At 42.3% G+C, this 243,793-nt stretch overlaps 19 protein-coding genes across 28 annotated transcripts; 4 read left to right on the top strand and 15 right to left on the bottom strand.

Moving 5' to 3' along the window:
- Positions 1-1,310: 1,310 nt before the first annotated feature.
- On the bottom strand, positions 1,311-4,826 carry hyal1 (hyaluronidase 1). Its single transcript, XM_030050583.1, has 4 exons — positions 4,692-4,826; positions 3,469-4,388; positions 2,281-2,370; positions 1,311-2,177 (listed from the first exon to the last, which is right to left on the bottom strand). Exons 2-4 carry the CDS (start codon positions 4,375-4,377, stop codon positions 1,851-1,853), a joined length of 1,326 nt encoding a protein of 441 aa, XP_029906443.1. The 5' UTR covers positions 4,378-4,388; positions 4,692-4,826; the 3' UTR covers positions 1,311-1,850.
- A 648-nt stretch (positions 4,827-5,474) lies between these two features.
- On the bottom strand, positions 5,475-10,898 carry hyal2a (hyaluronidase 2a). The gene is made up of 4 exons (XM_030052663.1): positions 10,606-10,898; positions 9,190-10,165; positions 7,766-7,855; positions 5,475-6,709 (listed from the first exon to the last, which is right to left on the bottom strand). The coding sequence occupies exons 2-4, from the start codon at positions 10,117-10,119 to the stop codon at positions 6,317-6,319; spliced, it is 1,413 nt and encodes a 470-aa protein (XP_029908523.1). The 5' UTR covers positions 10,120-10,165; positions 10,606-10,898; the 3' UTR covers positions 5,475-6,316.
- Positions 10,899-15,686: 4,788 nt separating this feature from the next.
- tusc2a (tumor suppressor 2, mitochondrial calcium regulator a) lies at positions 15,687-18,050 on the bottom strand. 2 transcript variants are annotated; one of them, XM_030052618.1, is made up of 4 exons: positions 17,885-18,050; positions 16,892-17,119; positions 16,672-16,792; positions 15,687-16,532 (listed from the first exon to the last, which is right to left on the bottom strand). In XM_030052618.1, exons 2-4 carry the CDS (start codon positions 17,038-17,040, stop codon positions 16,467-16,469), a joined length of 336 nt encoding a protein of 111 aa, XP_029908478.1. In that variant the 5' UTR covers positions 17,041-17,119; positions 17,885-18,050; the 3' UTR covers positions 15,687-16,466. The 2 variants fall into 2 exon arrangements, with proteins under 2 accessions (XP_029908478.1, XP_029908477.1); XM_030052617.1 differs by having other exon boundaries at positions 17,861-18,049.
- A 253-nt stretch (positions 18,051-18,303) lies between these two features.
- LOC115359877 (ras association domain-containing protein 1) lies at positions 18,304-27,672 on the bottom strand. Of its 2 annotated transcripts, XM_030052556.1 has the most exons (7): positions 27,207-27,672; positions 26,725-27,075; positions 25,654-25,778; positions 20,282-20,386; positions 19,912-20,194; positions 19,608-19,723; positions 18,304-19,518 (listed from the first exon to the last, which is right to left on the bottom strand). In XM_030052556.1, exons 2-7 carry the CDS (start codon positions 27,041-27,043, stop codon positions 19,372-19,374), a joined length of 1,095 nt encoding a protein of 364 aa, XP_029908416.1. In that variant the 5' UTR covers positions 27,044-27,075; positions 27,207-27,672; the 3' UTR covers positions 18,304-19,371. The 2 variants fall into 2 exon arrangements, with proteins under 2 accessions (XP_029908416.1, XP_029908417.1); XM_030052557.1 differs by lacking the exons at positions 25,654-25,778; positions 26,725-27,075; positions 27,207-27,672 and adding an exon at positions 22,741-23,206.
- Positions 27,673-28,377: 705 nt separating this feature from the next.
- zmynd10 (zinc finger, MYND-type containing 10) lies at positions 28,378-32,507 on the bottom strand. Its single transcript, XM_030052104.1, is given in 13 exon segments — positions 28,378-28,813; positions 28,948-29,073; positions 29,162-29,283; positions 29,374-29,499; positions 29,950-29,985; positions 29,987-30,123; positions 30,240-30,334; positions 30,585-30,673; positions 30,770-30,922; positions 31,127-31,180; positions 31,278-31,394; positions 31,511-31,619; positions 32,377-32,507. Coding segments are annotated over 13 exon segments (1,353 nt in total). The 5' UTR covers positions 32,466-32,507; the 3' UTR covers positions 28,378-28,713.
- A 1,064-nt stretch (positions 32,508-33,571) lies between these two features.
- Positions 33,572-37,157, bottom strand: nprl2 (NPR2 like, GATOR1 complex subunit). The gene is made up of 11 exons (XM_030051340.1): positions 36,500-37,157; positions 36,326-36,417; positions 35,760-35,928; positions 35,533-35,641; positions 35,306-35,442; positions 35,002-35,099; positions 34,874-34,910; positions 34,645-34,738; positions 34,420-34,537; positions 34,162-34,304; positions 33,572-34,009 (listed from the first exon to the last, which is right to left on the bottom strand). Exons 1-11 carry the CDS (start codon positions 36,575-36,577, stop codon positions 33,942-33,944), a joined length of 1,143 nt encoding a protein of 380 aa, XP_029907200.1. The 5' UTR covers positions 36,578-37,157; the 3' UTR covers positions 33,572-33,941.
- A 125-nt stretch (positions 37,158-37,282) lies between these two features.
- Positions 37,283-43,389, top strand: hemk1 (HemK methyltransferase family member 1). Its single transcript, XM_030051341.1, has 12 exons — positions 37,283-37,360; positions 37,597-37,674; positions 37,822-38,004; positions 38,958-39,049; positions 39,144-39,237; positions 39,334-39,471; positions 40,989-41,053; positions 41,202-41,251; positions 41,338-41,443; positions 41,780-41,875; positions 42,144-42,254; positions 42,587-43,389. The coding sequence occupies exons 2-12, from the start codon at positions 37,609-37,611 to the stop codon at positions 42,618-42,620; spliced, it is 1,035 nt and encodes a 344-aa protein (XP_029907201.1). The 5' UTR covers positions 37,283-37,360; positions 37,597-37,608; the 3' UTR covers positions 42,621-43,389.
- On the bottom strand, positions 43,288-45,935 carry cisha (cytokine inducible SH2-containing protein a). The gene is made up of 3 exons (XM_030051343.1): positions 45,253-45,935; positions 44,473-44,636; positions 43,288-44,287 (listed from the first exon to the last, which is right to left on the bottom strand). Exons 1-3 carry the CDS (start codon positions 45,270-45,272, stop codon positions 43,794-43,796), a joined length of 678 nt encoding a protein of 225 aa, XP_029907203.1. The 5' UTR covers positions 45,273-45,935; the 3' UTR covers positions 43,288-43,793.
- Positions 45,936-48,354: 2,419 nt separating this feature from the next.
- Positions 48,355-54,118, bottom strand: twf2 (twinfilin actin binding protein 2). The gene is made up of 9 exons (XM_030052685.1): positions 54,022-54,118; positions 51,354-51,532; positions 50,661-50,756; positions 50,387-50,491; positions 50,186-50,200; positions 49,797-49,922; positions 49,552-49,702; positions 49,248-49,369; positions 48,355-49,093 (listed from the first exon to the last, which is right to left on the bottom strand). Exons 1-9 carry the CDS (start codon positions 54,116-54,118, stop codon positions 48,935-48,937), a joined length of 1,050 nt encoding a protein of 349 aa, XP_029908545.1. The 3' UTR covers positions 48,355-48,934.
- Positions 54,119-55,275: 1,157 nt separating this feature from the next.
- Positions 55,276-60,199, bottom strand: wdr82 (WD repeat domain 82). The gene is made up of 9 exons (XM_030052686.1): positions 59,821-60,199; positions 59,214-59,311; positions 57,936-58,002; positions 57,690-57,789; positions 57,441-57,557; positions 57,150-57,305; positions 56,921-56,990; positions 56,137-56,279; positions 55,276-55,516 (listed from the first exon to the last, which is right to left on the bottom strand). The coding sequence occupies exons 1-9, from the start codon at positions 59,979-59,981 to the stop codon at positions 55,487-55,489; spliced, it is 942 nt and encodes a 313-aa protein (XP_029908546.1). The 5' UTR covers positions 59,982-60,199; the 3' UTR covers positions 55,276-55,486.
- A 2,818-nt stretch (positions 60,200-63,017) lies between these two features.
- Positions 63,018-69,490, top strand: glyctk (glycerate kinase). 5 transcript variants are annotated; one of them, XM_030052680.1, is made up of 5 exons: positions 63,018-63,211; positions 67,337-67,723; positions 67,813-67,964; positions 68,062-68,237; positions 68,336-69,490. In XM_030052680.1, the coding sequence occupies exons 2-5, from the start codon at positions 67,368-67,370 to the stop codon at positions 69,215-69,217; spliced, it is 1,566 nt and encodes a 521-aa protein (XP_029908540.1). In that variant the 5' UTR covers positions 63,018-63,211; positions 67,337-67,367; the 3' UTR covers positions 69,218-69,490. The 5 variants fall into 5 exon arrangements, with proteins under 5 accessions (XP_029908540.1, XP_029908543.1, XP_029908541.1 ...); XM_030052683.1 differs by lacking the exon at positions 63,018-63,211 and adding an exon at positions 63,384-63,599; XM_030052681.1 differs by lacking the exon at positions 63,018-63,211 and adding an exon at positions 66,038-66,212.
- Positions 69,491-69,506: 16 nt separating this feature from the next.
- On the bottom strand, positions 69,507-72,718 carry tcta (T cell leukemia translocation altered). Its single transcript, XM_030052687.1, has 3 exons — positions 72,118-72,718; positions 71,909-71,960; positions 69,507-70,801 (listed from the first exon to the last, which is right to left on the bottom strand). Exons 1-3 carry the CDS (start codon positions 72,326-72,328, stop codon positions 70,759-70,761), a joined length of 306 nt encoding a protein of 101 aa, XP_029908547.1. The 5' UTR covers positions 72,329-72,718; the 3' UTR covers positions 69,507-70,758.
- A 199-nt stretch (positions 72,719-72,917) lies between these two features.
- On the top strand, positions 72,918-78,383 carry mon1bb (MON1 secretory trafficking family member Bb). Its single transcript, XM_030052679.1, has 6 exons — positions 72,918-73,074; positions 73,788-73,885; positions 73,980-74,585; positions 74,715-75,507; positions 76,271-76,418; positions 77,026-78,383. Exons 2-6 carry the CDS (start codon positions 73,804-73,806, stop codon positions 77,251-77,253), a joined length of 1,857 nt encoding a protein of 618 aa, XP_029908539.1. The 5' UTR covers positions 72,918-73,074; positions 73,788-73,803; the 3' UTR covers positions 77,254-78,383.
- Positions 78,384-79,224: 841 nt separating this feature from the next.
- brpf3a (bromodomain and PHD finger containing, 3a) lies at positions 79,225-92,357 on the bottom strand. Of its 2 annotated transcripts, none has more exons than XM_030051691.1 (13): positions 91,997-92,357; positions 88,939-90,456; positions 88,505-88,661; positions 87,560-87,691; positions 87,210-87,338; positions 86,795-87,107; positions 86,327-86,671; positions 85,632-86,186; positions 82,542-82,596; positions 82,365-82,453; positions 82,022-82,119; positions 81,129-81,283; positions 79,225-81,020 (listed from the first exon to the last, which is right to left on the bottom strand). In XM_030051691.1, the coding sequence occupies exons 2-13, from the start codon at positions 90,435-90,437 to the stop codon at positions 80,837-80,839; spliced, it is 3,711 nt and encodes a 1,236-aa protein (XP_029907551.1). In that variant the 5' UTR covers positions 90,438-90,456; positions 91,997-92,357; the 3' UTR covers positions 79,225-80,836. The 2 variants fall into 2 exon arrangements, with proteins under 2 accessions (XP_029907551.1, XP_029907552.1); XM_030051692.1 differs by having other exon boundaries at positions 87,560-87,688.
- A 3,157-nt stretch (positions 92,358-95,514) lies between these two features.
- grik6 (glutamate receptor, ionotropic, kainate 6) lies at positions 95,515-99,271 on the top strand. Its single transcript, XM_030051693.1, has 9 exons — positions 95,515-95,599; positions 96,724-96,755; positions 96,863-97,042; positions 97,268-97,491; positions 97,653-97,750; positions 97,941-98,158; positions 98,276-98,495; positions 98,611-98,855; positions 99,167-99,271. The coding sequence occupies exons 1-9, from the start codon at positions 95,515-95,517 to the stop codon at positions 99,269-99,271; spliced, it is 1,407 nt and encodes a 468-aa protein (XP_029907553.1).
- A 249-nt stretch (positions 99,272-99,520) lies between these two features.
- Positions 99,521-109,014, bottom strand: plch2b (phospholipase C, eta 2b). The gene is made up of 22 exons (XM_030051645.1): positions 108,353-109,014; positions 107,047-107,193; positions 106,395-106,638; positions 106,057-106,186; positions 105,089-105,259; positions 104,827-104,920; positions 104,463-104,666; positions 104,225-104,345; positions 103,922-104,093; positions 103,641-103,751; positions 103,470-103,550; positions 103,217-103,314; positions 103,033-103,121; positions 102,705-102,890; positions 102,511-102,618; positions 102,301-102,425; positions 102,103-102,187; positions 101,747-101,893; positions 101,553-101,632; positions 100,372-101,461; positions 100,129-100,230; positions 99,521-100,086 (listed from the first exon to the last, which is right to left on the bottom strand). Exons 1-21 carry the CDS (start codon positions 108,681-108,683, stop codon positions 100,214-100,216), a joined length of 3,831 nt encoding a protein of 1,276 aa, XP_029907505.1. The 5' UTR covers positions 108,684-109,014; the 3' UTR covers positions 99,521-100,086; positions 100,129-100,213.
- A 602-nt stretch (positions 109,015-109,616) lies between these two features.
- On the bottom strand, positions 109,617-140,821 carry skib (v-ski avian sarcoma viral oncogene homolog b). Its single transcript, XM_030051210.1, has 7 exons — positions 139,535-140,821; positions 114,466-114,579; positions 114,108-114,211; positions 113,734-113,996; positions 112,323-112,597; positions 111,942-112,172; positions 109,617-111,826 (listed from the first exon to the last, which is right to left on the bottom strand). Exons 1-7 carry the CDS (start codon positions 140,429-140,431, stop codon positions 111,605-111,607), a joined length of 2,106 nt encoding a protein of 701 aa, XP_029907070.1. The 5' UTR covers positions 140,432-140,821; the 3' UTR covers positions 109,617-111,604.
- A 1,232-nt stretch (positions 140,822-142,053) lies between these two features.
- tmem51b (transmembrane protein 51b) lies at positions 142,054-151,362 on the bottom strand. The gene is made up of 3 exons (XM_030052577.1): positions 150,895-151,362; positions 144,893-145,322; positions 142,054-143,752 (listed from the first exon to the last, which is right to left on the bottom strand). Exons 2-3 carry the CDS (start codon positions 145,318-145,320, stop codon positions 143,281-143,283), a joined length of 900 nt encoding a protein of 299 aa, XP_029908437.1. The 5' UTR covers positions 145,321-145,322; positions 150,895-151,362; the 3' UTR covers positions 142,054-143,280.
- Positions 151,363-157,835: 6,473 nt separating this feature from the next.
- kaznb (kazrin, periplakin interacting protein b) lies at positions 157,836-211,532 on the bottom strand. 3 transcript variants are annotated; one of them, XM_030052502.1, is made up of 8 exons: positions 211,259-211,532; positions 181,502-181,609; positions 164,681-164,872; positions 163,308-163,444; positions 162,840-163,010; positions 160,300-160,480; positions 159,996-160,129; positions 157,836-159,741 (listed from the first exon to the last, which is right to left on the bottom strand). In XM_030052502.1, exons 1-8 carry the CDS (start codon positions 211,449-211,451, stop codon positions 159,571-159,573), a joined length of 1,287 nt encoding a protein of 428 aa, XP_029908362.1. In that variant the 5' UTR covers positions 211,452-211,532; the 3' UTR covers positions 157,836-159,570. The 3 variants fall into 3 exon arrangements, with proteins under 3 accessions (XP_029908362.1, XP_029908364.1, XP_029908363.1); XM_030052503.1 differs by having other exon boundaries at positions 159,625-159,741; positions 159,968-160,129; XM_030052504.1 differs by lacking the exons at positions 181,502-181,609; positions 211,259-211,532 and adding an exon at positions 176,056-176,264.
- Between the last annotated feature and the right edge of the window lie 32,261 nt (positions 211,533-243,793).

Here is a 243,793-nt window from a genome sequence, read left to right as displayed (position 1 = left end):
GGTCAGCGCAACAGAGCGAGCGCCTGTAAAGCAAGACCTGATGACATTAAATGATCTTTAACGTTTGTACTGATTGTGTCATGGGAACTTATTGTATGTTTACCTCTAGGAAAGTTATTATATCGATCTGCGGTAGCGTTGTTTTAAGAGGTACACTGATATCTCACAATCAGTGGCATTCAATAGACCAGCGAACAGAACTGCCTTAGCTCCTTCCTATTTCATCCTTTCCTATTTCAAATCACTGCGGCCTTGTTTTTGAGCTTTTTTTTATCATCTATCTTCACAATCCCACCCTATTTCATGTATTTTAAAAACAACTTAGCATAAATATATCCCTTCACTTCATTTAGACATAGCGAATTGATGATTTTACACTGCTGGGGTGATGAAAATAACAATCCAGTTAACGCAGTGACAGGCGATGCCTGAATGTCAAGTGTGAAAGGCAGGCATTAATCTGAAATACAGTTTCAAATGATTAGACACCAGACTAGCTTAACCTTGTTTTTTTACAAAGTTGTTGTTTTTGCATCTTCCTGCAATTACCAAGTAATTACACGTTTCAGAGGCAAAAATAGTGTCCTCAACATTGGCTCTGAATTTTGTTGCCGGTCTTTGGAATCACTTGGCCGGTCTGGTTGAGAAAATTGCATAGTCTACATGGAACAAAATTGCGTGCAAAACAACAGACTTTGGATATCTCTTCACAGGGTTTAAAAAAAAAAGCCCCTATCTCTTCCTCATTTCCTCACAATCCAGCAAGTAATGATAAAGAAGGCAGTGGGAAACAGCAGGCCTTCTGGGAGTCTGGTCTTCCAGTCCGCCCATCCTCAGGGGAGAGGAGAAGGAAATGACTATCAAGTACACCCGTTTGGAGCAGCAGTGGCTATCAGATAAGACAGCATCGTACACACCGCTCGTAAATCAATCAAGGTCACCTTATGTTCTCGTTCTCTCTTTGCTTCTGTCTGTGCTGCTTTCGCTCATCGTGACTGTCGCAAATCAGCTGCTACCATGCCGGGATATGAAATTATCAGCATTTGACTTATTCAGCCCAAAATAACATTTTTGCTCTATTTTTATTTATTTGACTCAACATCCTCTGCCTGCTAACACCCTCTGCCAAAGCTGGAGGTGCTGTAACCTTGGTGGCTCTCCTCTCCTCTGGTTAGCTGTCCCACATTACCACCTGGTGGTCATAAAGCCACAGCAAACTAATGTTTAAAGAAATAAAAGGCACAAGTCTTGGCCACAGAGGAGGACTATTTTTATATTTCTAAACAAAATGTTCATCATCCAGTCTTTATTTGAAAATTAAAATCTCTAAATTATGTTATAATAAGCATATTATCAAATATAATATTATTATTAAACTTCTGTTCTTACAGGCCATTTCTCTCTGGAAATGGCAAAAAAAAAAAAAAAAAAAAAAAAAAAAGTTAGTTATTTGAAGTCATTGTTGCACCATTTCATGAGACAATACATTCTTAAATCATTGCAATGCAATCATAATGAGTAGAAATTATTATCTGCAAATACTGTAGATTGGGGATTTAAATGAATATCTCCCTGAAACAATCAAAAATTAATTCATTAATTCCTATTGAAATAAACGGAAAACATGAGCTAAAAATCAAGAGACAAGAGTTTTGTAAATCTCCAGAAACAGGAAATCACCACATAACAGGATAAACCTTTGACACTCATGGAGATAAACAGCTCTGTCCTAAAATAGCATACAAATCTAGTTCTGGAGAGCTATATTTTCAAACTGAAAACACTATTTTTAGCTCGTTCAAAAACTCTGCGCTCTTTTTGTCAGTTTTTGTCGAGCTTTCTCTTGACCTTCAGCCCTGCGCTGGTTCAGAGCAGCTCTCGCCGCCCCACCCGGGGTAACACTTGCACTGAAACTGAGACTTCATGTGGATCACCTGGTGCCGATTCATCTGTCCCAACACTTTGTAGCCCTGCCCGCCTTCTGGCTTCTTCTCCAACATCACTTTCCACACAGCAGGGTCGAGGTGGAGGTAGGCCCCAGAGTTACGATCTCTCCTCTGGCATCTTCCTTTGGAGGAGCACGCCATCTGGCTGCAGAGAGTGGCCGCTGACGTCACATTCACCAGGTAGTGACCCAGAGTCTCGTCAATGTAGGCTTTCACCGCATCACACGTAGCCTGAGCAGGAGCAGAAAGTAAAAAGCAGATGATCACCCATTCAGACTGAGCAGAGTTTTATGAAAATTGTTCCATATGGCAGAGAAAGGGTCATTTATTGTACCTGAGATTTGGCAAAGGCGTGGTCCCCCCACAGCACCACCCCCGCACTTCCTAAAGCAGCGCTCTCTCCAATGGTGTAGACCAGATGCTCCTACAGGGAGGCAGAGGTGGAGAGGAACTACTTTTACTCAAGCTCTACACTTCAGCACAGGTTTGACATACTGGCACTTTGAGATTTTGTTTTTTTTTTTTTTTTTTTTGTGAGATTTTGTATTTTTAAGCAACCACATTTCAGAGAGAAAAGTTTAGTTAGACAAAACTGTCTGTTACTTTGTACAATAAACTTTTACATGCAAAACAAACAAACCCGATTCACTGTCAGACCTGAAACTAGTCAACAAGACATGGAGCAGTTAGTGCTACAATGTCAAAATACATAATGTATTAACATTAATATTAATATAACACTGCTGTCCAGCTAAAACCTTGTATTTCCATAATGTCAAGGAAAACAGTTTTGTCTTTAGGTTGGCAATTCATACATTTTTCAGTTTATATAATTAATTTTGTAAAGGTTTCATAACCCCAAGGGTGGAGCATGTAAACTCAAACAAAGCACTATAATTAGAGATACAGGGTTTTCAGACAGCAATGTAAAGTACCTTAAGTACTTCTAGGCTTTTACTTGACCCCTTTAACTCTGGTTTTCCATTAACTTTCTCTTAAACTAGCTTCACAGATTGAAAAAGACAACTTTTTTCCATATTGTGTGACAATGACAGAAGTATCTTCTGTATCTGCTGGTTGCAATGCTTCACTGAAGCTACATCACACACTAAGGGAAATAGTCAATCCCAAAATGTCTTCATTTTATCAAACAAAAAATATCTAGACGCCTTGTGCATCATTTATACACATTTCCCTGTAATTCAGCAGGACATATTTGGCATCCATTGAAACAGTGGGATCTCCACTAGCATTTAAAATAAAGGTCGAAAATAAATCTCGCCCTCACAGCATGTGTTTGTAATGATGGACCTGTCTGATGGGACCAACAGAGTTGAAGAGACTGAGTCAAATGCAGGCCTTTACTTTTAATGGAGTATTTTGCCATTATTGCTGCTCTTACTTAAGTAAAGGAATTGAGTATTTTTCTAAGAGGTAAAACAAGATGACGAGAGATGATTCAGCCACACTCACACTCCCACACCCATGAAGCACAGCACAGCACAGCACGGCTGCCACTTGCCTGGGAGAGGAAATCAAGTGTGTAGGTGTAGACGATGCGAGCGTATGGGAACACAAGGGGGCTTGAGGGAGTCACCCCCTCTGCTGCTCTCATGGCCTCCAGGATGCGGTGGTGGGTGTACAGGAAGACTTCTTTGCCAAGCCCGCGGAAGGCTAGGTTGAGGTAGATATCGGGGTACAGAGCAGTGGAGATGTTCCACAGCCACGACAGCTCATCGTTCCACTTCCTTTCCCCAGCCGGACACTCCCCTGTGTAGTTTACACTTTTATGGTTGTAGCTATTGTAGCAGTCAGGGAAGCCGTAATAACCCCACAACCCGTCTGGCCTCTCCTTCTGCCCCAGTCTCAATGTCTGCTCCATGAACTCCCTCCCAGCTTTCTCAAACTCTGCACGGGCAGCCGCATCTATTTTGTCAGGGCTCCAGTCTCGATGCTTGGACCTCACCAGCGCCCGGGACGCCTCGCAATACACCTGCTTACTGTCCCAGTTTCTCTCCCAAACTGGTCTCCAGCTTTCCCAGTCCAGAACACCGAGCCCCTGGTAATTCCCGTTTGGGATGCAGGCACGGATATCTTCAGCAGCGGTTCTGAGGTGCTCATTTAGACTGGCATTCTGCGGCACCCCGCCATTGATCGGTTGTCCTTGGTTGGAGTACCTGGGATACAGCCCGAGTTTATCTGCGTAAAAAATTGTTATGTTGTCACCCATGAAAGTTTGGTCGTGGTTCAGGACAATGTTGAACACCCCCAGGTCCAGATTCACGCCATAGAGAGAAAGGCAGCTTTCAGTGGGAGCGTTCCACACGGTGAGGAAAGGCACCTGGGAGAAATGTGATGATGCAGACTGGAGCCCACAAACAAGATCGATCACAGTGAAGCACAGCAGCAGCACAGGGTGAAGGGCACTCATGGCTGCAGTGTCTGAAAGTGGAAAAAGTGAGTGAAAAAGACACCACTGCCACTGCAAATAAACTGGGGAGTGCAATTTTGAGAGAACACAATGCTACATTAATCTTCACTTCCTCTTAGGTTATGAGAAAACGCATCTAGAAAATCCCAATTCAAAACTAAAGCTTTTCATAGTGTGTGAACTGAGCGTTTTTCTATTTGTTTGGATTGTTTTTGTAGGAATATAGCCCATTATTTCATTATTTCATCAAAAAAAAAAAAAAAACGTGATGATGTTTGTCACAGAGAGACAAGAGAACTGTATGACTAACTTACCAAGTTGACTAGTGCAATCGGGAGGCTACAGTGATTTGCTGAGTTTTGTGAATGTTGTGGGGAGAGCCAGCACCAGTCTCATGATCTGAGAGCCTCGGAAAGGGAAGGAAGCAATGGAAAACAGAAGTGCGCACAGATGTCTAACGACCAATCACAACGGGCAAGGCGTAGGCTATACTGCCAGCAGCAGTCGGATTTAAAGACACAGGCAGTTTGTAACAATGTTTAAAACCTCATCCCGCCGGCCCATCCGTCTGTTTAACACTGCCAGGCCTTTCAGTTCAGTTTGAGGTGTAGCGAAGTAAAACATATATATCATAGAGCGCAAGCGGCTCGTTGCCACTATTGTCCTACGAAATTATGTTCCGACCTAAATATAGGCCCTAGCCTCGCTGTAAGCGGCAGGCAAGCCATAATGAATCTTCTTCCTCGAAAATTAAACGTATGCCTAGCTCAAGTCTTAAAAGTAGTAAAAAATAACTCATGGCTTAACAGCACCCTATAATTACATGGGGAGGGGGTGCAGTGTGCAAAATGTGTTTTTCCCAGACGACTAACTGGCTTTGCCTCCCCTCAGTGACAATATGGTGACAACATGTGTTTCTCCAACTGAGGCTGAAGGAGAACTTTACCCTAGCTGCAAACAAAGACACTTTTCCTATCAGTGAAAAATACTTCTCACTCTTTTTTTTTTTTTTTTTTACCTACCATCACCAGGCCATTGTCCTACTCTATCCATTTTGTTATGTTAAGTAAACATATCGACAAAATTTACATGACAAATTGAACAAATGAAATAGTGTTTATTAACTTTGGCAAAATACACCTTACAGGGAGAGATCATAAAAGTGAAAGTTAATCATGGGACACGTTTGTTCTCTACAGTTGTGAATATACCAACAATGTTTATGTTTGTGCATCTACAGTCAAAGTGCTGCTGAAATAGAGGACTTTTTTGTATAAATGGAAAGGGTATTAAAACTTTTTGACAGCAGTAGTCATGTTTTGGACATTAAAATAAGAAAATATCATAGAAAACACATACAAGTACATTCAAATAAATAGTAACTGTAATAAATTGCCCCCATTAAAAAAACATCAGATGTCAGAGAGAGATCATGGTGAAGAGGTCAGGCACTACAACTCTATTGTGCTATTAGCAGATTTAAGTGCATTGATTCCATTTTCAACAGGCACAAGCATACATCGACTCATTCATCATGTGTGTAATCGTGTGTCCACTGGTATAGTCTGTGTCCACATCATCAGCACGATGCCATGAAGCATCGTGAAACACAGGAATATGACACCTTGAGGAACAGTGACTGATGCTAGGAGGGAGAGGAAACAGGCCGCAACATGTAAACAAAGATATTTCCAGCAGACCCTCCATTGTATGAATTTAAAAAAAAAAAAAAGAAAGAAAGAAATGCATAAACAGCGTTAACTTTGCAATTTCCACAGTGTTTCTCCTAAAAATTCACTTAGTCATCAAACTTTACAGCAATCAAAAATCACAAAAATCCACACCGTTTCCAATTAAAAAAAAAAAAAAAATCCATCTGTAATTTTCTATGCTCCCATATTTGGACATACAAAATACTGCCATGTCCTTGTAAAATACTTTAGAAGATGAAGAGAGAGATAATCACTAAGATGGCACACTGGAGGGCTGATGCCATGGGTTGAACTGCTATCCCCTTTTGCTGTTCGGGGTCTTTCTGATTACAGCCCTCTCCCTGGAACCCGCTGTAGCATTGGCACTGAAACTCCATTTGAAAACTCATCTTCTCTGCTTCACCAATCTCACCAGTGACTGTCAACTTGCCACTCTCACTGATGATACTGTGGGTGAGGGGGTTCAGATGTAAGTAAACATCGTTGCCAGGATTCTTGCGCAGACAGCGGCCGTGAGAACTGCACAGGGTCTGGCTACAAAGGTCTGCTGCCGTGGAGACGTTGAGCAGGTATTTACCCAGCGGACCCCGAAGATACTGATCGAGGTTGGAGCAGCTGTTCTGCAGGGAGAGGGGGGAAAAAACAAATACAGTCATTACTCACCCAAGTTGTAGTTTAGAATTGAGTGAAAGCCTGCACAGCAGATTTGAAACCAAAACCGCTCATGTTTTTGTTCAGACTTGTCTTTGGTGTTCAGAAAAACCTAGCATAACGGCAGCCGTGGGGGTTTTCCCCTCAAGATACAGATCAGTCCCTAGATGCTGCTGATTCGGACTTGTGACTCATGAAGTGCAGCACTGTTTTGAAGGAAAACACAATAGTTTTCTGTGTAATCACAGGACCTATTCCAAAACAAGTTGTGTTGAATTTAAGAAATGAATTTTGCTGATTCATAGAAAGTGAAACCTCAGTTAATTCCTTTTACATTCGTTCTTATGATTTCCAAATGCCTGAGTCTATTTAACAACATGTATATAAATATGGCCAGATGGAGCCATATAGATCTTCATCTTGTACCGTATGTCCCTACAGACAAAATTTTGAGGCTCAATTTGTCTTGACTGTCAAGGGACAGTGCAGGAAACACATCTAGCCAGATTACTGGCACTGATAATGCATATTTTCACAGTTTTTATGCTCACACAGAATGTCAAGTGTGAATTCTGTTAATGAATAGTGTGAATACAGTTTGGATATATAAATGTGCATTAACCATTTCCTTTTTTTTTTTTTTTTTTTTTTTTAAGAGATGCACTGAAAATACTATTCTGCAAAAACTTGGCACATCAGAGGATTGACGCAGCACAAGACTGATCTTAAGATTCTGCATGCACTGACCAAAGTTAAAAGTAAAACACCCACACAGCCCAGTTGTGAATAGAAATAGCTTCCTGTATACATCTCCTTGCTTACATGAAGAACTTTTAGATGTGGCTCATGTTGGCTGAACTGGGACCCTGAGGGAATTATCTATGAATGACCAAGAGACTGCACGCAAACATGTGACTGACACTAGAAGAGGGTCAAAAACTCATGAGATAAACTGCCAAGCATCTCAGAGGTTTTCTTGACAGATTAGTATATTAGTTTCACCGTTACACAAAGTGGATGCTTACTCTGCTGCTCGCATAAGCCGCTTCTCCCCATAGGATAATTCCAGCTGCACCCAAAGCTACGCTCTCCCCAATGGTGGAGACAAGATCCGTCTGTGAAGAGATGATACAGCAGTTTCACAGTACAGGTCAAACAAGGCGCGCATACACCTGAAAGTCACTTATAGAAGGTCAAAAAGTTAGTGGTTCATAAGCTATGTCAAGTTAACCGTTCTTATCTGTCCATTCTCTCATAAGGAAACGCTCTATAGGGTGTTAGCAGCCATATTTGCAAACTGACCAACACCCATCCTGCCCATTCCACACAAATGAGTGGTACTGGGGTGTCTGTCTGCTAACAGGACAGGAAAAGGGCTGTGGTGGCAGATAAGGAAAAGCAGAGGCTATGCAGCATGCACCAAACAGAGAGAAAGAGAGACAGAGAGACAGAGAGACAGAGGGGTGAGTGGGAGTGTTGAATGTTTGGGCCACACTTTGATTGAGAGAAAAAGAAAAAAAAATCCCATATCCTGTGCTTTCCCAGAGGAATTTTCTGCATTATAAAGGATGGACACTATCCAGCAAGTTTTTTTCCAAATTGCTTGGAGTACACTCCTCACTTTTCTGTTCTGTTTACCTGAATAGTAACAAAAAAAAACAACAACAAAAAAAAAAAAAAGCAAAAAGAGGGATGGGGCAATAGTATCTCACGATACAATTCAGTATATCTTAAGTGGTGCAAGGCTGGTCTCATCCAACATGGTCCAACAAGTTTGATGAAACTGTGTGAGGCATAATGTTCATTTCTGAGGAGGGCTGAATCGTGGCTTAAGAAAATCATATTGCAATTCTCCTGAACGATATTGCAATTATGATATGATTCACAATTTTAGTGGGAATTCTCATTTTTGCATCACAATTTTCCTTTTCAGTAAAAAAAATCTTAAAGTGATGATTTTTGCTACAGTCTGGACCAAAACATGTTTCCTTACATCTCGGCCAGGGCATATCTGTACCACAATGGTACCTAATTTCTGATGCTATTCTCTGACACGTTTTACTTTCACAAAAAAAAAAAAAAAAAAAAAAAAAAAAAAAGGAGCTCCTGTTGTATGGCTATTGCAATAGGCCATATTGCGATTTCAATCATATTTTGATTAACTGCTCAGCCCTATTTCTGAGCTAAACATTTTTCTGGCAGTAGATGTTTACAATGTAGTTATGCCAAAGGGCAAATGTAATTTAAAATATAATTTCAGTGGAGGGTTTGTGAAATTATGATAAGCTGGCCATCTTGTTTGTGGTTACTACAGCAGAATAAAATGTAGCTAATGTCCCAAATCATTCCTCGGGTTCAGGATATGTATTGTCACATTGTGGCATTGCAATATATTGGATTTCGATATTTATCGTCCCATCCCAAATTGTAAAGTTTGTGCAGTCATCACCTCCGTCAGCAGTTCCAGGGAGTTGGCGTAGGTGGGCCGGGTGTACACAAAGACGGGACGTGCCAACCCATCTCCGGATGATGCCAAACGCATCCCCTCCTTCACACGGTTGCGGACAAACTGGCGTCCAGACGCTGAGGAGCGCAGCACGGTGCCCATATAGATTGAGGGGAACAGGGCCGTACTTTCCGTCCACAACCACTTCAGCTGGTCATTTCGGGTGACCTCCACATCGGGACAGCGGCCTGTGTAGTTCTCCAGAGTGCGCCTGTAGTCGTGATTGTAGCAGTCTGGGAACAGGTAAAACCCCCACAGCTGATTGGGCCTCAGGTTTTTGGCATTCCTCAGCGTCTCCAGCATGAACTTCCTGGCAGACATCTCAAACTCTTGCTGGGCTACTCTGCCAACCCGCTCTGGGGTCCAGGTTGGGTTCTTTTGGCTCACCAACAGGCGAGACCGACTGCGGTACACATCCTTGGTGTCCCAGTTGCGTATCCAGAGGGGGCGCCACTCCTCCCAGTCGATAACAGCCAGACCTTTGGCCTCTGGTTCACGTATGTACTTCTGTACACCTTCTGGCATCTTCTCCAGGTGCTGCGCCAGACTGGCCGCCTGTGGCAAACCACCGTTCATCGCCATCCCATCTTCCTCAAAGTAGGGGTACAGGCCCAAGCGGTCCTTATAGAAGATGGTGAGGTTTTGTTTAACAAAGCCCTCATTGGGTGAGGCCACAATCTGGAACTGCTCCAGCTGAAAATGAATACCATGACGTGGGCCACAGTCCTCAGTTGGGGCATTCCAGGCGAGGAGCAGAGGCTTCTGGGAGTAAAGTGGCCATCTCGTGGGTTTCAGTTCCAGAGCGGGGAGGCAGTCCCACAGCAGTATAATCAGCAGCAGCACTTTCCAGTCCAAAAGAGTCCAGTACGACATGTCTTCAGATGTGGATTCACAGGAAGGACTGACACGCTCCACTCACCTGCCACAATTCAAAAGTGAGACTGGAGTTAGGTCTGGCCCCACAAGGATATTAAATAATAATCACTTAAAAAAAAAAAAAAAAAAAAAAAAGAATCAGCATTGTAGCATTGTATAAATAACTACAAGCTGTGCTCTATATTCAGTAATGAACAGCAAAGTTAGAAACACTTTTAGGACCTAATAAGGACAACTAAGGAGGAGGATGCTGAGGGCAGATTACCACTAGCAGCAATACTCAACAAAATCAATGCTCTAATTGGTGAGTACCCTATTACTGTGTACAGACTTCAATAGGTCACGCCAGTGGGAATTTCACACTTAACTCTGTCAGTGTGATAATATGTAAAGAGTTAAATTGAGGATAAAATTCTTATTTTAGCACTGAAAGAACAAACAAGTTAACCTCGCATCATTGTCTCCGTGGTTGGAGAAACTTACCTTTATTGGCAGGCGGAGGAAGCATTCCCAAAAACAGAAGCCCTGATAGTCCAAGCCACGTTTGGAGTTTCCTCAAAACATATTAGCAAATATTCAAAATGAACATAGTTTTTTTAGAGTGAGGAAAGACCGACGGAGAAATGCTAGAGCAACATGCGTGATTTGGTTTCTATGTTGCAACTTTGCCACTCGGCCGCCCTCTGGCCTGTGAAGTAAAGTTACCCCCTGCGATGTTGTCAGTCGCAGCTCGCCGTCCCCGGGTGCCAAACTTCAGCCTGTTCCATTCACTATGGAAGGGGGGGAGTGGCGAAATAAAACCCGACAACTTCCCAAGGCGTAGGCGTGTCGAATCTGTTTCAGCGACTTGTATCTTCACCTCAAAATCCCCTACAGCGTCAGGTATCAATTCAGTGGATAATCTTTAATTTCCTCCCTGGTTTTGGTTTAAGATGCCACGCATGTCCCGTTACAGCACTGAATGAATCAGTCCAAGAAGTTTGGCATTGCCAGGAAACAGATAGCCTGCACTGTAGCAATGTTAAGATTCATAGGCAGTCACATGCCAGTGTGCCACATCCCTAAAAATAAGATCATGCCCACGAATGACCAATTTCATGGAGACCCTCCAGATAGATTACAGAGTGATATTTAACATAAGTGACACACATCACTCCTCCTCCTCCTCCTCCTCCTCCTCCTCCTCCTCCTCCTCCTCCAGCCACGGGGTCCCAAGCCTCCTTGTGGACGATTTCAAATTCAAGAGCAAGCCTGTTTCTACTGATTCCACAAAAGCTACATTATGTGAGCTCACTGGATCAGAAGCAGTAGCAGCAGACTCGCAGAAACACTTCGGACACTGGGCGCAGGCATCTGGCATGCAGATGTCACTGCTTGGGGCATGTGATGACAGCCACTGGCAATGGCTCAGTGAAGTAACCCACTACCCCAAGCTGTCATGCAGCCAAGTACAGCAGATAGAGTAGAGCACAGTGGGCTTAAGGCCCAAGGAATAATAAGAGATGGGAATGCCACGAGGAGACAGAGCAGAGTTCGAACACTGGCATTTGTGTGTTTTCATACTTTGGAAATACTGTGTAGAGCAAGGGAGGAGGACATCCATCTGTGACAACTGTTGAAATACAAGTGCATCTCTGTCATCACCTATTAAAACAAAGCTGTGGCTTCCTCTTAGTCTATGGAGGAGATTTGTAAGGGGAAATTGTGGTGAAATTGGTGTTACTTAAAAACTAGGTGGAGTTTTCATTTACAGATACACAGGAAATGAAGGATGTCTGAGCACGTGATGGGGGGGTCTGGAAGTGAAATGTTTTCCTGTGTCAGAGTCTGTTCCGCTGTTTGTTCTCCAAGCTTTGCTGACTCACCTGCCTGTATCAGTTTCTCTGTCTCTCTCTCTGTGTCTTTGCTTTAGGAAAATGTACAGCGTGAAATGCCACTGTGAATGAGGACGAGGGAGGAAGGGAACAAAGGAATGGCTGCTCTCCCTCCCCTCTGCTTCCCTTTGGCCTTTGACTCCTGAGCATGACATCAGTAGTGGTCAGGCCCCATCAGGAAGCGAAAACAATGGGAGGGAAACTGCAAATACACCCTGCCACCTTCAACTTTGCGTTCAACCGCTTCCAGAATTGTGATGCAATTTGGGTTATCTTGTAAAATAGGACACTGGGAATTTGATTGGTACAACCAGGTTTCACTTGGTCACAAACTGGGAAATAAGCACTTCAACAACCAGCAGCTTGCCGTCTTGAGTGCATGTGGTCAACTCCATAAACTCTGACAATACCCAGTTTAACAACTTGGGAAGTGTGACTGACCTCTCACCCTTTTATTGGTGGGAAGATCACAAAAACCAAAACATCATGAAACAATATACTGAGCTACTGTGAGTCTTAAAATATGTTACGCAATACAGCTCAGCTTGCTGCCTCGGGTCTGATTTATCCTAACCAAAACAAGTACTAAAATGCTCTTAATGTGAATAAACAAGTTAAGTATTAAATTAACAAGGGTGTAAGGAGCATGCAAATGTGCCATAACACCCCAGAAATGTAGAGCAAAACACAGTCACAGATACTGTGTCTTAAAATGACTGATATCTTTCACTTCAGCTTTATGCACCTAAATATATCTAAATGTGTTATCAGGTTCTTCCTCAGTATTTGACACCTTCCGTGATTCTGGACAAATATAGAGCATTACTATCAATTTTCACCCAATTTAGTTCCAAAGTATGTTTCTGTGGTATGACTGTGATTGTTTTCTTCTCTCAGGGAGTCCATTTTTTCAGTTCCTTGGCCAACCATGTGTATGATTACACTATACCACAGTAAAAAGTAACATAATCTAAAGACAACATTAGATCCATCCAGATAAAATACGCTATAATAACGTCTCCTTATATAAAACATACAGTTATTGTTTAGCTAACAGCAGTTATATTAGATGAATCCTGAGAAAACAATATATCTCTTTTTTATCTTTTTTATCATCAAAGCATGTTATTATTTCTTTAGCAGGGCTGGCAGTCATTCAAAAGCTACAAGCTTTTTTTCCATCTCTCAACTGTGGGTAGTGGACAACTTTCACTTTATAAACACATTGTGTAACTGTCCTGCACAACGTCATATTTATGAAGTTCTTAAATTGGTGTGGCTTTTGCAGAAGCTTTTAACGCAGACAGAATTCTTAACAAAACATCAAAGACCAGTGGAGAGGAAATACATCAAAGTGACTGACCTCTGGCCCCCAAACACGCCCAACCACATTCCACACGATTACAGAGACCAGGGAATGTCTGCACACTGAAGCACTGCCCATTTTTATGCGGCTTTTCCCAATTACACATTGAAACAAATTTATGCTGCCCTGAAAAATAAGATACTATTACAACTGGAAACAGCAGCATATATTTAAGCTGTAGTTTTCTCCACAAGTGCAGCATGTCTTTACATTGTGTTCTCAAGAGTCTAACTGCATAGTTTCATCATTACAAGTGATTGAGTTAACATGGTTACCATACAGCAAAACCTACAGAATCAAACTTAACATACTGAAGAGAGCATCCACAGCTCACGCATGACCTTGACATAAGTGCAGACTACTGCTGCCACCTAGAGTAGAAGTATTACACCTTAAACAACTTGATTTCACTCAAAATGTCTGCAGATTCCCTCCCTGCTCTTTGCAGAAAGCTCAGTAGGGGACAGAAAAAAATAACTTTTGCCATGCACCCTTCTCTTGAGGCTCAACAAGACATACTGAAATTCAAGAGGGCAATAAAGAGCAGCTGACAATAAAACAATCTGGTGATGTCAGGCTTGTATTTATAGCTGCCATGGAACTATAGAAACAGCTGACAACACATAAACAAATGACCACTTGACTGAATACAACATCAATGTGTCCAGTTACTCACAGCAACCTGAGGTGATGGCATCAAGTACATAAAATTTATGGTTCTGAAACTGTTCCCTGGATGGGATAATGTTCACATTAAAACTGAAATGAATGAATGAATGAATCAATCAATCAATCAATCAATCAATGAATCAATCAATTTAGTTTTATGTCTGGCTCTGTAAGCACGACCCATCCCTCATATGATTACTCAGACACACTAAGTATTACTTAAATCACTATTACACATTCATATTCTGGCTGACAAAGTACTTGGTGATGAGAAAAAAAAATAGTATATACTAGTAGACACAAAAAAAAAAAGGTACCAATAAAATATCTGTTCAAAGATTGTAGTGCAACCTCTTGAGAAACTTTACGAATCAGTCCACCATAGGGACATACAGATGCTGGCCAACAACACTGTCTCTAACGCCAACCATGCTCTGAGCAGTGACTATGTCTAGGGCTCCATGTTTCACCGGGGTCACACTAACGCACTCTTTTGTGTATCAGTCAATCCCAAAGTTAAATGAGGAACACAATCCCAGATCGAATGTAAGCTGAAGAGCCTTGATATTTGCACTAAGTATTGTCCAGTGATTGTCATGTTATGCAAATGTATGCATTTTTGGTTTCTTGTCCTAATTTCTTCTTTTGTTGTTGTTATGTACTATTGTGTTTTGTTATGTACTGTATTGTTATGTATAAATGGTGCTGCTGCCGGTGCGCCTTTTGTCTGTGGGGAAAGCTGCTCCAATTCATGTTCCTCTAAAATACCATTTGTTTTGGATGTCTATTCTCCTTTAGTCATGGACAGGTCCCAATGTAACAAAAAAAAAAAAAAAAAAAAAAAAAATGCAATTCTGTTAGTTGGTAAGTTGTGCATTCTGTTAGATAGGCTTAACATGTTTGCCTTCCATCTTGTTTCACACTATCTCACCCCATTTCCCCATATGTTGCAAGGATAGGTGCTTATTTGTTATCCCCCAGGAAGTATCTGGTGGCTGTTAAGAACATTTATAGTTTTACTGTGACTTTTGAAACCTCAGACCTGTGATAAATAGTCTAAAACAGGACCCATGTGGTATAATGTGGTGTATGTGGAGTAGCCCATTTCCTTTGATGCTTGTTTTTCCTACAATCCCACACAGAGCTCTGTTTGACTCAGCTAAAATTGGGGTGCCATGTACGAAGGAAATATAGTATATTTATAGTTGTGTTCTCATTGGAATCTGCACTAAAACGAAACTAAAAACTGCTTATTTCTCTAACTGGTTTCCTGCAGAGCTTGTCTTCTGTTAATATTCTCTTTTTTTTTTTTTTTTTTACACCATTTATCAGTATGTCAGCATGTTGTGCAGGTCATCCTGACTTTTAGACAATAAAATGGTGTTGTTGGTGTAAAGAAAGGAAATCAAAACTACAGTATATCACATCACTCCTTTACCCGCTTGTTCTAGCTCTTTGGCCTGATCATTAATAAAGACAATACAGAGGGCTGGCGACAGAGCATCTCTCTGCTGGGGTTTGAACCAAAATGTCACTGTCCAAATATTGTAGATGTGTGCACATAGTACTAGTACCATGATACAAACCTAACGGAAAGCCTGTTGTAAGTCAATGAACTGTTTAAATGGTTAACAAGACATTTTTGACTCAAGATATGTAGCTCAGTAATGCATTTATTCAAGTATTTCCAACTAAGAAATCTGAATTATTTACAGTACATCATGTTCACTAGTGCAGGTCTGAGCTCCAATGACAGAGACAGACTTAGACATGACAATATATTACAGGAACATGACCATATATACAATAAATTTCACAAATCTTCAATAGAGCTACTACATCTTCCATTTCTCGCACACACATTCTCTCAAACAAGCCTAAGTGCATACATCAACACATACACAGACACACACAAATGCTAACACTCGTTACGTTTCACAGAAGGCAGAACTGTTAAAGCCTTTTCACATCAAGGATGTTTTTTTCCCGCGAAAAAAGACTTGCACAAGAGATACAACTCAACTTGGTGTATTCTCTAAGATTGCTTAGACACTGGCTGCAAACCTGTTGGGTAGCTGGAAAATTTACCTGAACCATTTCCATCTTTGTGATACTTAAAATATAGACTTTAGTCTATGGGGCGTGTGCCAACCATTGCACTCAAATGCATTCATCTTTACGCAATTCATATTCACACTGCATTAGTGCGAAACATTTGCTCTTCACATTTTACCCAAAATATAAATTTCACATGTCCATATTTTCCTCATTATCTCTTCAGAGCCCAAGTTCCAGTCTTGACCAGAATACTTCAGGTTGGAATGAGACATCACTCTGTCTCTACTTTCTCTGACGAGTACAAGCGCTCAGAGAGCAACCAGATGACGGGCAGACCTGTGGCTGTATTTCATGGTAGACAAGTCCAATGTAATGCTTCACACCTCACAGAGGATGATGGGGAAATCTACATGAATACAGGGGTGGTCGAGCTTCACAATTCCCTGGGGAAAAAAAAAAAATCAGTAAAAATAATAATAATAAAATAATAATAATAATAATAATAATAACTGCCACATTGAATTGAGTTGACATTTAACTGAAAAAGTAACAGGAAATTTCAACATAGGTCCATAAGCTCACCTGTGGGATCAGATTCTTCTGGATCCTCTTCAGCTTGGATTTCTTCCTGCCATTTTTTGTCACCACTGTCTCTTCGTAAAACTCATGGGCAAGGTCTCCATCCTCGTCGTAGTACAAAGAGCTATGACCACAAAACTAGAGGTTAGCCCAGAAAAGACATTACAGATGGGATTATGAACCTGATAACTAAATACATAGTGCTATGCATGAACATAGTTACCTCCTCCTGGTGAAAACAAACGGAGTAGCGTTTCTGGATCCTTTGAGCCGAGCCAAGGACTGTTCATTCACCTCACTGGTTGAATCGCCTCCGGCTCCAGTGCCTGAAAAAGGCCACACACCTTTGGCTTTGGATCCACTTCCTCCCATCCTCAAAGATGGGGCATATTCTCCAGTTTATGCCTTGAATCTGGTCAGAGGACTCTCGGTTCTTTACCAGCGACGGGATCTGAGAAGTAAAGGTGTACAACAAAAGCAGGACACATTATCAACCAGCCTCACACTGCCAAAAACTTTAGTGCAACTTTACAGCCTAGAAAAACGTGTAGTAAATCTGCGAGAAGACACTATTTATCCTTTCAAAGAGTTTAAAAAAAAAAAAAAAAAAAAAAAAAAAGAGCTGCATCTCAACCGTCTCCTCCAACAAACCTAACTGTACAGGAAATAGACCCAACACAAGCACACGCTCACATGATTAAAAATCGCTGTAAATTACCGCTGGCTCACTTATATTCAGTGAATGTCTATTATTCAATTCGCTAACCCTATGTTCACTTTGCGATGGCACTTTTTACGTTTGTTACGCAGGAGGCTAGCTGGCTAACCCGCCGGGCCAGCTGACGAGCAGCTCCTCCTCGGTTAACAATGTAAACAAACCGCCGCTAACCTAACGTTAACGTGTTCGGCATAACGGTAACGGTCAAGTTAGCCACCTAGCCAGCGAAAACTGCTCAAAAACCGACTAGGCGTTTGATAACTCGTGTTACTACATCTATGTTTTCGACAAGAGCTTGTAGGTATCCTGTCAAATCTCCAAACAGCGGCTAATTATTCAGTAGCTGACGGTACGACTAGGTTAGCCTATATGTTAGCCTCTGGTGCTGAGGCAGGTTAGCGACATTAACGGAAGCTACATGGCTACCCGCTGCTAGCTACATAAACACAGCAGGCACGTCGATAAAATACATACATGAGCATTTTGTCCTCCACCTACAAGAAGAGTACACCCAAAATAGGCTTGTGGTCAAGATGTCCCGTTAACACCTCATGCCTTACATATCCAGTGTCGACGGACATATTTTTCCTCAGCAGACAGCTAGCTGATGCCTGTGTTAGCTGACCACGGCGCTTTGATCCGAGCGATAATTAGTCAGCTGACTTTCCTGGGAAGAGATTTGACAGCTCCTTGTACACAGCAGGCAGGTGCTTTATACTATCAAGAAACAAACACCAGGGTTTATCAGAGTCATGGCTATCAATGAATGCCGATCTATCATTCGCATTGGCTCGAAACCAAGCCATTGTTGCTGGATCTGCCAGGTATTTACACGTTTATAGTCCTCTGGCAAGAAACTTACACACATACTCATTTATGACTTTAATCCTCTGGAATGAAACCAAAAACACTGGCGATTAAAGTTGAGAAAAGTCTTTAATGAATGCAGTGCATATTTGTTACAATGTACAAAGTGTTGTTGAATGAAGTTATCTTGTGCATACAGATAAAATCACAGAGGGTGAAAGGAATAAAATGTAAGGATAGTAAAAGGAAAACAGAAAAAAAAAAAAAACAAGTACAGGAAAAGTGACAGCTTCCAGTTGATCAAGTTACATTGACGATACACAGTCAACCAAAGAGATCTTGGCATTGCTCTCTCTGACATTCATAACTCCATACAAATGTCCACACATCAGTCATACCCAAAGGGACAAAAAAAAAAATACTAAAAATAAAAAACTGCACCCATCAGGATGCAAGTGTGTAGGTAGGATCTAGCAGACTCAGCCTGGGTCAAATGAAATCCAAATACCTTTCAGCGAAACACTGGTACTTAACTTTCTAACAGGACAAACGCTCATGAAATTTTACTTTGTAAGGTAAGAGGCACAGTTTTCATGACTGGTTGTCCTTAGCACTGCTCAACTTTCTATGAACAGTTTACAGAATCAATCATGCCATGGCTGCCTCATGTAATTGGCCTTATTTGGTTGCATATTATCAAAAAATAGGAATGTAACTTCCAGATTTACTACTTAACTATGCTAAAGTGCTTGATTATAGCACTGTTAACAGTTGTACGATTGACACAGGAATATTTAAAGTGGCATAAACCACTGACATTCTCTTTAAAGTTAAAGTGACACAGCTGAGGTACATTGGATAGTCAAATGGTCCCAATAATCAAAGACATCACTGGATCAGATGAATGTCTCGTCAGCCACAGTCTTGTATGCTATCCACTCTCATTCTCGCAGGCACATCAGACTCTCCAGGTGTAAGGCACTTCTCATCTCTCTCACCATTTCACACGCACATTCGCGCTAGCTCTTTCTCTCCATGTCTTGCGCCCTCTCATTCGCTCGTTCACCACAGAGGTGTTGAGTTGTGTTCTCTGGGATCTTTGGATGCAGTGATGACTGGTCATCTCAGGAAGGTTTTCCAGTCATGAGGTGCACGTTAACCCCCCGGGCAGAGTCATCTCAGCCGGGGGTCGAGCCGGCCAAAGCCTCCTGCATCTTAGTGCGGGCCAGAGCGTAGCGCTGCACTATCTGCTTGATGTGCTCCTCCTCTTCACGCTGCAGGATACGCAGGAAGTTCTTCAACTCCGGCATGGAGAACGCATGCCACTGCAGAGAGAAGAAATATTGTGTATTTGTATATGCAGAGAAAATGAGGTGGTCTGGATTTTAAACTCTGACATTCATGTTGTACTCACATTGACGTCTCCAGTTTCGTTTTCCTTCAGCACAAAACTGAGGAGTTTTTCATTGGGCCCAGCACACAGACGCAGGTGGAGCGGACGCTCATCATCAGATAGCTTGCGAAGATAAACTGAGGGAGAAGGAGACAAATAAACTCAGTTTAAAGCACAATGAGCAAATTATCAATCAAAAATGTAGAGAAAACACTAACAGCAGGGCTTAATGTTTTAATGTTGTACCTTGTAACTGGTTTTCAAAGGTGCTATAGAAATAAAGTTTATTATTATCATTATTAGGATTAAACAAGAGGAGCCATACCTTGGTCATGACGCTCGCTGCGCTCAAACAGAGCAAACTTGCCAGGATTGTCGACCACAGTAAACTTCTTCAGCAAAGCCTCAATGACCTCACGAGCAGATGTTCGGGACCGTATGTGCAGATGTTTGGATGCATCCTTGGGCAGGTAGAAGGAGGTGCGGCGTGTCACTCCAGCAGCCTTCCTCCCTCCAGCTTCATGTCCTTTCTTTGGTGGTGGGACGGAGACGGGCCGCGCCAGCTTAAACTGTACCTTTATGAAGCCAGTGTAGGAGCCATCTTTGTTCTGTTGAGGGGAATAAGAGCATGACACTGAATGAAATGAATTCTTACATTAAAATGCATAAGGTGGATGCACATTATCAATACTCACCATGTTCATGAACAGACTGCTGTTGATTTGAGCGTTGTACTCCTTCACTTTCTGCTGAATCTCTGCAGTTGTCAGCTCCTGCTTCCCCCATTCAATTTGTTCATCCTGGAGCCAAGTAAAAAAATAAACGGTGTCTGAATTTATCTGTAACTCTTACAGTATTTAACCACCAGGTGTCAGGGTTGAGCCATCACTATATTGTGTACAGGGAGTTTAATGAGCATACTATGATTTATTAGCTCCTGGAAAACTGCTGATTCTATGTAGATCATGGAGTAAAAGAGTAAACAAGACCTTAGGGAAAGCTTAACTAGTTACCAAAAAATGCATTAGTGTGGCTGAGATGCTGCTCAAATGGATTCAGAGGGATGACCCTCATGTCACAGGAGTGAGAGAGATTTAATGATTGGAGGTGGGGTTCTACATTGGAAATAAGTCTATTCATAGCGTGATGCTACTGCTGCTGGGTGAAAACAGCTTATTGTCCAAAATAAGCTCTTCAGGAACAGATATACCTGAACAGGGCAGAGTGGGTTAAAGCTTGACTGAAATATAACCAAATATGTTCTTACTCTACAGGAGTGCTTACTGTTTAGGGCATATTTATAAAATGTACAAGTGGTATTTTGGAATCGTAGGAGTTCCAACGGTAACTCTGTGTTCACCCTTCCCTTCACAGAGGTCGCACCAGTTGCATCAGACTCCAAACTTCCTGTCAACGTAGCAGAGCCGAATAAAGTGATGTCAGCTCTGCCCAATCCTGTTCTTCTACTCCTCCTATCCCATAGTGGGGGAGGGAAAAGGGAAGTAGCCATGTGGAACTTGCAGCTGTTGCAACGGCTTTGCGCTGCATTCCTTAACTTGGTATTCATGTAAAAATAGCCTCCCTTTTGCAGGCTTCCCTCATTTTTACCAAGTGGGAGAGACAATGGTTTCCTGTGTTTCACAGGACAATCCTGTGAAGTCAGCTGCCTCATCGCACATACTCTCCCAGTCATCTTTCAGTCATGCACAGTTGGCCTCTAGCATCTGCAAGACTGTTACGCCTATACTCACTGACACAGCAGCCTTAATAAGGCTCTTCCTGTGTCTAATGGTCACTCACTACTTCCTGTATGAAATGAAAATTTCACAGAATACAAGAGAACTCCATGGAAGCGTGAGGTTATTTTCCTCACTGTGTACCAGCAAGCTCTCAGTTGCTCAGTTCAATAAAGAGGATAGCAGCAGGGGTGTGTTTCCCTGAGGAGTGACATGTAATGATCCCCCTGGGCGTTGCTGTCATCAGCAATGACACTGATACTGATGTCCCCCTTATATCAAACAAACAATTTAACATTTTGATGAAAAAGGAAGCATATGAAAATCCTTACAGTATATTCCTTTCAAACACTGTCCTGTCCACAACTCATTTCTGAATGTTGCTGTGTAACAGTGTGTCTGGTGAAAAACAAACCAGTTCCATATGTTTAGGTTGCAAGTAATGGAGCTGGGTAACACACAAATCAATGTCAAGCTTAAAAGATCAATACTACTGATCCTCGGGCCGACTGAAAAGTGCTGAGTTAATGTGCAGCCGTTTTCTTGTCAATAACTCATTATATGAGAGCCAAGTTGTGCATAACATTAAAACAAGCACAAACATGCTCCCTGTATGTCTGCAAAAGAAGTGTCTTATAATTAAAATTATGCTGGGGTGTGCCTCTATAAAACAACGACAATGGTTTCAGCACAGAGACACAACACTCAGTATTACAGCACTCTTTACAGGAAATAACATGTTGCTCAATAGAAACTCATCATTGCGTGGGCGGGTGACAACAGGAACATAATCCCCCACTGCAAACAAAAAAAATAATCCAAAACATCCCATGAGTCATTTTTACCCAATCCTATATGTCTCAGCGTGAGAAGTAAGGGGATGTGAAAGCAGATGGTGGGTGATGGGAAACTTGAGCCGCTACAGTGTCACTAATCATGAATATGTGGGCTGTTCTCGCCATGGGTTGGAGCGCGTTGCAGTGCAATAATAATAATAAAAAAAAATACATTTGCTTTACAATGCTGATGAATGCGAATTGCTGCAGTTGGGGTTGTAAACATGATGCTCCTTTTTTTTTTTTTTTTTTTTTTTTTGTCTATCCAAAACTACCAGTAAATAAGAGACGGTCATTCAACAGGAGTAGAGGGGTTCAAGCGTCTGCTCTGCTGAAGGGTCCTTGAGCAAATCACAGACTAGTGCTAACTGACACTGAGCTCCCTGTAGAGGATGGGGGCGCATCAATCACTTCTCACATTAAAACAAAAAGACAAACACTGTCAGGAAGAGGAAGTAACACGACAGCGACTTTCATGAAGCGCAAACACAGCTGCATCAACTCTCACCGTATGCTACGCCTTATCGCCCAATGCGTACTTGCAAGTCCACCGTATACATTATAAATTCTGGTCCTTCTCACCTTCTTTTCTTTGCGGGGTGTGCGAATGAAGGACGTCCGGGCGGTAAAGTACTGCTCAAACTCGGAGTCGGAGTCCGAGTCGCTGCAGTAGCCGCTGCTGGTGGAGCTGCCCCAGGTCATCTCAAACGACGGGCTCTTGTCCGAGCTGCTAGCCGCGTCTGTCATCCTGACTGACTGACTGACTTCAGATGTTCAACACTGACCTGACCACTGACGCTACAGACACGGAACTGAGTGGCGGAGTGCGGAATAAAACACTTATAATAAAGACTGCCGAGAGACAATCACAAACAGGGACTCAGCTTGAACGCTAGCGAAAAAACACAACGTATCTCTAATGGTGGTGAGCTATTATCCGAATACTTTGACACGACAGACTTGTCTAGACTTAAAAAAAAAAATCTCTGCTAGTCGACCACGTTAGTACAAACTGAGAAGAGAAGCGGCTGTATGAACAGGATGTGCTGCAGCCCCCGCCCTGTCGCCCGCTTCCTCCCCCCCGCTGTGGCCCCACCCAGGCCAGTTGAGTTGAGTTTGGAAAATACACAAAACCAGCGCAACCGGCTGCGATTGGCCGCCGGGAGGAAATACCAAGACCCATGACATCAGCGCCCTCCTCCCTCCTTCCTGCGTGTCGGTACGATCCACGATGGCAGTGTGTGTGAGAGAAGCATGGAGGAATCATGTGAGGGACAGTGGTCACACAGCCGCGGTCATGTGATGAGCACAGTGAACTGGGCAAAACTGACCCTGCGTTCCAAATCGCATACTTATACTTTTTACTTTTAGTATGTACTGCAGCTGCCCTTACAAAGTATGTAGTTTAGTATATATTGGGACATACTAATTATTTTTTTCCCTACTAAATAGTATGGTAGTATGAGTATTGGAACACAGGGTGAGTTAGGCACCCAGCACAAACTGGACATCCTGCAATCCCAGCTGAAGTTAACACTTCAATTAAAGAAAAAAAAACAAAAAAAAAAACAACTGTTTGTGATCCTTTACTGGTTACCTCATTAGTGAGCTAGTCCAGGGGGATAAACCAAGTTCAACAGACCTTGTATTGTGTTGTCTTGCAGTTCCTTTCAGTTTTACTTTGACATATTTGAGGTAAAGAAAAAAAAATGTTTAAGAGTACTGCTGCTTTTGCACTGATGGCACTGATGTATGAAACACTTATGGTGGAAAAAGTAAAAAAAAAAAAAAAAAAAAAAAAAAAAAAAAAAAGAAGCAAATAATTAAAGATATATCTAAACCAAAATAATCTACTTATTAATCTACACGTATTAAAAAACAAACAAACAACCAAAAAAACCCAAAACAATGGCTATTGAGACATTTCAGCTCATGTTTTTACCCTAGTTAAGACATAAAGGTTGGCTTGAAAAGTTCAAGAAATAAATCTCTTCACTGTTTAAAAAATAGTCAAAGATCATTTTAAGCACTCCCAGAACTATTTCAGAAGCACATGTAATCAGGATATGCAATTTGTTTGGGTAATGCAATACAGCACAGGTTCCGTTTTCTTAGGTTTCCTCATTTTTATACTTAAAATATGGAAGACTGCTTCGTTCCTGCCCAGCCCTGAGGGAGTCAGACTGTGTAAACGAATGAGCACCCAGAGATTTTCTCAGACATTTATAGATTAACCCTGACTGGACAAAAGGAAACACCATTTTAATATGCAACATGTCAAGAATCTGCTTTTTTTCTGATAAAAGGCATAATGATCGCATCCCTTCTGCATGTAGTGTGCTTAATGTTTCTGCAACGTACATAAATTCCCACAGTGCCCTGAGAAACATCTCTGGCCATGCCCTCATATTCTACGCTGAACATTTTCCTGGAATTTTTTACATCTATTTTTCCAGCCTGCCTCAGAAGAGCATCTGGTGCCTGGTATGTGGACCAGCACTGTAAAAATATCCATCAACCTCTGCACAGCACTGACTTTAATGGTTGAAAAACAGAAAGAAAGAAAAGAAAAAAAATGTACCAGTCTATGGGATTAACAGGAGTATTAAATCATTTGTGCCACTTGCCACGCCCGATCAAACAAAGTTGATACTAAAACATCAAAGTCCCTCCTCGCTACACAGACCTGCAGGACGGCTCACTCAGTTGTGCACACACCTGTCTTTAACTGTATTCACATGAGGGTGTTTTTACTTCATACACCATGCAGAAATGTCATCTGATTTTTATGATTCTTATTCTTTGGTAACTTGAATTTTGTGGGGGGAACAAATAAACTGGACTTGTCACAACGTTAAGGGTGCTATGTGTAGCAATTTGTGGTTTTCTAATTTGAGACACTTCCCATAAATCTTTTCGCTTCCTATCACAAAGAAGTTGTTGCTATGGTTCCCCCTCCCTGGCATTGCTCTGCATACATTTGCTTTGAGGAACAAGAAGATAAGGGTGCTTTTATAGCACCCGATAACAGCAAAAAGGCATTCTAGGTAAGACAATGCGAAGTTGAAGCTACACATTTACAACAGTGGAACTGGAATGAAGTTGTTTTTTTTTTTGTTTTTGTTTTTTTTTTCAGTGTAAAACTGTTCCCATTTTGTGCCATTAAGCAATATCCATTTGTGCCATGTGCCAAACAATAAAGCAATTTCCACATTAAATCCACCCTGATAACACATGACATGCAGCATAGAGGCTGCCAGTGTTTTTGGTGATGCTCTCATTTGTCATTACAAATTTAATTACACTAATGGCTCTATGGTAATAATGTGGTGAATATAATGCATTGATGTATGAAATTCCACATGCATACAATGTAACAGTGAGTATAGCCATTTTGTTTGTATGCAAGGTTGCATACGAGCCTTGAAAACAACAACAACAACAACAAAAAACATAGGTAGAGTATATGTTTTCCTCATCTGGTATGGTTCTTACCACATTTGTGTCTGTTTCTATGGTGTGCTCCACGACACATGCATGATCAAGCGTGGAGCCTCGGTCCCACCTGCAGTCTAACTGGATGAGGGCACGGCAACGGTAGTGGCATGTGAATCTACAATCTGGAAGATTGGCAGTAAATATGGAACACAGATTGAAAAGAAAGATCAGAATACATGCAACCTTCCACTGAAGTTAACTTAAATTGACTTAATTAAAAAAGACACCCTAAAACATATAAATACAAATGAGATAATAGTGGCAATGTTTAGTTTTTATGATAAATTTGACTTAAAACAGTTTGGAATCCTAAATGGCTGATGTCCTCCACTGGCCGTTTAGAGTCATTACAGTTGCTTTCCCAGTTATCATGGCCTCTGCTTCTCCAAGATATGTCCTCACTCACATACAAAACATTTCATCTGCTGAGTGCAGCTGTTAAATAAAATTGAGAACTGAGATATGCTTAGGTCATGACAAACAATGATGATCCATGCATGTGAAATTCAAACTGACATTCTGCATTCATACATTTATGAGGTGTTGATGGTGTTCATAAGGACAGTGGTTGCTGTGGTCATTAGTGCAAGGTCTGCAAAGACAAAGGCCGTTGTTTTGCATATGCTTTACACAAACCACAACTAGATTTTGTTGGGTTTCAGTTGATGGAAAGGAAGTTCAAGTTCTAATGCAACCCTAAAATATTTCTTTAGCAAGAACTGCATGCTTAAATTGCTGCTTGCATGTCAACCACTGGTGGGAAGTGGTAATGTTTGCCTTTATAGAAATGCCAAATCAAAATACGTCATTGCTCAGCAGTGGCTACTACAGCCCTTGAAGTAACCTGTTTCCCACCTCTGACAGACAATAGCTAAAACTATATGAGGCTTAGCAAATGATGCAGTTAGAACAGGCATCTAAGATACACAGATACAGAGCTGTTTGAACCTATGGCTACACTGGTGAAGTTTCATAAAAGGGTATACTGTATTGCTTGTGCTGCTTTTCATCCTGACCATGCATGTACACAAACACACACACACAAGCATCCTGTGCATGTGTACTCACTGGCACACCGCAGGCTCTGCTTGTACAGGCCCCAGATGAAGTCTCCACACAGGTCACACCATGTAGGCTGAGCATGGCTGCAGGGCTGGAAGTTGTGCCCCTCTCCCTTCTCCGCTTTGAGCTGTGAATCCTCGGCATCATTCAGCAATCTGATGATGCCCACCCGGCTCAGCAGCTCTGGGACCTTCCCTGGGCTGATCCTCAGGGCGTTGGTCCTCTCCAGGCGAGGAGGTGAGCGGGGCACCTGTGTGCTGGTCAGCTCTATCTGGTCTGTGCCCAGCCTCAGGTCACGGAGCTCGATGAACTCCCCCCAAGACATTGTCTCTCACAGCCTGCCCGCCTCCATTATCACTGCCACGGAGAAATGACAGGCTAAAACAGGCTGACCAAGCAAAACAGCTAGGAACTGTTATCAACTATGAATTATGTTTTTAAGATGAAAAATGATTCACCACATGGTTACAACAATTATTGCGTAATACCTCTGTGGCCGTTGTCGCCATCCTCTAGCGGGACGTCCTGAGCTTGTTCTTCTGTATCACGGGACTGAAGTAAGTTTAAAATCCACATTAGACTTCAAATCGTTAAGGCGGTAAACTTGAATGACTACCTTTGTAATCCACTCTCCCTTGAATAAAACAATGAGAGGTGCATTTGGGAGGGGGGATCCGGGTGATGAAAATTCAGAGTAGTCCCAAACAGCCTGCTTGGTTGATGAAATGATGTATTTCTGACAATGCAATACAGGTTGTCTTCCGTCTAACTCACCAAAAACAGGGAGGGAAGCACCCTCGCCGCACCGCTTTTGTCTCAAAACGTCTTCCAGGCAGCGAGAAAAACTTTCCGCACACTCTGTTGGTTTCCAAGTAACGGAGGTGTGCAGCCGCGGCTACATCTCTGGAAATAATCTATCACCGGCTGGTCAGCCAAGGAGCGCCCATTTGTTGTGTAAGAAGCCTGCTACACTGAAACAGCGGCACTCTGTGAGCCAATCGCCTTGCTTTTTTAAGTAAGAAAGCTTATCACCAAAGAAGAGAAAGTGAGATGAGACTAACTGAGCCGATGACATCCGGAATTTTTTCACATAGGGGGTGCTTCTGAGTACAGAGCAGCTGAGTGGGCGTACTGTATCCTCCACCCCTCCAGTGGCCCATATTGTGATGAACCTGGGCTTCACTCACCACAGCAGGGAAAACCTACCAAAAATGTCATGTAAACATTGACACCTATGATTATAATACTACCTACTAAATCCATGCGCTCATTTGATGCCGTTTTGTGTATTTACGCCTTGTCTTTAAGTGACAAGTCAGATTCATGAATTAAGTCAGAGATCAAAGTCTTAACATTGTCTTGTCTTGCACAAATATTAACTAAGAAAGGGGATGAGAAATTTCAGGCCATTCCATCTGAGTAAGTATTAAATAGAGCTGATGACTACCATACAGATTTTGCTATAAAATTGATAAAAGTTTGTATTTCTAACTCTATGATGGAGAAGTTTTTTTTTTTTGTTTGTTTGTTTTTTAATACTTCAGACAACATATGGTGGTGGGTAATAGCCATGTGCAAAAAGACAAAGCACAGCAACTTGTTGAAACAATTTAATCTGCAGCTGGTGTAGTGAGGTACACTCATTTCCACACTGTCAAACCCAAGATCAAAGGAATGTAAGATCTCTTTTGACAGAGAAGGCATGCACACCAACCAGGAGAAAGCCTCTGTAATCCTGAGGCTATTAAATCTTTGAAAATTGAAAGCTTGGTCAAACAGTACAATAAAAAAATAAATGAATGCATATTAAGAAATAGGTCTGCAACTTTGGTTTCTCAAAAATGAAATTCCCAACATGAAGCATCACTCATTTTACAAGTGTTACTAACTTATTAGAAAAGTACAAAATACAAACATAATGTTCTGTTCTCATCCCTTCAACAACTCAAGATCTTCACCTCCCATCAGTCCAAGCATTTGCTTCAGAGGTCTCTGTTAGGCGCTAATATTTAAATCCCTCTGAATCTTCTCTGTAGCATCTGCCATCAGCTGGCAGGCTCTCTTGTGTTTGGGCCAGTGCTTCACCTGGCATTCTCTGGAAAGAACAAAAAGGCAAACAAGAAGTTAGGCCTTTTTCAGAAAAATGTATTATCTTTTTCAGAAATATGTATTATCTTGTCTGATCATCTTGGATCCATGCAGACATATAGAGTTAACTCTATGTCTTACCTGTGACAGTACCACTCTCCCTGGCAGCGAGAGCATCTCTTGCTAGCCTCCTTCCCACAGGATCCACACTTGGGTTTCTCAGGGATCAAGCTTTCCATAACATCCAAGTTGTAGGTCTGGGCCAACCTTGACAGAAAGAAATATAATTAATTTGAAGAGTGACGAGGGCTTATTTGAGTACCGTTACTGTGTCCCTTCGGTCCTCCAGTATTACCTCTGTGCTTGTTGTCTCAGGTCATTTTCAGAGAGGTTGAATGTTTCTTTGACTTGATACTTGGCGATGGCCTTCCACTTGCCAGAATTCTCACGCATGATGTGGTTCCACATCTCTGGGATCTACAGAAAGACAAAAACTTAGTATTGGCTTAATATGAAGTGGTAAATGCAGAGGCACAGTTAGATATACAGATGTGTGTTTGTTTGTACCTGCTCCAGAATGAGCTCTTTTTTCGGAGGGGCAGGGTCCATAACAGCAAGATGAGCAAGGAACTGCTTCAGTGCTGCCAGGTTTGGTAACTGGTCAATCAGCTCTTCTGTTAAGAAACCACTGAGCTGCGGCACATGGACAATAAGCTTAACAAGATTAGAAAAGAACCTTTTCCCACTATAATTTAAACCTAACTTATGTTGTACATCTTACACAGACTGCCTGAGAAGGAGAAAAATAGATTGTGATGTTAGAATGATGCATGAATCTCTAATGTTACATAATTCATGTAGCAGGAAGAGGGAGAGAAAACTAATAATAGGAGGAAGCTCCTCAGTCAAAACAACCTCTGGAAAATGAGCCTGTATTTTGATGAGGGAGCGGATCAGATAAGATGTTGGGGGACAATGATCTGGCACTCACACACTTCCTAAGCTTCAGTTTGGAGCGAGTATCCAGCAGACAGTGGATGGAGGAGGAGCCATTGATTGTTATGATTTATAATGATCACATGATGAGAGTGTGTGTGTCTTTTTTGTAGTGCCTGGGAGAAATCAGTTTCACTCACAACACACCTTGAGGAGCTGATTCTTGTTGAAAATTGTTGAAGTCATATTTCCTTTGACAGTCCTCCTTTAGCAGCAGATTGTAAAGAGTAATCCAGACCTGGCCATCTAGTTTTGTCATCTTTGAATGGTCCTCAGATGGAATCTTCTGCCATCTGCCATTTATGTACTTTTCTACCTCACCTTGTGGGAAGCAACAGAATAGAGGATCACTAATACGGCAAAATGCCATTTCTAACAGATGTGAAAATATAAGGATGCATTTGATTAAAACAGTGATGAATGTGAGTGATATTTACCTGAACTTTTGCAACTCCAAGGGCAGCAGTCAATCAGCTGTACCATTACACAAGGCATGTTGTGGGTGCACAACATCCGATTGATAACACTGATCCTGTACCAAAAAAACAAACAAACAAACAAAAAAAAAAAAACAATGTGTGTATATGTGTGTGTGTAGATATATGTGTGTGTATGTATATATCATCAGCATTGCATTGTGCTTCTGTAAAATACAAGTAAATACTTCAATTTGAAGTGAAATTCCATAAAACACTGAATGAATTTCAATTTTGACAGATTATCTGTATGCTTGTACTCCTGAATCCTCATTGTCGGCCAGATAGCTTTATATTTCCTCCTACCTGTCAGCGTGGTCAGTGATGTAGCGCAGGACAGACAGAGCCTTGAGGGAGATCTCAAACTCTAATGCAGCACTCTGAATCTGCAACTCCTTCACCGGGACAAAAGAGAGACTCTTCTTAAGTTAAAAAGAGACTACCCTGCTGTGGTCTGAAGTATACCTATTAAGTAAAAACAACTTCTTTACCTCTACTGAGGAGACATCTTGTCTTTCTGCCAGGCTGTGTCGGTCCTGAGCTGAAGCACCTTCCCTGCAGGTTTTACTAGCCAGCAGAGTGAGTTTGCGGTGGCAGTAATCCACCAAGTCAACAACCGAGTCATCAGCTGCCTCATATGAATCCTACGCCACACACAAAGCACTTTCTATGAAACACATAAAGCTTTATTTACAGTTAGATAACAACCTTTCTGTATAGTGAGGCCAGAGTCTGCATGACCTGACTGCGTGATCACTTCCTTGCTTGAATATATGTAATATATGGCGCATAAATATAGTCCATTGATATGTGATTGCTTCTAAATATGCATTTGTGTGCAAACTCACCTTATGATACATGATAGTTTCAAGCAAATTTATGATTGTGGCCTCATGGTGAATCTAAGAAACATAAAGAAGCACATAAGAGAAAATGGCATTAGTTACAGTATGATAACCACTTCAAACTGATCCTTATATCACATTTAGTCACACTCACCACCATGTAAAGATTAAATGTGATTTTAGGGTTGAAGTCCTGCAACTGACAAAGAATAGGAAACACTTTCTGCTTCCACAGCTCCACTAGAATCATCTCATGGACCAGGGTGGGGATCTAGACACAGGAAGGAAACAAAAAGATGCCTCACTCATTGCCTGTTTTTGAACATGTCTACTGTGCTCTAATCATTGGCAAGCAATAGGGACAAGACGACCAGTGGTAGTGATCACCTTTCCATGTAACACAAGCATCTCCTTGATGAACTCATCGTGTGCAGCAGAAGCATTCAGTATTGCCTGCATGTTCAGTTTCTCTATATACTCATGTTGTCTGAACCACCTGTGGACAAAGAGAACATCATAAATGAAGCAATTCAATGTCATGATTGACTGATCTGTGTGTAGCCTGCCAACTTTACTGTCACCCATTCATTTTACCAGTCAGATTCACCCAATACCTCTCACTGGCCTGCTTGAATAAACAAACCTAAAGCAAGAAAATCCTGCTTTTGATCATGTTAATTTCCTTTTTTGCTTGTAGTGTTTGAATGGATGCCGCTTTATTGTATATCACTGTATCGACAATTCTCATCAGGCAGACACACTTGCTGAATGTGTGATGCACATTTTTGTAGCCCTGCTAAATGTTGATTTTAATCTCAAGTGTGTTTCAATCCCATGCTGTTGCTGGTTATGTTTCCATTTTGTTTAAATGTCCTTGGTGTTACGGATTCGCCGTCCAAAATAAACCCTCATGCTGTAAAGTTTTATCTTATCTTACACTTTCCTTGTGGAATTGTCAATCAAATCATAAACTACTGTATTAGAAAGCTGCAAAAGTGCCAGCTTTCTGAGAGGAGACGTCGATGTTACTCTAACTTTTCTTATACGCAATTCTTAACTGGGAAACTGTATGTTCATGTATGAAGAAGTCAGTGTGTTGCAATATCTTGATAAAAGTAATTTCCTGAGGTTTTATCATGTAACTTAAGGCGTGACAGTTGCTTCACAGCGCAACCCACCTAGCTTGGAGGCTTTAATTTTATTTATATATTTGTTTATTTCTGACGTAGCGTACGTTAGCTTATCCGTCTTACCTTGGAGAGCCGATGTCTCTGAGGGAGAAAGTTTCCAGGTTTTGGATAAATCCCTCTGCCTCAGCGTGCAGAAGTACCGACGTTTCCATTTAGTACACGAACTTAATCAAGTTAGCAAGTCTAAAAATAATATCGTGTGTCATTCAAGACAGGTTATTGCTGAAGAGTGGCGTTAGGTGGGAACTTCGCTTTATGTCCTGTGGTTGTCATAGAAACTGCAAACCAAAACGCAGTACACTTCCTATCTTCAGCCACGAGGGGGCAGTAGAAGTATTAATACACGTGGACGAGCCACACAGCGTGTTTGCCTGTGTGTCTTCAAATACTAAAACGTGAAAAAGACAGCCATTCATAAGGTCTTGGTTGGCCGGTCAAACCAGATTGCCAAGAAGGTATGAATTCAATTAACTCTGGCAAAATCATCCACTATACAACATTTAAATAGAGCAGGCTGTGTAAAAAAAGAAATGGCTAAGTCACCAACTTCCTGAAAATCAAACAGATCATCCTTTCTCTGCTTTGGCTGTGACCCAGACTTAATGGTTGTCCAATAAAAAACCCATTCAGTGAGCAAACAAGCCAGCCAACTCAAAATAATATTAAAATCTAGAGTATATTGGTTAACTGTTCGCTCCATAGACCTGATATGACGTGGGCTCGATAGGAAACTTCAGTATCATAGTGATGATTCACACCATATGTGCATGACAAAGCACTGATTCAGTCAGATGTATATCATTTCAGTCTATGAATCAGATTTACTGAATGGGTGACATTAAGTAGTATTAGCAGTATGAAATGCACCTGGTATTTGTTTTATGGGCTTGATATAATAGTAAAATCTGATTCAACTAATCTAGGTTGTAGCCAGAATAATGAAGGATTGGTGTGTCTGATTTCCTGCAATTCAGACTGGCGCATTAGCCATTAAGCAGATGTCGTTGCTCTAATCTGGGTTTTTGTTTTGGTCAGTGAATAGGGATTCCCTGCAGACCGGCTGGACAATCTGGATTTGAGAAGTTATAGTTGATAGGAATTAGTCCTCCGCTGAATTGGGTTATTCCTGAAATTTCAGCAATATGAACTGTGAGATTATCCACCCCATGGAATAAAAATGTGCATCTTTTGCACAGTGTTTTTTTTTTTTTTTTTTTTAACCATGTAAATAATATGCAACCAGAGATAATGTGGATGAACTGTGATATGAGGCAACTGACATTTTATTAGTGACACATCTTAATCTGAACAATATTAGTAAATAAATATCACCTTCCTCGTGTGAATCTGACAGTGTACTGTCACTGCAGCATTTCAAGATGATGAGACACAGATAAAATGAACTAAAAACCAACAGAATAAAAATTGAAAAAAGCCTCCTCCAGTGTTTGACTATTAAACTCTCATTGAAGGCTTTGCTTTGGGGCACTGAGGACACAGCAATAGGCATCTTTGGTTGAAGCAGTTCTGTAATTTTTCAAATAGAGGCCAGCATTAGTTGTTTGTACCATATGGCTCGTGCTCTGTTTTTCCTGTCTCAGGTGAAACTGCCATCAGTTTGTCTCATATTACTTCCAGCATACAATGATGTTTGGGTCATTCTCCAGTCGCTCATCCAGCTCCTTGTAGCTCATTCCTGTGAAAACAAGACATTGCAGTTATTATAAGGAGACTTATTAATTTCATCATTGCTCATCATGGGACAGTTACATGCTTGGATTGTTATCATAAAAAAAAGACAGCTGAAGTTGTGTTAATGCTACGCAATCAGAGAGTTTCAAAACTTGCCTGTTTTGCAGCAGATTTCATCGTAACTATGGCAGCCGGTGTAGAGACGAGGCGGCCTGCTCCTCTCATCACGAATCACCTTCACAGGATACTTCTGCAGCCGGCGGATTAAAGACTTCATCAGACCAAACTGGATCAGCCTCCTGAATGGCAACACATGACATGAAAAGATAAGACACATTTGTAACAGAGTCAGGCTGACCTGATTTTTCCAGTCATAAATCTTTACAGGAACTGATAGGGGGAAGTGATGCTGACCTCTCATCAACCCTCTGAAGCTGCTGTGAGTAGCGCGAGCACAGGTCCCGCACTGTGGTGCCTGGAGTCAGGCCGCAGTATAGCTGGAACACGTCTCTTAGACTGGCCCGCTTCTGACCTGGCAACCAATCAGATTACAGTGAAATGGACACGACTACAAAGAAAAAGGCTTAAAATAAATTGTATAAATTAAAAACAGGTGACACACTCATGACTCCACTTTACCCTGCTTTGTGACATATGTGAGGCACTCTTCCTGAATGGACTTGTCATCTATGAGGCTCTGGACTTTAGGTGTCGTGCAGTACACATTAGAGTACTGGAGGGAGGGTAAAAACACACAACCAACAATCAAAACTAAATAGAATGAATTCTCACACAGTGACAACACATTATATATGTACAAATGCAGTGGAATAAGGCCAATGTGTTGGACTAGAGATCATTTTTGTACCTGAAATATGGACACCAAAGTTACAACACCATAGTACCTGTGGGAGACAAAGGAAGCTTTGAGAATATGTGAACTGGTTTTAGAGGCATATGAATTTTAGAAACGTTTATTCACTGAAGTTTACTCACAGGAGATTCTGTACTGCAATACGGACGAGATTCAGCTCTACATCTGCCTCAGCAGAGATCTTCTGAATGTGTCTGAATCCATCGATATAGGACAGGATCTGAAATACAATATCTAACATTACTGAGGTACAGTAATGCGCTACAATCTCAGCAGTCAGTCAAATTAATGAGCTGCATTACTATATGTGAATGAATTATGAATCCTGTACTGTTCATTGCATTTGGACCTCCTCGTGTACAAACTGGGACTTTACACCAACTCTTCTCTTGTTGATTTCTATTTTTGATAAATGGGTGAACATACCTGCTGAGTGGTGAGATCCCACTGGGATTTGATAAAGTGGTCTTTGCTTTGAGTGAAAACAGGCACATCATATTCCTGCACAATCTGTGGATCCTTGCGCTGCTCGATGAGTTTGAGGTGGATGGTGTTTGATTCATCTGCAGAAAAAACGAAAGTGAGACTGGTGGGAGGTTTATAAACATGATCTGATATCGTGCAGACGCATTAATGTTATACCAAACCCGTACCTATAGGTAAAGTGCAGGCTCCGGTGGCATTGAGTTCCTCTAACAAAGTCGACATTATGGGTAACAGTTTCTGCTTACTCTCCTCGTTGGATATGAAGCCACTCTCCAGCTGTAATATAGTGAAGCAGGCAGACTGAACACTGTCTGGTGACAGTTTGCATTATTAAATGATTATTAAATGATCACATGTGGCAATTACATGTCTGCAAGAGGAACAGTCCCTCTACCTCTAGAGTTGTGAGGTATCCTGAAAGCTTCTTGACAATTGGCTCGAGGGCACATGTTTTGGTTTGTGCATCACACACAAGGCCAAGGTTAAAGAGCAGGGCATTGCGGCTGTACTTCTTATGCTCAATGCACACAGGACAACCAATCAGCTTCTTACCCATGGCAGTTCTGAAACACAGAGGGTGTAGTGTGACAGTAAAAAGAAAGCAACATTCAAGCAGGCCAGGTGACACATTTATGGAAAAACCAACATAAAGCATCTTAGTCACAAGATGGGCCAGCTTCGGTGTGCCTTGGCATAGATTCTCCAAGTCTCTGGACTCTACTGGAGAGATGCAAAACCATTCTCCCAAAAGATATTTCTTAATGTGGTGTCTATTGTGATGGTGATGGAGCGTGCTGTCTAACACATTGGTGTTCAAGTGGGTTGAGAGGTGGTGATTGCAAAGGCCATAGTGTATGATTTACATGACTGCTCAGGACAGAGATGTTTCATCATAGGTAATCACTGAGAATAACTCTAAAGTGACAGGTGGAGAGAGAGAGAGATTCTCTTTGTACATACACAGTGATGAGTTTGTTTTGCAGCTCTGGCTTGGTGATAATGTAAACTTGCACTGTATCAAAGAGCTCACGGGAAATGTACTCCTCTGGAACCTGTGCAGAGGACAAATGGGACACTTCAGGACAAAATACATGATGATACCCGGACATAAAGTCTTGCAGATTGTGCACTTACCTGGTAGGTGATTTTTGGACCCAGGGTAGGGTGAAACTCACTGAAGAATATGCACTCGATTCGACTGGTCATGCCCATCACTGAAGCTAACAACAGCGTGTCTCCTAGTCAGACATGCTACTGTGAGGAAACTGCCATCGCCACTGAAACCTAAAGAGCCGACCACTAAACAAACTCCAGTCGGTCTTTACATGTTCCTCTTGCCCGTCGCCTCCCCTGTTTTGACACAACTGGAAGCTAACGGCTGCTAGCTTTAGCTTTCAGGTTAACTCACGAATTCACTTCCTCCTATTGCATGATAAACAGTTCTAATGTCTGACCAACGTCGTACTAATTTGTAAAAATTGTACTTTGCAAAATATCCACTCTATTTACAAAAAAACACATCTCCCATACCTCGAAAACCAGTGGCATAGAGGATTGGGGAATAACAACATCGCTGCTTCACGTGCTCCTCCAAACGTAGTAATTTAAATATTAACGGTCGTGAACGGTCGTTTCAGGTGTTTTCTTGACATTTAAATGATTTCTTGGCCAGCGGTTATTGTATACGTCACTTAAACAATACGCTGTCAGTTTCCATGCCCTTTATCATCTTAAAGTCTAACCTCGGCAATCTGGGTACAACAAAAATCCCCCACTTTTCCAGTCCTACTAAGTACTTTGTTGGGTTGTCTGTTCGTGTTTCGCTCGTAATGCCACTATTTCGACGGTCAGTGAAGGCATCGATATTCACCACAGTCAGTGCTGCGCGGCCAGTTGCGCATATGGAGGCGTTTCAGATCATCATCAGCAGTGGCTCTACTCAAGCTAGATACAGGAGTCGGCACGCCATGTGTGGAAAACATTAAACGTGTGAAGGTATCACCTCACTAAACTGTCACTACTGCCTTCCACTTAGAAAAAATGGAGAGCTAGAGAGTACAGATTGTTCACCAGACTGTGGAGGTGCGGCTAAACGACGCGATTCTAAAGTTTCGCAGCAGCAGTTTGGGTGACGTTAAAGTGCAGCGCATTCTTACCCAATGTCAGGACTTAATTAGGTATCTAAAGAAATATTAACTTAGGCAGTGCGTTTCTTGTCACGTAAACCATAGGTAGGTGTTAACATGAGAGGACCGCTGGGTTCATACTGCAGACGCTTTGGCCGCTTAACAAGGAGTGGTGGACTAAAGGTAACTGAGTAAATAGAGATTTGCCTTCTGTAAATACTCATGGCAGCTTATGGGAAGCATGCCGATCACCTGTGAGTTGTTTATCATATGTAATGAAAGGCATGTAATCTGTAATGTCTAATCAGAGCACTTCTCTTACTGCGCCAGTGGCCTGAGCGACCTTGTGGTGGCCCTGCAGTGCACACATGCCGAGCCCCGGCCCTGCCTCCGGCCAGCATCACAGTCCTGGAGGCCGTGGCTTTGTGGAGGAAGCACTTCGAGGAAAGAGGTGTGACCGAGCCGGAGCACTCCAGTCACAGCATCATGGCTCATCTGCTCGGGGCTAAAACTGTGAGTTGAGAATGTGCCAGAAACATCAGAAACTATCACAGCTCCCAGAGAGATGCTGCACCCGGTCTGCCTCCATGTAATGTAATTAAAGGGAAGGTGTCACAAGTGGGCACCATGTTTCAGACTGTGGAAAGGTTTTGTTGTGTACATCTGTCATCTGTAGCCTGCAGCCTACTAGTAAAACAAATCCATCTGCCAAATGCTTCAGTCAGCTGGGCACATTGAGCTCCTGCCATCCTGTTCCATCCACAAACAAATGTGATTTTCACTATGATGACTGGACGACAAGTTGTAGTCATCAAACATGACATCTGTGTGGCATAGTAATTTTTGTACAATCATTTGTTTCACCCTGCATGTTTACAAGTCCTCATTTTGATAGGGGGAGCTTATATTAGAAGCTATGCAGCAGGCCAACAGGGCTGTAGGCCACACAGTGTGTAAACAATAATACACCAAACACTAAACTGGTCATCTACAACACAGAAATATAATACATTCAGAGAGAGGTACTGGAAAACATAATTACAAAACAGCACTATACAACTATTTAATCGTTAGGTAGGTTATGCACTATGTAGAACTGTAATACACAAAAACAGAATATAATCAGAACAACAAAACTGTTATTCCCAACACAAACTAAAACACTACATGTAAGGCATTATGGGACATTGCCAAAACACAACATGGCAGTGCCGCTCCTATAATATCTTGGCGGACCACACCAACAATCGTTGTATGATTCAGGGGAAAAAACCACAGTGCAAGTCTGTGCCTAACTATGACGATATCTGCAGCTTTATTCAAGCAAACACACACACTTCCCACACAAGTCCACACAAAAGTCCCACTGACACTTTGCACAGCATCCTTGTAAATAGTGAAATGTCTCAACAACAAGCACTTTTGAAAGCACCTTGCCCCTCTTTCACTGCCATTTCTTCTTACAGATAGAAAGTCTTGAGCGTGAGAAGTTAACCCAGTTCTTGAGCCGTGAAACAGCAGAGCAGCTGTGGGAGCTCTGTACCAAACGCCTCTCCAGGTATGGAGACCTGACGTGAAAGCTGTAGTAGAGAAATATTTTCAGTCAGGCTATTCAGCGTTGTAATGTGAGTGTTTCATGTTTTTTGTCTCAGAATGCCTGTGCAGTATGTGATTGAGGAGTGGGACTTCAGAGACCTGACACTCAAGATGAGACCTCCTGTGTTCATACCCAGACCTGAAACAGAGGTGTGAGAGGGGAATTTCAGACCAGACGTACAACATGCAGCCAAGTCCCAGTGATCACACATTAACTGTGGTTATGTCTGACTGTGCTCTGTGTAGGAGTTGGTTGAACTCGTGCTTACAGATCTGCAGATGAAACCTGGGAGTGGCATGGGCGCAGAGGCTCAGTGTACATGCTTGGAAGTGGGATGTGGCTCTGGTGCCATTTCTCTTAGTCTGCTCAAGAGCCTTCCATGGGTGAGGTGTCTGTTTTTTTGTATTCAGTTGATAATATGTTTCAGCAAATAAGCATAGGGGTGCAATACAACTTTGTCTCCACATTCATATTCTGTTCCAACCCATATACATGTTAACTCACAGGTTAACCGAAACACAACCTACTTTTTGTTGGCTTTATCACACTTCTCTCCCTGCACTGTCAACAAACAATAAAGGACCGCACTCGTCCAATTTTGACTTCTTGTCCACAGATGTGATTGTATGTGGCCCAAATCTCAGTAGCTTAAGTGTGTACCAAATATTAGGGATGCACAACAATATCGATGCATCATCAGTATCGGTTGATATTGGCTTTGAAATGAAATATTGGCATCAACCTGAAATTAAGTTTTCTGCTGCTATAACATGCCGATTTGTGCAATATTTCAGATTTGTCCTGGTTGTGTCTGTTGTCAGGGTTGTTTCAGACAGAGCGTCATCCAAGCCTGTTTTAGTAGGATGAAATAAGTTAAAAGAAAATACCATGTTTTCCATAACCTAAGTCAAAGTAGTTTTCTTATTTTGCCCTGTGAATGTGTATATATTGAAAAGCATTATATTTTATGTCTGAATCCACCAGTGGGCCTTCACAATAAGAGGGGGCATAAGAAAATGTTAATTCCACTACAGGCGACACTTGATGTTCTTTGCAATTAGGTGCAAAACATATGTGCATATATGGGTATCGGCATTGGCAGTCCAAAAGAGTTGAAAAATATCACATATCGGTAAATAATCCAGTATCATGCATCCCTCCCAAATATGCTTTGGCAGCATAGTAAACATTGATATACCAATCACTATATTGGTCATCTACAATATAGAATTATAATGCATCAAAAGAGAAGTACTGGAGTACACAATCATAACAGCAGTATACAACCAATGACTTAATCAGTATGTAGATCATGCACTATATACAACTATAAAACACTAACACAGAAAATACTGGAAGATGTGCACAAATTACATGACACAAACTAAAACACTAGATGTAAGGCATTATGGGACATTGCCACAACACATGGCAGTGCCCCTACTATAATATCTTAGTAAAATACATTTGGCAGACAACACCTACAATCACTGAGCAGAATTTGAAAAAATAGTTCCTTGTAACTGTGCAAATTTGAATAGTTTTACATTAATTACATTATATTTTTCATTACATCAATGGGGTTATCTCTTTGTAGTAACTTTCAAGTATCACAGTGCAGTTTTTTATGTTTTCTGAACATGAACTGGGGGAAGTTAACCTTGATTTCTAAGCTACCAGTGCATTTTCTTTACACACTTATGCAACCAGTGTTTGTGACAGATAGACACGATCACAACTGTTGATGAGAAGTCAAAATAGCACAAATATAGTCCTTTAAAATGGTAAGAATTCATAAATTTGTTACGCTAAATGGAATAAAGACTAACTAATAGCAGTGGCACCAAGGTAGCTGTGATCTGCCCAAACAGCTGATCATAGCTGTGCTTGTCTCTCTCAGCTCAGAACAGTTGCCTTGGATCAAAGCCAGGACGCTGTCGATCTAACAAGAGAAAATGCATTTAGGTAATCATACCATATTATGTGAAAAATGCTTCTCATTGATGATGCTCTTATTTAGTTTTTCTGTGATGACCTACAAAATGAACAATAGTCATCTGATGCATATTGACGCATGTATGCATACATTTTTTTGACTGATTTTATTTTGCAGTTTAGGGCTTCAGGACAGACTACATATTCACCATATAGATGTTCTAAAAGGTAAGACAAAGGACTGCAATACAAATACGATTAAATAAGACACTTCAACACACATCACTGACTACAATCTGTCATTTATATTTCAGATGCTGACTCTGTTGTGAGCCTGTGCAGCCCCGTCTCAGTTTTGGTCAGTAACCCTCCGTACCTGTTCTCAGAGGACATGACATCGCTGGATCCTGAGATTCTTTGGTGAAAAACAAAACCAAAAAATAACAAAAAAAAAAAAAAATCATCTGCTGATTAATGTTGAGTCATCTCGCCACTGTGTTACAAAACTTTGTGCTAACCACTTTTCAATATTTGTTTGTTATGCAATTGACAGTTGATTTCTCCGTACTCATGGGACATATTTCATGATCTGGGACCAAATCGAACCTTTGAAAAGGCATAAAATTTGTAAAAATGAATTTGCATCAGCTAGGAAACCCATTACTTACCTGTAACACGTTGGAAAATTTTTGCTTTTTGGAGATGTGTACCTGTAGGCGGATGTGTTTGACACTGGGAACTCCCTGCTGCTCTCAGGTTTGAAGACCACGTTGCATTAGATGGAGGCGAGGATGGCCTGAGAGTGATCAAACAGATTTTGACTCTGGCTCCGCAGATTCTAGCAAACCATGGGTAAAAGGACTGCCCCCACCACCACACACACACACACACACACACGATCCACCTGGGTTTAATTCCTAAAAGCCGTGGCTTGTCACTAGAAAGGCATGTGCCGAGAAACACATGTATCATGTTGCCTTTTTAATGAGTTAAGCTCTTAAAAGGACTTCCAGTTAATTCAGTTCCAGGCATGTGCCACTGCTTCCATGTCACTGTGCTTTTGTTAATCCATTAATTAATTAAATGTTAATTCACACTGTCCTCTTTCGATGGCCAACAGTCGTGTTTACTTGGAAGTGGACCCCAGACACCCGCCGCTCATCCAGCAGTGGGTGGAGGCGCGTGTGGAAGAGCTACGTTATATACAGACGCAGCACGACATCACAGGCAGGTCTGTCTGGAGAGAAAACCTCAGCATTAATATCTGCTGCCTAGTCATTGTTTAGTCATCATTTTGCCGGGTGTGGTTTCACAAACAAGTTGAATTCAGACCTGTTCTTATAGATCCATCATTGTCAATTTGTATTCTTTTGGGTAATAGGCATGACTGATAAATATGTCAACCTGTGAAGCGATGACATCACTCAGCCAGTTTGTACTTGCTGTTTTTTTTTTTCATGTCACGTGTAGATGCTCCTTCCCCACCATGCTCCTCATGCTACCCTAGTGGTTAATTAAGAGTGATATACGAGTACACCTCACTGATTTGTCTTTGTTCCCTAGGCCACGATTCTGCATCCTTCAGAAAGAGAAGTAAAATAGCGAACACGAGAAGGATCTGGATTGAGAAACTGTGAGATCCTATTACACTGGCTTTAGGCCAGGTGGTCACAGCCTCTGCGCACCCACCCCCATCAAGCCGCCAAGGACATGTACACGCTCATTTGACAATCCAGAATTCATTGTTCACAGAAGCTTACATCATATTCATGCTGCTGGTGGATTTGGGTCCCGCAGCGTTTGTGATTATGTGTTGTTTCATTGTAAAAAATGTGTGAGAGATATCAAAAAAGCGGGCTCAAGGCTGAAGGTAATTACTGAGGCTTTTCTTAGAACCCGCCCTCTCAGAATCTCACCCTCCCAGAAAGCATTCAGCAGTTCTACGAATCCGCTGATGAATGGTCCTCCCCTTCGCTTGTCCACTCACTGACTCAGATGCAGGCTGTACACATTGTTTAGCAAAAACACACACAATTTGGCCCTCACTTTCTTGCAGTCCACCTCTCACATACTTAGAGCTCAAAGGCCACATATTCTTTGAGTTTTAAAGGCGAGTGCAGGCACATGTATTCCGTAGCAAGTGTCACAAGAACAGTAATCATGATGTCTTTAATTACAATAATAATAATAATGCTGATAGTAATTCTCATAACCTTGTGACTAAATGTGGCATTTTAACCACTACAAGACAAAGACAGGCATTATACTGCAGTAAGTTCTTTTAATAGAAAAATGTACAGATTTAAAAGGTAGAAAAAAGTCAGGTGCTTACTGTGACAAAAATAAAATGGTGAAAATACATCCAACTGAACACTGTTCACTGCTTATGAACAGTATAAAGTATGCACATCCAAAACTGATGAGGGTAAGTTACAGACAATTTCCACATCTGTCATAAAATAAGTAGAGATTACAGTACCAAGGTTTGCTCGCAATTATTCTTTTTTTTTTTTTTCTTTTTTTTTCCTTCAAGGGTGTATGACACCCCAGGCCGTGACAAATATCTGGTTTACAACCAGATACATGAGTATTTACTGATTTGTACATGCTGTACCTCATACACCAAAAACACAACCCTGTGTCTGGTGTCTTCGTGACTGGCCTTGCACCGCTGGAGCAGCATTGTCATTTATGAGCACCTTGGGCCTGCTGGACAGTTTTTTCCTTTCACCCGACATTCAGCCCTCACTCAACAGACGGTGAGGACGCCTCATACTTTGAAAGGGTAGTCCTGTAAGTAGCGTAACAGAGGCCTTGGGAGTGGTAGCTGGTCAGGGCAGTCAGTGTGTCTGTTAATGACGAGGCGAGTGAGGTGCTGCAAAGAGGGGAAGCCTTGGGGCTTGTACACAGCCCTCTTTAGTTTTAGTAGCACAGAGGTCTCCTGGATTGCCTGCTGAGAGGCTTTGGAGGGGGGCTCCTCCACCCTCCTTCCCTCTACATCTCTCCCTGGTCCCATGTAGTGCTGCACCAGGCTGGGCACGCTGGAGAAGGACAAAAGGCTGGGACGGGCCGGGGAGCTAGAGTCTAGCAAAAACTGGGCACCGCTGTATTGGATTCGTATGCTGGTGGGACCTCGCGCTGTCCTGACTGAGAGGGTCAGCATGTACAGAGGGTGGCTGCTGTCACGTACCAAGAAAGCCCCTTCAGATGCCTCCTGGAGAGCAGCATGGGCCTGAGCCGCCGATATAGCTCCCCAGTACCACCCTGCACACACAAATCACATATTATTGACTCTGATGGTTCAGTTTTGTTGTTTTCACAGTACTGTGACATGTCATGTAAACAGTTGCACAAAATAAAATAAGCCAAGATTTTCAATAAATGTGTTTGTGAGGCTCACTGTGACTGCAGCTGAGCAGGTGGAAAAGCACTGCATTTGAAGAGTGTACCTGAATTTTCTAGATAGCAGAAGTTGCTGGCGATGGCCCGCAGGTCCTTGGTGGGATCCCATATTGACGGGGAGCTCTGCAGGCAGTGGGCTGAGGGGACTGCTCCTGCCCGCATGCCCAGAGGGGCTTCAGAGGCTGGTCCCGTGGGCAGAAGAGCTGCAGGACTGCAAGTACCGGGATAATTGACACTTAATTGGGTTAAGTTACCAAATAAATTAATAAGGGTTACGTCTTAACTGGCTTTATTATTCCTCTTGGTGTTCAGGAATGCACACCAGATGAATGTTATTTTATTATTATTTTATTTATCTAATTAATTTATTTTGTCTGGTGCGAATGACTTAATATTTACCGAAGTATAATAATCATTTGGATTATTTTAAATGCTTACAACAGTTGCCTCGCTTTGACCCCTTTGATACAGAGAGTAAAATACGGCAATTACGAAAGATATGAAAACGTTTCCAAGTTCATTCGGGTCAATTCAACTTCGATCCGGAGTCAAGACCTTCTCAACAACGTTCACTATAGATTTATTTGGGGAAAAACTTGTTATATTGTGTTTTATTTCAGTTTTTTAACAATAAGCTTTTAGCTGAAATAACAAAGGGAATGCCGACTACTGATCCCAGCCTTAGCCTACCTATTAGACCTTAACAGCCCACTCCTCACCGAACTACTTTAAAAATAACTTGAAATGGTCGCATTAATTGTAATATAGACTTGACCCCTGTTTTGATCGACTGAGAAAACACGGAAACAAAAGAAATGTCAACTCACCCTTGAACACAAAGAATCATGCTGTTGGTTAAATCCCGTAGGTTTAATCCGCTTGTTAGTTCTTCCACACTCACAAAAAAAAAAAAAAAATGAAGTGTTCACGCCACCAAAAAGGAAAATAAAAAACAGTCTTTACATCGGGTTAATTTAAATATTGTAAGCGCTGTAAAGACACTGAGAGAACTGTGTGTTCCCAAAGAAGGACTAGTCTACTCGATGGTAATAATACTGAATTACCTTCACAAGTAGCACTAAGTGAAGGCAGAAATAAACCCTGTGGAAATAAAAGTGTGTGTGTGTGTGTGTGTATGTGTAGCAGCGGTGTGGAGTGTGTTGTCTCCGGGCTGGACGGTACGGTGTGAAGGACACAGTGTAAGGCTCGGCTTTTAAAATTCACCGTTTCCTAGAATTCTATTCTGAGAACTCTTCAGAACACCAGCGGCTCTGACGTCACGCACGCCGCACCGACTCCGGCTCAACCGCCGCCGCTCGCGCCGGTTCATATCAACGCGGGGAAAGAAAACAAAGCGTTGCGGAGGGAAAACGGTTTGTTTGAGGCACCGGGTCGTTGGCGGTAAACAGGCGAGTTTAATTTTCAGAGGGAGCTTCGCACAGGTTGCGGCTCATCTCTAGCCCACATCTCCTGCTCCTGCCTTCGCTGAACCGACGCTCCCAGGAATCGCGCTGCAGCTTCCCCCTATCCGCTTTCCAAGAATAATTGCAGGGTTTGTCTCCGCCCACCCGGGCGGCTCTGACCGAGCCTACATTCTGGGAATTTACCGCCTCACCATTAAAGATAATAGGAATGCACACAGGCTATTTCCAGTAATATAGATTTCCCCCAGGGTGGAAAAACAAAACAACATTTTTCTCGGAGAATTGTTGGACTAATTGCGCTTAAGAAACCGGACTGCTGTAGCAAAATAAAGTAAACAAAATGGAGAAGCTCTATATTATGTTATACCAATCCCAATGTCGTTTTGCTCACTTTAGTTTGTCTTATCTAACTCGATCTTTTACATTGTATTTACACAGACCTTTATTACTTTGGCCTTGTATTTAGTATAGGCTAGTGCTCGTCTTTGACACTTCAGCAAAATATATCTCTCCTAAAAGATATTTCACTGAATGTTTTGGTATAAAGTGAGAAATCCATAAAGCGCTTATTTCTTGGATATTGTAAAACTCGTTTATTAAATTCCACTTATCATGATGTTTATCTTTGTTGCCTCTCTAGGGAATCTGCCTCTCGTTTTTTGCCAGCCAGCATGCAGATATTTGTGTTATTTCATATTGATCCCAGGGTAGCCTACGTAAGTGTTGCCGAGACGTGTCGATGCAGGATTTTAACCTGGCCGCTAAAATCCTATTGGGTTGCTCAGTCAGTGATCAAGCTTGCAAAATGTTTATTTTAACAGTACGCCTAGTTGTGCTTGGCCATCTCAAATAAAAAGCGCATGAAAATATAATAAAACTTTATTTTTTTCTGACAAACATCTCCAGGTCTGTTGATCTTCAAAACTAAATCGGAAAATATTTTTTCCAAGAAACCTGCAAAACATCTTGTATTGTTTAGTTGCGCCTAATGGAAGTTAAGAAAATGATTTTCTAAGTAACCAAAAGGGAAAAAATCACATCACATCTACATCACCTGGTTGAGAATCTCTTAATATTGATCAAGCATCAGCTTTTTAACTTATTCTTGTATTTCTTTGCTAAATTTGCCTCGTTGAGTCATGCTAAGCTTATGCCACCAGAGATACACTGAGGCAGCTATAAATGTTTTGTTAATTGTTATTATGGGTCGCTATAACGTGACAGACTGTGAATGTGCCCATTGCCAGTTTTTTCCACAAGTTTATGATTCTCATTAAATGGTCTAAGTCTCCAGCAAATTGCTGCAATGGTGCATTTTCCATCTTTTTTTCTTTTCTTGATAATCAGTTTGTCAGAGTTGCCATTTGGTTTGTCCTGCGGCCACACCAGGCCCCAGCTGAGACACAGCAAATTAACTGAGTGCTGCTCCTCACTTTACAGCGTTTCATTTATGTGAAGTAACCCATGATCTGCTGCTGTGGCCCAACACATCCATCAGTGAGGTGAAGCCCCATGTCCTTGGTGCTCCAGCACAGCAGCACTTACACATATCTCCTTTCACTGCACAGGTACTGTTTCCCAAAGTTGATGACGTGCCTGGCAGTAGCAGCTGAAACCAATTCTTTGCATGTTAGGAGCGAGAGCCACATGGATCAGCCTGGTTTTGTTCAGGTCAGGGACTGGCAAATTGGAGCAAATGTCAGCCAATGAATTACAAATCCCGCAGAGACAGTGCAAGCCTAAAACCTGACCTGGTTTTGTGATCCAACACCTCGTGGCTTGTTTACTACATGGAGCCTTGTGGAAACCACAGTGTTTGGGGCTTATAAAGGGAGGCGGTTTACAGTACAAACAGCGATCTAGTAGCCAAGGTAACTTCAGACACAGCTGAAAATAGCTGCCAGTGGCTCAGTCTGAAAGGTGCAGACACCACAAAGTGCAGAAATCTAGATCATAACTGAGAGCTTGATTTGTCATATGAGCATAGCTGTGACTGCAGGATTTCATAGTCCCACACTGCCCATGGCTTCTGGTAATGTTGTACAGTTAGCTCAATACAATGCAGCTCTTTTAAGTGATAAGACCTCATTATGCCTTTGTCCCATTACAAAAAGCTGTTGTAGATGGGAGAAGTGCAGAATGTGCAGCCTATTGGAGATGCTGCCGGTCTAATTCAACAAAACCTCTGTGATCAGAAAACACATTAATTTGGGTAACAGCGGTCCCATTAAAGTTATTTTATGTTTACGTGAATATAGCAGGCCACTAATAACTCTGAGTACACCTTGTGTGCAGTAGGTATGCAGGATAATTATAGACATTTAGGACAAAGTACATGAATTTGACCCCCAGCTCACTGGCTTATCATGAAGTTTCCACTCCACCATCAAACTCTCATCTGCAAGTGCATAACATTATTAATCTGTGCTGCATAGGAATGAAAACATAATTATATGCAATTCTGCACTGAGAAGGAAGTCAAGTAACACTGTATAAACAATATTTTATTTGGAATATCTGTTCATTTTGTTTCTTCTTATAAACATGGTTGATATAAAACTGGTATTGGAGGCTGGATATGAACATCATGAGGACTGAAATATTTGCAAATGCATCATTGTTACAGTGGAGCTCTACAATGTAAACAGCAGGTCTATATTGTTCCAGCATCTGATGAAAATAGAAGAGCCAGAGAGATTAGCTTCACATTAACAGGGCAATTTGGGTTTTACTCATTTACTCATTTCAAAGTCTTGTGAAAGTCAGTGTAAAGTTTTTAATTTTATTGATTTCCTAAACGTGTCTATATTTTCTATATTTATTTGCCTCATTTTCTGTCAGGTGGGAGTCTGTTACAAACTAACCAACATAAACAGACTCAAGATGATAATGTATCCTTTATGTTGTCATGAAAAACATACTTCATATGTATGATAAGTGTTGGGGTGGTCAGGTTACAAATTTAAATGCTCATATTCCTGCCTCAGGGTCCTGACAAGGTGTCAGTGTTTGTAGGAAAGCAGGGAGGACTGTGGGGCAGGGCTGGACTCAAACCAAGGACACGAGGGGAAATCTGTGTCCCCCTCTAGCTGGTCTCCCCCGTCCCTTTAATGAGGCGCTTGTGTCCCCTTTTTCCTGCCGGGCCACGGGGCTTAGCAAAGGCCTGTTTGTGGGCGTGCTGCTTGGGATGGACCTCGTCATATAGGAATTCCTCCGTCAGTTCATCTCCGTTGTCAATCTCCAACTGCAAGCGTAAGAAAATGAGAGTAAGCATGTTGACCTTCTGTCATGACATGTTCATGCATGACACTAAAATTTGGTGGGTTTTCAAGAAAAGGCTGAGTAACAGTCTAAGATTTTATCTACCTCTGCAAAATATCTGTCTCTCTGTCTATTACCTTTTTAGCAACCTCCAAATGATAATCTTTCTCCACTTCTTCAAGTAGTCTGCTCTTGCAGCTGGAGTACAGCATCCGCTCCTTGATGCTGCAGCTGTATCCTGGCATGGAGTATATGAACACTACAGGTAGAGAGTGAAAAACAGGAAGAGATAATGGAAAATTCATACCAAAGAATAAGAAATACATATTACAATAATGCTGAGCTGCTTAAATGTTAATCATCTCTTGGTGTCTGCGGTTCACTTTGAGGTTTGTCCCCTGGGCTAAAAAGTACATTCCCCCAAATTTGTGGTTATCATACCAACAGATTCCAGGTAGTCCCCTTCGTGGGAGTGTTTGTAGAGGAAGAAGTGGTATCTGGGCGTGTCTGTGGGAACTCTGCGGGGCAAGTCTCGAGTTTCTGTTGGGTTGGAGTGAACGAGCTCAATAGTCTCTTTCTCTGTGTCCAACCTCTGAAACACAAAAACACAAATATGTGTTAATGTACAGCTTTCAGAGGATACCTCTAAACATGTGGATATGAGAGTGTTCACTTATCAGGCTCACCAGCTGTATGTAGTTGATGCGTTTTTGGGCGAGTTGCTGTAAGGCTCTTTTGGCCGTCTCCTGAAGTGGGAAAGCAAGGCCCTGAAGTGTCTGGTGCTTACTTTCCACGCTGATCTCTGTCTTCACCTGTAGGGGGCAGCAAGCACATGCAGACATTTACACTGACACTTCAAGCCCTCAAGGACAATTTCCAAAGGGTTTTATGGGAGAGTGACCATGTGCAGCTTATATGCAGTAATACTAATGTATTTACACATCACATATAAGACCCATCAAAGCATAGAGGTTCTCTCTTCCTGTTTCTGCTCTGAATTCTCCAAGCTCATTAATAAATAACAATACATGTATTAATATTCAATCAAGCGCAGTCATGCATGTATCAAACTCACCTGTTTAACCCTGCCCTGGAAATGCAGCCACAACAAAAATAGTTATTTGCATTAAAAAAAAAAAACAGAAAAAAACAGAGTTAAAACAAAGTTAATTGCAAGAGACAGCAGACATTGACACATTAGATAAAAAACTAGCCCACATACAAAGCGATCATGAGCAATGATAAAAACAATATAGAAAGCAAGTTGACCTCTCACCTCTGTGATTTTGATCCTCTGGAGCTCCTGCTCGGCTACCGTGAGCGGGGCAGGAGCTGAACAGGATGACACATGATGCTGGTAGCCCAGCAGGCAGATGTCCTCCTAGTGTTGCAAGCAAAACAAAAATCACTTTAGAGGAGGCAGAGATCAGAATGCCTCTGAATAAATCATTACCACAAAGATATTAACAAAAACCTGCCATGGCATCACAATGCTATGTGCCCAAAGCCGTTTTGATGTGTAATGCAAAGATAATTTAATTAATTCTGACCTCAACTGTGCCAAACATCTCATCCTTCACATGGCCACCACCAAACTCTTTCTTCACTGTGGCGCGGGTAGCAGCATACAGCATCTTTTGTCTCACCTGAAGCCAACAGAGGGAGTTGTGAAGATATGTGTATGTGGATAGATAGATAGATAGATAGATAGATAGATAGATAGATAGATAGATAGATAGATAGATAGATAGATAGATAGATAGATAGGTAGGTAGATAGATAGATAGATAGATAGATAGATAGATAGATAGACTTTATTGATCCCAACCAGAGAAATTCTCATGTTACAGCAGCATCAGTAGAAACATATAATAAAGTTAAATAAAATAGAATAAAGACAAAATATATAGAATAAAGACTATAAAGACTAAAAACTAAAAATATACAATAAGGGCTAACCTAAGAATATGAGATATGAGATGTGAAATATACAGATGGTAATGAATATGAAATATACAGATGGAATTGAAGTATACAGATGATTGTAATAGATAAAGAGAGTTAGCATGAAACCACGAAACCAAGAACCAAGTGGCAGAACCCGACGCCCGGTACTGGGATTCAGGAACTATCAGACTTGATTCGGCCTCTTCAGCCGAATGCGGCCAGTCTGAAAAACAGTGTGAACGTACAATGTGTACATGTGTATGTGCATGCTATGAATGAGATATGAAATCTTATACCGGTGACAAGTCAGGAGACCATGAAATGAAGATCCACTCATAGCCCTGTGCATTCTGGGAGTCGAGGCGGTATAGGATGTAGCAGGGCTCCTGGTCATCCAGGAGAGGAAGCACAAAGCGGTCATAATCCTGGTCCCAGCTCTTCTCTGGCTCTCTGTAGGCCCCAAGCACCAGCTGCTCTGAAAATCAGACCGCCACTCATCACATACCTTACCCCCTATACGTCACATTCTTTTATTAGATTAAATTGTGTCATTTGACACTGTAAACACAGCTGCGGTTGGGAAATAATAGACTACGTATTACGATTAAAATAACCTGCTTACAAACAGCACCTATAAAATGTTGCAAAACCATACCTTTGAAAAAATGGGTGGTGATTCTTGTACTGCTCACAAGTATGTTAAAAGGAATAGGGCTTTTAAATTGTTCACTGTAAGATATCTCTTTATCAAAAAGACACAAACCACAACCTGATCCAAATTGTCCAAAAACATCAATAATGGTAGTCAACTGTTAATGTAAATTTGTGTTCATTTCTGCATTGAACGTAACAATACAAATACAAATACAAATATAAATATAAATATAAATATGAATCTTCATTGTCCATCAATTTGTCTTGGAACATGGCATTTTTAAATTGTAAAATTGTTTCACAAAAATTAAGTAAAATATTTGCAGCTTTGTTGTTTAAGATGCAGCATAAATCCTTTGAAATCACATTATGTGTATTCCCATGGAAGAAATGCATGTACTCTGGTCATTATAAGAGAGGATATTCTTTCAGGTGTGTCTGGTCAGTAATATCATTCTCACCTCTGTTCTCCTTACTTACTTCATCACCTGAGTCTCATTATTTCACTTGGCGTTGAGTGGCAGCACTTAGCTCAGATCAGCCTCAACACTTCCATTAAGAATTCATGAAGTCTCAATCTTTGCTCTATCAGCCATGGCGAAAGACAGCAAAGACCAGCCAGCGGGTTAAAAATATAACTAGGTGAAGTTATGACTGACAATGATCAAAGCGCCGTCCTTGACAGTGAAAGGAGAGACTCATTCAGTGCTGCTGACCTTGTGGAGGATGACAACAAAATCAAATGACTAGTGGCTGCGCAATGTGAAATACACAAAACGTACACAGAAACCTAAAGTCTCATGTCCTTGTGGGGTGCAGGGGGATTTCCTGACTGTCTCTTGCAGCAGTTGCTATTCTGAGCTGCAACACATTCCATCTCTTTGCACAGACGCATACTTTCCATCAGCCATTCTCGCATAGTCTCTGTCTTTGTGGCTTAATGTTTAGTAATATATTGTGGGTGCAAATCAAACACACAGTTGTTGGCTATTGTCTTTTCCTTCGGAGGTTTAAAACATTTTGCTCCGCAACATCAGCCTCCAGTGAACCAGGTATTAGTAAGCACACTCTCTGAGGCTAGTGAGGCGAGAAAAACAAGTGGCATACCAAGCCAGCGTATCATAGGCAGTGATGAAATAGGATAGAACGATCTTGTTTCTTTTTTGACATTGACATGAACATGTGTGTCACTGGGCAGCAGCACACCACCACGTGAAGCCATATGCCGTTCCAAATAACCCAGTGACATCCCTCAAAAAGCTCAAAGGACTTAAAGTAGGGAAGTAAAACAGCCCCGACACCCTTTGCTTTGAGACAGTCTGTCACTGTGCCCTCATGCTTCTCTGTCTGTTGACATAAATAACCGGGATACAAGGCCAAACATTAAAGTTGATGGGCAGTCCTCAAAATCACAAAGATGGCCATCAAGAGTCATGTGTCTCATGTCTGAGCATGGCAGACTAGCCGGGCATGGCATCACTCAGACACCAAAACATGATGTAAACATCTCAGGAATATATTAGTCTGCCACCACTGATAGCCCTGGTGCCTGGAAACCTGTTGCCTTATGGACCCTTTCACTCAGCTGCCACAGCTGGCACACAGCCAACTAAATTCCTGTTTTCACACAGCTGAACAACAGCTGCCCCATACCGAGTCATGACTTTTCTTTTCCTAGATGTATGCCATGTAGCCCATAGTGTTAGACATGCGAGTATTCAGCTGACATGTATGATTAAGTGATGGCGCTTTATTTTGGCTGTGTGACTCCTTTGTTAAATGTGTAAAGCCACGTGCAGTAAAACCGCCCAGCTTTTGATTGGGTAGGTCATGTAGGTTAGTTTGTGAGAGGATACAACCTAGTGTGAAGAAATCTGTTTGACATGAATTTGTCATATGATAAGCTCAAGACAGTTGCCCAACAGATTGTGTAAGGTGTTTTTGCTCAGATGTATTTTGTAATCCATAGTCACTTTACCATGTGAATGAGCCAGAGATCGAACACTATCAAGTGCAGTTATGACTGTGGCACACCAATCAAACAAATACAAACAGACACAGACAAACAACAGTGTTTGTTTGGTGTGCCGTGGCTGTTTGGATTTGTTTGAGTAGTGTGCCATTGGTGGTTAATGTTCAAAAACGTTCTTCCCACACAACTTAGAATACTCCCTGTTGGAGAATGTTTGGTGTGCAATGAACCTTTATACACACAGAACCAATATCACTTATAATTAGCTTTTAAATCTCCCATTTAAGGCTTTACAGGCCCCGATCATCACAACAACAGTACCATCCTGGGTCACTCACCGTCTTGGATGCGCACCTTGATGAGGCGCACTGCTCCACCTCTTGCCCTGGCCAGGAACTCCCTCAGTTCTGGCGTCACTACTAGTACCAGAAACATGGCGGGTCAGCAAAGTCTGTTCCTCCCGCCAGGTGCTCTACCAGGGGGTCGAGAACTGGAGAAGCAAGACGGTCCTAGGTATTCACTCCAATCGAGAAAGATGCTACAGTCCAACCAGAAAATTCTCTAACAACAAAGTTCAATCAGAAATGTCCTTCAGAAGAGCTGATGTGACCAAGCGCTGGTCTGAGTGCTGGAGGATTGCTGAGTGAGTCTGGGCTCTTTGAGAGAGTGTGACAGTGTGAGAAGGGACATCGCTCAAGTAACTGGGGCAGTATCATGTGCACACAGGGAGGGAACCTGATCACCTCTCTCCCAAATTTAGCTGCCACTGACTGTCGAGCCTCGGGTATTGGTCTTCCAAACTCCACCCCACCCCACTAGGACCTACTGGGGAGATTGTGACCTGTAAACCTAACGACCGACTTCTACCAAGTCAACTCCACATCCAGTAACAACTGAGTCAGATATGTGTCAGCTATAGTTGAGACTGCTGTAAGATGGTACTTTTTGATCCTGATGAGATTTAAACTGGTGAACAGCAATAAATTCAAAATTTGTTCCAATTCAAAACCTAACTTAATGCAAATTACATACTGTGGCAGATGAACTCGAAGTGCCAGGCTGAAGTAAACCAGGCACTTCAGGTCCCTTAACTGAAGAATGATTTGTCATTAAGTGTTAAGTTCATCAGTAAACTTGCCTTTTAATTCTGTAATTGCCATTAACAATATTTTGTTAAATATGCATGTCTTATACTGCCCTTTCACCAATTTTTATTGCTTGACTTGAACTGATCGCGAAAAGCACAATAAAAATAAATTACTACTTAAATAAATGAATGCTTACTATAATACTTCATATTATATTGGATAATATACCCCCCCACCACCACACACACACACACACACACACACACACACACACACACACACACACACACACACACACACAACTGCCTACTCTGAGATTTAGTGTTGTTTCATCAATAAGTAATCTCTCGTTCAGTCTGACGATTTATGCATTATTTAATGCCATATTGACAGGCTTGTTAAAAAATAAAAATGGAATTGATGTTCAATGATGTAAGGAATACTTGAAGAGTGAATGTACAAGGTCCAATACATACGACACAATAATAAATTCCAAAATACTAGTATCTTTACAAAGAAATCATTTAATATTACGTATAAAAAAGACAATAAAGAAGCAATCTATTTCTGCAAAGTACTTATTTACAATTGAATTGATTTGCCACACATGTGTAAATCACTCAGAGCTGGGTGTGCTGACCCCTGCTGGTCCATATTGGATACTTGATTTGCCTTTAGCCCAAAAGGCAGCTTCCTCCTGCTTGCTTTGCTCTTATCAGTCGTCAATGGTGGGCAGCCAGAACGCCTAAACAACAAAGCATTCAAAATTAGTCACAATAGAGACACTGAGGTTCCTTGTGTCCAACAATACTACAATCAATCACTTGAAACATGGTTTCCTTTAAGTCCTGTTATGGTTTCCCATTTCCCCCCCTTTTCAGTATTTGTGTGAAAACAGAACTAACTTCTTTACAATTCACTATCAAATTGTCTTTACCATTTTCCTCTGTCTGCTGTGTTTTTGAATGGCTGCATGGTTGTGACATATTATGAACTTAGGGAGTAGTTATGTGTAATTTGGATCTGGGGCATTTGTTTTGCATCTTAATTGCGTAGCAGCAGAGAATATCAAACATTTAAAAGAAGATATCACAGAAGCACCAACAAGAAACATCTCCAGCACCACACAGAATTGAGGCCACACTCTGCTCACCTCAAACTCACAAGCTTACAGCCACTTGCACAGTGTACAGTTCTGTGTGCCAGTGTAACTGTCAAGTTCAGTTTATTGACAACTTAATTGAAAAGTTACTTTTTCCTGCTGTTTGAGACTATCAACATGTAAGACTGACTGAGATAGCTGTGCGAAGCAAATGTTAAGGAATAAACACTGATAAAACTGTATAAATTCCCGACCCCTCTCACCATGTTGGAGCAGGCACTTGCAAATGTCATGAACTTGGGATTGAACTGCAGGCAGGTAACAGGACCTGTGTGTTTCCCGTCTAGTAGAGCCACCTTCATTCCACTTTCTGCATTCCATACATGGATCTTTCCATCCTCAGAGCCTGTAATATAAGGACAGACACATGGAAATCACCATGTCGAGACTAGCACGCTTGCTTCAGCAGAGAACCCTTATACACTCTTAAATATTTATGTGCCTCTCTCTGGTGATATGATGCAAATACGACCATCAGCAGTGTACGTTCACTGTGTATTTCTCTGAAATATGGGTGGCACATGGAGAAAATAGATGAGATATTAAACTATCACTGTAGATTCACAAGCCATATGTGCAGTTCAACACCACTCTGCATCCATTATTAATCAGAACCATTGACATGGGCATTGGAAGGAGGCAGGCTGTACGACTCAGCCAGCCAGCTCTGTGTCCTGTGTGAACATGGTTTGGCCTCATGAATATCCCACTAGCTTAGAAACCTTAATGCAGACAAATAAATGGCATAGTAGCTCAGTGGTGATTTTAAAATCTATTTTTGCAGTTGAGCCCATTCTTGTGTGACTGTTTCTCTATGTATGCCATGAGCATTCAGAGTCAATCAGATATTTGGTCATTCTTTACTGTTTCTAAGAAAGTCAAAATTGTGGTGCCATGATCATGCTAATTTCAAGAACGTGAAAAGTTATGACATGTTTCAAACTTTGAGGAACAATGAGAAGATGAAAGGCCCAAGCTTTCACTTACCAATCATAACAAACTGAGAATCAGGGGTGAATGAAGCCTCCAGTGTTACACCTTTGCTGTTGTTGTAACCCTGTTAGCAAACAGAGGAAGCATATTATCGATAATTACCTATAATTATCCATATTACACTGTCAGATTGTCCCAACAGTTTCATCTATATGTATCTAAAACATGTTTCTGGTGTGTGCCCGGGTTTTGAATGCTGCTGTGACAGTGGGTGATCTCTTACCCCAAAGGAATGTAGCACAGCACCCTTGAAAGCATCCAAGAGGCGAAGGGCTCCACCATTGGTAGAGACAAGAATGAGCTTCCCATCATTGCTGAACTTAAGTCCTGTCCACTCACATGTGCGATCATACTGAAGCTTGAAGGTTGCAAAGGGGCCCTTTGGAAAATATAGGTCATGACAGTTTTGAATTAAAGCAAGTTACTTCTGCTTGTAGCCAGCTGGCAACCACTTATTTGCATCATACCACTTCCTTTTGCCTCTCTCACACACAAACAAATATGCACCTCTTACCTTGTCAAAGGATCGCAGGTCATAAAGTTTAACCATTTCTGAATTTATTCCAGCAGCAAAAATTAGACCCTCGGGATCAAAGGAGCACACCGGTTTCCCTTGCAGGTGCATCAGACCCTAAGAGTGACAAATAAATTGAGTGTTTACAAAAGGTCTGTGCTATATACAGGCCTTTCAAAAATTCACATCATAACTGACATATCTATCGGATGTAACTCAGATGACAAGAGAGGCACAAAGCTGACTTGCCTGGCAGTTAGGAGACCGCAGATCCCACAGTCGGATAGTTTTATCTAATGAGCCAGAGATAAACGTGTCATCCACGGGAGACATGGAGAGAGATGTCACTCTATTCACAAAACAGAACAAGCAAAAGTAAGAACAGAGCAAATTCCTGTCAAAAACAAAAAAGCACAGTAAGGTACTGGAACCAGACAACAAACAATACACTATCACGTTGGCAGGCGAGTTACTCAGAGGAAGTCCCCTCCTCACCTTTTGTTGTGCCCAGGGAAGTAGCGGATGTACTTGTTATCATGGAGGGACAGGTACCGGATAGTATCTTCAGGAATCACAATCAGAGAATTGAGGTGAGGAGAAACTCTCAAAGATACAGATCAATAAACAGATACAGATATAGTCTGTATTGTCCTGCAGGAAATTTGTTTTCACCACCCATACAAACACAGACCAAACAGATAACCACACCACGACATACAGATAAACATGCAGATGCACAAACACAGGACTTCCATTCCCCACCTGCATCCCAATACACACGTATCACACACAGTCAAGTCTGACTCTATACTGTGTCGGCGAGGCAGTTTGTTTAGTGCTGCTATGGCAGGAGGGACAAATCTTCTGCCAAAGCAAGCTCCTCTCCATTTCAGAGTCCTGCATCTGCGGCCTGACAGCAGTCATGTGAAATGTGGACTGAGGGGCTGATCAGTGTCATTCGCTATTGTGAGTGCGAGGTGTGTGGTGGCTCTGTTGCTCATGTCTGAGAGGTGCTGCAGAGTGGATGATTGTGGAAGCAGCATGAGTGATGCTGGTAAGATTGCTTTTGTTGGAGATGGTCGGTATGGTACAGGACTAGGGGAACAGTACAGCAGAAAAGGTTGGAGTATGCTTTCGCAAAGTAGCAGGAGGTGGAGAATAACAGAAAGTACTCTGAGTTGTGATCTATAGCGTGTCCTCAGTTTGAGGTAGTTGTCAGCGCACCATTGTGTGAAATGAGAAATGGAGTATTGATGATGATACTGTGTCTGTTCTTACAGCCTGTGGCCTGTTGCTATGGAAGTTGTGGTCCCAGTGGATGAGAAGCAGAGGGATACCAAAAAAGACAGAACACCAACATGGGCACTGACATGACATGACAGACTGTGTCATCACAGAGGAGCATGTGTGGAAAGTGACATCAACCATGTTCAGCAGCTGCCAAAATAAAGCAGGCATCCAATTCAAACCTGAAGAGGACTACGTCAGGTGAGTGGACTCAACCCTGGGCAAGGCAGTCACTTGTACAGTTAGCTCCTGTATGGGGCAGAATCACAGACCCTCAAACTGTACAAACAACTACCTCAGACCAAAGTGAGCAGCGTTCCCCGCAGCAGAGGTCCACAGAAGACAATCCTGTACACAGTGACCACTGGACAATGTGTAGTCTTATCAGCAAAGGTTATACACCAAAAAAATGCAAATTGGGCACCAACACAAACTCATTCAGGTTATGTAGTAAAACAACAATTACATGTAAGTGTATGTACATACCATCAATTTTGTTGGAACTGTAGACCACAGTGTTGGCAGCATGTGTATACCTGATGAGATCCACCCCATACTTTTTACTGTAGAGTGTCCGCTTGGGTCTGCCAAAAATCAGATTTCACAAGACAAAGGACGTGAGTTGGCCTTTTGTTTAATTTATTCCATCACAACAAAAAGAGACTTACTGTCCTTGGTTGGTTTAATAATTCAATCAGCAACAGATAGTAAGTTTGTAGCTACAATTACAAAATTAGAAGGATCTAATGTAACTGGAGCATCAACTCTCCTGTCTAGCTTGCACAGCCCGACGTTAGCTTTCTTCTAACTGATGTCTGTGTAGACAGAAGTAGAGTCAACACTGATGTTCAAATTTTGACGAAACCTTCAGCGAATTAACGCTCTTCAAGGCGAATGCAGTCTAAATAAGATAAACGCCACAGCCGAGTATGAACCCCGGGGTTAGTGCAGCAGGCCCCGCTGCCGCTGTAGCTAATCAACACCGACACAGCAGGGATGACATGTTAGCTAGCTAGCTAGCTAGCTAGCATAGCAAGTAGCGTCGCTGTTTCAACAAAAACAGTATGACGATATTCACAGAAAATGTGCTTACTTTCCCTCTTGGCAATCGTATAAGACCAGGGAATCATCATCACTGCTGGAAATAATCGTTTCTCCGTTTGAGCTGAAGTCAAAACAGTTGATTTTGTCCGAATTTTCTCGGAAAACCTTAGCCACCCTGAAGCTCCGTAGCACATTGTCCGTTAGCTTCATGATGGCCTGTGACTGAGGGGGGTGGAAACCCTCGTTTTACACTGGAAACAGCTTTACAACAGTCCGCTGTAATGATTCACACAAGGATACCAGCAGCAACCGCGCTAAAAGTGGCCCATTTACAGGGATATTTCCCAAACTGTAATGAAATCCCGCCTGTGATATTTGTGATCCACGGGATGAAAAGCACCGCCTCCGCCACGTCGGTGACGCGCATAGCCACCAGACACGCGCATTCGACAGAAACGTCACGCGATAAGTTGGCGAGTTCTCCCGAGAGGTGCAGCTCCTCGTCAGCCCCTCGCGGCCTGGGACTGCAGCGCGTGGGCTACCCCAGACCTGCAGCAGCACCCAGGACATGGTAGCTGACCTGGTGATGCTGCTCCCTCTGCTGTCCAGCATGTGCTCCCCCTCCTCATTGCACGCTATGTACGTGACAGGACAGGGCAGCCATGTGCTGTGTGTGCAAACATATTGTTAGTTTCATATTTTTAAACTAACATTTATTTATTTATAGCAGAAACACCATTTCCCAAATACTCCAGAGCAGTGGTCCCCAACCCAGTCCTCAAGATCCCCCTGTCCTGCAGGTTTTTGTTCCAGCTCTACTCTTTCACACCTGATCCATTTAAGGCCTTTCTGCTGATTGGTTGAAACAGATCTACCCTGAACAGGTTGTGCATGAAGATGCATAGGCCTTAATTGGGTCATGTGTGCAAGAGTAGAGCTGAAGCCAAAACCTGCAGGACAGGGGGATCTTGAGGACTGGGTTGGGGACCACTGCTCTAAAGAATACAGAATTGGCATCAGCTATAAAAAAATATTCGCCTTGCAATACATGTTCAAAAAGTCATTCTCCATACAATAATTTACCCATGTATCTCTCAAGCTGACTATTGGCATTTTGGTCATTTGGACCTGTTATAACTACATATATATAATTACAACCTGTTGAGTTGCAGTAAGTATTTTTGTGGCTTTCAGTCAGGTGTTTGTTGCATATCGTTTTGTGGCTATTTGTGTAGGCCTATATTGTAGATTTTTGTGGTTGTATTTATAAATGTATTATAGAATTGGTGGTATACCTAATATTGGATGTACAAGATGTTGTTGGTATGAATGTAACTAGTGTGTAAATGTTCTGTCAAATGTTATCCTGAACAAATGCCACTTTGTTATGACCAATAAGTCTGCAGGAGATGGTGTGTCCCTCTGCCCTGTGAAAATACAAAATACATCTGAACCTGTGCAATTCATTGTCTTATAACTGACTCTAAGCTTCTCAGTATAACTGTATGCAACTGTGAACATGCATGGCATTGCAGTATTTGGTGAAGTTGATTGTCCTTTGTTTTTAACTTCAGCTGAACTGGCTACAAATGGCTCAAAATGAAAAGGAATATAACAATGTGGGTATAACTTCAAATTTCAAAAAGATCTCTGTCACTCAGTGGTGTTTCAGTAATCTAAAGAGAAAATGGCAATTGCATACCTTGCATTGATCAGGGATCTGATTTTTTTCCATTTTATTTTAAATTGTAGCAAGTGCTACAATTCGACTAATGCTCTCATTTAAGCATAGACCCTTTGCACGAAAGTCTACTTTCAACTTGACACAGTTGTCTTTAGTTTGCATGTTACATGTAACTTTAGCCCATAAACACAAGTATCAGTTTCTGCATTGGGAGTTTTGGACTTTGTAGCCCAGTTGTGAAACCTTAGTCACAGCAACCAGGCAAAACTGTACCATTTTGAAACTAACAGCAGAAAGAAGTACCCAGGTGTCTGTGTCTCTGTGTTTGTGTGTGTGTGTGTGTGTGTGTGTGTGTGTGTGTGTGTGTGAGAGAGAGAGAGAGAGAGAGAGAGAACCTTTAAGACCAGCCACATCCATGTATTTATGTGACTGACAGTATAAAGAGCGTTTGCAGAGCAGTGATGGGTGCTTATTGCCACCTAGTGGTTGAAACACATTCATTGGAGACAGATTAGTATCATTTACATTCACTTCACCTGCTTCTACAGCAGTAGTCTCACTCTGACTGACTATTTAACTGGCCTAATTACCACTGCCTCCACCCCAGTAAAATATTTCACACTTGATCAAGCTGAGTTAGTGCATGTCTCTGTGAAGTTGGAGGAAATCCACACAAACATGGGGAGAACGGGAGCCACCACCCAGAGAGGGCCGGTGCTCAGAGCTGAAACCTCCCTCTTGTTGTTGTAGTGAGGCCACAGTGTAAATCACTAAGCCACCATGCTGCCCATGTTGCCTTCATCTTGGAGAAAAAATCCTTTCTCATTATATAAAAAAATATATATTTTCTTGATGCTGAAATGTTTTCATTACAACCAAAGATTAAGCAGCTAATTTCTATGCATGTAAATGTCTGCAAATCAGTGAAATCAGGCGGCACAGTCTTTAACTGGGCTAAATATTCTGTGGCAGCCATCTTGAGGTATATAAGTCAAAACACCATTCAAGAAAGCTTATTTCTGGCAAAACCATTGCGCTGGCCCAACTTCAACCTTGCAATCCCTTTTCAACAAAGAGACAAGATTAACAGTATTGTTAGTTCATTTATGTGTTATCACATATTCTCTTTATTATTTAATATCTACTATATTATTTGTTTATTTATGATTATTATTATCAGCAGTAATATTAATAATAGTATGAGGGAAAATGGTAAGACGGTGAATGGAATGGGGAAAGAGAAAGACATGGTTAGATGGTCAGTTTGTGTGTGTGTGTGTGTGTGTGTGTGTGTGTGTGTGTGTGTGTGTGTGTGTGTGTGTGTTCTGAGTTTAATCAAAGGTCACCGTTGATGCAGGTAGTGAGAGGCTTGGTTAAATATCAGGCCACTGGTGAAATGAAGCTGACAAGGGGGTTCTTTGAGGAGATGGTCCGTTCTCTCTGTCGCCCCCTTTATTATCAGAGATCAGTGTGGTCCTGTCATCTGGACGTTTTTTTTTTTTTTCTTCATAATTTCAGACAGTTGCACTAACAGGCGACAGGGGGCGCTAATGCAAACATTTGGTTCTTGCGTGCCAAGTTAACACCCAAAAAAGAAGTAAGCCCGGAAACGGAGGGCATGAGCACCGTGAGCCTCGAGTGGCGGCAGTTTCCATGCATCAGTTTCCATGGTTACAGCTTCATCAGACTGTACACAAGTGAAGCAATATGGATACAAATCTAAGAAGACGGAGAGAAAAGGGGTGGGGGTGAAAAGGTAAGAGAGAAATTACACCCTGGAGAGTGATGCATAGAAATGTTTACACGAGAGAAGCACAAACTGGGCTTACTCTCACACTAAGGCACATCAAGGCATCATGACACACTGCTGGGGCTCTTGCGTTTCCACACGATTGTCGAGGGCCGGTCAGGTCAGAGTCCAGGGCTGTTTTTTAGTCCCGGTCCCTGTCGGAGACCGGTGTGTCACTGCTGCTCTCTGTGGCCTTCTTGGATTTACCACGGAGCTTTCACCATCCTCCTAGAAAACAGCAGGCTTCTCTTTGTTTTTCCATCTCCAGCTGAAGTGGTCAAGACCTTCACCACAACACTCTGAAGAGCAGCTCTGCAGAGCCCAACTCTTGACACAGTTCATTAAACACAGCTCTGTGAGTCTTTCCACCACTGGGACTCGATATTGGTGCCACAGTGAGATTATTGATTGATTACTGTGTTGTCAAAGACTTCAGACCGCAGTTTCACAACACTGATTCTTGGGAACTTGGATAAAACAGGTTTTAATTTTGAAGGAAAAAAAAGTGAGTTAAATTACAAAATCTGAAGGTATATCATTATATGCAACGGTCTTGGCTGTTCAGCAATGTACCGGTGCAACCTCATTTTGCATTTTTTTTTTTTTTTTTCATAAAATAGGCGTTTTCCCAGTTATTAGGCTACTTTGTTTTGTCAACACCGTCACCTTAATGTTTTTTTTTTTTTTTTTTTTTTTTTTTTTTAAACATATTTATACCACTCAAGTCAATGGCTTCTTGCTTAACAACTTTATTTAACTATTTGGCACAAAAAATAACAATCCTGAGCACTGTTATAAGCATTTTTAAGACTTCAGTCATCACCGTCAGACAGAAAACCTGACGGTGGTGACGTCTGACGGTGGTGACAAAAACCTGCTCTTTCACATGATAAGCAAGAGTTGTTCTCAGCTTGTTTCCCTCCTGTTGCTACCTGCATCAGACCTCTTCTTAAAAAGTATACATTTATGCCATAATCTAATATTTTTTATACAAAAGTGACGGTGTTGACATGTTATGGTTGTGACAGTAGCAGTGTCCAAAAATATGAAGAGATTTAAGAGAAAATAGCACACTTCCAGGAGCCTGAGTGGTCTTGAAGCATGCAGTAGAGCTGAAGGTTTGAAAAGGGGTCCTCAGGAATGTAGCTGACCTTGTAGTTGTAGAGTTTTTTTTTTTTTTTAATAAATATCTGACTGTGGTGACAAATATGTGGGACACATTTTGAACAACCACAAAATAATAGTAAATATTGTTCAAAACTCACCGTTTGTAGTTTTAATACATATTATGATGTACTCTTTCATGTGGTAAATATATTATTCAATGAAATTATTACTTTTTGTTGTTTTAATCAAGTTGAAATGATTATCTCCTATCTGAGGACAACTGGTTTTGTAGGCCATGGGCCAACATATAATCATTAAATTAATAAAACTTAAAAATAAACCCAAGAAAGAACCTTACAAATGTGAAAAGCACCCCCTGATTATGCCCTTGATTTTTATTCATTAAAATATTGTAAATTTCCAACAGAAATAGCATTTTTCTTAGTGGGACATGATTTATCCAAATTCCCAAGAATCAGTGACAAGTAACAACACATTGGATTGAACACCATCCATTCGTTTTATCATGTGAGGTCATGTTGCAGAACTGCCCCTTCATTTCTTTCATGGATTTATGGACAAATTATTTTATTTTTAATGGCTTCATGAGAAGTGGATGACCCCCAGAGATTGCACTGTCTCCTGGGTTCACTCATCTGATACACTTTACACATGTACAGGCTGTGGTGATAGTTTCACTGGACTCGTCTCAAATGGCCACAGTTTTTGAACAATGTTTCTCTGTTTCTTTCAGCCGGTCACTTCTGGATCTCCTTACTGAAACCATTATGATATGGGGCAGACATGCAGCTGGCATTAATATACTGTAACTTTTTTTTCGTTTTAACTTAATCTCTAACCAGTTTCATAAGATGAGAACCCCACGTGGATAATTGGTTGACAAACTGTGGGCAGAAATCATTTTTCAGGAACAGGGTCATCATACTGTATATCTCTTCTGTTGCAATTTGAACAGTCTCTCTGTTGGGGAATTATGTCCCTAGATCAAAGTCTTTGCTAATTAAAGTTGCTCTATGGAAAACTCAAAGTAAAGTTTTGTTCTAGTTTTATAAGAAAAAAGATTATACCACTGACATATGAAATAATGTAATTAAAATAGCTAATATCCAGCGAGAGATCTATTTTAAAATATAAATGTATATTAGGCCTGTATCTCCTTTAATAATGATCCTCAACAGAAAGCATAAGTTGATTGCACATCAGTCATGAACAACCAGTCAAGTAAAGGGGTTGTATGTTTTATTGCATTTATTGGCAAATCCATAAGCTGCAGTTTAAATACTACAAATGTATTTATTATGCATGGTTGTTTAATCCAAATAGCTTAAAGCTTGTAAGTGTGTAGTTATGAGAATAAGCACTGATGAATATAGGTTTATATTTATTTAAATAATCTGAATTCATTCTTGTTGGACTTTTCTCATGTCTGTGTCTCCTGTAGACTAGACATAGCTTACCAGTGTTACCTGTGAATGAGCCAGTTATAATAAAGTCCTGTTAGCCCACCGAACCTTAACCACATGGCTGGGTCTGTGGTGCCATGAGTCCATATATGGATGCTCTGTCCGGGTTATTGATTGGACTCTTCCACCAGAAGCTACCACTTAAATTCATTATTTTCATGTTTGAAAGGTAGCAGTATATCCCCAATGTCAATGTGTTGTTGTTTTTTGGATGGATGGATTTGTTCTTGGATGTGCTACTGCTGCCGGCCTTTACGCACGAACCGCACGCACTTAACTGCGCAGTTACGGCGACCTTTACGCGTAAAGTGACCCTTGGCCTTGAAGCAACATGGCTGACGAAAACATCAACCAGACTATATATATCGGTACTAACGGTGAGACACGACTCAGTGTATCATGAATGTGACCTACATACCAAAATGTGACGACGAAGGCTCTGTCATGTCGATGCCAAATCAAAAACTGATAAAACACATTATGCATCAGAATAAGTTTATTTACGACCCAGCTGCAGGCGCACGCTAAACTATGAGCAGTCATAGTTACATTTGAACTCACCACTAGTGCCGCTGCTCCATGTGATCTGCTGCACAAACTCTACCCTCGACTTTTTGTTGACTCAGTCACTGGAAACTAAAATTCCCGAAGACACAAACACACAGACAGTTGGCCAATGCTCAAGTCAATCATTACACACAAGGTACACAGCTCTTGTCAGTGCCTGGTCCTGCACTGCCTTACACAGATGATCTGAGCGCACACTCTGCATTTCTTTGAGGAAATCCACAGGCTTCCTGACCTTTTTTGCACAGGTAGGCAAAGGCTTCAGAAAGTAGTCTTTTACAAGGAAACATGTTTCCATATTAGGTCAGTAACAGTGACTATCCAAATAGAGTTTTGCCCTGCACCAAAATGCATAAAAGTTATAGAAAAATCTGTATGAATTATTTCCAGCTTTTAACATTGCACATGGACATCAAGTGTTAGGTTGCTACAGTGACGGGCACACACCCATCACACCAAGTCATGTACTACTGACAGGCTATTCCAGGACTACTTTTCTGCAGTAACTGTGTTGCTAAATATTACCTCTCAGCTGTGAGGCAAAGCATTACAATATTTCATTTGTGTGTCCTACATTGCCTTAAAGACATGGCAAACATGACAAACTACTGCATATTGCACTGTATGGCATACATTCAAACATGTTTTATAAAGAAGACCTAGGATTTCTGTAAACTATTGCTAACTTTATGCTTCCTTAAGCTTTAACTCAACACAAAAGTAAACACTGATATTATATTGTGATAATTACTCACATTTCTGGTCATATCACCCACCCCTATGCCACTCATTACTTTGAATGTAGTCTTACATACTCTTCATATTAATTTGTATTTTTTTAAAAAACAAATTTGTTGTGTTGCCTGTATTTTTTCTTTATATGGAGCTTTGTTTCATTTCCACTGTGACTAAGCCTTGCTCTTTTGTCCCTCAGGTGATTTCAGCTAAGATTCTCTGAACTGCCCATGGCACGTTTTCTCTCGCTGCTCCGGCCTCAGCCCTTTCTGGCCTTCACAGGGGGGAGGAAAACTTCATTTTGCAGAATGTCATTGGACGTACGGGCACGTGAGGTGTTTGCAGCAGCTGTGGAGGCTGTGCAGCCGGACACTGTGGTCCGGCACAGTATACAGCGTAAGGACGATTCCCTGCTTATAGATGGTCACACGTTCACGCTCAGACACAACCTGCACTTAGTGGGCTTTGGAAAGGCAGTTCTTGGGATGGCTGCAGAGGCAGAGAGGATTATGGGGGATCACCTGCAGAGAGGAGTGATAAGTGTGCCACATGGAATTCAGAAGACATTACTTCAGCATGGGAAAGAGTAAGTAAGCCTTAAATTATAAATGACCCACTGGTTTTGTTTTAGACAGTGATTAAGATCACACATACATTTTCTCATTCCTGTCTCAGCCAGATGTTGTTAAAAGATAAAAGTTGCATCAGAGTAATGGAGGGAGCTAAACACAACTTGCCAGATGCTGATGCCCAGAAGGCAGCTGAGAGCATCAAACAGCTAGCCAGTGAACTGACTGAGAAAGACCTGCTGCTTGTACTCATTTCAGGTAAGATGAAACTAATGAAGAAACTTATTTTTTGCACAGATATCGCTGAAAATGTAGACTTAAATTTCTAACAGAAAGCGGTGAAACTTTTGTGTAGGTGGAGGGTCTGCACTCTTACCTGCACCTGTCCCACCAATCTCCCTACAAGAGAAACAGGATGTCACACGCAGACTGGCAGCTGCTGGTGCCACTATTCAGGAACTCAATACTGTTCGTCGTGCCCTTTCTTTGTTGAAGGGTGGTGGGCTTGCACATTATGCTTATCCTGCCAAGGTAAGGCTCTATGTGCTTTCATTCTCTAAGATGGTACTACACTCAATATTCAAGGGCAGAACTCATTAAAACATTGCAAACCCATCGCTTCTTCACAGGTGGTTGCACTGATACTGTCTGATGTGATTGGAGATCCCCTGGACTTGATAGCCAGCGGCCCCACAGTGCAGAGTGAAGTGCGGCATGAGGAGGTTTTGTCTGTCCTTGAACGTTACAACCTGTCCACCTCTCTCCCAGCCTCAGTGAAAGACGTCCTTGGAAGAGCAGGCCCTCGGTGGGAACAGAGTAAGGAGCAGTCGGACAGGGCAGCACATGCTCTCAATGTTGTGATTGGCTCCAATAGCGTTGCACTCAGGTGTGCGGGTCGCCGTGCACGGGAGTTAGGTCTGCGCCCTGTTGTGCTGTCACCAGGAGTGTGCGGCGATGTCCGGTCAGTGTCTCGCCTGTATGGCCTCCTGACGCGTTATGCCTGTTCTCGAGACGAGCCCCCTCCTGAAGTTGCTGCCGAGGTGCTGAAGCTGGGGCCTGAGGTGGGCGTCCAGAGCTGGGACCTGTGTCGTACCATGAAAGTCCTGAGTGAAGGGCGTACAGAAGGTTGGGGCGCCACGTGTCTGTTAGCTGGGGGCGAGCCCACCGTAGAGCTGACAGGGAAGGGTCGTGGTGGGCGGAACCAGGAGCTGGCCCTGCGAGTTGGGTTGGAGCTGAGAGGCATGGAGCTCCCACCTAACGGTCCTTTGTTCCTGAGTGGTGGGACAGACGGCCAGGATGGACCCACTGAGGCAGCCGGGGCCGTCACTGATGGCGGGTTGTGGGAAGAAGCGAAAGCACAGGGGCTGGACGTTGATGGCTGCCTTACTAACAACGATTCATTCACTTTCTTTTCACATCTTTCTAGTGGGGAGCGCCTGCTTTTACCAGGCCTAACTGGCACCAATGTAATGGATGTGCATATGCTAATTATTCCATCTCATGAACATTAAAAATACATAGATTAAAAGCAAAACAGAAAGTAATTGTGGTAAACATTCATTTAGAATAAGGTATATTTAAGGATCATAACGCAGTTGTTTTCACTCTTATCTGCACAGCTTATTATGAATATTAAATGTCAAGATCAGTATTGTTATATTAAACGGATAACACCACACACTGCACTTAATATTGTTAGATTTGAAAAAAAAAAAAAAACAAAAAAAAAAACAAATCATATAATTTTGTTATAACTTTTGTAATCAGGGTCTTGGCAGGTTTCAGAAAACTTGAAAAATATTGGGTTTAGAATAATGATTTAATGTGCTTTCATTCAACATCAAATGGTACTGAAAAAGACAGATAATATTAAAGAAATCAAATTTTCCAATCATACTGCACTTTGGAGTTGAAAAACATTGGTGACATCAAAGCACAACAAGCAGATTTATCAGTCGGGCTACTGGAAAAAAATACTTAAGCTGGCACAGTTCTTCAGTCTGCTGCCTGCAATGCTTGACTCTTTCAGGAACTTTGATTTATTTAATGTGCTGAGATTGTGTCATCATTTTACTTAATAAGGAACAATGCACATCAACAAACATTTCTGTAAATATCCTGTAGCCCACTGTCTAGCGCTACAGACTGATTCTGGTCTTCAGTGTAAATCAGTAACTGACTGTGAGACAGACCATTTTTTTAACTGTTAAGTTGCTGAACATTAATGAATAAAAAATAAGTACATGAGACATGAACCACTATTCATAATTACTGTCTTTCAACAAGCCATGACCATTCTTCATGAAATACCCACAATTTAAACAGCCCTGGCTACTGCCAACCACTGTGGATCAAAACCAAGCATACCATGCAAAGCTTGTCACCTCTGAATCTGAAATCATTCACTTACTCTGGTTTGATCCTGATGTAATTTAAATCACTTAAAAAAAAGCTGTCTGAAGTACTCCCTTCCTGTTAAACTCTGTGTGTCCTGTCGTAGCATCTTATATGGCCAACCAAATTAAAATGTGAAGCACACCATACATTGTATTCCCCTTGCATATATCACTTGAATAAAGTCCAACAGATTTTCCTTGTTTAGTGGCTTCTGAATAGAAGTAGACTTCTGTTTGCTCCCAATAGTTGATGCATGTATCTGAAGAGTCCTCAAATGACACATTCACACACAACACCCTCTGCTCACCATACTCCAGAAGCCTTTTCAGCCATGGAAAACTGTCTTATCCACTGAACAAATCTAGATGGGCATTTAAGTAGAATAAAGTGGTACTCATTGGCCAATACTGATAGGCTAGAATAATTTCTGAGAGGCAGTCGACACTGGAGCACCCAGTCCAGTATGCTTGACGACAGCCACATTTTCAAAGCCAGTGGGGGCATCCCTCATACTGCAGTGAAGACAATGCATTGTTATCAAACAACGTGAAGGCACAGTTACGTCTGTCACATCTGAGTCGCCTGGTTAGTTGTTCTGATAAAACCACATACTGTATGAACAGTTTTCTCAGGGTCCATAGCATTGTCCTGACTGTCACTCTCGATGGGTCTTCAGTGTACCTCCTGCGGTGCTTTCCCTGGAAGGACAACAGAGCATCATCACACATGAAGCGGTTAATACTAAAACAGTCATGATAATTCAAATGAAGTCTGAGCCAACATTAATAGTCATATAAATAATAACACCATGAGGAATATCCTGGAAACAGTTTTTGTAGCTTTGATGTAGTAGTGGTGGGAAAAAAAAAAAAAAAAAAAAAAATATATATATATATATAGATATATATATAGATATATATATATATATATATATATATATATATATATATATATATCTATAGATATATATAGATATATATATATCTATAGATATATATAGATATAGATATATATATATATAGATATATATAGATATATATATATATAGATATATATAGATATATATATATATAGATATATATAGATATATATCCCCCCCCCTTTAAATACTGAATCAATTTAGTTTCAATGCAGTTTAATGCAGTTTGGGGCACAATCCATGCAGGTTTTTGCCTGCAGTACAAATGTATAATTTTCACCTATTCTAAAATATCACATTTCTGCATACTAGGAACTAAACAGTCCTGGAATTGCATAAACCAGGTTTGACTGGAAAGCTGAGACTTGTGGATTCAGTGCGCCACATTTCATTGATTTGTGATGATGTTAGCCCTAATAGGATCCATTTCATTATAGAGAGATCTTTTTTTTTTTTTTTTTTTTTTTTTTAACTTGACATCATTGTATAACATGTCCCATTCCGACCTTTGTGATAATCAGAGCCTCAAACTTTACATTGACAAACGAGGGGATAATTCAAACAACAAAAAACTGGAATAAATTGTAATATCGAATCGCAAAAGCTCGTGATCCATATCGAATCAGCACTGAAGTCTAAGATAAGCATATAGTTCCCGAATAAAGACTTTCACAGTATCTACTATATTTTGCAAATGTAATCCATCTTAGCAAGACAATCGTATATTCAACCAATTAATTACATGAATAAGATAGGTATGAGAAATGAGAGCATCATCTGTTCTAATGGCAGCCTATCCAATCTGAGGCTCAATAGCGAGTTCCCAGGCAGTGTGTGAGGAGGGTGGGCTGCCTGTGTGAACAGACATGGGTGCTCAGACACCTACCATCCACTCAGGTGAGGTGCAGTGTCAGGTGTGCCTCCATTCTGTCCTGTACCTGAACATGAGCAGACAGACAGACACAGAGAGCGGCGAATAAACATCGAAAAGGCCAGTTGTTTGTCAGCTAAAGCTAACGTCAGATAGGCTAGCGCTAGCTTAGCACACAACAGCTAACAATCCGACGCTCGGCAAACCAAGTCAACAACACCCACCTTGTCTGTAGTACATGTCGTTCACTGTGTTTCCGTAGACTTTCCACGCAAAGTGAATCGCGACGAGGCTAAAAATCAACCAGCTGAGTAGGATTTTGAATATGGACACTCTCATGTCGTTGGCGAGCCAGTCGTCAACGAACTCGGAGAGGAAAGACACGCAGCTGTCAGCGATGCGAGACAAAAACTCAAAATCCCACGGCTCCTCCATTGTGTCCACTTGTCCAGCTAGCGTATCACACAAAGCGCCACCTGATATGTCTGTGTCCGTAACATATCTTCTTTACAACACCGCTGTAGCCCGTTAGGATAAGCCACTCGCCATTTCCAGCGGCGGCTTGTTTGTAACCATGGTTGTGATGAATGTGCCGGAAAGTACGCAGCGCGCAGCCCCGTCACCTCACCTCGCCATGCTACAGCTAACGAATAATGTCGCTATTGCAATCACTTTGCAACAAACACATTTCATTACTAGTATGCGCAGTTTGTTTTGACGTCTGCTATTTGTACCTATTCCGATAAAGTTGAGCACTAGGAGCACGTACTGCTGCAAAATGCCCTAGCCACATAGCAACTGGTCATGTCCGTGCTTATCGCTCTAGGAAGCGTGGACAATCTAATGAGTGATGGCGTTAATTAAAATAATTAAAGTGCATCAAAAAAAAAGAAAAAAAAAGTATTGGTTATGTGTTTAAAATGTGTTTATTTGTCACACAGTCATGTTTTTTCCGTGCCGTCTGGAATGTACCCGGAGGGGCGGGTTTTACGTGTGGCTATCGAGCCATCTGATTGGCCACCCGGGCTTGTCATCAGGGATTCCGGATGTCTGCTGTGGCAAGGATGAAAATTGTTTTCTGCCTCTCTCATCTTGACAGCTTGTTTGAAACCTGGCTGCGGATTAAAGTTTATGTAGCAAATTAAACATTTCCTCCCAGCGTTTCGACGGTGCAATAAATAGTAAGTTGGACTCTTCGTCTTACCTGTCAATTTGAGTTGTTCGCGGTTGTTCGCATGCTCACTGTTAAGCCAAGGCCATGAAATTGATCTGTGTCGCTGCTAGCTGGCAACGTTAGCCTGTTAGCTGCAGCCAACAACTACTGAGAAGAAACGGTACTAAGAATCAAGAATGAAAACAGAGGACTAGTTGCTGACATGCCAGTTAGCAGGCAAGCTAACATGAGCTTTGCAAGTAGTGTGGTTATTTACACGCTAGCTGCCTAGCTGCGGCGGACAACTACTTTGGTTTGCCTGTTTGTTTGGTGTAATGTCGCGTTAATAGTCGATATTTACCAGGCATAAGTTTCTGCAGACCAAAACATTAACCCGACTAGCAGTTAACTTAACCTGACTGTGGAGTTGAAATGACTTCTGAATTCCAGAGCTCGCCCAGTATCCTAGAGTTGGGTTTTTGCTCTGAAACCAGTTTACCCCTGAAATCATGTGACTGGACCACAGATCCAGCATCCAGCATCTTATTAATGGACACTTTGATGCGTGATCTTTGAGCAATGAGGAGGCCAAGGACCGCAGTTAATGATGGTGGCTCATTAATGCGACAGTACGGACAATGAAACGGGATTGATTGGGAATTTTGTTTTGCTCATGATTATTCAAGTTTGTTTGTTTGTTTGTTTGTTTGTTTGTTTATTTATTGCTTTTCTCTTCTCCAGCAACTGGGATGACAACATGGAGAGTGAAAATCAACCCAGAGGAGAGGCGGAGGGAGTGAAGATTCATGATCCACCCTCGGAGAGCTCCATCCCAGCTGGTAAATCATGATGTTGCTGACTGATAGCCCTTTTGTCATTCAAACTATAAACTTTGCTCAACTCACCTGTCTTCTTTTCTGTCTTTTATTACAGCTGACACCTTGGCAACCTCTCTCTCCCTGTTGGGGAATCACATGTTTCCTGAACATGCAAATCCTGTGGAGATAAATGACAATACCATTGTTAACAAAGAGGCCCCTGCAGAGTCAGTGTTGTCAGATGCTCCAGCAGGGGAGCAGAGTCTGGATGCAGAGCCCCAAGTAAACCAGGTTAAAGAGCTTGAGACTGAAGAGTCAGGGATCTTTGAATGTCAGAACAGTATGTATACGCAGCCTGCTGGCGGAGTAACAGAGGAGGCTGATATGAGCAATGGCCAGGACGACTCTGGGGAATTTGTTGTTACAATGCTGGCCAGGGGCAAACTGGAAGAGCAAGGTGTAGGTGTCAAGGGGAGGTCATCTCCCTTGTTGGAAACTGGCACCCTGGAGGCTCCTGCGTTTCTGTCTCACCGTGATGAGGACGTGACCGCTGAGAGCTGGCGGCAGCACAGGAAGCATGTTTTTGTGCTGAGTGAAGCAGGCAAGCCCATCTACTCCCGCTATGGCAGTGAAGAGGCCCTCTCCTCTACCATGGGAGTCATGATGGCACTGGTGTCTTTTGTCCAGAGTGGAGACAACATCATCCGCTCCGTGTATTCAGGTGAGAGATGTGGCCACACAGGGACATACGTCTGACAAATGTTCGGTATACCACTTGTTTCATGACATTTTTTTTTTTTCAGATTGGTAACAGTATCTTTTGCCTGTCTTCTCTGTTTCCTTCCATCAGAGGAGCACACAGTGGTGTTCCTGCAGAAGGGGCCCCTGGTGCTGGTGTGTGTATCCAGCAGTCGTCAGTCTGAGCAGCAACTACGTGGCGAGCTCCTGTACGTCTACTATCAGATCATCAGCATGCTCACCCAGGCCAGCATAGCCCGAATTTTCGAACACAAGAAAAACTACGATCTGAGGAGATTACTTGCAGGTTCTGAGAAGATCCTGGACGGCCTTCTCAACCTGGTGGACTCTGACCCCAGCTTCCTGCTGGCAGCAGTGCACTGCTTACCCCTGGCTTCTTCTCTCAGGGACTCCCTCAGCCAGATCCTGCAAAAGGCCATCACCCCTAACCTGGTTTTCTCCATCCTCATTGCCAAGAACCAGCTGCTCACCATCGTCCAAGAAAAGACTGTCATTGAGGACGCCAGGCTGGAGCCTGCAGACGTCCACCTTCTGCTCAACCTCATCGGAGCCTCCTCTGCCTTCCAGGCTGGGGAGATCTGGACTCCCATCTGCCTCCCGCTCTTTAATCCTGACTGTTACTTTTATGCGTATATTTCCTACCTGGATCCTCCAGAATGCACTGTTTGTTTGCTGCTGCTCTCAACAGACAAGGAGGCCTTCTATGCCGTGGCTGAGTGCAAGAGGAGGATAGAGGAGGCCATGGTGGCTCAAAACTCTCTGAGTCTCATAGCGAAAGCCCAGTCGTACAGCGTGAGCCAGGTGGGCGTCTCCGACCTCAGACACTTCATGTACAAGCCCTTTGATGTGCCAGACAACTACCGCCAGCTCACCCAGTTCACCAGGTGTGTGTGTGTTGTGTTTGCAGCTCACTGCAACAGGGTTACACAAGCCTATTTTAGGGCTTCATTATTTTGGCAATAAATGAAATTTGACTTCTGTAAAATGTGATATGAACTGCGATACATTTGGGTACAGCATTTTTTTCTTTAACATAATTTCTCTTTTAGCCTTTTGGGGAAGACACGGAATGGTCGGGGATAAAGTGCAATTGCGTAGCATTTTCACAGCCTGGATACGAAGTTATCTGAAGTCCCGTTCTCTTTCTGACAAAATCTAGCCTGTTTTTGTGTTATATTCAGTCACTGTTATTATTTACTTCTCCGGTTTATTGTTATGGAGTGAAGTCCAATTGAAAAATGTTCTCTTTTGCATTTAAGAATACAAGGGATCCTGAAACAAGCCACTTACAGGGGCACAGAGCAATACAAAATGTATGACATTTGTTGTGAATCTAACCAGATTGTCATCCACTGGAAGCCAATTTACTTCACTTATCTCTCACTGAGCTCAATAGAAAGCATTAGGTGTCCTATTACATTATCTAGCAGCCAAGCCAAGCCTTGATTTAAATCAAATTATATCGGGAGCACTGCCTTGTTGGTTGGACCCCTCTCTGTGCTATTTTGTCTCCTCAGCATTCCCAGCTGCTTTGTCCAAACATTTCAGTGCTACAGCCTGTTATGTCTCTGTATTGTTGTTTCTATATGAAAACACTGTGGGTTTTCTGAATATAACCCTTCTGCTGTGATTGTTTGCTGCGTCTAGCCCAGAGATGGAGGCTCCATACAGCAGCGAGGAGGAGAAAATGAGACTGCTGGACCTGTACCGTTATATGCACAGCCGCATCCACAGCACCTCCCGGCCACTCAAGCTCATTTACCACGTGGCTGAGAGGGAAACTCTGCTAGCCTGGGTATGTAGCTGCCTTCACGGAGGCACTCACAGGTGTTACTGTGTTTATCACCTGGCTACTGTCTGTGTGTATGAATAGATTTAAAAACACAGTTTGCTCAAAATGTAAAACAATATCCCCACATACCAGCAGTAATCCACCCAGACAGTTGCTGTGTGATTTGGTGAGGTTTCAGGTCTGCCACAGCCTTCTGGGACTCTGCTACAGTGGAAGTGGATGAATGTTTTTTTTTTTTTTTTTTTAATGGAGCTCAAACCATCAAAAATACATGTGGAAAAACTGAACAGCAACAGCTTTAGTCAGGTGTCCCTGGCAGTGCTTTGGACAGAGCTGTTGCCATTTATCTGTTTTTCATATGTAGATTTGTAATGGTTGAAGTTTCACAAAAGAATATCCATCCAGCACCATTGTACTGTGATGTCAGTAGACGGGGAAGATCACGGCAGACTGGAAACCTCACCAAATCACACAAGAGACTATCTGGATGGATAGTTCACACTAGGGGGAAGAGGGGAAAGATAGATTATTTTGATTATTTTTAGGAATTTGAAACCGCTCAATGAAAAACTGTCTTAACCTAAAATGTTGGTTTTCCTGACGGCTGTAGGTCACAAGTAAGTTTGAGCTGTACACCTGCTTCAGCCCCCTCGTGACCAAGGCCTGCGCCATCACTGCTATCACTAAGCTTCTAAGGTGGATCAAAAAGGAGGAGGACCGTCTCTTCATCAGATACCCCCCGAAATATTCCACCACCCCAAACCCCAGCAAGAGCTCCCGTGGAGGAAAATCTGACCAGCAGGACTCCACAGATAATGGCTTTTTATCTCTGCTATAGGACTCACTAGGTGCTACTTAATGTGGCTCTGCCCTCCTCTATCAACAATAGTTTGCACACTGGCTACAAGGTATTTGGAACCCTCTTGATGCTTGTTGGACTTAACGGACTTTGACTACTGGACTCAAACACTAAGTTTTACACTATTTAAGAAGGAATGGTCTCTTTTGAAATTAGTATTATTTCTTTACCTTAACAAGAAAGCATGTCATTTCATCACTGCTTTCAGTCAGACACAGTCAGGGAAAAACAGCGTTATAAATGAGTACATTTTAAAATTGAACTGTGGTAGAATTGTCGAATATCATTGCAATGATATTTAAATGTTTTTATATTGTTTTATTAATGCAACAAAAGTGAGGGATTTTCCTCAGACAGTGAATGTACCGCATCAAAGACAGTTCACATTCACAGGCTACATATGGTAATAACTATTGCAAGGTTTGTTTGTTTGTTTGTTTGTTGTCACTTTCTTGTGTAAGACAAGATGTGAAAAATGAACTTAAACTACCTTTCTCAGACTGGATCTCAAACATTTGATTTTTTAAACTTTTTTTTTCCATTACACAAAAACATCCCAAACCTTCAAAATGCGATATACAAGAAATGCAAGCACGTTGTTTTTTTTTGTTTGTTTGTTTGTTTTGGGCTTCATGACAGCTAGAAGAGAGAGAATTTGAATACGCTGTATTGTTTCAGTCCACTGATGTTTCCACTCCATGTCAAGATGATCAGCCCTTATCCATGTAACATTTTGTGCAGAATACAACGTAAATAGTGATCCTCACCCTTAAAAGTCGAGTCTGATCAAGTGACATGATCATCACTGTCTTTGTTATTGTCTTCATTACTAGGAGCCAGATTCTCGGAATATCATGAGATGATTTGGCTAAAGACTCACCATTAATTTCATGAAAAACTGTTTCCACTTGGTACGTACAGCCAGATTATCATGACACCCACAGTAGTGAGAGCTTTGAGGCCTCTTCTTTTCGGGTAATAGTTTTGTAGCTATGTGTACATAAATAATAGCCTCATCCTTGTGTAATGAGGAATTTCCTATCAATTGAAGTCTTAAGAGAAAATGTGTCCACAGTATTATGAAATAAACCCCAGGTTACACAAATCTACACAGTTGTCATATTTGAAGTCCAGAAAAGGTGGAGTTGGTAGTAGAGGGCATGCAAATTTAAGTTTGTTTGGCAAAAAAAAAAAAAAAAGTCTTACATGGCAGTCATTCCATGACTTTTATCATTAATGAGCCACTCCAGTGTGTTTCTCAGAGCTTCAGCAGGACACACACACATTACTGAAACTGAGCCTGATGATCCTCCAGATGCAGGACTGTCTCTCATGCTGGCTTCACACAAGTCAATTTTGAACTGCAACTCAATCAGAACCTTCAGAATTATGACAAATCAAATCAAATTCATAATTTCCATTTGTGGTCCTCCTTATAGAACCCCAATACAACTAAGTTGCATAGACCAGACGTTCATTAAAGTTGCAGCATGTGAAGCCTTGAGGCTACTTCCCTAATGCAAAGGAAAAGGTGATGGAGTGATAAATTGTGAGGCTTGAAACTGGTACTGCTCAGTATGTATTCAAGCCTTTCAACTTCCTCCTTAAGTAACTTCAGTTATTTTTTTCACATATTGTTTTAGTGTCACATACATATTCTGCATCCGCTGGTTGCATCACTCCAGTGAAGCTTTATCACACTTGCAAAGAGTGAAATATTCAATCTATTACTTACAGCCGGTCCATCACATCGAATAGAAAATATTTAGATTTCTTCTGCATCATTTTATACACATTTCCCTGTAATTTGCAGGATGTTTGTGGTATCTTTAGAAACTTGAATTTCAACTAAAATAATTTGGGCCTGAACAAAGCTCGACTTCACAGCAACGACAAACCCAGCCATGGATGCAGCACAGCTGAGCAGAGTAATAGACAGCGTCACACAAATAGTCCTTTCAAACAGTATTTATTCTTGTGTGAGAAAATATTGTCTCAGGCAGATTATAGATCTTGCTCTACAATTCAAATAACAAGATCAAAAATCTCCCGTGCCACCCAAGGAAAAAAACAAAACGAGTCTAGTAGGCTAGTGCACTCATGCCTACAGAACTAGGGTTTTGTGCCAATTGACTGCTAGGGAATATGATCTGACATTTCCGTAGGTACCGTCACTATTACAAAGAGCTACTGAGCATCATACATAAATCTTTTCAATATTTACTTTTTAAATAACACTCTTTCAACTGTCACACAATATAAATTAAAATCTAAATTAGATTTTTGCATTCCTTAAATTACTTCATGTAAGCCGATATAAACATACATTTACATATTTACAAAACTATACACATGCACATTTACTAAACTGAGTTTGTATATATACACACACACACATATATAAGGTTTTTTTGCCACACATATGGCTCCAGGAGTCATCACTTCCACAAGTTTTTCAAAACAGACCGATTGTGCTTTTCAAGTCATTACAGCCAGATTTGCACGCATTTGCAAGTTTTTCAACAAGTGATTGCAGTAAACCCTTTCATGACCTGACATAATCAGCATCACCTTCTATGTAGTGACTTTACATCTCTTTCACCAAGTAGCTGCACAAAGTACTCCAATATTCTCATAATAATACAAAAAACAGTTTCACAATATGGAAAAATAAGTAAAGTGTTCTGAAGTCTCACCCACGCCAAGTCATAGCAAGACTGAAATTTCAAGAATGTTTGAACTGGCATCTATGGGGTAAAATTTTCACTTTTTTCCTCATTCACTTCAAAAGCATCCTTTAAAAAACACTCCAGGACGTCTGATTTTTCCAAAGGAAAACAATCATATTGGCCCAGCCTACACTAACAGGCTAGATCGTAGGTGATTTGATGTAGGAAGGATATGAACGAGAGGCGTGTCAATTTTTAAGTTTTGTGCCTCATATTCATTCAGAAAGCTTTTATGTATTGTGTGTTATTGTTTTAAACATAATTTGGGGAATTTTTAAGAACTTCTGAGGGTGAACTAATAATTTTTGTCCATAGCTGCCAAAACAGAACTTTCTTAAAAGTAGGGTCCAGACATGATGTGAACAGTTAAGTGGGACTTTACCACTCTGAAAGCAGTGATATTTCAATGGCAAATACAATCGGAATATGCTCTGAATCAAGACAGTCCCTTTGAGGAAAAAACTATTTACACATTTCACACTTTAAAGTCTTGATTCACTTTGGCCTAAAATAAACTTCATGTTAACACATAGTAACAGTGGTTTTGTAAAATAAAAAAGGGAAAAAAGAAGAAAGAAAAAATCACATAAATGATTGAAAATTCTTCTAAAAATCTCTTCAAGCTGTTACTTTTTCCCCCATTAAAAAAACTCACTGAAGCGTCACATTTTTTTTTTGCCACAAAGAGACAAATTACAATCAAGGCTGAACTGTTGAAATGGAGATCCTAGTTTTACTTTCCCCACCTATTCAGGAGCTTCACCCTGATTAAACTTCTATCCCTCAAACCAGGAACCTGCTGAGGATGGTCAAATTTAAGAGACTAAAATTATTCATATAAAATTGGAGGGGGTGAAGTTTAGGTTTCCTCTCACATGGTTTAAGTGTACCATGGCCCGGTCGTATGCTGTGTGTACAGACTTGCGCACGCTGGGTTTCTTGCCCTCCATCAGGCGCAGTTTGTCCACAGTGTCATCCATCCCCAGCGGCAGGAGTTTGTCTCGAGGGAGCCATTGCCTGAAAGGCAAGGACACGTGAAAGTGAAAGGAGTCAGGCAATGTACAATATGAAACCTCACTGTTACAAAATTCAGCCTTAGGTTCATCCTGCCAGCCCGAGTCTTACCACGTCCTTTTGGTGTCGAAGAAGAGCACTAAGAAGAGCTTCTCGCCTGCTTCCACTTGTCTCCACTCGCCCAGTTTGAGCACCTCCACAGGGGGAACTGGGATGGGGATGCCATTGTGAAGAAGCCCCTCCTGTGGCATGTCTGGGTCAACAATCTGTAGGAATACATTTTTACATTACAGTTTTCTAAAAAATGATTGCTTTAAATGGGATTTAAGCAGGCCTTTGTTCACTTGTAGGACAGCACTGCTGTGGGACATTCTTGAGCACTGCAGCCGGGAGCGGGCAGTCATGCAAGCCACTGCAGGCAGAGGTTGGACGAAAAACACAAAATAGCCTAATAATTGAAAAGAAAAAATGCTGTCTCTCTCTCTCTTGATATTATTAGTGCTGTCATTTCAGCCTTCACTATAAATAGAGTTATGTCAACAAATTTAGGGTAGTACTTTCTTTGTCTCTTTTAAAGTATTTATTTGGAGGATGTTTTTTGGTGAAGCTGTAATAAAGGTTACTTTAAAACTAAATAAGGTATTCTTATTATTATTAACATTGGAAGTTTAATTTAATTTAAATCCCAGAAAAATCCCCCTAAAACTTGTAGAGCTTAAATCTGACAATGTAGTTGGGGGCTAGATTCATTGCATCTCTGTGCACTGCCAGGCAAAATACCTTTTCAAGTGATATAAATACGTAGAATGAGTTTCTGTGGGATTCTGTGGGGTGAAAGCAGGACAATCTGGACCAGTTAGGGTGCAGGAGCAGGCAGGTACATGATCAAAAAGTCAGTCCAACGCTGACCTCTGAAAATACGTTCTATTCTTACACTTAGTTCCATGAGACAAAAAATAAAAATCTATGCACACCACAAGCTACAAGATCAAATTCATTCTCACCATTGCTGGGTATGACGGATATCCTCGGCATTTGGCCCAAACCAGATCAAGGGGCGTCAGCTCCGTCTCACTATCTAAAGACAGAAGCATCGTCCTTCCTGTGCAGAGGAAGAACAATTACAAGGCATCCGGTCAGACTGTATTGGTGAAAGGTCTTGATCAACTCTGACATTTAATTGAACTTTATCTGTCACATACAATTATGGGTCACTTTTCTCATCAGTTGCATTTATAGAATCTCACCCTACTCATCATCAAAAGAAATGATGGTGTAAAAAAAAAAAAAAAAAAATCCTGAGACATTCCAATGTTATTTGGACTGCCTTCTTATGATAATACACACCAGAGCCAGAGATGTCTCCGTTCTCACTGTTGGGGACTTTGGCTAGAGCGGGTTTCCCCCGGCTGCGTTTGGGTGGAGAGACACTGCAGCTGTCAACACAGAGAGGATGATTAAGGTTTAACTATGTTTTAATGCCAAAGAATTTCAAAGATAATACACCTACTTCTGGATACTCACTTTAGTTTTTGGTCATCATGGTGGTCCTCAGCAATGTGCTTTCCATTTGTTAGGCCTAGTGGAAACACAAACACCCTCAATAGAGCGCTGACCAGAAACTGACTCCGCTCAACCATTTCCACTAATCTTAGAGAATGACAACAATTCCACCAACATACATACAGTGCTTTGCGAAAACATTCAGACCCTGGACTTTGGGCGCACTGTCACGCTATCAAGTTATTTCAAAATGCATTTAATTGGGAATTTCATGGGGTACTCTGCATAAAGTGCTCCATCTTAGTGAAGTGAAAACAAATCTGAAGAATTTTATGTGAAAGTACAATACCGAAATAACAAACTGAGCTTGAAAAAGTATTTAACACCATTGCTTTGCTTGGGCTAAACTGCTATGCTAGTCCAAAAATTTGCTCAACATTTCTGCTGCTCATATATTTCATTGTATTTAGTGCCGAACAATGTTTCCTTTTAAAACTGTTTAATAAAAAAATGGTTCTTGCCATAGACAGATCCCTTACCGAATTCTCAGCGGGACTTAATGGGATTTAAAGATGTCGACTGGATTCTCCATCAGCATACTTAAGCACAGTATGGAATATATGGTTAATTTATGGATGACATTCAAAACCAGTTCTTTAACTTTCAGAGGAAATATAAATCATCACCCTCCCATCACAGTTTGAGAAAATACAGAATTTGAAATATTTACGAGTTTTCCTGTCCAATTTCTCTGATGGCTTCCAAGTGAGAACTGACTGTGAAAGCCCCACTGCAACTGTACCTTCTGCATTTTCAATTATAAAGATTGCAAAAAGGTGATTTATGTTGTCTTTTTAGCTTGAAGAACTGGTCTTGAAAGTCATCCATAAGTGAACAATATATTACATACAGCGCTCAAGAATGCTGATGGAGATAAATTCGAGGCAACACCCTAAAATCCCTACGAGTTTCCAGTGAAGGGAACTGGTTTCGGCTTTGCTACCAAGAATGACAAATTAAAAAAAGTTAAAAATGAAACATTGCCCAATATCACTAAATACAAATCTGATACATGATTAACAGGTAAGAAATGTTGAGCTAATTTTTGCTAGTGTGACGGTGTGGCCCAAACAAAGCAATAGTGTGTAATGTTTATGCAAAATGTTTACTTTTTAAAAAAGGTACAATATGTAATAATTTACCTGCTCAAATGCTCACAGTACCTGCAAATGACCATAACAGAGCTGCTGGCATTAAAAAGTGTCTATCAATACCAGTCAGTCCACTGTTACTCTGATGGTTGTTGAGATTAAGAGCTTTCAAACAGCCAAGCCAGTTTGGCCTGTTGGCCTCATTTCTCTCCTTCGTTCTTGTCATACTGGTTTCTGCTAACAGCAGGGCATTTCAACTTGCTGAATCATAAAATACACATTATGTCTGCCTTGTTTCCTATGACTTTTGCTTGACGTGACACCACTTGTAGCTCCTTTAAATGTTTTTTACCCTCAAATGTCAGCCTAGTTTGTGTTGTGGTGTAGAATTTTTACCTCCAACTAATGCTAAATGAAATCCTAGTTAGCTTATAAATTCCGACCGCAGATGGCAATAACCACTAGATGGTGCTACACTAAAGCTGTAAACTGTACCTGTAATGGTGCTTTCACATTAAATTCTACAATTTGGTTTTACTTTGATAAAACGGTGCTTTATATTGAACTCAAACAAGTTTTAAAAATCCCAAATATTTTCTCAAACTAGAAAATGCCCCCAGTAGAGTGCAGCCCTCTGCCAGATCAGGTATTGTGTCATGTTCATAGAAAACATGATTAAAACTGGTAAAGATCTGCTATGCATTCGCCTGCACAAGAAACCGCAGCTACCTTTTTTAAAGATTACCAAAACCCAAAGAGAAAAGAAATAAAATAAAATATGATGATGTAGCTTGTCCTCACACAAATAGACAACGTACAAAATAACACCTTGAACCCATGGATGCAAATTTTGTCAAGATTGCCAATCATCTTTGCAACCTAATAAAATTAAGCAGTGGAATCCACAGAATGTTGCCTAACGTGGTAATAAACACTTTCACTGTTGAGCTGTGACCGCATTACACCTCCAGCTGAAGGGAAAAAAAACAGAAGGAAAAACTCAGCCCATATAAAAATAAGATCTTGCCTGACAGTCATGGCGTCTTCTTCTCTTCTTGTTACTGTCATCGCATTGATATACTTTTCATGTCACTTCTCTTCTTGGCTCTAAGCCAGTTCACGGTCAGGCAGCTAGCTGTCCGTGTGACTTGACTGCTTACAGCTGAGTGGCTACAAAACCTCCCCATCCACATAATCTTGTGTGAAAGCTAGCAGGCTTGATGACGGAGAGAAGTCAGATTGTCCGTCCAGATTCATTGCGTACATGCTTTGCCCTGACTGGCTGCCCTGCCTCACAGCCAAAACAGAAGCCCAGGGGTGACGTCAAAGAAAGCCCCTCCATTCCAAAGTATTCAAAGTGACCAACAGACACTCTGATGCTACTTTGAGGTGTTGCCACATTTTGTGGATTATAACACAGTATTTGCTTGATTCTTTGAGTGTTCCTGCGAAGATGGATACCAAGAGCACTCGGATCGGAGCGGTCTTTGCTTTTTGCCCTGATTCCAAGGAAAGAATACAAGAATACGGTATACTTAGAAAGGTACTTGGTGGATTGGATCAGCCGGAGATCCCCCCAGCTGATGAAGTCCGGTTGGGGTTAAGGTTAATGTTAAAGTTAGGGTTAGGGTTAGGTCTCAGCTACTCTAGAGACAGATTGATATTTGAAATGAACAAATTCAGTGAATATTTCCTCACAATCCACTAGCTGTCCAGCCACTTACTGAACAGTGTGCATATTCAATCAAGTCAAGACTTCAATCAAGGATCAATCTCTATACAAAGTTTCATGTAAATCCGTTCACAACTTTGAGATATCTTGGTAACAGACAGACAGACCGATTCCATGACCTCCTTGGCAGACATAATAAGTTAGTGGCTAAACAAAATGTAAGTCCAGGGTCTGAATAGACTGGCAAGGCACTACATACACCTAACAAGTGCAACATGTTCCTCTTACCTCCTTCTCTGGATGGTGTTGGGGGTTTGTCTGCTTCGCTGTCTGAGCTGTGGCCTCTGGACCTCAAGTGGTGGGAGGAGGGTGGCGGGGGAACAGGGGTGGGAGTCGGGGTTGGGGGCGAGGAGGAGATAGTGGTCACACCGGGCGAATGTGGACTGGCTGGGGTGCTGTCCAAGCCATTGATTTTACCTTCAGACTTCTTTCCATTCTGTTGTGGTACAGTCTTATCTTTTGCCATCCTTGCCCCATTTTTAGCTTTCTTGAACAGAACAGATGTACGGCGACCGACCCCAACTAGCGGCGGATTTGGAGGGGTACCCAGCGGGGTGACTTCGTGGACAGCCTCTGGTTGTGATGATGGGGTTTCACCAACTTCAGCTTCATCTTCACCCTGGCTTTTGCTTCCGCTGCGGGCCGATCTCGGACGCTTGTAGGAGCGCCCAGGTGATCTTCGCCCTCCAGTTACTATGCCCAGCACTGGCGGTTCGAGTGGAGCGTCTCCTGGCAGTGGTGATGACACTGGGCATGTCAGCTCTAGTACAGGTGGAGAGTCATCTGGATCAAGGACAGATTTAATCAAGCAATATTAATAATGCATAACTGGTGCCATTACTGTAGCAATAAAATAATGCCAAATGAGTTTAAAGTTATTTCATCTAATCTTTCATTAACGCACTGTGTAAAAATCCTCTTACCTGTCCCAGTGTCAGAGACTGATGTAAAAGGTCCATTATCCTGAATGTCTTTCTTCCCCTTTTTTCTGTCCTTCTGTTCTTCCTTCTCTTCCTGTTCTTCTTCTTCTTCTTCTTCTTCTTTTCCCTCTTCCTCCTTGTCATTACCATTTACAGAATGAGAGTTGTGCTGCTGCTGGTTCATCTTCTGTCTGAGAGTGTTGATCTCTCTGCGCAGCAACCTGATGCGTTTGGTTCGCCCACCACTGGATCGCATAGATGTAACCATGTCCAGTTTGTCCAGTAATGCCTTCAGTTGCTCGTCTGTGGTCAGGTGCAGTCTGTTCTCTGGATCCAGGATACAGTCAACTGTGGAGAGTGTAAGACGAGGAGCAGGAAAACAAGGGAATGAGAAGGGATGAGAGTAATGGGTTACGCTTAAGAGGAAATGTTTAAGTCTCTCCCTCATGAGAACAAACCCTCCCAACTCACCATCATCCCAGCTGCAGTGGTAGAAGCCATGTTTGTTTGGAGCCTCTGGGAGGTGCATACCGGTGCTGGGGTCCAGGCCGATACTCTGAGCCTGCCTGTGGGCATGGCGGAGAACTGCTCCCCCAACCTCCCGCAGGTGCAGGGCTGCCCTGTGGAACATTGTGTCCTTGGAGTTGTATTTGAGGCAATTGGAGACCATGAGTTCAAAGTCACTCTCAAGGTCTGCTATGGAGCAGTAGGCATGGGCCTCCAGTTTGGTACGCATGGTGGAGAAGTCCATGGGTTGAGAAATAAACTCCAGGTAATCTGGGACCTTGAGGAATCATTGGGATAAGAATACATTAACTGAGTCACAATACAGGCAAAGCAAAAACGATGGTGGATGAAAGGGCTAACCCTTCTGAACTGAACCAACCTCTGCTAGATTTACAGGCTGCGAGAAGATCTTGGCAGTGTCCTTCTCTTGCAGTTGGTCCAAGGTGGAGCGGAGAAGCACTAGAGCCGGGGTCAACTTCAGTTCCAGAGCAGCCTGCTGAATTTTCATCTGAGGAGGCGGAGAGATGATATAAATAATTAGGGTAGAGCAGAGTGAGGGAAATACAAGGTCACTCTGAAAGACTATAATGAATGACAGATAGTGAAAAGAAGGCTGCATAGGTGACAACGCAGATCATGAACATCTGTATGAGAGAAAGTAACTCAAACCACTACTGCTTGTCTTATTTCTCTTGTTTAACATAATTTTAGGAGACATCCGTAAATCACCTGCTCTCTCTTTAGCCTCTCTCTCTTGCGGATCAGTTCCACCAAGAGCCTGGCTCTTTCCAAGTCTTGCCTCAGTTTCTGCCAGTAGCGTAGCTCCTCTCTTGCAGCACACAACTTCTCATCAGGTTCCTTCTGAACACAAAGGAATACCCACACAATGAGCTTACATTTCAGATTCAGCATTAATACCCATTAAAATGAATTACTGTGTAATTTTTGCAGACATGGGCAGCATGGGGAAATTTCAGCTCTGAAGCCCAAGTTTGCTCTTGGGTCCATTGCAGTATCAGTTCCAGTATATGTTGCAACTAAGTAGTTGCTCTTACTGGGAAACTGGGAAATGCAATTAGTCCTCCTAGCTTTCCAATGTGACAAAAATGTAACCCATAGATCGTCTGTTTAAAATATGCCGATACAGGGAGTTGCCGCAAGGTTCTGTGGCCTTTACAAAACAAGGTAAAATACAAATGAAAAAATTACACAGTTAGAAAATAGGAATTCTCATCCAAAGAATGGGCAGCAGCCATTTTCTTCTTTTATTCATAAAGCTCACTTTATAATTAAAACCCCAAACAAGTTGGCAGATTTCCATAGTCGTCTTTTTCAAACATTTCATGATTTTGTTTTCAATAATGAAGCAAATAAGCTGTTGCATTCCAGTTTTGGAGCTGCTGTCTGTCCAGATAGTAAACACAAATCCACTATCTAGAAGTGGTGACAGATATTTGAGATGATTTATGCATGATTCATTGACTTTTGTGGGTTTTATTTCAGTGATAAAAGATAATTTCTGACATTTCTGCTTAATTTGATAATGACAATAGAGGGAGGCAGGAAAGGCAGGGGGAGAGAGGGGGAATCACTTGCAGCAAGTGATGGGGAGGGTTGTGATGCATTTTCAGTTAATTTACATTCGACCTTATATGCACTCTCATCCTTCCTCACCTGTTCTGCAGTCTTGTGGGCCTGCAGGTGAGAATGAAGTCGGCGTATGAGAGGCATGCCATTGCGTGACTGCCGTTTCAGCAACCAGTAATTATGAAGCCTTTGCATGAACTGATTTTTCCTCTGGACTGCAACTCCTGTGCAGATCTTGTTCAGCCTGCGGAGACACCATATAAGACTAAAATCATACACTGACTCTGTGGCAATACTACTACTAGAAATAATTAAACACTGGAAATCTGTGGCATATTGGTACTGCATTCAGTTAAAAGGGAATAAAAATACATGTCTATGAATCTATGAATTGGTAATGTGCATCCTATGGATCCTACAAAGAATATCAATCACCTGTGGTGAGGAAATGGTAACTCTACAATTAATTTAAAAAATATGTATGCTGAGGAAAATATTATCAGAAAGAGTGACTGTCAGACCTGTGAGAGGGGATCTGAGGCACCAGCAGCACAGGCACAGTAGAGCGACGTGTTGACCCACCAGACCCTTTCTTAGTCTTCTTTTTCTGACCCTTGGCATCCCTCTTGTTTGGTGGTGTTGGGGGGCTTTGTGTATAGGACCTCTGACCCCGGTTGCCCCGGCCTCCCACCAGTCTCCCCTCGACTGACTCGTCTCCAGACCCTTCCCGCCGAGACCCAACTGGAGAGTGATGCTCACAGAAAGCTGTCTTCTTCACAGAGAAGGTTGTACCATTGACACTGGTCTCTCTGACAGGGTCTATCTTCATGAAAAGGCCAGCTTTCTGGGCACACGTGACATGAAAGGCCCTGTAGCAGTTGGCTTTGTGGCACTGAATGGACGCTCCTCTGCCCTTCTGCTTACACAGGTAGCAGGTGAGCTTCCAGCGGGCAGGAGGAATGTTCTTGACCCCTTCGACAGGCTCCAAGAAGACAGTGTTGGCGAAGCACACTTCAGGGATCCATATAGCACAGACAACGTGAGCCCAGCATCCATCACTTGTCTGTTTGAAGGCACCTCCCCGGTTAGGACAGAGCACACAGTCTACAGGACGGGAGGGGGACTGCAGGCAGCAGCGGCACAGCCACTGGCCCTCAGGTACATAGGGCACACCGTAACACTCCTGGTGAACAGCCAGGTTGCAGATGTCACAGAACAGGATGACATTACTGTTCAGACACTCATCATCCAGGCAAACACAGCAGAAGGCATCCTCGTCTATGGCACTCTGGGACAAAGCCTGGCTGCGGGACTCCAGGATGGACTCCCTCTCCAAGCGGTCGATCAGTAGCTCAAAAGTGTCCGGAGATACGGATGCATGGCCGTCAGACACCCTCTTCTGGTTGACCATCTCTAGCCAGGCCAGGTCCTCCTCATCCATGTCATACTCTGCCTGGCAGTCCTGCTCCTCCCCTGATTTTTCTATGTAACGGTAATAGGCTGCTGGGAGAGGTGGTGCATCTGAAGGGCATACAGAACTCAGCACGCGGAAGGTGGGCTCAGGTAGAGGACTTTGGTGAGATGGGGAATTAGTAGGACTTGTGTGCTGCTGGGAGCCAGACCGCTGGCTCTGGTGAGACGCATTTTTGCCGTTCCGCCTACCTTTGGCATTTGGGGGTTTCCTCCACGATCTGGCTTTACTCTGCGTCTGCTCACTGTTCTCCTTGTTGCTGTTGCATTCAGCAATGTCCTGGGCCATCATCTCATCCTCAGTGATGACTGGCAGGGGATCGGTGATGTTAATCCTATGGAGCCTTCCATCTAGGTCCACCTCCACGATTTTCTGTGCCTGAGCATAGGTCAAAGTCTCCCTGGTCGGAGACAACTGTAGTCTGTAGGGCGAGGGGGGCCGCAAATGGCCAGATGAACCCCTGCCCCTTCCCCTCCCTCGGCCTCGGCCCCTACCCATGTTGAGTCCTCTAGCAACTGTCTCACATTCCCACCTCCTCACCTTCTGCATGGGGGTTTACACCAGCTCCCTAACAGATGAGAACAGAAGAAAAAATAAAACTGAAGAAATGATGCCAATTACTGATACCATCCTCTACTTTACATATGCTCACTGGGCTACAATGTTCTAATTGCACTGCATTGTTTTTTTTATTTCATTAGTATACAATCATTTTGATAGCTGGCTATTATCAAACCAAAGGTACTGCCTAAGGTGAAGTATTAATAACTAAATGGCAGCCATAGTCCATGTTTATAACAATGAGCTAAACTGTAAGAAACTCATGAATGATGAGTATGATGTTACTAAGTATTGCAATATCTGCCCAATAAGTGCTGGTGGTGCAGCTGTTAGAGAGGCATGCATGTGATCTGGTGGGAAGCAGTTCAAATCCTCACACTGGATGGCAAATTCAGTTAGGGGGGCAACCGAGGTAACTGCTGACGTGCCCTCAAGTGAGGCACTTCACACCCAACTGCTCCAGATGAGCTAGTCTGTGGCCTAAAGCATACAATTGTTGCGTTAGTCGGCAGCTTCAAATGTGGGTCTGTATGATTTGGTCTTTATTCATGTACATGTTTGTATGTGCAACCACCCCACCTCATTGCAAACAAAGGCTTCCTTAAAGTCACTTGCTGCTATAAAATATAAATTTATTGTAATTAAATTTTCCTAATTATAATAGGGAAGATGGAGTTGAGAGGAAAGAGCCAAAAAGCCAGTGAGTGAAATGTTATCAGTGACATTTCATTGCATGTTTAATTATTCATAATTAAGAAATGACACTTTCATTGTCTATTATTTTATATTCTGTGTAAGTACACATGAATGTACTTATACTTTACATTTCCCACTGATGAATCTTATTGCTTTTGCTGCTGCAAGAGCCTTAGGACCAATAAAGCCTCATCCTATTTTGCATCTCTGGTGAGGTACATCGTATTTCTATTTTTCCTCTGCACAATAGTTATGATATACTGTGTAGTACTGATGTTACTGTATAAGATGGTAATGTGGGTTTAGCTCAAGTGCTGTAGCTGCACAAATACAGTAACTTGCCTGCCCTGCTTGCATGCACCACGGCCGTGTTTCGATTGGCCCAATCAGGAGTCTGTAACACTGCCACGTTACTGTCAAACCAATGAAATGCTAGCATCCTCTATTTTTTCCTTGTTGCTGTGCGTAGTTAGGTTGAAGAGCGCTAAATACCAACCCGTGTATCTAACATCTGTCAGCCATTTTACCCGCACAACAACAGAGACAACATTTGTATTGCAAGTTGATTAGCAGCCCAATTATACATGCCAACTGCAACCAGAGTGTCAGTGCATCGTATACACGGTGCCAAACTGCATACATTAATTGCTCGCATACATTAGATGACAGCACTGCAGTGTGCGATGCTGTGGACTGTGCTTTGTATTCCAGACCCCTGCAAAAAGGTTTTTCTATTGCTGATGCGATAACGATTACTCCGTCGGGCAGGACACATAGCTCGCACAAAAATCACAAAATTTTCCAACGTTACCTAGTGCGACTGAATATCTGAAAATATCGAAGTGGTTTACCTTGAGAAATCGTCCTCCGCAGTGCCTGTGCCAGAGAAAACAACTAATCCTGGCCAAATGTCAGCTAGTGACAGACTACAACCAAGGCGGACATGCTAGCCGTTAGCTTAGCTAACGTTAGCCGGTAATTTCAGGGGCGATAGCGTCATCTTCAGCAGTCCAGTCCTCCGCTGTGACTCCGGACAAACACATAAACTCGACCTGGTTTCATAGCTATGCTTCAAACCTTTCCAACGTTGTTGATTTTCCACTTAAAAATACTAAAATCCTGTAGATATCAAGTTAATGTACCTTGGATGAGGCTAAATTTTCAGTCAAGATGGCTTGAAAAATACGCCCCTTTGGAAAAAACGATCTCGGCCAATTGTAGGTCGTCGTTTGGCCTCGCACGCAACGCGCATCTTATTGTGATTGGTTACCATGGAAAACCGAAGTAATCGGACTCCAACAGGAGCTCGTGAGAGAATAACGCGATGAGAAAAACAACGAGACCTGTAATTGCGCGCCTTCTCTTCATTTAAGACATACAACAGATTGTGACACCTGTTACCTTCTACTTCTAATGCAGTGTGATTTTATGAAGCGTGTGTGCAGGTCAGCTAATCCAGTGGCCGTCAGACATGAAGCAAAACCACAGGATAATGCTGACTCTATACGCTTAAGGCTGAATTATGCTTGAGTTTTAGGCTTGAGTTTTTCTTTTTCCTCCTACTTGGGATTGAGGCTGCACTGCAGTCAAATTTTACCAGGCTAGCTGAAATGCCCAATAGGTTACAATATAGCATGCTGCAGGCTGCTGAATTTCAGTAGGCTGTGTTAAAAATAAATATGCAGTTGGACAAAATCTTAAGTTTGTCTACTTTCATCACTATATGTTAGGTGGTATGTGATTTGACAATATTTGTTTTTTGCATCATAGCTAACATTGATTTTTGCTGATTGAATTTCTCCCCTGGCCAGAGAAGGCATTCTGTCAATACACTGTTATAGAGTAAGAAAAATATTATGATGTCAGTCGGCTTTTTTGAAGCCATAACTTGCCTCCTTGGGTTTTGGCCTTACAGCCCAAAACCCACACCCCAATTTCCAAGCACTGCTTATTGCTCACTCATTTTTTGCAACTGGTGTCACCATAGAAGCTGTAATATACATATTGAACAATCAAATTCAGACTTTTATTTAATTTATAACTCACACAGTTGTTTGCCCAGACAACATTCCTGCAGGCTGAACACTCAGTGATGTCCTAATCAAGCTCATTTTGGTATTTCCTTTGCACTTATAAATCAGTAAGCTCTAATACTAGAAAATCCATTTTGCTCTAATCCACTCCACATATTTTGCCAGTAATCATATATTAGGTAAAGTTCCAAAAATCAGTAGATACAAGCCTGTTTGTAAACCTGGATATGGTTGTATATTGGCTCATGAGGGTAATGGGGGAATACAGGTGAAAACAAAAATGAGTGAATCATGGCCTGATGTTGAATGCCAGCCCATTTATTTCCCCTTGTTTTGCTTGCTACTCCGAGTAGTTTTCATCAGAAAATGAAATCAAACCAAGGCTATAAAAAATTTACATCTTGTAAAAAAAAAATATGCTGGAGATTTTCACTAATTGCAAGAACAAATTATTATTTCAGATGACAGTGCATGACTTGCAGAACGGCAAAACAGATTTTGTGTGTGTGTGTGTGTGTGTGTGTGTGTGTGTGTGTGTGTGTGTGTGTGTGCGTGCGTGCGTGTGTGCGCACGCGCGTGTGTGTGTATGCTCTTTTGTCTGAGCAGTAGCCATGTAGTGAACCAACCAACCAAGGGGACCAAAAGACTCTTGAGCTGTGGAGAAGACAACCCTGTAAAGCATTACCTTAACCTTTGCAGGCTCCCTGTGAGCTGAAAACACTGGTAGTTTTTATCTTTTTTTTTTCTTTTCTTTCTTTTTTTTTTTTTTTTTAATCTATCTACCTAGCCATGTCATAATAAAGGCTTTTTTTTTTTTTTTTTTTTTTTTTTTTTTTTATCTTACTCACCACTTCAAAAAGCCACAGATTTTACAAGGTCACCTTTTCTACTGCTCCAAGATCACTAAGCTACCAGTGATAAACAGACTTCTTTTTTTGTTTGGCTCTCTGCATTAAGCTCTTGCTTGAATACTTTTTCATGCTGGGCTGCTGTGGTGTGAAACTGTCATACATTTGGACCTCGCTGAATTTTAGAAATACAAGACAGACAATTTTATGGTTAGATTTTATCTTTTAAATTGTCTATAAAAGCATCAGCATTGATGCTCAGTGTTACAGTTTCCCTATAACATAATTTTCTCATATTGAGGTTTTCATGGCAGCACAGAGAAACAGATAATAGTCTATTGAAATGCAGCTACTCCATGGACTTTCAGTATAGGCCTACCTGTCATGCTAACCTGTCATTTTGAGTTGGTATCTTTCATTTGTTGCAGTTACATATTCATATTCATTTTATAAGTTGTTATATAATACAATTCCTCAACTCTTCTATGTACAGCTTTTTTGTGCAGCCTTTGTCTTCATATATGAGAGATCTTGTGCCTTGTGTCATACATTTCCAATACTAGAAATGTATTGAATCACTGAAATGATTATTTCATTTCATTATTTGATTTTTTTTTTCATTTTTAAAATTTTGATGCACATCATGTTTTCTTTAAAAAATGTAACCTGAGCAAGAAATTATTCCAATCCTTCATATTAGCCATAGTTACTATTGTAATCAACTATCAGTGCTCATCACAAATTTGAAGGTCAGCATTAAAATCTAAATTTTTTTTTTCTGAGTGAAAAATTATATGAAGTGGACAAATTGTGCCAACACTTACATTATAAGAGGCAGCATGTGTAAGCTGTGTGTGTCAATTAAATATGTCCCAAAAGCACGCGATTTAGAATAATAAAATGCAGTCAAGAGCATTAATTTGCATCATCCAGTCAAAGCAAACACAGTATCAGGCTTTTGTCTTATTGCACTGTCATGACATGATGTAAATCGGATGATTTCACTCATATTTATTATTAACATCTCCTGTACAGTCACTTTTGATATAAGTCACTCTATATGTACAAATCAAACTATATGTATTAAAAAGAGCCTGTTACATTTCTCCCCACCCCTCCAAAACCCTTTCACACTCTCCACCCACAAAAGCTTCACTGGCTGTCTTCACTGGCTCGAATCTGGAAACTTCACATCATCCTGTGTCACAGTCCAGCTCAGTAGGGTCTGCTTGTCGCTTCAAGTGCCAATCCAGCAGTCACATCTTGGAGTCTTGTCAGGTACAGCACCAAATATTTCTATAATATCTCATTGATTATTAGCTTTAAAATTAGCCATTTGTTGCCTAGGTCTAGCTCTTTAAATTTCTAAGTTAATTTAATTTATGTTTTAATCTGTAATAATTTAATATATGTATTATTTATTTATTTTATTTAATGCTTATCCATGTTATGTATACCAACCACTTATGTCGTCTCATGATGTGTAGGATGCGAATTGATAGAATAAGGATGCTGTTTGCCTCATTTGTGGTCTCTGTGGGGTTTCTTCTGGACTTAAGAATGTGCACTGCAGGTAAGCAAATATTTATTTATCACACTTTTAAATGTGCTGCAGAAATAATATTTACCCACTAGATCAACATACAAGATCTTACCTGGTATGGCAAGATAACACTGACCTAATTTTAGATGGTCTTGACTGACAACATCAGAAAAATCCACAAGCATGTTTTGTCGCTGGATACTAACATTTTGAAGTTTGACCCGGTCACTGCATTTGTAATTCTGTGTGATGGAAGCATACTTTTTTGCTGTGCCAGATTCCTCGTGTTTTCACTGCTGGTTTTGGTAGGAATTTCTCAGGCTTGAAGAGACATAAATGGATAAACTGTCAGCTGGGCTCAATATCAAAGTGAAGCGCCAAATCCTGTCTGGCACACACCATGCCCAGCTCTTGTCGAAAAGGAAGCAAGCCAGTTGACATTCCCACAAAAACAGTAATAAATCAACTCTACAGAACAAACAAAGGCCCTGTGTTTCAGAGTGGCCAAAAAATGACAGGGGTCTAGAGAGCTTGTATACGTGTCATCTTTAGAAAAGGAGGAGCTGATGGTTGTCAGGATCACCCCATGGCGATGGAGCCCCAAGGCCTTAGCCTGAATCAAGGCTTTTGATACTCTTTGACTGCCCTCCCATCGCACAGTGCCGTGGCTTTGTGGTGCTTTGAATAACGAAATGCTCTAAATAGATTGTGGCGCTCAAACCGTTTTCAAGAAGGACAGGAGAGTGGCCAGATCTCTAGGATACCGGAAGCCAGTTGTGACTGAGAGGGTATCAATACACCCCCACATTCACCTCGCACATTTGCAGTGGGGGTTCATTGCATGCTAGGGTGAGGGCTAAAGATGGTCCTGCACAAAGGGGTTTTTGATGCTGCTAAACTTGGACTTCTGCTGTGAGTCACAAATTCTTAGAAAGTGGGACCTAAATGACACAATAGAAATGGTTTAAGAACTTGTAAACATTAGTAATGCCCTTTTGCCCTTCCACTCCAAAGTCTGTCAGCATTTATTATTGTCCTCATATTTTGTCACTTTTCACTTCCATTTTCATAAACATAAATGGCTGCTAAATGGCTCTCACATATCTAAAAATTGACTTATTAACGTGCACCTTATTTCTGTCCCTCGACATCAGCGCAATCAGAGCTGAGAGTCACCACAATAAAGGTAATCTGTCTGTTTCTTTCAGCCTTGTGCTTAATACCTGTTTCTGCTGTGTTAAAAATGGGATGAAATATGTTGTAATGATTATGTTTTATCATGTTTTCTTGCAGCAAGATCCATATACAATGTCTAAAGGCTCACAATTGGAGGGCTTTTGCATGGACCTGCTGTCTGAGCTAGCCAAGAAACTGGGCTTCAAGTACAGAGTGCACCTGGTCAAAGACGGCTCATATGGCAGACAGGACGAGAACGGGAACTGGAATGGAATGATTGGAGAGGTCGAGAGAGGAGTGAGTACACGAGAACTGACATTTAGAGGGATGAGAGGACAGTAAACTCTACAGAGGCTTGCATTTCTCACTTGACTTCTTCGACTTGTTGTTGATGCATTCAAAATGAGTACATCATAAATGGTATAAAAGATATCAGCATGTGATGCAGGGCATACTTTAAGCTGTGAAGGATCCATATATTATGTATTGTAAATGTCAGTTATATTTCTGTTGTCCTTGCAGGAGGCAGACCTTGCGATTGCTCCCCTGACTCTCACTGCGGCTCGGGAGAAAGCCGTGGGGATGACCAAACCTTTCATGCAGACAGGAATTAGCATCCTGCTGAGGAAGGACATCTCAGAGGCACCAGGCCTCTTTGATTTCCTGACGCCCTTCTCAGCTGAGACTTGGGTGGGCATCCTCATTGCCTACTTGGGGACTGCTGCTTGCATCTTTGTAGTGGCCAGGTTGGTGATGCAAGCCATCTCATTTAAAATTAATGAGATAATTAGTTGTTTGCTGAACATGGCATCATTTTTACATTTCTTGCTTTTGGATACTCCACATGTTTGCTTGCTCTGAAATCTCTTTGAGCGCTACCACATTATTAATATTTATGTGAACACAGACTCAGCCCGTGTGAGTGGAGTCAACCCCAGAGTGAGGAGAACAGATTCAGCCTCTTTCACAGCCTGTGGTACACAGCTGGAGCTCTCACCCTGCAAGGTGAACCACTGCGTCTTACCCAGAGCGTCCCAACAATTGTGTTACTCATCACAATGCAGCAAATGGAGAGGATGTTTTTGTAATCAACCAAAGCCTACTAGTGTCCTTTTCTACAAACTCTCTCTCTGATTGGCTCTCTCTTTAATATTCTTTTGTTTTGTTTGGTTTGGTTTTGTTGTGTGTATGTCAGGTGCTGGTCCTCATCCCAAAGCTCTGTCAGGACGGGTCATTTGCTGCAGCTGGTGGTTATTTACTCTTGTACTCCTGGCCTGCTATTTCTCCAGCCTCAGTTCCTCCCGGGGGTCAGAGTCCACTCACCTGATGGTGAAAGGGTTTGAGGACTTGGCCAATCAAGACGTGATTGAGTATGGCTGCCTGGCTGGCTCCTCCACTCTTGCCTTCTTCAAGGTCAGTCTGATAATCTCTATCTCCTAGTTCTTTACACTCAAAAAAGATGAGTTTGATTACCTTGTTCTCACTACCTATTGCCATTGTGTCTTCTGATATTTTCCCCCCACGAATCAGAATTCCAACAACCCAGCGTATCGCAGAATCTATGAACACATGGAGAGAGCCAAGAGTTTTGTCTCGTCCATGGACGAGGGCGTTCGGCGTGCAAAAGAGGGCAACTTTGCCTTTATTGGAGAATCTGTGTCACTGGACTTAGCGGTAGCACGCCACTGTGAATTAGTCAGAGCTCATGAAGTTATTGGGATGAGAGGATACAGCATTGCCACCACCCTTGGTGAGGCTGCTAACTATGAAATTTCATTTAACAGTGGAACAAAATAATCATTGGTTTTAAATGCTATAACAAAATAGGAAATTAAAATTGCCAAAATTGTCTCTGTTTCCCCAAGCCTCTCCAATCATAAAGAACCTAAGTGTGGCAATCCTGCAGCTGAGTGAGGCAGGAGAGCTGACGTACCTGCGCAGCAAGTGGTGGGCCAGCAGCTGCATGGCAGACAAAACCAAGGCTTCAGCAGCACAGCCCCACAGCCTCAAGGGAATGTTCTTGCTTCTGGCCCTGGGCCTGGGACTAGGAACTGTGCTGGCCATCCTGGAACTGACCTCCAAGAGCCGCAGCAGTGCTGGGGAGCAGAAGGTATGTGCACAGATATTGCTGCTTTCAGGTGTAAACCTTTCATCTCCAAAATGTCAGCTTTTCAGAAACAAAAATAAAAGCGGTGTTTTTAGCTTAAATGTACTATCCAATATAACTTTGGGTTTCGAAAGTCCAAGAGTTGAATTTTCTAATGCCCCAGATAATTCCTCAAATGAAGTTAAATGATCTCTCAAATCTCTCAAACTGGAATTAGGAGGATTTCGAGATACCACATGCATGCCCATGTGCAAATGTATTTGCACATGGGCATTTGATTTGCCAGTGCTCATCGTAACATGTTCATCCCTCAGAAACCATGCTGCACTGTACTGACTGAGGAACTGAGCCTGCGCCTAAGGACCAACACTGCAAACAGACCCCAGGAAGCCATGGAAAAGGATAAGGAGAAAGCATGAATGGATGGGATAACACTGAAGCCCAGGAGCCTTTCAGAAACCTGTCATTATATTTAGTATTAACAAGGGTGAACATTTTGTTGGCTTTTTACATTGTGCTTTTACAATGAGCATCAGATGATTTTGTTTTAGAATTTAACATTTGACAGATATTAATAGATTTTCATTCCCTACACTTTGGAAGATATATATAAAACCAGCTGAAAACAAACAAAACAAAAAAATTCCATCAGACAAAACAATTTGGTAAAAAAAACAGTTTATTAACTTAGAAGTATGACCTATATAATTGCAATGAAAAAGCATGAATTATAGATGAGTGTTATAAAATCATTGTTAATATGATACATGTTTACATGTGAAAAGGGATTATCTGAGTAACAAGTAGTATTATACATACTTTGTACTTTCTAAAGTTGCAGTTTTTTATGACTTTGCAGTATACTTTTATACCGTCCAGTTTTGTACTGTTGGCAATGGCGTCACACAGTTTCAGCAATATGAAAAACAGAATCCACTGTTCTGTTTTTTTTAACAGTACAAAAATATGTTTTTGTTACTGTCACATTTATAAAAATATCATTTCACATGTCAAATACTGTTGTCTGTAAACATTACAGTAGTTTTAAAAATAATAAAGACAGTCTAATTGTGTACTTTTGCTTTATCTTTTTCTAGCAAGGAAAATGTTGAACATTTGTTGAACATCTATGTAATGTTTTACCAATTTATGTGTATGAATAGAAATATATTTTCCCTTCATTAGTGTTGTCTTTCAATTCTTTTTGATCTTCCACTTCCTCCTGTCACTTGTTAGGGCCCGAGCACTGTCCCAGTGCGAAGCCCTATTGTTTTTTTGTGTTGTTGTTGATGTTGTTGTTGTTTTTCCTTCTTCTTTGTCTTCTTCTTTTCTAAGACCTTGGTATCCTTGCAGTCACTTATTCAAATTGTAGCATGATCTAATAAATTACGGTAAAAATAAAAAAACAATAAGTGATGACAGTCACAATGAGAGACAAAGATGAAAAGTTAGCACTATTGCTAAGTTGTTTTATTTTACCCATGAATATCCTATGAATTACAAAACAACCATAACTTACCGTTCATAAAAAGTGGCGATTTACAGCGGATCTCTTTGATCTTCTGGTCAAAAAGAGCATTCATCTCCCTCTGCAAAGTGCCCTCACGCTGCTCTCCACCAGTTGGCACACAGGGTGGCACAAAGTCCAGACTGCTGATGCTGCCGTTGCTGCTGGATGCACTGTCAGACAGGCAGAGACCATTGGGTATAGGCTTCACCTGGTTGCTGTAGCTGCCATAGTTTTGCGCAGGCTGTGGCTGCCAGTTGGAAGCAGGCTTACGGTTCATCATTGGTGTCTGGGGAGAGGTAGTCTGTTTTCGTGGGCAACTGCACGACCGGGCCTTTCTGCATATGGGGCTGGATGGGCGTGGGTTGGCTGGAGTCTCCAAGGTCCGTCTAACCCTTGCAGGGGACGATGGAGGGATAAGCGGAAAGAATTTGGCTTCAAGCTTGGGCAGAGGCTGCATCATAGTTTCGGGCTGAGGGACTGAATCAGTCTGAGCTCCTGATTCTAACTGAGGTTCAGGAACAATTTCATTATCTTGCTTTGGTTCAGTTGCTAATTCCTCAGCTGGCTCAGGCCACTTGGGTTCAAATGTCTGAACAGGGTTCTGATGGTCTACCCATTTTGGCTGTTGGGCTTTAGGTTGACTCTCCAACTCTGCTTCAAATGGAGTTTGGCTTTCAAAAACAGGACTATCAGGACAAGAGGCCTGGGAAGAGGTCTCGAGGTCAGAGCTTTCCCCTTTCACACATGGAACCACCACCCCTGAGTTGGAGACAGTAGAGGACATCCGGCGGAGGATCCCCTTCCTTGTCTCTGGTGATTCGTTGATTTTAACTCTGTGAGCACGTCTCACTGGCTCACTCATGATTCCTTTGTGGAAAGCAGCCTTGGCTGCCGGCCCTAATACTAGGGGAGACATTTCCCCATTCCTGCTGTCCTGAGAGAAGGAATCCATGTCCCTGCGGAAGTGCAGCTGGCGTCCATCTTCTGAGGACTGGATAGACAAGTCCACAGAAGGCTGCCGTTGATGAGCCTTGATATGTTTCTGGGCTGCTTTTTGGATGTGTTTCTTGGCTGCAGTTACTGCATTTGTAGACTTAACCTATTTCACAAAGGACACCAAAGATTTTCAAGATAGAATTTACAATTGAAGGAAATGTGTTTCGTCAGTACATTTGGATTATTTTACTTACCTTTCCTGTTATATCATTTACAGCAACGTGAATAAAGATGGATGCCTCCGCCATGCCCTCCAGGTACACATGTCGGTAACCTACATTTTTTTTTTTTATTGCACAAAATGAATTGTATCAGTGTGAATATTATACACTTTATTGACTCTCATCTATAAAGTCAACTTTTTATGTAATGATAACAAATTAACTACCTGGCATCATACTGGTAAAAGCTATAGTCCTCTGTCCAATGAAATCTCGTCCAATGGGATCATGATCCCACACCTGGAAACGCACCAGGGCGATCTGTGGCATGTGAACATTGAAGACAAGGGTTTCCTCCCACATGGGATTGAATCCTGGATCACAGAGGAATTCTTCGTATCATAATTGAACCATAACCCAATTTCCCTTCAGGGATCAATAAAGTATTTGATTCTGATTCTAATACTAATAGAGGAATGCACTACTAATAATTACTTATGTAAAAGGAAATTTTACTGTTTGAAATGATATGAAAGCAAACTGAGACAGCATTTGTACTCCCAGATTTGGTTTACACACTCACCATTATCATCCACCACCCTGGTCTGCTCCTTGGCACAGTCCACAGGTAGACCGATAATCTCAACTTCGACAAAAGGATCAATAATCTGCAGTATCAAAAAATGACAACTTTTTAACAGCACATAAACGACGGAAAAAAATTCTATGATTTAAGAGCTTTGATAGGGCCAAGATGATGTGTGCAGTATGTTGACTTCACCTCTCCTCTGTCTCCAAACATTGAGTCTTTGGGTTTGGGAAGCTGTTGTCCACTGATGATCTTCAGAACTAACTGAGTCTTTCTGTGTCCTGGTAGAGGATCCTCTAATATAGGATTAAAGGCACCTGGGGAATACCAAGGCAATTTATTACCTTCAGTACAAACACCTGGAACCAATTACCATTTTATGCACAATCTGCATATTCCTACCTTTACACATGCACTTGGGCTTCAGAATATATCCACAGTTGCCGTTGCTTGAAAATTTGGCTCGGTTCAGTTCAAGCATCCGGCCCTCTGTTTGATAATTCATTGCAACTGAAATGACAAACCAAAATATGTGCAAGATGAGAAACCGCTGAAATCAAGGAGGCACATTATCACAGTCTTTGTGACAGTCTTACCCATATGGCATCCCGCATTCCAGTATGGCTGTGGGTTGAAGTTGCTTGAATCAACTCTGTAGTTGGAAGGGTAGACTCTTAGAAGTTGGCGCTGGTTGAAACGGACTAGCTGAGCTGGCTTCAGCTGTAAAATCTGGTTCATAACACTCTCATTTAGGGAAGATACCTGCCAACTGCTTGCATAAGCTGCCAGACAGGGAAAAAATAAACATTCAGCATTAAGCATGCATTCCATAAACTTGTAACGAACTGTAAAATGTCTCTATATGCTAAAAAGGATTTAAATTATTTCAAGCTGAATGTTTAGTTTAAAGTCTCTAGCATTTACCTTGTGTTTCTATGTCATGCACACGGACTGATTTTGTATACTTGACCAGGTCAGACAGAGCTCGGGACAACCTCATTGTTTTCCTCTTCCTGAAGGGAGATTTACAGACATAGAAATGCAAAACTAAGCCACAAGAATGAAAGAACTAGATGCCTGAAACAGATGCCTCAGTGGTGAGCCTTACTTGGTGTGGTAAACAATTTGTGTCCGTTCCTTGCTGCTGCCGTACTCTGATTCTCCATCAGACATCACCTTCCTTCTCACACGGATTCTCTTTTTCCTCTGAAAAAGACCAATCACACACAGAGAGGATGAATTACTGGTATGCAGCTGCAGCTATTCACAGTAGTAAACATGTAATTTAGGCATTAAATTGCCTGTTTAGGTAATTTTGATGACCTTTAGACATTAAATGTCAACCAAAAAAAATGTCTGACCTTACGTTTGAAGCTCCTCAGGATGGATCTGCCAAATCGTGCTTTCTTTTTGGGTTGAGTGGTAATGGTACTATTCTCACCCTAAAACAGTCAAACATACAATTATGAGAAATTGGCTGAAAAGACTATCTATCTATCTATCTATCTATCTGTCTGCCAAGGTGTGCTTGCCTCTAAATCACCATCCTCATCCTCATCCTCTTCTTCCTCCTCTCCAGTGTCTTCATCAGACACATCCCCCTCCTCTGCATCAGCATCAAGGTTTGCTGGGAGCTTCTTCCCCTAAAAAAATAAATGCCATTTATTGAATCAAATAAATGCATCATAAATGCATCATATTGTGTTTTTCTGTTGTATGTTATCACTGTTTTATGCGAATATCATTGTAGCTCAGCATCACAACAGCCTCTGGTGCTGCACGCTCCTTACTGACAAGGTTAAAACAACTTCACCTTGACTAAGATTTTTCCTTTCAGGATCTCAGGGGAGGGCAGCTTCTTGCATTCATTAATGTTGACGTGAGACAGGTCTAATTTTTCCTGTAGCACCTCTGTTAGATACTGAGCCATCTTCTTCTGCTGAGGCACAGTGCAGTGGTTCTCTATAGACAAGATCACTGGATACCTGGGAATGGCAAAACAGCATACCACAGCAGACCTGGGATTAATCTTGCCATCATGAACCACCATGACATTATTCGGCTGTTGGACAAAATGTAATATTAGAGCAGAGTAAATCATCCCAGAGGCACTTACTGTGATTTCGTGAAGGCATATTTGTTAATTGTTTCAATGACATCTTTGAAGAGGATCTTTGACGTCAAGGTGTAACCGTGATGCACAATGGGCTCCCCATCTGGTCCATCCCAGCAGTCCACTGACAGTGAGAGAGAGCAGACAGGCAAGTAGAAAGAAAGAAAGGTAAGGATAACTCAGTGTATGTCTCAGTAATTAAAGTAAATAGAACTGAAGTTGTAGCTTTGAGGATCCTCACCCTCCACACAGCGACAGCCAGCCTGTAAAACATAGGCGTACATGTCCACTCGGGACTGGGAGAGCAGCTGGTCTCCTGTCAGGTAGGTGTTGTGGGATGAGGCGATGAAATAGTTACACAGAGGCTGGGACATGTCCTGGTTCACTTGGTTGTGCAGCGGGTTGAAGATATCACCCGAAGGACTCCGCATGTAATTTGTAAAACCTGAGGGAAGGTTTAAAACAAATTTTATATTTGTTGTTGACAGTTATGTATACCTACTACAAGTGAAAGGAGTCATCATTGATGCTTATTGGTGTTTCAGAAGGACTACAGGTCAGATTAAATCTTTGCCTAGGCTGTTCTATAAGGAAGTTCTTCATACCATCTATGCCCAGCACCATACGCTGCAGGTTCTCAGGACACGGCTCAAACTGGGCCACAATCTCGACAAGATGTTCCCTGGTTATACCTGCCATCTGCAAGAAGCATCACAGGATTGAAGTTGACAGTTTCTGCCGTGATTGTTCCAGTATTTTCCACATACATTTAAAATAAATGCACAAAAAGATGCTCTATCTCTGAACAACATCAGTGACTAAACGATGGTAGAGAGGATTGTTGATTGTGTTGTCATTCTGTTTTACCTTCTGTTCATGTTCCAGAAAACGGGCAAAATCATTTAGATCCATGAATTCTTTTTGATTGCTATAGGAGAGCATTATCAGGTAGAGGTCTCTGCGTGTGGAGATCATCTTGTAGAAAGAGCAGAATTCCTCAAATGCCAGTGAGCCCTGGTTCTCATCTGTGTCTGCTTTCTGTGGATAGAGACAAAAAGCATCCTATGAGCAAGAAATAAATGACTCAATTTGTGTGATTTGAGCTACACACCCCATCAAATGACTAAATAATTAACTGGATATATTTATGGAAGATATAGCATGTATCCTAAACTTCTATATGACCAACTGAAGTAAAGGCACTCATTTTAACAGAGTACACTGTGGATCAACATGGATCAGGAGGGGGAAACACTGCGCTACTGAACTAATGCAATATTGCACTGCAATCAAAGCCATCTGTTCAGTGGTGGCCATATGGCCTTGTGGCGGCATTCTCCTGCACTGTCCTGGCAGCCTGTACCATCTATTTGTAGCTGTGTTTGTCCCTGTGTATATGTGACTCTCTTTTTCTCTGACTGCTTCTCTGACTCAAAAGATAAACACAAACAAGTGATAGCAAGTCCTCTTAAGTGAAGATCAGCTCCTAATCATCTTTAATCTGCTATTCCCTTGTTTCTTGTGTTTAAAGTCTTGATAATTTCTTCCGCTTTTAGGGTTAGAAACATTTTACGCTAAACGCCACAGACATCTGCTTTTCAGTTTGTGTAATAAACCATATCGAGCAATAAAGTCCCTAATCTTCTAGCAAAATCTTTGCTGATTTAGCTTCATTTCTCAAGCAGACACATCAAAACATCAGCCAGCTTCAACACAATGTGAATTTACTTTTTGTAGCCATGTAATATCATGTGGAAATGCATTGATGCAGCATTTAATTATTAGATTCATGAAAACGAATGCAGCGCCTATGTTTTAAACAAGCGAGATCTTACTTGAAACATCTCTCTGACTTTCTGCTTTGGTAAGTTCACGTTGAGTTTGTGGAGGAGCTGATGAACCTCTCCCATGCTTAGAGCGCCATCCCCATTTTTGTCAGCCTCGGAGAAGGTCTGTTGTAACCACGTCAGGCCAGAGTCAAGGCTGAACCGCACAGATGAATCAGTTCATTTCTTTTGCTGTCACAGGATGGCATTTTTATGCTTAGTGTCCTCTTGACACTCTACAGAAATGGGCAAATAAATCAATCTGGGATATAGCATACACATCATCACATAATGGGAAAATAATCAGTGCATGTTGTGTGGTGATTGAACGGTAGAGTAAAGGATATTGATCACGGGTGCGTTGCCTCCTGGCCAAACTGTCTTCATCACTGATACCAGCCATGAGGTATTTGAGTCCAGTGATCCAGGTGCGGGCCTCCTCTCCGTTGGTGGAGACGAGGTCAAGAGACTTCACACGCTCCCCGTAGTAAATACTGAAGCAGCAGTTGGGGTCGAAGCGGTTCTCTGCGTACCGCTGGAAGATCTCTGACTTCTTCCCCTCGCACACTTCATGGATGGAATCGATAGTTACTGGAAGAAATCATGAAAAACATGTTCTAGCAGTGATTCAGAGTCAATACAATGCGATATTGTTTAGATCAGTGTTGCCAAATGACTGCATTCAGGTTAAGTGTGTTATTTTTTTCCCTTTTTTTCAGTTTTGCAGTCTTTTGAGGCTTTTGCACCTCACCTGTGAGTTTTTCCACAAGCTCTATGGAGCCTCTATTTGTGTTGTGCACCGCAGGTTTTAATTTTCCAATCTCAATATAGCCTAATGAAGTACAAAAAGGGGTTTCAATCTGTTTTTGCCCCTTCTGATTGTTATTGGCCCTAATTTTTCAATCAAAAATGCAATTCGGTTTAATGCTTGGAGTACCAAATCTGAATCAGTTCATCACTAGATCAAAAACCAAAAGCCATTCTATCCCCTGGGCTCACTTTTAGCCTTGTCATGTTTCCTGGAGGGCCGCCACCGAATGCAGGACTTGTGTTCATCCAAGTAAAAGAATCGGACCAGTCCTTTCTTCTTCCCCTTCAGTTTGGTCATCTGGGTGCCGGTCTGCATGGTGCACATGCACCTCTCCACTGCAGGGAGAACATGACAAATACTGAGCACACAGATTTGGCACACATTATAGCTGTGCACCTGGTCCTCTTATGTTTTTCAAGCCTGGCAGAAATGCACTGTGTTCATCATGTTATTTTACATATACTATCAACCTCAAGTGCCACTATAATCTATGATATACCATATACTGAAAGGTCCTTGTGGCCTCCTTCTCTGAGGCTCTTCAAACATATTTTTTATTTTTCAAAACATAGTGCGTCATTGCCCACTTTTTTTCATTAAAGTGCATGATTATCATTTTGCACTGTGTCTTGCAAATGGAAAGGTTTGAAGTACAAGTTGCAGTCTTCTCCAAGGAGCCAATGAAAATCCTCAAGGGATCCTTTGGAGTGTTCCTGATGAGCAGCCTTGACAAGCAGAGGTATGCTGTACCACCAAGCAGTTGTTTATGAGATTAGTGGGCTGCGTCACACAGGGGTTTAAGTAGCTGTATATGTTAACAATAAGTGGTACTCTTTAAGGAGAAGATTGAAGTCTGAAAATAATCATGACTGAAAGGAAAGTCTGCGTCTGCAAGACTGTCGATAACATCATTTCCCCTGGCATTGCATCATTTGTTGAAGCTCACACAGAGACAGTGGTTTCATCTTTTGCATTGTTTTGTGTATGGCTTTTTTTTGACTGGAATGCTAAGCAAAACTTAACAGCTTTTCACTGGGACTCAGACCGTTCTTCTTCATGGGGAACTGGTGTTGTTTATTTTGTTGTACATCGGTATTCCAGAGTCAGAGCAGGTAACCTTTGTTTGTAATCTGCAGCTCAGATACATGTGACGCAACCTGGCACATCATTCAGGCTAATCCTAAAGGATTGTCCGGTGTCCATATGCTCATTATCTACTCACAGACCTCCCCACATTTTCTTCTTCATATAGCATTGTTAAATCCACCATTTTGGAAGCCATTGGAAGCATTATGCATGAAGTTCCAGATTCATGTGTCTTAGTCTTACAGTATCATATTAATTTCAGGTTCAGCAGCTTTAGATGCTAACAAAGGCTCAGGCATTCCCTGTGCAGTTAGCAGTGAATGTGTGTAGGCACTTCTGGTAAACAATCAGCTTGCACCCTCCTAGGAGATTTTGAAGAAGAGGAAAAAAACATGTGATGAATCTTACCTATCTGGCCCAATCTCCATTTAGGCTGTGCAACCACACTGCCACCAATCCAGAAAAACTCCTCTGCAAGCCTTGAGATAGATGATTTCTGCCACAGCTTTGGGGATGTCATAATGGAGTGGGTGGAGGACAGCAAGGGGCTCGAGGAGGAGTACTTCCCTTGGCCAGAGGAGCCCTTGGAAAGTGAGGGGTAAAACATTCCATGTGACAGAGACCCCAGAGACTGAAAGGTGGTCTTCACAGGCGACAGGGAGGCCAGTGGCGGGGTGCTGCTCAGCCCTGGAGACAGAGGTGCCATAGCTGGGGTGATGTTCATTCCTGCACCGTACATGTGGGTCCACCCCTCCTGTCCCCTCACACGACATTAACCCACTTTCACCCCTTCCCTCACTCTTTTGGCCCCGTCAGCAAAGTTAGTTTTGACTCAAGCCTTCTCTCATGCAGCTTTAAAAGTGTCAACATATCCACCTCTTCCAGTCAAATTCTTCCCTCATGTCTCAGGGAACGTGCTCTACTTTCTGACGGTCCGTTTCTTGTCATCCTCGGTCCAGTATTCCAGTGTGGAGGTCTTTGCGGAGGTGGGCTTTTGTTTCTTTATTTCTTGCACTGAGAAAAGGCTCGCGGGGAGGAAGTGTACAACATGTGTCAGCCACTAAATCTTCCTCAAGCCGTAATCCTGGAGTGAGGCTTCAGCCTTGCTTTCATGGAGGGATTTTCACGCAACCAATAAGCCTCTGAAGAAAGAGGGATTGGAGGGGTACAAAATATTTATATAACTATTGTTGTGCTTCCTAAGATTTAATATAGAAATGATTGTATGTCTTGTAAACCATCATCACCATAGGTTTGTGTATAATGCAAGAGTGTAGTCAGTCTGGCACTTTGGCTAAGATTGTTCACATTGGAAGTGTCCACTGTGTGTGATGATTTCCCCCTAGAGGCAATTATACTGAGCATAAGTACACTTACATTATGTTCTTATTACACCCTTTGTTATACAATCAGAATATGAACTTTTTGATGAATCCCGTATACTGATTGTGTATATATTCTTATGTACACACTCAATTTTTTTTTATTTTATTTTCTAATCAAATGAAACATGAGATTAATTTTTTTCACCTTTATTATAAAAGGATAAAATGAAAAAATCCAAAGCATGCACTGCAGGTCTAAGTATTAATATCTGTTGCTTATAACACACACACACACCCACACACACACATTTGTGCTCTGTCAGTAATAAAGACACTTGCCAAGATACTGTGGGATTGATTTGATTTTAATGGGTATCATACAGGTTTTCCGAAGGAAAAGAAAACATTGAAACAAGCGGCAAAGTGAAACCCCACTTCCAAACAAAAACTACAACAGCATTAGCTAACAAAATGGATATTGCTATTACATTGTACCCAACAAATATTCAGCGAGGGTATAATAATGATAAGACATAAAAGTGATTTTTTTGTCTAAAATATATGAGAGCACCTAAGGTTTAAACCATGGAAGGTGTCATTTTTCTATTCTATATCACTAGGGACTTTAGCTGGGAAGCCTAATGAAGGAGCGGGTGCAGAGATTTCAATTCCATTTTTAAGTTTTTGGTCGGTGGTTTAATATATACCTTATAATTCATCAAACAATAAAGATCTTCTCAAATAAAGAAAATAAAGGGGAAAGTTATAATATTCTGTTAGTGTGTCAGTTGCATAAAAACCACTGACAGATCACGTTAATGGCCAGCGATGGTGCCATCCTCCTCATTTAGACTCACAAGTCCATCATCCACTCTGGTAAATGCCCTGTGATTGCAACTGTACTCAAGGGTACATCAATGAAATTACAATTTTGTAAATCCAAATATAGAGCCTCTTTTTTGGTTTCAAGTAAGAGCAAAAAATAATATTCATAATCAATTTAAGTCTGGAGCAAGCAAACATACCAACAAATATCTTATTTACAATATCATTGTATTTACATCAGAGGACACTGACGGAAAGAGTGTTAAATTCCAAGTTCATGTTCACTTGTGATTTGAAAAATGTAACAGGGAGTAAAATGCAGAATGCAAGTTTCTTTCTTTCTTTTTTTTTTTTAAAAAGTGCAATTCCTTTTCTTAAAGTAAAAAAATATATATCCATATTTTGTATATATGTAGAAATGTTGTTCATATAAACAGCATTTGTTGATTTAAGAGCCCTACAACCAGTGACTAAAAATGAATGCGTTCTGTTGATAGGCAGCAAATTATTATAGAGTATAAATTATTTTACAATGTTCAATAGAAAATCAGAAGTACCGCAATTTATCAGACAGCTATTTAAGTTTTGCTTTTTCTTTTTTTATGAGGGCAATGTTAGACTTACCTGCACATCTCACTAATGTGGGGAAGAACGTTTGTTATCTGTCACATGGTTTGGTTGCAAAACCAGACTGGGAAAACATCAACAAATTAAGTTGTGTGAGAATATTAAAAAGTAACACTTCCATAAAATATCTAAGAATAAAACAGTGGTGGGCCTGAAGGCAGCCCACGTAATCTCCAATACTTCAGGCTTTAGAAAATACAAAAGTAGACAAGCTGGTATACATGCGTACATGTTTGTATATGGATGTTTTTTTTTTGTTTTTTGTTTTTTTTTTTATAAGTCTTGCCTGTGGAATAACAGTGCTGCGCAAGCAAAATTTCTTAGAAAGTACATCCTCTAAACAGTTATAAAAAGCAAGCTGAATAAAAGTAAATAGTGGTAAACTGGTGTCCTTTGTTTCCAGTGGTTTGCAGTGACACCTTGGAGTGTACCGATATTTTGTGGCACCAGAAGGAGTTTCAATGTCTTCTGTCATTTAATGTTTCACCAAGCACAACTTGTTTCTTCCCTTCATATTCAAGTAATGTTATGTGGCTATATTTGCACATCTGAATAGCTTATACCAAAATAAAATTCTTGAACAGCGTCAAGTATCTAACCGAGGGCTCTGAAGTCACTTGAGAGACGTGTTCATCACTGAAGAAGCCGGTCTTATTTCACGCTCTACAACATGCTCAGACATCATGCTACTTTCCAGTTCATTTCATAAAATTCATATATTGTTACAATAATGTTGATTTCTATCATATCAACAACAGATTTGTTTTCCTCAACGAAACTGACTTTGCCAATAGCATTTTTGCTGAATTGCTTTTCCCTAACAAGAGGTGGATCAACCATGCTTGTTTTTTGAGTCCCTTACTCCGGTACTGAATGTGCAACTTTAGGATCCATTGGTGTGTAGTGTGCTCTGTCTGTGTGGGTCTGTGTTTGTGTCCTGGGAGTCTCCAGGAGCGCTGCTGTCTGCCTGCTGGGCCAGCTGGGTCTGCAGGTCTTTAACAATGCTCTCCAGGCTCTGCCGAGCCTCTCTCTCCTGCTGGAGCTCCAGCCTCAGCTGCTCACGGTCGGCTTCTGCTTGCTGTAGCTGCACATGCAGCTCCTCAATCTGCACAACACAGCCCAACACATAGTGGTCAGATATAAAAGCCATAGAAACAACAGTCAGGAATAAATGCACCACTATCATCTTAGGAATGACGGGCATCTTGGCATCCTCTTACCTGAGTGGAGTACTTGGCTCGCAGACGCTCAGCCTCGCAGCCTTTGTCACAAACTCGCAGCTGTCTCTCCCTCTCCAACTCTCTCTTCAGTCGCCCACAAGACTCCTCCGCCTCTCTCATCTTCCTCTCCCAATCCATGCGAAGGCGCTCAATCTCCTTTCGCAGGTTGCGCTTGGCTTCGATAGCCTCACGAAGACGGCCTTTTTTAGCCACCCTCACAAACTCCAGTTCCTATAAAGACATCAGAATTATTTCATTTTTATTATACTAACATTACACTAATATGTGAGACTCACTGAATCACTGAAAGATTATTGTTGCTGCACATCTTTTCCATACTCATTTCTTTCCACACTATCTTGGATGGATGGAAGCTGATACCTGCTGAAGGCTGCGCTTAGCCTGCAAAGCAGCTGCCAGCTTTTCTTCCTGCTTCACCCTCATCCTGACAATCTCCTGCAGGAGCTTTTCCTTGGCTTCTTTAGTGTCCAGGCCTCCATACAGCATCTGTCTTAGGGAGTCCACCTCTGGGAAGGGGGCCCCTGAGAGCCAGGCAGGTCCCTCCTGAGACCGGGCGATGCTCTGTGGTGTCAGAGTCTGAGACACACTGGGGCAGGCTGAGGGAGGCGAGGCCAGGGAGGAGGCTGGCTCTGGGCCTGAGAGACACAGGGGTAACATTACTAGGAGAGTGGCTGAAGTGCTAGGATGCTGCAGCATCATTTCCCCACTATTCAATTTGCACCAAGGCCATTACAGTGACTTAGTGACCAGTTCAAGCCAAGTCAAATGTATTTGTACAGCCCTTTTATAATCTCAAGGAGCTTCATAGTGCCCACATAATTAAAACAATAAATGGCTACTAGAGAAAAGGTAAAATAGGAGAACTAAAAGATTATTGACATTCATTCACATTTACCCTTAAATTTGTGCAGGGTCAATCTTCATGAATGTGTTTTTCATGATAAATCATCCATACAGAAACAGTTTTATAGGTGCAGCCTTTAATCTGCTGTACTGGAGCCTGCTAGCCAGCTACACATGGAATATAGGGCTGAAACAATTAATTGATTTGTGAGCTGCCAGACAATTAATCGATTATAATTTTGCCTAAAGATCAATCATTTGATCATTAATCAAGTAAAAATACCAAATATTAACTGGTTGCAGCTTCACAAATGCTTAGGTTTGCTTGGTTTTCTTTGTTTTATGTTCTTATCAAAGTAACACTTTTTTGTTTTGTTTTGTTTTTTGCTGCTCATCAGACAATGTAAGCAATTGTAAGACTAAGTAAGCAATCTTGGGTCTCTGCCAACTTGTGATCGGCATTTTTCATTATTTTTAACATTTTATAGGTGAAGTATTTAATTGGTTAATCGAAAAAATTATTGCTAGATTAATCAGCAATAAAAAATAATTGCTGGTTACAGCCCTAGAAACGGAACCAAAACTACTTCCAACCACAATTGCTGCAAAACATTACAAGGGAAATACCCCACTACTGATAATAATCTTACTATATAGTTTTTTTTAATAATGTTGAAATGTACTGTGGTTTGTGTGGCTAAAAAAACAGTAAAACCACCAGAGAAGAACAGACTGAGACGCTGACATTTTTACTGTACTTCTCAAATGAGACACCAGATGGCGAAGTTGCACTAAACCAATTCTACTATGGCTTATTTCTGTCATGGCTTACTCTGTGACAAAAAAATCCAACTTCAAAGTCTGTGATTTTTATACTATAATGTTTTTGAAGTAGCAGACAAAAGTGTAAATGATGAGCAGTACTCACAATCATCACAGTCGTCAACATCAATCTCTCCGTCTGTGTCCATCTCTTCCACACCATTGGTGGCACCGGGGAGTGCAGGTTTTGCTGCAGGTTGGGAGTCTCCATTATGTAACCCCTGCGGTGGCCTGGAAATGGCAGTGGGCCCCCTGCCTGGGGCCTGGCTGTCCCTGGGGTGGACCGGAGAGGGCTCCTCTCTGTGGTAGGCCAGGGGAGTGAGTGTCAGATTGGGACCCAGCAGCGTTTCCTGACTCTTTGAGCTGGACCTGTACAGGCAACACAGGCACATTGAATGCAGTTTATTGATTACAAGCTCCATACAAAAGATAATGTCTACTTTAGTCTGAAACAATGGTAACTTTCCTCAGATGACTCACCTCTCTGCCTCATTCTGATTGGTCGGTTTCTCTTTCTCTGCTGTTTTGGGAGACCAGGGGCGGAATGCAGAGGGCCTCTGTTTCAGCTGGACCTCTTTAAGATCCTGGAGCAACAAACAAAACAACAAGAGTGGAAAATCTCACAATGAGCTACAACCAGAACATTAAATCAGCTATGACGAAGGAACCTAAAAAGCCCCTCTTCATTTACAGTAACCATCTGAGTGACCAGAGGTCATACAGAGATGATAATGTGATGATTCAGAAGGACAAGGACTTTCTCTACAGAAGTTCTCTGACCCTTGAGCTTTACAACAAATCATGTTTCACACTAGCAACAGGGACATGGCATACAAACCTTGTTTGCAGACTTTGACAGGGACTGTAACCAATCAGGTTGCCTCTCTTTGTCAGCTGATGGAGACTGTAATTTGTCCAATTTGGATTTCTTGGCTGGGACTGGGCTGGGAGACTGTGGAGGGAAGAAAAATGAAGCATTAATAATCACCATTCAAGAGTGTCCACATGAATATCAAGTGCAAATATTACATCATGAAACAAACCTAACAGCCCGTCCCACAACTTCTAAAAATGTTGGTGACTAAAACTGACATCATTTTCTAATCATCACCTTTGAGGGATTTGTCAAAAAATGACTTTGTCAAAAAAATGGAAATGCCACAGTCTTACAACACTTAGACACTGAATGTCAAGAAGAAGCAGAGAATTAGAGAAGCTAGTAGAAGCAGAGAAGCCACAGAGAGACAGGGAGGGTAGAAGATACATCTGTGTAAGAGCTCTGTCTCAGAGCTAGGCGTGTATGCGTATTCGTTTGTATGGATGTTTATGTGTGTGTGTGTGTGTGTGTGTGTGTGTGTGTGTGTGTGCTGCTTTGAGCTGAGCAGACACTCAAGCTGGTCTGGCTGGCAGCCAGCAGGACTACATTGCGCCCTGCCAGGCAGAGGAGGCGCCGTCAGGTGGAGCAGATTGACTCCCCTGAACCACAGACATATTGGAACAGAGAGAGAGAGAGAGGGGGAAGAGAGAGAGAGAGAGAGAGAGAGAGAGAGAGAGAGAGAGACATCTGATGGACAATTGGGCTGAAGTGTTCTGTGAGGGATGCACGTCGGCATGGAGCTGCAGAGTTGTGTAACATTTGGGGCAGCAGAGTGTTGGAGTGAGTAGGAAAACTGTCCTTCAGCTGGAAGACCTGATGTCAGCCCCACATTTCGGAAAGCACCCGCCCTGCTGAAGTGTCATCGAGGAAGGCAATGAATCCCCACCAACTCCAAGGGGCTCTTCATTGTGACTGTGTGTGTGGGTGGGTGTGTGGCAAGCTCTGAGACCATGCGGTGAGATACAGAAACCTCGCCTGTGCAGCCCTCAGGTCTGCACTTGTCAGGCAGAGGATATGTTTACCTAGGCAGGGGGAGAGGCCAGCACAGACCTGCCTGCTGCCGTCTTACTCACTACTATGACATTCTGCCTCCAGGAATGACAAATACTCCCATCTCCTCCTCTGTGTGTGATTCAAGAGAAATGATTGCTCTGTGTACCTTCAAAATACTGAATGGAGAACACTCCTGCAGGGTAGTGTGTAGTTTTCAAAGCTTAATCACCGCTCACTGCAATCATCTCGAGATGCAAATTAATGATACATTGCATTTTGTATTGAGTGACAAGCCTGCACAGCGTCGAATCCTGTCTCACAGTTTTTTTAATCACAGCCAGATGCTCCCTTGTTTGTGTGTGTGTGTGTGTGTGTGTGTGTGTGTGTGGCATGGTGACTCATGGGTTAGGTGTCAGTTTCTGTCTGGCACTGCGTTCATAAATCCTGGGTACTGTAGCTTATTGTCTAAAAAATGCCACACAACTTTGCCATATGGAAATCTAATACATGAATATAAATGTTGCCAATCACCTATAGTCATATGGCTGTAGATACATACTCATTTGGTAATATACTCTATATTAAACCCATTATATTGAACATATAACTTTTATAAGTGAATATATGGAAACAATAGGGAGGACATAGGTATTTGTAATACATGTTAGACATATGCATCCATATATGAAAATGTGACAAATTCAAATATATTTCAAATAAGGGTATTTAATAAAGAAATACAGACCATATATGGAAAAATATACAGCATATATACATATATTACAGTTGTGTGTGGGGTTTCATTTCTAGGGCTGATTTAAAGTTAATAATCACACGACAGCTGAGTTACTGCAAAGTCTGTGTGGTGAATATAACATATTTGTGGTTGTCTGGACACACCTCCTATGTCTCCTTGACTCACAGATGTCTGCTCTACCTGACTTACCAATAAACACGTCACACACGTCCAACAGACTGTCTAGTTTAGCTAGGTTAATTCTTGTTTAACCCAGACCTCCAGCTGACACATCTGACTGACTGGACCTCCTGCCGTGGCGCTCAGCGTGGTGACTCGACCCCTCACCTGCCTGACTCAAGGCCAGCGGGTTTCTAAGAAACTGCTGTCCTGGTGTAATCAGAGTCTGTAATTACTGACATGACTGTTGTTTTCCCGTCAAAGGATGTCTGTCTGTATGGTACTATTTCTACCCTGAGGTTTGCAGCTCCAGGAAGACTAAGAGCGCTAGACATAATAGAGTCAGAAAACAGACACTCCCAGACACCACAAGGGACCTGCTGGCTAAATCTGACACTGACCTCACAGGACAGGAGCCGCATGGGCTTTACTCACCACCACATCATAGACATAGCATGGCCACAGAGTCATAACAGCCTCCTTGCACATCCTCCTGCCTAGCGGGACCCACTGCCAGATGAGAGGACATCCCTCTCTCTCACTAATGCAAGGGGGGGACAGAGAGAGAGAGAGAGAGAGAGAGAGAGAGAGAGAGAGAGGGAAGGAGACTTCCTCTAAGGAGTTTGCTTTGGCTGAGTCCCCTGTGGGAACTGAGTCCTGAGTGGGAGGGGGTGGGCTAGGGGAGCGGGACCACAGAGGAAGCACTGAGCTGAAGGAATGTATACTTGAAGGCCAAGTACAGCCTCCTCTTTAAGGCTCCATTCAAGCATTGCCCTTTTCAACTGGCTATTGTATGATATTTCTTTGAGGAGCTATAATGAGGGACCATTTCAAAGCAAACCTGTAGGCTAAACAGGCTCTAATAGTGCCTGGGCAAAAGTAGACATGCTTTATCTTTTAATTAGTCCCATATAATGGCATGGTAATACCGGGATAAGCCCAAGCTATTTTCATGCCGGCATTGCAGATAATCACAGAGGCATACAACACGTTGCAAACATATCAATATCTATTCCAAGAGCCGACCATTTGACCTGCTTGAAGAATAATTTGTCAATATTGTGCTAATTGGGGTGTGATGGGGATGGAAATGTTATTTCAGATGAACATGGACCTAATGAACACCCGGGTGTTTATTGACCACTGATGTAACAAATCGGTGAATAATCCAGGAACACTGTAGAGAATTATTGGTGAAAAAAAAAAAAGCCTAGGTTAAAATCAGGTGCTATAGCTGCACAATGGCAAAGCAACGCGCTTTATGTAATCTGTCCTTGTGGAAAAGTCTTTGAATTTGTCATGTCTATCAAATGGGAAAGCCAGTAAAAGTAAGTCAAAACCTCTAGCATCTGTCGTGGCACTAAAATCTCTAATGAAATTATCTAAAAACAAAACACGGGACAGCACTCAGCTGGTGAGACAAAAATAGTTCCTCCAGCTGATCTTCCTCGGGCGACAGTCACACAATACCAATGCATGCTGCATGATAGCATGGCATTAAGAAAAGTGCACAGCAACAAGACACAACAGTTTCGGATTTCGGCCTCCTTTCCCCTCCTAAACCCCTGACTGTAATCCCCAGATCGACATGCGCTTAGTGAGGCGCTGTCTCGCTCAAGGGCACACCAACTGGCACAGCTCGCTTGGGTAACAGCCTTAGTTGGAAGTGAGAGACTCCTAGTTTGAGTAATCTGATCTCTATAGTTTAGCGTGGATGGTCATGGGGATGCCTTGAGGTCTCTATTCACCTCTCACTATGTAAACCGTAGGACGGCCCCTTGATTTCCAAAAAAACTCATAACAGCTGGGTTAAAATTATTGGTGTCTGCCTAGAAATATCCCAGTAACCACAACCCTATTCTGCACAGATACAAGCTCTCATTTCCCCTCGCTAAATCTTGGCTTATCTTTTCAATTTACTTTGTCTCCAATGTGTCCAGGTCATTGTGCTGCTGCTGCCGCTGCTGGTGTGAGCCTGCATTATTTGTGTGACTGAGCTGAGCAGTGACAGCATGGACATACTGTGCAAGGAGAGCTGCAGGGTCCGGCGTAAGAACGGCATTACAGTAAAGCTGATTGGATTGTCCTAATTGCCTCTGGGATTGAGACTTGACGAGGTCTGAGGGGGAGACTGGACAGAGCTGTCTGCTCAAAGGGTTTAAAATATCTCTGCAGGGCTACACAGCCTGACAGGCACAAGGGAGAACAGCAGAGCTTGAAAACAGCATCCTGCAGTAGTCAACAATTCACAAGTGAGTTACGGAGGGATCATTCACACTAAAGAGGATTTAATGACTCCAAACATGGGAACTTTCCTACAGGAAAACACATTCTGACATCTGTATCAGGATCAAGGTCAATTCACTTTGAATACGCCCAATTCAAAACGTAAATTAAAACTATTTCTGTGCGCTTTCCTTTATATAATGTCTCCATATACTGAATGTTAGAGTTTCATTTCCAGTTCTTGAATTAAAAGCAAAATCCTCTTCCTGTGCACCGACTTGCTTGTGCATGCATAAAAACATCCTCTCTCTAGCAAGAACAAACAAAGGAGAGAGTGCTATTGCAAGGCGAGAAGCGAATTCCAGTCCAGGTCCAAACATAGCAACCAAAACAACATGATATGCGTGTTTCTCTTTTACAGTATGTTGACAGCGGTGTCCAAGTGATTCTGTCCCTCAAAGGGTGACCTCACTGTCGGAAAGGCTCATAAGTTATTCCACACAGGGTAACCCCAACTAAAAGACATGAAACAGACATCACTGCAGATTACACATTATTAGCATGAGCATGTTTGGTATGGTTGTGAGTCACAGTTATCTTTGGAAATGAAACGTGCTCTGAGTGGTGTATTTATAGATGCAGATAGTGCCAAATTCACTGGATACTTGTCTGAGCCCCCGCGCTGTACTGTTGGAACAGGAGAATTAAACACTACACCACAAGACCTCAGAGAAGACTGTATGTAAAACAGACAGTGCTGCAGTTGGGGACCAACTCTCACACTCACTCACTTGTGCTTCTATACAGACACACACACACACACACACACACACATGCTCATGCACATACTCACACACAATGCCTTTATGCTTCTATTCACATTTAGCACACTTACAATGTAGGAGCAGCTGCAGTGCTAACCAGGAAGCCGGAGGGGATGAAGGTTAACGAGAGGCAGTGAGACAGAGAGAGAGAGAGAGAGACACAGAGGCAGACAGTGAGAGAGACAGAGGGAGAGAGAGAGAGAGAGAGAGAGAGAGAGAGAGAGAGAGAGAGAGAGAGAGAGATGACCTACGCTTTTGGCACTTTATGCAGTGCTCATAAAGGGTAAAATGAATTCTTACTTGACATGCAGTCACGCAACTTCTAAGAACATCATGAATTGAAGAAGAAATGTCGGAGAATTTGTGAGGAAATCGTATTTACAAGCCAATCGGGTATAGAAACCACTCACTGAAGCTGGATATAGTGATTTCTTGCAGGCCTTGAGCTAAACAACTAAAACATTTAGTATTAAAGGAAAATACCGCCATTATTCCAATTTTTTCCATTCCTTTCATCTCGACTGCATCCATAGACAAAGATCGGTTAACATTAGCCGTAACGCTACAGGAATGCATATCAGTAAAGCAGATTCATTGGCTATGTGCTCCTGCATTGAGTCACTGGAAAGTTGTAAGGAACCTTGGCAACTGTTAAAAAAAAATGAATGTGTTCCAAAAAGGCACTTGCTTGAAAATGCTGGTACATTTAAAAAATGCCTGAAATGCTCGACTCCAAACCAGACCATTTAAAATCAGACTCGCCTGACATAACAGAGACTCAGAGGAATCACTGGACTCTGACATGACTATGCTAATGGCGGCTATCACAAGCTGCGAGCAGAGTGTTGGCCAAAAGGGACTCAACCATGGCTTCATTGTCAAATGAGCTTCACAGGAAGATGGGCAGCCATTCAAGTGAACTGCATGCTGAAATAACTGCCGTTCCCTCAGAATTAGCTGAAGCTATCAAACGGATCAAATGTATTAAGAGTTTTGGCGTGTTTAATTACTTTCATATCATATTGTGAACTCACAAGGTAAAGTAACTCAAACCTCCCATGTTTCAACATGCACTTGGATTTGTGCTCCATCCATGAAAGAGCATGTGGCCTTCATGGAAGCTAGAAAACGACAATCAAAATTTGGTATCTTCTATTAAGCTGCACTACAGTAAAAAAAAAAAAAAAGAAGCCTCCTTTGAGGATCCATATAAGGCTCAAGGCTGCATTTAAACTCCATCACACCTCAGGAGCTTGGTGTGACATGAGCGGTAAAATACTAAATGCCCACAGGTTAATGTTAATAGCATAAGATAACAAACAGGATCCAAGAAAGGAGTGGTTATTATATGCAAGGATGCTATTTCTGATTAGTTAACTGTAAGTGCCTGAGTAGTTTGCTTGCACACCTTAAAGATCACCTTGATCCACATTTATACAGCACAGTTAGCATATGAAAAGAATGTGCATCGCAGCATTGGACACCATACTTTCTTCTTTCACACCTCTCCCACTCGCTGATACGTCCATTAACAAGTATACATTAAATCAGGTTTCTGTGACAACAAAGAGCGCTGCTCAGGGTGGAAACATATATACAACGGCATCCACCTGTAACACACTGCTAATGTTAATGTTATCCAGAATTATTATTATTCCTTGCAACATTTGATAGTTTCATCAAGTACCGTGCAGCTGTGCATCAGAGGAAACGTAATTTTTCTGCTGACTTTAACATGTGTGCATGCTTCCACGGACCTCAGATAGTACCAATGCTTAGCTATGTAAGCTTAATCCTATGGCATTACTCCGTCCCTCATCTGACTTTCTGCTGTCTGCTGCATCTCTTGATATTTAAATGATCTAGGCCATTTCTCATCATATCGCATCGCTGTTATAATTTGGAGCAAAGTCAATTTAATTCACGTAGAGGACCTTGTCACATGAGGTTGTAAAACCACATAAGTGAGTGGTTTCCACTTGAACTGTGTAAAATAAAACACTATATCAATGAACTGCAATGCAGGCTAGACAGCACTGATTCAAAAAGTGGATAATCAGTGCCAGCTGGCAAAGTTATTGCCTGAAAGGAATGAGGAAGCAATATCTAAAAAAAAAAAACACTGCTCCATTTGCTTTGATGAAGTAAGACGGGATGAGATGAGACGAAGTGACATATGTGACAAACATTTTAATTTCATTTAGATAATAATTCTAGACAAGAGGATTTGAAATGAATGGACATATATCATGACATAATGTAAATGTTAATTTTGCATTTAGTCCTAAAATCTTTATCTGCCACAGGTCTGAATCTGTTTGACCTGCAACTATAGCTGAACCTCAACAAGTGGCACTACTGGATTATTGAGAGTGGTGGAACAACCTGCATAATGTCACATTGTTGCAATTAAAATAATCTTTGCCTGTTGAAAGATTTCTTTAAAAGAAACATTTTAAAGTAATCTCAGCAATGCCACTATTTTTTTATGCACTTTTTTCACTGGTGAAGACCAGCCCCACCCATTCTGAGACAGCTGGATGTGTTGAAAACTCATCCACTCATCAGAGGTCTAATGTCTACAGACTGAAAACCTTGGTTTATCACTGATAAGCACATCCCTGCCTGCGCCCAGGAAAATGTGCGACGCTGTTCTCATCATTTGCATACTCCCCTCCGCTCCACAATGAGACAGTAAGTCCAGAGTCTGACTGCCTGAGTTTTAATCCTGCAGATTAATGCTAATGCCACGGCAAAGAAGGCAGAAAGACGATTAAAATGTCACTGGATAACCTCTCTACAACCCAAACAGTAACAGCTCCAAATACACAGACCATTATATCACCCACAGTACCTGGTACTAGGAGACTCCAATCCACCTCCCTCACAGGGCAGACACACTAAGTGCACTGGATCAGGACAGAGGGAGGACTGGGAGGCTGATGAAGGGCAGGGAGAACAACTGGTGGACTGATAGTAATACAGTGGAGCAGGCTGGGATCGGCCGGGGTCTAGACCTTTGGTGTCTGAAAGATTGACAGGCCAGATGGACAGCCAGATCCCCTGGAGCAGACCAGAATGACAGCCATGTTACCAACTTATTGCAGGGGATAAAAGTGCCTGGTTCTGCACTTGATATGAGGGTCAGGAAAGTATTAAACCTGAGAACTCAGGAGGTGTTTTATTTTAATGCAAAATATTTCATGAAATGCCTCAGGATGATAGCTCTGTTCCTTGAAAGCATCAATTGTGTCTCACTTGACACTTTCATTTTAGTGCCTATTCAAATAAATTACTGAGTCAAAATCCCTGCTAGGTGATGACACACCGCCTCATCTCACAAATATGTTAACTATGGAGGACTATTTTCACCATCGACCTAACAGGGGTTTTATCTGGCCATCAATCGTTTTAAGCTCTCAGTGGATCTCACCAGACCTCTTCTGTAGCTGTACTAGGCCTTGTGCCTTGTGCTCATGAACTTATTCTGCAGAATATCGCAAAACCAAAACAGTGTCACTATACCAAGTTCATGTTCAGTCATTTGCTTATGAGAACGTTTAACCATCAGCGCACTGAGAGCAAATCACATTAATACACTTGCAAAATTAATCATTACTCAACATCAGTCAACAATAGCTGCGGCCCATCAAGTAGTACTAGAGTTTTTGAAAAAGGCAAAGCAGCTCACCAGTCAGCTGAGCTGTGACTTGCCTGTCCCACTTGGTAAGCTGAGCCACATGACCACATGCCCCCCAACCAGCCAGCAGCAAGGCGGGCAGGTGGCAGGTTTATTTGGAAAGATGAAAATGAGATGAACACCAGAGGTTAAGAGGTGCAAGGGGATGGGACAGGACAGAGGGGGATGGAGGGCTGTGGGCCATAAAAACTGTGAGAGGGCGAGGTGAAGTTAGGGTCACTGCTCACTCAGGGTCCCATGTGATGTCATTTCAGCGACACAGTATCTGTCCTGGGAACTGCTTAGGAAGTAATTGGCTGAACCAAGGTAATAAATCCTTCTGCAATTTATAGACACCATTCTGGCCATTCTCTTGTGCTTTCCTGGTCACCAGGTTAGAAAACCTCATCTGTGGGCACTGTTGTTTCAGTGACCATTCAAACCATTAAATGCTATAAGACTACCAGTTTCAGAGTGAGTTAATGCTATGACCAGCACTTGATATGGCTGTTTAAAGGGTGGACATATATTCTTGTTGCTTGTGTGACTTTGAACTTTGAATTCACGTCATAAGCTTGTAAATAGGCTTATTTTCAAAGTGTACTACACCACTTCATGTGAGTATTCCTCTTGAGCTGGATGGCACAACCAGACAGCTGCAGTATTCGAGAAGTGCTAATGGGTCCGTTCAGAACGACAGGAAACATTAAGAATAAAACACCCTACACAAGCAGCAATAAGGAGCCTGGACACGCAGCTGAATGGAATTACAGTGCCAGGAAAAAAAAAGAAAAAAAAAAAAAAAAACACAAAAAGCCACTGAGTTTCAGAGGTTGTTCTACCAATTAACTGGCAACACATTTTCCAAAATACATTAGGGGTTTATTGTCTTTGCGCATGTCCTACCCTGTTCTGCTCTCTCTGGAAGAACTGCAGTCTGACTCAAATGTACGAGGGCCTCACAGCGCGCATATGTGTAGACAGTAATATTTGACAGAGATCAAATAGCATTTCACTTGTTTCCACTTGTTCATGGAATTGTCTCTAAGGGAAATAGGGGATAAAACACCCACAACATCCGTTCCTCAGATCACACATTCCATCCTTAAACACTGGTTTTGCTTCCCTGCTCCATTCACAGGAAAACATATCTGCTTACAGGAATAATTGGGTGAGAGGGCTCGAGTCTTGCAGCTTCCATAAAATGAATACGAGCGTTCTAAAATGGAGGATTGAGGGGTGGGTGGACCACGGCACCTCTTGAATTCTGCAATTTGCCGTCTGTTTCTTGACCCTGAAAATTCTTGGAAATGTATTTTTCCTGGATGATTTTATTGTACTCCTCTGAATCTAGAGCCCATGTTTTTCTCCATAGCAACCACATAACAGTAGAGTCCAGCTAAGCTCTGACTCAACAAACAGAACTCCACAAAATACCCATTTCAGCGCCAGGGTTTTCCCCCTCGCCCAACTCTCCTCCAAAACCCCTGCCCAAGACAGCTTTAAAACACAGGCTGAATGATTGCACTGACCATGAATGAAGACACATGCTGGGATAAATCAGGGCACATATGTGCCTTGGTACGCAAGATATGGGCGGGAAAAGGCCTCGCGGTCTCCTGCGGAGCCTCAGGTGCTGGGTTTAGGCCGATTGCGAGCCAGAGAACTGACACGTTCAGTACAGTAGGGCAGGCAGCAGCTGGGTACTATCGCTAACCCTGGGGACCTGGTCAGTGAGATGAGCTAGCTTAAAGCAACAGCAGGTTCAGAGCCCATATACTGGATAGAGCATTGCATAAAAGTCTGTTTCGCTCTTTCACTCTCCCTTGGTGGGCTGAGGAAGCATGCGCTTTGTGGCCCTCATGTAGCCGCTGAGGGGCAGGCAGGCCAGCCAGGGATTAGAGTGCTGCAGGCAGCCACAGGCCTGAGAAAAGGGCATGGTGTATGTAACTATGTAATCTCCATGGCCTTTCCCGGACGGCAAATCCCTACAACCAGCAGGTTGAACACTAACCACAGATAACTAACAAAAGACACATAAGATCGTAATAAAGTCAAATTCGCCTGTGTTTTAGTATTAGAGTTGTCAATGCGCTGTTGTATGAGTCATATTTCAAGTCATATTTACGAACTCACGGCTATCATATGTTGCAAAGAGAAAGTAACTTGAAAGAGGTGAGAGTATTTGTCCCTCTTCCACCATCTGTCCTTGAATCATACTCATTACTTAGAGGATTTAGTTTGCTTCTTTCTCATTGGTGAACTGTCAACCTTCTTGTCTTGACTAGTTAAGGCCATTCCTAAGAAAACAGGACATGTCTGCTAAACTGTAACTTAAGACAACAGTATGCTAGGCTGGAGATTCAGCTGCTGTCGAGCAGCTGTAAGGCTGTTGGAGAGTGTGGTCGCTCTCAGTCTTACAAGCCTTTCAGAGACTCTACCCTTGCAAAAACATAGAATCAAACAAAATTATCCTTCATTTGTTGCATGTAAGGTCATTGCAAAAGGGTATGGTCGGCTGCCAACTTTTCTCTTTCTCTCTCTCGCTCTCCCTGTCTGCCTCATAGTGAGCAAAGAGGAGTATGCCACAGGGAGGGGAGGCCCTACACAGGAACTCAATAATAACTTTCAGCAGTCTAGCCAGGAGGCTGGAAGCCCAGACTGCGGCTGTTCCCTCCTGTCCTCATTCCTCCCTCTGCACAGCCCCACGCTCCTCCCTTCACCCTCCTCCTCCTGGCCTGTGTCTGCTCCACAGGACTGATGCATTCTGCAGACAGGCCAGCACTCTTAAAGAGACACAGGCCACATTTTTATCCCCTGAATCACTGCAGTGGACGGAACCACTAACTGAGAGCAGAGTCCCTTATTTCCAGCCTCTCAAATCAAGGGCCAGTGCTTTTCTTTTCTTTTCTTTTTTTTTGCACCGCTTTTCTTATAGCTCAAGACTTTGACATGACACAAAACGTGAGGGAATAAACAGACTGAACTATGTTAAGAGGCTCTCAGTGAATCTCAGGCTGAATTCTTTCATTGTGGCAGCCTGTGAAGGAGCCTTTGATGCTTTCTTTAAAACACAGGAGAGGGGCTTGTCAAGTGCAATCAGCGGTCTTGGCCTTGAAAGTATATTTGATACCATTATCATGATAATTATTAGGGACACTCCAATAAACCTAATAAGAAAGTCTTTGGAACAAAAGGGCCACCACTGTGAGTGCTATGCAGATTTGCCTGTTCATAACAAGATTACACTCTGGTGTCTGCGTTAGCATAGACATACAGCGCCACTTTTAGTTCAGCGAGTACACTATGTACAAATGTTGAGTTATTTTGCCACAGTAAACTAAGAAATCAAATGGTTGCCTACTCGTCTAAAATTCTGCAGAAAAATCTTGCCACCATTGTGTGAGGAAAAAGCGCAGCACAAATTATAACTTTCTTTTTGTATTAAGGCTTTTGGCCTGACTTGATGAGAGAAAATCATAACCCTCAAGTTTTACCCTCCTCTCATATGAATTAAGCGCACAAGTTGCCTAAACAGAGTGTGAGTGAGTGGAGCCATGTTGAGCTGTATACCACAGCAAGGAAACGATTAAAAATTTAATAGGGTTGAGTGACACAGAAACCTACAAGGGCGTGCCTGCCAAACACGCTCTCATTCTTTTACTGTCAGCACTTTTCTTCTCTGGATAATACAAACTGTGAGAAGGCAAGTGCCTAGAAATCCAACCCAAGGCAGACTGGAGAGAGAGGTCAATATGACTAATTCATATACCATACTTGTTAACTTTCCCTTTTTGTTTTTCAGCGTGGGGCACATCAGAACGGTGTACACAACACACAGGGGACTTGATCAATGCAGAAAGACTTCGCAAGGTGAAGCACTACTTGAAATGAGCTGAAAGCCTCATACTACTGTATTATCTAAGTATCTTAAAGGGGCTAAAGGGTTAACACATCTCAGCTGCAGCATTACAAAAGATGAAGTCTCTATGGGAGGTATCAGTGCCAGAGTCAGCAAAGCAGCACAGTCCTCTGCAATGATAACTCCATTCTGGAAAACCAATAAGCTAAGCATCCAGCTTCAGATGGGACAGAAAGCTCCAGTTCAGCCTCTTAAAAGCTGAGACAGAGCCATCCAGCAGCATATAACTGTGGCTCTCAGGAGTGTCCTCATCACTGAAATCTCCATCAGAATCTTACTGGCCTGCGAGTCCAGTATTTTCATGGCTTAACAACGATGTTATTCCCACTTAGGTCAGATGCACAAACAAAGTAAAGCCATCTGACTGTGCGGCTGTGTCTGGATAACGGGTAAGACTCGATCTGTAGTCCTACAAAACAGCTATCTGTTCGTTACTCGGTGGTGTGCGGAGTGCTTTGAGAGGGTGACGCATACCCAAACAACACCAAGCCATTGAATCACCAGTGTTTACGCAGCCACATAATTCTGCACCATCTGTGGGACTCAGGTCTCATTTTCTGTATGGCATAACAAGCTAATGGCAATGTCATAACAGGAGAACACCACACACTCACAGCTACATCGAGCGGCATTCCTCTTAAAAATGTTGCATGCTTATTAAATCCAAAAGGAAAAAAAAAGGCTCAGCCAGGATAAGTGTTTTGGATAAAATATTCACAGCAGCAGTAACAGTTTCACTGTGACATTCTCCTTTGCCCTCGAACTTTGAACCATTCGCCACCTCCCGTCACCTTATAAGGCAGATTGTAGGATGAAAAAGAGGCAATGAACTTCTGACCTGTCATTCAGACTGTGGAGGAAGCTGTGCAGCTCGGGGGCAACTAGAGTCCACCATCCACTCTGTCTCTCTTCCCCTGCATGTCTCACCCTAGCATCCCATAAACCCCCACTAAAAACCTCCTGCTCCCCTTTTTATGGCTGCCAGATGGCGGGGAGGCCTCCTTGCCTCTGGACTTGCCTCTCCAGTCTAGTAAAACCAGTTGACCTCGGCAACATAAAAACTGCTATTTATGAAAAGGCTTGGAACAAAACACACAAACATCCTGCCACTGAAACAATCAACGCCATCTCATCTCCCAGAGAGCCTTTTTACAAGATGAGAAAGAGAGGGAGAGGGAGAGAGAGAGAGAGAGACAGCAGGACAGACAGACACGCAGTGGATATGTACCCGTGCTCTGGGGCGGCGCAGTCCAGATGCAGCGACTACACCCAGGTACATTTTTTTCATGTGAGGGGGTTTTATTTGCGTGCCTTGGGTGTGAGCGCAGGACTTTGGCAGCCTCTAAATTTCTCCCTGAGAAACGGAGAAGCAAAACAAACAGAGCCGTCTGCATTCAGGTTGAAGCTGAACCACAGAACCACAGTCTGGCCTGCGGTTCACAACATTCTGTTCCAGCACTGACTTCACCTAAAACAAACACTCTCAAGAACCAGTCCACCTCAGCCAGGGGGACAGGAATCTGAGAAAAAGTTTAGATTCGAACTCCATTAACAAATCCCTCTCTCTCTCTCGTATAGCCGTTTCATTGTCAAGGCTCCGGGCGATGTTTTTGCCAAGCGCTCGGCAGAGTCTTTTTGTGTGAGTCGAGTTTGTTGCGGTCCAAGAGGGTTAAAAGGGCACACAGATCCCCTCCTTATAAAAGGACAGTCCAATCAATGGCTTCCTTTTACTGCAAATCAATTTAGGTGATTATCTGCTCTTCCAATAACAACTTTCTACCCCCTCTGCTCACCTCTGATGCCCCTCCTTTCCCCTCCTTTATTTGTTCTGCCAGTTGGAATCTAGCATTTATGTCCTGCAATTCAACCTGACCTCCAGGCAACCCCTGGCATGGCTGCCTAAGCCATTAGGGTAACTGTGACTCTGGGTTATTAGTGTGATAAAACTTTACTGTCCCTCCAGCCACTCTGCAAGGCTGCTGTTTAACGCCTCTGAGGAACAAGTCTATGGGACCTTTCACGCTGGTGCACGTAGCAGACCGGCCAGAGGGCATTTGGTCAATAGGCCAATACACAAATACAGCTTGGAATTCAGAGTGAAATGTTTAATTCAAACATCGGCAAAAAGCCACAGAGGGAGCGAGGGGGGGGGGGCATAAATGACAACAAACGGTATAAGCAGCACTGAGCAAACTGCACAACATAAGACCAAGTCAGTGATGAATTAAACTAGAGCATCCCTGTGAGTTGGCTTTGTGGAAATATGTAGACTAGAGGGCTACGGGTGGTTGTCTGTGCTATGTTTTCTCCTGTGCGGCAGGAGTTGTGGGCAGCCAAGCTAACTGCAGCCTCAGCACTTCTCTCCATATTCTCCAGTTTCAAGCCAAGAGAGAGAACAAAGGCAGAGAGCTAAGCTGCTGCAGAGGTAATGAGGACAGAGGCATGCAGTACACAGGAGTGTGCCCTCAATAATGAGTGCTGCTGCAGTCTATGATGGAGTCCTCTTGGACAGCAGAAATGAAAATCCATGCAGCCATTCCCAGCAGCGACTCTGCCTAGTCTACCCACAACCAGCAGTGAGAACTGACTGACTGACTGCAGCCCACCCCATTTTACACTGCAGCTCTGTCTACCACAAAATGGAAACCACAGTGTGGCTGGAATTTGCTTGCAAACATGTTGAGATATTGTACACGAAATTGAGAGACTAAAGAAACATTAAAACCATTGAGATACTTTAGCTAGAATACGTTTTCTTAAATATTACTTTTACAAGTGACTAATTGCAAACACCGGCTCCATTAGTAACAGCAAAAAGCTCCGCACATTGCTCGCTACTGTTGCTGTTACAAGTGTTATTGGTAGTTTCTCATGTATAAAGAAATACAATTCTGTGTAATATAAATACAAGCAAAGTAACTGTATTCAAAGCAGTCACTGATGTATGTTATCCTAAAAGTAGCCTATATGACAGAGCAATTAATTCATAAGAAGCTTATGCTGACAATGGACTGACTAGTTGAAATCAAGCTAAAATGGGTCGGGTTGCAGAGCTGCTGTCATTGTCTATCAAAGTCGGTGCTGAAGTTGCACAAATCACCCAAACGTGGATTTCTGTGTATTACAAACAAATTGAGAGACAGTTGAGGTGCAAATGAAGGGCACAGCGGGGAACAGAATTAAGGGAAATCCACATTATTGCACAGGAGAATCCCAAATAAGCTCAAGGACACGCCCTCACTGTTTGTGCCAAGGTTTGCCCCACTCTGCAGCTCGCTAGTTGGAATCAATAATGTCATTAACAAGGGAAGAGGACGTTGAGGGAAGGATTTTTAAGACACAACTAAAACTCAGAAGAGTGGAAGAAAAACTCCAAAAGCAGAGATGTGTTTTCTGGAGTTGGCATTCATTACACGCATAATATCCTCAAAGCCTAAACAATGCTCGGCTGTTGTTTTTGCATTTTCAAAGTACCAAGAAACAAATGTCTCCCCGGTCCTGCGACTCTTGCAGGCTGCAGCTCACATCAGCCTGTAAGAGTCGCAGGACTGCAGCTGATATCTCCTGCTGTAACTAAAACTGGGTAGATATATGGCTTTCGCTCTTTCCGTTTCGAATAATATAGTGTATAAAGATAACATCTTAAATCTGAAAAAGTAACTCTTAGCTGCAGAACTAACAGGTAAGTATTCTAAGTATTCTAACACATTATTTATCCCAAATGTCTTTAATTTGGAAGCTGGAGGCATTCCATGGAAAGGCTGTTTTGGCAGCTCTTGGCTGTAAAGCTGTGTCAGTGCTGGTCCATGCCAGCCCCACCCCATTAAGGCCGAACTCTGCACATCATGTGTTTCCACTTTACCGATAGGGTGGAAATGACCTCAACGCAGTAAAAGATGACAGGGGTGCTAGCACTGTTCACCAGATGTGAGCGGAGAGAGAGGAGGAGGAGGAAGGGGAGAGAAAACCATTCGCCTGAAGAATTTACTGCAAACCCCCGAGGAGCCCTGTGATTGAGGGTTCAAGTCGAGCTCCAGAGGTTCCTGGTGTATCTCAGCAGCACTCAGCTTTGGGGAGGACATACCCTGCTGGCCTGGTCAGAAACACATGCACGCACATACACACTAACACACACGCAAACAACCACACGTCCAAAACCCGCTGTCATTCCACTGCACCTGCCAGCAACACAAAAGCCACTTCCTCCCACTGTGTCCGGCCAAGCCCCTTTATCCCATTTAGTGCAGCCTGCACCACAACAAAGGCAGAGAAATTAGGGATCTGTGCTGATGATAGGGCGACTAATCCCTTTGGAGGGACTCATTCTATCTGCAGCCTGTACAGTTTGGCCGCTGAAAGGGTTGAATTAAATATGGACATGCAGAGATGGGCGTCTTTGTGAAGATGAGTCCACCAACAATGCCCTGTTATTACCTCTGGAATAATTCATACATTCCATATGGGAGAGAGGCCTCGAGCAGGCTATCGTCTCTGCATTTGATTTAATATAATCAGCTAAAACAAGGTCGTGAGTGAATTGATTATCTTTAAAATATCTGTTCACTTTAAGTTATGGTAATGATTTGCAATAAAAAAATCTGCAATCTAATCCTAATTCTTATTCATATCCTTACTGAGCAGCGCCTCTTCTTTCTAGTCAAGGGCTTCATCAGATCATCAAAGGTCACGCCACCTTGCTCCGAAACACACATACACCTCACTGTGCAGCAGATTAAGCTGTTGGTGCCAAAAGGAGAAGTGATTACTCAGTTTTTGATGATAATCTGAAAAGCAGCTTGACGTTTTTTAAGATGATGTGTGTGCTAAACTCTTCTCATGACACTGGCCATTCCCTGCTTAAGACACAAGGCTTATTATAGTCTCCTCATTATAGGATAAAGGGCAGGCCTGCACTGCAGCTCTATTTCAGGCCAGAGCGGTCTGTGTCTGTGCTCGTTGACTGGCTGGAAATAAAGCCAGACGCTTGTCAACGCCACAAGCACAGGGAGGCAGGCAGGCCTACTGGGCAGCCGCCACAGTGCAGTGTGGGGCAACCCTGCAACTGTTAGACACCTGCACAGGGGGGCAGGGTGGGGATGAGGGAGGGGGTGCCCTCAGCGTGCGAGCCAGCATGCCCCCTCTGTACGCCTGTCTCTCTGGATGTAGACCTGCTCTACTGATACAGGCAGAGAGAAGGAGCAGAGAGTGAGGAAGGGGTGGGGCAGAGGCTCAAACAGAGAGCAAGGAATAAAAGAGCGACGCATTTGCAGTGATACATATTGCTTTTGAATAAGGGGACTTCCTTTGATAAACAAGGAGAACAAAGTCAAAGAGAGAAAGGTCCAGCTGACCAGATACTGTTGTGGCAAAGAGTGACCCATAACGGATCTTGGAGGGATTGTGATGCTGAATAAATAACTTTGCCCCTCATTGCAGTAGAGACTGCTAGGACAGCTGTGCTGAATTCATTTGATACGGGTGCCTGCTGACAATGCTGCATTGCCCCGTCTCTGCAAGAAAGCATGTCGAGCTGGTCTGAAGAGCACACAGGGGCTTGCTGCTTTTCACCAACACACAATGGTGCTTCTGCTACAACCCAAAGCTCTGACCCCTGCAAAACTGGCCAGGGGAGATGTCCATGTCGGCAGACGGTTGATTCAGTGCTCTGCTGGCAGATTGTGAGATGGAAGAGACAGTGCTACTGGATTAGATTTCAGATACAATGTCCTGGAGGCAGAGCAGATACATAAAATGATAGGTATCCCTAATAGCACACAACAAAACAAGAGACTGCAGAAAATGAGGATCCCACTCAGACGTTCATTCGGCAGGCTCTAGAAACCAGCCTGGAGATGGAGATGGAGGCGGGTTATTGGGTCATCCTGACAAACTAGCACTAGCTGCATCTATTTATCTATCTATCTATCTATCTATCTATCTATCTATCTATCTATCCGTCTGTCTATCTGAAACCAAAGGAACACAGACTCAAGATGGATGGTGGAATTTCATCTCTCCAAAATGAGGCTTGCAGCCCTCACACCACTGAAACACTCCAGTACTACATGTGCGGTGTATTTAGGCCAGTCTGAATACCGACTCATACAGCATGTGCTCACTACAGTGGAGGTGGAGATCTAAGTATAATGCAGGGTGAGGGGGAGTGGAGTAGGAGATCTCAGCAGAGGAGGGAGAGAGGTCTGTGTGTGTATCCCACAGGGTTGAGGAGGTGTTAAATGCAGGAGTTGAATGATGGTAGTGGGCCAGAGGAGGTGTCAGACAAGGAGGTCTCAATGATGAAGAGTTAGCTTTATACACAGCTGACCTGTGGGAGAAGTGTGTGATGCAGAGTGGAGGAGGAGGTCTGAGTTGTAGAAAGGATCAGGAGGAGGAGGAGGGACTCCGAGTCACAGTATGGAGGTCACAATGAAAGAGGATGGGCAGTGAATGGAGGAGGATGAGGTCTCTGTACTGTAAAAGGTCTTCGCTCTGTGAGGTGTGCGTGTGAGTGCGCGTGTGCGTGCATGTGCATGTGCACATGCGTGCTCTGGTACGCTTCTCTGAGCCCACCAGCCAGAGAGCACGAAGTTCTTATTTAGCACAGGAAGAGCAGCTCTGCTTAGCAACCACAGCCACCCTCCAATCACAAGCGTACAGAGGAGACTCCAACTGAGGACGAGTCCTTTCTGTCTGTGAGTGGAGTCTGAAAGAGGCCTCTGAATGCTGAGGTGCTCATACGTGCTCGTGCACACAAAATATGTCTGCCGTGCAAACTATTAGTCCAAATTGTGCTTTGAGCTATTAAGGCAGCAGCCAATGAGGACGTCATTCACGCACACGTTCACGCCCCTCTGTTCCTACAGTATACAGCTTCTCCTCTATTTCTCTCTCTTCTGAACTAAGCAGAGAGTTCAAAGTTAATCTAAACCATCCTAATCCTAAAATAAATTATGTATATCCCAGAGAGCAAGGAAGTAGTGTAAATCCCTAAAACATTCATTCTCCTTTTCCACAGCCACATGCAGCAATTTGGCTCTGCACCCAGTTGCAACTGAACTGATAGCAGCCTGATTGTGAACTGCTAGCCATCAAAACTGGAGGCACGTACAAGATTTGGAACAAATGCTGTCTGAACACTGAGCAGTCTGTTTGGTTTAGCTGCGTGAGCTAATCCTCCTGATAGCTTTGGAGGTGGTTGGTGGGCGGAATGTAGGCGAGAGCAGCATGCCGATTTGTCATATGGCACCAGCAGGGCCTACTTCTGCTCCGGCTGGAGCTCCATTAGCACATTTCCAATGTGGTCTGACAGTTATGCAGCTTATAACTGCAGGTCATTAAAAAAAAAATAATAAAGGATCAAATATTGCAATATTAATGCTGCTCATGTCTCTGGCCTCAAAACTCTCATCACAAAAACACTTGAATTGGAATCTGCGATTGTGCCGTTGGTTTCTCTATATAACATATTCTCATTATATCTAATTTCTGCTCTAATTACAAAATTCCAGTGGGACTAGTAATAAATTGTGAGGATGCTTTGAGTGGGCCAGGGAACGAGGGGCGTGCCCACTGTCCGCGGCTGGTGATGTAAACCAACAGACATTCAGTCTGTCTCAGCTTCTTTCTGTTCTCGAAGAAATTGTCCAGAGAAGATGATGGTTTGGATGTGGACTGTGGTCCCTGCATTCCAGGAGTTATGTAGGATTATCAGAGTTTAAACCCCCCTGACTGCAGCAGCTTAGTGGCTCAGCCAGCAGCAGATGCAGACTCCAGGATTTCCTGTCTCTACACCAGATGGGCCTGACTCTTAATCACAGAGCTGGAAATCAGGAGGTGATCGAGGAGGAATTGATGATGATTGTGGCATAACACTAACCCAATACAGGCATCTGTTCTGCCACTGACGAATTGACTGACTGGCTTGCTGGCTGCAGTCACAGCCAGAACTCATCTCCTCCCTCATCTCATCATCACTGATCAACACTAATCATGCTCTTCCCTCACTCCACCAGTTACACAAGAAGTCTCTCTCACATTAACACTGCATCATCCATGTTTCAAGAGAGATGGAGTGAAGAAGCACTCCACTTAAAATGGTAAAAACATAAAATGGGGCAAAATTCTCCCTGGTACCCATGAGGGAGAGAGTCACTCCTTGAGGCTCCAGTCTGGCTTTGAGGTCCTAACCAGGAAAAAGGTGACATGGCAAAACTCACGAGCGTGGATTTCCCACCCTGGGAGAGCCTGAGGGTGAGAGACCTATCCACACACCACCTAAAGAAACAAGGCCCTAACAAAGAGAAATGGCTGCACTTCACAGCCTCTGAAAGGCCCGGCCTCTAGACAAAGGAGGCGGCAGGTCTTTAGCACACATCACCCATGACAGAACCCCAGCTGACACCCTTTTAACATGGGGTCACCCCTGGGAGAATGAAGGCCACAACCCCTGGGAGCTCCTGACAACCCTTTCCCTTGACACGCTGCCCCTGCTCTGGCCAAACGCTCCCTCCAACAGTCACTCCAGAGATGAGGTGATGCTCTTCCAGGGGGCTGGTCAGTGGGGAGTTGGGCGTTGGGGGAAGGGATTAGGTTTGGGGAGACTGTTTTCAAAAGAACAGCAATCCTCAGAGAAGGGTAAAGTGGAGAGGGCAAAACAAAGACAAGAGGCAAACTACAATGTGAGGATTCACTGTAATGGTTACAGTGCCTGTGCTGAAGGGCGGTTAATACAGAGGTAAATCTGAATCACTTGTGGTTGACCCCATGTTTATCTGGGTGGCGTGGGTGGGATGGGTCTCGGCTGGCTGGGTCAGTGCTGGGCAGACAGGGCCATCAAAGGCCAGAACGATGCACCATGTCAGCTTTTAGGGCTTCCCAGAGGTCAGCAGACAGATGGAAATGGAAATGAGCCGGCAGTGAGCTCATTTTAATCTGGCCTGCACAGCTGATCCAGTCATTATATATGCCTGCTCACATGCAAACAAACTCATGTACTCACTATACATGAAGAACACATCCAGGCATGTGTGTGCACAATCCTGCACAAATGCAGATGTGGATGGTCATCTGACAGAGAAAGAAGGGAGCAATATGTTCATTCTTTCTCTCGCCCCAACAGAAAAGTCAACCCTTTATACCTTGTCTTTGACACTCAGATGATTGGTTCGGTCCCAGGTTTGAGGCTAATTTGATAGAGTGAACAGAACAATGGGATGAGAAATGGCATAAATTGGCCTCACTTGAATGGCTTTAATATCCGTTCCATTAAGGAGAGTCTACATGAGTCTCTGGAGTCCCCTTTTTCTCTCTACTCAGTCATATGATTGATTGCATTGCTCGCACTTCTTAGGATTTTTTTTTTCAGCAGTTAATGCTCAGAAACATTTGACACTGGATGGCAAAAAACACGCTTTTGCAATTCTAATCTTCCATGTTGAAGATTTTCATGTTAATCAGAAAAGTTAACATTTGCATTATTATGTGCTAGGTTCAGTATAATTTGGCAAATCATTTGAATTGCTTTTAAAATTCAAGGTTCTATAAAAAATTAATCATTTTTTTGGCACAGTGTGTGGGTGTAATAATCATCCAGTATCTCTACTAGCTTAACTAAACAGTGCTGTGACAGTTTTAATGTGGTGGAGCTTTATTTGCATCATGCTACGGCTGAGAGCAATGTTTGTTATCCATCCACTGTATATCTCTGTGCCCTTTATCAGACAGCCATCTGGCTAGTGGACTGGACACAAGGACATTTGATTGGATGGTGTGAAAAGAATGGGGGGTTGGCTGGGTCAGTGTCTTTGGGAAGAGGTCAGGGGTCATGGCCCTTTGACAACACATGTCAAGGCCTGGCTCACACACCCTGCATCTCCTGAATGAAGGTCTGCAGCCTCCTCTCAGCAATCTGCCCTCATCTGCACACTAGGCAAAGGCTAAATGACCAAATGCAGGATTTGATGCAAAACAGACACAATGGTCCTCTGGTCTCCCCCTCTGATCCGGCTTCTGCTTTTGTAAGCACGCCACAATACTTTTTTTGTTTAACTTTCTACATCGCTAAATCAAATAACAATAATAAAAAATAATGCAGAAACTGAAGTAATTCTAATATCTCACAGCAAACTGCACTCTACCAAGAGTTACCATTTGCCCTACAAAAATAATCTTCCCAGCAGTTTCCTCTGGCAGTGCAGTAGCTGCACAGACCACCATGTACAGTACATTAGGTGGGAGTCTAGACAGATGATACAAGCCCAGGAGGTAAAGCTTCGAGGTTCTCTCTTATTAATAAAACACCCTGACATCAGGGAGAGGCTGAGGCAGACTGATAACATTAAGTTTTTGTTTCATGGGTAAGCTGAGCCAAGGATGGCCTGCTAGCAGCCCTGTCCGGCCTTTCAGCAGCTTGCCCTGTCAGGCTGATGTATGGGAGAGCACTGGTGTGCGGCTCCCTGAGGACCAGGCCTGTCTGCTAACTGGGACACGACTGACAGTGAACCACAGCAGACTACCCCCACAGCCGCACCCCCCACACACACATACACACAATGTGATGCTCAACCCTGTATATATCATACACACCGAGAAACTGTCGGCGCAAGACTCACCATTTTGGAAAATATGCAACACGCAGATGATACATCAAGTCCTGCTGACTGCAGTTAGGAAGACGCAAGAAATAAGCCACAGGTGCAAGAGATTTTTTTTTTTTTCAGAGACAGATATTTCTTCACTCACAAAGATTTTGTCTGGCTTCCATGTCCAATTCTCAGCAAAACACCATATAAATCGGCCCTACATGGAACTGGTAGAGATAAGATGCTTTGACAAGAGCATTTTCAAAATGACTGACTGGCAGAATTGGACAAAATAGGGTCAAAATATGGACAAAATCAAATATCATGAAATTTTTGACCTGTATCGAGATTTATACTGTAACAATATTGTAGGAATGACTGGTGTTTTCATAAGATATCTACACACAAGATATTTTTCATAAACAATCATTAGTCATGTGTAAATGATGATCAGGCAGGTAGAGGCAAATAACCAAACAGCTAGAACAAAGTTCAGAAAATTGTGTCTTTTTGCTCTAATGCCACCTCTAAATCCAGGAAAAGACAATACATATGCCATGCCAAAATCCCAGATGATACCGAGTCTCATATCATAATATCAGTGCAATATAGATATAAAAGCCAACACTAGATAATTATTTGCTGCCTTTAGTTTCTTAAGTGAAATATTTCTAAAAGGAGGACAAAAAAGGAATCCCTTGCCTGATCTTTAATAACTACACCATTATTCATAATAAGCTTCTCCCTATCATTATTTCACATATATTTCTAGAGGCAAAACTAATCCAAACATCGGGGAAAAAAAACTCTCAACATTTTCCGAAGCAGTTTTTAAAGAGAGAATGAAAGAGACTGAGGTTTCCCTGTGAGACATCGCCTGGCTCCTGCTCAGATTGGAGCAGCACCATGGTGATACATAGATGTCCAGTCATTAGCCAAGTCCCACACAACAGCTGCTGTGTGACGAAGGAACAGCCACCTCGTCTCCTGCTCCTTTGTCCATACTAAACATCTCTGACCCACACAAGCAGCCAGTGCGTCCACGCACACACGCACGCACGCACACACACACACACACACACACACACACACACACACTCACACACACACACACACACACACACACACACACACACACACACACACATGCACGCAGAGACCTTATCCTACTCTGACCAGTCACAGCCCCTTCTCACACACACATCTCCATATCCCAAACCTCATTAAACTCTTATCCCCTACCCCACCTTGTGGCACCATAATGGGTTGCCCTGCCCCCTCTGCTCTCTCACACTAATAAAATATATCATTGGGGCTCAATTTATCATAATGCAGATGCCCTTGGGTAACCCTGGGGGGTTCTGGACCAGTGAGCCTCACAAGAAAAAAAGAGGATGGGAGGGATGCTCAGGGGTGTTAGCTGACTGTCAGGTGCTTTACCTGTCAAAAATGAGGGAGGTGAGTGAGGCTTTATGAGGTGTTTCACAGTGCTGGGGCACAGAGGGAGCAGGCTCAAGAGGATGACAGTTGTCCAGAACAGAAACATGTGATTTGACAAGTTTGATGTGCATTGTAATTCGGTTGGGGGGCCGCTGCCTTATGATATTGGTGCATATTTGCAGTCTAGCCAGACTGGAAAAGATATAATAAACTGAATAATGCATAGAATATCAAACAAAGCAGACAATGCAAGGCCTAATGAGGGGGGGCTGAGCACCAAGCACTAGAAGCTTCTAAAAAAAAAAAAAAAAATGTTTGTGGACAAAAACAAATACACAATTTTAGCAGAAACTGCGAGGATGTCTGTCCAAAGCAAGCAAACTCAAAATACTGTGGTATTCCTCAAAGGCAGTGAGTGATGTTGAATATATGATGAGATAAAACACTTACTCTGCACGATTTACCGGACAGCTTTTTCGTCAGGTCATATTTTCGTTTTAGTTCTTTGAGTAGCTGCTCCAGGTGACTCTTCTCCTCCTTGCCGGTGTAGTCCGGGTCCAGGAGCACATAGGCCCGCCAGTTGGCAGAGTCGAACCCCCAGTGGACTGTCCGGTTCTCAAGTCTCTTGTGACTGTGGACCACAAACTTGTGAGGCGGGTACATGAGCCTGCAGTCCATACACTGGATGCATGCGGCGCCGGGGCTGGTGTACAGTTCCGGGACAAACAAACCTTTACACCGGCCAAAACATTCATGATACACTTTGAAGCTTTTCTCTGTTCGCTCCAACTCCAGGGAGCCCACCAACTCCTTGTTGCAGTGAGGAGGGTAAGTACCACCGTAGATAAGAGCGTTGCAGAGGCGCTCAGCATCCGTCTGAGTGATCAGTCCGCAGGACGGAGCCGAGAAGGGCAGGATACCCACGACTTTGAGGATCTCCAGCTGGTCTGCCGTGCACCGGGAGCAGTAAATGTGCAAGTCGTCGCAGACCGAGTTGATCTGCTGAAGGGAAAAATCCCGCAGGACGCTGTTGAGAATCTGCGGCAGGCACAGCCGCTTCTCCCCGCCGACTACGAAGCAGGAGATGGGCTCCCGCTCCAGGACCGTTTCGCACCTCTCCGTGGAGCGGTCGGATGGGATGAAAAGCGGTCCGGACATTACCGGAGGGGTCTGGGCGGGCAGGCTGAGCATCAATTCTGCGGATTTTCCTTCTTTATTGAAGAGGATATCCTGGTGCCACCGAGCGGAGAACGCCGCCGGTCCGCCGAGAGAGCGCATGGAACTCAAATGAAACTGCTTCAGAGTTTGTTGAAGTCCGGGATGGGGTTGAAAGCTCGTACCCTCCATGTTTTCACCAGTTAGAAAAGAGAGTTCACAACTCAGAATGAGAGCTCAAAATGATTAATCCGATCAGATGTCCTCAGCATCCGGCAATACACCCAGTAAAGCGTCCGGTAAAGCACATTTCCATGTCACTGGAGAAGGTTCCCAATGCGTCCATTCAGAAAATCTAACACTCGTGAATTCATAGGGGCTGTTCTTGACAATAGTCACGATTAAAGTAGATAAGTCCTCGATTGGAAACCCGTAGGTGAGTAATATCCAACGCACAACCACTGGGTACTGTGTTTCAGTGCGCTCTGCTGCGGTTTTACGCACTCGTAATGTGCGCCCGAAATATGCCTCGTCTGCGCAGTCTGGCGTACTCTCACTGTCTGTCTCCCTCCCTCTCCCGATGTGTGAGTCTCTCTCTCTCTCTCTCTCTCTCTCTCTCTCTCTCTCTCTCTCTCTCTCTCTCTCTCTCTCTCTCTATCTCTCTCGCCCTCTCTGTTTGTTTGTGTCTGGTTCAGTCATTGAATCCCAGCCAGGAATGTGACTGACTCCCCGGGCTGGCTCTTCCCACAGCCAGCTATCCCTCCCTCCGCTACATGGCAGCTGCAGAAAGAAAAAAAAAAATCCCTCTGAGCTGAAACAAGATGAAATGGGCTGGTGGGAAACTAGGGCTGGAGAAAATATAGTTAAAGATAATTGATTGTGGATAACGTCATCCACCGATAAAAACATGTTCCTGTAAAAATTACAATACTAACAAACTTTGATACCGCAAAACGTCAAAAAGTGCAGATTTATGAGAGCAGTAGCATACTTTTTTCCTTTTTTAAATAAATAAAACGTTTCTCTTGAACGTGTGAAAAATAGCCGGCCAACAGCAGGGCTATGTAGGCTGTCTCAGCTTTGTTAATGGTTAGCCTCACTGTTTTCATAACAAAAGTGAAACAAAAGCCCACTTTTTTTTTTTTTTTTTTACTAGTTGCGCACTGAGCTACCAAAAAAAAAAAAAAAAAAAAAAAAAAAAAAAAAACTGATGAACTTTGCGAAAGCTCTGCGGGGATAGATAGATAGATAGATAGATAGATAGATAGATAGAAAAATAGATAGATAGATAGATGACGAATATGAGCTTTACAGCTAATAAGAAATAACGGGTAACGTTGGTGATGGTGGCCATTTAGGCTAATTTATAAAAAGGTACAAAATTAATAGATTTTAATTAAAGGTGTAGAATTCACATTGCTGCGTTTATATATTACGCACAGAGCTCAGTCTAAAGATTATATACACTAATATTTAGTATTCAGCCATTGTATTTTGTCCAGACATGCGGCCTATTTATGGTTACCAGAGAAATTTTGCTCAAAGACACAATTACACAGGCACAAAGATCACTCAACACCTATGAATTTGTGCTAAGGTTTGATTTCCTTCACCACTGGAGGGTGCTAAGTAGCAACGAATGAGTGTTGAGAGGAAGGAATTCAAATAACTATTAGGTATAATTACAGGAGTAATTAAGAACCATAATTACGATGGCAAAAGGGATATGTAGCTTAGAAGATGAAAAGAGGCTCTTTATTATAATTATACATGGAATGTCTGCTCTGGTGACACAAAACAACAGCGACAGAGCAAACAACTATGCTGAATTTTATTAATGCACTTACAAGAGAATATTCTCCTCTTTAACAATAAATACATAAGCTAACAGAATGCAATTAATTAAAAAACAATAAAAAAGTGGAACAGTGTCTTCTTGAAGTGTGTTAGTGTTAAAGCACATCTTGGTGTAGCTTTGAGTACAGGTGACTGACGCATACAGTTGGCGTGTAGTTTACTTTGCATTCATTATGTATACTCGCATGGTATTAAAGATGCTTAAAAAAGAAATAAAAGTTCCAGCAGAATTTATTTTCATCTACATTTCACAGTGAAAATATAGAATCTTGAAATGATCCTAACTGAATACACACACACACACACACACACACACACACACGCACACACACACATATATATATGTGTGTGTGTGTGTGTGTGTGTGTGTGTGTTTGCCAGCTTTTACAAATATTACAGCATATTCTTAGACCATTGAACATTCGGTGATATAAGTCTTTTGAGGGAGTCTCTTAGGAAAAATACAATATTGCATACTGCGCTCCCTACTGAAGTCCCAAAGTTCCATCCAATACCAGAAAACACAAATATTTACCTTGTGTCAATATTCCATACAGTGAATTTATGTAGTGTTTCCTTTCTTTGACAATTCACATTACCCATGACCCAGATACCATTTTCTGTTACCTGTTAATAAGAAAGACAGCTGAAAAGAGCCTCTTAAAGCAGAGATGTTAAAAAAAGAAAGAAAAACATAGAAAAAGTAGACTAACATTCACATAACAGCTCTAAAAATTCATAAATCCTTGTCCTCACTGTGTTTTTGTCAGAGATACAAAACATAAAAAGGTAGTATATCTGTTAATTACAAATGCCTATACCACAGTTGTCCCAGTTACCCCCCTTTCCTTGAATTACCATACATCATATCCAATATACTGGCAACATTCACAACTAGTAAGTATCAATATACAGCAATCTTAACAATAGTATTAATTAATTAATAATGGGGAAAAAATAAAATAAGAATAAAAAGGGATGTACTTGAGAATATTATTTCAGCATTTTTTGCTACACCAATCTGGACTCACACCACTTCACGACCTCCATCACCCAGCCCACACTGCTAACCCGCTTCCCAACATTCAAAATGAGTTTCACAAATGCTGTCATTAGTCTGCCTGATCCAGAGATATTTTCATTAATCAAAAGACAGAAAAACATTTGAAGATAATAAGAAGGTGCTACCCTAATTCAGGCATCTTATCATCATACTGTGGTGGTGGAGTGATTGGTTCAATAGTAACTGGGTTTTGTGTGGGGCTGCGGATGTGGAGTCGGAAGTCCTTCAGGTGCAGTTTGTCTGACTTGATCCTTCGAACCCGGAGGGGCCGCAGTATGCGACTGGCCCGGCTGCTGCTGCGGGTGGGCTGGTTGGGGTTGGCTGCAGGGCCGGGCTCAGCCGGAGGCTCAGCTGCAGACGGAGCAGGAGTGGGAGTGGGTGTGGGAGTGGTTGTGGCTGTGGGGTCGGTGGGAGGGGCGTCCTCAGTGGGGTCGTTAGTGGGTTCTGTGCCCTCATTTTCCACGGCTGCAATGATGTCCTCGTAGGACGGCAGCTGTGAGGTGCTTTGTCGTAGGTTGCTCTGGCGGACTGGATAGTCACCACTGCCAACGACCTCCTCGTAGCTAGGCACACTGTATGTAGGTTGCTCAGGTCTAGAAAAAGAATACACGAGAAAGAGCCCAACATAAAATGACCATGAGACAGCACAAAATAAAACAAGCTTCACAGCCATCAGTACATCTAAATAATCATAAAATATAATAATAGATATTGATCTGAATTTGAGTTTTAGTCTTAGTCTTTTCTTGGAATATTTTTTTTTGCTTTAAATCAGTTCAATCAATATATTCATTTATTCTACATTAGTCTTGATCTAGTTTGTCAAGGGCTCACCACCTCCTCGGCTCCATCAATACTATTGACTATTGTCAATACTTGATCATTTGTTCATCTACTGTGAAAACATAACACACCCATTTTCAATTTTATTAGTTGTGTTGTTTACATCATACCAGTCTCTGGCTGGCATGTTTTTACCCTTGTATGGTTTTCAATCTTAAAAGGTAGCTAACCAAACTCACAAGAGTTGAATTATAATATTCAAAGTGTTACAGTATTAAGTGGCATTCTGAACATGGTGTATGGAAATGTAACGATAAATCAGAAGACAATGCATTTTTGAAAAGTTCAAAAAAAGTTCAAATAGAAGTGGTATTCATCATCTTGATGCTCTGAACCTAAAGGTTAATTGGAGATGCAGCTCAGCACTGTGCCACTTTATTCTTGTCGCGTGCATGAGGGTTAGAACATGATGATGGAAGTACATTATGGCCATTCCCATGCTCAACTATGTGTCATAAGTTGTTTCAGAAATTTGCTGGGTTGATTGCATTTGATATACAGACTTGGTGCAAAAGTTAACCATATTGACCAGTTGAGAAATAATAAAAATGGCCAAAAATCCCTCCAAAATAGCACGTTTAGACACCCAGACCTTGAGGAATGCCATAGAAAAAGTCATACTGTCATTTGGTGTCAAAAACTTTTGCCAGTTGGAGCTTTTTGTAACAACTGCATTTTTATGAGATTTGCTAGCATTCTGTTCTGATTTTAATTTTTGTTTTCACAGAGGAGCTTATTAATGTCATTGTTTTTGTCATGAAAGAAAGTTTAGTCAGTGCCTATTTTATTGTCCAAAAAAATCGGTTGGCAAAATGAACAATGACTTGAACTTTACAGGATTTGAAGTACATCGTATACAATGATGTGACTTGAAAGTCAGCAGCACTCACGTCTCTTCCTGCTCCCCGGCCACATGGTCCATGTAGGGGACTCCCATTGCCACCGGCTGTCTACTTCTCTCACGTGCCTTCCGCCTATTTCTCACCCCTAAGCAAATGGACAAGAACAGAATGGCGGTCCCCACTCCAACCAGCACCAAGGCCACCGACGAGGACTTAATGCCGTCTGAACTGCCCTCCTCTTCGTCGCTGCTCCCTGGCACGCTGGTGTCGGGGTTGTTTCCTGTGGCAGTTGAGTTGTCTGAGGCCGCTCCGTCCAGAGGCATCACAGTCCACACAATCATGACAATGCCCAGAGCAATGAGTCCGACTCCCAGGGCACACAGGGCATAGTGTGCCCCTGAACCGCCATCCCCCGAGCTGGACGATCTGTTGGGAGGGCGATCCTGACTCCCACATAGACCCCGACTGGAACACATCCCTAAAGGTCAAACCAGAAGTGAGAGGAGCATCAATACAATGAAAACAGAAAACTGAGATGGGGCTGGGGCGTGTCTGTAATGCCAGTTCTACCCAACTCTGATGGTAACCAGGGAGCTAGTTAGCAATCTTCCTTTCCTTTTTTATTCTTTAGCATTCATGGCTCTTTGAAGACAACTTTTTTTTTTTGATTCAGTAGAAATGCTAACAACTGTTGTATAAATGTCACACTGAGTCATGCTGAGGATGTTCCTCACTGTGTGGATGGGTACAAAGGTTATGCCAAATGTACAAGGCTGAGCTGAGTAAATAACACCCTCTCGGATATTACTGCTATGGTAAATATAATGACAATGAAAACATTTGTGGTACCGAGCTCCGGGTGTTTAGATGGACTCCCGCATTCAGAGGTGACTACATTAATCTTTGTTTGGATAACCTGGTCAGCATAATTGTACCAACTGTAAACAGCACTCATGCTGCATCCTCAGGACTGTATTAGTTAGTAAGATGTGAATCTGATTCACCTGAACTGCAAAAGGTCTTAGAGCTACAGCTAGGGATGGCAAAATTGGAAAATATTTTTAATCGGTTAAATGACACCATTAATTGGTTAATTGTCAGTTACCTGATAACCTTAAAAAGGCCATAAAATTACGCAAATCCTGCCTATACAGGGGCAAATTGAAATAGGTTGACTGACGCACTAATCCAGGAGAGCCACTATAGTGAGTTATAGCATCTTGGTAATCCAATGTCCAATAAAGTTACTCTAAGCATGATACGAAACATTTTGAAATGGTCTAAAAAGTAGTAGCATTTCTGAAGAGAGGCATTTATTTAAAACTTCAAATGAAACATTGGTATATGTGTAAATGGGCAAACAAACATTTTTAACTGACAGAGTTAATCGGTTAATGTTGAAACGGTCGATTATCGGTTAAACGACTATCGGTTAACATCCCTAACTACAACATTTCTATGCAGTAGAAGATGAAATATACCGCTAGGAATTCTGAAAGCTACGCTCTCTTTGCAAATGAGAGCATGCTAAATGATGGCTTTTCTAGTTAGAGATTAAAATAGAAAAAAAGTGATGATTACTTTTGGGAGTGTCACGGGAGTGAGAGAACAGGTTATGACAAATTGTAAACACAAGTTCTGACTTGAACTGGAGAGAGTTTCATTGAAAGGAATGATTCATCCGCAAAGAATGGAGTGACACAAAACTTAACTATGATAGTACTAGGAAGCATGACTCTAGTTAAAATACAGGTTGCCAAAAGGAGCCATATAAAATGGGTGAATGTAATACATAACCTAATGCACAGTGCTTATTTCATTACTGAACAATAATCATGCTCACTTCAGTGTAAGTGCTGAGACTAAATAACCTATCAGCCTAACCTATTTAAGTTTGTGTTGTGTGGGATCTGCACATTTTCAAATCCAAGCTGAATTCTTGTGGTAATGAGTCATTTATATTTGCCTGAAGTGTTCCCAAGTTCATAATACCAAGACTTTAAAGACACAAATGTCAGGGAGCTTTTGGCCTCTTGGGTGGTTGGATTGTTAACTGTCTGAACAACTGAGGGGTACAGAGAGTGCCAACGACTTAACAAAATCAGGACGTCCTGTGGTCACCACCAGGAGGTCCAGTGCATCAGGACCCTGGTTCAGTCCATGAGGAGACGCTGTGCTGCCTGCTGTGGACGCCTGAGGGGGCTGGATACGCTCCTTAGCTCAGAGGAAGTCATTAAATCAAGAAATTTAACTAGTGGGGTGATTTCAAACATCATGATTTTTTCCCCATCTCATGCTGTTTTCAATTAGGACCCCCTACTTCAGTCTGGATCTGCAGTCACCAACTGTCACAATTTTTATTGGGTATTCTTCACAAACTGTTTGCACAAATGCTTAACACTGTGAATTGCTAAAATATCACATTGGTAAAGAGATATCTGCAATATGCTCAATGGTGTGTTTCTTTTAGAGGTGTGTATATATATCAGTCTGGCAGACATGCAACATAAATTATAAAATTAACAATGTTTTTCAGTTTAAAATGCTAGATTTATGCATGCAGTATACCCAGTGACCATTTTGTTAGGTATTCTACACCCAACAAATGATTTGTAGGATTGGTTAGTGCCACTTTTTCACACCACAGTGATCATCGTTGCTCATTCAATTGTTTCACAAAGTTAATTCAAATTTTGTGGTGGCACATCGATACCACTAACATGTTCCATCTCATCCTAACAGCGCTCTGTTGGGTTGAGATCTGAAGGCTGCACATGCAAGCGGAGTAAACTGAAGTCCCTGTAATGATCCTGGAGCCATCCTGACACAATCATGCATCATCCTGCTGGAAGTGTTCATTTGAAAAAGGGCACACTGGTCATGAAGGGACACACCTGCTTAGCAGCAATGTTTAAGCATGCCGTGGCATTCAAACAATGCTTAATTGGTACCAAGGGACACTGAAAACATTCCCCACAGCTTGATCCCCCCCCCCCACCAGCAGCCTGTCATATTGATATCAGGCAGGATGGAGCCAGAGATTCTCTAGGAAAAAAAATATTCCACCCTCCGCAGTTAGTGCAAAGTGCAGCTGCAAGGCTTTTGACCAAATCGAAGAGACAGGAAGTTGTTGTCACATTATGCCTATCTATGCACCCCTTCACTGGCTGTGTGTTTGTACTAGGATTGAGTTTAGGATTTTACTGACTACCTTTACAGTCATTACATGGTAAGATCTTCCGGCATCTGACAGTTGCAAAGTCCAAGCTTAGGGCTGGGCAATATATCAATACTACATCGATACTGTGACATGATAACAGGATACTGTCTGGGACTTTTGATACAGTAATATCATGATATGACAGGAGTGTTGTCTTTTCCTGGTTTTGAGGGCTGAACTACAATAAAAGGGATGCATTTTTCTTATCTTATTTATTCTAGTTGTTCTATTATTTATCTTTACCTTCTTGGTCACCACATCCACATTAGCAATGACTGTTAATCAAAATCTTGTATGTGTAAATAACTTATTAACACCCCAGCAGGGATCTCTACAATACAATCATAGTATCAAAGTCTTTGATTTTGCCCATATCACCAAACCCAATCCAGGGGAAATTCTAAGTGTAAAATCAGCATCTTCCTTTAACTCATATCTTAATAGCACTTGAATCAACTGGGAAGCTTAAATTTACACTCGTTTCATGATTTTAATTTTGCTGTATTTTATGATACTTGACATTTATTTTTCTACACTTAATTGTTGCTATCGGTTTTATGCAATGCATTTATAGCTAAATGCTTTTTTCATTTTGTGTTACTGCCTTTTTCTTACTGCTCTGTCACCATTTTCATCTTGCTGGGAAGCACAAATGGCTGATTAACCTTTTACCTACACTTTGTAGAGCAGCCTTCATGCCTAAGATGCTGGGATCAGTGCATCTGGTACAAATGACTGTACAACATTCAACACTGCTGTTGCAATGTTGCAATGTTGTCAGGTCTGCTTACAAACCGTGCAACATTGCTGTGTGATGACAGTGCTGGCAACTGAGCCACTATGCCACCCAGACTATATCTTGCTCACTGTAATATTTATGTGATCAGCAAATCAATCTATCAATCCTATCTGAATGCTTTATATTTATGCTTTATTTGTATGTCACTCACTGTGTGGAAGAATGAGAAGTTAGTATAAATGGAAGGGTACTTAATATAGACATCACAGAGGCTACACTATAGGTAATTATCTGTATTGGTCCAGTGTGCTTACATACAAACAAACAAACAAAAAAACATGATAGTTTGCAGTATAACCAACTATCAGCTTACTGTGTGATTTTATTGTCACAATGTGGCATGTGGCACCTATGATGGAGTCACCCAATACCATAAAGTAACATTTACTATGCTTCTTTATGCTTTTTTAAAGCTGCTACAAGGTGGAAAATTAGCCCAATGGCATGCTATCAAACCTGGATGCAAATACACAGCAGAATGATATGACAATCCCCTGAGAAAACGCAAGGTCCGTTGTACAGACCACAACATACATACATACATGTATAAGCCTTTGCATCTCGAAATGTTATGTGGATCACATGGAATAAGAACCTACACTGCAAAAATCACATGCACAAATGGTTCCCTTTAAAAAGGGAAGCTAATTGCTGCAGCCATGTTCTAACACAACTTTGCTTTGGTTACTTCTGCTCTTGGAGGGACAAAGTCTTACAGCCTGAGTGATGTGTGTGAATCCAGGCTCGAGGGCAGACAGCTGAGGTGACCCCGTGATAAATGACCTGCACCTCTGCTGGTGACTACGCAGGCTGACAGAGGGAAACATGCTGCTCTAACAAAGTAGGAACCTGTTAGTTGAGTATTCTTTAACCCTGGTTCAACAAAATTCACAAGCTGAAAATGGTTTTCATAATTTCTCTAAACAAAAAATAAATAAATAAATAAAATAAAAAAAATCCTTTGAGCAGGGGTTAGTACAAAATGGTTACAGGTAACTAAGTATCACCTAATAACAAGATGAATTAAGAAACATCCCTGACCGGTGAATTTGAGTAATCTTAACATTAGATCATACAGGACTATGCATAAAGCAGTGGCTCTCATAACCTACATGTCTTTGTTTAGATTTCAGCAGGTAGGATTTGCACTCACTGGGTGCATATCAGCCCCTTATTAGATGGCCAGAATGAAAACCAGCAGGGATCTGATTCCCAAGGACCAGGACTGAGAACCACTGGCTCAATGTCAGCATTTTGGATCTATGCCCAAACACTATTCCAGCCCATCCCACAGCACACCCTGCCCTGCTGGTTCATTTGCTTGGGACTGACACAGAAATAATGGGATGGGCTGGGAAGCCTCGTACTATCAGCGGCTCCATGCTTTATGCACATGGTTCAGCGAATCTGGAAACGCTTCATATTTCTGGGCCAAAAAAACACAACATGACACCTTTATGTAGGGTAAAAGCAAATTTGTGTTGGCTTTTTTGGGGCGGGTTTCTGTATTGCTTGTGTCTCAGCTTTACATAAAGTGTCTCTCTTAACTGAAATAAATCGTTTGAAGATACAACACTAAAGCTAGTATCAGCAAACTGCAATTTTGTCCTCCAGTGCTTTGCTATTCTGTGTCGGCGCCTGTGTATGCACAGACTGAGTTCGCTGCAAAAACATCAAACATAAAACACAAAAAAAAACTATAACCTGTGATTTGTATACATGTTGCTCACTTTGGCTCTTTCTACCAAACCAGAGAAATATTATTTGCACACAAAAGTGATTAAAAACCGTGTCTGTCATGTTGCCAGCGCCTTCATTGTTTGTCAAGTAGGAAGGGACCTCAGAGGGAGGACCTGTCCCCTCAAGGAAGGTGCCACAGTGGGCTTCAGCTTCCACATATGGACACCACTATGCATTAATGACAAATATATACGAGTATGTGGAGTGACAAAATACAGGTGACCTCAAACGGAGCGCTATAAAGTCCTCTCCTGTGTGTAAAATGTTGAGGTGGTGTCGCACAGGCCTTACCTGTTCACCGCTCAAAGCCCAAGGACTTCCCTCTTCATCGATGTGCTACCTGATTGACGCAGGTGTTTCCAGGAAGATAAGACAGAAAGACACAAAACTTAAACATAAAGACGACTCTGACAGCGCGGCCACAGAGGTTGTTCTTTTAAATCACAGGCTGTGTTTTTTTCGTTTCTTCAAAATGTTCACCATTACAGGTAACAGAGAGGAACTTTGTCAAACTCCAGCCGGAGAACCAGCCTCCCCTCCGCGGCTGTAAAGTGTGTGGCCTGTCTCCCCCTTGGTCCTAGCGCTGCCTGGCTTTCACACGGTCAGTGCCACGTTCAGCTGTTCAGTTTCACTTTTGATGAATAACATAATATAAACCGTAAAATGATGGTACTAAGTAAGGAAAATATTCACTTGATGCATTACTAATTTTCGGTTTTTAATCTAAACATAATAAAAATTTTTTTATCTTAAATAGAGACCTCTTGCCAACCCGTGCCGCTAACTGGGATCTGTGCAAGAGCAAACCAGCTGTTGTGAAGCTGCAGTTCAAAGTAACTTTATTCAGTCTTTATTCTGCAGCAGGGCAGAGATGACATGCTAGATTGTCTCACTAATATGTCTCCTTTCTGTCAGTGCCAACTCTGTATAGCCCTTATGCTGGTTTTCAATGAAAATGTGTTAAACAAGAAGGCCCTTTCTATTTCTGATGGCGTCACCATAAAAGAGTCATTTGATGAGTCATTTAATCACAAAATTCAATCAGAGCCGGGAATCTTATGTTGGATAGTTGTGTCGGAAAGTTACAATAACAAACATGAAAGATGCAAGCTGTTGTTTGCTCTGAGTAGTATGAGAATGTTTTGAAAAAGAAGACATGTTGTATGCAAACTCAAAACAACCTGGTTTTAAAGCTGATTTTAACTGACAACACTGGTTTTAATAATCATGCATCTTTTCTGCAAAGCAAAAAAGTCATGACAATGTCACTGGACAAGACGATCTTGTGATGTCATAGGTCTATTTAATGTTGGAATACATGAAAAGTTATGACAGCTTAGTAGGAAGAGAGAAGAGAGAACATGTCAACTTTAACATAATGGATCTCCTCCTTCTCTGCTTATGCAAGTCTGAACTGGTCTAGTCTTCCCGCTTCAACAACTTGAACTGTAGCCGGTTGACAAGTTGCCCACAGAAACACTGTCAAACCTGTTTTCCACTGGTTAAGTTTACCTCAGGGTCTTCGCTGCACACAGTATGGTTCTCAGTCCAAGTGGTGGAGTTTCATGTGAGTTTCATGCTCAGTGACAGTAGACTTCATACATTTGTGTCTTATAAAACATGATCAAACTGTACAAAGATGTCCCATTACATTCTGGCCATTGGTGTTGCATTTTTGTCCATTCAGTGCTCATGTAAAGTAAAACTGGACAACATTTGCTGAAATACAACACATTGTAATCACTCTGAAAAAGCAAACCGATATTTTGCAATACTTTTATCTACATATTATCCACTAGAATGATTAATTTATGAGTTAACATTTACATTCAAATGAAAATGAATCAATTAAACATGACATTGATCAAAACATAGACTGTTAAAGTTATTTGAATGTACAGTACAAGAGCCAAAGATTGTCCTGCGTGCTATAGAGTTTGCAGTTCTGTGTTGCTGATGGAGGCTTGACAGAAAAGTAAATAAACGGCAGACATTGCACCTCTCAGCAACGTCAGCCCCATTTCAGCAAAGACAAAGCTTTGCTATGATATTTGGAATATTCCACTGTCCCACATGTCTAAATCTCATATCAGATGCTGCTGGCCTAACCTAAGGCCGGCCATCTATCACAGTAATCAATGTGATGAGAAACTCGCATGGAAGCTTGAGAATTATGTCCAAGAGCCAAAGAAGGTGGAGGGCATCTGTAGCTGATTTGAGTCTGGAAACTCGGGCTAGCCTCCGTGCCATGCATGGCAAGGTGGTGGCTAAATCTGAGGTACATGAAAGAGAATTCAAACAACAAAGACTGCAGATCTGCTCAGCAGAGTAACAACTGATATGTATCTCTATGGCGAAAGCACATCATATTCACTTTTTTGTAAGAACTGCACCAAAATTCTTCACTGAATTATGGAGCTCATATGTGCAACATGATGCTATATTACATCAGTAAAGAAAGTAAGCTGACAAGTGGAAATCATGTTAACAGAGTGCTATAAAGATAATATAAATATGAGCTTTAATAAAAGACCCATTTCAAATAAATGATCAAAGGAGAATAGCACTGAATTTAATTTTAACAGGTTATGCTCAAAACTTTTCACCTACTGTATGTTGCAAGTATGATGAGTTAAAAACCAGCTCACATTTACTGGGTATTGAGTATCATAATAAAAATTTGGATATTAAAAAGGAAAAAAAATAAAAACATATGCATCAGCAAAATCAGTCCCCTCTTCATTATAAGTACAGTAGCTCTAGGCGGTTCATCACATCAAAATTTAATTTTGGTTCTTTTTGGAAGAAAGTTGGTCATGCTGATGGATTTTTATTGCCTGTCTTATCAAAGAATAATATATCTGTATTCTTAAATTGAGTTGTATAACCCTTGAAGTCAACTTATCTATCAATTTGTTGTAAGTCCAACGATGAAATTCCCTCAGTAGTAAACAACAATAGAACAATAACAAATGTAAACAATGACAACAATGTCAGTTGAAGTGTGAGCGATGCTGATGGCCGAGGCTGCTTCAGACGTTGGTGATTTCCACACTCTTGTAGGTGTGCATCGGGCTCCCCTTGGTCCTGGGCACTGCCTGCACTCGGGCCTCTCTGGGCAGAGACCCACAGCTGCCATGGAAACCCAAACCCCGTTCCACCGACTGGCTGTTTGCGTGTAACCGCAAAGGGCTCTGGAAAAACGGAGAGGCATAAACCAAAAGGTGTTTCCTTGAAGACTCGGTCCAACATGACTCATTAACTATTTGAAAAAGAAATGACAACCACTCTCACAAGGAAATTACTGTCATTAAAGTAAAAATCATCTTGTAAAGCTCATATGAAACCTATAACATACAGTGCAACTCACTAGTTGAACTAGTGGTCAGTGTGCACTTGGACTTGGAATAGCACTGTTTAAATCTCAAAGCAGCTCTATGACTGATAAACTAGCTCTAATAGTGAGTTTATCCGTGTTTGAATCAGTGAAAACACAGTTTGATAGACACACTGTAACCTCTACAGTAACGCAGTACTCTCAGTCATAAATTATAATTATGTTGCCAGGAATTAACACTGTACCTTGCCTGCTCTCCTCACTGACACCCTCTCCTCAGCATAGCGGTTGGCAGCGACAGGGGATTGAGAAGCACGAGCTAATGTCTCAGTTCCCTGCTCTGCATTGCTGTGAAATCAAGGCATGAAAAAACATAATTATTTATAGGCCATGTACACCATGCTACAGTTTATTGTGTGCTTTAGATGTGTTTCTCAACCATGAAATCCTTTTTTCTCCATATTGATTAAGAGTTAATAGTGGGCAACAAGTGTTTGGAGAGCTTTGAGTTGGTGGCATACCTGTGAGGGATGGAAAGGGACTTCATTTCTTCATACAGGTGCCGATGCAGCATGTGTTTATTGCTCGGGATGCCCAAGGCCTTGGCCATGGCGTCAGTGTCAAAGGAAGGGTCCATCGCCATCACTGCTCCATGGATCCCCTTCCCCTGAAGATTATCTGCATACTCCTAAACAACACAAGGAAAAGGAAAAGAGACAGGAGCTATACGGTGCATGCATACATATGGTTTCTACAAATATATTTTATATCAGGTGGCTATAAATTAAACAAGTCAAGATTGTGGTTGATTGAGTATTGAAGGATGGATCAACAAATTGCTTATCATTGTGAATCATACCTATACATGCTCATATGGATAATTTGTTCAATGTTATTTTTGGCTTGTATATAGCCCATAGTTTTTCCTCTGTCTTCATTCAGCAGTGGCAGAGACATCAAAGCAACATAATTACCATTGATACTGAGGCAGTTCTTCACTGCTGAAGAAAATGGAAACTTCTATATTTAGTATCTCGCTCCAATCTGTCCAAGAAAATGCCTGAGGAAAAGTTACACAAATAACCTCCCACCCACCTTGAGGTCTATGTCTTTGATCCACTTCATCACCCTGTGACATGTCCAAACAACAGGGTCTTGATCTTGGTGCTCACATTTTGCCCGCCACACCTGCAGGGCCTGTGGAAACACAACACACAGATAACCACACAGGCATTAATGTGGTGGGAGCCAAGGAAAACACAAAGAGTCCAGGGAGGGATGAGGGTCTGCTCAGATAGCAGGCTACTTTGGGCTTCTGTGCGCCTCCTGCTATAGATAGCATAATAAAAGTCACAGGCAATCTTGTCTGCCTTGTTTGGTCAGTCTGGTCAAGTGCAAGTGACCTGTCCTTCTTTGTTCAGCCATTATCTCATCACATACCTTGACTACCATTTGTAGTATGTTTTATTTTCCAAGGGAGCATACAGAACAGAGTAGGAAAAATAGTCAAGATACGTGGTAAAACAGAGTAGACTGTCCAAAGGTTGTCTAAGCCAGGAGTTTGAGTTATGTTGTCAGATCAAAGACTCAGATGTGCTGGGACTGAGACAAAGAGGGCGAAGACGTTATTCTCTCCTTTAATGATCACTGAGTTTAGCGAGCTGTGGTGCTACCTGGACCCTTTTTAATGCACCTTACAAAAACAATCTCATACTTAATGCACCTGATATTTGATGACACTTATTAAAGATGCACTATGGAAAATTTCAAAGGTTTTATTGAAGTGAGGACCTTTTAGACTTAACTAACAAAAAAGCGGAACACCAATGAGTCGTGCCAATGATGACAACCATGTAGATTAAGTCATCAAATTGTCAAGTATATTGTTTTACTTGTGATCATTTTGGAATGAATGACTTGACTTGGCATCATGGCTGTTTTCTGATCTTATCTCATCTAAATTCATGTTATCTGACCTCTTTATCAAAGTTGACCATCTGCAGGAGCTGGACTGCCAGGAGGAGGCTGGTCTGGTGAAACTGATCGCTGATGTTCAGGAATCTCTCCAGGTCTCTGCGGCTGAGAGAGTTCAGCACCCGCCCGTCCACCAGCTGACTTTGAAAGGTTTGAGAGTATTGAGGCAGCCCCACATCGCTCAGCCATGACGTCGCCACCCAGTGATGGTCCATCTCTGACGCTTTTGATAGTCTAGAGGACGATTAAAGAACACTGATCAGTGGTGCTACTTTTATTTTAATCAAGCCGTTTCTTCAGTTTCTTTAAAAACACATTGATGTGGGCATGTGTTAGCTGTTGCTCACCCTTGGTCCCCCTCAGCTTTCCTATAATCCTCAATGGCCAGTCTTAGTTTTCTGCGGTGAATGGGGTTCGTGATGCCCAATCCCAGCTCTAAATCCTCATCTGTCAGCCCTAACAGCACCTAAAGGGCAGAGATCCACAGCATTTGTCTGACATGTCCAGCACTTGAGTATGCACACCAGCTCATCAACTCTCAATATGCCAATAAGGGGAAAAATGGCTATTGAACCACTTGCATCAGAGGATGTACCTTGCCACTTTTGACGTTTTCAGAGCAAGCACGGATGTACATGGGCATTCCCATGACAACCTCCATCCAGGCTTGGACTGCGCCTGCCCTCCACAGCGACATGCACGTATTTCGTGTAAGCTCCGCCTGCTGGAGGCGGTCCAGCTGATCCTCTCCATCCGACAGGCTCTGCTGTGTGAGGCTTGAGAGGCTGTCAGAGTCTGGATTGGTCAGGAGAGGTTACAGTGTAGTATAACGGAGGGGGTTCGGGGTAAAAGGGATATAGAGATCAAAATGACTTATCTGGTGACAATTCAGCTTGAAATCAGAGGGCATTAACATTAAGAGGCACACCACCTCAGTGTGCAACAATACTCAGAGACAATTTGGATCATTTTGGATGCTAAAGTAACAATAATTTTCAAGTATACTGTATATCGACATCAGAAATACTTGTTTACTAGTAACAACCAAGTCACACTGTCACCTTTGTGAAAAACAAAATACCTTTCTTTTGTCCAACCATGGTATAAAATGTCTTGCCATGGCACTAAATAGCCACTAGAGGGAGCCAGAATAATTCACTGGAGCTATTCTTTCTGAGTCTTTCAAAGAACCGTAAGCATGGTAACATGTTTTATCTTACAAAGTCGACAAGATTACATGGCTGAAGAATGTGGATTGCAATCTTGAATGGTGCTGAAATTTAGGTTAAATACAACTCAGTAGTTTTGAATATGAAGCATTGTATCTTTCAGGAGCATGTGGTGGTTTTTGTCAGTTCTTGCTACAGTAACATAGTGCTCTATAGGTTGTTAACATACTCGGATGACTATCTGATGGTTATGAAGGGACTTTAAAGCCACTAGGATAACATATTAGAAACACAGGGATTATTCATAAAACATCATGCTCCTGCCCATTTACCACCCTTCAAAGGCAGGGAAACACAGATTCATACTGAAACAACAAATCCAGGATGAAATCCATGTGTTTACCTGATTTGCCTCACATGCTGAGAATAAATGCTACATGCAAAATCCAAGTGTTTCCATAGTTTCCACAAAAAAACAAGACAAACTAGACTTTCCCAATGGACCTGAGTGTTATGAATAATCCCCAAAGTGCAGAAACAGACAGTTGGTAATCACAGATGAGGAGTTACTCACTGGTAGGAGAGAGATGCCATTAGAAAATGGCAGAAGGAGAGGGAGAGACACGCTAGACTAGGACACAAGAACAGATTACTCATGGAACAGGAGACTACCACATATATTTAGTTACTAGTTTTATTTTCAAAATAAGATTTCATTTCAATTGTATTCATTTTAAAATGCTAAAACCTCCTCAACCTCTGGCTGCAACAGCTGCAGCAGATAATCTCATATTTGAAGTTACCTCTTGTTCTTTAAATAAAATACTTCAATAGATTTACTCTTTTATGCAACATTTCCTAAATTACAAACCATTTAACAGATAATTGTTAGAACCACATTTGCAAGAAATGAGGAGGGGTTCTGCACAAAGCAGAACAACATCAACAACAAAACAAAAAGGGACCGTGCATTCATAATGCAACGAAATAAAGTCTGGTAAAGGGGGAGTGATACGGGCAACACAGGAGCAACACAGGGTGGTGGAGATCATTAATCTGACTGGTAATGAATGGACGTCTAACCAAAGCAGCACAGGTGATCATGCAGGTGTTTTAATGCACATTCCTTTGTCTCATATTGGCACATGTTAGGTAGCGGTCAATAGGAAATTAATCAAAGGCATAAGCAATGTTACAAGGCTAGTGCTAACAGTGGTGGAGTGGTAACAGACACCTACTTTTCAAAGATCAACTTTTTAACCTTTGGCACTTGCACATTGTTTTGACAGGATTTATCAGACATAGGGTATGAATAAATATGAATTATTTTTTAAAAGATAATTTTGGTTTTGTGTTTTTAAATCTATTCCGTTAATCTCATCTAAGGAAGACTCAGTCGGGAACCCTGTAGGCCAGCCGTTAATTAGAGAAGATCATTACAATCTGAAACATTCATCATCACAAAATGGATCAAGAGGCTCCACATCAACACCCACAAAGCCTCCCTGCTGTCCACATTATCATACTTTGCCATCATATTACTGGGTATATATACACTAGGTATATATACTGGCTATATATATGTATATATACTCACATGGTATTCATACCACTGGCCTGATGACAATCCTATCATAGACTTTCACACCTCCCAGATAGCAACTTCAACCACTATTTTCTGGCCTACCACAGTTAGTAAATATTTATTTTTCAAATGGAGAAATTAGAAATAAATGGGAGAATGAGGCTGTTTAGGAACAATGATGTTAGTATTTGGTAGTAAACTAGAATACCAAATATCAACAATTTTACCTCCTTACAGTTAACCTTGGCTCCAGACTGACTATCTGACTATCTGTACCTTTTTTTTTTTTCTTTTTTAAACTCCATTTCCACACAGCCAATCAACTAATGACTAAGCCGGGATTAGATTCTCTTGATTTCCTCTTTACAAGTGTAACAGTAAGAAATAAGGAAGCCAAATAAGATAAGAGATAAGTAGAAATTGAGAAATCAATGTCCAAAAGCATGATAAAAGCAACTGTAAAGTAAAAAAAAAAAAAGCCAAAAGACATTTACAAGCACTAGTTGCACAGTAACTCCTATTTACATATGAACAGCAGTCCTTCAAGTCTCCAGTTGTAAAAAAAAAAGAAAACATTAAGACATTTGGCAGATAATACAGCATAAACATGTCTACACATAATAACCCCGCTTATATATTTATATGCATGTAAACATATATACATATGCATACATGTACATCTATAAATATATATCTAATTTACAAACATACAATTTAAGAGTAATATACATGTACAGATAGCAGTCTCTCTCTGGCTTTTCTTTTGAAACGCATGCGCCCCCCAAACACACACTCGCACGCACATGCACACACATACACTCAAACAGGCATACACAAAATGCTCATTACCCAAAGCCATCTGGATATCTACACTGACACACACACACACACGCTCACACACATCACCAGTCGGCATCCTCCTCTATGTAATAATCAGGGGTGGCTGTACCATCAAACAGGCCAGGGTCCAGTGACTTGCGCTGCTTGCCCCGAGCAAACACCCGTGACAGGGATCCCAGAGTCATCTTCTCCTTCTTCTTCTTACGCTTCTGGTCCTCCAGGTCCTCCATGGACTGGACCGGGCACAAGAGACAGGACGCTCAGGTTAGCCAATGACAAGTGACAAGTCAGCTCTTAGTCAGCATACTGAATCAAACACAAAAATGACACCATCACCAGCACTGACTTCGAAAGCAGGCAGGCTGACACCCAGCAGACCGACAGGACACAAGGACAGACACACAGGAGAGGACGAAGGAGGAGGGGAGTACTTATAGAAAGTTGTGGAGGTGTGATTACTTGGTCGAGGGGGCCAGGCAGCTCTTACATTGCAGAGGGAGTGGGTCCGGTGGCGAGGGGAGTTGATGTCACTGGGTGTGGATGAACGGTCCCCGTCGGCCGCCGAGGCATCAGAGATGACAGAGGGCTGGCGAGAGTGGCAGGGGCTGATCCTGACTACAGCTGGACGTAGCACACGCACACGCATACACACACAAACATTGCAAAGATTCCCGTGGTGAGTGTCAGAAACCTCGAGGAAAGCCTCTGTTAGTATGATGAGCGTGTTAATAGCTGGAGAGCAACACCAAGCGAGATGGAGAGTCAGAGCGGCCAAGAGGGGCTGAGCCTACCCTGTCTGTCTGTGGTGTGTCCGTGGTAGAGCGTCTGCTGGCTCTGACGGATGGCTGCGGTGAGCGGCAGGTCGGCCTGCATCACCCACTCCTGACTGCCGTTCACCACGGGCTCTGAAGGCATGGCCAAGGAGTGACGCTTTGGTACGTCCTTCGTCAGCGTGGCCAGAGACTGCTTCGCCTGGGAACAGAATTTAGACATCTGTAATTTAAACACAGATTCAGAGGGATTCATAAACTCACATATCCCTGCTGTCCAGTGAAAATATATCTCCATATATCTCTAAAATGTCAACTTTAAAAAAAATAAAATAAAAAAAATAAGAAAACCAAACTTCCAAAACCCAAGAGTTGTAGAAATTGCTGAACCAACAGAGGAGCAGGTAAATCCTCAATTTATGGTTATTTATCTTACTTTATTTAACCTTTATTTAACCAGGCAAGTTAGTCAGAACAAACTCTTATTTACAGTGGCGGCTTGGCAAAAGGAAATGCCTCTTGGAGGGGGGAAGGGGAGGGACTAAAAAGAAAAATTGAAAGTTAAAAGGACATCAGCACACATCCAAATGTTTCCAACACACCCATCACATATATACAGTCACAACAAACATACATTTGACAACAAGCATTATGTAAAAGGCATGATGTCCAGCACAAAAGCCTTAAAAGCCTAAAATATAAAAAAAAATGGATGCACTACACAGGCTTCCATGTATGATAATACCCATGAAAAGTGATACCGACTCTCTCAGCTAATGGAAATGGGCATCCCCACTGGGTCCGTTAACAGGATCTCTCAAAAACTGGATCTGCATAAACCTTTGTAGAAAGGTTGGTCAGAAGGCAAGGAGGAACTGATTAACACTACACACCATTTGACCAAAAGGGGGCGTGGCAGCGGGCACTGCTTTTCAAAAAGGCATATAACTGAATGGATTCATTAAAAACCATAAAACTTTATGTGCCTCCCACAGCAGACATGAGAAGAGGTAAACAATCTATTACTGGCCCAATCAAACAACATGGGAGCACTGGAGAGCTCATTTCTGAATTAGAAAAAAAACACCTACCTTTTCCCAAAACTTGTTACAGCAGCAGAAGAGCAGCCCCCCAACAATTACTGAGTAAATACTGAGCTGAGTGGCCACACGGTGCGGTGGTAATTGGCTAAAATGCTTAAAAAGTGGACTGAATTTGAACATGCATATCTCATGGCCCGTTTCAGGTACAGTCATTAAAATGTGTGCATCTCCTAATGTGAGACAAGCTGGTAATGAGGCATGGAAAAAACGATTAACCTTTGGAGTAAATCCAACCCGTGGACCTGGCATGCTGACAGCTGCATGTTGCGCGCCAGCTAGTTTTAGACTTTAGCCATCAACAGTGTTTTGTAAGGCTGCAACGAACAAATATTTTCATTGTCGTTTAATCAGTCAGTTATTGCTTTGAATAATCAATTAATCATTTCATCTATAAAATGTTAACACTAATGACTAATCACGCTGAATGTCAAACAACTGATAAAACAGCTGATTATTTGTGTGGTAAATAATGTCATGTGTCAGTTTATGACAGTTTATCATTGTGTGTTATTTCTTATTTCTTTATCTTATTTCTTGTATGCCTGAGGAAGGTCTCTGACCAAAGTCACAGTTATTTTGTGAACAAAATCATTTTGCAACAGTGAGTGGGGCTACCTCTTTTTTTTGTCTATTTTTGGTATTTTTGGTATTTTTGGTCCAATACACCTGCATAGAGGCAACTCAGGTGTGCAGAAGTTGCTCTTTCTATTTTGTAATGATATGAAACTGAGAAATGCAAATCATTCTTAACACTGGTGATGATATAACCAGCAAACGTTTGTATTCGTACTTGAAAAATGACTAAAAATATGAATCAACTATCAAAATTATAATCGATTCATTTTGGTGACTGACTAACTGATTAATCGGCTACTTGTTCAGCTCTTGTATTTTGTGTTAATATTCAGCATGTATACATTTGATTTTAGTGCCCAAAAGTTATATGACTTTTGTACTTCACCCAGAATTTTATTCTTGGCAGCCTTTGAACCAAAAGTAGACGAGAATAGAGCAGAATTCAGTAGTAAAGAAGAGAATAGAGGAGAAATGTGTGCTAGTCTCTCATGGTTTTCCTTGACAGAGATACTGCTCTGGTGCTGATGTGCCAAGAAATCTTATCTGTGATGCAGCTTGATGTGAGGATCTGTGGGTGGTTGTGACTTGCAGAGGAGGGAGAGAGATTAATGACGCACAGACTGACAACTGTACCTCCAAGGGACCGACACAGCAACACAGAAAAATGCATGAATTCTCCTTCAGCCTGAAGAAAGAATTAATGCTTTGGGGAGAGCGAAAGGATGTGCAGGAGACACGGGAGAGGGGCCTAAATGTGTGAATTTATACACACACATTCAAAATAACTTGTTTGCGTTTATGTACTCACACATTGCATGCGTCAGATAATTAGTGCTGTAATTAATTTAGCAAAGGTGTGACTGCGTGCGCTGGACGACTTACCATGGTGAGCTCAGCCTCCAGTTCTTTGATCCTGTTCTCCTTCATGTCCATGTGAGAGCGCAGGATGTTGGCCTGGTCCGTGGCTTCTTTGGTCTGCCTCCTCAGGTCCCACTTCTCCCGCTCCAGCATGTCCTTCTCCTTTGCCAAGGCCTTCACTGCATCCTCACTCTCCTGGGGATCACATGCATACACACGCACACACACACACACTATTAATCTCCACCAATCTCATGAGGGCTATGCACTTTGAATGATCAATGGAGCTTCAAATTCCACATTCAAGAAGCATCTGACAGCTATCTCTCTGTGTTATGATCTCTCTCAGAACTTTACAGTTTTTCTTGACTTGACTTGACTGGGCAGCAAAAGGCCAGGCATGTGACGAGACTGTGAGAAAGCTTATTTTAGAGATACTGTAGTGGTAACAGATGGTTGCAGGAGTGTTGACTCGAATACTGTTCGAGTTACCTTTCGGTGCTGGTCATAGTTGCGTATGAAATCTCGCAGCTGCTCCTCTCTGCTCTCGAGTGTGGTGTATAGCTGCTGCATCTGACTCACCAAGTCTGCCTTCTCCACCTTTAGACGCTTGCGGTCTGCTTTCATAGCTGGAACACACAATCACACACACACACACCCAGAAGCACATTCATATATAGTGAGGTGTAAAGGAAAAGCCAATTTTAGATATGACACTCAGGACAACAAAGTAAATGAGATCTGGTTGCCCCTATGACAGAGACCAGGCTTTACAATTACATCTGGCAGCCACTAGGTGGCACTGTGTCCTGTGTAAATGTGAAGCCATGGCTAGTGTTTTTCCAAAAAAAAAAAAAAAAAAAAACCACAGAGAAAATGATGTAATCATTTCAAAAGATATGTAGCAGGGTGCCACATATTCATCCATACATGGAGCCGTTTTGACTGCAGCGGAGACCGTGTCGACCGGTCTCATCAAGACTCAGAGGTGCTGATTTCTTCATTTGCTCACCGAAACAAGCTACGGGAGGTGCAACTGAGGGTGCTAAATACATGTGAAAATGACAATGCCCACCTGAGACTCTGTACTCAACAGAAAAAAATGTAAGATCAGAGTCTGTACTTGTCATAACTACAAACACACATCACTCAGCGAGCATTCCCCATGTCAACGCTCCTATCATTTAGCACTCAACATCCAAACCTGTTTTTCCACAGTTACACAACACAGCTCATGAACATGCTGTCTACCACCTGTAACCCTCACAGCAGTGTGTGTGTGTGAGTGTGTGTGTGAGTGCAATATGTGCACATGAGCACCGACCTATGCACGTGTGTCTGCATGCATCTGTCTCTGTGTGTGTTTGTGTGTATGTGTGTGTGTGTGCGTGTGTGGCAGGAGGTATGAGGATAGTAGCAGTTGGCTTGACTTTGGGATTGGGTGGATTTGTTAAAAGCAGCCACACTTGGCGACGGTACAGTGACAATTCAATATCAAATAATCAGCTTGACATTCCAGTCCACATCAATAGCACACTCACATCTCAAAGCAAAGCGTCCATGTCATGATTTATAGGTTTGAAATTAAACTAAAGTGAACCTGAAGCCTACTTGGCTGCTTATCAGGGATGACACCCATTCCAGAGAATGAGTAGTGACTGTCTAAACATGTGCGCTCATCTCTGCCTGCAATGCAGACCATGACATAAATAGGTGAAATAAAGCAGATTTCATTCAGTTGCAACATATCCTCACTTGATGTCAATTTAGAGAGTAAAACTTCCAACTATGGGCTTGGACAAGTGTATGTGAGGGACTCTGGTGGATCAGGTAATGAGGGTGATGGGTCTGTGCTGGGTTCTGACCTTGTAAGGCCTCCTTGGCGCGGTCCAGCTCCTGCTCCTTGTCACCCAGCTGTACACGGAGCTCGGTGGCTGAGAGGAGATTGGCAGAGCAGCCACCCTGGGTCTCCTCCAGGTCCTTACTCAACATGTCCTTCATTTGCCTCAGCAGGTGCACCTCCTCTTGAAGCTGGGCCACCTCCTCGCGCAACAACACTGAGGGGAAAGAAAGAAAGAAAGAGAGAGAGAGAGAGAGAGAGAGAGAGAGAGAGAGAGAGAGAGAGAGAGAGAGAGAGAGAGAGAGAGAGAGAGAGAGAGAGAGAGAGAGATTAGAAATGGAGAAAATGCAAAAGAAGAATGAGGAAGCTGACAGTAGAGGACTGGGAGAGAATAGGAAACAGAAGAGAGGCAGGTGAGGAGTGGAGATACTGAGAAAAACGAGGAAAGAGAAGGAGGGACATAGAGGAATCAGAATGGAGAGCAACTGGAGACAGGGTAAGGGAGGGAAGTCAAAGAAATGAAAAAAAAAAGACAAGAAAAATGGGAAGGAAGTAAAAAGAGAGCAGAGAGGATGGGAAGAAGGAAAGGGAGGAAGGGGCGCTTAACAGTGTGAGGAAACACACCAAAAACCAGAGCAGGAGGGTGAGATTGTGAAGCATATGATAATAATTACACTCAAATCAACACCTTTTTTTTTATTTTCCAAGATACGGACAAACACAGACAGCTCCCTCTAAGCTGTGGGTGTTTCAGAGATAGAGATAAATGGGGAGTGACAGACTCAGGACTGAAAGTGGCAGGGGTATAGGCTAAGTGAGAGACAGCAGTTTGAGGAGACTTAATAAAATATCAGCAACATGAGCTTGAGCTGCGTTCCTCGCTGCTGTGTTTTCCATCCACTGCAGAACGCCTCCCAACCCTCGGGGAAAACAGGCAGATAAACAGGAGCAGGAAACTAAGGAGACGACAAGGCGAAACTAAGAACTAGCGTACAGACATTGGTGGACACATTAACCAGCACAAAAGATGGAAGAGATGAAAAAGGCATGCACTATCTGTCTGTCTTCAAACACTGGATTATGAGAATTCACTCACAGCTTGAATTTTAGTCCAGGGAGAGTTCATACTGGCAAGAGAGCAGCCATGGCCATGATGATTGATTTTACCCTTAAAAGTTTACTGAAGATCCGTGATTGCTTGTTACACAAGAGTGCACACTTTTCACAAAGATAAAACAAAGCTACCAAAACAGGAAACCATACTGTAAATTCTCCAAAACATTTTCACACCTGAATATCACAGGAGACCACAGCAAAACAAACAAACAAACAAACAAAAATATGAACAGCTTGGCAACAGTAACTAATGACTGGCACTGATTTTAAATCAGATATGTAACCCTTGTGTTGCAATCGTTTTGTATAAGTGTGTGTGTGTGTGTGTAAAATAAGTAAAGGAGGAGTGCATTCAGAACTGCATGCAGATCTGTGTACGATTGTACAGGAAACCGTGTGCAAGTGTGTATTCATGAGCAGGTGCGCATGTGTAGGCAAGTGTGTGCATGCATATGTGTGTGAGTGCTTGTGCATATGCATGTGTGTGTGTGTGTGTGTGTGTGTGAAGGTCTCCCCAGGCCTGCAGCCAGATGGTGTGGGGCTGCAGCAGCACCGATAAGAGAGGAAGGGACAGTCCATCGGTCTCTGTCGACTCAGGACTATGGAAACACACTGGGCAGCTCTGTATTGCATGTGACAAAAAGAGTTTGTTTCCCTGAGAGAGCAATCTTTCACGGCCTTCTTGCAGCCTAAATCCGCTTATTCATCTGTTTACCTACAGGCTCTCTTATATTTGTCGCAGGGAGCCCAGCTGCTGCTTTTGATAGCGCCGGACAGGAGTTTGCATTCTGAGGTGCTTTATGTGCTCAGTTTAATCTACAGCACTAAACAAGCTGATCAAATTTAGTTGCACTTGCTCTGAAGTGATGTAGGATTCTCATTGGCTATCAAACGAGCATGAGGAGCAGTCCTGTTTTGCAAAAAAATGTTACACCTCTCCAATGAGGCAATTTGAACCTTCCTCTCTTTCGTCATGCTTCAGTTTGCTTACTTTGGATCATATACTTGATACCTGAAATATCCATGCACGTCCATCCATCATCATTCACATCACATTTAGTATTACTTTAATCCATTTAAAGGTACTGTATTCTTGAATGTTCAGCAGAGAAAAGAACCGAAAGAATGCGTCATCATCAGACTGGTCTTTGGATGGAGTGAGAATTGGCGCTGATTTACAGAGCAATCAATAACATAATTCTCTCAAATACAATTTCCCATTGATCTCTATTCCACCAAACCACTTGCTCTCGCTCTCTCTCTCTCTCTCTCTCTCACACACACACACACACACACACACACACACACAAACACACACAAACTCACTCATCACACACATTCAGCCCCTTTTCAGAATAATTGCTCCTCTTTCAGAGTTCCTGCCTCAAAGCCAGGTTCAAATCAAGACAAGGAAAACCTGCGAGAATCCTCCAGTTTTCACTCTGGAAGAAAAGCTGCCCTGTGCACTGCACGGTGTCTAGGGCCACAGAGAGGGCACGGCCAGAGACTAAACATCCACCTATGGATAATTCACCCTCACATACAGTGTTACATGCCATCTTAAAAGCAATCTAAATTGCCAGGGGTCATGCAGACTATATGCAGGAGTGTATGTGCTGTTATCATCTTGCCTCTCTCAGCGCTGACCCCTCTGAGTGGCTGTGCAGTCAGCTTGGCCGAGCCATTAGATTCCTCCCACAGAAGAGGAGAAACCCACTCTACTCTGTACTCAGCAGTGGCCCATTCAATTAACTTCTCATCCAAGCCTCCCATTAGAGTGTCCATCAAAGCTGCTAGCCAGGACCAGGCCATCACTCCCCGTCCTTTTCCTGACATATCAAAGCTGTCACAAATCAGCTGCACACACACACGCAAACACACACACACACACACACACACACACAGAAGTGAGCAGGAGAGCAGGAGAGCAGGAGCGGAGCAGCTGCAGCCTCATGATGAGGCCAGGGAGAAAGCAGAGGTCCTGCTGTCTGCCAGGAGAGGCGAGGTGAAGGCCTGAACTCATCTGCCCTGAAACATACGCAGGCCCAAAGGGGCCTTGTTTATATACGATTTTGCTTGGGAGGTTATGGTGATTGCGTTTAACAAAATCCATCCTTTTTAAAAAGGCAGTCTTGGGGTAAAGTGCATTTTACAGTCAAGTGGAACCTAAACACTACATAGATATCCACCTATGATTAACCAATCAGATTGTGTGACCTTTCATAGACTTCACACCAAGTTGAGATTCCTCAGGTTTTGCCCAGAGATGCTATTTTCATTTTAGTATAACATGCATCTATTTCCAGTCAATGCATCACAACTGAATTTAGTTTTAATTGGCTCCACACTCTAAAAAAACCTTATGTGAACCGGACAAGCTGGTGTTGTTGGCCAATCAGCGTCGAGTAACGTGGTTGTTCTGTGTCAGACTTAGTCCTCAAATAAATAAATACCCCTTTTAACCAAACTGCCTCCATTTGCAAAACAGTGGGAAAAACATTATTCTAAGTGTGGCTATAACATCATTGAAAATAAAATCGATAAAAAAAGGACCTTTAAAGGAACACTATGCAAAACTGCAGAGGGTCGATAGACATTAGCACCATTTAGACTCAAGTGACAAAAAATGTGGAATAAGCACGTAATTTGATGGTTAAATTTAAATGGTTCTCATCGTTGGTTTGACTGAATATCAGATTACAATATTCCAAGTTTCCTGTCAGCTGATTCTAAATGGTCCTCACTTCTATTGACTCGTGGCAGTTTTGTATTTAGTATCTTTTAAGGGGGCTGTCAAACATATTATTGTGCTGACAGGAACCATCTGGAGACACAATGCGCATGACTGTCATTTGCCAATCAGGCTGCCTGCCGGCTCACTTCTGTGCAGTTTACAGTGATTCTCTGCAGCTGCGTTTGTCCAAGACATGGCAGCCCTGCCTCTGCTCCTCTAATCTCACAGGTGATGAAAAGTGGGATTACAAGGTCCCACATTTGACATCATTACTGCCCTGTTTATAGATTCAGGACCACCAAATCATACCGATGCATGTCTTGTTGGACACCAGAGTATTGAGACTCAGTATGAAGAATTATTTGCGTCTCTAGTTTCCATTTCTAGCATTATAAATTAAACATGTTACATTCCTTGGTTTTATTTGCAGTGAATTACCTGCAGAACAATGGCGGGAAAGAGAGGTGAGGCTATGACAAACGATTAAGCAAACCACGGCCATTTGAAAATAAATCTACATCAGATTTGTGACTTATTTCCTCACATTTCCATTTTTTAACCATTGCCATTATTCTTGCAGTCCAAACAGTGTAGCTTTCAGCAGTACTGACCCTGTAAATGGCTATTTAACATAACCATTTACATACACTGCAGGGGCCTCGCTAGCAGTTTGACAGACAAGTCAGGGTAGTGTGGGAGGGCTGCTCAGGCTGGTTGAACAGCTTTAGTTAGTATAGAACAAATATATTGGCCAGCTGCTCTTTAAGCTCTGACTGTGACAACTACAAGCTTTCAAGTCAATCCCTGTATGTTGCTGAGTGAAAAGACTCCAAAAAGACGACATAGTCTCCTGCAATATTACACAAAGCCTTGCCATGTAAGTGCATTGATCCTGCGTGATCTCCCCGGGCTTTCAGTAAACCGCATTACGTCTACTGTACAGTTTATAAATGGCAGAACAGGAGCAGGGAGGGATTTTTTGGGAGTGGGGGGGAGAGCATTAGCAGGGCACACTGTTGTAAGCGCTCAATATGTTTACAAATCCCTCAATCTTTGGGTTATTCTTTAATTGTCAGTTCCCACAATAATCTGCAGCATAGAGGGTTTTTTGATTCCCTGTTTGGGTCCGGTCTCTCCTGCAGTGCTTTGACTTATTGTTCTGTTCTTCCCTGGTGGCTCTTGTGGTGTTGATGAACAGCTATAATGCTATCTATTGGGTGGATGGGGAGGGGGGATTGGAGCAAAGGGATGAAAACAGTAATGACTTTCTAAAGAATGCGCTGAGAGATTTTCTGCTGTAGCACTGCAGGTAGTGTAGCGAGCACACGAGGACAATAAAGCAACCACATCATTTCATGGTACGTTTCTCACACAAGTCATCATGTGGCATATATTCAAATGAGGAACTATCACCAAATGTAATTCAGAGTTTCTTTAAACAAAATTATATATACATACAATATGACATAAACGCACAATAGGGAGTGGGAAGGAGTGCAAAAAAGAGCAAAAGAACAAAAGCTTCTGTGTGACTCACTGATATGAGCAGAGCTACTACAAACACAACCTGAAACATCATTAAAATGCTTCATCACAGGCCTCTTCTACATTCCTTTTGTAAGCCTCTCTTTTTGATAAGCTATACAAGGAGTTCAACCAATAAAAACATCAAAAAACTGCCTCTCCTGCTCAGAGGCTGCCCTGAGAAAGGAGAAACATTAAGGCAGTTTCTCAGGTAGCTACCTGCATTGCAGGTGATTATGTTGACTTAAATTGTCAGTTTCCCTGAAGGCATACAAGCGACCCTGTTTCTGTAACAACTTGTCAGCCAAATGACACGGTAGCCACTGGACCAAATTAGCTCCTGCTTATGCTGACCTCCATCACACAATATCTCATGGCCTTCTGACTTTCATATATGAGTCACTATTTTCCTCTAGAACAGTTTTATTGTGTGTGTGTGTGTGTGTGTGTGTGTGTGTGTGTGTGTGTGTGTGTGTGTGTGTGTGTGTGTGTGTGTGTGTGTGTGTGTGTTTGTGTGTGTGTGTGTGTGTGTGTGTCCATGTCTACCAGGAAACGCATAAGAAGCAACGAACATTCTGTATTTTCTCTATTTTCCATGAAATTCCAGTTCCACACAAAGCACGAATTGCCAAACCATCACCAAAATAAAAATCATACACAGTCAAAGACACAAATACATGGACAATACACTAAAGTAAGTCTTTTCTTTTGATTGATTTGCCAACAAAAGATGATTATGGGTCAAACTGCAGTCAAAAAAAAAGCAAAAAGAGACGGTGCTTACGCTTTTATATAACTGCAACTATGAATTAGGGCTAAAGAAATACAATTGACTAGACTTATGTTGACAGCAACACGCAGCTGATCCTTACAAAACATGATCTTAATCTTATGACCCCATGCAACAGACCAAAAACAGAACAGACACTCCTGTCTGTATAGCCAGCGGATACTGCTAATTCTGCATACTGTAATGCAAATTAGATTTCTCTATAACATCATGTCCACAGTATATTCACCCTCTGAAGGGACTAGCTGTAGGGTTGTCCACCTCTTAAATACACAATATGTAAATACTTACTAGCCCCAAACATTACAATAATACAATAATACAAAATTGTTTACTGAAACAAAGACTGACATTAAACAATTTGAATGGATGATGCAGCAACAATGGGCCACGTATAATACTGCACAAAATGACACAAACAATAGGAGGCAAACAGGAAACATATGATATATACTCTGTTACTAATATCACAGACATCATCAGAACAAACCCCACTGTTTTGTTATACTGGTTCATTTGTTTCGTCTTCATTGCATGATGTTATGAAGTGTTTGCAACAAACTTTTACAGGCGGGTGATCATTATCAATAAATTTTACTTCATCTTGTGTCACGGCTTAGCAGCTGTGCCTCCATGTTTCTCCACCTCCTCTGTCTCGCCAGCACCAGGCCCCTGGTGCTGGTGGATGACTATATCAGGAACGCCTTTGTGTGTGTGTGTGTGTGTGTGTGTGTGTGTGCGTGTGTGTGTGTGTGTGTGTGGCAGGGGAGTGTATGCTCACAGCTGGCTAAATCTGCACTGCACTATGAGAGGAGCATATGTCTGCTGAGCTCTGGCCTCCACTAATTACAGTATAAAGAAGATCAGTTGAGATTGCCCTGGGAGATGACAGCAATCTGCTCCAGCTCTTGATCAAACTCATCATGCAGGTAATACAGTAGCTCTGACAGGCAGGAAAATAGAGGCAGGATGAACTAGAGCGAACCTTGCGACTTAAATATCAAGGGGTGTGTGATGAGCCCCGTCTTATTAATAATCTGTGTTAGCTTTAGATTGCTTGCTCGTATGACACCCTCAGCCTGTCTGTGGGAAATTAACTGCACAGGACAGAATACATTTATTTAATATCGGATGGATTGCACCAGTCACCACGGCCCATCTATTTCATGGAATGCCCATATATCTACTCAGCAGATCCATTCAATTCTTCTCTCACTGCATCCGGCTTAAAAAACGCAGAATCACCAAAAGAACAGCTCGGTTTTTGTGAAAGTCATGTATATAAAAATGTACTGCAATGTGGGGGGAAAAAATCTGTTTACATCCGAAGACAAAGGGGCGGCTCAAATATAGGGCTTTCTACAGGAGAATAACAGAATGACACACAAGCAGCACAGAAAGAGAGGGAGAGAGGGCGAGAGAAAATGCTACAAGAAAGAAAGGCTTCACCCATAGCGAACATATTCATTCTATCTGTGGCTCCCTGCTGCGCTTCAGATTGTGGGGAGGGGAGGTGGGTGGGAGAGGTAGGCTGCTGCGATTAGGGACTGTCTTTTTTAAATCATTGGCAGAACTATATTTAGTGGCTTTATTGTTAATTTGTCACGGGAAGAACTTGTGCGGGAATGGAATGGAGGAATTGTGGACTGGTGGTGTGGGCCGGATAGAGACAGATTTGACATACTTAAGCTACAAATAGGAGTAAAAAAAAAAAAACAGCAGAAAGCCTTAGTCTTTCTACCAGGAGACAGAAAAAAACCCCAGAGCAAACATTTTATTCCTGATGCCTCAATGCACTCACACTCCCTATTCATTCTGGGTCCTTAAAACCCCCCCGCATGAGAGGGTCAGGTCCATTTCCTACTCGAGGTATTACAGTGCTTCTCTATAATATATATGGGCATAAATAATGCATGGTGTTGCCTCTCAACTTAACCTGGCCAGAGCTTCTAGTGCTTAATGGTACCTCACCACAATGAGCAGCAGAAATGTCGCAGGTTTATCTATGAAATGCTAATGTGTTAATATGTTAATCATTTTACTATGATTTTACACAAATTTGACATGATATATTAAAGGAGCAGTTCACTCAAAATGCATATATATATATATATATATATATATATATATATATATATATATATATTTTTTTTTTTTTTTTTTTTTTTTTTCTACTTACTTTTAGTGCAGTCCAAATAGTGTGATTGGGCGAGGTTTCCAGATTACCATAACCTTCCCTGTCTCAGATACACTGGGGCTGGATGGCTAAAATTTATATGCAATATACTCAACAACAACAGCTCTTTTTTAAAACAGTGGCACTGATACCCGACACAATCTCCTACTATTTCCTGCCAAAGCATACATGCCTCTGATTCGTACTTGGTCGTAGTAGAGAGATATAGTTTGACTATCTTCTTCAGTCACACCGAAATTAGACAGAAACTACCTAGATGGATTGACTGTACTAGGGGTAGCTTTCTTTGTATTTTAGGTGAGCTCTTCGTTTAAGTAAGAGGCGGGAGATGTTAATCCTGTTGAGGCTGTTCCTGAGTCACTGCTCATGTAGCTTGGAATCAATTCAGTGACCATGAACCTCAGAGTCATACATGTTGCTCGTGTGCGTCTGTAAGCATGCAGGCCTGTCTGTGTGTGTCTGTCTCTGAGTGTGCACAGTATCTACAAGGAACAGGCTCCATTAATTAATTGCCTGTGGGTTTACATTACAACTGAGGTCAGTGCAAGGATGCCAAGTGCAGATAGCTGTAATTGATTCACACGTTTATTATGTGCAGATTAGGCATGCTGCCAGGGATGTGACACTGAGAGAGCACTGAGAGGACTTGGACCAGGCTGTTGAGAGTTGTAATACTCCAGTCAAGAGATGCAATCTGAAAACATACCCTGACTATCACTTTGCTTCACACATGTATATCACTCATGGCACATAGGCTTGGTTTAGCTCATTGCTTACAAGAAGCTCATTATCAGTGATGAGCAAAATGCCAGAGGACCTATGATCCACATGAGTCCCTGGTTCAAATCCCCACCCAACAATCCTCTAGGTATTATAGTGACAAGTGCACATCTGTCAGTGACACACCAGGAGAGCTGTAATTCTACATGGCTGATATGCTACCAAACTGCCTTCATGTCCTTGGGCAAGGCAGCTCAATCCCACAAGCTCCAGTGTTGCCTGGTCTGCTGTTGGCACTGTGCTGCTGATCAAAGCATCTGTATAAAACTTTAAAAGGTGTAATAAGTTGATTAAATTGACATTTTCCTTTGTAGGGGTGGAAATAAATAACATTTCTTTGCTATACTTGTGCACTGAATCAAAGTAATAGTGGTCCCTGATTAGGATATCCAAGCTCTGAGTAGCTACAGGCAACAGCACATACAATGAAAGAAGAGAACAATAGAAAAAAGCCTTGATGCTGAACAAAGCTCTTCTCTCCGTGAAGCTGTGCCACATTTTGTCTCCAGTGGTTTTAGTGAAGGACTGGGCCTGTTGAACGCTCTACTAAGGGACTGTGGGTGTGAGCGTGGAGCCAACTCTGATGGTGCCATCTGTCTCGAGCAGTGCACTCGGTCAAACTCATTATCTTCTGCAATTTTGAGAGGCAACCTCTGGGCATGGAGAAGATCAGCAGCAGTAGGAGTCACGCAAAACACAGCAGGATCAAACTCAGCCTTATCCCCTCAAATACCACGAGGACACACAAGAATGGATATGACTGTGTGTGCGTGCGCGCACACAAGCACAAAATCCATAATCAGCCATACATCGCAACCTTGTGTAGCTCTATTCAGAAACAGTAGTGTCAGAAACCAGATCATGACATCTAGAAAGTAATAAAGATTATGTCTCAAGGACGTGGGCTCTGCCAAGAAGCTTGAACAGAATTCAAATAGCCACCGCCTCTCCAAATGCATCTTCAATCAACTCAAACACATCTCCACTAGCTGTACAGTCTGTCTGCGTCCTGCATTAATCCAGAGACACAAGATAATGCTGCTCCCTCTTATGAATGCTGTAGTCGACTGGGCTACTAAATGTTGTCATGCAGCACAATAGCTGACCAACACCACAAACATGTACACTGCTTATAGGAGCTTAACAGATCAGCACATTATCCATAAGAACCGGTCATATGTAGGTCAGCATTTAGTTCTCATCATCAGTGAAACAATCCATACAGGAACTTAATATATACATGTAGGAGATTTCCATATATGTCATATATGCCCATATTATTTACAATATATTACAAATACTTGTATCCTCTCCATATTTGGGGGTTACTAACAGCCACTATCATATATGTTGAGCATGTATGAATATACATTTCCAGGGGGATATATATGTTTGGTTCATACATGACTACATGTAACATATATGAATATATTTCTCTGATATAAGGACATATATGGTCATATATTAGATTTCAATAATGGAGGACCAGGATATGGTAAATATAGACAAAATAGGACAATCCACCTAAAAACACATTACTTTAACACTGATGTGTGTGATATAACTTGTGTTTCTGGTACCTGTTTTTGTTGTGTGTATAACAGATAACATCAGGAACAGCTCCAACACCGATACACTGGAATTTACTGAGAGGAAAAATCTGCTCTGCTCCTTCTCCTGCTGTTTTTCTCCGTGTATGAATGTCTAACGTTTCTGCAAAACTGCAAATCTAGAAAGAAGCCCTTACTTTTCTTATAGGAACTGACACTGAAATCTGTCAATTACCATTTCTGCATCAGATATTTGGAAGTTTTTCTCCAGTAAAACTCCAGGTTGAAAACGTCTCCTCATGCCATCACCCAGTGAATGACTAACATAGACCATCAAACAAGAAACAGCATCGCAAACACAAGAGGTATCACCAGTTTCAGTTTTTAAAATACAGTACCGAAGAGTTGTGTATGTAATGTACATGCAAAACAACTCACAAGTAAGACTGCTATTTATTATTATGAACATATAGGAAATTATTGCCATGACTAATACATTACTGTTTCAGAAATGAAGTGATTTGACTGTGTCATTCAGATCCTCTAATAGAAACAGTGTGAATAATCAAACACATGAACACACACGTGAACCTGAGCTGACGCACACCACCGACTCAAGCCAGTTTTAAGGCCTGTACCAGTCCTCCAATAACCCTCTCTCTCTCTTTCTCTGTCTATCCCTCTCTCTATTTCCCTCGCTCTCACTCACCGGCCTTCCCCTCCTCCTTCTCGGACCTCATGTCCTCCTCGGCACAGGCTCCACTCGGCTCCACTGTCAGGCGTGGTGTGTGCTCTCATAGCAGGTGAGAAAAAAAATATATATATAACACATGCACACACACATGCATACGTACACACACCATTCAAAGTGACGCACTCCTCTGCACCACAGGCAGCCTAGCAGGGCAGCCGCTCCCAGCCCTGGCCGCTGTGGCTCCACCCAGATGGGTTCCTAGGAAGTACAGTGCTCCCCTGTGAGCGAGTCAGCCTGCCCCTCCCCTCATCTACTGCTCTCTCTTCCTGTGTACCTGTTTAGTGACACGCCCAGGGGCAGCTTGGACAACATTCAACCATCCGCTACTCCCATTCGCTCCAAATAGTTTCATATCCTCGCCTCCCTCTCCCTGCTCTCTTTTCAGAGCAAGAGGGGGAGGGGCAGCCATACCTCTGGCCTCAGGTAATAGGCCAGGTGAGTCACTGGAGCCGCCACTGCAGCTACAGCACTCTTGCTCCACCTGATGGCAGACAGAGAGCAAGCGCAGGACCGACACAGCTCTCCAGCTCACACCGAGAACAATGCGGCCTTCTGTATGTGCGCCGCATACCCTCTTGGAGCCCACAATGCCTTTGCAGCCTCCACGAGTTTACATTACTCACTTCCTGAATTTGAATGTGTGCTTTGGCAGAGGAGGTAGGAATGTAAACTTTGAATAAAGAATGCCACACATGTAAGCTTTGAAACAAACAGCAGTAAAAACAGATCAGCACAGCAGTGAACTGATGCCAGGCTAACACAATATGTCATGTTTTTTAACCAAAGAGGCCTACAGTCCTGTGTGTGTGTGTGCAAACCCCTGGCCCTGGCAATGTTAGTGTGATGCTCCACATTTTGAGATACACAGCAGCACATTAAAGGAAGATTCCGGTGTAAAATACATTAACACCATTTAAAACTTAACACTGTTTAAAAATTTAGATTTTTGTATCTCTGGTGCCGTTTTGCTGTTTGATGACATATTTTTGTGATGTGGGGGCTCATCATCCAAATGCTGATCAGCTGATGTCACTGGGAGACATTCTCAGCACAGCTGTGATGGCGTGTAAAGGTACACTATTGCAACATTGCAAAGGTCAACTGACTCAACTGAAAAAATCTATAATTTATCAGTGAGTCAATCTGAAGACGAGAGCAATGTCAACTCAACTGTCAAATTATATACACTTTTCCACATTTTTTGTCACTTGTCTAAACTGTCCTCACATCAACTGACTCTTTGCAATTCTGCATCTCTAATAAGAAACAAATCAGCAATCTGAAACTGAAATGTTAACTGTCAGGTTTCAATACCTACAAAAAAAAATCAACAGGGGCTTCCTGGGAGATTCACCGATTTGCAGAAATCCAACATAAAAGAGCGCTCTGTTCTTTCTCCCATTAAGCTTCACAGTAGTTGTGCTGCCATTTATCTCCATGTGCATTTAGTTTGGAGAGCTTACCAAAGGAAAAACAGAATCAGACCCTAAAACAACAAAACAGCTCAGGGAACACAAACGAGTCACTGATACCTGTTTTGAAACCGTGTTAAAGGACCATACCAGTGATTATGCATGTTTAATATAATATATATTAAATATAATAGCTACAAAATGTCAATCATTCACGTGACTTGAAATTGGGCGGAGTGAAGAGGTCTCTCCAGTGGAAAACACTCCATGGGGAAACATTTGCTCTTCACCTGTAATTGTCAGTTCTGTAGATTATGAATGGTGACGACTGAACATTATAAGGTGGGTGTTTCAACCAAAAAATTCACATTTGAAAATGAAGAGATTTTGATTGTACGTTCTGAAATGTTTAGATTGCCACCTGATTTGCAAAATAGTTTCTTGGAATGTAAAATGTGATTAAATTGTGGTAAGCAGGCCAAACCTCCAAAATCACTGTTATGGTCCTTTAATGTGTTTAAGGGTGGAATTTTTCCTCTAATGTGAACTTTGGCCAAGGCGTCTTTGACCCCCCGGGACTTGACGGACTGTTTTTCTCTCATGTCCTTCCTATTAGATGGGGGCTTGGATACATGTGGACACAATCACAGAGGAAATAAAGTGAGGGCTGATCTAACCTGCCTCACAGGGCCTTTTTGTAGCGCCGAGGCCCAAAGGCAGGTTCAGGTAGGACGAGGAGAACAGATAGGGCTGCAGCTGAATCACTACAGCATGCAGAGCCAACTGGGATATAAAGTTATATTGGAATCTTTGGTTTATAAGTACTCGAGTAATATAGCGTGAGAGAATGCCATAACGTGCGCGCATGTGTGTGTGCGTGTGTGTGTGTGTGTGTGTGTGTGTGTGTGTGTGTGTGTGTGTGCATGTGTGTGTGTATTTCTGAGAGGGAGAGCTTTTAAAGACATGACAGCAGTTCACACGCCGAGCACGCTATTTCTCCTGCTTGTCAGAGGTTGAGGCTCCGCGTCTCAGTTCTGCCCAAAGATCAGATGTACTCCAGCCAGATACTTGTCACATGAGGCAATGGATCTGTCAATCACCGGCTGACACATCAAGGATTACAGCCAGTCTGATCCTCTCTGACTGATCAGAGCTGAGACAAAAGACTACAGTGATGCCTCTACTGTAGCAGATACAACTGGAACTTCCTTATTACAAGGCCACTTGTATACATACAGCCTGACAAATATATTTGTCATACACATTACTGTTTTTATTTTTTTGCAACTGGCTACATTTTTTTGTCTGCGCAGCGCAGCAACACTGAGCTATGTTGTGTTTATAATTGCACTCCTCCATCACTGTGGTTTTGAGATACTGAGTACTGTAGTTCTACCTGCTTTGATAAATATTTTACGCAGTCTAATCCCAGGTATATTAAAGAACTCTCTGTGGCATTATAATATGGGAATAAGACATTTTGTGACCAATATGTAGCATTATATAATTCCAAGGTCACGCCGCGGTTCGCCTCACTGGTACGTTGAATCTTATTCATGACATTGCTTTTATCCTGACAGCTCTTCAGTCCAAAATTTTCCACTCCTGTCTGTCCTTATTCTGGGGGCTTAACTCCCTGTATCACTATGTCATTGATTTGCTTTGCTCATATGCAAGCTAAAAGAAATCCTAAAAGCCTTCTTTTTCTGTCCTCTGCTCTCTCCTACTGTATTCCCCTCACCCTTTTTCTCAGCCGCGCACGGTCAACCTGTCACTCTGCATTATCAGTGCTGGGGAGCGCTGATAGAGAGCCGGGACAGAGCGGCATTAAAATATTAGCTAGCCTTGAGAGAGGAGGAGGGGTGGCGGGTGAAGGGGAGGAGAAGGAGGAGGGAAGTTGAAAAGAATGATGGACACGGGGGAAGGAGGAGAACGAGGGACTCGGGTCACCACTGTCTATGCTAAGGTTTGATAGAAATGACATGAGACTCGTCTAAAGCCACCGAGTGCACTCTGCCAACTTCAAGGGGCTAGATTGGATGAAAAGATTAGAATTACAATTGCGGGGGAGGCTTTTTGGTCTGATGTCAGTGTGAGAATAAAGGGAGACAGTAATAGGAGTTGTTATGATGAGAAAATGCAAAGGCCACAAGGCTTATGGATTAGGCAACAGTATCCGCGTGATCAATAGAGTTTATGATGATAGCTTCTGTGGTGGCGATCATTATGAGTTGGTCAATTTGATTACCTCCAGAGGGAGAGTGAGAAAGACTATTATCCTGAGACACACTGTAACAGGACAAAATACGGGACCATGCCACAGTGCAATAATCACACAATACAATAAAATTTGGTGCAATACACTCTGGTAAAACTCCATGCAACTTAAAGCAATTTGCTAAACAAAATGCTTTGCTCTGACAAGAAATCATTTATTTGATGTCATATTTCTGTGAGAGTCACATTGGTATTAAAATGTGATCTGTGTCCGAACACGTTGTCTGCTTAAGGAAAAATGCATGTTTAAGCTCTTAGGTCGGTGTAAATGCAACCCATGCAGCTGGGACGGATTCAGGAAATAAATCCACCTGTAAGTTGAAGACGTCACTGCGCCTTGTCTTCTAGCAGATATAACCGATATAGGAGATGAGAGGGAAATGTCCCCCTCACTTTTAAAGGCTGTCCCCCGCACTTAATTCCACCTATAAACGATTAAGGCAGGCCCAGTCACTAAAGAGTTAATCCACTGTCATAAGTCGCCTCATCAAGACATCTTATCATTTTTTTCCTAGCATTTTGCAGAGAGATGAGTATTTCCTGGTGTACATTTCCCTCTAACTCTCAGCCTAATGGAACGTTTGCATGGTGTGAAGAGGTTACCATGGTAACCGCAGCAGCTGCTCTTGCATTTGTCAAGTTATAAATCCCAGTTTTGATGTGGCATTGTTAAAATAACCTTTTGACATCCTGGAGCAATGCACAAAAAGATTGGCCAAAAGACAAAAAAGTCAGCTGCTGGAAATTATTAAAAAAAAAAAATAACTTACTAGTCCTTAGGTCGTCTCATCTAAGTAGCTAATTAATCTTTATGTTAGCTAGCCTTCCCATGGTTACATAGACGTAGATAATTATAGCATCATGTTAAGGGAGTTTGTTAACATACATCTTTATTTTTATTTATGTCTCAATAAAGTAAATGGAAATATCTGCACTCAAAAAGTTAAGTTAGTTGTTTAGTATATATATGCAGTCAGTAGTGATTTAGATGCAGTTGTTGCTGACCCTGCCTACCAAACTGCTGAATGACCCACCTACTGAGATTCAATCAGAATCCAGATACAGAGAAAACATGTCAGGTGTAAGTGCACGTCCTGATATCAGATATCATTAACCAGATAACATATCCAGGTACAGAGACACACATTTTAATGCAAGGTGTAAATGGCGCTATATGTATTATATCAGGTAGTGGTGGAAAGAGCACTTGAATGTCACATTCATGCAGTAGTACTGTTATTTTGCGGATATTTTATTAAATTAGGAGTAAAAATACTGGTTAAAAAAATCCACTTAAAGTTTTTTGGTTGCTTATGAAGAGCATAAAAAAATTTACTCTGCACTCTTACGCTGTGATTTAAAACATGGTGAAGTGCAATATTTCAGCATGTTATATAAAGGTAAAAGTTGAGTAAAGGTAAACATACTAAAAAAAGTGCAAAATGGCACTCGGTTACAGTAAGGTGTGTAAACATAATTGGTTACTTCCTCCTGCAGTTATCAGGTGACAGCACATGTTATTTAGCCTGTATCAAGGTCTGCAGCATGCCACCCACAGCTGTTATCTGATTGTTCTCACACATTTTGCCGGTGCGGGCCTTTGCTCCAGACAAGCTGACAGCTCTCTGTCTTTTAACTGCCAGGACAAATCACCACACACAGTTCCCGCTGTCACCAAGGCAACACCTCGTATTTTTACAGCAGCACCCTACCTTTGCCTAGCGAGGAGTCTGGAGTGCCAAAGTCCATCAAGTTGGATATCTCTGTCGGGTAGCACATGTCCGTCACTACCGACTTCTGCCTGTGATGCACTGATGGATCTGTAGGTGGCAGGAAAAAACACAACAGAGATCTGATTTAATTGCCTTGAGTCAAAATGAATGAAGATGTTCATTCACTCATCAAAACATTGTGCTTTGTGAGAAAACTTATTATTCATATTCACACAGCCAGGGTACTCTAATAAGAAGACTCATACAGGTGGATTAATGGCTGAGTTGAGGCTGTGAGTGTGTGTGTGTGTATGTGTGTGTGTGTGTGTGTATGTGTGTGTGTGAGTGGCAACAGCATGCTTGTGAAATCAGATGATTCATTCTGACATGATGTCAATTTGACACGCATTCTCGAGATGCTTTCAGACACTTTCCAAATATCAATCTTCCACAGAGTTCACCGCCAATTCCTTCGCTGGTTCAAAACAATAATTCACACACTGTGTTGGTAGATAATTATACGTACTTGTTTCATTATCATACACCGCTAGTCTACCCTATTACTCCCTCAATTTTAGATCAGTTTCTGTTTTCGCTTTTTTTTTTCCTCAAATGGAACCCATCCACCATCTGTGTGATTTGAAAATACCCTGTTGAGCCATTTTTTGCACTCTGTACACTCGGCTAATGACACAGATCGAGGTCCGCTGTGTGTGATGAGCTCCACCGGCTGAGACTCATCTGCTTCTTGCTACTAATTTTTTTTCCTCACTTCACTTATAGTTGTGTTTTAATTGAGTCCAGGAAGACAATAGGGTGCAGCTAGCTCTCCTAATAATCATCTAACCTTCCCTGTCCACTCCTTTTCCTCCTCCTCCTACTGCTCTCCCCAAGGTTTTAATTTGATGTGTACAGTATGAAACGCTATAAAAAAAAGGGATGATGAGTAGTGATGAGTAGAGGCAGCAATATCTTCGTTGTGCCAGGGAGTCGTTTTGAGGAGCAGACGCCAAATCATAAAAACTGCAATAATTTCCTCTGGAGGGGGCTCCTCGTCCTCCTGTATTGATCTGAAATCTTCACACTAAAAGTAAATCTGCCATTCTCGGGCTATAAAAAGTTGGATCTCGTGCCAGTGAAGGCTACGGCGGCCCCTTTCGAGTCGGCTCAAACATCAATAAAAAATCCATTTGTCCGAGAGCTATTTTGTTAAAACATTTTTAAATTAGGAGCAAACAAAAAAAATGGCCTGTTGTTTTTTTCTACTTGAACCGCAGACCTCACCGGAGAGGAGTGCAGGAGGCCCCACCATCTGCACCACCACTCTTGCTGAACAATGTTCTCACACCTCTCCCCTAATCTGCAGGTTTTGACAGTTTCAATTTCACCACCGTATGGTATTTCTCTAGATTACTGGCCTTCCCCTCCCTCTCTCTCCCCTCTCCTTCATCCTGTCCTGTCGATAGCTGTTTAGGTGTTGTTCAGCTGACCTTTCCTTGGTCTTTAAAATGGAGATTGGACAGCAGGATACCCAGAAGCAGGCTCACGCTGGGCTGCTCTATGGCTGCCTTACTTTACACACAATAATGAGAGAGGGAGAGAGAGAGAGAGGGAGAGAGAGGGAGAGAGAGGGGGAGGGAGGGAGAGAGAGAGTGAGAGAGAGAGAGAGAGAGAGAGAGAGAGAGAGGCTTATGCTGCTGGCAGTGGAACAAATTCACAGTGACTCTATTGGAGCTCTCAGCTGAAGGAGCTGGCTCTTTGTATGTGTTGTAAATAAACATCTCAATTAATACGTAAATGGAAAGCCATAACAACGCCACCCCTGTTTGGACAATTAATTTAGCCATTTATTTAAAACAGCTGTCAAACCTTTTTTTTTTTTTATTTGAATCGAGAGGTCTACTAAACAAGCAGCAGCCACATGTTTTATTATTGCAGGGTAATTTGGATTGTGCGTGTGTGCATGCATGTTTCATATCGTGAATAAGCTTCACCACAGTGCCTCAGTGTGTTTCAGTTCACTGGTTAACCCTCCTGTTATCTTCGGGGACAGTTTGACCCCATACATGTTTAGCAAATTTTTTTGAAAGCTTCATATTTAATGGCTTTTCCCGATTTAATGGAGACACGCGGGTAAAAATAAAATTAACATGATGACATGTTTTCACATTTAGCACCCTTTGGTTTTTCATTGTGGTCAATTTGACCTCAGGCTGTTTTTCTTTTTTAGCTGTATCAAACATATAAGACAACATTTTGCTTTAGTTGTTTTGGACATTGAGGAACTATAACATGTTATTTATAATCTTCAAAACACTTCCCTCTGCTTCAGGGCCCTTTAGCATAACCACACTTGTAGCAGTGTGAGAATCAGTCCAGTTAATGTGACATTTGGCGGGAAAAACATGATTTCCACAAGAAGTTTGATGAACAATGGGGGGCCTGGGTGAGATTATGCTTTATTTAAAGGGCTATTTAGGTAGTCAGCAAGTCACAAAGTACCTGACACATAAATTTGGCTAATATTTTTCATGATAATGATTTGCTGGGGTAAAAGTGACCCAATTTGATTAAAAAATGTTAGTAAATTAGAAGGTAACAGGAGGGTTAAAACACTCCCAAGGGTTTTTTAACTGGCCAGGGTCTGTTGTAATTCATGGGGAGAAAAAACGCCCTGTCGTTGTATCTGTGTCAGCACTGTGAGCTGTGTGAATGTGCACTGAGAGAAAGTGTGTATCCTGAGGAATGAGAGGTATATCAACCACCTCATTTCAGCCCGGTCAATCCTCTGCGGTGAGAGGTCAAAGGTTATGGAAATAATGAGCCGGAGCTGCGCTGGGCCGTCGCTAACCTATGTGACCAGCTCTGGTCTGTGGGCACCACAAGAGAAAGAGCAACAGGCTGTTGGATGAGCTGTGGACGACATGCAAAACAATTTACTCTATTTTAAATGTGGCTGCTAAAACTGCATCTTGCCGTCTGTGCTGTCTGTCTGTCTCTCTTCCTCTCTCTCCGCTCCTTGTCACTGTACTGCACACAGCACACGAATGAAATAGCCCGCTATGACAGTAGTAAATTTTTATTACTACCATTCTCTGGCACATTCATATCACAGGGCATTTATTATTAAAGCGTTATGATAAATCTTTCAGAAATTAATAATAAGGGACTTTCTTGCGAGCGACAGGGGGAAAAACACAGGCCTGACAACATTACGAGGGTAAACACCCATGAGATATTAATGAGATTTTGCTCATGGCAGAAACACCCCCAGATGGAGCAGGAAGTGTGTCTGTATACAGAGGCCATTCAATCCGCCACCACAACTTAGGTCTCCATGCTTTTACACCTCTCAAATAGGCAGAAATCAGCCATTCAAATTTCAACAAGTGGGTCACTGAGACAGACTTTTCAAATGGCCTCCAAACTATTCAACCATTATGTGAGCTGTCCTTTTGACGATCAATACATGTCCTGTTGTGAATATTCATACTGCATATCCTGCCCCTTTTTCCTGTGAGCACATTCAGCCGAAGGAAACAGAAGACACCTAAAAGCACGTGGTGGAGAGAGGGGACAAACACTCGGTAGGAATCACAGTGGAGGGTATTCAAGCAGAATGAGGAGCAACTATCAGTGGTTTGCAGACAGCTCATCTTTGCCTCCCCTCAGCCAACCCTTAATTACACTGGCATTCACTCTCTCATGTAGCAGACACATTCACGCCTATATCAATCATCGCACAGGAAAAGGGGAGGACAATCGTCATGCTGGAAACGACAACACCCTGAAATGCCCTCCTCCTGAGTGCAATAAGTTGGTTGCGTGTTTATAACCATTCTTATATCAGGGACAAACCTGAAGGGGTATCAGTTAAAATAAATAAAGGAGGAGTGAAACAATGTGTAATTCCCAGGCCATTCATTTTCAAGGAACACTCCAACATTCTGTGTCAAAATACCTTTTATTCCAACATACCTAGACTGAAAATAGATGTTCGATACCATTTTCACCCCTGCACATCCAGTGGTTCGATTCCTATGGGTAGCATTTTGTTTTAGCTTAGCATAAAGACTTGAAGTCAATGGGAGTCATTAGCCTGGCCCTGTCAAACTGAAAAAAATAAACCTTACAGCAACTCCAAAGCTGTCTTATTTGCAAAGTCAGTCATGTGTATTTGAAATACATATCTTGGGAATAAAAATTTTAAAAAAAGGAGATATTAGATGGTGGAACTATAACCACTGAACACATTTATCCTTCCATCTATCTCAATGATCCGCCCACCGCTGAGAGTATGACTAGATTCGGCACAAATTAACTTCTCCTAAAATTTTCAGTCTTTTTCTTAAATTCCAAGATGTGTATTTCAAATACATATGATGCATTATGTAAATAAGACAGCTTCAGAGTTGCAGTAAGGTTTATTTTTTCACTTTGACAGAGCTAGGCTAACAACTCCCATAGACTTAAAGTCTTTATGCTAAGCTAACATGAATGCTACCCATGGGAACTGAGCCACTGGGCACACAGGGGGGGAAATGGTATCCAACATCGTATCAGTCTGAGTGTGTTGGAAAAAGGGACTTTGCCCAAAATGCTTAAGTATTTCTTTGAATGATTCAATAATTTAAAGGCCCCATGGCATGAAAAATGCAATTTTCGTTGTTTTTTCCTGATAGGGAAGGTCTCAGGGCCACATAAATACTGTCCCATGCATTAAACCTGTGATAAATGGAGAAATGCACACAGCCCGTTTTTTTTGAAACTCTCCCTTTAAAACGCACGGACAGCACTTCCTCCTTTTTGTGATGTCACACATAAGGCGACTGCACCCACTTAAACTAGCCAAGTTAGCCACATGTCCAAGAAACGTTGCTGTACCATAGACGGATGCAAGGAGACTCATGTTTCACTGCACAGTCTTCCAAAGAAAACATACGTTAGAGACCAGTGGCTGATGTTAATTTTTTCCCGGGTTTCGGAAGTTGTAAAGTTTTTCATTAGTACCGTTGATAACGATATAGCCGTTAACTTGCCTGTGATTGGCCCAACCATCTGTCACTCAGAAAACAGTCAGCCAATCAGTGGAGAGGTGCTGATTCTCTCTTCTGATTGGCTAAACAAACCGTGCTGCCAGAGCTCCGGGAGAAAGGCAAGAGAGAGGAGCTGTAAAACTATATTTAACAGACCACAGGTACTCAAAACCACAAATACATCTTGCAGGGAGATCAACAGTTAAAATAAAACCCTGGAAAAGTGTACAGCATGGGGCCTTTAAGGTCATTAGATCCCTCCAACCACACGCACACATACACACAAACACACACAACCCAAACCAAAATAGTTGGATGGTTGCACACTATGTACATTGTCTTCAACCCCACAATTTAAAAGAATTTTATCCATTATACTGTTTTAAAGTTGAATTTGTCCCTCAAAAGGACAGTGATATTCATGTGTGCTGATCAAGGCGTGTGGTGTAAATGAAAATACTGCAACTCAAAGCCTCAGCGCCAGATAATAGTGGGGAAAAGCGATATTAATTGCTTGTTTAATGTGCTTAACAGAGAGATTGGAGTGTTAGAAAAGCAATTTTTAGAAAGTCAACTAAGCAGTCCAACAAAAGACCTTAGGACTGTGGACAGAATCTTTAAAGGACAACGAAAGCCGAGACAAAAGAGAGTTCAGATGTTTTCTGGGTAAAACACCTCTGTTACAATGCTACAATGTAAACTCCCTAAAGAATTCAACTATTTTTCTGTGGAAAAATGGTACACAGTAATTGTTGCCCTTTGGGATGACAGTAAGCATTGTGTTCAAATTTCTATTATTTCTTCTCATGCATTTAAATTGGCACGGCATATGTGAGAGGAATTGGAAACACCGTCTGAATGGAATTTCACAATAATGCCACTCAGCGTATAAATTAAAGACACTAAATGATTCCATGCCTTTGGGTATCTAACCTTTGGCACCAGACTGAGCTAGAAAACCTCGCCCGGTTGCAACAGACAATAGGACTGGGCTGGTTGAGATATCTGGTGGTTAAATGTTTTAAAAAGAAAGACCGCTCATCCCTGACCTTTACCCTCTGCAGGCCCCTTACAGGACTTTATCAGGCACAGACACACGGTGCTCATCCAAATCCCAGCCCACAGAGTGCTGACACGGCACTCCCAACTATGAGGCTGTTTGCCCCATTGATAGGTATCATTAACAGCCTTTGACACAGATAACAATGATGAATGACAAATAAATGTACAGGACTTTGTGATGGGGCGTGATGTGCAAGTGGGAAATGGTGGGGGGGAAAAAAAGACAAAAGAAAAAGATGAGGATTGTGTAAAACCAGAAATTTGCCGGACAAATTGAAGGCTTCATAAACAGTGGTTGTAAATGTGTCAAATGATGATTAAATGGTCGCATGCAAACATTTTGGGGAAAAGTTTGCTTTGTATTCAACACACTCGTCACGCTATAAGAAAAGCAATAGACAGACTCCTCCTCAGGGACAGATTGAAACTGAAATTATACGCTATATATCGAAGGTTGGCCTGTCACATCTCTATTATACAACCCAAACATGCAGCCAAAACTCGGCAGCAAAATGCCATTCCTCTAACATTATATCTTGCCTGGAGCTGAAAACGTACTGTCTATTAATCTGTGTTTATAATCGCAGGTGACACAGCGAATCAATAGTTCCAGCGCTCACAGAGCATTAGCCCTGAAAGGCTGCTCCAAGGCTGCTGTGATCCACAGCCTCTGGATGCCGTCGCTATGCTGATGTTAAGAGCAGCAACAGCAGCCTGTCCTGAGGAAACATTCGCAAAAAAAGGCCCTTCAGGGACACATCCATTACATCAATGAGGAAAAATTGCTTGAGGAAGATAAGTGTCTTGGGTTACCAGTGTTACGTTTGGTATTGCTCAGCTGAGCAGTCAGTTTTGCAACATTCCTCTCTGTCTAATGACGAGTGTGTGAGAGGATAAATGAGGGAACTTGAAGGTACTGAAAAGCAACGTGCATTAGCAAACCTTGAAAAATGCTGTTCACGATTTTTATGGTGTGATTGCAGATTCTGCAGTGCCTTATAGAACTATGTGATTACACATTCATAAAATTTTGTTATGAGCTGGTGCCATCTAATGCATAGTATGATGTTGTATGCCATATGCACTAATGAGTGAGGTTTGTGCACTGGATATGTAGCCATGTACATTGTGATCAACATTCAAAATGCCTTTTGTGTCATTAATTCTCAGGGTTCCTACACATTTACCATTTCAAAATACCAGACTTTTCCAGACGTACGCTTCCACACATCTCGGTGGATTTCATCTTCAGATTATGTTTACCATCTCAGGTTACTGATAGCTACATGTTTATCAGGCATGTAAATATTCAAACTGTTACATGCGTTGGCTGCTTCATCACTCGTAGGGCTTGCATTGGGTTGAGCAAAAAATGATGAGACATCAGCTGATGACAATGCTTTCACCAGATCACTGCTCTTTTATCCTTCTATATGACTAATGATGGTTGCCTCCGCCATGCTGCAGATGTAGAGTGATTTTTTTGGACCAAGCTTTTTACTTGTTTTTATGAGTCCCCCACCAACCATTTTTAAACATTTTGGACAGAAACATTTCTCAGAAAACTTGCATTTTCTCATCTTGTTGCCTTGGATGGGATGGCAAGTACCCCCACTGATTTGCACACCATAATATGGACAGGTGTTTCAATCACTCTGCCCCACCCACTCAGTGGAAAATATATTCAGCCGGCAGCTCCAAATGTGAACAAAATCTAAATATGCTGTGTGCATGATTAATTTATTATTGCAACTTCTGAGTTGAGCTTTTTATAAAACTGTAAATAGAAGCAGGATCCTGGACACACAAATACTTATCCATACCCTCTTCTTCTTTCCCCATACTTATCCAAACCTGTAAACAATTAAACTCATATTCCATACCTTTTCATATTTTTCAAAACAGTGTAGGAACCCTGAATTCAATATCCTATCCCCGGATAGTCACATCTATTATAAATATTATCAGCATATCAGGGCTCAACCCTGCAATTAAACAAAGCACTTTCTTTATGTTGCAACCAAAGCAGCTGAAGCACTCAAGAGAGCAGAAGCTACCTCTATTTATTATTCATAACAATGCAAAGAGGAAAAACAAGTCTATAACGCTGTGAAACGGTGATTTGATCTGATGGTAAACATGAAGTTAACCAGAAGACCCATCAAGTTCAACATCGTCTCATCCTGACTGGTACAGAATAATCACAGTGGAGCTGGCCCAACAAACTGAGAGGGGAAGGGGCTAGAGCTTAACGTTAAGCAATCTGGGGAGACAGATAAAAAAAAAAAAAACAGATCATCCTCACTTCTGGCTACATTACAGATGTAGTACAATCCATCGTAATCATTATCACTGTAGCTCAACCAGTGAAAAGTCTGGAATCCATCATGGCTTAGATAATGAATGTTTCTCATTAACCCTGTGGTGGGTGGGATTATCTACACTAGTTAATCCAAAGCAACCTCTTTGAAAAGAACTATCAGGAGTTTTAGGTTCTCTTGTATTAACCAGTGACTGACATTTGTTTTCAAATTCATAGACTTAGATGGAAGACAAGATTTAAGGTACTGAGGCTGGTAAGCCATCAGATTGGCACAACAGGGAGACAGGACATAAAAAGGTAACGTCAGCTCTAAAAATGAGCACAGAGAAGGACCTTTTTGCAACAGCATTTTCCAAAAACACAAACACAAAAGATCATTGCAATCCTGTCCTGCTATGTGAAAATTAGATTGACTTAAGATAAATGAGGGGGAATGAATTAAAGAAGCAGTAGATTAAGTTATTTATATGGTATAATCCCTAAAGTGTCATAAAAGCTGTAATTGCCTTTTATGACTCACTGAATAGCAAACAGAGAGGTCCAATTGACATAAATTTACATATATGCATGTATATGAGATTATACACACAAACATAAACACACACACAAAAACACACAGTGGCTCATCTGGTTGATGGTGTGAGTCACAGCTGGCCCGGTCCCTCATCACCGTGACCCGAAGGCTTTGCTGGACCGGGAGAGCAAGATGAGGGCGGATTTAAAGTGAAGATTAAGCAGGAAAATCTGCCTGGAAGAAGTCCAAAACTGACACAACTAAAAAAAAATCCCCCAGCTCCTTGTGCCAAGTTCTTTCCTCCCCTTGGTAAAACGCTGTGATGCCTGGTGCTTTAACATTCCCAGAGTGTGCAGGGACATTTTGAAAAATGCAAGATGTCTTGGTGACCTCTGTCCCATATGCCTGCAAATTGATGAGTGTCCGGTTCACACATGCCAGTCCTGCCACACCCAGCCCAGCTGCCTCTAAACTTAACCTCGTTCCCAGGCTTTCTGCTCCACACGTAGCAGAGGGGCCTGGAAGAAGGGCCCCGAATGCTGCGGAGCAAGAGCCCATAAGTAGGGGTGTAACTCACAAGCCTCATCATGATCCGATATTATATTGATTCCGCTGATGATATGATATTTGCCAATATCACAAAGTCAGCCATGAAACAATTTCGATTCGATTCAATTCAGGGGCCCGTGAGACAATATCATATGCTCATTTAACACAATCGCTTATATTGCAATGCCGATTTCATATTTTAATCTCGTACTGGCATTGTTTGCATATGGCATGTGATTTGTCAGTTGACCTGTCTTTCCTCTGAAAATTCATAATATTTCCACACTGCTGATTTACTCCCGAGACGAAAGTAGATATCATTATTTGTCATTATCTGCCTTGCACTCACCCTGTTTGAATGTTTAAGAAAGTGCTGCACTTGAATGGAAATGATGATACAGATGTGCCATGGGAATTTCAAAATAAACGTGCACCTGTAAGTTGACGATATGGTTGACGTATCGTTACATCCCACCCACTGTCCTGTCACTGATCTTTTGAGTTGTTCATCTGAATTTCTGAACCAGAAATCACAGCTTGTTTATAATCATCCTCAGTGATTGGAACAAGAGATTTTTATACCTCTGCCGATTGAAGCCGTTAAATACCTGCAACTTCTCGGGGTTCAGAGCATGGTACTAAAATGTTGGTTAACCCGTTGACGGTGAACGCAAGCCCCAGATGGTAGTGAGATTCAGTGTAACAGGGGTATTAGCGAGTTGGAGGTTGCAAAGGGGTGAGAGGGTTTAGCTCTGCTTCTGAAACTGTCACACACAGCACAGCTACAGCACACATGCAGGAGCACCATGGTTAAGTGTGACTGCATGCATCTTGTGTGAGGAGTGATTCTGGAGAAAGATTTCCTTAGATCCAGAGGTGAATTAATAGTTGGTTAACAAGCAAAATATGTGTTTGATATATATATATATATATATATATATATATATATATATATATATATATATACAAAATCCAAAATAAAGTGATAATGAAAGACTGAAGGGCACCAGTGGGACAGCAGAGCTTCTTCTCAGGAGGAAATCGCTGCTACACCACAAACTGAATGATACAACACAGAAACCCAGCCCTTGGAATGAGTGGTGGGGTGTAACACAAAGTGCAGAGATTTTCTTTGGGTGGTGCTATGATAGTTAAAGTAGCGCATGAGGCATAGTCTGAAGTGCTGACCAAGTGAGCAGCTGGGTAAAGGTGTGAATAATAGAACTAAGGCCACTATGTTTCCTGGGACCAGACAAAGATGGAAAGATGAGAAACAACCATACAGGAATTGGCACTATCAGCTGCACCAGCCAATTCTCCTCAAACTGAATATCATCAGAGATATACAACAACTCAATACAGCAAAGTGTAACTCATACCTTATTCCACAACTCAGCTGGGTGAAAGTACAACTCACACCACAGAAGTGAATTAAAGGAACTATTGTAATGTAAGGTATCATACAGACTATAAATAGCGCTGACTTGCTAAGACATGCCATCATTACAGTTGCTAATTGCAGGAAAAAGGCACGGTGAAACCGAGCCATGCTGCGCCCCTGGTCTTCCGTATGTCATGATCTGGGATGTGAGAAGGCTGAGCAGATATACTGCTGCTGTCAGTCAAAATGGCACGGTGGTGAAACTCATTGTAATGAGCGGTGCCTTGTAAGAGAAGGAAAGGGGGGTGAGAAACATTTAGATTAATGCAGGGGCATTCACACCCTGTGTGATCCCACTGGTCATTACTCATGTCGCTGTGCTAGAATTATGTGATAAACTTTGATAGGAAAGGGATGTATGAGTGTGAAATACAATACAAATAGTAAAGTCATTCTCTTATCCTTGGAGGGAGAAATATATCAAACAGAATTATATTCCTCTGGTAAGGTGATAAATTGCCCATTGTGGTGGTGAGTTTTACAGTAATGGTGAAAAATTTCAGGAAATGAAAAATGACCCAGTTAAGCTATCCAAATCATGCTCATGACTTCTGCTCGGAGCTGGTGTTACAATGGATGCTAAACCTTTTAAGGTCACTGCTTTCTTCTAGCGAAAACCTTACAGTTCTATAAGGGCTTGAATCAGCTCTTTGCTCAGCAGTATGCACAGTTCAGGATGAGTAATGCCTCAGAGCCGGCCCATTTTCCAGCAGGAAGGTGACCACTCGCTCCTCGCCCCTCACATCAGGGAGCAGCTGAGGGAGGTGTTTTCAGCAGAGCGCAGCGTCCACACAGCGTTTCACCACCCTCTCTGTCAGAGCTGCAGCCCAACTCTACAAGAGGCTGTAATTAGTGTGATGGCAGTGCTAATTAGCATCCCGGCCAGGATTTAGAGACTTGGGTTGTCAAGACCCTCGATTACCCAGAGTGCTTCACGCACATGTATACACACACAGACACACACACACACACACACACACACACACACAAACACTCTTGCTGTGCTTGTTACAAAACACATCTCCCACATTCCAATTACGGCAGATTTCTATGTCAGCTATTAGTGTTTGGATATTTATAATGATGACCTCGTCATGGGAACACTGTCTCTTTAGTCAAGGCTGTAGAGCTTATTTGAGACAGATCCACTGTGGTCATTTGTGAGGGATGAAAATGTGTAAGAAAACTGAAGCTATGTCTGAATTGAAGTCGGCAAAACTTCCTCAGCAGCTGTCAGGACGGTGATCTGATGCAAGCAGCTGCTGAGTTCACTTCCAAAATACTACAAATCCATTTTTTTTTTTTTTTTTTTTTTTTTTGCGGGGGACGGCCACTATTTCAAATTTATTACTAAATATTTCTACTATATGGAGAACATGGCCTGCAAGAATGCCGTCATTTTGTATAAGACACCAATTATCTTTTCAAAAGTGCCAATATGTTTTGCTATCAATAATTTGGATCAAGAATCATGCTTTTCAAAAGTTAAACAGTTCGCTTCACGTGACTCTTCAGTTATAAACACAGTAGAAACAAAGAGGGAAAACATGCTAAAGAGTCCTGCAGTATTATTCTCTGTGTTTCATCATGACCCTGGTGTCCTACACGGTGGTATGTCAGTCTATAGAAGGCTACTCTCCTCATCCCCATTCTCCAAATATATGCCTGATTGCTTTCCTATAAACATGCTGTGTACTGTAATGCTCATTACTGACAGGAAGTAAGTGGGCACCAGTCCAAAAAGCTCCTCCACGTGTCCAGGAAACTGACCTTTGTGTGATATATCGAAAATGCAGACAATAGCCTGCTGGCTTGGTGGGGTGCTGAGTGATTGATCTCATCTCATAAGAGGAGTTAAGAGAGGCTGAGGGTGAAGCAGCCTCTCTCTCTCTTTAGGAGCCCAGCCTTTTCAGTGTCACCAACACTGCAATACTGCAGCCTCTCCGTTTCCAACAGCCTCTCGTTGCCCTCGCTGCCCTCTCTTCCTGCATCCCCTTTCATCCATCAACCTCTCCTCGAAGTTTTAAAACCCCAGCATCCCTCAACTCATCTACTTCGTCTCTTCGCAGGATTTTTTTTCCCTCCTGATTATTTGGATTCCTTTCCTGTCCCTATACTGTAACTCCTGCAGTGATTCTCCATCTATCTCTCTTTCTCCCTCACCCTCTTTAATGCCTCCCCTCCTTCTCTGCCTGGTTGGTTCTGCGTCACTGATTACCAGTCCTTCGATCTGCTGAGGCTTCCTCCCAGGAGAATAACTGCAGTAATAAGAGCACAGAGGCTCTGGGATGCATACTGCTGGCGCCCTGCAGGGCAGCCTGTAATGGAGAGCCATGAAGTCAGGACGACCACTTAAATATAGCCAAACAGAACAGGAAGAAAGTGAGAAAGTCAGGAAGTCAGGTAAGAGACAAATCTATGGACCATTGGTCAACACTAGTACCATAAAGATGTGATGCAACATTTGCCACAAACCATCATGGCACCAGCATTTGCTCCACTGCACCACTGCAGAGTACCCACCGTGGTTCTGCAGGGTGTCTGGGTTCCTCACAAAATGTCATTCCAGTGTCAAAATAACAGGGTTTTTCAGTTCCTGTGTCTCCCTGAGGCAGTCGGCTCTCGAGGGACAGGGCTGAGTTGACTGGAGACCTTCAGCAGTTCACTTTTCCTCCGCAGTGTTGTCTGGTTAATTAACTAGCAGTCAGCACTGATTCTTGAGGCATAATTTTGTTTCCTATTCACACCAGATATCTGTAGGCAGACTTCCCAAGATACTTCTGAGCATCTGGCCCAACTCATACAAAGACAATTTTTTTTTCACTTTGAAGAGCCCGAGAATGCTGCTATTTCAACGCTAGAGATCAATTTACCATAAAAGTTACTGTGAGAGATACGTCTGGGGAGAAGTATGCTTACTCTTGTGTGGAGTGGAAGACTCTTTCAGAATTCACAGACAGGGAAATGTGTCTGAACTGCCATGAGGAACGGCACAAGCCAGGAATACCAGCCTGAATCAGAAATGTGATTTTACGGGCCCGCACAACTCTTTCATGTCATGCTCCTCAGACTTGATTCAGAATTAATGAATATCGTCAGAGGTTGTTTTACTTTTAGATTCTGATATTATTTTAACAGTTGTCACTGTCTCCTAACTGAATAAAGTGCTGTAGGATTTTTGATGAACAATGATAACAACAATAATAATAATAAACTTTATATATGTAGCACTTTTCAAAACAGAGTTACAAAAATAAAATAGAGTAAAATAATGAAAGACATGGTTACGTCACAGGGCCAATAACAAATACGTAGAAACAATAAAATAAATCTAAAAAATAGACAAAAGGTGAATAAATAAATAAATAAATAAAACCATTGGGTGCAATCATTAAAAGCAGCTTTATACAAATGTGTTTTGAGGAGTGATTTATTTATTTGTCGTTTTGGCACACCTGATCTCCACAGGCAGGGCGTTCTGAAGTCTGGGGGCTCTAACAGCAAATGCACAGTCACACTTTAGTCACAGTTTCGTTTTCAGCCGTGACTTTGGAGCGGATAACAGAGTTCTGTCTGAGGCTATCAGGCAGTGCGTTTGGTTGTAAGGGAAAGAGCAGCTTGGAGATATAAGTGCTGTAAGTGCTAAACCAGAGAGGGACTTAAAAGTGATTAAAATGATTTAAGAATCATTTCTATGTGTAGTATGGTGATAATGATTGAGAGCAACCAGCAACTTAAAAAACAAGCAACTGGAAGCAACTTTACATCCACTGTTGCTCCTTAGCATACCGTCCAACTAGGGTTGCTAAGTAACAGTTGCAGGGGCAACCTTAGGCTTAAACTTTAATCCTCTCTCTAAAGAAAATGTTAAGGAATAACAGAGAAAGTAGAGCCTCTGAATAATACAGCATGACTGATGAGTAGGGAAGCCAAGCAACGACTGATGTGAGGTATTAAAAGCCAGAGCGCTCAGAAGTCCTGTTCAAAAACCTCACGGTCACCACGCACATCTCCCAACTCTCATTAAACTCCACAATCAGACTGAGCTCTCCATCGCCGCCTTGATCACTAAACTGCAGCTCTCACAAGCTGCCCCTCAAAATCACACATTTACTGTTTTAACTTTAACAAGGATGGTAAAAAATGCAATTCAACAGTCAGTACAAAAAGTAATCAGTGTAGAAGTGCCACTTTTTATTGAACGCTCACTGAACATCTACTGCAGTTTTTCTATATCCTCAAGATGAATTGTTTGAAAAATTAATTTTGCCCTATTTCTACTTGTCAAGATTTGCTGGGATTGCCTGGTAACAAGCTGGCTGAGAGTTAACAGAATTTGTGTTACAGAATACTAATTTAACTTTCCAGTGGATACCAGTGTACTTCAAAACTGATGCTGACTGATAGGGACTTCAATCATATAGTAAATTAAAACAATCTATAAAAAAAAAAAAAAAAAAAACTCAGTACCCATGGTAGTAATAATAGCTGCATTCATAAATATCAAAATTGTAATTTCTGCATTTATTCAGCACGTTTTTTTTTTTTTTTTTTAAGATTACAAAGGCAAACATTAAAAAGATAAAGTAAAAAAAAAAATCAATAGTAAAAGGCCGTAAAAGGTGTCATTTAAAAATTATTTTATCAAGTTTTAAGAGGTGATTTACAACATAGCACTGAGTCTGCCTGAGCTCTTCAGGCAAGTTGTTCCAACACCTAGGTGCTCTGAAATAACCAAATCAGTCGGTGGTTGTCCTTTCCTAAATTAACCAGCTTTCATCTGCATACCTGATCCTGGCCTAGAAATGTCAGACCAGTCAGCTGCCTTTAGATCAACGGGATCAGAGAAAAACAGGCTAATTTAGTGCTTAAGAATGTCAGCGAGTGGCAAAGCCACCAAATGAGAATAAAAGACACAGATTTAGTGAGCTGATTATTCTCTGCAACAGGATGATAGAACTGACAGATATCTAATTGGTTCATACAGTGTACGTTTAGCCAGTTGCTGCATTGGATCAGGATTCTATTACAGAGGATACCCTTCATCTTTCCACAAAAGCTATTGACTTCACAGTGAAAGAGGGTAAAAAAGAACCCGTGGCCTTAAAGTCTCCTCATTAATTTTGTCAGACCAGTGGCCTGAGCAGAACCGCATGAGTCATCCTCATTCACTTCCTGCTTCGCTCATATGTCCGTGCCCTCATGTGATATGAGCTTAATTAAACTGGAAAGTACTATCCAATCATATCCATTCGCAAATGCACAAACACACACACACACACACACACACACACACAGACATAGCGTTCCCTGAGAATGGACCGGAGGCCTTCCGTATCAGATGTCCACATATTGCTGATCACAAGGTGAAGTGATAGCATGGTATGTGCACATCCACACATATCTCATTACAAATCTGTAAAGACGCACCCTCATAAATCAAAACTTGCTGCACTGCAGACGAATGACACTCATAGAGGTCAGAGGTGGATAAGCCTTGATGCCAGCTGGTGCAACGTGCATATTGAGCATCACACTGTTGCTTTCCATTCATTTCTGACCATGGCATGAAAAGAGGAATATATTGCTGCCCTTTACCTCCATTTATCTCCCTGCCATCCAGCTCCCATGGAATACAGCTGGGCCGCAGCATCTTGTTAGTCCTCCACATCAGGGAAAAATCCATGTCTCTCTCTTCCCTCTTTCACTTTTACCCTTCTGGCTAGCATCCGCTTACTGTGTTGATGATCCCAGATGAGGGATAGGATGCAGATTACCATGGGAATTTGTCCACGCCCCTCCTATCATTTTCCATCCCCCCATTTACCCTCTTTATCATCCAGAGTGAGGCTTACCCTGTCCCACCCCTTACTGGCCTAGCCCACCCCCTGCTGGCCCAACCAAATCCCCCCTACAGGTCCTGATGTTCCTACAGCATCCCTCCAGTGGTCAAAGTACAGTACAGGAGATGGGACACTCCTCTATGAGGCTGCATACAGTAAGACACACACTGCTGGCTGGCAGCCATTCCTAGGGCAGGACCTTCACCCTGCAGTCGAGTAATCAGACAACTGAAATAGACTGTATTAGAGAGCTAATACCTGATGGTGACACGGAGACATATGTAAGGCCCGAGACAATCTCGGTGTAATCCTTTGATATCAGCGGCGTTAGAGGATTGTATCCACTCCGCTTGTATCGCACAGCATGGCAGCAGAAATGACTTCTTGAACGCAATAGCAAGACTCCCTAAGAATCACAGTAGGCATTTTTAACTTCAGCCTCTCAGCCAGTATCTCACACCCCTGCTGGAGAAATCAAAATGACATCATCCTGCTGTCTTGCCCCCGTGTATTTAACCAGCACTGTGCAACTGCAGAAATCTGACAAATTAGTATACGGTAGCAAACATACCATGCACAATGTCAGAGAGGTATTTGTGTATACAGTACAGATACAACGTCATAATCATCATCAAAATGTACGTAGTTCTAAAACCTGAGTGATGAGCCAGTGTAAATGGAGCGTACTTATAAGGTTAACAGTCTGTCAGACCTGGTTTCTGGATGTGAGAATATTTTATTAAACAAAGAGACGTGAATCTAAACATTAAGGCTACAGTCCTCTAGCTACACACTCAGCCAACCACACAGCCAAGGTTTCTGTCAGACACATGAGGGAAGACAGGAGCAGCGTCTGGAGGAGAGAACCAATTAGTTCCCTCTCCACGCCCTGTCACCTGACAGTCTACTCATCCGCAGCCTGATGGAGGAGCCTCTCCAGCCTGCTCATTCAAACCAATTAAGGTCTGGAGGTACGTATATTACCAGCTACCACACACTCATTACCTGTCCCTCACAATGGAGCCGCGGAGCACTGCTGCTACCCGCATTTCAACTCACTGGTCTGTTGAAAGACTCAAAATTTATTTCATGTCATCCTGGCTGCCTCTCTGTCTTTCTAGTATTCCTCTACTTTCTAGTTTTCTTCACTGGTGCTCTGCATGCCTTTCTCCCTCTCTCTACACGAAACACAAGCATCAGCGGAAAACATTTTCCCATCTACAGGCCTACAGTAAATAGAATCTGCGCCTGTAAATGATTATAAAACAGTTTTGGATGTATTTGTTGCAATTTAATTTCATACCAAGAAGGGCGTGCACATTTACTCATGAGATTGCAATGCATTCCAGCATCTAATGAAATCAAATCAGAGACAGTCATACATGTGCACACATACACACACTAACAAAGGCTTTTTGCTTCTCAAACTATCCCATTTCCACAGGCTCACTGAACATAACAAAACAGAGCTCTCAGATGCTGGGATACAAGGCCTGAACCCATGTCACATGCCTCTGGAATGTGTGTATGGCCTTGCCTAAGCTGTCTAAACAATTTATCAGTGCAAGATGGATGACATATTTGGAACAATCCAAATTCCCACATTCTCTCTTGCAAAAACATCCCACAAACCATGTAACCATACACCTCTCTGAAATGGGCTGCAATTTTGGAGTGCATTTTGACTCAGCACTGAGATGGCTGGAATTCCCCCACGCCCCAAACCCCCTGATTGTCCTGGAACTGGTACATTTTATGCGGGAGAGGTTATCCCACCTATACAGCAGCTGAAGGGAACACGCCTGCTCTCATAAGATCCCTTATGATTCCCTGATGAGCGTTTGAGCTTGAGAACAAGACAGTACATTACTGCTGTAGGTGCACCTCTATAAACTGAAAGCAAACCTCTAGTAATTACTGTACCATCCCTCCACCTGCATAATTTATTCATAAAGGCAGCACAGTGTGTGTTGGCACTGAAACAATTTAAATTGTCACTGGAATCATGCTGACTTGTTGAAAAGTCACACACACGACTAATGCGGAAAAGCATTGATTAATGGGAATTAATGGTCAGTTGCGGTTGACAGTGGATACCAAGCCTTCAGTTCACTCCAGCTGGAGCAGCAACATCCATTCAACAAAGCAGAGAACCATCAGAGGTGAGAACAAGTAAGAACACAAGCTGTTTTCTGTGTAGAGGGCATTTCATCTTTCTTACTGTAAGTCAAATGAGAGACCTGTCTTACTCCAGTGCACCCAGTACGAGGATAGTAATGAGCATCATGTTAACAGGGTTAACACAATGCTAGGACAGCAACGGAAGTGACTCGACTAGCTCCTGTGCAATGAAGGAAATACACCTTCCAGATATTATGTGTATTTATGATTTATGAGTAAAAATGCAAATATAAAAACAGATATTAGTTGTATTGACAAATGACTATTAACTAATCCACTGGGCGCTGTTGTTTTGCCAGTTCAACAGGAGCTAGACTAAATGCTTTCATCGACATCATTGTAGCCTGTAGCCAGTTGCTGCCTTTGTATCTTTGTAGTATTTTGATGGAAACCCTCTTTCAACAAAATGATATCTTCCTTTAAGATCTTCTTAATGTATTTATTTGGTCTGATTTAATTTCTCTATCTTGCTCAAATAACAGTTTGCTTTTGTCATTCATGGCTAACTCAGAGAGTTTTTCAGCAGGGGGGATCCAGGCAGTGCACATCCGTCTGTGGACTCGTGGAGAGCAAAGACGGCTCCGGCATGCAGAAGATGAAAGTAAGAGAAGGAGAAAAAGAGACTGGCGCTGTTTGTTTGGGCCCCCGCTGCAGCTAACTGGCAAACAGCAGAGTGGCATAAGTGGTGTGACCACTGCCGTGGCTCTTTTCTCTCCCTCCAAACAGCAGGTGTGTTTAACACACCTGTAAATTACTCCCACAGCCCGGGCAGCCTCCTCTCACTGCCAGACCACCCCCTCTGCACTAATAACACCATAATGATGCCACTGTTAGTACAGTGCTGAGGCAGTGTACTTTATGGACTAGCCTCAAAATCAATCCAGCAGCGCAGAGGGTCTGTTAATGTAGTCAGCTGTAGATATCCTCTCTTCTCTTTTCTCTTGCCTCCTCTCCTCTCCTCTCCTCTTTTCTAATATCCACCAGTATTTATCCCCTTGTCTCTCCTCATCTCCTCTTGTCTAGTTTTTGCTCCGGGACCTCATCCAGTCACCATGGACAGTAAATTACACACTTACCAGCTCCTCTCATGGGGACAGGTCTTTTGACAAAGAAATAGACATTCTGTTGCCCTGTGGCATAGATTAACCTTATAAAGGAAAAGTAATAGAGCCTGTCTCAGTTGACACACAACAATCGCCAAGGAGGAATTTATCATACTGCCAGTCCCTCACTCTCACTGCAGCCACAGGTTAACTCTAGTCAGAAAGACATACAGGTATGACAGGCACCATCCACCCTTCCAAAGCAAATGGATTTGATGGTCCAACTTGGTAAAAACTGAAGGCTTTAGAGTTTAATTCTCATTAGCGTCTCTGGTACACATTTGGAAACAGGGAAGGTTTTCAGCAGGAATGGAACAGAGGCATACTTGGGGGTTTGGAAGCACATTCCTGGACACAGAGAGTAGCCGAGTCTCTGGCCGTGGTTAATTAGGGGAGTTTGTGGGAAACCCTTCACTCTGACCCCCCCCCCCCCCCCCCCCCCCCCCCAAAAAAAAAACCACACAACTCCCCAAGTAATGGCGGCCATGTTGAATGGAATTCATTGTTCAGTTGCCAGAATGGAAGATTCCATCACTTGCGTTCAGTCTTTGGAGCTGTCATCCTAACTATGAGAGGGCCAATATGTCTGTACGAGAGCGCGGGCCCTCTGAATAATAACAGACGACAGAGGAGGGAGGAGAGGGAGGAGGGACTTGTCGTAGAACGGATTCAAATGTTGGGTGTGGCCGGGCATGAATGAGGGCTTTTGAAAATTTGTTTAAAAAGGCAGACAACAGAGTTACAGAGCAGAGTTACATGAGCAGAGCTTTGAGTGGGTAGGAAATCAGAAATTACATTATAACAAGTGGCTAAAAGATTAGGCAAAAAGGAATGGGCAGCAGCAACAGTGTCTAAACATTATTTTTGTGTATATACAGTATAATACTATATATAATACTGTTAATACTGTAGAATAATACTGTTTTATACTACACAGCATAAAAGAATGGCACTGTAAGTGTGACACAAAATACTATTTGTAAAATCCATCTTTACTGCCGATGCTGTCAAACCATCACATAATGAAGTTATTCTCAAATGTCAATAACCATATTAGTGATTAAAGCAGAATAGAAACTTTGGACTGAAACATCAAATTTGAAAGTTCCCATTTTCTGACCTGGTGATGAAATGCCAGTCAAATCAGTATAAAGCAAGTGCATGAATCACTGCAGCGGGGCACCATATAGATTAAATTAAACTCCATGCTTGAAATTCAAATGACGCTGATTCAAATAATGACTCTAGACCAGCAATGGCCCGTTAGTATTGTCAAAGCTTTCTATTTTTAGGTTTTCCCTATCAGTCACAATACTCTAGGTACCACATATTGTAAAGCAGAATAAATTGCTAATTGCTTAATTCTTATTTATGATTCAGGATGCAAATGGCCCATGGCAATTTCACTGAGTGGCCTTTGCATTGTGCTATTTGCATACCGGTATGTTTTAAAGTCCATTTCCTACAGTATGATGCCCATTACTCTACTACTTAGAAATTAGGCCCACTGTTTATGGAATTATAGGTCCACTGGCTAAAAGGTGATTACTTACTAATAGACTGGCAGATTTATTTTTGGTGCAATAGGTTTTTTTTATCCTGATTTTTACAAAGGAATGTTAGGTGAAATTAATCAATGGATTGTAGGAGTTGAACAAGAAGTACAGCATGTAGTCACAGATATTTCTCAGACTTGAGGTTGAAAATAGATGCAGCTAAGAACAAAAAGCAATCTATCAGACCATTGATCCTACTACGCACGGTCTGTGAGCAACTTTTGGAGGCCGGGTAATAAAGATGTCTCTTGGAAAGGGTGCTCTAAAATAGAGATGCACAAACATGCCTCTAACAGTACACATAAGCTTTGGGAAATGGGGCCCTGGCTTCCTGGGATATTGCTTGAGCACATCTGGTATGAGGAGAGATTCAGTCAGACACTTAATACAAACAATAAACAAATTCACAGGAATGCATACACACAGCCTTCTCGAGAGAGTCGCTGTATGTGTGTGTGTGTGCGTGCGTGTGCACGTGTATACGCCTGTGTACACAGGTTACAGTAATTGGCGACCTGATAAATATTTGTGTAGAAGCTGCTCAGCAGGAGAAAACAGAGAGGCATGCTTTCAACACTAATGCCTTCAGGCTGCAGACCAAAAATAATTCAGTGATGGAACCCACTCACATGCTTGATATCAAAATTTTTAGGGGGGGGGGGGGCGAGGAGTCGACGATGTGTCAACACAAACATCAAAATATCATTTCGTTCATTTTCTCTGTTCTTTTGAAAGTCACAGTGTTTTGCATGAAAAGAAACATGATAAATACAGTAGATAACACAGAACAAGGCTAAAAGAAATAAAATGAGATGAAAATGATTAAGTTCATAAAAGTTGTGCTTTACCGAGTGATTTAAATGGAGCTGCCTATTTTGCTAGACTGATGTGACTTCACATGTGCAGTAGCTTCACTCCAGACAGATAGATTTTAAGTTAAGTTAAGTTAAGTTTAGACTCAAACTTTAATGGTGTGCCTTGTCAGGACCATGTAATCTCATTTGTGAGATCCGTGTTCTCCCTAATGATAAATTTAAACATTGATTTGATTCATTTCAGAGTAATTGGAAACAGCCCGAGCGGTGGGGCTCGGTGGGATCCCACCAAAACGTAAACAATGAGGTGTGGCACGGTGTGAGCCATCTGCTGCAGTCTGGGAGGTGAAGCTTGGTGCTACAGCATGGACAGTCAAGCATGACCGCCTACCGGGATGCCATCGTCAGACATGCATTATTCTGAGTTGTAAGCTGCGCTACAAATCAGCGAGCGTTTAAACTGACACGTATGACTTGACATGTACGAGTAACTCCGACTTCAACTTCGCTCTCAGTGAAAGATTTGTCTGAAAGTTTGAGCTACAGTCGACCTGTGAATTCTGTGACAAGACTCAGACTTCCAGCTATACTTTAACTCAATTGTATCTTGAGTGATATACGTATGTATGTGCCTGTCTCTCTGTCTAAAAGTTGACAATATTCTCCCGATGTTCATGATGTCTTCAGCCCATCAATCTTGTAAGAGGCCTGCATGAGCCAGATGAGTTGGAAAAGCACTAAACTGTTCTGCTTATCCTCTGCTCTGTTGGAATGTCACGCTTTCTGTCTTCTGGATACGGGGGGGGCTCTGCACTTCCTCAAAACTCATTTTCCTCCATGCCTAGTCCTTTCTCTTCTGAGAATGGATTTAAACTGCAGCCAAGGCAACAATATGTACCAGCAGCAATAAAAAAAAGTCTCCGCTGCCAAAGCAATGAGGCATTTTAATAGGATGAGCTGAGACTGTTGTGAAGGCAACCGGGCTTCGTCTCTCTCTCTCTTTCTCTCTCTCTCTCTCTCTCCCTCTCTGTCCTTCTCTCTCTCTCTCTCTCTCTCTCTCTCTCTCTCTCTCTCTCTCTCTCTCTCTCTCTCTCTCTCTCTCTCTCTCTCTCTCTCTCTCTCTCTCGTTCCTCTGTCTGAGAGTCGCAAGTGTTTGAAGCTGGAATCAACTGAGATTTGGATGATTTAAGGTGAAAACTCGGGGCTAGACGTGTGAGGCAGAGGCATGGGGGAGACAAGGGAGTTGGACTCCCAAAGTCTGATCATTATCTTCCCATCGTGAAGCAGGTACCACTAAGCCCAGGCAGTGGCCTTGCAACACCTCGCTAGGGAGGAGCGAACTAAACACACTGTCAGAACTAATTCCTTATCTGAGAACAGACATGCAGTGACTCCTCTTCACACATGGGCCTGGGCCTGTGTCACTCTAATAGGGGCACATATTCCCATCTGCCTCATCTCTGCCTCAGCTTTGTCCAAGCCCGCTGTGTCTTTTACTGCCTCAACCATTCATCTACACAGCAGAGTTGTGAGCTAGATCGCTTGCGAGTTGCCCCTTCCTGGACCCAGAGTCTGATCCTCTCCAGATGCACATGCTGCAGATGACAAATCCAATAGATCCATAAAACACAACCAGGAAGCAGTATTTCACCCAATCCATAACATGGACTCTCTACTCTGACATATGGAGGTGATAAACACCAGATTCCCATCTGAAGACATGGAGAGGACATGAGGAATGCTTATGGTCTTATTTCCTGCATCAAAGAATATTTGTTTTGCTGATGAGAAAAGGAAATGCGGTACGGAGCGTGTTGCTATGTGCAACGTTGTGATGAGGGGCCCATGTGAAGGAAATGGGGAGAAAAGTACAGTAAGAGGGAACAAAACTGCAAGGAATCTCCTCATTAGTCAGCCCCATCCCCCCAACACACACATCCCAGCCAATAAAAGCCACTGCTATTTTGGGCTGTTAACCCAAGCCATGAACTAGACACAGGATGTCAGATTTAAATGCCATTTTCAACAACAACAACAAAAAAATCATTACAGGAAACAAAGAATGTTGCAAGCCAGTGGGAAGGAAATGGTTAAACATGCTCTTTGGCTTTCATGAATCTAATTAGCATACCAAGACATACAGTATCAGCCTTGCTGATATGAACATTATCATCACAGGGAGCGACTGCCATAATAGAAAGCAATTAAAAGGTTAATGTCACGGTTAAAGCACTCCTCAGTTCTCCTTGAATTGGCTTTCACTGACTCGCTCTGTGAAGTTTAATGCAGTTAAAGTGAAGCTGGAACTTTAAGTGTAGAGAAATGCCTGTTGGAGATGTACCCTGTCTCAGAGCTGGCGTGTTGCTTCCAGCTCCCCTTTCTGGTTCTGCTTCACTGCCTGTCCGCCTGTATACCTGCCTGCCTGCTTGCCGGCTCGTTCTCTTTTCAGGTGGCAGTTTATGTCACGGGCTGCGTAGTGACAGCGCCAAGGCCATCTGGCACCCAGCTGAAGGAGCGCCATCACCAGCTGGCTTCCAGGGCAGCGCTTTTCCCACTTCTGCTGCAAGACCTAAGACACTGAGGTCAGTCGTCATCCGTCAACTCTGACCCTGATTCAGTGCTTCAGCATGAGAGCAACAGCACGCCACAATGCCCTCCTGGTGACCCTGAGACTTGGAAAGTTTTTGGAGTGATTGAAACAATGCGGCCCAGCTTCCCCTGCCCCTGTATGGACATAAAAGTGGACATGTGCCCAGTTGTCCTCCGTGCTCCCTGGGCAGCCAAACTGCGCAGTGGAAACTCTCCCACAAGTCAAAGTCCATGGGACAACTGTTCCCACTGACGGCCTTCATGTTCAGTTCATTACCGGGTCTGCATTCCTTTACAAAGCATAACAAATAACCACAGAGACATAATTTATTTAAAGCCATTACCAACCACTGCAGTGCAAAGGCTGCCAGTGTGCCAGTAAGCACCTCTAAATCATTTCAGCCATTAAGCGCAGATACAATCAAATTGAAATCAGACAAAGATATATTTTTAACTATGCTGTTTGCATCAGATCTAATACTTCCACTTAATTTTCTGTAATGATCTACATCTTATCTCATTCGTGCTCTAAGAAAGTCATGTAATAAAATGCCTCTGCATGAATTGCTAATTTATGAAATGTTGCATGAGAGAGCACTGTATGCCATTAGCTTGCCATCATATTACAGGGCAATGAGTACTGTCACACTGCAAGAAATCTCTGTCTTAACAACTCATTGAGTTTCATTTTGACTCTTAAAAATCTTGTTTTTCTTAAGACAAGAGAAAAAAAATCTGCCAGTGGGATGAGATAATCCCATTTGTTCCCAATGTTAATCAACTTGTTTCCAGACTTTTCTAGAATCAAGCGCCATTTTCATGATACTGGTGTGGTGATCGGCCTTATTCTGCCCTTGTTTCAGCATATCATCTCATCCCACTGGCTGATTTTTTTTGCTTGTTTTAAGAAAAACGTATCCCGTTAAGATGGGTTTTGTTGGCAGTGTAGATCAGTGACTTTCTCTTTGGGAGCCCTCTCCTTCTCGTCAAGTGATTGCATCCCCCACCACCCCTCCCCTCCTCCCACTGGTACCTCTATTTTCATCTGGTATTGGAACCCCAGGAGTCCTTGCTTCTCCGCGATTAGCTCTTTTGCTAGAGGAAGTTTAGTGAGGGAGAGAGCGAGAGAGGGAGACATGGTAGGGTAGAGAGGGGCTGCCTCTCTCTGCCTATTGTTTGGACTCAGTTCGTCTCACGCTGCATTGACCACAGACAGGGTGTGGCTGGGGGAGGCCAGGCAGGCAATATAGGGAGGAAAGGGTGGGAGGGGGAGGGGGGTTGGGGTATTGGTGGTGGATATATACAGGTTAAAGCTCACCGCATACTTTCTCTGCATGTGGACAGTGCACAGGAAGGCGGGTGGTCCCTGGAGAGCGAGAGGGAGCGAGAGTGGGTGGGAATGTAGCCCCTGCCGTTTCAGTGCTCCGTTCCCAGCCCCGCTCATGTGCACCATGAAGTAATGAGAGACCCGGGGCCTCTGACAAACTCAGGCCAGATGGGGAGAGGATTCTTCCTCGCAATTACACTGCAGCAGAGGAGCAGTGCAGTCGGTTCAGCTTCTCCTCTACAGGGAAAAGATAATCAGCCGTCCTGCCATTCTTTTAAGAGGCTACTTAATCTACAGTATTTTACACTTTAAAGGTTGCAGCTATATCATCCTCCTCTATGGCTGAATATACAGTAGCGCAATGTCAGGCCTCAACAGCAGCAATGATGGTGCTAACCTTGCACCCCCTAACCCTACCTTGACTGACACGCTGATAGGTGACAAATGGGACAACACATACACAACAACCTATCATCCTTTCCTTGCTTGTGCTCCACGCCAGGGAAAAACAAATTTCCCCATGTCTTACTCATACTTCCTATTTCTGTATGAGTAACTAACGACCGCTTTGTGATTGTGTTTTAGAAAGGTTTATGGAGTAGTATTGGCAGATTGTCAGAGTCTGTAATAAGCACTTTCTCACTGACTGACTGCAGGGATCAACCACAATTATAAATAATGTAATAGGCTTACCTCACATTGATTTTAGAGGACAAAATGTTTTGATACAGCGACTGATCTTCCCTCAGACAAATTGAACACGGGGTGGATATTTTACACCCCAGTCTTGTGTTTTCCTCAAATCAGACGGACACTGGGAGTCACAGCAGCGCAGCCAGCTGATGATAAAACATCAGCATTGTTTGCCAATGTTAAACAGAGGATGGACATCAGTGTGATGGATTAAGAGTAGGAACCAGTAATAAAGGGTTGTCATCATCCTGACAATGAATACATTAGTGTCAACGGCTTGAATAAAAGGATGCAAGTCATTTGTAACAGTCAGCGCTATACCTTGTTATTGACTGTACTGTATTCTGGATGGGAAGAGAAGACTTCTGAAAAATCTCTTTTGAAACAGGGATGTGCTCACAGAAATAACATATAGAAAAAACAAACTTGAATGCAAAATGATAGTGACATTAATACTGATACAAGTTTGGCGCGTGATCGGCTGCAAGAAGTGATTTGATCTTTTATTCTTTGCCACGGGTTCAGTGAGAAGGTCAGACTCCAAGGGCAACCGGAACAGCAGACTGAAGTATAGTTTTTATAGCCGTATTGGACATCTGTCAGTGATGTTATTGAAGCTCCACGGGGAGGTGAAACACAGTAAAAAATTCTGGCATTTTGGCATAGTATAATATATTTAGAGGGAGTCGGGTCATGCATACTAACACAGCAGCTTTGATCCTGGCCATAGCAGAGCCAACAAACAGACTAACAAACAGCCTGGCCTGGAGTGGGACACACACCTAAAGAACACTTAATCTCCCTAAGCCACTGGACGCTGACGCTGGCTCATCACACACTGAACTGCCGAACCCGAGAGATCTCGCAGAGGACTCATCTTAAACTTCATCTTAAAAACATCCTCAAGCTAAGAGCTCGGTGGTGTCCTCTTAAAGCTCACGGCCTGAGCACATCCGTCTTTTGCGCGGGCAAGGCGAGGATTTGCCCGCGCTTGTTTGCCAGTTTGGGCTATTAAGAAAACGGGGAAGGGGGCGGCCTCTGCTCGGCTGTGTTTGGTCTGATCATCGGCCTCTCATAACTACAGTCACCTGACTTGTTGGCCGGGCCTCTGGGAACAGGAAGTATGACATCAGCGCCCTGACATTCTGGAATGTAGGAATGTCAGGCTGCCTGTTCGGCACGGCAGGGACAAAGAGGGAAGACAGAGAGAGAGAGAGAGAGAGAGAGAGAGAGAGAGAGAGAGAGAGGGAGAGGAAGAGGGGGAGGGAGTTAGGCTTAGAGTGACAGAGAGGGAGTGAGAGAGAGATAATTTGGGGGGGCAAACTGGATGCACATGACACAAACTCAGCAGGGATGCTAGCACATCCGCTGCAGCACACCTGTTTAAGCATCAGAGTCACTTTCACCAGTCACACAGGCTAAAATAAGTTAGTCCATTCAGTGATAGATTTCACTGAACTGGTCTTGAGCCCTGAGGTCCAGCGGCAGATAAGAGAAATCGCCTGCTGCTGAGCTCCATATGCCTAACACACAGAGAGCTATTTAATGGACACTGACACCAAGCTGCTTGGTGGGCCATAATCTGAAGACCCCCAGGCTTCTAAACTTATCCAAGTCAAACAGAGAGCACAAACACCCCGAGGCCACTGACCTGCATCATGGGTGGTTTCTCACCGGCCTCATCTCACTGGCTCAAGCGAGCTCGACATCGCTTCCACGGAGGAATATCGAGGAAAGACTGGTCCGTCATTACCTCCAACTGTATTCCACCCGAAGCCTGAACTTCATGGCTAATTGGTCGGTGAATCATTTAAAATCATTTGACCATAAACAGCTGTGTTTGCCGTCTTGTTCACTCATCAAAGGAAGTGACACTGGCAAACAAGGTCGAGCGTACTTCGGCTGCTGTTGTTGTTGTTCCAGTCAGAACGAAACAAAACTCCTTATTAATGACTCCAAGATGTCAGGTACATAAAAAAGTAGCTTCCCGGATTCCTTGGTGAAAGAGTTTAATTAGGCACAGGCCTAGCGCAAAACAAACATAAAATGGCTGCTAAAAAGATGGAGATTGCAAACCGGTGCCACAAGGCCTACAACAATTAAATATAAAACGATATTTCTAATTAATGGCCTTTATTGGTTACAGTACTGCAGGATATTAGGGAGCACATGATGCCTGACAGAAATTTAAATTTATCTCAGTCGCAGTGAACAGTGAAAACTTTACTTTTAACTTCCTTCCACAAGCACCATGTCGGTTTCCCCAGCCAACTAAAGGTGTCATGGTGTCGCCAGCACCCGTCAGAGATGTTAGTGGGTATGGCTCCCGGGGCTGAGACGCAGACTGGGGCTCCTCGCCAGAGCCAGGGAGGGCAGAGCTGGAGCCAGAGCTGGAAAGAGTGCAGCCCCAGAGGAGCCCAGCTGCTGCCTGCCTGCCTGGGAAATCATACCCAGAGCGGCTCTGGCCCACGCTCTCTAACCCCAACCCCTCCCCTCCTAATAACAACACACACTCTGTCTGCTCTGTCCTCCACCGTCCACGCTCATCCTGCTGCTGACTTTGGGAAAACAAGTCAGCGGAGGAGCAGTGGGATGATATTAGTCACCCCACAACACTTCCCCACTGTCCAAACAGTCACACATGCTCATGTTCTCAGGGACATAACATGCACACACACACACACACACACACTCGTACATAACAGGCACATGTTGTGACACTCACCCCGGTAGTGGAGGCTGTCATCGTGGTGGTTGTGCTGGTGGTGGTTCTCCAAGGCTGGGGGGCTGCTGGCGCCCAGCTCTGCCAGTCTGCGGCTGGTGGCAGAGAGCTCGGAGCGGAGGTTGGTCACTTCCTGACTGGCGGACTGGATGGCCCCATCAATCCTCTGCGCCAGCTGTTTGTTGTCTTCCATCATTTTAAGGATTTTCCCCTGAGGACCAAATCCACACAGAGCAGCATGGTGTCAAGTGGGGCATTAGGGGACAAAGCTAAAACCCTTTTCCTCCTGCTCTTCGCCTTCTTCTCCTCCTCCTCCTCCTCCTCCTCCTTCTCCTCCTCCTCCTCCTGCTGCTGCTCCTCTTCTCTCACAGTTTACTTCATACATAAAAAAAATAAAAGCCAAGCCACCGGTCCCGTGTCCCTCCTCTCCGCTGAGCAGTACGGAGACAGCGTCTACCTGTTACTGCATAAGGAATGATGTCTGTGTGGCCGACCACTTCACAGTCACAGAGAGCATGTGCGAGTGTGTGTGTGTGTGTGTGTGTGTGTGTGTGTGTGTGTGTGTGGAGGGCAAAGGAGAAAAGGAGAGTGAGCGCGGGAGAATGAGAGGCAGAGTGCAAGAGAAAGAGAGAAAGAAAGAGAGAGAGAACAGAAGAAAAGCAGAGGAAAAAGAGATGCAGCAGCCCAGCAGGCGGAGGAGAAAGTGAGTGCTCCTGCCGAGGAGAATGTGCTGTGAGCAGCTGCTCTCAGAGAGGACCCAGCACACACAGAGATGACATGCACCCTTTTAAATGGACTGTACCATGTGCTGGAGGACCAGGGGAGAGGGGGGGATGGAGTTTGAGTGAGCCGCTCGCCTGCAACTCTCTAACTACAGAGTGCATTGTATATCCCACACCCTATGGAGTCTGTAATGAGTTAGCAATCCTGCCTGGAACGGGGAAAACTGAAATGTGTTCCTCTCCACGTCTTCCTTGCTCCCTCTCCCCGCTCTCAGAACTTGGCAACAGTGTTGGAGCCTTTGACGAGCACTTGTCAAGTGCTCTATATCTTTTCACTCCTGCTCCCACTTTCCCTTTCTCCCTCTCACTCACACACACCCTGCTGTCTTTTTGTCGCTCCCACCCCCCTCTTTTTTCATTCCATAATATATTCATCTCTTTGTCCTGGGAAAGCTCACCCCCACGTCGGGGGGGGGGGGGGGGGAAGGGAAGGGAAGGGGGCTGGCTCAAAGCACCCGAGGAGAAAACATTTCAACTCTGAGAGCAAACTTAGCAGAGGGACAGAGGCACAGCCCTCTAATGGGCTCAACACAAAGAGGGGAGGCCCGGAGAATTACAATTGAGCTTTGGCTTGAACATAGTGGGGCTTACTTCTTTTGATCAAAAACAGTTGGAGGGATTATATTTCATCTTATCTTAAAGCCCAGCAAACAAACACTCCACCATCAATTCTTATCTATATGGCTGTAAAAATTCCACCACACACACACACACACACACACACACACACAAAAAAAAGGCTATAGGCAATATGGTTAGACAGTCCATCTTAGATTAAAACAGTTTTATATTCTGCTGAACCATCACGACTTTGGATCTACATTTGACATTTCATTTCCCAAGTAAGAAAACATGTCCTGTCTCCGGGAGGAAAAAGGGAGGCAGATGAGTGATACATCACTCAGATGCTGTCATCCAAGGCTTGGGTGATAACAGCTCAACGCTCATTGATATTCACACAATGCCAGAGAGAGAGAGACAAACAAAGACAGGGCGAGACTGACGACTGTATGAGACGCGCTGCCGGTTAGGTCACAGTTTCATAGCGAGCGGGGTGCCGCCCATAGTTTGGTCGCCACGCCCTGCTTTGTGATGAAGTCCGTGCAGCGGGAGTGTGTTGCAGATCATGTCCCTGTGTTTATCAGACAGGGCTCATTAGTGTGGCCTCAGGGTGAACATCTACTAGGTCAATGTATGCAGTACGCTTCTATCTTTGTGTCCCACTGTTTCTGTTTCTCCCTCATTTATCTCTGTTTTCTCTCCCCCATCTCTGGTGTGCAACTCAAAACCAATGATACATAAACAGGCCTTTTCTTTTTCTTTTTTTTTTTCTTTTTTTTTTTTACAATCACTTGAGAAGACTTACACAACCGCTGGCATTTTTTATCATCTCACATGGTAGTGAGATCACCACCGCAGCTTCAGCAGTCACATCTCCGGCCCCGATTTGTCCCTGATTACTAACAAATAGTAAACCCAGTGTGGCCTGTAAAACACAAGGCTGAGACCTGACGTTGAAGGTCTTTTTTTTCTGCTTTAGAGGAGCCCAGACGAGTCTCGTTATTCCAACGCGACTGGTCCTCATAAACAATGTGACAGTTGAGGCGTATTTCATAAGAAACCGCGAGCGCTGTCTTGCTGTGAGCTTTGCGGGGCAAGAGCTTTCATACTCTCAGCTGCGGAATGCACGGAAATGAATGATTTTAGGGTCAAGGGTCGGGCCGTGTCCCAGATACACATCAGTAACCAGACAAATACTTTGAGAGTGCATAATTGCGGTATGCCTGAGACACACAAAGTCCTCTTCTGTCTCTATTAAACAGGCGGAGAGAATGTATAGCTGCAAAAGACACTGGAGAAGTGCAGGAACTTAGATGACTTCCCGTTAGATAACCAGTTCACCCAGCAGCGCTCCTATGAATGTGGCTCGCTCCGCCAGCTTGGCCGACTGTTTGCGCTGTTTGTTTGCTCACTTGTTTGATGCTATTAATGGGAAGTTTAATTAAGTGTGCCGAGGGTGTGCAGTTAAAAAGAGGTATTGATAAACAGTCACCATGACTGTCTGCCTGGGTTAATTGAATATTGACTAATCCTCCGCGTACTGGAGTGCTTTCCATTTTTGCCCAATAGCAACGTGATATAATGCCCCGGTCAACTATTTATACAGACCTTATCAGGGTCAGTGGCAAAATATCCACACCACTAAACTATACTTCCTAATGCCCATAAAATACTGCAAGAGTGAGGGAGATTCAGTGTCTGCTGGAGGCTGCGTGTAAGTGTGTTGGCTGCGTGTGAATATGAAGGGCTGGAGAGGATGGAAAATAGGGGGACGGAAATGAAATCTAAAGGAAAAGTGCCTTGAACAAAAGCACAGCACGGAGAAGCACGGAGTTGAGTTATGTCATCCCAATCGGATTCAAGCAAGAGTTTATGATCGTGTGTCGGAGCAACATGCATCATCGTGTCAGCCACAGATCAGCAGCCGTGTGTTATAGACTAGTTTCTGCGAGTGATGATGTGAGAGCAGGAAGCTCCATCAGGGTGTGAGTGAACAGTTGACTGTCAGATCTCAGCTGTGTGTTGGTCAAGGACGCTTACTCTAACAGGCACACTCCCACGTATGTCTGTTCAGACAGCTGCCTCGTAGCAAAATCCTGTTTTACAGCGGCACACACTCTCAGGATAAGGCTGGCTATCACATCCTGTCAGAGAAATTGTGGAAGCAGTCTGATGAGAGGAGACACTTCGGATGGAGTTGATTTGCGTCGAAGGAAGAAAGAAATGAAAAAAAAGAGGAAGCAAGAAAGTTGGTGTTCGCAGGTGAACTGAAGGAAAACCTCATTGGAAATGAGACAAGAGGGAGATTGTGATCAAATTAATCTGAGAGGGTTTCTGTTAGTGCATCTGATTGAAAAAAATAAGATGACATTGGTTTTTACGGCCATACAGTCAGATTTTATTTTGTTTGAATGTCCTCAGACCCTCACTCTTTTTTGCAACTATCATGACATGATTTCAGTCACAAATTCAGAACAAGCACAGTGCTCCCACAAAATCTTTTCATTAATTCATGCCACTATTGCATGTCGAGGAATATTTGATCAAAACGTTTGCACATTAATGAAAGGATTTTGTGAGTGTGCTGCTCTAATTTGGCTTTGTTGAACTTTCAGTGCTTACTACTGAGAGAATTGTGCACCCTGGCTATAATTATACACAATAAAGTGAGTGTGTTGTTTCTTTATTATTACTACTCAAAGAGGTAATATTTTCTAAAAGGAGGCATAAGACGGTGTCTTTCTATTTACTGCACTTTGCGTGGGTCCAGCTCAACCTCTTGCCACAATATTACATAACTCTTCTTTCTAATGTCCATCTTCACAAAACTCTCAGAGAGGAAATATAGCCTCACAACAACAAAATACTCCTTACAAGAAACAAAAAACAATATTTTTTTAAAATTTTCTCGTGTATAATTATGGTTTCCATATCCAGCCTGCTCAGGTGGGGTTCGAGTAGCTGGTCTGAAACTGAAAGGTTGCGGCTTTAATCCGTGTCTGAGTAGTGCCAAACGTAACGTAAATTAATGTCTAAGTGCTTCAACAAGTGTGTCTCAGCTCTGAAACGTAGTCTAGATCAAAGTGTATTTGTCTGCAGACTAAAATACGGCAGGATGCCTGAAAACATTTTCTGCTGTCTCAGTGCACAGTGTCTGCCATCATCACACATACAAGAGCTTTGACTCTCTGCTTGGTGGCAGGGTAATTGGCACGGCATTTGAGTTTTGCTTTTGTCCATTTCACCATCAGCGTACAATGTGTGTGTGTGTGTGTGTGTGTGTCTGTGTGTGTGTTTGTTTGTTTTTGTGTGAGAAAGAGGAAAACAGGAGAAAAGGGAAGTGCTGAATGAAAAGGATGTAGAGAAAAGCTTGAGTGAGAGGGCTCTTATCAAAGTTTTCTATGCCATTGCCGCTTGCTTTTCTGCTGCCAACACTGCCGATAAACAAGATACTTAACATGTAGTTGGCCTTTCTCACTGGGATCAAATATAACAGTTTCCCACAGCACCAAGGCGGCAGTGGGTGATTATGTAGTAACAGCTCCTCATGCTTTCATTATTACACAGTGGAATGGGAAATAAGTAATTTGTTAAGATGGTTGTTCTTTCCACTGCTTCATGTTTTGTTAATGGTACGTGTGCCCAACATGTCAGATAGATAGATAGATAGATAGATAGATAGATAGATAGATAGATAGATAGATAGATAGATAGGGTATACTATACAGTTATCTCTTTCCATATTGTAAATATTGCTCCATCTTTCCCTCCATCTGTGTTGGGTTCCTGCCTTATATACCAGGTTCCCTGCTTTCAATCTGAATTTCTACAAAGACTGCAGATTTACCAGAATGCAAATGTCACAGTTGGAGCAAAAAAAATGGGTATTTATTTCAGTATGGCAGTGACAGTTGGATAGAGGGCCTTTTGCCCCCCTCATGTCTACCCCCTGCCCTCAGTGGTGACGCACAGGGACAGAGGGGCATTGATGGAGAAAACAGTGAATGGCAGGGAGCGGAAACTGAGCTCTCATTCTTCATCAGTCTCTCTCTCTTTCTCTCTCTCTCTCTCTCTCTCTCTCTCATTCTCACTTTCAGAACCAAGTCAAACAAATATTCAGCTACAGCAACTAAAACAGAGCCCTTTGCCTGATCACAGGCAATGCATCACATCTTTTCAAGCCCAGCTATCAAAGCCTGACTTCATTCCACTCAACCCCTGATGGTGCCATATGCAGATAAATTTCTCCAGGTATAATCTTTCATCACCAAAATGCTTGTTCAAACCTTCAGCAGGTTGCTATCAACAGGTTACTCAACTGTGAAATAGGGATAAAGTCCCATCCCCAAAGCTGGACTACGCAGGCTGAGACAAGACCTGGGGAGAAGGATCTATTATCTGCTGCCAAAGTCAGGGCGTCTGTCACTCTAAGTCCTCCCTAAGCTCCACTCCACCGCCTTGCTTCCAAATCCTTCCTCCAATCTCTGATAGTCCGGTAATAATAAACACTTTGACAGTCTCTCCAGTTGGAGATAACAGCAGACAGGGTCACGGATGAAACGCTGTGCCAGAGGCCCTGATGAGGATCAAGATAAAGGCCTGTCTGGATGACTCCGGGGGGACAGAGGGGAGAGGAGGAAGGAGGAGAGGGGTAGGGGGTAGGGGGTGTATTGTGAACTTCAAGAGACCTGTCGAATGGGAAAACTATGTCTAATGATAAGGAATCAAAACGAGAGGGACGGCATTCCTCCGCTCTGTCAAATCACCCCTCTCCTCCGAGACCCATTTTACTTTCCCCCCTCATTTCCCCTAATGCTTACTCCTGCTCCTGCTGTTTTCTGTCATTGCGGCCTCTCCTCGTGGGCTTCAGTCTTTGGGATTTTGGGATCCAGCAGCCTTTCTGACTATACAACCCCCTTCTGATGCAGCTGTAGGCCTGCCCTCAGCCGGGAACGCGCAGACAGGCGGAGCTGAACGCGGCATCTCTGATGACATGGAGATCACGGTCCTGTCACGCATGGAGGCGGCGCTGACACAAAAGGTGCATGTTGTGCACGTTAGAAGCACGCACTCGGCTACCTCGATGATGTCTAATTGAGTTCCACTCCCCTGTCATTGTTCCCCACACTCTTCTGGAGGAGGCGCAATTATAGGTTTGTGTCGAGAGAATGAGAGATGTGCCTATAGCTCACGGGGGAGATGAGAAAGATAGCTGACAGTATTATCATCATCAACATAATTAAAGTGTCATTTGAATGGATCTGAGCAACTTGGAATCATTGAAGTAACTAGTGACAGCTTTATCACAGACTTGATCCTGGAAAAAAAAAAAAAAAAACTTAGATTATGACTATTAACCAGCTGCTGAATATACTGAAGGAGCTATCTGTGGGTAACGCAAGAGCTATTGAGGAGGATACCTCTCCAGCTACACATTTTCTGCAACGTACTGAGAGCCTCATTCATTACCGCCCCTTTCTCCATCCATCTCTCTTCCTTTCTCTCCACCTCAGAGCACCGGAGTGATTTTCAGAAGGCAATGCAGTGGAAATCACCCTGACAGAGCTCCCACTGTTGATTTATGATATACATTTAGTTATTTATTGGCTAATCATAGTGGGCTGTTGAGAGCAGGTTAGACTACACCTATGGAGGAGGACTGAGCAGCTTCAGATAGAGAGATGAAAGGGCAGGGCTTCGCTCTGTCATTCTCCACGAGTATCCGAGAGACGGGGAGAAGCGTGTTTTGGAGGCTGCTGCATTAATCTGCGGTTCGGATGGAAGATAATTCAAGTTATCAAAGCATAAGGGGACTGCAGAGAATAGCGCATGCCAGGCAGGCCGTCTAGCCTCACCGCAGCCTGCAGTGAATACAGCACTCTACTTTTTTAGCTGAAACAAAACAAGAATTTCCAACTCCTCTGCACCAAAGACAACCACTGCCAGCCACTACTGGGGCACTGCAGTCAAATCACTGACAGCCAGGTTTAGAAAAAAAGACTGTGCACAACTGAGGACAGGTCTTTCCACATGAATCCATATCTGACGGAGAGCTGATACAGTACAGTGTATTGATAAGGAGCTAATCCCCCATGTGTGTAAAGGCACATCTACAGGGCCTATTGATTAAGAGACTCATCTCACTGCCATGGGCTTGTACAATCGCTCCATCACAGCTTTATCACTGTCTACATGAAGCTGTTTCCTACACACTCTGCTACGCTGTACACTTTTTCCATTTTCTTCTAAGTCTGTGCAACCTCCTCAATCCCCTCTTATAAAAAAAAGCACGCATATTCCTATCAGAAAATGCTGCTGACCAAATACTGTCTCACTAATACCTTTAATACTACGAATGTTTATCAGGCTCCAGGATTAAAAGGCTGATGCTAAGAGCAAAAAAGTAGGAATGTAACAGGTTGAATTTGTTGTCGTTTCATAGATCCAACAGTCTGTCGGTGTCGAGGGAATATCACCATCTTCTCTGAGAACTATAAGTTGCTATATGCTGTGCAGGACTTTATTGATTTGTTAAAAGTTAATATTACAAGATATCAAACTTGTTGGAACATGAAGAAAAATGAACAACAAGGGAAGCAGAATGAAAGATAAAGCGAGGCAGACAAAGTGAAGGGCATGGAAACTGTGTGTGTGTGTGTATGTGTGTGTGTGTGTGTGTGTGAGTGAGAGAGAGAGAGAGAGAGAGAGCGAGGCAGCTGGAGCCAAAACGTGAAGTTGCGAAGTAACTTATTATATTTCAACATTTATCTCTGCGAGGGAGCCAAGTTATCAGAAGGACCAAATTGAAAGACATTCAAGCGTGCAATGGGGAGTCAGTAGAAGGAGCACTGATGACCTGACCAGCAGAAATTCATTCAACATTCCAGGCTTAGCATACTGCTGTGCATAGACAGCATTTCACACACATACATGCACCACCACCACACACACACACACACACACACACACACACTCCTGTACTCATATGCATACACACGGAGACAGTCCAAATATTAAAATGCAAAAGCAATTAGACGCAAGCCACAACACTACCGAAGAACTGCCAACCTGACAGCAGGTCTTTGATTATTTTAATTAGAGCAATATGGCTGAGTCATCCATGAATATAATTGAAGGAAAGAAGGTTCATTTTCCTGTCTGGAGACCTGTTATAGGATATGACTATAGTTAGGGGATATGACTGCTTTACATATGCTTTAGTGCAAAGAGTGAAGCAGTTATGCAAATGTGTTTAGAGAGACAAACTGTGCTGATGAGCAGCTTTTGTATTGTGTCTTTTATTTAATGGCTCCAACTTATATTAATTGTAAATGTATGTGATTTAAATGTGTTTAATAAGCAGGCTCCTGTAGGAGCTGGGAATTGCATTAATCTGCATGCTAAATTAGTTTGTCTGAATCCAAAACTTGTCTGGCTCAGGGAGTTGAGCCCTTGTAAGGGATTATAACACGGCATTAATACTAAGATCCATGGAACGCAAAACGGGATACAATGTGATGCTCCCTTTTGTTTCCAAGAATTTTGCATCTGGGCAACCTAATTTAGAGTCATGTTCAAAAAAATAAATGTGCTACAGAGTATCACACACTAATCAAACGATTTCCATGCAAACACTTTCTTGTACATTTAACGTCCTTGGTGATTGAAGTGATTCCCATTCTAATTTGTTTGTGCAGGTTATAAGATTTTATGTCTGAATGTGCACATGAGTTTGGGTAAATATGGCTCTCTGTTTGTGTATGTGATTCTGTCAGAGAGGGGGAAGAAAAAAGGAGACAATCAATGGCAAACAAACAGAAAAAGCAATCAGACAAAGTAAAGAGGGAGTGAAGGAAGGAGGGCAGCAAGAGTATTTGTTGATCACCATAGTTTAAAGCCACAATCAAAGGCAGTTTGTTTACCGAGGATAACAATCACTTTGGAATGGAATAGACCTGCCATCCTTCAAGACCTAAAGACCACCTTTCATTACACAAGGCTTTGAAAGCTTAATGGTCCTCCTGCTACTCCCTGAAGAGACATCCCATGTCTCAACATAAACCACAGATGAGGTGGAAAGGCTTAAGAATAAGCAGAGAGCTGCTGCACCGGCGTACAAAGCCACAGAGTAGGTACACCCTCTGTTTGAGGTCACATCTCTCTGGAAAAATAAACACTGGAAAGACAAAGTGCCTGCCCACACCTTGCTGAAATGTTCAAACTCTCCTACTAATGTAATTATGACACTGTACTGTATTATATAGTATTTTTTGTAAGACGTATTTATAAGTATCCAGCTTTTACATATAAACATAAAGAATCTGCATTTAATGTGTTCAAAGTGGTGACTTTCCCCCCTTCACTATGAAGAGCTTTGAGTATCAAGATAAAGCGCTATATAAATGTAATCCATTATCGTTATATTATTACTAATATTATTATTAAGTGAGGATGCGCAGGTCATATATGCTCACCATGTATCGGTAACGCTGTATGCCTCTTAATTTTCTACCCTTTTAAAAGCTGCACTCTGTGGCTGGGACTCTCGACAGCTGAATTCTCAGCATAATGGTTCTCTTTTTGCTTTTAGTTGTTTTTTTTTTTTCCCCCATGACAAGCCTTTGTCGGTCTGCATTGTAGCTGTAGCTCCTGTCTACTATGTCTGCCCTACATTGTCCCCAGTTCCTGTCTGTAACCTCTGATTTCTCAATTTGAACAGCCCTAGGTTATACCATTATTGCAACTGCAGAGCACACCAAGAAACTGATTACAAATGCCTCTCATACTCATCGCATACTTAAGATATCCATCTTAACAAGTCATTGAATCAGTGTTACAACTGTGTTCTTCTTAAAACAAGTGGGATGAAATAATCCCACTTGTTTCCAACGCAGTTTCACTTGTTTCAGGGTTTTTTTCAAGGAACAAATATAAACAAGTTGAAACAGCGCAGAATAAAGCTCATCAGATTACTAGGATCAAGAAAACAATATTAAATGAAAGAACATTCAGGCTTTAAAGAAAATACTGGAAACAATTTAATTAGTATTGGAGGTAAATTGGATTATCTCATCTCTTGTGTGAGACTAAATTATTTTTTAAGATTGTGATTTTTTTTTTTTTTTTTTTGCAGCGTAGGCATTTACTTTTGGAAGTCTATTAACATGCATTGACTTGGGATGGATTTAGCAAGCTATTTTACAGGCTGAACAAGAACACAAGAGCTTACCTTGTTTCAGGCTACTGACCTACCTTGGTCTTAGGTTGCAGGAACTTGGGAAGGATTTGGCAAGATAACATTGCAGAAAGATTTAGATTATATAAAAGTGACTTTTATATTGAAATATCTGATCCTACTGAGATTCCTCTTGAGAAGAAATGCTGACATGACTTATTCCTGGGACCTCAATATATAGAAATATGCATATGGTTTTTATCATGATCATTGCTCACTGCCAGACAAACAAGAAAGTATTCCTCACAGCTCAGATCCTGACAGTATTTGTGAGGTTCTTGTTTGCTTTCAAAGGTTGAAATTAGGTGAATTTAGTCCTCAAATTATGCTCCCCTGGATGGCTAACAATGTATATGGAAATAGTGAGCCTCACCTCGCCTCTAAGGAATAACAATTACAGTTATTTTCAAATGCACTTCCCTGGCAGTTTAAGTCAAGGGTGCAAGAGGACAAGCATTTCATTAAAATATCTGCTGCGAAGTTCATTAAAATACCATCTGTTCACCCCAAAAAATCACAAAGATTCATGACAAAGTAGAATAGTGCTCCAGGGAATAGTAAAAAATTTATTAGATTCAGTAATCTGGCAGCAGCAGTATTAGAGGATGCATGATGCATGCATGCTGATAGGTTCTCAACTGACATGCCAGGAAATACATTCTCACTGAAGCAGCCAAACTCCAATAAGTGGAGCATCCAGGCAGAGCAGAGCGCTGCAGCCAGCCAGCACCATCCACACAGTAACAAATTCATACATGAGGAATCATAGAAGAACATAAGAGGATTCAGGGATTCAGAATCGAGGAGAGCTGCAGAAGGTTATCATCCTCATGAATACTAACAAGCACGGGAATGAGGAAAACAGCACATTAAGAACATGATTCATTGCATAGGAAGACATGCATGACACAATCAAACCAACCTCTTCCATTTGAATAATAGGCTTATAGAAAAATACCGAAATTGGGTTTTTTTTATTATGAGAGTCTGCATGACATTTCTCATCCAATTTGCTACATGCCGTGCTTCCCCGATTAATCTTTAGGTCAACTGTTCTTGGCCTCTTCATGCATTTAACATGTGCTGGCACCAGTATCCTGAATCTGATGAAGTGCGGCCGAGGATGTGTTAAAATATAAGCAAGATGGTAAATTGAGCGAAAACCATGTGGATTACCCTTAGGGCCCGGCGAAGCATGCTTCATAAAACATCCAGAGCACACAATAAACAAATTTAAATGAACCGAATCTGAGGCAGCTGAGGATAGTCAGTGCAGATTTAGGGATATATAAACAGCGTGCATGCAGACACGTGCTTTTATACATCAGGCACATAGGTAGACTATATTTGCTAATAGACAAGAATTACGAATTCAATGGATCAAAGCTGAACATCAAGTAAAGGAATATAATTCCACAGTCCTTGCGTCATTCCCTCCTGTGAATAAAATCTGAGCAGAAATATAATGAATGCTGACTTCAAAGCATGTAAAGCAACTCCAAAAATGAAGTCTTATTCAAGGAAATACATTCCATAATTGTTAAACAAATGTAATGTGCAATTGTTTTTGGGTTAATCTGATGGAAAGTCTGTTTTTTTTCTCCAAAGATTTTTTTTTTTTTTTTTTTTTTTTGTCATTTATGCTTTAATTGATAGTCACAGTAGAGACAGATAGGAAAGGCAGGGGGAGAGTGAGGAGACAACATGCAGTAAATGGCCTGAGGTCAGATTCGAACCCAGGACTCAGGACTCAGCCTTAACGAGTGCATGCTCTTATCTGGTGAGCTACCAGGGTGCCAGGGAGTCAGGTTTGACTGTGTACTGGCCACCTGGTGGCGTACTGTATTATCTACAGGGAATCAGAATCATCATATGTAGACATACAGTATGTGACAGGTGGAATGATGGGAAGTGGTGTAAAGTGCCTGCTGATCCTGAGTCCAGTGCTCTGACTGGTGGTCACTGGTGGTGAAGGATAACACCAATCACTGAAATGCATCCTGACCCAGTACAGTACATGGGGGATTATAGCCACATAGCCTCTCTGTTTAACTGCATTACACAGCCAGATTACATGACCAGATGACGGGATTGCCAGGCAGTGCGCCCCCAAACACTCCAAGATCCAATCAAGTGCTTTGGAGTGGAGGAAGAAAAATTGCACTGCAAAAATGTCCTTTCAACAAGTCATTTAGTTTCAAAATCTTATTTTTCTCATTTTGAGAGAACAACTCCTCCTTGTAATTGACTATTTACTTGGCAAAAAAGTATTTTGATTCTTGTATTTTCTTTCATATTGAAATTTTAGAAAATAAATATCTAACAAGTGTAAGACAGGCACATCAGTTAATCACTATCAAGAGAAGAAAATATGATTGAGACAAACAGATTTGACTGGAGATTATTAAAAGGGCCATTTGCTTCACTGTGGAGTGATAACAAGGAAGTTTGAATTTATTATTATTCCCTTGACTTTTAGTAAGCATGCACTTGATTTAAGAAAACTCTTGATTTGCATTGGAAACAAGGGGCACAATCTCCCTCCCTGTGGATAAATCAGTTGCTTAAAAAAAAAAAAAAAGATTTTAGGATTCTGTGCTAGATTAAATCACATGACATGACAAAGATGGATATTTTTTGCAATGATGCCATTCAAAGCAGCATCCTTTTGCCTTCCAGTGTACGCCTTGAGGAGGTGTGGACCGGCCCTGGGCTACATGCCCATCTGGCCCGACTCCTCAGAGTGTTTGCTCCTGGCAGGGAATCAGAAAGAAGGGAGAGTAATTTAGATTCCTGCACCTCCATTTAAATCTCAGTCTAAGGTCAACAGGGAACTCAATGGCTTTGATAACAAGTATCCATCCCTAATTCCACGCTGCTCGTTTCTGCAGAAATACTGCCTTTGAGTGAGCAATGTGCAAGAGAGTTTGAAGTAAACAACACCGGGTAGGAGCTGGTGAATAGCTGTGTTTAGCAGGTTGAGCTCACGTGTGAAAGCCAAATGGAAAATTTGATATGGGGTTAGAAAACAAAAGGCAACCAGTGTCGCTCCATGTCAAATTACAGAAGCTAATGTCTTCTCATGAATTATTCACGTTTCAGTCCTGAGGAGGGAACTCCAGGGCTAAATGCTAAATAATGAACTAATGGATTTGTTTGTTCCTCTATCATCTGTTTGAGTCAAAACAGAATAAGGTAGATGTGGGGCTCGTGCGTCTGCTGTGAAAATGCCCCTAGAAATTGTAATTGTTGTCATGTCTGTGCTGCCTATAAAATTTCAGTGCATGCAGGCCAATCCTAGATGGCTGCATTTAACCGCATCAGCCAGACACAAACAACCCCACAACAAAAGGGCTCCAAAGAGCACAAACACTGTCTGTCACTCACAAGAAGACTGACAGAGAGAGGGCCCTTTCATATCATCCAAACTCCCTCTGAAATTGAGGTGAACACCTTTGATCTGTGGGGAGACGCGTGTAGTGATCCGGATCAGCTTTGTGACAGTGCTTTGGGTTTCCATAGAAACATGCACGCAACAAACACAGCTGACTTAAACATCCTGAACCGCATCGGCAGATAGCTTTGGGAGAGGCTGAAGGAGGATGATGAAGTCCAGTAATCTGACAAGTGCCATTTCATCTTACAGAAAACCCCTATCATCTTAAAATATCCACAGTAAAAGGTTGATCCACCGAGTGATGCCCCCTCTATGTACGAGCACAGTGTATGTTTGATTGGATGAAAGATTATGATGGGTATATTATGTCAAGGGGCTTGGGAACAACGTGAAAAATGATTGTGCCTGAATCATGGTGTTTGAAAAATAATAATACCATCTGTCGTGCTATATCAGGAAATCCAAACCTGCGGTGTTATTTTATCCTTGCGCTTGGGTTTGCCTGATCATCAAGTGTGATGCACATTACGTTTTTTTTTTTTTACAGTTTCTTTTCCATGGATTCAGATGGCCAATTTTATTTATAGTCCTTTATCTTTTTTTGGTCTCCTCTTTCGGTGTTTTAGAGTGGGCGGAAATGAGGCGATTGGTGAGAGAGGGACAACCAGCTGAAACTGCAGTTGTTGAAAAAGAACAACCTCAGCTCTTTGAAGTGCAGCCCACTCCAGCTCATGCTGTATCACAATGGGAGTTATATCTAAGTCATTATGAAGGATTAGGGTTACATGATCTCCATGCAATAGACTAAGAGAAATTAAATTAGTAAGAAAAAAATTGATGTAAAAACCTCTAAATGAGGCTATGGTTTCTGCCGACAAAATCAGATATTTTTTTTGTTTTCCAAAGCTTGGCAAATGATCAAACATCAAACATCTAAAAGAATAAATATTCTCAGACAAGGACTGTGTCATACACTATAGCCTTGAGGTAGATTATTGTGTGAATATTGCATGGCTGAATAAAAACAATACAAGTTATGGACAAATTTCAAGATGGGGCAGTGAAGCTACACTTTCGCCGTAATCCCTGGCTCACCCTTCTCCTCTCTCTCTCTCTCTCTGACTTTCTCCCCGAGTACACATCTTCCTCTGTCACTGTCTATCTGTGTCAAAAAGTTTATTAGTCCATTATGAACCAGATCTGATCACTCCCAGATTCATTTTCCCACTAACAGCTGCGGGGCGGCTTGAAAAATGGAGCCCAAACCTCACTGGATCAATAATCTATTCACCCAATCTATTTCACTTTGGGCTCATATTGCTCCTTTAATTCAGATTGGTCAATAATGAATTAAAGAGGTGGATATGCCAACATTGTAATTGATATGGCCAAATTGGCAGCTCACTGCGCTGGCACATTAAGCTGTGATTTCTGGCCGTTATGAAATTATTGGGTTTCATTTCACTAGCTTTGCACAGTGCTGAGCCCTCGTCTAATGCATCGGCTCTATGCAAAGATCGTATGTCTTGGGTGTCTTTTTCAGGTTTTAAGACCGCTAAGCGAGGGGAAATGGTCCATTTTTGCAACTGACCATTAAAGGACCATGATCCAACGTTCCAGCAGAAGAGGGAAACAACGAGACTGAGAGTGCTGAAGGATGTACAAGATCACCTCAACCCCCATTCTCCAATCAATACTGTAATCACTTCCTGTTCACTGATCTTAAGTAGCATCCTGCCCACAATGGACGGATCTGTTACTCTCACACAGCCCTGGAAGCCTTACCATCGCTCAGGACAAGCACTTCTGTTTGCACTGGGTTACAGAGACAGACACTTCTTGACTAACTGAGGTGCTGCTCTGTTTGAGGTTAGTGACCTGCAAAGATGAGTATTTGCTCTGAACTGATCCAGTGTCCCAGAGTGGGAAGAAAGTTCCTGCATTAAATGAATGAACAGTTATCCCTATGCATTTTTAGTGAATTATGGCGAAGCAATAACTTCTGTGTAATGCCATCATCAGGCCCCATTGTAACCCCGCTGACTCCACTACCAAAGCAGCTAATGCAGTGCAACGTTCCACTACATCAATTCACAGCTTCCACACCCACTGAAATGCATTTGATTAGTCACCCCAGCACAGCAACCAGGACATAAATAATTCATCTGTGCAAATGACAAATGAGGCAATCAATTCTGGGACAGCATTCAAAGAGAAACTATTCAAATCCCTTCTAAATTAATTTTCTGCCTTTTAGTGGCCTTAGACTTGAAATATTAATGCTGAACTCATCAGTAGGTATTTTTTCTCCGACTTGCTCAAACAAACTAAAACATAAAGCAGAAAATGTTTTCAAAAGACATGTACGCTATAGACGGTTTCACAAAACATCAAGGTTTGCCAACTACAGACCGAAAAACATGGATGGAGAGTTCTGTTGTTCCTCCAATCGAGCCTGTAAGGGTCTTGCCGAACAACTAAGAGCAATACTTAAACATCAGAGCACAATGAGCGAGCTGCCTCACTTGAACGGCATAGAGAACACGGTTTTTGGATGGAGGACTACTCTAGACCAGGCCAGGCCTAGAAAGAGCACAAGAGAAGAAGGGGAGACTGATTTCATATTCTGTGTGACAGCTGCAGCTCGGCTCTCCATGAATGCAAAACACTCTGGATGAACAGACCTCCTCTGCGTAGGATGAGGTCACCCTTGACTTTGACCTCTGAGACTCTGAGAACAAAGAAACTTAATGTGTTATCTGGGTATAATTACTTTGACCGTCTATTGTAGTTGCGGTGATGAGAGGGTGCCTGATGATCTATTCCATCCCACCCCTCAGATGTGCTGAATAAAGTACAGTGACTCACGGTCGGAGGCAGAGAAATCTCTCTCTCTCTCTCTCTCTCTCTCTCTCTCTCTCTCTCTGTCGCTCTCTCTCTCTCTACCACAGGAATTAGCTGTAGCCTCGGAGTAAACAAAGCTTATCACCATGGCAACTGCCAGTCAAACGGCAGTGTCCCCTGGTGATCTGGTTTGTCTTCTGACAGATCAGAGCCACAAGCCTCCAGCCAACAGAGGCCTCCAAATGACATGCTCTCCAAGGGAAAAACTGGAGCACATGTAAAGGTTGTGGGTGTACTGACAGACACAAACAACACCACAAGGCCAACAGGCAGACAATCTGTCACACTGATTGGTGTCTGAATGCTTCGCTTAACATTGAACTACTGAAAAACTTTTTCTAAGTACAACTTCTCGGGGAGATAATCGGTACTCCATCCGTGGCTGAGATTCCCACTCATCCATCACATCCCAATGTTATATTCCTGAGCAACAGAAAAACTGACTGCGGGCTAACAATCTTTCACTCCAGCTTGCATACGACTGAGTTGAGGTGAAAGCAATGGCCTTTTGCTGAATTACTTTCCCTTTAATCAATGACATTGTGTCTGAGAAAATATCTCCAGGAGAATGGCGGGGGGACTCCGTATCCATCATGCAAGTCTGCGATGGCGCTAATGGATGACCAAAATGTATCATTGTGTCAAGTTTCGGCTAACATTCATCAAAACGGAGAAAGCATATAAATAAGAGGACAAATGGTGGCAAAATTGTAAAGATTAATTATCAGCTCATCCCGAGCAAAGCAGGGAGGGGAAGAAAAGTTTTGATTTTATTACTCTGGGGATGTTTTTGGAGGAAATATGCTAAGTGTAAAAAAAAAATGCTCAGGAATAAACCCTAAAGAAAAAGCAAGTCATACTACTGTGACAGAAACAGGCATTTCCTTTCCATGCATGTTGAGCATGAATTGAACAATCCCCCCCAGGTCAATAGTTGGAGTCTACATTATAACCCTAACCCTAATAGTTCTAAGACTACTAACAAATTAAGGTTTTCACAGTGCGGGATGATGATGCATCAACAAAAACAGTTCACATAAAGATAGTTTCTGTGAGATATGACAAAATTGCCAGTGCTTTTGTCCCTGTGTCCTGCCACCCCAACACAACACAATGCACCTGAATGGTTAACTGACTGTGGAGCTAAAAGCATCAAAACTTTATGCGTGAAAAGCTCAACAGCTCTTTCCAAAAACAATGACATGGATACCTTTGATAATCCACAGCTCTAGGGTGTGAAGAGTTTCATTGGGAACTATTTCCTCACAAAGCACAGCGGCAAACGGTGTCTATCCACCCCTACTGAGAATGAATTAGAGGCGTATAGATACAGTGTGCTGGTGTTCTTCAGCAGGAAATACTTGCCAGCAAAACTCTTTGCCTCTGAGGGCTGCAAAATATCCCTCGTAGCCGTGTCATTGTTTTTGGAAAGAGCTTTTGCTCTTGTATTGCCTGGAGACGGGGAAGGTCATGGCAAACTGGAAACCTTGCCAAATCACACACAAATGGTTCGAATGGATATACTGCACTAGGGGTGAGTTGTAAATATCTTGTTTTTGTGTCTTGGGTGAATTGTTCCTCTTGGCTGAGCAATATTGGTGGTTTCTAGCTGAAAGGTTCTACAGCAGAGAGGCTAGCATGTATTCGGCGGCCTTTGGCCTTGTTGAGAGGATGGATGCTGTCTACCTGCGCGTCCATGAGCAGGTGCCTCATCAGGGTCATGGACTTCCTCAAGGTGCCCCTCTCTCCGGGCATAAAGGCCTCCTCCTCCTCATCGGCGAGGCTGCAGGGTCTGGTCACCATGAAATGTGCAATCTGGTCGTTCAGGCTGTTGAGAGACTGGACCGCTGGAAAAGAGAAAAAGTGAGTAGGGTCAGTGAAAAGTCAAATAAGTTCATGCATACAAACACACGCAGAGACTAACATACAAAGGCATACCGACAAATAATAAAAACACACCGTGACAATGGATATATCTTTTCCTCTGCTGCCATGAAGAGCCAGCAGCTCAGCAGTTTCTTGCCAGGCTTTTGTGCCCTCTCTCTCTCTCCCTCCCTCCCTCTCTCTCTCTCTCTCTCTCTCTCTCTCTCTCTCTCACACACACATACACACACACTCTCTCTCTCTCCCTCTTGTGTGAGTCTGCTGGATCAGCCCTGTGTGATCGCACTCCCTTCAGACAACTGATCTCTATTCCCAGCACTGGCCACAGAAAGACTGTTTCCACTCGTCCCCTCTTCCGATTAATCCCTCTCTTGGACTGGAGGGGCGTCATTAGGCTAAGTCCATTACCAAGACACAAAAAAATCACATTCAGCCCATTATATAATCCATTTTGCACAGAGACAGCCTCAGTAATGATGCCTATTCCGCCTGTTTTCCAGTTAAAGTCTCATTCAACACAATGTGGAGTTCAGAACAACATCTTTGTTCCTGAGAGCGTGCCCAGAGGTTGCTCAGAGGTCTCCATTAAGCTCTTCGGTCAGTGCCAGTGGTTGGTAATATGGAAATGTATGTTTGGCACGGACAGTTTTCCTGCAATATCACAATGCAGGCAGGGTGATAGAGGGAGATGGTGCATTTAGTAACCTACCAAGACACTGAAACATACAGTCTGACCCTCAAGACAGCATCTTTGAAGGAGGGGGACATGTCAATTCCTCCACATCAAGCATCACTCTCTCTCTTTCTTTCTCTCTCTCTCTCTCTCACACACACACACACACACACAGATACAACATCACATCCCCAAACACACAAATACACACCCAAGCAGGCTAAGAGGTCAATCTGAGGGAGTGTGACAAAGGGACTCAGGCCATGTGTGACTCACTGATGACAGCCAAGGTCAGCCTTTCAGCAGAATGATCAAAGATTTATGCCCTCACCTTCCAACCTTGTATTGAACTGCAGCAGCATGGCAAAAAGAGGCATGTTTACGAGCACGCTGCATCCCTGCAGGCAGTGCAGCACACATCAAATCAGCGCAGGGGGAAAAATAAAATGTTTATGACAGTGGTTGACGAATGGATTCTAATTTCACATTCAACATTTACAAGGTGTACCTCTGCCTCAAAGACCGTCATACACGTCAGGTAATGGAACGCTGCTGCTGAAAATGACACGCTGTCAAACTGAGAGAACAGGCACACCCTCCACACTCAGGTCCACTTTCAATTTTTATTCAAAGCATTCTGTCACACTCAATGGGGAAGCCAAGTGGCTTTCAATGAAAGCAATTCAGGAACGCTCTGACTTGGAACATGCCAACATACCTCATTTAAACCCAAATTTCAAACTGCATCAGATAGATATAGCAAAAATAGCATGGATTGCTAAAATATATCCTCATAAAGCGCATGTAGCACCTGTCTCGCACAAATGTCAAATGTGTTAACTTATTCTCACTTGTGAAAAGAAATATGAAAACTCCACATGGACCCAGTGACATCACTGATCAGCAGCTGATGGCAGTTCAAGTCCCCACCACCCACACATTTAATATCCTTCTGGTTACAGTGAACCAGACGCTGCATTAGCATGAAAATTAACACACACCTCCATACTCTGCTGAGAGTATGACAAGGAAGAAATGTCAAACCTTGGTTTCTGATTGCTGATTAGATACAGCAGTGAATGTAAGCATTCAAAACGGCCTGTGGAGCTCACCTCGGACAGCACAGCCCCTTTGGGAGAAAACATCAAGAAAAATCACAGTGAGGAAAATATAATGGAATATCAAGAAATTGTGATTTCCTTCAATGCTTTTTTTTTTTTTTGGTGACAAAATGTCTTGACGAGATAGTCTTTCATTTATTCCCCAAACCAAATGTCATATTAACACTGTTCAGTGCAGCAATACTAAAGCAGCTGCAGGATTCATTATGGATCACTGTGCATCGTGTGCATCCATCAGATATTGCTTCATAGTTCTTCACGCCTTTATTTTTTATTTTTTATTTTTTTTGAAGTAATCTAAAATGTACAATCATGACAATCAGGGGGTTATTGTAATTTTTGTAAATCAAACTCCCACACACCGGTGGCCCAGTGTTGCTGGTGACTGTGAGATGTGGACAGCTCATTACAGTCTTTGTACCCGCCTACAGGAGGAAAACAACATCAACAATAAACTCTAATGAGGCATGTTAGTGTTTTGTCAGCCTGTCTACTGAAAGGAGAGTCTAATGCGAGCATGAAAAAAAAAAAAAAAACAGCACACTCATAATGCAATGTCTCCTTGGGGAAAAATATCTGTTTCAGTGTAGTCTTTGCTAATTTGCGAAATTACATAAAATATATTCATGGGAGCTTTCTTTGTGTTTGATAACAGCGTCTATCACGTCACTGACATGCAGCAAAAAAAAAAAAAAAAAAAAAAAAAAAACTCAAATGATTTTAGACCTGCACTAGGAATCTGTTGCCTCTGCAGCAAGAAAAATGATAAAATTACTCTTTCCCTGGTGCCAGTTTTTGGGGACCACTGGTTACAGTTACAGAGTCACAGCAGCCACCCTTTCTCTGCCAAGCCAATTTGAGGAACTTCAAAAAACTTCACACTTCAAGCCCAAAGCCCAGAGTTGGATGAAAGCGTGGAGGAGGGTGGGGGTGCGTCTGAGTCTCGGAGCGAATCCCGAGAGAAAGCACTCAGCTACGTTTCAATTGCACTGACGCCAGACAGACAACACAATCATGTTGAGGGACAAAGCCTGCACTGAATCTAAACCAAGGGTATAACATGAGCTTTTACTTGCAGAGTGGAGACTAGCGAGGGTTCATTTTGAGGCTTTGGAAAACATGCCACTGTAAAGCTAATTGCAAGTTCACTCAAACACAGGCATTTGGACAGATCAATTATAGTTTACCGAGGTTTGCTTTGCATAGAAATAACAGAATCCCACTCTGTATCTGAGGGCATCAACAGAAGCCTGTAATTTTGTTGTTTGCTTCATTGTTCTGCATCACTATCCACAGGAGAGTGCAATTCACCAGCTGATTGTCTATGTATTGCAAACCCCCCAGAGAAATTGGACCTTTTTCCCCCGGAGCAATAGTGTGAAAACATCTCTTGTTGTGATATAGTGTCTTTGAAAGGTATAAAGCATCAGGTGGCTTTGTGGACCTGTCAGAGAAAACAGCATTTATTTTACAACAGAAAATCCTATTTCACACAGGGGTGCTACAACATAAGCCTGGTGTGCATTGTCAATACAGCGTTCGCTATTGACCGTCCCTCCATCACCAGCACACTCTGTCCTCTCTCACACACTCACACACATAAAGATGACACATACAGTGCATTACACTCTGATGTCAGTGTTGCACACTTCCTCTGAGAGCATTTGATCCTTTCCCTCTGAGTCATGTCCACTAATGTCTGATGCAGAGCAGATGGAGTGCAAAGCTTTGTCTGCATTTATAGGCAAAGCTGGGAACACGGGAACATGGAGTGCATAAGTTTGACAGTGGATTTAGTGGATTGACCTCTATGGAAAACAAACTGCATGGGCTCTGCGTTCCTTATGTCATCATGTTCCTCAGGACTAAAGCTCTGGGAAATCACAGAATCTGCCTGAAACAATCAGGCAGATCGGCACCGGGGCAGGCAGCCAGGCATGCGCTCCCACTCCGCTCGTCTCTTCTGCATCCACGGCGAGCCGGAGGATCCCCCGAGTCCCCATCAGATCCTCATTCCCACAGTTCCCACTGCGCAACAGGCATGTCTTGGCTCGTGTACAACCAAACACCCTGCTCTGATCACAAGTGCATGTAAACACACGAGTTAGCTTAATTCAGCCAGCTCCAGAAAGGATATTACGCACAGTTTTTTTTTTTTTTTTTTTCTACCCTGTTTCACTCCAAGAGGGAATATCACAAGATAGCATCAAGCCATTTGCGGCTAATTAGAGGTATGTTTGAAATGTTCACTGTAAACATTAGTTTGCTGTTATCTTCACAAGACAGCAGGGTCTGTTTGGTTGTGACAGCCAAGGCTCAGGGTTACAGTACAGCTAGATAAGATGTATATATTTATTTTTATATCATTTAACCTTAATTTAACCAGGCAAGTCGTTAAGAACAAATTTCTATCGAAAGTGTCATCAAATTGACTAACTGTCCAAGTCCAAAGTTAAGTTACATTATCATCTACTGAAAGTACACACTGAATCTTGCTTGATGGTTTATTCGAGAGTCAAATAAATTATTTTGGGAGTATGAAAACTGGACAACCCTTGTATATTCACTGCACAAACTAACACACGACACATTCTCTGCATGTGCATTACTCTATTTCGGGATCTGTTAATGATAGTAGCGACAACAAACGCACATGCATTTTTGCACATTTGCATGTCTCTGTACATATATTACCTTCATCCAGTGACAGCTTCTATTATAAATAACCAAATTCCAAATTGCCTGCATGTAGACAGGGGACATGTTGATAAGGTGTATTTGACATCTACACAGCAGTACAGTATACTGTATGTTGCACATTCCTTATATATCAACATTTTCCTAACGGGTCATTATATTTCATACTGCATACATATTGATATTATATGATGTTTTTCTAGCTATTTCATAAAGCATGTTTTTCACATTTGTGGAGCATTTTCATATAATACACAGTCTTTATATGTATGTATATTTATGTTAGGAACATAAATAAATGTTGTTATTATGTTAGGAACACACTCTTAAAGTAATGTGGATATGACAAAAGGCAAAATCAACAGTAAAAAGGCTCCCCGTTTGTCAACATGTAACATTTCCTTGTAGGTTTCAGGCCGCAAGGTAATGAAAGGCTGTGTAGACTTTTGAAATTTACAGTATATCCTTGTTAAGTTCAGGATACAAGTGCCACCAAAGTTACCTCAGTTGAACTTGAACAGCCTCTTAATTTTTCTGCTCCTCATCCCATTCATCAACTCAGCCCTGATAAGACTACAGAGGGAAAGACAATGAGCACTGGAGGGCAGCCTGGAGGAAAACCTCTTGACAACGAAGACCCGAGGGCAGGAAAAGTTTTCGGTTCTCCCTGTGGATTCTCCAAGCTCCAAGTTCAATAGCGGCATAATCAAAACTCAAACAAGGACAAGGGGGCGAACATGAAGTGTTAGACTTCACAACACCAGCTTCACTGTGTGAACTCTCACAGTGATCTTCCACAGCTGTGGCTTTTAAACGTTTCTTCTGGGAACTCACATTTTCAAAATATTTTTCTCAAATGTCCAAAAACCTGATTTTGCAATGTATATCATAGATTTGTCAAGTAAAGTTAACCTTGCTTTTTTTTTTTTTTTCCAGAGGTCAACCCATAATTTCCCAGGATTTTATTCAGTCTACCTTATCATGCAACAACATACTGTAATTAAAGCTAAATTATAATTTACTTAAAACCACTCAAGGGAATGCAACATAACATTTACAGTGGAAAATGTTTACAGTACACTGAAGAGCATCATTTACAGTAGCTCCTTCAAAATGATGTAGGCAGGGACAATCAACAACTCAGTCATAGAACCCGAAACGACTCTAAAAATCCCAGGTTGATCGTAATCTACATAGACTGCTGCCCATATGGATATCAAACCTTTTGGACAGAACAAAGTCAGATTTTAGCTATATTTTGGTTTTCTGAAAATTCCAGTTTTTGCCTGAGAGAAAAGACTTCACAAATTTAACTTGGGAGATTAATCTTGATGGTTTCACTTTCATATCCACCAGATTTATCTGTAAAAATCAAACACATTTTGCCTTTAGTCATGCTATGACCTATTCATCCTGAGGCAATCTTTGTACTTTAATCAAAGTTGTTTTTTATCTACCTTCTCAAGAAAAGTGGTTAACACTGGAAGAGAGGAGGATTAAACTCAGTCCGCCTCAGTGAAACTATCAAGACCCTCTGCAACAGAAAGAGCTGTATCCCCATATGTGCATTATGGCATGAAGCTTAAGCGTGGATGCAGGAATCACACAAGGATTGCATTTTGCCCACAGCAACATTGCCACCACCTGGTAGCTTTGATATATGGTGCATCCACATGCTGTGGGAATTTTCTCAGCATGTTCTCTTGAGCTTTTAACAGCTTCCAGGAAGTGCAAGAGAGACAAAGAGGGTTTCACAAAAAGAACGTATTACCCTTCAAAACATCCGGGGTTGTATCTACATGGGGGCAATTTAAAAATCTCAGATTGCTACAGAACAAATGAGCAATCAGATATGATGAATATGGATCTGTGAACAAACAATATCATTTAATTGGTTGATTATGTTCAATCAGATGAAGAATGGTTGATAGAAAAATAGGACATTCTTGTTCCCTCTTCCATTCAAATGTACCTTTCATCCATATAATCCCTCCCACAGTTACAGCTTTTATAAAACAAAATAAAACAAAACAAATTATCTCCAAAGACACCCGAAGAATATCTATCTAAAAGGCGTGTCTGATCTCTCCATGACATGCTAGTGATGCATAATTAAAGTATTGTCCTAAACAGCCTGGAGCGAGCCAGGGTAGAAATAAAGCGCCCTCCACAGGTCTAGCATAACTTTGATCAGTGTGCCACCTAGTGAGAGACACAGTGGAACAGCACCTCTGCCTTTGAGTCAAAGCCTTTAGAAAAACAACCCTCAGAGGGAGCGTTGAACCATCAACTGAACATAAAAGCCTCCTATGGCCTTTTGATAATCTGCCGGAGGCCTGCGCTTCAACGCCTGATGAAAGCGCTCAGAGAATTTCTGCACACACCGACTCCACTCGGGCAAGACAAACACACACAGACTGGTTGTAATTAATTACACATAAGGAGCAGGAAAAGGTCAAGCACCTGTCTGCTGGTACAAGAGGTTAGGTGTCAGGAGACGGACCGGCTGAATGATCTGAATCAGCTGCCACAGGTAGAGGCTGTTCACCATGAGCATCCCTGATAGCTCCAGTAAGTTACAGAGGGCACGAGCACACAGGCAGCAACACAACAGAAAACACAAAGGGGGCAATCCAACCTCAGATGCTCTCATAGATCTGTAATGTTCAGTGCAATGCAGGAGTTACTTTGTGATGAAGTGTTTGTAATTTATTGTTTGGTGTCCTAACTTTCATTATCTCATCTAATTATATTAGTCAGTGGTTATATACAGATACACAAACATTCAGTTGGTAAAACAGTTAAGATGTGTTGTCACTGCATTTACTTCTGCTGGTGGATTAAACAGAACAAGCGGGGAATCATACAGTGGTGGGAAAAAGTTTTCGGACACCCCATGCATTTGTGAAATATTGCATTAAGAATCACTGTTAGGTCTACAAGTGCAATTTCTTTTAGTACAATCACAGCCAAAATACTAAACAAATCCTAAAAAAGCCATTAAAAACTTAAAATTGATTGGTTCCATAAAAATATATAAGAAATTTTGAGTATTGGGTCATTTTGGTACCAGTGATGAAGGTCGTTCTTTTTATTAAAAGACACAATTTTTGTTGCCAAGCTTCGTGTCTATATAAAGCCAGCACATTTGAAAGTGCTAAAATGGTTAAAATGGCTAAAAATGGCTAAAACAAGGAACCTAACGCAGGAAACACACCTGAAGATAAAGATTAAACTGTCAAGAATTTAGTTTTGTTAGTTTTTCTTGTAAACAATAAACAAAAAAATATAATTTGTATTTGTTTGTATCTGTCTAATGCAGCCACACCTTTTGAAACACAAAAAAGATTTTTCCACAAATATTTCATGATAATATTTGTGATTGTGAGATTGTGTAAAATTTTAAGGGTGTCCGAAAACCTTTTTCCACCACTGTAAATGTAAAACTAATTAATTAATTCATTAATTAATAAACAAATAATAATTTAAAAATCTCCATTTTAACAAATCTCTCATATTCAGTCTTCAAATTTTGCTCTTTCTTCAAATGAGTGAAAGAATCTGGTTGGAGGAGAAGGTTGTGCTTCAACAAAGTGATTCTCAGTGGCGTGTGAAAGCCAAAATCCAATATTCAAAAAGTGTGAAGAGGAGAGCACAAACTGTCAACTCAAGGACGACAGCATACTCACACTTGACCTGTTTACTGGCTCACATCACAGTAGAAAAAAAAATGCTTACGTGTCTCGGCACAGAGCTTTCATCTGAGTATTTTAGTGAAAAAGTGAAAAAAATCCGTCAGTGGGATGAGATGATCCCACTTGTTTCCAATGCTAATCAATTTGCTCCCAGAATTTTCTTCAGTCAAGTGTTTTTTTTTTGTCATTTTTTATACTAGTGGCCTGATCTGCCTTATTCTGCCTTGTTTCAACATATTTATGATTATATTATGAAACAACATAAACACACTTGATCCCAGGAAAATTCCTGAAATCAAAAATTTGGTGCCCAGTTTTTTTTTTTTGTTTTGTTTTGTTTTGTTTTGAAGTGCTTGTGACTTATAGCACTAGTATTAACAACTACATGTTTATTTGTTTGTTTGTTTGTTTGTTAATTCATTCATTCACTCATTCATTCATTCACTCATTCATTTTAATTTATTATTTTTTGTATTATGTGGTTTCCCACCTGTGCTCTAACCTAGCAGAAACCTATTTTTTCCTCTGTCTTTCCATGGGACTACTGTTGGTGCAGAAATTGGTATATTTTCCTCCTCTACGATGGATTTCTCCCTGTGTAGTCAGACTCACAACCTGGCAGTCACTGATGATGTTTTTCTGCTATCAAACAGGTGAAAGTTATCTCAGCGTGACGTCAAGTGCTTCATGTCTGGCCAGCTATCCACAACAATGGAAATAATACACCACAAAAACTGCGGCATGGACTCAGAAATGCAAGGCACGCTGCTAGTAGCTGTTCCTCTTAACAGTGTTAAAGTGTTCCAGGGTAGATTTTTTTTTCCTTTAACACAAGGGAGGCATTCCACAAAGCAAGAAAATGGGCAAACTTTGAAGATGCAACTGACAGACCAAGGAGAAAGAAACCTCTCTCCATTAGCTGAGATAAGGAGGGAATAGAGAATGCTCTTTTCTCTCTCACAGTTGGGATAAACACTGCTTGTTAGAGCAGACCCATGTGAGCGTACACATGGCATATCGAATCCAGCGGCTGGATGCTGGAGTGCCTTTGGAGAGCCAGGGCTACAGGGAGAACCGGTGACAAGGCTGCAGCCAATTAGGGCTGTTTGTGTGCCAGAGCCTGTACCTGTCTTTCAGGGGATGAAAGTGGGTCAGAGCCACTGCACAATTTTGTACCAGAGCACCATGATAGATAGCGTGCGACTCTTCATCACAAGCTTGAAGTGAGACAGATGGGATGAAATAGCCATACTTCAAAATTTGCTCTAATATTGGGTGACACATTTTAATCCATAATCATTATCTGCCACTTTGATGCTCAAAATTCAATTTCACAGTAGGTCGCTAACAGTAGATTAGCGACTTGGAGTTCAGCGCGCAGGTATTACCGCTATCATATATTAGCACATTTCTGTGCAGGTAAACAACCCCTCCAGTTCAAAGGCACATCAGCTCACCATATTAGCGAGTTTGACATTCCTGTGTGGCGAATACAGTCGCTGCCACATTTAGTGGGCATTTTCACTTCCCGAACACATCAAATACTCCAAACTCTGCTCACACTTCACTTTCACATGGCCGTTACTCGTGAGCTTGGAGAGGGGAGAGTCGAGGGGCTGTTTAATGATGCTCAATGCATCTCTCCAAGTGCATATCTGTGGAGGACAGCTTCAACTAAGATGACGTACTGCAGGATTTCTCATGTAAGAACCACTTTGACAGAGCTGCAGTTCACATGTGGTCAAAGCTGGTCAACCCAGGGCAAAGCCTCAGCCTGTGATCCATATGTTCAGAGCAAATATGTTATTCAACCGCTCACCTTATTTCTTTCTTTTCCTGTGCTTCACTCGCAAACACTGGCTTTATTAGCATAATACTCAAGAAATAAGTCCAATTTGCCAATTATATGATTCACTGTATCTCATCTTCCTGGTAATGATGGGTATGGAGGTGGAGACGGTAATTTATACAACACTTGAATCTTTGAAGGCTCTCTATGTGATATCACCCACATCAAATTTGAGTGGTGTGCTTGCAGATGCAGACAAGTGAGAGGAGGATGATTCGGTGCAGACATTGTTGCTCTGGTGTCTGGAAGGGCGGAGGCGAGGGCGCGGGATGGTATTGTTGTGCCCGATGGGTGCTGCAGCGCCTTTCATTACGGGGTGACAGCACAGTGTGAAGGTCCACAGGGCAGTGCGATACAGTGAGATAGTGGCAGGCTTCTTTTTTTTTCATTCACACTGATGATTTTCAAGATTATTTCTTGGCACTTCTGCTTTATTTGACAGTCACAATAGAGCGAGACAGGAAAGGCAGGGGTGAGAGAGAGAGAGGGGATGACGTGCAACAAATGGCCTGAGGTCAGATTCGAACCCAGGACGCAGCTTTAACAAGTGACACACGGATCACCAGGTGAGCTATCGGGGTGCCTGCACACTGATGATTTTACATGATTAGCTTCTCATGCAATGCAGAGAACTAAAGTGGGAAGTGTCACCTTTTGCCACTGATGTAGAATTGGCTAGATTACCGGGGGTATTCGAGCAGTGACCCAGGTGAATTTACTCTCAGTGCCTCACTGTTAAACAAAAGAGGCCTCTAATGTAATGTAATATGACAAACCATTATCTCAATATTTAATTAATGAGACAAGCTAAACCCCCCGTAAAGAAATGGTGCCAAGGGGCATGTGTACAAAACAGGCATTAAATTACAGGCCTGGTATCACAGCCATTGCAGCCATTGCCATTGTCACTGCAGTGAGTGTTCACAAATATGGACAAACACATATCTCTAACAAGAGGAGACACACACACACACACACACACACACACTGCATTGTTTCGCAATCTCCTTGCAAGCTTGTAATCCCCTTTCGTGATACAGTATTCTCAGTGGGTATCACAAATCAGCCTGTTCTTATGGAGAGTTGCATGTCATGAACTTTGGTTACTTTCACACTCCAGCGATCTAGCGAACTGAGTGATGGTCTACTCACTTCTGATACCCAGGATCTGTGTACATCTTTGGGAACTCTGGGGTTTAAGTGTATCGCTCCCTCTCCGCAAAACTGGGTGGTGAAGCATGTGAGCAGTGAAGTATCTCAACTCAACAGCCTTTCTGAAGCATAGGTATTCAGGCTGCAATGTTAACACTGCTCACAAGTTTATCGCTGTCAAAAACATCACTGAACTTTTAGGTACCCTGGTACAAATTTTGAGGCTAGCAGCTAAATATAGCGCTAACCTTTAAAAACCATAGAGATGCAGGCCTCCTTCTTTTCAAGGGGACACACATTTTACGGGAACAAATCACTACTGTCGGGTGAAAACTTTGTATCTCCGAAAGGTCAGCTTTTCAAGAGGTGAAAGACAGCCTTGTTGTTTATTGAAATGCTTTTGAAAAGCTTCCACATACCCGCAAGTCGAAGAACTTACTCAACCAAGAGGGCAGCGTGGAATCCATCAGCTGAAGTTAAACAGGCAAATCAACAAAATTTGGAGTTATAAGGTTTTTCACATGAGAGCAACAAAATGGCTCCTTCCACAATAACAATAATCCTGGGCGAGAAAGCAGTCCGATTGAGACTAACGCTATGTTCTCTAACCAAAATGTACACACGGTGTGCACTCTGCACTCTCATCTGTGCTCGGTGTGCCCTGCATGTTAAAGAGAAGCACTCAGGAGGCTAGGCAATATTTCATCACCACAGGAGTGCCAGCACTAACTACTGATGCAAATTTATACAGAGTCTGAGTATGAGGGATTCTCTTAAGGATTGTTCTCTGCACCATAGTACTGTTGCGAAATGACTGATGAGAACTGGGATGTCTAATGGAATGGACAGTATATTGAGTCACGCTTCAGGCTCTTCTGTATAATAAGGTTTGAACATTTCTCAATTGAGAATAGGATTGTGCTGTATGTTCGCTGCAGTGAGGTGATACGCAGCGTTGTGGCTTACACTTTGAAACAGATAGTATATATGCTACTGGTGATGTGTATATAGCTTTACTATAGGTTTTACTGCAAAAAATGTCCAAATTAACTAGTCACTTAGTCTCATATTTGTTGTTAAAAATCTTGTTTTTCTTATAATAACAGGGAAGAATCTGCTGGGGGGATGAAATGATCCTACTTGTTTCCCGAATTTTCTCGAATCAAGTGTCATTTTCTTGATAGCAGTGAGCTAATCTGCCCTGTTTCAACATATTTATACTTGCTCCTCATACATGTGAATTTGCATTGGACATAACTGGGATTATCTCATCCCACTAGTAGATAATTTCACTTATTTGGAGAGAAAAAAAACAAGATTTTAACACTGAATATGAGACTAAATAACTTCAGAATTAGGATCAGAAACACTTTATTGATCCCTGAGGGGAAAGCCAGCTGCAGCTGCAGCTCAAATTCTCAAGAGAAAAATATGTATAAGCATACGTGAAATGATAGGAAACAGAAACAGAAAATAAGAAATATACAAATATGTGCATTAGTTAGTTGTAAAAAAAAAAAAAGTGCATTATGTAAAAATATGCGCATCAATCCTACATTAATATTACTACAATATATACAGAAGTAAGAAACTGAGAATATGTCAAAAGTATACCTATGATGAAGATTGTGTTGTAGTATCATGATTTGCAGTGTAGCTACTGACTGTATCATTTTGACTTTGACTTCACCCTGTCTTTGTGAACATCCCGGCCTCCCTCCCATGCACTCTCCCCTCCTGCCCTGTGGTGGATTGTTAGGCGAACACCGGGGCTCGGGAAGCAGCTCAGCGTGTGTGTGCAGAGCAGGGCTGAACGGTGTAACTAAGGGGTTTACAGCAGGCAGAGAGGAAAAGAGGCCAGTGGTACTGGGCAGAGTGTAAGCCAGATATGTGGAGTCAGCAGACACACAGGCAAGGGGTTCAATGACGCAGAAAGCAAGGCATGGACTTGAGCACAGAACAAAAGCAAAGTCTGCACACCGAAAGCCGCTCCCGAGGTGTATAAATTTATCAACAGCCATACACGTGTAACACTCTGAGCGCACCGCTGCTCATCACAGCATCTTTCATCAGAGCAGCTTTCACGGTGTGGATTCTACTTTTGCACGATGCTTTGTTTTTTCAGTCCGCCACCTGATTAAGACAGCGGCGTGCGTGTTTTCCCTCTGCTGGGGGAGTGAAAATGCACACACAAACATAAATAAACACACACAGAGTATGGCGAAAAGGCTTAGCTCCCCTATGCAAACTGCTGCTGCTGCTACTTATACCTTAAACACCTCCCTGACAGCTTCATGTGTACAGAACAGATCGAGCAGTGACAAATTTAGCTGCTTTAAAGTGGTGGAGATGAGTGACTATTAAATCCCGGTGATGGTGCTCATTGAGTGCACAGTATTCAGCTTATGTGCATCTGCTTCAAGATTTGCAATAACCTCAATTTGCACAGCTTCTCGTTTCTGCTTGTGTTTGTGCCTGTGTGTGTGCGTAGGTAGATGGGTGATATGAGTAGATGTGTGTGTGTGTGTGTGTGTGTGAGAGAGAGAGAGTGAGAGAGTGAAAGAGAGAGACAGGGAGATTTAAAGAGA

This window comes from Myripristis murdjan, chromosome 5 (assembly GCF_902150065.1).
Source record: "Myripristis murdjan chromosome 5, fMyrMur1.1, whole genome shotgun sequence".
NCBI lineage: Eukaryota > Metazoa > Chordata > Actinopteri > Holocentriformes > Holocentridae > Myripristis > Myripristis murdjan.
Note: the sequence above shows the minus strand (reverse complement) of the source record. Positions and strands in the feature narration are given on the sequence as shown.

Coding starts and splice junctions, on each gene's coding strand:
- plch2b (XM_030051645.1), bottom strand. CDS start 108,683: ATGTACGGTGCAGGAATGAACATCACCCCAGCTATGGCACCTCTGTCT. Junction 102,188..102,300: donor TGTTTGGAGACAGAGGAGAG/GTGAAGTCAACA, acceptor TTGATACTGCAG/ATTATTGATCCTTTTGTCGA. Junction 101,894..102,102: donor CAGGGTGGTGGATGATAATG/GTGAGTGTGTAA, acceptor TCTGTGATCCAG/GATTCAATCCCATGTGGGAG.
- nprl2 (XM_030051340.1), bottom strand. CDS start 36,577: ATGGGCATGACCAGTCGAATCGAGTGCATATTCTTCAGTGAGTTTCAC. Junction 35,443..35,532: donor AGCCTGCACTTTACCTATAG/GTACGGGTTTGG, acceptor TTTTTTCTGCAG/ATGAATCAAACACCATCCAC. Junction 34,538..34,644: donor CACATATGTCACAAAGCAGG/GTAAAGTGGAGT, acceptor ATTGGTTGCCAG/GTCAGAAGCGGGCCAGTCTA.
- brpf3a (XM_030051691.1), bottom strand. CDS start 90,437: ATGCAGAAGGTGAGGAGGTGGGAATGTGAGACAGTTGCTAGAGGACTC. Junction 88,662..88,938: donor CCTCAGATCCCCTCTCACAG/GTCTGACAGTCA, acceptor GTGTCTCCGCAG/GCTGAACAAGATCTGCACAG. Junction 87,339..87,559: donor AGAGGCTAAAGAGAGAGCAG/GTGATTTACGGA, acceptor CCGCCTCCTCAG/ATGAAAATTCAGCAGGCTGC.
- tcta (XM_030052687.1), bottom strand. CDS start 72,328: ATGGAGGAGCCGTGGGATTTTGAGTTTTTGTCTCGCATCGCTGACAGC. Junction 71,961..72,117: donor CGACATGTACTACAGACAAG/GTGGGTGTTGTT, acceptor GCTCATGTTCAG/GTACAGGACAGAATGGAGGC. Junction 70,802..71,908: donor GCACCTCACCTGAGTGGATG/GTAGGTGTCTGA, acceptor TTGTCCTTCCAG/GGAAAGCACCGCAGGAGGTA.
- cisha (XM_030051343.1), bottom strand. CDS start 45,272: ATGATTCTTTGTGTTCAAGG. Junction 44,637..45,252: donor ATGATTCTTTGTGTTCAAGG/GTGAGTTGACAT, acceptor CGGTACTTGCAG/TCCTGCAGCTCTTCTGCCCA. Junction 44,288..44,472: donor CTGCTATCTAGAAAATTCAG/GTACACTCTTCA, acceptor TTGTGTGTGCAG/GGTGGTACTGGGGAGCTATA.
- hyal1 (XM_030050583.1), bottom strand. CDS start 4,377: ATGAGTGCCCTTCACCCTGTGCTGCTGCTGTGCTTCACTGTGATCGAT. Junction 2,371..3,468: donor CACTTGATTTCCTCTCCCAG/GCAAGTGGCAGC, acceptor GCCTCCCTGTAG/GAGCATCTGGTCTACACCAT. Junction 2,178..2,280: donor ACGCCTTTGCCAAATCTCAG/GTACAATAAATG, acceptor GCTCCTGCTCAG/GCTACGTGTGATGCGGTGAA.
- tusc2a (XM_030052618.1), bottom strand. CDS start 17,040: ATGGGAGGAAGTGGATCCAAAGCCAAAGGTGTGTGGCCTTTTTCAGGC. Junction 16,793..16,891: donor TTTGTTTTCACCAGGAGGAG/GTAACTATGTTC, acceptor TTGTGGTCATAG/CTCTTTGTACTACGACGAGG. Junction 16,533..16,671: donor AGAAGAATCTGATCCCACAG/GTGAGCTTATGG, acceptor TTTTTTCCCCAG/GGAATTGTGAAGCTCGACCA.
- kaznb (XM_030052502.1), bottom strand. CDS start 211,451: ATGATGGAAGACAACAAACAGCTGGCGCAGAGGATTGATGGGGCCATC. Junction 181,610..211,258: donor TGACAGCCTCCACTACCGGG/GTGAGTGTCACA, acceptor TGCCACCTACAG/ATCCATCAGTGCATCACAGG. Junction 160,130..160,299: donor ACACACCACAGACAGACAGG/GTAGGCTCAGCC, acceptor TGCTACGTCCAG/CTGTAGTCAGGATCAGCCCC.
- tmem51b (XM_030052577.1), bottom strand. CDS start 145,320: ATGTGTTCCAGTCGGGGTCTATGTGGGAGTCAGGATCGCCCTCCCAAC. Junction 143,753..144,892: donor GCCGGGGAGCAGGAAGAGAC/GTGAGTGCTGCT, acceptor TTCTTTTTCTAG/ACCTGAGCAACCTACATACA.
- skib (XM_030051210.1), bottom strand. CDS start 140,431: ATGGAGGGTACGAGCTTTCAACCCCATCCCGGACTTCAACAAACTCTG. Junction 114,212..114,465: donor TGTCAAAGTCTGCAAACAAG/GTTTGTATGCCA, acceptor TTGTTGCTCCAG/GATCTTAAAGAGGTCCAGCT. Junction 112,173..112,322: donor CTAAGCGCAGCCTTCAGCAG/GTATCAGCTTCC, acceptor ATGTCTTTATAG/GAACTGGAGTTTGTGAGGGT.
- hyal2a (XM_030052663.1), bottom strand. CDS start 10,119: ATGTCGTACTGGACTCTTTTGGACTGGAAAGTGCTGCTGCTGATTATA. Junction 7,856..9,189: donor CCCTGGAACTGCTGACGGAG/GTGATGACTGCA, acceptor ATCTCTTCACAG/ACGGATCTTGTCTCCACCAT. Junction 6,710..7,765: donor CGGCTTATGCGAGCAGCAGA/GTAAGCATCCAC, acceptor CTCTCCCTGCAG/AACAGCTGCTCCAACCTCGA.
- hemk1 (XM_030051341.1), top strand. CDS start 37,609: ATGAGAGGACCGCTGGGTTCATACTGCAGACGCTTTGGCCGCTTAACA. Junction 37,675..37,821: donor CAAGGAGTGGTGGACTAAAG/GTAACTGAGTAA, acceptor TTACTGCGCCAG/TGGCCTGAGCGACCTTGTGG. Junction 41,252..41,337: donor CCATATAGATGTTCTAAAAG/GTAAGACAAAGG, acceptor TTTATATTTCAG/ATGCTGACTCTGTTGTGAGC.
- LOC115359877 (XM_030052556.1), bottom strand. CDS start 27,043: ATGTCTTGGGGGGAGTTCATCGAGCTCCGTGACCTGAGGCTGGGCACA. Junction 20,195..20,281: donor GCAGTCTGTTCATGAACATG/GTGAGTATTGAT, acceptor TCCCCTCAACAG/AACAAAGATGGCTCCTACAC. Junction 19,724..19,911: donor CAGCGAGCGTCATGACCAAG/GTATGGCTCCTC, acceptor CTTCTCCCTCAG/TTTATCTTCGCAAGCTATCT.
- twf2 (XM_030052685.1), bottom strand. CDS start 54,118: ATGTTTCTGGTACTAGTAGTGACGCCAGAACTGAGGGAGTTCCTGGCC. Junction 49,703..49,796: donor GCATCAACTACATACAGCTG/GTGAGCCTGATA, acceptor TTTGTGTTTCAG/AGGTTGGACACAGAGAAAGA. Junction 49,094..49,247: donor ATTTGGAGGTTGCTAAAAAG/GTAATAGACAGA, acceptor TTACGCTTGCAG/TTGGAGATTGACAACGGAGA.
- glyctk (XM_030052680.1), top strand. CDS start 67,368: ATGGCACGTTTTCTCTCGCTGCTCCGGCCTCAGCCCTTTCTGGCCTTC. Junction 67,724..67,812: donor TTACTTCAGCATGGGAAAGA/GTAAGTAAGCCT, acceptor TTCCTGTCTCAG/CCAGATGTTGTTAAAAGATA. Junction 68,238..68,335: donor ATTATGCTTATCCTGCCAAG/GTAAGGCTCTAT, acceptor GCTTCTTCACAG/GTGGTTGCACTGATACTGTC.
- mon1bb (XM_030052679.1), top strand. CDS start 73,804: ATGGAGAGTGAAAATCAACCCAGAGGAGAGGCGGAGGGAGTGAAGATT. Junction 74,586..74,714: donor CATCCGCTCCGTGTATTCAG/GTGAGAGATGTG, acceptor TCCTTCCATCAG/AGGAGCACACAGTGGTGTTC. Junction 75,508..76,270: donor CAGCTCACCCAGTTCACCAG/GTGTGTGTGTGT, acceptor TGCTGCGTCTAG/CCCAGAGATGGAGGCTCCAT.
- grik6 (XM_030051693.1), top strand. CDS start 95,515: ATGCGAATTGATAGAATAAGGATGCTGTTTGCCTCATTTGTGGTCTCT. Junction 96,756..96,862: donor TGAGAGTCACCACAATAAAG/GTAATCTGTCTG, acceptor GTTTTCTTGCAG/CAAGATCCATATACAATGTC. Junction 97,043..97,267: donor TTGGAGAGGTCGAGAGAGGA/GTGAGTACACGA, acceptor TTGTCCTTGCAG/GAGGCAGACCTTGCGATTGC.
- wdr82 (XM_030052686.1), bottom strand. CDS start 59,981: ATGAAGCTAACGGACAATGTGCTACGGAGCTTCAGGGTGGCTAAGGTT. Junction 57,558..57,689: donor TGCGGTCTCCTAACTGCCAG/GCAAGTCAGCTT, acceptor TGTCACTCTTAG/GGTCTGATGCACCTGCAAGG. Junction 55,517..56,136: donor CAAGTGCCTGCTCCAACATG/GTGAGAGGGGTC, acceptor TTTGTTGTTTAG/GCGTTCTGGCTGCCCACCAT.